Raw genomic sequence first — 206,256 nt, 5'->3', positions numbered from 1 at the left:
TTATTTGGCTGCGTCGGGTCTTAGTTACCGCATGTGGGACCTTCGTTGCCGCGTGCAGGATCTTTTAGTTGCAGCATGCGAACTCTTAGTTGCGGCATGCAGGATCTAATTCCCTGACCGGGGATAGAACTCGGGCCCCCTGCATTGGGAGTGTGGAGTCTTAACCACTGGACCACCAGGGAAGTCCTGAGATAGTGATAATATTAACAAATGTGGTTTTCGATATTATATAATTAAATGTGTCAGTATTTGCAAGACCTACATAACTCAGTGGACCAATATTTCCCAAATGACCAATGGCTGATGTTACAAACCCATATATGAGTAAAACAACCATCCAAAGATAGACCAATGAATTTTAATGTAACAGAATATGAAAAGTTTATAGTTATGTTTTCAACCTTTACAAAATTAACAGTCGTTTAATTTTGGTGTGGTATTAAAGGGAGTAACCACAATTATCTGGAAAAGCCATTAAAATATTTTTCCCTTTTCCAACTACATATCTGTGTGAGTCCAGATTTGGTTCATGTTATTCAACCAAAATACTATATTGCAGTTGACTGAATGTGGAAGCAGATAGGAGAATCCATCCATCTTTTATTAAGCCAGACATTAAAAATTCCACCCTTGGGGCTTCCCTGGTGGCGCAGTGGTTGAGAGTCCACCTGCCGATGCAGGGGACACGGGTTCATGCCCCGGTCCGGGAAGATCCCACATGCCACGGAGCGGCTGGGCCAGTGAGCCATGGCCGCTGAGCCTGCGCATCCGGAGCCTGTGCTCCGCAACAGGAGAGGCCACAACAGTGAGAGGCCCGCGTACCGCAAAAAAAAAAAAAAAAAAACTTCCACTCTTCTCATTAAATTATTTTTGTTTTGAAAGATCATGGACTTGCCTGGTGGCACAGTGGTTAAGAATCCTCCTGCCAATGCAGGGGACATGGGTTCGAGCCCTGGTTTGGGAGGATCCCACGTGCTGCGGAGCAACTAAGCCCATGTGCCACAACTACTGAGACTGTGCTCTAGAGCCTGCGAGCCACAATTACTGAGCCCACAAGCCACAACTACTGAGTCTGTGAGCCACAACTACTAAAGCAAGCATGCCTAGAGCCCATGCTCCGCAACAAGAGAAGCCACTGCAATGAGAAGCCTACGCACCACAACAAAGAATAGACCCCGCTCGCCGCAGCAACGAACACTCAACACAGCCAAAAATTAATTAATTAATTAATTAATTTTTAAAACTATGTAACTCGTGTTCACAGTTATGCAATGAAATTACGGATTTTTAAAAATTCCTCAGTTTAAATTTCTGTTACAGTAAATATTGGTAGACAAAATATCAATAGACAAAGCCTACATATATAAACAAGAGCTCTTTGGGTCTGTAATAAGTTTTCAGAGTGTAAAGGGGTTCTGAGATCAAAAAGTTTCAGAGCTGCTGCAGTACTATAGTATAGCGGTTCCAGCAGTGGCAGAAGAATGGAGGAGATGACCTATGGAGACTCTGCTGGGTTTTCAGTCTTTTCCCACTCAGCCACTGCTCATCTTTAGCCCAGCAGTCAAAGCATGGGAACAAGAGCTCTGAACTGTGCTCTGGGTATCTCTGATGTGAGTTTATGAAAGGGAAAAGGCACTTCTTTCCCTTCTTCTCCCTGTCTAAGTCTCCAGATAAGACTTATGGGTTGTGCTGGGTAAAGAGAGAGACTAGGAAAGGGAAGATGAGAGTGAGGCACCTGCACAGCTATTAAGGCGTTTAGAAACTCCGAAGTTAGCTGGTAAAGACAAACTTTCAGGGGCCACGTCTGGTCCACTTGGGCTCAACAGCATGAACAGGAAGGAGCCAGGGACATCCCCTAAAGCAATAATACTCGGATTCCCTTCCTCCTGCTCTGGCCCATTTCTTAAAATAGCCTAAACCCTTCAATGGCCTTTAAGAACCAACAGTACCACCTGGTTAATTAGAATAGATCAACATGAAATCAAGTTTAAAGAGAAAAAAATGTAAACCAACATAATAACAACTGCTACTTTCCCATATACCTCCCGTTCCACCTCCACATTCACCTAAGCTTCTACTTTCCTCCTACCATCCACCCCTCCCCTGGCCTGAGCCCTTCTCTCCTTAGGCTATTGCTGATTCATTAGGGATATAGTCACTAGGATGGGGAATTTAGGCATAAGACATTTCACCATGATTTGATACTCCTTTGTGCCATTTACTGGCTGTGTGAACACGCAGATCACTCTCCTTCTCTGGACCCTCAGTTTCTGCATCTTCAGATGAGATGATCTTCCAGCTCTGTGATCCTATAGTTATTAATGAACAGGAGATATGTCCAGGCTGGAGCTAAGGACTCTGAAATAAAAGTCATTGAAAAGAGCAGAGAATCTAGAGAGGGAACAAAGCTCTAGTTTGCATCATTACACATCCCCTTTGGACATGGATATATTCATGGGAGATGAACAAACACAGGTCTCTGAAAACAACCTGGAGAAACCTCCCAAGGCCATGATTCTTCCCTTGGGTTCACTTAGCTAGTACGTTCCTAGAGTTGGTATTGGAGAATTCCCCAGTTCTTGCCCAGCAGTGGTAATTTCTTTCGTCTTGGAGGCCCTAGAGGCTTTCAACTTCCCTGTTGTGACTTTTCTAATTAGATATCGGGCTCTGGCCTCTACAATTCTTTTTATTTTTTTAACACCTTTATTGAAATATAATTCACATGTCACACAGTTCTTCCAAAGTGTATATTTCAGTGACTTTTGTTATATTCACAGAGTTGTACAACCATCATATCTATTTTAGAACATTTTCATCACCCTTAAAAAGAAACCCTAAACCCATTAGCCATTATCTCTCAACACCCCAGGTCCCAAGCCCTAGGCAACCACTTGTATACCTTTTTGTCTTTATAGATTTACCTGTTCTAGATAGTTCATATAAATGGAATCATACAACATGTGGTCCTTTGTGACTAACTTCTTTTACTTAGAATGATGTTTTCAAGGTTCATCAATGTTGTAGCATTTATCAGTGCTTTGTTCCATTTTATTGCTGAATAACATTGCACTGTATGGGTATAACACATTTTGTTTATTCATGAGTTTGGGTTGTTGGGTCATTTTGGGTTGTTTCCACCTTTTGGCTATTGTGAATAATACTGTTATGAACATTGGTGTACAAGTGTCTGAGTGCTTGGTTTCAATTCTTTTGGGTATATACCTAGGAGTATAATTGCTAGGTCATATATTAATTCTGTGTTTAACTTTTATTTATTTATTTTTGGCTGCGTTGGGTTTTTGTTGCTGCATGCGGGCTTTCTCTAGTTGCAGTGAGCAGGGGCTACTCTTTGTTGTGGTGCACGGGCTTCTCCTTGTGGTGGCTTCTCTTGTTGCAGAGCATGGGCTCTAGGCACGCAGGCTTCAGTAGCTGTGGCACACTGCTCAGTAGTTGTGGCCAATGGGCTCTAGAGAGCAGGCTCAGTAGTTGTGGCGCACGGGCTTAGTTGCTCCACAGCATGTGGGATCTTCCTGGACCAGGGCTCAAATCCGTGTCCCCTGCACTGGCAGGTGGATTCTTAACCACTGCGCCACCAGAGAAGTCCTGTGTTTAACTTTTTGAGGAACACAAACTGTTTTCCAGGGCTGCTGTACCATTTTACATTCCCACCAACGATGTGTGAGGGCTCTAGTTCCTCCACATCCTTACCAATACTTGTTGTTTATAGCCATCCTAGTGGTTATCAATGGTATTTCATTGTGGTTTTGAATTGTGTTTCTCTGCTGGCTAATGATGTTGAGCATCTTTTCATGTGCTTATTGGCCATTTATATATCTAAATAAATGTTTATTTAGATCCCTTGTCCATTTTTAAATTGGGTTATTTGTCCCTTTTATTATTTTTTTTTACATCTTTATTGGAGTATAATTGCTTTTGTCCCTTTTATTATTGAGTTGTAAACTAGATAAAAGTCCCTTATAAGATATATGATTGCAAATATTTCTCCCATTCTGTGGGTTGTCTTTTCATTTTCTAGATAGTATCATTTGGAGCACAGAAGTTTTAATTTTTTTTTTTTTTTTTTTTTTGCGGTACGCGGGCCTCTCACTGTCGTGGCCTCTCCCGTTGCGGAGCACAGGCTCCGGACGCGCAGGCCCAGCGGCCATGGCTCACGGGCCCAGCCGCTCCGCGGCATGTGGGATCTTCCTGGACCAGGGCACGAACCCGTGTCCCCTGCATCGGCAGGCGGACTCTCAACCACCGTGCCACCAGGGAAGCCCAGAAGTTTTAAATTTTGATGGTGCCCAATTTATTTTTTTATTTTGTTATTTGTGCTTTTGGTGTCATATCTAAGAAACCATTGCCAAATCCAAGGTCATGAAGATTTATACCTATGTTTTCTTCTAAGAGGTGGTTTAGCTCTTACATTTAGGTTTTTGATCCATTTTGAGTTAATTTTTGAATATGGTGTGAGGTAGGGGTCCAACTTTATTCTTTTGTGTATAGATATCCAGTTTTCTCAGCACCGCTTGTTGAAAACACTATCCTTTCACCATTAAATTGTCTTGGCACCCTCATCAAAAATTAATTGACCATAAGTGTGAGGTTTTGTTTCCGGACTGTCAATTCTATATGTCTTTCCTTATGCCAGTACTACATTGTCTTGATTACTATACCTTTGAATTAAGTTTTGAAATTGGGAAGTGTGAGTCCACCAACACAGTTCTTCATTTTCAAGATTGTTCTGGCAATTCTGAGTTGGCCTCTACTATTCTTACCCCAAGGGACAAGGCCTCATCCATACCACTTCTTCCAAGGTATACATTATGGTCGCCTACAACCCTAATCCTCAGACTCTCCAGCCTCATCCTGAAATTTTCTCTCCCTCACTCCTCCACTCTAGTTATGTGGGCCTTTTCTCATTTTCTCAAAGATTCTGAAGTCCTTCCTGTCTGAAGGCCTTTGCACTGATATTCCCTTTGCCAGAAATGCTTCCCCTCCATCCCCTCCTCCCTATTCTCAAGGCTGACTTCTTTTTGTCATTCAGGTCTCTGCTCAAATGTTAATCTAAGGTAGTCACCCACCTTCTTTATCACATTAACTTGTGTATTGTACTTATCAGTGTCTGAAACAGTCTTATGTATATATCTTTATATATTTATTTATTTTCTGTCTCCCCCTACTATAATGGATACTCCAGGAGAATAGAGATCTTGTCTTATTTAACACTGAATTCCAACATACAAACACTGCCTGACACATAATAGATATTTAATACCTACATATTTGTTGAATGAATGAATGAGTAAATGAATGAAGTGATCCATCAAGCCCTGGACAGCTCCTATACTGGGATTCAGCACCAAGAAGAGAGGTAAGAAGCAGTGAACTGGTCCTCAAACCAGGATTAATTACTTTCCATGTATTCATCTCCCATGTTGCACCAGTCAGCAATTTCTCCCTCCTTTTATTCGGAAGTTTCCCTGAAATCCTCCTTCTAACACGTGACTAATTTGAGAAGTAGATACAGACACATTCCTGCCTCCCCCAATATCTGCTGTGAATTGCTCTCAGGAAAAATGACCAAAGATGTCTCTGACCTTAGTATATATGGACAAATGCACACTCAGGTCCATTTGCAAAGACAAAAATCTAGAGTGTTGGGCAGCATGAGGCACTGGACAAGAGGACAGAAGAACACAGAACTAGGAAGATGAGAACCCAGAACCTTAGGGAGAATCAGAACTTCAAGTAGACAAACAACAACAACAACAACAAACAAAAACAAACAAAGAAGAACTTCAAGTAGAGAACCCAGAAATTCACATTATAACAACGTTTGAGTCCAATTCCCATGAAAGTTTGAGAACCATTGTTCCACAGCTACAGACTGGAGAGGAGAGAATATAGGTTACTGATAGGGAGAGATTTTCCCTGGGGCTTGGGAGGCTCTAATAACTGTCTATGCAGCACTAGGTCTTTCATCTAAAGATCTTAAAGAGTGCTCACTTTGGCAGCACATATACTAAAGATCTTAAAGAATGTTATAGGCATTAATTAACCCTCGCAGCACCCTAGCATCCAGGCTCTTGTCCCCATTTTACTGACAGAAAACTGAAGTCTATGGGTTAGAGCCTGGAAAGGAATATCTCAGGCCCATATGGTCTGGACTGACCAAGCTAAGGGCTAAGTCTGAAGCCAGTACTTCAAAATCTTTCCCATGGGCTTCCCTGATGGCGCAGTGGTTGAGAGTCCACCTGCCGATGCAGGGGACACGGGTTCATGCCCCGGTCTGGGAAGATCCCACATGCCGCGGAGCGGCTGGACCCGTGAGCCATGGCCGCTGGGCCTGCGTGTCCGGAACCTGTGTTGCATGGCGGGAGAGGCCACAACAGTGAGAGGCCCGCATACCGCAAAAAAAAAAAAAAAAAAAATCTTTCCCATATGACAGTGGTTCCCAATCTAAAGAGTATAGAGCTCTTGGGAATTCCCTGGCGGTCCAGTGGTTAGGACTCTGTGCTTCCACTGCAGGGGACACGGGTTCAATCCCTGGTCGAGGAACTAAGATCTCGCATGTCACCCTGGAACAGCCAAAAAAAAAAAAAAAAAGACTATAGAGCTCTTAAATTCATGTGTATGGGGGACTTCCCTGGTGGTCCAATGGTAAAGAATCCTCCTTACAATGCAGGGGACACAGGTTTGATCCCTGGTCAGGGAACTAAGATCCCACATGCTGTGGGGCAACTAAGCCCACACGCCACAACTACTGAGCTCGTGCACCCTAACTAGAGAGCCCACATGCCACAAACTACAGAGTCCACGCACTCTGGAACCCACACACCACAACTACAGAGACCACACGCCACAACTAGAGAAGAGAAAATCCGCATGCACAACTAGAGAGAAGCCCGTGTGCCGCAACAAAAGATCCTACATACCTCAATGAAGATTCCACATGCCGCAACTAAGACCCTATGCAGCCAAAAATAATAAATCTTAAAAAAAAAATTCATGTGTATGTTTACCATCCTTGACTGCAGGCAGATGATAATTTGGCTGGTTCCTTGTCACTCAGGTCTTACCTTAAGGTCACCTCCTCTGAGAAGCCTTCCCTGAACATCCATCTTAAGTAGTGTCTTCTCCCAGTCCTTATATTACCTTGTTTGATTTTCTTCAGAGTATTTACCATTATCTGAGATGAACTTATTCATTGTTTGTTACTTCTATCCTTCACTACAATGTAAACTCCATGAAATCAGGAACCTTATCTGACAGGATACTGTCGATGTTCAGTAAGTATTTGCTGAATATTTAAATAAGTCTAAATGAAGATGTTTTCAACAATATGTAGATGCTGTTAAAATGAACAAAATATACAATTATCTAAGTTTAAATGATACTTTTGATATATATTTCTCTCCATCAATAGATACTTAGACTATAATGTTAGGATCCTTCTTTATAACATTAAAAAGAGCCATCAGAATTTCCACTTCTGGCATTGTATGGATTAAAATTTCTGAACAACCTAAATAACTAAATGCTAGGTTAAACAACTAAAATGCTAGGTTAGATATAATTTTTAACTTTAAAATTCATAGACGAACTGGCACAAAAGTAATGAGTTAGCATGATCCTAAAACAAATTTTAACCAGAAACACTTTGCTGTGAAACATTTTCTTACTTCAAGAATGATACCATATTCTTCTGGTTTTGCTTCCATGTCACCAGCCTCTCCTCAATCTTCTCCTTTCCTGGTTGCTCCTCAACCTCCTACCTCTTAACACCAGAATGTTCCAAGATTTGGTCCTTGGATCTCTTCTCTAAGTCCATTCCCTTGGCAATCTCACCTAGTCCATTTTAAATATAATTTATATACTAATAAACTTATAAATTTTTATCTCTGACTCAGACCTCTCCCCTGAACTTCACACTTGCATGTCCAGCTACTTATTTGATATCTCTGCCTTATTATCTAAAAGGCATCATACTTAAAATGCCCAAATATGAACTCAGTCAATGGCAATTCCATTCTTCCTGTCACTTATGCCAGAAACATTGGAGTCATCCTTGACTTCCCTTTTCTTTATACCCCAAATGCGTAGAGGGAGGAAAATGGAAAAGAAAATTAAAAGACAAGAAAGCTCAACCAATCCAAAATAAGATGAGAAAAGGGAAAAGAAACAGAAAAACAGAACAGAAAACCAATAAAACAAAACCAAATATATTAGTAATTACTCTAAATGTAAATGTACTGAGTTCTCTAGCTAAAAGACAGATTGTCAAATTGGGTTAAAAAAAACAACAACCATATCTCTCTATGTGCTTGTTATAACAGATACACCTAAAATATAAAAACACAGACTAAAATTCAAAGAATGTAAATATACAATATAGGTAAATTCTAACCAAAAGAAAGCTGATTTAACTATATTTCTAGCAGACAAAATAACTTTTAGGCAGAAAGCATTCCTAGTCATCACAAAATAAGACCATTACAAAATAGTAAATGGATCATTTAACCAGGAAGGTATAACAGTTCTAAACTGGAAAGCACCCAATAACACAGCTTTTAAAAATATATAAAAGCAAAATTTGACATATCCACAAGGAGATATTGACAAAATCATTATCATAGTAGGTATATTAACATACCTCCTCTAGTACTTGATAGTTCAAACAGACCCAAAAAAACTTATGAAATATATAGAATATTTTGAACAGCACAACTAGCAGGCTGTCTTAATAGAAATAGGTAGGAAATTGCTCCCCAAAATTGGAGAGTAAACATTCTTTTCAAGCACACATGGAACATTTATAAAAACTGACCACACGCCAGGTCATAAAGTTAGCCTCACAAATGTCTAAATGCAGTTAAGTTAAAAATCCGTTATAAAAAGATAATTAATTAAGGGGGAAAAACCATAAGTTCGGAAAATTTTTAAATGTACTTCTCAACAACTTGTGGGTCAAAGAGGAATTCATAGTAGAAATTAGAAAATACTTAGAAATAAATGGTAATGAGAATACTATATCAGAACTGTGGGATGCAGCTAAAGTGGTACTATGAAGGAAATCTATAGCAGTAGTGCTTACATCAGGAAATAACTAAGGCTCAAAATAGTGAGCTAAGAACTTAGAAAATTAACAGAATAAACCTAAAGAAATGGAAGGAAATAATGAAGAGTAGAAATTAATGAAGTAAAAAAGTATTTAATAGAGAAGATCAACAAAACCAGAAGTTAATTATTTAAAAAGACTAATAGGGCTTCCCTGGTGGCTCAATGGTTAAGAATCCGCCTGCCAATGCAGGGGACACAGGTTCAAGCCCTGGTCCAGGAAGATCCCACATGCCGCGGAGTAACTAAGCCCGTGCGCCACAAGTACTGAGCCTGCGCTCTAGAGCCCACAAGCCACAACTACTGAGCCCACGTGCCGCATCTACTGAAGCCCACGCACTCTAGAGCCCATGCTCCACAACAAGAGAAGCCACTGCAATGAGAAGCCCACACACAGCAAACGAAGAGTAGCCCCTCCTCGCCTCAACTAGAGAAAGCCCGTGCACAGCAACAAAGACCCAACACAGCCAAAAATCATAAACAAAAATAAATAAATTTATTTTAAAAAAAGACTAATAAAATAGACTAACTTCTGGCAAGAGTAACCAGAACAAAAAAAGAGAGTACAAATAATATTAAAAATGATAAGGGACTATAGCTAAATGTGCTACATATATTAAACAGATAAAGGTTTTAATAACTTTATGCCAATAAATATGAAAACTTAGATAAGATGAATAGATTCCTAGAAAAATACAATTCACCAAAACTGGCTAAAGAAGAAATAAAGAGCCTAAAAATCCTATATCCTGAACCTAAAATGGTGCTAAAAAAAATACAGTCTTTCCCAGAGCTGAGGCCATGGAGCTTATGATGAAGCTAACCATCAGAGGCTGGGTTGGGTCACACTGTGACCCACATTCCAAAAAGTTGGTCAAGTTACAGATTTGTTTACTTCAAAGGTGCTGCCTATGTGATGAAGAGGAAGACTAGGACTCTTCAATTTAAAAAAATTACATTTAAGGGGGACTTCCCTGGCAGTCCAGTGGTTAAGACTCTGCACTCCCAATGCAGGGGGCATGGGTTCAATCCCTGGTTGGGGAACTAAGATTCTGCATGCCGCACGACATGCCCAGAAAAATAAATAAATAAATAAAAATTTAAAAATTTAAAATTATATTTAAGAACTTGATACTTCATATTTCCTTTCTCTTACTGATATAGATATCACTGTTTTAGTATATTCCATCACCATTAAAAAAAAACACACAACTGATTTAGGCCCCCATTATTTAGATCCTTATTTGGGATCATTAATTTATATTAATAGACTATGTACTGTCTTTTTCATTATGTACCTTCCCCAAAAGTTACTCTCAACTAGTGCTGCAAACTGTGAAGCAGATTTCTTAAATCATTTTGGGAAAGTGTGGCAAAAGAGACAGCACTTTTCATTTTTTAGGGTAGAAAGTATGATTTTCTCTTCTCACTGATGTTCACTGAATATTTAACAATCATCTGTTGCATTCATAACATTTCTGCATCATTTATTCAAACACTCTTTCTCAAAACATTTATTGAGCAAATGCTTTTTTGCCAGGGGCTGAAATAGCCATAATATTATAGAAAGAGGAGGCTCAAGTCTATAAAACAATTGTTCTTTTTTTTAATTTTTGGCCACACTGCCATGCAGGATCTTAGCTCCCCAACCAGGGATGGAACCCGTGTCCCCTTTAGTGGAAGCACGGAGTCTTAATCACTGGACCACCATGGAAGTCCCTATAAAACATTTAAGGGAGGAACTTCTCAAATTATTTGCCTATTAGTCACCACCTGTAAATTCTCCCCAGCCAACATAAAGCCAAAATTACCAAAATAATGCTGCTAAAACCTGCCCTGGACCAACTGAGATAAGATAAAGATAACATTTTCAGTAATGGAAAGGCTGTGTGCTTTGGAATCACAGTTTATTGTTTATGGGACGTTTTGGATCTTCATGTTTTGGGGAAAAAATTGTAGGCTGTTAAATAATTCAATAAAAACCTTCATTTTTGGGAATTCCATGGCAGTGCAGTGGTTAGGACTTGGCACTTCCACTGCTGGGAGCCCGGTTTCAATCCCTGGTCAGGGAACTAAGATCCTGCAAGCCAAGCGGCCAAAAAAGAAAAAAACAGAAACAAAACTTCATTTTACCTTTGTTAATTATAAATTAAACTTAACCTCGATTTTTTATATCCTAAAAATATATAGTCTATATATTTTTTAAAAAATCTTATAACCATTAACAAATTTGAATGAACTTAACTTTCCTCAAAGCCAGCACCAGGTCCAGATGGCTTCAGCAGTGAATTCTTCTGAGTCAACAGTAAAACGGATAATTGAATTGTGGTATTGTCATACAGTGGAGTGCTAAACAGCAATGAAAATAAGCAAACTACAGCTGCACAGATCCATATGAATAATTCTCAAAACAATGCTGAGTGAAAGAAGCAGAGAACTCATATACTGTGATTCCACTTATATAACATTCAAAAATAGGCAAAATAACAAATACATAAGTATACATAAATAGATGTTAAAACTATAAAGAAAAGCAAGAAAATAATTACCATAAAATTCAGATGTGTTTATGGGGAGTTAGGGGTGCAGTATGCAAGGAACATACAAAAGGATTTCTGAGGTACTAGGATACCTCTTAACCTGAGTGTTGTATACACAAGTGTTCTTTTTATTGTTACTCTTTAATTTCATTCCTAGGCATATACTCTGGAGAAATTCATGCACTTGCAGAAGACATTTTATATACTCTTTTGTATATATGATATCTTTTTCAATTTATAAAGTTATTTATTCTATGCAAGAGGAATGTTGGATATGTTTGTAGTACCGACATGGGGAAAACATCCAACACATATTAAGTATCAAGCATGTTATAGAACTCAATAACTCTGAACAATATACACTAAAATGTGAACACTGGCTACCTCTGGGATGATTTCCATTTCAAAATTATACATTCTGGAGTGTTCCAATATTTTGCAATAATCTCATTCACTTTTGTGGTCAAAAAACTAAAGTTTATTTTTATATGTGTAAAAAAACTGTTTAAAATAGAGAAATACTTTTCTGGAAAGAGGGACTTTTTTTCCCTTTTGCAAACTGAAAAGAGTTCCCTGACAACACCCTGACTGTATAAAAGAGAATTTGTGAGGACAGAAGTTTCAAAATGGGAAGGGCTGCTAGACTTAGGTTCCTTCAATGGGGTGTAAAGAGTGAATGGGGTCTGGTCAGTCCCTCTGGCTTACCAGACTTTCCCAACCACAAAGCAAACCTGCTTGTCCCCTGCCATTCTCCACCCCCGGCTCAGGAGAGTGAATGAGGTCTTGGCCAGCTGCCTTCCAGTCCTGCCCCAACGTTCCAGGTTCCCAGCCGACTGAGCATCTGGCAGTTAAGCCAAAGGCCAACAATGTCCTGACTTCCTGAGTAAATACCTGTGAACAGAGAGAAGACATAGTGGGGTCAGAGCAAGGACTACACAACAAGGCAAAGAACAGAGCCAAGCCGTGATAGGGGATAAGGAGAGCTCAAGAGATCTTGTTCTGGGCCATCCCGTGATTTCCCTGTCTCCCTCCAGCCCCCAGAATTTTCCATTGCAACTGGTGGGGACTCGGGCTCTTGGGCTTGGAGAGACATGGCGAGGTGGAGCCCCAAAGAGTTCATTTCATCAAGGGAAAAAATTCCAGGCTTTTGCAGGTACTGTACCCTTTGTCTAGAACGTTTTCCCTCCATCTTATCCTGGCTAGCTTCTGTTCATTCTTCAGATTTCAAATTATGGACCACTTCCTCTTGGAAGCCCTACCCAACTCCCACCACTGGACATTCACCACCCTCCAAGAAGAGATCGGAGGCCTCTCTGCTGCCACAGCCTCTCCCTCCCTTAGCCAGCACTATCCCACTCTAACAGTTGTCTTTCCCACTGGAATTTTAACTTCCTGAGGTCAGGGACCATGACTATCTTACCACTGTGTATCTCTAGTACCTGGATACTCCAAAAGTACTCAGAAAACGTTTTGATAAATGGATGAATAAAATGAAGGAAAGGCAGAGAGGGCAAGTGACAAAGAATCTTTCCACTTGTCTGGAGTGTGGTTCTAAGCAGCCTATGGGAGGAGCCTCCAAGGCAAAGAAAGCTGCAGGAGGCTTTATCCTCCCTTCCTCTCCTCCCTGCTCCTTCCCATTCTTTTATCATTGTACCCTCCCCTTCCCCACCTCCCATCCCTTCCAGTTTGGTGTGAGCTTGAGCTCCCTCTACTGGCCAGACTTCAGTGCCACAGGGAGCCAAGCCCATGAACCCTCGCTTGTTTCCTTCTTTCCTCTGGAGAGACTCTGCTACCCCCTCCCCCACTAGGGGGTTCAGGAGGGACTGGAGCATGTAGAGAAAACAGGGCTGTTCAGCACACTGGAGCTTTCCAAGGTCTGAGCCCGCACCTCCCCATCCTCAACACCAGGAGCATTTTCCTCACACCCTTACCTCACGCTCAGTTTCCTGGAGCCCCAACTCCATACCAGCTAATTCACAGAGATGTTGATTTCCGGAGCCTATGGCTGATACATCAGCTCTGACTATGGAACAGAGATCCCAAGATGAGTTGGGAACAGAAAGACAAAAGACTGAGACAGATAGCAGAGAAAAAGGAACCCAGAGAGTGAAAGGATATAAACCCACATTAAGACAAAGATCAGGACTTTGTCCCCAGGCCTTTCCACCCACCCTGGGCTTATATGAAGAAAAAATTTCCCTCGCTCCTTCAGTGTGCCTATGTTAATACAGAACAAAGAGGAATGATTGTGTTGATCAGATCTTCAGACTTAACAGAGATATTACACTTTAGGGGCAACTGCTGGAGAAGACCTCTCTCCCACACCCCTGCCCTGTTCTCCTGAGAGGGCCCATCCTAGAGCTCACATCTTCATTGTCACTTCCACTGAATGAGTACTCTGGCTCCAGCCCCTTCTCAGTGATGCTTCTCTCCTCTGGCATCGGCTCATCCAGCCAGAGGAGTGCCTGTGGTGAGAAGACCCACTCCAATGCTTTTCGGACCCCCACCAGGTCTAGCAACTGCAGGGATAGAAACAAAGCCAAGGGCTGTCAGCAATAGCCATGGCTCTTAACTTCCTCAGTGAGTAAGAACAAAGCCAGAAGCCACTTACATTATCACCTTACTGAATAACAAAAGTGCCAGCCTTGCCTCTCCCAGGTCTTCAGTTTTCTTCTGGGCTTTATATCCCTACCTGTGGCTGATCAGCCCAAAGAGATTGGGAAAGGAATTGAACCAGGTATCCCAGGTCTAGCCCATCTGTAGTCATCTCTTGGCCATCTTTCTTTGTCCTAGGATTCCCAACCAGGCACAGCCAAGGCAAGTGACAGAGGGTAGATTCTTCCTCTCATTCAGGCCTTGGCCACCCTCCCAGGCTGAGTGTCCTGGGAGCCATCAGGACACCACCCAACTCTGCCCCGAGTAACCATGAGGAGGAAGATGATGGCTGCAGGGGTAGACTTGATTATCCAAAGCAGACCCAGGCAGGCAAGTTGGATGGCTGTGAAGAACTGGACCCTCCTCAGAGGCACATGCCGCAAGAGCAGAAGGTCCGGCTGGTGCTTTGCTGGCATCAATAATAGCTGCACCCTCTTCGTGAACTGGGGGAACAAGAGGAGGAGGAAAGCAGTGTACTCAGGTAGCCTGGAGGGTGTCACTGTTAGCTATCCAAGCCCAGCGTTGGGAATGGTCAGAAGGCTCCCTTGGTCCCCTCCCCAACCACAGCGTGGCAGCAGAGTCCCTATGGCCAGGAGAGGCAGGAAAAGAGGAGAGGAGGGGAATTGGCAAATGCAGGCAGGAGGTACCAGCGGGAAAGAAAAGGAGAAGAGTGGGGTTACTTGGTGATTTTAATGGACTCACCTGGATGCTGCTAATTGCTGTCACCCCCATGTATAGGAAGATGCCATAGAGCAGAGGCATTGGGATGAATTGGTAGAGAGAAGTGGAGAGCTGGCAAAGTAGTTCACCTCTGCCAGCTGCCCAGATACCCACCCCCCCAGGCTCCAACCCCAGCCTCCAGCCTCCAGCATGTAAGCTACCCACTTTGTATTGCCTGCTTTCATTGAAGCTTCACATCAATCAGATGGAGTAAATTCTATAATTTTCTCCATTTTACAGATCAAGAAACTGGATTTCAGAGAGGCTAAGTAACTTGCCCATTACCTCTCTTACCACTCTTCTCTCTCACATTCCTCTCTGCTCTCTCTGTTCCTGCTATACTGGCCCCCTTTCCTTTCCTCACTATGTCCAAATTTACTTCTACCCCTTGCAAGGCCTTTTGCTTTGCTATTCCCTCCACTTATGTTTCTCTTTTTTTCCCCCCGACCAGGGATTAAACCTGGACTGCCAGAGAATTCCCTATTCCCTCCACCTAAAATGCTCTTCCCTGACATCCCTCTCACTACTCACGCTTCTCACTACTCATGTCATGACACCCCAGAAACCAGCCAATCTAAAGTAGACCCCTGGGGACTTCCCTGGTGGCTGAGTGGTTAAGAATCCACCTGCCAATGCAGGGGACATGGGTTCGAGCCCTGGTCCGGGAAGATCCCACATGCCACAGAGCAACTAAGCCTGTGTGCCACAACTACTGAGCCTGCCCTCTAGAGCCCGCGAGCCACAACTACGGAGCCCATGTGCCACAACTACTGAGGCCCGTGTGCCTAGAGCCCACGCTCTGCAAAAAGAGAAGCCACCGCAATGAGAAGCCCACATACCACAATGAAGAGTAGCCTCTGCTCGCCGCAACTAGAGAAAGCCTGCACACAGCAACGAAGACCCAATGCAGCCAAAAATTAAATAAATTTATAAATAAATAAATAAAGTAGACCCCTGGTGCTCTTAATCACCTTATCCTCTTTTATTTTTCGTAGAAGTTATCACTATCTGAAATTATCCTAGTTTATAGCTTTAATTGTTTTTATCTGTCTCCTCTCACCAGAATGCAAGATATGGATGATCTGTTTTGATCACCACTATATCCCCAGTCCTGGAACAGTGCTTGGCACATGGCTTATGCTCGGTAAAAATCTGATGAATGAGAGTCACCTAGTTAGTCAGCGGCTGATCCGGTCCATCTGGCTCTTTCAACTACTCTCCTCTCACCCAGCCTCCATAACCTTTCCCTCCGCTAACCTCTTGTCGTCCTGCCTGTGAATTGGTGTAACCATTCTCCACATCCTCCTTGACTGCTTTGCTGTCTTGGCTTGTTGAACCTTTCTGCTGTTACTTGTTGCTTAATTTTTATTCATGTGTATGTGTTGCTGACAGGGGCTTGGTTCCATATTCTCCTTCAATATTACTCCCCTCCCCACCCTCTTCTCCCAGGTGTCTCGCAGAGCCTTGTACACAATAGGTGTTTATAAACATCTGGTGAGGGAGAAGTGAAGGGGTTTTGCCTCCAAGTTTTTCTGGGTTGTGATGATCACACTCTTAGTCTAAGGCTCATTGAGAGTCTGGAGCAAGGGTAGTGCTTGGGCCCTGGGGATGGTGGCATGTCTGCACCCTGCTCCACTGGGTAGAAAGCCTACTGGGTCGGAGTTTGGGTTCTCAGATAGATCTGAGAAACTAGGTCTCTTGGTGGTCTCTTGTAAGCTCCTTAACCTCTTTAACCTTCAGGTTCCTCGTTTTTAAAGTGCGTATGCCTCTCAGCGGTAATGTGAGGATTAAATGAGACTATGTATGGAGAAAACTTAACACAGTGCCCAGCATGTGGTAAATGTTCAGCCAATGTCAGTTCTTCCTATATTTATTATTATTACTGCCCTGCCCCCGATGCTGGCTTGTCTGACTAAGGTGCCTTGAGTATAGGTGCCAGGAAGATGGAGATTCTTGTGAGGATGAACACCGCCAGGCCCGTCGGCCTCTGCTCTCTGTGGGGAAAGGAGGAGTTAGCTAGGGTCTGGGAGAGCCCCTAGGGTGCCCAGGCTGGGCACGCTGGCCAAACATCACAACAGACCCTGGCAGGAGGGAAGCGGAGGGATCCCTCGACAGTAACCTGGCAGGGAGGGGACCTTAGCTTGGTGTGAAAAGTTGGCAGAGAGGAAGGGACAGGTCACTTCAATACGGGGGTCCCAGTCCTCTTCAGCAGCTCTAGCTCAGGGCTGCTCTTTGTTTTTATCTTTTATTTTGATGGAAAATTAGCAATTTTTATACTAACATAAAAACTTCTACTTCATAATTTGCAAAGTTGATTTCACATACTTTCGACAGTTAGACTGTGTTTCCAACAAAATTGTTTTTGTGATGGTTACTTTGTAATATCAATGAGGTGCTTCTACACTGAGTGGGGATTATTAGGTAGCACCTCATCCTTGCTCAGCCCTGGCTGCTTCCACACTCATATCCATGACGCTCCTCTGGAGGCCCCTCCCAGTCTCATGGCTGAAGGAGGAGAGGGGAAGACCTGACTCACCCACCTCAGAGCCCAGAACCCACCCATTCACCCCACAGCAGCGCTCATGGGGCAGTGAGAGAGCCCTCTGGAGTCACCAGCTTACCTTTTTTTTTTTTTTTTTTTTTGCGGTACGTGGGCATCTCACTGCTGTGGCCTCTCCCGTTGCGGAGCACAGGCTCCGGACGCACAGGCTCGGCGGCCATGGCGCACGGGCCCAGCCGCTCCGCGGCATGTGGGATCTTCCTGGACTGGGGCACGAACTCATGTCCCCTGCATCGGCAGGCGGACTCTAAACCACTGCGCCACCAGGGAAGCCCACCAGCTTACAATTTAAGCTGCCCAAATAACTCTGCCCTGTACCCAATACCCCACCTTGCTGCCCACGTCTCATTCCAGCCTCCTGAATACTGGCCTCACCTGATGCCCAGGAAGCTGGGAGCCTCCCCTGGGACACAGGCTCTGCTTTCTCTCCAAAGACTGTCCATGTGGGCCAGGGAGATGACAGTGGCTGAGACATACCAGGGCAGCCCAAGAGCTGATGTAAGCAGCATCAGCACGGACACACAGAGGAGGTCCAGGTGGAAGCCAGCCCCCTTCTGCAGATAGCGGTGGGGCAATGAGGATGAAGCTAGCCCAGATCTGGGCCCTCTGTCCTCTGGGGTGGGAAAGGGGGAGCCTGGACCCCACTCTGGAGCTCCTGTCCTTGGGCTAGGGACCTAGGGTCTTACCCAGCAGGCCTTACCCGCAGTCTATATTCGGTGCGGTTGAGGATGACCCCTGTGATCTGCTGGTCCATGAAGATGAGGATAGACAATAGCAGGGCAGGCAGGGCGGCTGCCACACTCAGCCACCAGGGGTTGGTTCCAAAAGGTAACACTAGCCAGCCATGTCCAGGGAGTGTGGGCTAGGGAAGGGCAGTCCGTGGACAGGTTGGAGAGGGTATCTCAAGAGCACCTCACCTGCACACTCCAGCCTTGGCACTCTTCCACAGCTCCCCCCCCATCCTCCCCCCACTCCCCGCATGCTCTAAGACACTGAATGCTAGGTGGGAGCAGTCTGTATGTGCACAGCTGGTTCAAAGCATCCCAGTGCAAGGATGGCAGAGGGCAGAAGGAGGGGGACCAGCCTAGGGGCTGGGCTGGAGCTAGGGGCTTTGGACTTTGGTTCTCAGGGTCCTTCCCTCCCTGCAAGAGGAGGAGGTGGTGGAGGAGGCCCGCCCACACTTCTTGATGTACAGAGAGCTTCTCCCTAGGCACCCCGCACCCCCATCCAGCGCTGGGCAACTCAGGTTCACACCTGCCTTGATCTGGGGCAGGGGCAGGCCTGGGTGTGTCTGAGTCTGCCCTGATTACAAGCGTCTGCTGCGGGGGAGGGCCCCAGTTGCTGCCTTGGGTTCTGAGCCCCTGAGGCTGCCTCAGTTGGAGCCCCCGTGCTCTCCTGCCATGAGGGAAGCTGGAGGGGAAGTCTCCAAATGCACAGGCAAAGTTTAGGTGCTAAGTCAGTGCTGAGCCTTGTCCTGTGTACTGTCATGCCCTGGGCAGGGAGCTCCAGCTTTACTGGATCAGAGCAGGCAATCGTGGGTGCCAAGAAGAATTTGGGGAGTAGTGTAGTGGGTAGGGCCATGCCAAGAGTAGGGAGAACATGTAACAACAATAGCTAGCATTTATTGAGGTCTTGGTATGTGCCAGTCCCAGAAATGCGATAGTGCTATGCACTATGATCTTCTGTGAATCTCAAAACAACCTATGACGTAGAAACTATGGTAGTTTATTATTTCCATTTTATAGATGAAGAAATTGAGGCTCAGAATGCGGGTTAACTTCCCTAAGTCACACAGCTAGGAAGTGACAGAAGTGGAACTCAGACCTAGGGCTGGCTGACCAGAACCCATTCTTTTAACCCCTTACCTATAATAGTAGCTACCTATTCTGTGCTTGCTATGTGTCTGGCACACGATGTGTCCTCACAACAACTCTGAGACCATTATTATACTATTTCTATTTTATGAGTGAGAAAACAGAAGACTAGAGGAGAAGTATGGGATCTATTCATCTTCCTCCTCTAGGGTCCTTTCTGTTGGCCCTGCTTTGCCCTCTGCCCTCCACTCCCAGGTCTCACCTTGAACTCTCTGGGCACCGTGAGCTTCGGCGTGGGTAGGCCCAGGAAGGCATCGAGGCCACAGCCCAGCAGGATGGCCAGGACTGAGAAGAAGTCACCCAGCATCTTGCACACCTGGCCACCCAGCAGACACTCAGGTTCAGGCCACCATCCCCTTCCTTCTGCCCCCTTTCCCATTTGCAGACAGGGCCCGAAGCCAAGAGCCAGTTCTCTCCCACAGAAAGAGAGGTGACACTTACCATGGAGGGGAAGAAGCAGCTGGTCTTTACGTGCTTGAGGGCCATGGCAAAGAGGAAGGAAGTAACGAAGAAGAGAATGGAGAAGAAGGCAATGTCTGGGACTGTATGACAGCCAGGCCCATGAGGATGGCCTCCCTGCCGGGCACACTCAGGTGGGGACAGCAAGGATGCATTGACCAGGCCTAGGTCTTGTGTGGAGAGGTGGTCCTGGATGGGGTTATGGGCAGTGAAATAAATGTCCACTGATGTCCACTGAGACTGAGTACACAAGATAGGAGATCTGCAACCATAGCAAATGGCTGGGCCTCAGTGACCTATGAGGGGTGGGAAGAGCCTGGAACTACTGACTTCTTTGGTCTCCACCCTTTCTTTCCCGGGCCCTCCCAGGAATAGGCCCTCACCACGCTGAAGATATCATCTCTGTCTTTTGGCTTTGTGCTTGTCCACTGAGACTCATTTCCTGGAAGGAGAGAAAAATTCAGGTGGGGACTTCCCTGGTGGCACAATGGTTAAGAATCTGCCTGCCAGTGCAGGGGACCCAGGTTTGATCCCTGGTCTGGGAAGATCCTACATGCCGCGGAGCAACTAAGCCCATGTGCCACAACTACTGAAACTGCACTCTAGAGCCTGCGAGCCACAACTACTGAGCCTGCAAGGCACAACTACTGAGCCCGTGAGCCACAACTACTGAAGCCTGCGCACCTAGAGCCCATGCTCCACAACAAGAGAAGCCACCGCAATGAGAAGCCCACGCACCGCAACAAAGAGTAGCCCCCGCTCGCCGCAACTAGAGAAAGCACACGCGCAGCAACGAAGACCCAACGCAGCCAAAAATAAATAAATAAAAAATAAATAAAATAAATACATTTATTTAAAAAAATAAAAAAAGAATTCAGATGATTTTTCCTCCCCTGGAACCTTCTCTAGCCCAAATCAGGAGCCTAATTTCACTGGTCCAGCTGAACCAGACAGTTCTTAGTTCTGACTCATCTGTCTGCTGACTCTGATCACTACCAAGTCTGTCCTCAGGAAATTGCCTCATGCCCTTGTCGCTTCAAATTCCCTACCTATCTGTAACCCAAGTGCCTGGCACAGGGCAGACACCCAACAAATGGATGAGCACACAAATCTGTGTGTTTCCACTGGGGCCAGAATTAGTCTTGTTCATGCCTAGTACAGAGTCTGGAACTCTTGAGAGGACACGTCTTCCTCAATCCTGGTCCATGTGGAGGGAAATGTGCAAGTGTAATACTCCAAGCTCCTCTCCACCCAGTCAGTAACTTGGCCCAGGAGAAGAGCAGTGATTTATTTGATTGGTGAGTCTGGGAGAAGAAGCTGGGCATGCCTGGCCCTGCCCCTTCCTCTCCCTCTCTGGGGAGTAAGCTGCCTGCACCCTGCGTGCATTTAGCTCTGCTCCTCTAGGGTGAGACAGTCCCTGTCCAGTGCAACCATGACTGGGTGGGTAAGTTGATCCAATTTTGGTTTCATCATTAGGAAGCCCATACCCATAGATACAACAATGTTCTTCTCTCAGCACTGGCAGAAATAAAGATATTGGGTCTGCTCTGTTGACCTATTTTTCATCTGACTCAGAACCAGAATAGGGAAGAGTGCTGCTGGTTACTGGGTAAGTACTCAGCATTTTGCTGAACTTAACTAAGGGGGACAGTACGGGGACAACCCTTCCTGCATCCTCCCTTATTTTGCCAAGCTCCCTATTTTCCTCACCCACCTCCTGGGTCTGTGTACTGGCAGCCATAGGCAGGAGAGCCAGGTCTCTGGATGGGATAGGCATGGGTCAAGGTCAGCATTTTGCCCATGGCATCATAAATGAAGATGAGGCTGATAAGAGCACAGAAGCCTTCCTCGGTGAAGTGGGTAAAGTAGCGCACCAGCACGCTGGCCTCCGTGGCCACCAGCACCAGGCAGAAGGTGGCCACCCAGATGCCCACCCACAGGCAGAAGGGCAGGTAGTCCAGGCTGTGATCTCTGGGGGATGAGAGACAGGCAGGGCTTGGAAGTGCCCATTCTGCTCCCAACCTAATCCAGGTCAGGTGCCCCTGGAGCCAGTTTCCACCCTCCCCTATTGACCCAGCTGAGACCAGGCTGAGGGTGTGCTAGTGAGGGTCAGGTGAGGTGGGGGAGTTCTCCTACCTGCTGAAGGAGAAGAGCAGGTGTTCAAAGACTAGCACTGGCCCGGTGCTGCTGAAGATGGTGAGGGGCTGGCTGGCCATCAGGCAGAAGGCAGCTCCAGTCAGTGCCGTGCCCGGGAAGCTTTCCAGCACCCCATAGAAGCCAACAGTGGGCCCTGTCAGCACAGGACCCTGGATTCCTCAGCCTAGGAACCCAAGCTTCTGAGGAGTCTCCTCAGCCCAGCCATAGACCCAGAGGAGGGGGAAGGGCATGGCTGGTGGAACACCAAAGCTACGCCTACTCCCCACACGCCCACCTCCGCCCCCCACCTGAGCACCGTCGGTGGCTTCTCCCAGCAGACCCCCGAAAGTGATGGCGTTAGTGACGGTAACCAGGTAAATGTAGAGCACGGCCGAGAAGCACTGGGGGTGCAGGGCGTCCAAGAAGTCTTTGGGGTACCACGAGGCCTTCTGGCGCACGTCCTGGACAAGGAGCCTCCCGCCCGTGGGTCATCACTGATCCAGGTTCCCGCATCCCACGTCCCTGGGGCCAGGTGAGCCTCCCCCGCCCCCCCCACAGTGAGCGCACACCTCGGGGCCCGTGTGACTCCTCTCCCCGCCCAGGACAGCTACCCTCGCTCCCACCCCAGCTCTCCACCCCTGCCAGTCCGCCGCAACTCCGGGCTGGCCACGTGCGGCCCGCGGCCGTGCCTGTCCTCAGCCGGGGTCCTTCGCCGGGCAGAGGGACTCTTGGGCTCCCACAGTTGCGAGGGGAGCCTGAGGACAAGGGGAACCCGAGTTGGCTGAGGATCCCCGATCAGACCACAACTCGGCGCCGGAGTTCGCAGCACCCTGCCCCCTGGCGGCGGCTCGTGTCTCTGCTGGCTGGGGGCGCGGCTCTGACCGCGGAGACCCGGGCCTCATTTCAACAAGGTCCAGATCACATTCTGACCTTCTAACAAGAGTGAAAGCCAGGCTCCGGCAGGGGAAGGTTCCAGGTCTCACAGCGACAGAGTGGTCCAGCAGAACTCAGGTCTGCTCCTTTCCTGTCCCCTCCCCTACCCCACTGCCCCTCCTCAACAGTGGAACTGGACCCAAGGCCTTTGGGGAAGGATCTCTATGGCATGATGACCCCCAGATACCTTTTGTTCTCAGAAGACAGACATTTAGGCGGGGTAATCTGAGCTGTTGGGTCCCATCGACCTAGAGGGAGCACTGTCACCTCCTCTAGGAAAGCATCCAGGGCTGCCAGAAGGTCATGAAAGTTGGTGGCCCACCGAACTGACCACTGGAATTGCTGGGGATAGGGGCACAGAGGGGCACTAAATACAGATCTGCACCCTTACATGCATTTTCACAGTTTCAAAACTAGACACAAGTCACATAGGCAGACGAGTCATTCAAGCATTTATTCACGCATGCATGCATTCAGTGAGTATCTGTGGGTGCCTCCTGTGTGCCAGCCCTGTGCTAGGTAAGGGGTGGAGGTGTGGTGGTAGCCAAGGGAACTTCAGTCCTCATACTCACAGACATGAAGCCACACTCTGCTTCACTGCTGTACTGATCACACGTAGAGAGTCCATATACTCACTGACACAAGCGCGCACACACGTATACACACACACAGAGACACACACGTGCCTGCCCAGCTCACCGGGTCACTGAGGAGGATGGCCACTGCCTGGCCCATCTCATGGTGGCCCCTTCCCTGTGTGGGAGGGCCAAGGAGGAAGGCAGAAAAACCTGAGGAAGGAACCAGGTCCCAGAGAGAGTCAGAGGCTGCTATCTCATAGGGCAGCCCTTGCCTCTGACCTCACTACCAACCCCCTATACACACTCCTGTGCACACCTTCTTTGCAGCGCTGACTGCCACTCCTCCCTGAGTACCAGTCCCCATCCCCACCCCCAGAGAACTGGACCCAAGAACCTCCTAATCCCCTCGCAGGTAAAGGCCTTCTCTGGGCTCCAGGATATCCAACCCCCACTCAGCAGCCTCACCTGCTGGGGAGGGGCACCTCAGTAAGGGGCCCCAGAACCACTGGATCCCGCAGTTGCACAAAGACCCCCACTGGCTGTTCCAGGAAGCCGAGCTCTCCTGCCAGCACAGCCCCTGCTTCAGCCCCTGGTGGGAGCTTCTGTCTCAGAGGGTTCTGATACTGGGTTGGGGTTCAAGGAGACACAGAGGATGAAAGGTTATTCAGGGAAGGGGATGTTGGCAGGATCTTGACTGAGGAATCGTCCAGTGGAGGGTGGACCTCTGTTAATCCCTAACTCCTCTCCCAGCCCTGCCCAAGGAAGTGCCACAAACCTGTCCCTTCAGGGGGGCTTCCTCCTCGTAAGAAGCCTCTCTTGGACGAGCAGCTCCTACAAAACAGGATTATGCGGTGATTACGAGCACAGGCTTTTGGGGTGGATCTACCAGGGCTCCCTGACCAGCTTTGCCAAATTGTGAAAACTGGAGCACAACTTCCCCCTCTGCTCCTCAGTTTTCTCATCACTAAAATGGGGATAATTGTGGTATTACCTCCCAGGGTGGTTGTGAAGATTAAGTAAGATACTGTGCGTGGACCTCTGGCACAGTGCCTACCAAGAACATCCCTTCACAGAGCTCTGGCTGTGGTGATTCTAGCCCCTCCATTCTTCTCCCCTCACTACTACCCCAGCTTCTTCTCACTCATGAGTCCTGGGTTGAGGTCCAAGCTGAGGTTAGGCCACTGTTGGTCCAGGAAGGTGCAGGGGAGATCTGGGACCCTCCCACCCCAGGGTTTTTGGTCTTGGGCCCAGGGAGGGGCCTCTCACCTCAGCAGGGGCTGGTGCCTGTGGTCTGGATGAGGTGTGGGGGTCTCTCAGCTGCCCTCTCAGCTCTGGGCTCAGCGACTCCGCTCTGGTCACCTGCTCTGGAGAACAGAGGTGGGGCTCCCACCCTTTCCTGCGAACTCCCTGCCCCTGAACTCTCCCCTTTGCCCTCTGCTCAGGTCCCTTTCCCTTCTGAGAGTCTAGGGAATGCCAGTGAACTTTCTCTTCACTCTGCATTTCTATCTCTCCCCTGTGACGGGGATGGGTAATCCCCCAGGGTGGGGCGGGGTGGGCTCTGGAGAATTCCAAAACTTTGTGGGGGAAATCTTATAGAAATGGCATGGATGCCCAGGCCCTCCCAGCAAAGGGTCGCAGCATACCCGCGAGCTCCAGGAGGCTCTGAGCTGGACAGTCCAGCAGGACAAGGCCCTTGGCCATCAGGCTGCAGAGCTTCTGGAGGCTGGGCAGTGCCACGGTGGGCACGGGGGGCGCTCCACCTGCCTGCACCCACTTCCAACTTCTCCTCAAACAGCAGCCACCTGTGGTGAAGAGGGGCAGACAATGTTACTGAGGGCATCTCTCCCAGGTTCAGTAGTGGGGACACAGGAGAGCCAGGGAAAGTGAGACAGTGGGGAAGTTGCGGGCCCAGTGGTACAGAGTATGCCCCTCCCGGGCAGTCAGCCTTCATCTTGGGTCTTGGGGAACTCAAAACCAGACTGCAGAGAAGGCTGAGCACCATAGAGGGTGAGGGTCTGAAATGGGGAACACAGGAAGGAACTCCTGATTGGGGGTGAGAATACCATGCCACACACAGGAAGAGCTGGGAGTCATGGAGGAGGCACCAGTGGGGGAAGGGGAAGGGCCCCGTAAAACTGGCCTGGGTCCCACTCATCTGCCTGTCTCTCTCCACTCCAGTGCCTGGGGCCAGCCCAGCAGCTCATTCAGCTGAATGAAAGGCAGAGGGTCCTTGGGTACCCCCTGTTCCCTGCTGTCTGTGTCTAAGGGGCCGTCAGGGCTGGGGCCAGAGCCAGGGCCACTGTCCAGCTCTCCTGTGGGTATATTTTCACAAGCACTGGAGACTTCAAACTCCTCCTGGTCTGGCAGCTTCATCTCGGTGAGGCTTGCACAGACTCTCAGGGACGGGTGTGTTCCTAGGTTCTGAGGCCAGGGGCCCGCTGGCTGGCTGCATTTGTAATGCACCCCGCATGCAGCACAACACAAACAGCAAGGCCTACTGACTCCAGAGCCAACCAGTCACCTCCTCCCCTGCTTGTTTTCCCCATTTTCTGCCAGCCTGAGAGTGTGAGGCTAGCTTGACCTTTCCCAGGCTCTCCAGAAATGCCCAACCTGGGGCAAAATGGTGGTGCGCATTTCCTGTGGGATCCGGCCTGACCCCACTGCATTTTGTGTAAATTAACAGGAATATATCACTGGCTTAGGTCTTAGGACTGACCCCCAGATTATACTACCCACTACTCTGCATCAAATACAAACACCGGATACCGTGGACTGTTTTGAGTGTCACCAACACACCCTGAGGGCACTCATTTGGACAAACAGAGACCTAATAAATAACTGGGTCTATAGAAGTCAAGCAGGCTAAGGGAGAAGGGAGATAGCAGGCAGAGGCCCTGCCCACTAAATGGGCTGATGATGGAAGGTGGAGGCAGTTCATGAAGAACAGATGCCTGAGTCTTAAATTCCTTTGTCCAACAACACCTGGAAACTTCCTAATTTAGCTGTGTGCCTGGGGTCCGCCTCTCTAACTCAGCCCCGCCATGAGGATGGAGGAGCCAGCTAGGGTGTGCGTGTGGAGGAGTTCCTGGCACTAGATGTGCAAGGGAGAACGTGGTCTATTAGCAAGTCCTGTTGGCTCTACCTTCAAAGCAGTTCTGGAATTCCACCACATCTCCCCACTTCAAAATGGTCACCCTGTTCCAAGCTGCCATCATGTCTCACCCGAATTATTTCAATAGCTTTCTAACCTTTTACAGTGATCTCTCTGCTTCCACTCTTCCATTCTCCACACAGCAGCCATAGGGGCCCTCATTTATTTTTATTTTTATTTTTTTAAATACATTTCCATTTCACTCAAACATAGAGGTTCTTTTAAAAGGCAATCAAGCCATATAACTCTTCTGCTCAAAACCCACCCAATACATTCTCATTACTCTTAGAAGAATAATCGAACTCTGTCATGGTCTATAAGATCTGATCTATAGTCTGGCTCCAGCCCTCCTGCCTCCCTGATGGACTCTCATACCGTTCTGTCCTTGCTCACTCCTTTCCAGCCACACTGGCCTCCCTCTCTTATGTGAAGCCTGTTCCTGCCTGAGGGTCTTTGCAGTGGCTCTTCTCTCTGCAGGGAAGGCTTTTACCCCAGATCTTCACAGGACTGGATCCCTGTCACCTACGTCTCATCTTAGATATTACCTACTCATGGAGTCCTAGGTTTCTCCATCACATTTCTCTGTTTTATTTTCTTTCTGGCAATTATCACTACTAGTAACTGCCTTGTTTATTTATTTTTTTAATCGTTTATTGCCTGCCCCTACACACACACACACACACACACACACACACACACACACACACACACACACACACTGGAATGTACCTTCCACGGAGCAGGTATTTTATCTATCTTCTTCACCACTGCCCCTAGAGCACCTGGTGGCACTCAATAAATACTTGTTCAATGAGGTCATAGGAAGGGAGGGGCTGGGAAATGAGCTGAGCTTCTCATTGAGGCCACATGAGGGCGCTGCTCCCCGCGGAAACGATCGCTAGGGCCGCTCCCTTGGGCCAAGCGGCAGGGTTTGCTTCCCAGAGAGGACCCACTAGGGCGCAGAGATGGTGGGGATGGCAAGAAGGGGTCCTTGATCCTCCGCCTTGCCCTGAGCCACTGCAGACTGGCCTGGCGGGGTGGGGTGCGGGGGAGCGCAACAGCGATGGGGCGAGAGACCCATCAGGCTCATCTGAATGCATGTCAACCTCCCCACTGGATACCTGGGACCCATTTCCTCTCTGAAAAATGGGACTCAGGCTGGCCCTCCTCACCAACCCCAGGTCTGGACTTGGGGCAAATTTCTCAAGGCCAAGGAGTTCCCAGGGCAGGAATTAGAGGAGCAAGTCACTATATTACCAGTTGGGAATTGGGTGCCGAGTCTGATGGGGGAGTTGGTTTCAGTCCCAGGAAGAATAGAAACTGGCCTAGGGCTTGAGAAGGCGGGGAATCCCCGTGACCACCCCTTCAAGAATGTGTCCCAACCCCAGGGGCAAGTGACTCAAGGGAGCCTGAGGGGAACAGGCGCTGGATTTGGCATGAATACCCCCTCACAAGCACAGCCTCCCTTCCCTCCCCCATTCCAGCTAAAGTTCAGAGGGTCTGCCCTTGCCCTCTCTGTGGCCCCAACTACTCTAGCTCCCCAGGCTGCCTGAAATAGAGGGCCACCATGCCTCCACCCTCCCTGGGCCCTTCTCCCTCTTGGGTCTCAAGTGCCCTGAGCTGCACAGGTTGGTGAGGGAGGTGAGTGAGGGTCTGTCTGTGGGCATCAGTGGTCTCCCAGACAGGGCCAGTGAAGGTGTGCTGTCTGGGAGGGCAGCCCTGGGCATGAGCCCTGGAAAATACCCTGGCCTAGGAATTCAAAGACCTGGTTCTCATCCTAGCCGAAACACAGACTTGTTGGGTGTCCTTGGGCAAAGCCCCTCCCCCCTGTGAGCCTGTTTTCTTCCACCGAAACTGAGACAGTTGGAGTAGATGATTTCCAAGGTTCAAAGTAGACCTTTAGCAGTACACTGAACTGGCCCTGAGGGGCAGGAAGCAGTGTCACCAACTGGCTGCCTCGGTGTAAATCCCGGCTTGGTCACTTTCTAGCAAGTGGAGAAGAGATTTACCTTTGCAGAACCTGAGTGTTCCTAACAACAGAAGGGGAATAATAAAAGTGCCCACTTCATAGGCTTTATTAAATGGAACAATGCATGTAAAATAGGCCTGGTACATAGTAAACACAATAGAGGGAGGCTGTTATAATTAAAAGCTATGAAAATAGTCACTTCCAGAGTGGGGAAGAAAGAAAATATCATATAGTGAAATGTCAGTTGCATCCAACCACTGTGCTAGGCACATTATCTCATGTAATTCTTATGACAAGCTTTTAAAAAACTCACAGTTTTTTAAAACTTTTAATTTAACTTATTTTAAAAAAAACGATGTGAGTCTAATCATAGAAGAAGAACTATAGAAGAAGTTGTAGGGCTTCCCTGGTGGCGCAGTGGTTGAGAGTCCGCCTGCTGATGCAGGGGACACGGGTTCGTGCCCCAGTCTGGGAAGATCCTACATGCCGCGGAGCGGCTGGGCCCGTGAGCCATGGCCGCTGAGCCTGCGCGTCCAGAGCCTGTGCTCCGCAACGGGAGAGGCCACAACAATGAGAGGCCCGTGTACAGCAAAGTTGTAAAAAAAAGCAGGTCTGTGGCTGGTACCTTTCATCCAGCTTCTCCCAATGGTAATATCTCACATAACAATAGTATAATATTCAAAACCAGGATGATGACATAAGCACAACACTGTTAACTAGACTGCAGGCCTTATTCAGATTTCACTTGTTTCCATATGCACTCATTTGTGTGTGTTTGGGTGTATAGTTTTATGAAATTTTATCACATGTATAGATTCACTTACAACCAGCTGAGCAAATTGCTCAGCCTCGTTAAGCCTTGGTTTTCCCATCTATAAAATGGGGGTGGGGACATCCCTGGTGGTGCAACAGTTAAGACTCCATGCTCCCAATGCAGGGGACTGGGGTTCGATCCCTGGTCAGGGAACTAGATCCCACATGCATGCCACAACTAAGAGTTTACATGCCTCAACTAAGGAGCACGCCTGCCGCAACTAAGACCCGGCACAACCAAATAAATAAATAAATAGATAAATAAATAAATAAAAATGGAGGTGAAGATACTCTTTTCCTCAGAGAGCTGTTGTGAGAATTAAATGAAATAATGTATGTAAAGCTCTTAGAACAATACCTAAAATGTAGTGAGTGCTCAATAAATTTAAGGGTTTTTTTTTTAGAAAAAAAGCACATTTTTGAAAAATGACTTCAATACATAAATAATTCGCATGTGTTCTAGAGAAAACAGAAAATGCTCATAAGAGTAAAAATAACATAAAATAAATTTTCAAATGCCCTTTTACCCCAAAATAACCACTGTTAATTTTACTCACACCACAAATTTGAGGTATATTTCATTATTCTTACTTTATCATAAGAACACTGAGGCTCAGATAGGTTGAGCAGTTTGCCACAGTCACTGAACTTATGAATGAGGAGCTGAGATTGAATGCACGCTCTTGCCTCCAGGAGCTCACAGCTGGGGCCAGCAGACAGGCCTATGAGTCATACCAATCCAGGGCAGATTGGAATGAACAGCCACTGCTGGTTTCTGAGTACTTGCTATGTTCCAAGCACTGCCTGAGCACCTTGCAGGTTATCTCAGTGAGTCTTCACAGTAGCCCTTTGAGGTAGCTAATGTTCCCATTTCTGGATGAGGAAACTGAGGCTCAGAGAGATATTTTGTTCAAGGTCAGAGTTAGGGGCCGGTGGACCCAGGGAGCAGAAAGGTGTCGGTCACATGCCTCAGCCCAAGCTTAAAGCCTCCTCTCTGAGGGATTCAGACAAGATGCTAGGAGAGTGTCTGGGGAGAGAGAGTCTCTCCAGCTGGAGCTTTGGGCATCTTTCATCCTGGGGCTGGGGTGCCCTTCTCTGACCCCACCTTTATCCCAGACACCAAGATCCAGCCAAGATTTGGAGTGGACCCTGACAGCTGGAGCCTGCTTCCACTTGTCACAATGCCGTCACTCCATCTGGAGTGGAGGGGTGAGAGCCTTTGAAAGGAAGAGGCAGAGGAAAAAGAGAGATCGAGTCTGCAGAGCAAAACCACCCGAGCCCTCAGTAAACCTTTTTACCTCAGGCTTTCCGGTCGCCTCTGACCTAGACTGCCAGACTCAGGAAGTGTTGGGAAGGCAACTGCAGGTATGTGATTATTGAGTTTCAAACTAATTACTTATGCTCCCCTTACTTCCAGAAAAGATTTAGACAACAAGAGACATAGAAACAAGTAAATATTTACAGAAGGATTAAAGAGCTCCATAATGAAATCAAATTGGAGAAGTAAGAAATCATTGTCTTCAAAACGCTGGACTGGGGATAATCACTGCAACTGAGCACCAAAACTTAACTGTGAGCTTCCTGGCAGTGGATGCAAAAAGGGAGCATATGAATTCCACACCTGCATTATCTCATAAAAGGAAGTACCTATACCAGATACCAGATGAGCCAAACTTCCTAACAATGAACTACAAGAGGAGTTTATTACACCTCATTCAGGCACTGGCCAGGGACCTTCTACGTAATAATATCTAGAACAGCGTTTTTACAAAGGATACAGATATTCATATTCCATGTGAACATCTCTTATGTTAGTGGTTCTCAACCCTTTCAGAATCGATATTTCCTTTTTATTTATTTATTTATTTATTTATTTATTTATTATTTTATTTTTTTTTGCGGTACGCGGGCCTCTCACTGTTGTGGCCTCTCCCGTTGCGGAGCACAGGCTCCGGACGCGCAGGCTCAGCGGCCATGGCTCACGGGCCCAGCTGCTCCGCGGCATGTGGGATCTTCCCAGACCGGGGCTCGAACCCGTGTCCCCTGCATCGGCAGGCAGACTCTCAACCACGCGCCACCAGGGAAGCCCGATGTTTCCTTTTTATAACAAATACATTAACGTCTCTTTACTATTCGGAAATGAAGTTCACAAATAATATCCTAACTGCACATTTACTCTTTAAAGAAAGTGAATACCCTAATTAATATAAAAGAGGTGATTTAAAATAAAATAATATTATTTGAATAGGCAAATGCTTGGTCAGACTACTCTAGAAATCTCAGTGAAGTTGCACCTACACAGACTTACCTTGAATGTGACAACTACAAATACTAACGGACACAGGTTTGTCGTTTGGCAACTCAGATAACGCCAAAATGAAAACTCATGCTAATTTCATTCCTGGAAAAGTCAGTGCAAAAACTCTTTTTGTATTTTTGTGTGAATTAGAAATGAGTCTAGGCTCAAGTAATTATAATCAAAATTTCACCCATATGAGTATCTGACGGGACACTCAAAAGCAGTGGAAGTTGGGGCAATTCTTAATTGTGTGTGCCTGACGTCCTTCCCCCACAAATGCCTGAGGACTCCTCAATCGGTGACAACCAAAAACTCTCCCACAGATTACTAAAATATCCCCTAGGAGGTAGTATCTCTTCCTTTGTGAACCATTGTCTTAGATCAACCTTAAGTTATAAAAAAGAGCAAATGGGAATTCCCTGGCGGTCCAGTGGTTAGGACTCCACGCTTCCACCGCAGGGAGCATGTCCCGATTCCTGGAGAACTAAGATCTCGCAAGCCACATGGCGTGGCCAAATAAAATAAAATAAAATAAATTTTAAAAGAGCAAATGGATATTGTTAAATTGCAGCTCTGTGACCACATTTCTAAGAGGAACCAAACATACATTCCTGGTACAGGATGTGATGTGACCTCGTTCCAAGGCTGAGCTCTGGAGACGTTAATAATAGTACTGACCTATTTATATAGGGCTTTCCCTTTTGCCAAGCACTTTCAGAGATGCTATCTCCTTCAATTGTCACAAGAAGCCCCTAAGTAGATTGTTATTCTCCCCCCATCTGAAGATGAAGACGCCGAGGCACAGAGAGAAAGTTATCACACCCTGTAGATCAGGCATTGTTGATCATCATAGAATTGTCTCAGCAAGACTGTTCACAGCAGCACGACTGCCAACAATTCACTCTGGACATCACTGGCCAGTGCCTGAATACAGAACAATTGTTTCAAACCTTCATTTTCTATGGAGAAACCTGAGGCTTGAGGAAGGAGGCGGGTTGTGTGATGGATGAGAATCACTTGCCTGTCCCTCCAGTGCGCCATCTGTGCTAGGGGATGACGGAAGGGGTAGAGTCCTGGGGCTGGAGATTTAAATCTCTTGAAGCCACAGAAATGGAGGAGGATGGCTTGGAATCCAGGCGTTCGCCAGGCACATCATAAGTATCCTTTCCTCAACATCTTCTGGGGATGATAGGGATTTCAGACGTCCCCTTAACACACCCCCCCACCTCATCCATTCCTATCTATCATCCTATTCAAATGGATCTTGACCCCAGGCCATGAGACATAAGAGCCTCTCTACACCCAGGTGCACAAGAAGTATTATCTGGCACTTCCTCCAGGGGCCCCAGTCAGCATAGGAGGTGCATGGGGACTCCAAAGATCAGGCCTGAGTTCAAATCCCGCTGCACCCCCCCAAATTGCCTGATCAACTGGCTCTCATGGGGATAGAGACACGGATGAGAGAAATCAGCCTGGGGTAGGAGAAATGACCCCTTACCGTGAGCTTCCAAGTTTGGGTAACTGGGCTCATGGCCACCTGGTGATAGAAGTACCCTCAGTGGAGGAGCCCCTCCGTTATCCCCAGCCAGCCGAGTTCTGGGTCTACTTGGGACTCACTTTTCTGGTCAGAATGGAAGGAGAAGGCAGCTGAATCCCATCCCCCAGGGGTCACATGCTTCTCTCTGAGCGATGAGGGCTGCTGTTTTGGGTAGAGGTTTCTAAAACTTTGAGTGGCCTTGCAGATCCACCAACTCATTGGTAAGAATGGCCATCTCGCAGCAGAGAGGGACCACTTCAACTGAGGATGACTGGCCCAGGTGAAAGCAGCACCTTACTAAATTCCCACTGGAAGGAAAGGAGGGAGGAAGAAAGGAAGGAAGGAACAAAGAATGGGAGGGAGAAATGAAGGAAGAAAGGAAGGAAGGGGGAAAGGAAGACAGAAGGAAGCATTTGGTCCTAACTGCAGCTGTCACCAAGTAAGCACCTACTATGGGCCAGGCATCATATTCTGCTACTATTATTATCCCCATTTTACAGATAAGCAAACTGTAGATCAGAGAAATTGACTAACATGTCCAAAGTTAGAAAGATAGAAAAATAGCAGAACCTAAATTTGAACCCGTGGCAGTCTGGCTCCCGGGAGTGTACCCATTTCACTAGCTGCCCTGTTGCCCTTACCTAGGCCTCCCTCCAGTCTGTGAGGCAGAGATTCTTAGCACCTCCCCCCAAGACAGATGGAGCACTGAGCCTCAGTAAAGCTGAGGATGTTATTGTCGGTAGAGGCAGAGAGAGGGCGGCCATCGTCTCATGCATTTGTTCAGAATAGTGTTGAGCTTAAGAGCACAGGCCGAGGAAACAGAGAGGAATTCTAATTGAGGCTGAGATTCTTACTAACTGGGTGGCCTTGGGCTGTTACTCACCTGTTTTTGGCCTCACCCTTTTAAAATAGGGAGGAGTATCTAGTCTTAGGGCAGTTGTGAGGATCACGCAAGATCATGAGCACATGGGAAGTGTCATTATTTAAAGTTCTTCTGCCTCTGCCTCAGAGGTTCAGATTTCGTTCAGATGCTTAACTCGTTATCCTAATTATGCAGACCAGTGCTTCATAAACTGGCTGATGTCAGAATTGCCTGCCAAAAGTGTAAATGCCTGGGACCCACCCCAGGAAGTTTTGAATTAGGAGGACCTCTTTATCTTAAATAAGTTCCCAGGTAATTCTGATGCACAGCCAGGTGTGGGAGAACCAATCTATTAGCATAGACATCTCAGCCACAGTGGGGAAGGGACTCAGGTGGGTCCCCTCTCCAAGTCCCCTTCTCCCATTTCTTGTCACCGCCAGCACCTCCTTCCCACTGGCTTGCAAGTGCTCTCCCTAAATGAAGGTCTGTATGGCCTAGCTGAGTCAGTGACAGTGTCCCAAGGAGCCTGTCTTTCCAGAGGCCTGGGAACCCAGCACAGAGCTGGGAAGCAGGATGCCAAGGTTTCTGCTGTGGATTTGCCCCCTTGTGACTCACTAGTGGCCCAGGGCCAGTAGGGTTCTAAGCCTCAGTTGCCCACGGTCCACAGATAGTCAGGGAAAGAAGAGTGGCCTGTCTGCTTCCTCAGGAGTGTGTCCCTGGCACTTGACTGCCAGAGAGCAGGTGGGTTAGAGAGGCCTGGGTAGAGAAAGGGGAAGAGGTGAAAGAATCCTGCATAACGATGCTTTCTCACTGACATCCCTCCTTTGATGCTCACAGTGATAGGGAATAAAATCCAGCATCTACCTTGGGCCTGTAACATTCTCTGTTATCTGTCACTAGCCTTTGCTTCAATGTTATCTCATAACCCTCCCTCCTTTCTGGCCTCCTTGCTGTTCCCTGAGTGCTCCAAACTTGTTCCCATCTCAAAGTTTTTGCCCTATTTGCACGGCTTAGAATACTTTGGCAATGGATCATCACAAGTCTGGTTCCTTCTGCTTATTCAAGCATCAGCTTACAGGTCACAGGCTCAGAGAGACCTTTGCTAATCAGTCACCGAGTCTAACGTGTTGTCCCAAGCACTGGGACACAACATCCTATCATTGAATTTTAACTTTCATCTTAGCGATTGTCATCATAGGATCTAGTTTACTTTTTAATTTACTTCACGTGTTGCCTGTCTCCCCCTACGGTAGAGTGCAAGCTCCATAAAAGCATATCCTTGGCTGTCTTGTTTATCGCTGTGTCCCTAGTGCCTGATAAGTGTTCCGTGATTATTTGTGGAATAAATGAGTTAATGACTTTGTCCCAGAATGAATCGTGATTCCTTTTTCTGATTAGAGGACACCCAAAGTTCTGAGAGAAGTGACTGTCCCCAAACCATTCCAGGCCCTTTGTATTCTTTTTGCAGGTCCTTCCCATAAAACCTGGCTGACACACAGACTGAGCTGGGGTGAGGCTCACAGGTGTGATGAAAGCTTGGAGTTGCCCCATGAATGGGCTAAGACTGATGTGAGGGTGAGAAGGCAGAAGGTCACAGTGTGTGAAGGGAGAGGCAGGCTGGGACAGGAGAGCAGGGTGTGAAACTGGCAGTGGTGAGGGGAAGGGGGTGACTTGGCTGTGTGTCAGGAAGTGTTTCCCTCCACCCTCCCCTGGGGAGAGCCCTGACCCCAAGGTGGCTTCGTTTTGGGGAAGCAGGCTGTCAGGCAGCTGCTGAGGGAGAATAAAGGTGTGTCCTGGGTGGTGACAATCTACTGAGGTCCTAGGCCCAATACTGACCACCAAAAGGAACAATCCCACAATGGCACTTGGCCAAATAGGTGACAGGTGAGCTTCCTCCTAAAAACCAGCCCAACCACACATGGAGCCTCAGACCTGTGGGGAAGGGAGAGAAAAGAGGTTGCTAAGGAAGTGGAACAGTCAGTATAGAATGATTAGTAATAATAATGATAATAATAGGTCACATTTATGACAATATGTCTGGCCCTATACTAATTGCTCTATATGTGTTCCCTCGTTCAATCTTCACGAAGCTCTCTACAAAGTAGGCATTATTATTATTGTTATTCCCATTTGAGAGATGTGGAAACTGAGACTCAGTGAGATTAAATATCTCGTCCAAGGTCACCCAGTAAGAAGCAAAGTTAGGATTCCAGCTTAGATCTGTAGTGATTCCAGGGCATTATGGAAACCTAAACCTGGGGAGAGTTGCTAGGGACAAATTAAGAGGGAAGAGCCCCATTTACCCCTGCAGAAGTGGGGATGGGGAGGGAGAGTGGGATAGACTATGTATAAATAGCAGGCCTGTTTTTATCCCTACACATGGGCTGAATCAGGCAAGCAGCTCTACCTGGCACAATTTGAGGGCTCTGAAATGCCAACTCAGCCCTGTGTCTTACAACTCCCATCCCAGCGTGTCCCTGGGAGCTGAAATGCCTACCGAGAGAGTAATTTCTTTGGGTCAGGACGTTGACTCCAGAAGACCCCTGTAAAAATTCGTAAGTTGGAAGAAAAACACATCAATCTCCTGGCACCTGTTGAACGTGGCAACCTAGGTTAGCCAGCTGGGTCCTGTGGGAGGGGGCTCAGCTTTTATGTTGGAGAAGAAGGTGGTGTTCAAAGGCAAGGAAAAGTAGGAGGCTTGTTTCACAGCCTGTGTCTCTCCAATCCCAGAAGCCTGGGAATTATACTCAATAGTTCAAAAATCCTAATGGAGACAATGTCCTCTGGGACAAAGATGGGGAGAAGCCACTCCAGGGGCTGGAAGAATACCACTAACCTCCTTTGCTTTTGCTGGGTTGATACCAGGTGCCTGCAACTGCAACTCTGGTAACCTTGGGCTCACAAGACCTCCTGGCATTCATGTGTCTAATTTTAAATGATAAATGCATTAATTATTATTTACTACTTGATTTATCGGTAGGCAAAGAAGAGGATTTCTGAAGCTCAGAAGATGACATGGGTGGAGGTCTCTGGTTTAGAGCACGGATGACCGGAGGGACCAGGCCTGGAAGAGAGGAAGGAATGAGGGGTGTCCAAGGGCGAAGCGCAGCTCAGCAGTCCCAAGGCTGCAGCGTGACAAGCATCTGGGGAAAGGTAGGAGCTGGTCCCCGCCACCTGCCGGTCAGCAGCCCTACCCACAGTCAGGCCGCGGCTGCTCTGGCCTAGTCCCAAAATATGTGAGCACCGCCCCCTTCTCCCGCCCCTTTTCCCAGCCGCGCCCACGGGGTCCGGGGCTGGGCGGCAGGCGCCTGGAGCCGGGCGGGAGTCCCAGCGCGGGAGGAGGGGGGGCGGGGCGGCAGGGGGCGGGGCGGAGTCTCGGCGCCTCCTGGAGCCTTATTCCCGGCCGCAAGCTCGGGAGCGCTCAGTCTACCGCGGGAGCTGCGCGCGGAAGGCACCTGGCTATACTTACTGAGGCTCAAGGGCTCGGGCGGACGGACAGACAGAGTGAATACAGAGACGCCCGGCGGCCGCGAGCTCCGCTGAGATCCCAGCCAGGCTTGCACGCAAAGGCCGGCAGCAGAACGTGCCCGGCAGGATCTCCTGTGCTCCTCCCACCCGGCTCCCGTGCCAGCGCCCGGTGGCCGCCGCCTCCAAAGTGATTGCTGCCTCGCCGCCTCCGCCGAGTCCGGGACCATGAAGCTGCTGCCGTCGGTGGTGCTGAAGCTCCTTTTGGCTGCAGGTAAGAGGGCTGCCGGGGGTCGGGGGGGATGGGGACGCTCTGCAGGGGACACGAAGGAAGATCGCTGCAGCGCCCCCGGCGCGGGCCACTTGGTGGGGCCCGTGCTCCCTGGCAGGCGGGCGCCGGCAGCGGTACGTGGCGACGGGGGTCTGGGCGGCGGGTCTGAAGCGGCCTCGTCCCTCACCCGCAGTGCTTTCGGCGTTGGTGACCGGCGACAGCCTGGAGCGGCTTCGAAGAGGGCTGGCGGCTGGAACCAGCAATCTGGACTCCCCTACTCAATCTACGGACCAGCTGCTGCCCCCGGGAGGTGGCCGAGGCCGGGAAGTCCTGGACTTGGAAGAGACAGACCTGGACCTTTTCAGAGGTGGGTGTGAGGGATGCCCATCCTCGGACCCCGGTGGACAGTTGAAGAATAAGTGGATCTGGCATTTATGCCGATTGGGCACACCTATGGTTTGGGGGTTTTCATGGAGGACCTCAAGGAAAAGCCGCTTGGCCTGACAAACTCACTGGGGGGTCCTAGAATGTAGATCCTGTTGTTTTTCTTGCCCAACGTAGTCTCACATGCCACGTTGCTGCCTTTCTGGATACTCTGAGGCAAATTGAAACAGGCAAGGTGTGTGGGGTTGGTACGTTGCTCTGAGGTAAGCTGGGTGATAGGAACAAGGAATGGTTGAGATGCTTTCCTTAGAGTTTCTATGAAAAAATGTGCACAACCCCTAATTCCCACATCAACTGACTATTATGTATAAAATAAGGTAACAGATGTGGAGATGCTGGGCACATACAAGGTGTGCAGTGTTAGTCTCCTCCATCCACCTGTCTCCAGGTTGGGGAAACAGGGGAACGAGGAGCACTTGGTCCCCCCTCAGGTTAGGCCAGCACCTCCTCGGGAGGCTGTGAATGGTGAGCACTGGGTCCCTAGAGAGCTGTATTGATATGCTGGGTGTCTACAAATCCTACACAAGCCTGGATACTTCCTGACCACCTTGAGTCCCTGAGAGAGACTCCAAGGGAGGAAGGGCCAAATGGGATCCTTCAACCAGCAGAGGTGCTGTGGCTAAGTAAATACAAGCACAGAGCAGAGTCCAGAGCCTCCAGTATTGCCTGCTTCCTTGCCCCCAGTCACCTGCAGAGATTCTTAAGGGTGGAGCAGGGACTGAGCCCTGGAGCCCCGGAATGACTATATTTGGTTGGAAAGATACCCACCTGTTCTGGCTCTGTCTGCTCCTCTGCCACCCTTCTTCCTTACCCAGAGTTTCCCTTAGGTGCTATCTCTATTTAGTATACATCAGGGGTCTGCCCCAAAGCTGAGGCTGGGTTCCCACCTTCCATCCTCTCACAGTGGCCCTCTGGGGGTCACTCCTGGCCTGAACAACCTGTATTCTCCTGGCCCTCTCCTCATAGGCAGGGCAGAGCTGGGCTGTGACTCACCCTCCACCCACACAGCTGCTCCTCCTAGCTCTGCAGACCTGACTCACTGCTCCCTCTCCCCAGCAGGAGCCTGGCTGTCACCCTGTCACTCTCTTCCTCCCTTTTCTTTTTTTTAAAAAAAATTTACTTATTTATTTATTTTTGGCTGTGCTGGGTCTTCGTTGCTGCGTGCGGGCTTTCTCTAGTTGCAGAGAGCGGGAGCTACTCTTCATTGTGGTGCTCAGGCTTCTCATTGCGGTGGCTTCTCTTGTTGCAGAGCACGGGTTTTAGGCGTGTGGGCTTCAGTAGTTGGGGCACACGGGCTCAGTAGTTGTGACTCGTGGGCTCTAGAGTGCAGGCTCAGTAGTTGTGGTGCACGGGCTTAGTTGCTCCACGGCATGTGGGATCTTCCCGGACCAGGGCTCGAACCCGTGTCCCCTGCATTGGCAGGCGGATTCTTAACCACTGCGCCACCAGGGAAGTCCCTCTCCCTCCTTTTTCTGATCGGCTGGGCCCTCCTGCCTCAATTTCACCACAGCCATGGTCATTGGTTTCCTCTGAGCATCTGCCTCACCTTCTGAGTTCTGAAAGGGCCTGGGTCTGCACCAGAGGAAACAAGAGTCTATGGGACTACTACTGGCATCTGCCTCTTCTTCTTACTTGGGTTTGCTGGGCAAAGACTATTTTTCAGGTGTAGGGATCCTATCACCTAAAATAAATAACTGTTACCATTTATTAAGTGCCTCCTGTATTCTAGGCACTTAACATGTTATTGTGGGTTAATTAATCCTTGCTGCAACCCTCTGAGATAGGAACACCTGTTCTCCACTTTTTACCAAGAGCTACAGGGTTCAGAGAGATTAAGTGACTTGCCCAAGATCACATGGCTGAAATTCGAGCATGGGTCTGCTAACTTCAGAGCCCATTCATTGTCTCATTCCTGGCTCAGCATCCCATGTGCTCTAGGCTTGTCTGCAAGAGGGGACTGGGTTGTGTGAGGCAGCTTGGTGTGTTGGGAAAGGGCACTGGATATGGAGTCCAGAGACCACATTTCAGATCCCAAACCTGTAGGACCTTGGGCAAGTCACTGCCTTTCGGGACCTCAAGTTTTTCAACAGAAAATGGAAAGCCATATTTTTTGAAGTCAATTCCACCTTGAGGATCCTAGGACTCCAGTCTAATGTATGACGCTCATCCTTCTACCAGACATGTGGCTATAGCCATAGACAGCAGGCACCTTTTTTCAGCTGGGACAGGGGAGGGGAGACTTGTGTCAGACCCCTGGGCTGATGGGCATAGCCCATGATCAGTCCCAGCTGGATGTCTGTGTGAGGTTGTTTTTCCCTTTTTAAGTGTGGAAAGAATGGGGAGAGTTATCATTGTTCTAGTTCCTTCTGATAGTTCTTTACTTTCCATCTTTCTGCTTCTTGTGCACTGTACTCCCCATCCTAGGGAGCTATAAACAGGACATCTGGGGATATATGTAAATGGACCTTTGAGAGAAGTGGTGAGCTGCAAATAGCACACAGAGCAGGGTAAATATTTTGTTTGATGTCAAAAAAGCAAGGCTCTTTGAAATTAGCACACTATTGTAAATCAACTATAGATCAATAAAAATATTTTTAAAATTAAAAAAATTTAAAAAGTTAAAACAGCAAATCTCTGACCAGGGGTGGCCTGCTTGCTGTCCCTGAGCCTGGTTCTGCTCTGGGCTCATGGTCCGCTGCTGCTAATGGGTACCCCAGAGGGGACCACCTGGACATGGGCACTGTTCTTATTTTAGGAGCCTCTTCCCTCTAAAATACTCTCCAAGTACCTTCTCCAGAAGCAATTTTTATCTCTGACGCTGTCTTCCTGCAAATGGGTTACTGAGTGTAGCATCAGGAAATGAGGCTGATTTAAGGCCAAAATAGAACCAAGTGGGCGTGGGGGAGTAGGAGATGAGGATGGACAGTGGGGTGGGGGTGAGGTTAGTAGAACTGCCCAATCAGCTGCAGTTACTCAACAGAAGCTACTCAACAGAAGCTAGCATTCTTAGAACGAGGTCCTTTTTATTTAGTGTCACTTGGACCCAGTAGTCTTTTTTTTTTTTTAACATCTTTATTGGAGTATAATTGCTTTACAATGTTGTGTTAGTTTCTGCTGTATAACGAAGTGAATCAGCTACACATATACATACATCCCCTTGTCCCCTCCCTCTTGCGTCTCCCTCCCACCCTCCCTATCCCACCCCTCTAGGTGGTCACAAAGCACTGAGCTGATCTCCCTGTGCTATGCGGCTGCTCCCCACTAGCTATCTATTTTACGTTTGGTAGTGTATATATGTCCATGCCACTCTCTCACTTCGTCCCAGCTTACCCTTCCCCCTCCCCGTGTCCTCAAGTCCATAGAATGAGGTTCTTAAACTGAGTTTATGAAATGTCTTCCTTGGGACCCCCCAGCCTCTACTTCCTCCACCACTTTTGGGAGGTCTGCCCAGTCTTCCTTCAGCTCTTGGGAGGCACTGAGCCGAGAGGCCTTCCCAGGCCTCTGACTTCAGGTAGGATCAAAACATCCTTCCAGACACTGTGCTGTTCTGATTTTTTCCCCTGAGGAAGTCAAAGACGTAACAGGGTACTTTTCTACCGCAGCTGCTTTCTCTTCCAAGCCACAAGCTCTGGCCACACCGAGCAAGGAGGAGCGTGGGAAAAGAAAGAAGAAAGGCAAGGGGTTAGGGAAGAAGAGAGACCCATGTCTTCGGAAATACAAGGACTTCTGCATCCATGGAGAATGCAAATATGTGAAGGAGCTCCGGGCTCCATCCTGCATGTAAGTGTCCCTTCCCCGGGGCTGACTGTTAACAGCTCACTCTTTGTCAGCCTGGTGGCTGTTCCTGGTTGTCACTGTTCCTTGAATTCATAAATCCACCCAGTTTCTTCTCAACCTCTGGGAGGAAGTTGGGAGGAGGGGAAATATTTTTAGTCAGCGGAAGGGGCTCCCCCCAGCATAGGATGCAATTTCCTGTGGCGTGGGTTTGTGATGCTCTTTCATCTTTGGGGGCATTTCCTGCTTGCTCAGAAATGAGCACACGCTAGGAGAGCTGACACCTGAAGACAGGTTCTTCATTTCTGCCTCATGCCCTACTCCAGATGGGAGAAGCCAGTAGGAAACATGGCAGAGTGGGGCTCCTGGGTGGAGTGGAGCTCCCGTGGCCTTCTTTCCCAAGTCCTGCAGGTAGGTATGAGGTGCATTTGGATATGTGCTATGCAGGTATGTGTACTCAGACATATGTGCATATGAATGAGCAAATGTGGGTTGATTCTAAGACATGGCAGGACTGTAGAGAAAGCAATCATTGTGGGAGCAGGGAGAAGCCCCTCCTCCCTTCTTCCTCACCCTGGCCAGGGCCAGGAGGTGGGGGACATGGTGGGTATTGACCTTTGGCTATGGGGGTGGGAGAACACTTCCTTTGTGTAAGATTAACGGAAAATGGAACCCAACTCAGTAGGCATCAGCCCCCGGTCAGGCAGCACCACCCCTTCCCTGGGCAGGGGTGTGGGTGGAGAGGCCATGGGTTCCCCAGCCACTCTGCTAGGCCAAGCCCAGCAAATGGCTGCCTTGGCAACCCCTCAGGGATGACGACACTGCCATGCTCTGTGGCAGGCATAATGTCGCCACTGTGCCTGAGACCAACACCCACATCAGGCTGTAAACATGCACTCTCTTCTGCTGGGCCTGAGTTTCTGTGGAGTGGCAACCTCTGTGACCTGGGAGGCTCTGGACAGAGTCAGGAGATTGCTGTGTGCACACCACTTCCCAGCCTGTCGAGAAGGCTGGCTGCCTCGCATCTCTTCTGCTGTGATTGGTACAGATCCTTTGGTTTTTTTTTTAAAGCTTCTTTGTCCCATCTGATCTCATATAGCAGAGTTGCCCTGTATTTGGCAATTGTCAGACAGACCCATGACCCCCCTCCACGTCTACAGTCACTTGTGTGTCCTCTCCTTTCATATCCTTGTCAAGAGCTTGGTATTGGGTTGCTTAAGAGTGACCTAGACAGTGGGAGGGAGACGCAAGAGGGAGGAAGTATGGGGATATATGTATACATATAGCTGATTCCCTTTGTTATACAGCAGAAACTAACACAATACTGTAAAGCAATTACACTCCAATAAAGATGTTAAAAAAAAAAAAAGAGTGACCTAGACAGTCCCCCAATTATTCTTCCAGAAGTCTTGAGACAGGGCAGGGAATGTTTGTCCTAAATTTGTAAACTGGCCTCATTAGCACAGGGTGGAGGCAGTGACTCTGAGCGTAGTCAAGATGGATCAAGGCCAGAAATCTGTCTGGGCCGAACTGGTCCAGGGCGTTGGTGGAGGGACTTCCACTGCTCAGCTGAGAACCCTTTTAAGGCTTCTCTCCTGGAGAGCTGAGCTTGACTGACCACCTAAACCCAGAGAACCTAGATAATGGTGTCCAGGGTCAAGGTGGCCCTAGGGATGGTGATGGTAACTGTGACAGTGCCTTCCTTCCTTTGCCATGGAGCTTTACAGTTTACATTTAATATGAGTTGAGCCCAACAGGTCTCTGTTGAGCACCTACTTGGTGTCAGCTATTCTAGGGGATGGGAAAATACAGCCCTGTATTCTCAAAAGCCCTCTGCTGGGTAGGCAGGGCTTGCTGTCTGTACTTGAAAGATGAGGAAACTGGAGCCCAGAAGTAGGAAGTGATTTGTCTGAGATCAACAGCTAAATAAAGTGTGTGGAAACAGGACAGGCACTCAGGTGCCTGACTTCCCGTCCAACATGCTTTTCATGCCCCCAGGCTGCACTGGGTGTTGGATTGCGTACTTCTTCCCTGTCTGTTCTTACAGAGTTGGAGCATGATTTTACAGAGGGCAGCTATTATACTAGAGGTCTCCTAAGGCTTTTTCTAATTGAAGAGCATGGAATCTGATGTGAAGACTCTGTGTCTGCTTCCTAGGCAGATTTTCAAGGGGCTGAATTCTGTGTCTGGCTTGGCAGCCTCCTGCCTCCAGCCCTTGGTACTCAGGGCAGCAGGCAGCAAGAAGACACAGAGCTCCTGGTTTGGGAGAATGTGACATCTGGGCACCTACATCTGGGACACTCTGTGGCTCCTTCTTGCCTCCAGACCCAGCAACCACCAGCCGGGTGTGTCAGGCTGCCGTGGTGAGCTTGAGGCTGGCCGGCTTCCTAAACCAGCCCTCTGCAGCCATCACCCACAGGAAAACCCTTTTGTGTCACCAGCCAAAAGTTGCCCTCAAAGAGCAGTTTCCTGGGGCTCCTGATGAGCTGCTGACCCAGAAACTGGCTGCAAAGTTTCCTGTGGCTGGAGGAAGCCTGGGGACAGTTAGCCTGACGAGGACTCAGAGCTGGAAGAGAGATAGGCCTGAAGGCTCTACTTGGCCTCACTGCCCAGATGCCAAGAAGGAATGGCGAGCCCCCTTCTCTTTGGCTCCGTCTGACTTTGGTGCTCCCTTCCTCAGGATATGGGCAGTATCCTCCGGAATCTGATTATATAGTAACTCCCACACATGTGGGACTTGGCCTTTTATTAAGTGCTTTTATTTGTATTATCTCATTTGAGCTTCGCAAAGCTCTAGTGACGTAGGCATTTATTATTCCTGCCTTTCACATGAGAAAACTGAAGCTTGGAAACGCGACCGTAACTTGCTCCAGATCACTTGGCTAGAAATAGCAGCAGGACCAGTCTGGAACTCATGTATTCTGAGTCCCCTGCGCCAAATGGTGCCCCCTCTACCTCCTGGGGTAGGGGTGGAGAAATCCAAATTGGAAGATGTCTCTGTACTCTAGAGGGTCCTTGCTTCTGTTGTAATACAAGTTCTGAAATGGGCCACAGACGTGGGTAGGAGCAACACATCCCAGTTTGATGGGTCACTGGCTCTGGGCAAGACATACGATCTTGCCCTCACCCTGGGATGCTTGGAATGCTCCTTCCCTGGGGGAGCCAGGGGTTGTCTGCAAAGGGAGGGGGACGTGGGTAATATTAGGATGTTTACATTATTATCCTTTTGACTCAGGGTGGGGGTGGAGGGATTATGTAACTGAATTGCGGGACTCTGAGGCCAAGCTTTATTTCTATCATCTGAGTAAGTACCTGTGGGGTTTGAATGATGGGCTGGAAGTGAAAAACAGACTCAACTTCACCTTCCCTCCCCGCAGGAAAGCACAGTCTCTGAAGTCAGCCAGACTGCTGAGTCAAATCCTGGCTCTACCACTCACTACCTGTGTAATCTTGGGCAGGTTATCTAACAGAAGTTTGGCCTCAGTCTCTTCATCTTTAAAATGGGGATAGTAACTCCTACTTCACAGAGATGTTGGGTTTTTTTTGTTTTTTTGCGGTACGCGGGCCTCTCACTGTTGTGGCCTCTCCTGTTGTGGAACACAGGCTCCGGACGCGCAGGCTCAGCGGCCACGGCCCACGGGCCCAGCCGCTCTGCGGCATGTGGGATCTTCCCAGACCAGGGCACGAACCCACGTCCCCTGCATCGGCAGGCGGACTCTCAACCACTGCGCCACCAGGGAAGCCCATAGAGATGTTTTTAAGATTACATGAAATGATCCTTGTAAAGCAATTAGCACAGAGTACTTGGCTCATAGTAAGCCTGTAATGTGTGCTATTAATTGTTATTTATCATTCAAGATAACAGTAATAATAACTGAGAGAGCAGAGTCAGACCGCTCTCTGTTTCTGCTCCAGAAACCCATCAAGCCCATCAGATATGTGTCTCCTTGGGGTAACCTACACTGTTCAGAATGGAAATAATTATGAATTTGGAATTTGGCCTTTCTGCTCCCTAGTTGTGAAACATTTAGCAAATCATTTACTCTCTCTGACCCTAATCGTAATCTTTCAATATGTAAAAGAGGTTATACCTGCCTACCAGGGTGTTATGAGTCTCAGTTAAGCTAGTCGATAAGGACAGTGTCTTATAAACTGTAAAGTGCTTTGAACAAGTGATTTTCCAGGGGTGCTCCTAAGAGCATCCTCTATGTCCTGGCAGGATAGGGGTCATTGTTTTGTCCACCTGGGCCGATGGGACAGATGCATGGAGAGGCTGGGCAAGGAGCTGTGTGCTCTGCTGTGGGCCTGACCTACGTTTATCCTGCAGTGAGGTGGTTCCCTGAAATACCCAGAAGGAGCTGGGAAAGGAAGAGGTGCTGGGAAGGAAGGCAGGGGCAGCCCGGCCCCCGGGTCTGATAGGTCTGCTCCTTGGAACTTTCCTGGTACCTCTCGGCAGGAAGAAGGGATTCCTTGCTCTGAGGAACGAGGTGCCTAAGCTTTTCCCCAGAGGATGTGCAGTTCAGAATAGAGGGCCACCGGGTTCTCGGTGCTTCCTTCAGCAGTTAGTGGCCTAAAGTCCCCAGGCAGACAGTGCCACGGCATCCCTGACTGGGCATTTATGGATGTGTGTGGGCAGCACACTGAGCTCACCATCAGACAATCTGTGTCTATGTCTCTGCCCTGCTATGTGACTGTGGGGAAAATAGCTCTGCCTTTCTGTAACATGGGCTCCTACCTACATCAAAGGATCTCTGGGATGCTCAGATAAGGAAAGGGATGTGAGGGAATTCCCTGGCAGTCCAGTGGTTAGGACCGCGCTTTCACTGCTTAGGGCCTGGGTTCAATCCCTGGTCGGGGAACTAAGATCCCACAAGCCAAGCCGCGCAGCTCCCCCGCAAAAAAAGAAAGGGACGTGAATGTGCTTGTTCAACTGTAGGCACTTGTCAGTCTTCCCAAGGGCTTCCAGGAAAAGTTTTGTGTTAGAAGAGGCAGTTGCCATCTGATTTATTTCTTGAGTGAGAAAAGCCAAGGTTTTTTTTGTGACATTCTAAAATGTACTGGCAGGACAGCTAGGCAAGAAGATGTTTTCTTGGTTTGTTTGCTTTGTCCTGGGATGAAGTAGGCCTGATAGCCCAGCGTTCAGAGGCCAAAGGCCAAAATTCAGCTTTCAAGTTGGGCCTTGCACCCAGGGGGAGCTGGGAGTTAAATGAAGGAAACTTGAGAAAAATGACTTCTGGCAAAGGAGCAGGGCCTATTAATAGGCTGGGCAGTGGCAGAGGGACTGGATGCTGGAAGCATTGGTGGGGGAGGCTGGGTTTATTTCTGGGTCAGAGTGTTGAGGGGCCTCACAAGAGGGAGTGATACTGAATCCCCTCAGTCCAACCCACCAGCTCTTGTGCCCAAGTCCTCTGAACATTTTAACACACATGTCATTAATCATCCACACGTGGAACAATCTAGCCAAGACCTTAAGTCCTCCTTTGCTTTTTCCCTGCCTGGAGTAGGAATTTTGTGCCAGAGGACCAAAGGGAATGAAGAAGGGGAGGGCGTGGAGTGAAGGAGGAAGGCCACAGAGCCTGTAGAGGGGCTTCTAGAGAAGGCTAGAGGAAGGACAGGAATCACCGTTAGGGACTGACAGGCTGAAGCTGTGAGGAGTAGGCTCTGGCTTATGTAGGTGGCCCGTTGCCAAGAGTGAAGCCAAACCACTAACTTCATCTCTGCTTTGTTCTGTTTTGGACCAGCTGCCACCTGGGTTACCATGGAGAGAGGTGCCATGGGCTGAGCCTCCCAGTGAAAAATCGTTTATATACCTATGATCACACGACCATCCTGGTTGTGGTGGTCGTGGTGCTGTCATCCGTCTGTCTGCTGGTCATCGTGGGGCTTCTCATGTTTTGGTGAGTGTTACAGGCTGTTTTTGCAAATCACTTCTATTCCTCCTCCTCCAGGGTCTTCTACCTGATGGTCACATGAGCCCTCTAACCCCCCAAATCCTGGGCTAGGAGTCTGACTAACACTCCTGGGTACAGGCTCTCCAAGAACCTGGCTTCTCTGGTATGACATAGGTCCAGTGTCTAGAGCCCAGGAAAAAAATTGCCAGGCCGTAGGAGGTCCTGCTTCTCACAGCAGACTCAGCAACCCACCCATGGAGCCACATCTTCACACAATTCTTTTTCCTGACTCTGTTCTCTGATGGCATTAGGGTGTGGTTTGGTAGTCAGGGCATGGGTGGTGCTATTGGTATATCCTTCCAAAGCTGGGGCATCTGGTCCCCAGGCCATGCTTTCAATCCAGCTTATATTCTAGACTGAGGAGACCTACTAAGCACTCTGTGCCCATTTACAAGCATGCAACTCATGCGTTGTGAGGCCTGGATCAAGTTACCTGTCTTTCTAAGGGTTGTAATCTTTCAGTGATTGTAATCTCTGTTCCACTACCTCATAAAGATGTTGTGAGGATTGTATAAATGAGGTGAAAGTTCTTAGCAAATTGTAGCCTGCCATTAGAGACAGGCATCCTTTGGGGCAGTTGGACCTTTGGCCAGAGGTCTGTTGAGCTGCCGTATCCTCTGGGCTTTTCCAAGTATGGAGAGAATCACTGGGCCAGAATCTTTTGGAAGGACCAGCTCTGGGGCCTGCACCCTCTAGCAGGCAGAGCTTGCTCACAAAACTTACTTTCCTCAGGTACCACAGGAGAGGAGGTTATGACGTGGAAAATGAAGAGAAAGTGAAATTGGGCATGACTACGTCCCACTGAGAGAAACCTGTGCTCAAGGTAATGGTCCATCCTTTGCCCAATGGTACCATCACCACCTTTCCTGGATCTGTTTCTAGGCATGCTGAATTCTTCTCTTGACCTAGGAGCTAGGGGTTGGGCTGCTATGGAGTCAGGGTCCCACTGCAGAATTGTTTTCAAAAAGGTTCTCAGTGCTGCATCTCCACTTAGGGTGGAAGTTGCTAGAGAGATACCCAAGACCAATGCCTGAGAAGACAGCTTCTCTCATCCTTGTCTCTTCTCCTTCCCACCCCTTCCCAGAGATCTTTCCACTTCTTTTTTTTTTTTTTTTTTTTTTGCGGTACGCGGGCCTCTCACCGTTGCAGCCCCTCCCGTTGCAGAGCACAGGCTCCGGACGCGCAGCCTCAGCGGCCATGGCTCACGGGCCCAGCCGCTCCACGGCATGCGGGATCCTCCCGGACCGGGGCACGAACCCGTGTCCCCTGCATCGGCAGGCGGACTCTCAACCACTGCGCCACCAGGGAAGCCCTCTTTCCACTTCTTAAATCTGGACCCAGGAGACTCTTAGGACCTCTTAAGCTGGATCCAGCTTTAAATGCCTTCTTCTTGTGCTTTAGGAATCAGCTGGGGACTGCTACCTCTGAGAAGATACAAGTTGATGACAGACTCTGCAGAGGGGAAGGACTTCACAACTAGCCATGAAGATTCCTTCATCCCCAGTTGCCATCTAAATTGGGCCTCCCATAACTGCTTTGCCAAAATACCAGAGCCTTCAAGTGCCAAACAGAATATGTCCAGTGGGATCTGGGTCAGAAGAAAGCAAAAGTGAGGGACCTTCGTGCCCTTCTGATTCTCCTCCACCAAGCCCTACTTACCCCCATAAGTTTGTTTAAACACTTATCTTCTGGATTAAAATGCCAGTTAAATTCCATATGCTCCAGGATCTTTGCCTGAAAAAAAAAGGAAGGAGAGGAAGAAAGAAAGATTCGGGGACTGGAAGAAAGTAACAAAGATTGAGAAGCCATGTACTCAACAAGCCACCAAGGGATCTGCCATTTGGACCCTTCAGTGCTGGATTTGATGAGTTAACTGTGAAATACCATAAACCTGAGAACTCTGAATTTTGGGACTTCTATCCAGATGGAAAAATAACAACTATTTTTGTTTGTTTGTTTGTTTGTAAAATGCCTCTTAAATTATATATTTATTTTATTCTATGTATGTTAATTTATTTAGTTTTTAACAATCTAACAATAATATTTCAAGTGCCTAGACTGTTACTTTGGCGATTTCCTGGCCCTCCACCCTGCATCCCCCACCATCTGGCTCAGCATTAGTCTCCTCTGCTACAAATGTGAGATGGCTCTGTGATCCATCTGTAGTAATCTATTGTCTGTCCACATTTCGGAAGATCTTCCATGATCTGAGTGCCACAGGGGGAGTTTTGTATGGTCAGGCTGTAGGAATTAACTTTGTCAGATCCACTCTATGAGTTGGACGGCAGTCTTGCCTAGGCGATTGTGTCTACCGTTTGTGTTTTGAAAGCCCAAGGTGCTGATGTCAAGATGTAACAGATATCGGTATTCCCCTGTGTCCTCTCCCTGCCCAGTCTCAGAAGAAGTTGGGCTTCCATGCCTGAAGCTTTCCTGGCCCCTCACCCTCCATGGGTCCAGGTCCACAGAGTGGGAACTCACTGTCCCTTGTGTCAAGACATTTCTCTTATCCTGCCATTCTTCTGGTGCTACTCCATGCAGGGGTCAATGCAGCAGAGGATAATCTACAAAAGGGATTAGCAAAGAAAAAGGCTGAGGAGGAACAGGAAACATTGGAGCTGACTGTTCTTAGTAATTGATAACCTACCAATTGCTACAGAGAAGGTTGGAGGTGAGGAGGGCTTTTGTGTAAACCCACCCACCTCACCAAAACTACAAAGGTATGCTGTCGTGGTCCCTTCTGGAAGTTTCTGGTGCCATTACTGAACTGTTACAAACCTGAATTTCCAAACCTGGTTTATATTTATACTTTGCAATTCAAATAAAGATAACCCTTACTCCATAGCCTTCTGTCTGATTGTTTTAACTGGGAGCTAGTTTAACGTAGGTATTTTCTAAGCCCATAAATAGCCCAGGCCTATTTATGTATACTATCTCAGTATCCCCAATAACCCTATGTAGGAGGTACTATTGTCCCATTTTTCCAGAATTGGAAACTGAGGCTTGGATAGGTTAGGTAACTTGCCCGAGGATACACAGTTGGTAAGTGAGAGAGCTGCAACTGGTAATTTGATTCTAATCATTCGTCTTAGTACTTATATCATACCATCTCTGAGACAGTAGAGAATAGATCTTTCACATAGGAAGTTGGGCTGGCTGTAACCGGGAAAGACATCTGCCCATTCAGTGGGCAGACCCTGGCGTCAGGGCCTATGCTGTCTGTGCAAGCAGGCGTTGCTCCTGGAGGAAACAAGTCACCTTTGACTCCCCTCTCACGCTCCACATTCCATCTATCATCTATCAGCAAATCTTGTCAGACCTACCTTTTGGATATATGCTGAATGCAGCCACTTCTCATCACTGTCACTATCATCATCCCAGTCCAATTCACCATCAGCCAGGGACTGAAACTGCGCCCTTAGCTGTGAAAGCGCAGAGTCCTAACCACAGGACCATCAGAGAATTCCCTCTTACCTAGACTCTTGTGGTGGCCTCCTGTCTCCTTTCTTCCACCTTACTCCCATAGAGCCCATTTCCAACATAATAGCCAGTGATCATTTAAAACATAATCCAGATCTTGCAGGCCTTCTCTGACTACCCTATTATACGATAGCACATTCCTCTCCCACCCCACTCCTCTTAACTCTCATTATTCGGCTTTATTTTTCTTCATTGCCCTCATCACCACTAACATATTCTTATTTGTTTTTGTCTATCTCTTCCTACTAGAATGCTAGCTCCATGAAGATAGGGGTGTGTACATTGCTCCAATCCCAGATTGTAAAAGAGTGCAATTGCGTTGTAGGCACACAATATTTGTTATGTGGAAGAATGAATACAAGAAATGACTAAAATCCAATCCAAGGCCAGCAAGTGGACAGGTATGTGATGCAGTGCTGCCCTGGAAGTGTGATTGGGTTTACAGAAGGGCATTTGCTGGGGAGGATGGATGGGGATGACAGGATGAATGGAATTCGAGACAGGTCATGTTGTCCTGGATAGAGTGGAAGCAGAGACTTCCACTGGGAGGCCATTAGACAAGTGCTACTGGATGCCCCCTCCGCATCCTCTTCTCTTTGAGAGTTGTGACATTGTGAAGTTTCTCTGGGAGCCCACAGAGAGATCTTACATGTACTTTGACTGTCCAAAGCTGAACATATGCATAGCCTATAACCCAGCAATTCCACTTCCAGTGATATACACAAGAGAAATGAGAACATATGCTCACCAAAAGATATGTACAAGAGTGATCTTAGCATTATTTGCAATAAGTGAAAACTGGAAACTACCCCAATACTCATCAGTATTTGATGATGAAATGAATAAATACATTGTCGTATATCTATACAATGAAATATTAAATAGCAATATGGATGAATCTCACGACATACTGGTGAGTCAAACAAGCCAGACACAAAAGGATACCTTCCGTGTGATCCCATTTATTTAAAATTTTAAAACAGGCAAAACTCATCTATGGGGAAAGAAATTAGGAAAGGGGTTACTATTGGGATTGATAATGACTGGAAGGGGGAAGATAAGGGAACTTCTGGTGTTCTGATAATGTTATAGTCTAAGATTTAGGTACTGGCTTCCCATGTGCACCTCACTTTGAGAAAATTCATTGAGTATGATTTGAGCATTTTTCTACAGGTATTAAACTTCAATAAAAAGATTCTTAAAAACTTTGGTAGGGGACTCTTTTGCTGTTTGCATTATATAAATCTCTGTAAAGTACCAGTGTATTACTTCGGTAGTCAGAGAAAATGGTACAGAAATAACTCTGGAGCAATGAGTTACTTTGAACTCATCGTGGGGCTCCCTTTCCTGCCCCTAAGCTTCAAGCCTCCAGTCCTCACTCAGGGCTGGGCTTTTCCGAGCACACTGTTTCTCCAGCTAATGTTTCCTGTGGGTTCTGGGCTTCCTGCTTTTCAGCTGCTCTCTCCTCCTGCCCCTGCTGCTGATAAAAGCTCTCCTTGGCTTCACTGGAGCTCCCCTGGGCATCTACTTGGCTGATACAGTGACTCTGGGAGCCTCTGAACAGCAGCCACTTCTCAAGATTGGCCAACAGAAGAGATCGGGCCCTTGTGAGTACTGAGAAACATTTACGTCTTCTCTGTGAGCTTTCCTTTCAGTATCCTTTGAGAGACTTTCTTTTATGACGTACATAGTAATCATTATTAGGTTAATAAATATTTAACATTCATGGAGTACTCACTAAGTAGGGCCCACTGGGCCGGGAGGTAGGTGCTCTGACTCCACGCATGACGTAGATGCTTAAGGTGAGCGGTAAAGTCAGGCTGTTAACTCGGGAAGTCTGACATCCAAGGCTGTACTCTAACCACTAAGCTACATTCTCAAATGAGTTCTCAGGGCCACACTTGTGTTCTCTTCTTCTCAAATCCAGAAAATATATAGTGAAGAAATTACATGAAAAAGATCTTAGAGAGCAACTCCTTAGAGTTTCTTCTCCTGCCCCAAGATGCCTTATCAGGGTGCTGGGGAAGGAACAGGAATACAGACTGACACAAACTTGAGTCTGAGTCTAGGCTTCACTGTTTACTAGCATGTGGCCTCATGAATGATACCTGACTTCTCTGAACCTTCCTCCCTATCTATAAAATAGACATACTAAAAATATCCACCTGGAAGAGTTGCAGAAATGATATATGTGAGCCAAGTGCCTAGTTCAGGGTCAGCCACATGTTAGACGCTCAGTAAATGATGGTTATCATCAGCAACCTGTCCAAGAAGCTAATTAGTGGCACATCCAGGATTGAAACCCAGGCCTCTGATTCTCAATCCACAATACTTTTCTTAGAAACAAGCAATGCTTTTCAATTATTGTTTTACATTTTAACGGCAGCTTTGGTTTCAAAGGAGCCCTAAAGGGTCTTAACAAATATATGTGGATTTAAGAAGACATGGAACAGAAACTCAGTCCAAACATATCACTTCAACTCGGCTGGCCTGAAATTTTTCCCTTTGTCAATGATGCCTGAAAAGTCAAGCTTCCTGTTTGAGAATGCTAATACTCCTGGGAATAGCTATACATTAAGAGGCTGGCATTCTTAGTTGACGTAATTTGTTTTATTTTTTAAATAAATTTATTTATTTTATTTATTTATTATTTTTGGCTGCATTGGGTCTTCGTAGCTGCGTGTGGGCTTTCTCTAGTTGCGGTGAGTGGGGGCTATTCTTTGTTCAGGTGCGTGGGCTTCTCCTTGCGGTGGCTTCTCTTGTTGTGGAGCACGGGCTCTAGGTACGCGGGCTTTAGTAGTTGTGGCACGTGGGTTCAGTAGTTGTGGCACATGGGCTCAGTAGTTGTGGCTCACGGGCTCTAGAGCGCAGGCTCGGTAGTTGTGGCGCACGGGCTTAGCTGCTCTGCAGCATGTGGGATCTTCCCGGACCAGGGCTCGAATGCATGTCCCCTGCATTGGCAGGCAGATTCTTAACCACTGCACCACCAGGGAAGCCCCGTAATTCATTTTAGCTTCATCCATTCAGCGATTATTTGTGGAGGTCTCTCTATCAACTTTCAAATGAAATCCATGCTCTGAAGAAGAGGGAGGGCATTTTGATGGAGTAAGGTGGGGGGGAGAAGAAGTAATCTTGGAGCAAGTACATTCATTTATCATTAAAAAAAAATTGACGGGCACTTACAATGTGCCAAGTAATATTCTTGTCCCTGGAGAACAGTGGGCAAGACTGACACATGGACCAACAATACATGTGTAAATAAAGAAATAGGATAATTTCAGAAATAACACACACACGAGTGATCTACTAAAGAGTCAGTAGGGACAGAATTAATTTACATAGGTGGCTCAGAAAAGGTCTCTCTGAGGGGGTAACATCTGAACTGGGACAAGGCAGGATCAGGCATGCAAAGAATAAGCTTAGTATGTGTGAGTGACAGAAAGGAACCCCTGAGTTGTAGCATAGTCATTGGAGGTTGAAGAGGGAGGTAAGAACCGGATGGTAAACAATTTGGAAGCCAGTGGAGTGTTTTGAGCAGAGGAGTGATATGATTTGATTTATGTTTTACAAGTATGACTTTGACATACAGAGAAGGGGTCCTAGGGGGCAAAAGTTAGGAGACCTTTGCAGTCATCCAGGCAAGACATGATGGTGGCCAGGAGAAGGGTGGTAGCAGAGCAGGTGGTAAGAAATGGTCAGATACAGGATACGTATTGGAGGAACCACCTATAAGACAGGCTGAAGGATCAAATGTAGGCACTATGGGAAAGAGAAGAATCAAGGATGATTTCTTGGATTTTAGCCTGAGAAACTGGCCAGATAATGGTTCTGTTCATCAAGATGGGAATGAATGGGGGAGCAAGTTCACAGGGGCCACAGAAATCAAAAATTCTTTTGTGGGGACTTCCCTGGTGGCTGAGTGGTTAAGAATCCACCTGCCAAGACAGGGGACACGGGTTCGAGCCCTGGTCCAGGAAGATCCCACACGCCGCAGAACAACTAAGCCCGTGCGGCACAACTACTGAGCCTGCACTCTAGAGCCCACAAGCCACAACTACTGAATCCCCGTGCCTAGAGCCCGTGCTCCGCAACAAGTGAAGCCACTGCAATGAGAAGCCCGTGCACCACAACAAAGAGTAGCCCCCGCTCGACACAACTAGAGAAAAGCCTGTGCGCAGCAGCGGAGACCCAACGCAGCCAAAAATAAATAAATAAATAAATAAATAAATTTATATTAAAAATAAAGAGAATTCTTCTGTGGACATTTTAAGGCCAAATGGGATGAAGGAGGGCACTACAGTGAGGGTGATGGGAGGGAGAAGGAGGCAAGGAGGAGAAAAAAGGAAGCAAAAGGGATAAATAAGAAGGACCTGAAGACAGAAAAAGAAAAAAAGAAAAATAAAGACACCTGCCATTTATGTGGTGTTTCACAGTTCTTCTCTGAGAGGATCTTATTTAACCCTTACAGTGCCTCGGAAAGGTCGGTAGTATTATTATCTCCAGTTTAATGGAAGAGGACCCTGAAACTTGGAGGAATGAAGAACCTTCCACAAGGCTATTACTACCTAATGCAATTCTCACTGACCATGAGCTTCTATCTTGACCACCATTCTCCGAAGAGAGAAGAGAGGAGAAGCCTCTGTGTTTTCCTCCTTGCTGTGGTGAGGCGCCCAAGCCGGGCCAGGCCTCCGGGAACAGGACACTAGGCAGTGTTGCTCCATGGAGACCAACCCCGGAAAAAGAAAAAGGCTACCCTTGCCTGAGAGCAGGAGGAAGAAGTTAGAATTGCCCCTTCCATGGTTGGTTTCCAGAGTGTCAGGCCACCACCATGTTAATATAATTTGGAGGTTGTTTGGGTTTGGATTTCCTTTTTGAACTTTTAAAATTGCACATTTTTTCTTGATTGATGGAGAAAGAGAACAGGACCTCTTAGCTCACTGCCACCCACACAGCTGTGAAGGAAGCCAGCTGCCCTCTTGCTCTTCAGAGAACATCCCTCCCTCCCTCCATTCTTCCCTCCCAGCATCTTGGCCATTACTAACCAACAGGGCGTCTAAGGAAAAGGGCCCCTTTCAGGGCTGGAGTGCTGTGGTTAGTGGATCAGAGCCTGTGTGGGAGGCTTCCCCAAAGATGTATGGTGTGGATGTAGCAACCAGACAGATGGGAGGAATTAAGTCACCCTTTTCCCCAACCCTCATTTCCTTGTAACCTAGAAGTCATTGGGTTGGTTTCCCTATGATGAGAGACTAGTGGTTTTTTTTTTGATGTGGACCATTTTTAAAGTCTTTATTGAATTTGTTACAATATTGCTTCTGTTTTATGTTTTGTTTTTTTGACCACGAGGCATGTGAGATCTTAGCTCCCCGACCAGGGATCCAATCTGCACCCCCGGAATTGGAAGGAGAAGTCTTAACCACTGGAGAGCCAAGGAAGTCCCTGAGAGACTAGTTTTATTTTTGCTGTCCCCCAGCTTTTGACAGCAGGCATGCTTCACTGGGAGTGTGAAATAAGGAAGAAGCTACCACTTGTTCTTCCTTTATGCTATTTGTGTCTGGGTTAAGCCTGGTTATGTACACCATGCCCTCACCAAAGGCTCTCTAGGAAGGCCTGACTTCTTTCTGTTTCTTTGAGGGTACTGAGTGGATTGGTGGCCCTGGGAAGCCCTGTGCTTGGTAAGGAGGGCCTGATCAGGTCCATTAGGGGGTAAGTGTGCTCTCCTGCTTAGTCAATATAACTCCAGACCCTGAGACTCGAGGCCTGAGAAACCTGACCCAAGTTCAAACCTGCAGGTACAAATATCCTTTTCCAGTTTGGATACCTTCTGGAGAAAATCAGCCAGTCCCAGTTGGGTTAGTCACTTTTCCCCTGTGCTTCCACAGAACCGGGCCTGGACAATGCAAGGAAAATTGGTCCTCTTCCCATAGCACCTTTGGTGTTCCTCTCCCATGGCGTCCATCACACTGTGTATTGTCGTTATTCACTTATCTATTTTTCTCACTGTGAGCTCATGGAGGTCATGTGGCGTGTCCTTTTGCAGCTCTCTCTGCCAGTACCCAATACAGTTCCCAGCACATCAGAGGCTCTCACTAAATGTTTGATGCATGCATGAATGAATGGACAGTTGAATAAATGAATGAATGCATGAATAAAAGAGTGAGTGAAAATAGGGTAGAGGTTAAGGGTTCAGGCTGTGCATCAGGCAAAGCTGGGTTCAAACCCTGACCAGGCCATTTTCTGGTTGTATAATAATCTCAGACAAGTTATTTAACCTCTTAAAGCTTCACTTTTTAAAATTCATTTCCATTATAGTTTATCATAGGATACTGAATATAGTTCTCTGTGCTATACAGTAAGACCTTATTGTTTATCCATTCTATGTATAATAGCTTACATCTGCTAACCCCCACCTCCCACTCCATCCCTCCCCCAAGCCCCTCCCCCTTGGCAACCGCCAGTCTGTTCCCTATGTCTGTGATTCTGTTTCTGTTTCATAGATCGGTTCATTTGTGTCATATTTTAGATTCCACATATAAGTGATATCATATGGTATCTGTCTTCCTCTTTCTGACTTACTTCACCTAGTATGATAATCTCTAGTTGCATAAAGCTTCACTTTTCTTATTCTGGTTTTTGTGAGGATTATGGTGCATGTAAAGCATTTATCATGGTACCTGGTGTGAAGTAAGTACTCAGTACATGGTAGTTACTGACAAGTTCTGACTTCTAGCCCTCTGCTAGTTTTTACCCTCATAGATCTTGTTGGCACCTCCTTCTCCAGATTCTTGGAACAGCCAATCTCCTTGCCAGACTCATGGCTGTGTCTGCAGCGCTGACCCAATGGGTATGAGCTGGAGTCAGGCTGTGGAAGCGTGTGCACGCTGGGCTTTGCTGAGAAGGGGAAACTGTGACAGGGGCCCGCCTAGAGCCGGGCAAACTGGTCAGCTGCTACCCCCATTGTCTCAGGCCTTCTCTACTGGCGGGTGTCCTCAAGAAAACAGGAACAGGGCCTCTTTTAAGGTGTCCGGATGACAGCCACATCAAATATGTGACCTTTTCCTAGGAAGCCTGGTTTCCATGGTGAGCGAGGCCGCACGCTCTTTCTCAAGCCACGGTCTGTGACTTGCAGCCCTCTCTGGAATGTGATGTCAGTGGCCCCAGCAGCTGGGTGGGGACATCTGCCCAGGGGCTTCCCCTCCAGCATCTTCAGGGTGTGCAAGGGCTAAGCACCCCCAGACCCTCCGATGTCCACGCCAGCCCTCCAACCTGGAAGGATTTGTCCTGAGGCCCTGACATTATTCTCCCACCCCCAACCCATATACGCACACTTACTGGCTCACGGTCAACTGGCTGCCGGACTCGGCAGAAAGAAGGGGGCTCTTTCTGTGATTCCCCATCTTAGGCAGAGGTGCTGACCTCCTCCACCGCATCTTGGCAGCCTGGGCCAGGAGAGGGCCTGCCTCCCTGGCCTTGGCAAAGCGTGTGTTTGGTCCCAACCACTGCAGCTGCCAGAACAGGAGCTGAATGCCCAGTGCCTCTGCCAAAGCTTGCTAACTGCTTTCTTCTCCCTCGGAACTATGCAAACGGAGGCCGCCGAGGAATGCGGGGGCAGCTAACCTCCCCACAACCCGCTTCCCTCCCCCTGTGGCCTGTGCTCTCCCAACCCCCAGGCTGGAGTCACATCAGAAAAATGCAGGGGAAGAAAGAAATGCCCCGATGTGTCATGACATTACATTTCCGCCTGGTGCTCAGAAACAAGAAAAGTTGGTGGCTGGGGTTGGGGTGGGAGGGGGAGGAGGGCGGAGCTAGAGGTAATATGGTCATAGCTAGAGCCCTGTGACTGCTTCTCCTCTCTGCTTCCCTAGGGCAGATCACCTGTTCCCTTGGGGTTCTGTTTCCTCGTGAAGAAGTCGGGGCGAATCATCGCTGACTCAGATCACAGAGAAACTCTGAGAATTAACTGTTTGCTACCATGAAAGAACACTGATATTCCTAAGAGGCTGCCGAGAGATGCCATATGGCAACTTTAAGTTGACGATTATTGAGCTAGTTCACTGATAGTGTGTGTTCATTTAACATTCATACAGTGATTCCTATTTTGTTCTAGAAGCTAAGAACGCAAGAGTGAACAGGACCCAGGCTCTGCCCTCTAGAAACTTGCACTCTAACAGGAAAGATAGACAATTAAACAAGTCACATCAATCAAGTGTCAAGAGAGTTATGATGGGCAGTAGGAGGTGCTAGTGGCTGAGCCGGCTCCAGGGGTCAGGGAGGCCACTTCCTTGAGGAAGTGAAATTCAAGCTGAAGCCTAAAGGATGAGCAGATGTGGCCCAAGGGAAGAGAGGGGTTAAGAGTATTCTTCGGCAGAGGGAACAGTCAGAGCAGGGAGGGAGGGTGATGTGAATGAGGAACTGAAATGAATTTGGTGTGACTGGAGTGTAGACAGCTGGGTTGGGGTCAGCAGAAGGGCTGAAGAGGTAGAGGGAGGCCGGGTCAGATCATGCAGGGCCTTCAAGACAGTGCCAAGGAGTTTGGACTGGATCCTCAGGGTGATGGGAGCCAGCGTAGGGTTTTAAAGTAAGTGTCGCGCCCCAATGTTCAGAGCAGCACTATTCACAGTAACCAAGACGTGGAAACAACCTAAATGTCCATCAACAGATGAATGGATGAAGAAGATTCACAGACATGGAAAACATATGCCTACCAAAGGGGAAAGGAGGTGGGGGAGGGATAAATTAGAAGTTTGGGATTAACAGATACACACTACTATACATAAAATAGATGAACAACAAGGACCTATTGTATAGCACAGGGAACTATATTCAATATCTTGTAACTACCTATAATGGAAAAGAATCTGAAAAAGGCTTTATATATATATCCGACCATGTCAATAGGAATGTCTGGTGCATAGCTGTAGAGCTGAATTTGGAGCCCAGGGGAGGCTCTGGGCTGGAGAAGTACCATTGTCCCGGAGAGAGTAAGGAAGTATATAGTTAAGATAACGCTAGCAGTTCTAACAAGTAAATGCCCAGTAACTACTTGCCCAGTAGTTTATTTCTCACTCAGATCAAGTCTAAAATGGGTGTTCCTGGGACTTCTCTGGTCGTCCAGGGGGCAAAACTCTGTGCTCCCTATGCAGGGTGCCTGGGTTCGATCCCTGGTCAGGGAACTAGATCCCACATGCATGTTGCAACTAAGAAGTCCACATGCTGCAACAAAGATCTCATGTGTGTGCTGCAACGAAGATCCCACGTGCCACAACTAAGACCTGGCACAGCCAAAATAAATAAATAAATATTTAAAAAAATAAATTAAATAATGGCTGTCCTAATAAATGGGAGGCTCTTCTCCAAATAGTAGTTCAGGGACCTAAGTCCTTCCATCTTGGGTCTCTGCCACCTTTAATACATGGTTTCCGAGGTCACTTTGATGTGGAAAGAGCATGAAGGATCGTGCATGGGAGTTTCTATCACTTCTGTCCATATTCCACTGACAAAAGCTCATCATGTGGTCACATCTAACTATAAGAGAAGTGGGAAAATGTAGTATAGGTGGGTGTCCATGAGAAAGAGGAAATGGGTTTGGCCACCAGCTAGCCAGTGTCTGGCACAGGAAGGCACAGGAGTGGATAAGATCATTTGGCAAGCCTGGGGCTTGCACCCACTCACTTATCCCCATTTTTACATGCCTACATAGGCACAGGGCAGACAGAAATGAAGCTAAGCCACTTCTCCCCACCCCAGTCTCATGTTCTTGGAGACCAACAGGAGAGGGTAGGCTCCAACCCATTTTGGTCCTTCCTGAAAGCTGGACAGATCTTCAGGGTGAAATGATCCCTGCAGTAGTTAGTCATGTTGGCTCTGACACTGGCCACCCTTGCCTTTTTCCTGAGGCTGGCTGCCACTCACACTCACTTCATGTTCCTTCACCTCAACAAGCATTTTTTGAGTATCTACTATGTGTTGGGTATACAATGTCCAGTTCTAGAAATGCGGAAATGAACAGGGCAGAGGTCCCTATATTAATTTGTTTATTGTCTTCCTTTCTCACTAGAATGTAAGTGTCCTTTAGTAGGGTCTGTGGTTTACCTTGCCTCCCACTGTATCCTCAGCCTCCAGAACAACACCTAGCACATAGTAGGAATTCTAGAAATGATTGTTGAATACATAGATGGTTGAATAAGGCCCTTTGGGAATTTACATCTGTAATGAGTGCTGGGAAAGGGGAAGAACAGGGTTTTATAGGTTGACCTACAATACAGTGACCTATTCTGGTTCAGGAGGTCAAGAGAGGTCTTCCTGGGCTTCCCTGGTGGTGCAGTAGTTGAGAGTCCGCCTGCCGAGGCGGGGGACACGGGTTCGTGCCCCGGTCCGGGAAGATCCCACGTGCCGCGAAGCGGCTGGGCCCGTAAGCCATGGCTGCTAAGCCTGCGCGTTAGGAGCCTGTGCTCTGCAACGGGAGAGGCCACAACAGTGAGAGGCCTGCGTACCACAAAAAAAAAAAAAAAAGGTCTTCCTGGGGAAGAAATTTTTAAGCTTAAGATAAGCAAGTGACAGGCAGATGGAAGAGCATATGCAAAGGCCTGGCATCAAAAGGATGCATGGAGGAACAAAGAAAGTTCAGTATGGCTAGAGCCTAGAAGGGAGGAGGGAGGGAGTGCTGCAGGATGAGACAGAGGGGCAGGCAGGGACCAGACTGCATATGGCCTTGAGGGACCTTCTAAGTCTCTGTATTCTGTCCTGAGGGTGCATCACTCAGCAGCTTCTTTAACATGTAACCATTATATTTCAAGTCATTGTCCAAAAAGGACAAATTTTTTACTTTATTAGTGATTCACATCTCACTGTTTCAATAATGTTTGAACTGGGATTGGAATTAAAGTTCCTGTCTGTCTGACCCTACTTCCCACGCAGAGAGAGCTTCTCTCCTTTTCAGTAAAACAGACACCTAGACTCTTCTTGCTGAAAGGGTGTGGGGAATTGAACAACCGCTTTGATGTGCTCGACGCTTTTACATAAGACCTCATTTAATTATCACAACAACTCTGGAAGTTTGGCATGATTATTCCCGTTCTACAGATGAGGAAACTGAGTCCTAAAAGAAATGAGAATCTGCAGGAAGGCTCAAATAAAGTGCACCTCTCTAAACTAGAGATGTTGAAGCAAACGCTAGTCTTTATCAGAAAAATAACAACTCTGAGCTGCTCTGACAGGCTGAGAACAGAATTGCAAAGGAGCCAACAGTCTGATGCATCAGGTTAGACAAGCAGCCAGCCAGAAAGTGTTCATTAACGTCTGGGAACGGCGTTCCAGAAGAATTAAACGTGGTCCCAGCCCTCAAGGAGCTCACTGACTACTGGGAGAGACAGACAGGCAAGGGAACTATAGTTTCAGCACCGTGTGAGAAGTTGCTCTCAAGGAGGTGTAAACGGAGACTTGGGAGAGCACAGGAGTATCGATAAAGTTTACTGTGTGCTCAGAGCTGAGTGGGGCAGGGAAGATGCATAAAAGCTGGCAGTTCAGATATTGACCCAATTTCTCTGTTCTTTTAACATCCTTTCATTTACCCCACAAATACTGATGAAGTGCTAATTATGTGCCAAATACTAAGGATAAGGCAATGAACAAATAGACACAGTACCTACTTTCAGACTAGTAGATAGCCACTTAACAAATAATTACATGGACCCACAGAGCTATATAGAATATTTATAGAATATAATAGCATCTGCCTGTGGGAAGAAGAGTTGAGAACCAGGGTGTCAGGAACAGGAAGCTAATTTTCTTTCCCTTTTACAGTTTTCATTTAACATGTGTTTACTGTGTGCATTAATTTTTTTTAAGGTGGAGTTTAAAAATAATCATGCAAATAAATATACTGTTAAAAACTGTGATAGGGCTTCCCTGGTGGCACTAAGCCCGTGCACCACAGTTACTGAGCCTGTGTTCTAGAGCCCACAAGCCACAACTACTGAACCCGTGTGCCACAACTGCTGAAGCCCGTGTGCCTAGAGCCTGAGCTCTACAACAAGAGAAGCCACCGCAATGAGAAGCCAGAGCACCACAATGAAGAGTAGCCCCCGCTCGCAGCAACTAGAGAAAGCCCGCACACAGCAACAAAGACCCAATGCAGCCAAAAATAAATAAATAAAAATTTAAAAAAAAACTGTGATAAATGCCATGAAGAAAAAGTATAAGGTGCTCTGAGAGAGAATAACAGGGGTAGCTACTTTATTTATTTATTTTAAAAATTTTATTTATTTTATTTTTGGCTGCATTGGGTCTTCATTGTTGTGCGTGGGCTTTCTCTAGTTGCGGAGATCAGGGGGCTACATTTTGTTGTGGTGCACGGGCTTCTCATTGCAGTGGCTTCTCTTGTTGTGGAGCACGGGCTCAGTAGTTGTGGCACACGGGCTTTGTTGCTCCACAACATGTAGGATCTTCCCGGACCAGGGCTCGAACCCATGTCCCCTGCATTGGCAGGTGCATTCTTAACCACTGTGCCACCAGGGAAGCCCCAGGGCAGCTACTTTAAACTGTGAAGTCAGCACAGACAGAGAGAACAGACTTATCATTGCCAAAGGGGAGGAGAATGGGGGAGGGATGGATTGGGAGTTTGGGGTTAGCAGATGCAAACTATTATATATAGAATGGATAAACAAGGTCCTACTGTATAGCACAGGGAGCTATATTCAACATCCTATGATAAACCATAATGGAAAAGAATATAAAAAAGAACGTATACATAAATTGTGGAGTCAGTTAAATGCCTCTTTATGGAAAGGGCTTTGAAGCTGACACCCATAAGTTTAGTTGTAGGTGATGGGCAGAGTGCAGGTAAGAGTGTTCTAGAGGAGAACCAGCACGTATAAAGCCTGGAGGAAAGAAAACGCTTGATGTAGTCTAGGAATAGAAGAGAAACTAGTGTGATGAAGCCACTAAAATAAAGGGAAGGATCTCTTTACAACCCCAGTTCTCAGTAAGTTCTATGATATGCATCCACCACCTATGCCAGACTCTAAGGATCATGAGGACTGGGAAGGTGTTTATTTTGTTCACTGCTAGAGCAGCACTTAGCATCCTGTAGGTACTTAAATATTTGTTTCATTTACACATGGACAAAGCCAATGTATGATTAGTTTTTTTGTTCAGAAACTATAAAAATGCCAAGAAGTGGTTGATTTGCATTAATGCTCTTCTGCCCTGAGGACTGGGAATTCACAGAATCTGTCACTGGAAGGTAGAGTCAGGGAAACAAAGTCTGGGCTAAGAGCTGATTTGTCAGAGTGTAAGCTGTGGTCACAATGTAGTAAAACAGAAACTCAGCCGCCTTCTATTTCCTTTGTTCCCTCTATGGCTTCTTGGGTTTCAACTTCCTCCCCTTTCCAGGAATTCTCGTTTTCTCTTTGTCATAAACACCTGAAGCGTTTACATCAGAATGGCTTTAAAGTGCCAAGTTTTGACGTAATTTTTTTTCTCCCTCCCAGAAAAGCATTTCCATTAACATTTTCTTCTAGAGCTGCAGCTTCTAAGCCTGGTGAGCTTCTAAAAGATGCAGATTCTCTGGGCTCCAGCACAGATCTACTGAATCCACCTCTCCAGGAGGAGGGGCCCAGGTATCAGTGCTTTCAAAGATTGCTGGGGTATTGCCTGGTAGTCCAGTGGTTAGGACTCCATACTTTCACTGTGAGGGTGTGGGTTTGATCCCTAGTGGGAGAACTAAGATCCCGTAAGCCACGCAGCATGGCTCTGTTTATGGAGTACCCAGAATTCCCAATGCATAGTCCAAATCTAAAAGAACACCAGGTTAATCTTGCTTCTAGGGAGCAGGGGCCTAGAGCTGTTTCTATCTCAACTTCTCTTTGTGCCCTGGGATTGAAGCCCTTTTCCAAGATCTGTATGTTTAAGTGCAGTCGAGGGTAACTGGGTACAAAAAGGAGTCCCATATTCCCCAGACAAATGGAGCCTTTTGATTCTAAATTCTTCTTTTTGAGACTCAGTATAGTCTTGCCAGGATCCACCCAAGAAAGGCCACAGGGTGGAATGGAAGGAACTCTGGAAGGGAATCCAAGACTCCGGGGCGCTAGTCTTAGCTTGAATACCAATTTGCTACGTTCTTGGCAAGCCACTTCTCCTTTGTGCGCCTCATTTTCTGTATTTCTATATTATATTTTTCTACATATTTCTGTATATTTTCTATATTTTCAACTATAAAGTAAGGGGGTAGGCTAGAAGAACTCAAAGGTCCCTTCCAGCTCTCTGAGTCTAGGATTTTTTCCTGGAAATTTTATACTAAACTTCAGATGGCAGAACACAATGGAAATAAGTATGTGACAAAATGGATGGACTAATTAAGATCCATTGCAAAGTTCACCGTCTAATTCTATGTGGCTTTCTGTCCTCAGATGCTGATGTTTCAGGATAAGTATTCCTGCTTGTGACTTCTTATGTATTCTACTAATCCCTATGGTTAAAAAGACAAAGACCTATGAGGTCATGGAGGCTACTCACCCACAGCCAGCTACCCTTTGCCATCTTCCCAAGCCCAAGCTGACCTTAGCATTTGACCTTAGCTGAGGGGACAAAAGGAAGTGGTAACTTCCACATCCCTATCAACAGTGGCTGCTACAATTTGTCTTTAATAAAACAAAGAGATAGTACTTAGTGTCCTGAGCTAGAAAAACCAAACAACACTAAGTCTTAGATTCAGTCCCCTTGGATGTGACCCTCCACATCCAATGATCCAAGGACTCCACTGCAAAACAAGACTGTTTCCTTGAAGTCCCTGACCTCCACTATCTCAGGAAGAATAGCGATTCACTATCATAAAGTTCATGTACCTATCGAAATGGAATTGGCCTATTCATTAGGAGAGAGGATTGAAAAAGTTGAAATTTTGGCAACTAAGGTGTAGTGGACACCTTTTTTTTTTTTTTTTTCCCTATATGTGATATCCATCACCTCTTCCTTTGATACTTATACTTTACTCTTTGGTAAAGAAGACACTTTTCCCTCAGTCCACGTGCTTTTTGGGTGGGGCTGATACCCCTAACCTTCCAGGAAAGGCTGTATGACCTGCACCTGGCCAATCAGAGCATTCCATGCCTCTGGCTATTGTGATTATTTCACAGATGGGTGTATGATCAACTTAGGCCCGGAAAATCCAGTTCTGGGACTCTTTCTGGAACCATAAAGGAAAGAAGCCTTGTCTCTTTCCACTTGGAGGCTAAACTGGTCAAATGTAAGTCTGGAATTGCTTGTGGCTACACATGCAAGTTAGTAACAGGTGAATGATGTGTGGTTTCCTGTTTCAACTAAGTTTCCTGCTTACTAGGTGCTACACTCACTCATGTTCTAATTTATAAAAGGAAAAATATTAAAAATTTAAGCTTCTTATAATTTAAAAATCTTTATTTAAAAAATTTGGAGCTGCTAAATGTGGGTGCTCTGGGGAAAAGCTTTAGTCACCACATCCTAAGTACAGCTCTGAGGGTAGAAAAACATTCTTCTGTGTTGATGCTTTTTGGTGCCTATTTAAAAACTTCATGTGGAGTTTTGTCCAGATCTCAACCCAACCCCATTGTATTCTTCTTCCTGTTTTAAAGGACAATGAACTTTTTCCATTTGGGGTGAGCTGCGGCGATAGAGACATGGATTCTCCACTAGGCTTTTGATTTCCCTGACCTTATTGCTTCCCGATTCTTGAGTCTCCTATCCTTGACTCTCACCTCTGGCAGGCCCCACCCCCTCACTTTCTCTGGTGACCAATGGGATAACTATCTCAGTCTTTGTTTTGCTCTCTTACCCAGCTTCATCTCTTAGGCAAGGTTAAATCATCAGATTGATTGAAAATACTCATTTTCTTTGGACTTTTCATAAACAGATTGAATCAAATGTGGCAAGGTGCCTGGGAAAAGCCGCTGACAGTTCCCGCTTAGGACAACTCACTTCCTCTCCTTGTAGTTTACAGTGACTATTTTGTTTGGTAAGCACAGCTAAGGCTTCCCTTTCCCGCCTAGGAATGTCCCAGCCCCAAACCTAACTTAGCCAGCTAGAAGAGCTACTTCAGTTTCTTGGCAAATGTGTCACTGGGAAGGATCACTCCCTATCCCTGTCTCTAAAGCCCTCACAGAACCATATAAGCCGTACAAATGCCCCACCCCATCCCACCCTACTACTAGGCAGACCATTGTGCATAATTCATTGTCAAAGGAAACAGATGCAAATTCCCCCTTCCTGAGGATATCAGGAAGTAGCCCACTTGGGAGAGAGTCTTAAAAACCTTAAATTCTCTTTAATTCAGTTTAATGCTCTCAGAGGCTACCCACAGATCCGAGTCTCAGAACTACTTTTTCTCACCATCTTTGGGTGAGGTGACTGAGAGCTTCAAGTGAAGGATCTGGAGACATCCAAGAAAGAATGACAGAGCAAGGGGATGTGTGGGACGGAAGTGAAATAAACCAGAAGGCAGTAAGGTTATTACAGCTACAATTTCAAAATAGTCATGAAAAATACAATGTTCCAGGTGCCAATCTAAATTGTAAATACTCAGTATAGTTATCCCTTAGTGTCTACCAGGGATTGGTTCCTCCGCTCCTGCAGATATCAAAATCTCGGGATTTTCAAGTTCCTTACAGTCAGCCCTTACCTTGACTTTTGCATCCATGGATACAGAGGGCCACCTCTATATATTCACCCATTTAATCCTCACAATGACCCTGTGAGGTAGTTACTACATTGCAGCACCCCCATTTTTCATGTGGGGAAATTGAACTACAGAGAGGTAAAGTAACTTGCTCAAGGTCCTGTACCTGATACACGATCGGGCTGGGATGTGAATCCAGGCAATCTGGGTCCAGAATTTTTCTTTTAACCATTACACTGCCTCTCCGTAAAGCTCTATAGGTTGGTTGACCAGCTGTCCTGGCCTGCCCAGGACTGAGGGGTTTCCCAGATCACAGGGCTTTCAATGCAAAAACTGGTATAGTCTTGGACAAACCATGATGGTTGATCACCTGTATATAGAAATGTTATCAAAGAGGATATTTCTGTAGTAAATTAAGTGATGCAAAAGCAGCTGAGGTAAGGCAAGGTTAAGAGAGAACTTGCTAAAGACAGGAAAGGAATTTCGAAAAGCAGATGAACGCTGGGGCTCTCCTCTCTTCCACTGCCTTAGTTTTGGCCCCTTGCTGTCTGGAAGGCTGCTCTAGTTCTGATCTGGTTTCTCATCTTCTTCTCACGCCACCTAAAGCAGCCACCACAATTTTCTGGAGTGTAAATGTGACCAGTCACTCCCTTGCTTACAGCACTCCATTGTATTTAATGACCATTGCATTGTATTCAATGACCATTGCATTGCATTCAATGAGCTTGACTTGGGAGGCCCTCCACCGTTGGCCCTCATCTCTCTGTCCCTTTCTCTCAGTGGTTGACATGCTTCTGTGCTTCAGGCATACCAAACAATTTGTATTTCTCCAAAGACACTAGGCTCTTGCCTTGGTGTCTTAGTCTCTTCTAGGAATATTGTTTCTCTTTTCTTTGCCACAAACTCTTATTTTTCCTACAAGACTCCTGGGTTAGGAGCCCCTCTTCTGTGTTCTTCCAACTCCTGGGGTTACTTCCTCTACAGAAGAATTTTCATATTCTTTTATAACTCTCTGTTTATCTGTGACCCCCACTGTACTGTGAAATGCTCTTTTATTTATCTGTATGTTTGCAATACCTGACACCAAATAATAGTTAATGTAGATTAGGTATAACTGTATATCAGGAAATTTGCATGCATTATCTCATTTAATCCTGATAACAACCTATGAGATGGGTACTGTTATTATCTCTATTTTACAGTTGAAGAGACAGAAGCCCTGAGAGGTTAAATAATTTTCCTTGGATCTCACAGCAAGTAAACAGTAGAAACTGGATTTGAAACTAGGTGGTCAGATTCCAAAGTCTATACTCTTAACCACTCTGCTAAACTTTCTCTCAAATGAAATGAACCCTTCAGAGTATCCATCATAGAAAGTTGTTAAGATCAAACAACTTGATTAATGAGAAATGGCTTTGTAAGCTGAAAAGCTCCCATGTCAGAAACTGCTAATTTTTCCCCAGTATCTCTCTTTTATTTCCCTTTCATAATAATATAATTCCTGGTGTTTAGCTAGTCACATAGTTGCCCACAATAATAACTACATTTCTCAGTTTTTCTTGTCACCAGGAATGGCCACGTGATTCTCTCTGGGCCAATATGATGCAAACAGAGCCACATTTACAACTTCTGGGATATGCCTTTAAAGGGACAGAGTGAGTCTCCCCTGTCCTTTTCCCCCTCCATCTAGCTAAGCTATGGATATGGTGGTGATGAGTCATCTTGGATCACATGGATAAGATAGATGGAGCCTGGGAACTCTGGCATTGTAGAACTCACATACTTACCCTGTGTTGCTTTTGTCTGGATGATTGTAACGGAGAGAAATGAGCTTCTATCTTGTTCCAGCCACTGCTATTTTGGAACTCTGTTACAGCAGCTGAACCTATACTCTAACAAATATAGTCTATTCCCAGGAGGAAAGATTATTCTTATTATTCCTGGAGAGTGGCTTTGAGACTGCATGTAGGCTATATCATAAGAACTAACTTTCTCTTCTCAGTAAAAGACATATTACTCAACAAGTTTGCTCAGGTCAAAAACCTAGAAGTCTTTTTTTTCCTTCTAAAACAACTTTATTGAGGTATAATTGCATATGATAAACTGAATATATTTAAGTGTACACTTTGATAAATTCCCACCTAGGAAACCATCTTAATAATTAAGATAATAAATATATCCATCACCACAAAAGTTACCTAATGCTCCTTTGTAACCCCTTCTTTCTGCCTCCTCCTTAGTTTCCACCACCCCCAATCTACCTGGCAACAACTGATCTTCTTTCTGTCACTTTAGATTTATTTGCATACTCTAGAACTTTAGACATGGAATCATACAGCATGTTACTCTTTCTCGTCTGGTTTCTTTCACTCAGCATACTTATTTGGAGATTACAAATCATCTTTTAAAAAAATATTTATTTATTTAAGCTGTGCTGGGTCTTAGTTGCGGCACACAGGATCTTTAGTTGTGGCATGCATGTGGGATCCAGTTCCCTGACCAGGGATTGAATCCAGGCTCCCTGCATTGGGGGCACTGAGCCTTACCCACTGGACAACCAGGGAAGTCCCTACAAATCATCTTTGATTCCTCTCTTTATTTCATGGCCAACCCCCTACCCCCAATCCATTCCTTCATTGAGTTCAGTAACCTCTACCTGAATCCAACTACTTCTGTTTACCTCCATCGTCATCATCCTCACCCAGACCATCGGCATCTGTCTCATGTACTACTGGAGGAGTCTCCTAACTGGTCTCTTTGCTTCAACACTTGCTCCTTCCAATCTATTTTCCACCTAGAACCCACAATGGTCTCCTTAAAATAGAATCATATCAATCTCTTCAGATCATATCAATCCCCTGCTTGAAATTATTCAATGGCTTCCAATCACACTCAGAATAACATTCTGGGACTTCCCTGATGGCACAGTGGTTAAGAATCTGCCTGCCAATGCAGAGGACCCGGGTTTAAGCCCTGGTCCGGGAAGATCCCACATGCCGTGGAGCAAGTAAGCCCATGCGCCACGACTACTGAGCCTGCGCTCTAGAGCCTGTGAGCCACAACTACTGAGCCCATGAGCCACAACTACTGAAGCCCGTGTGCCTAGAGCCCGTGCTCCGCAACAAGAGAAGCCACTGTAATGAGAAGCCCACGCACTGCAATGAAGAGTAGCCCCCACTCGACACAACTAGAGAAAGCCTGCGTGCAGCAACGAAGACTCAACGCAGCCAAAAAAAAAAAAAAAAAAAGAATACCAGTGGTTTTCTACCATTCTCCCCATCCAGCCACACACTGATGTCTTCCTTTTGTTCTTCAAATATGCCAAGCCTGCTCCCATCCTAAACCCTTTGCTCTTGCTGTTCCTTCTGTCTGGAATGCTCTTTCCCCAGCTCTTTGCATAGCTGTCTAATTCTTATTTTTCAGGTCTCATCTCAAATGTTATGGCCTTCCAGAGAGCTTCCCACATCTAAGGGGCCTCCACCCAGTCAGTCTCTAACCACATTGCTATTTTCTTCTTAATAATACTTATTAATATATGAAGTTATTTGTTTGCATGTTTTTAAAAAATAGATTTGTTTATTCTAGCTATTGGAACATACAATCTTTTTTTAAAAAAATATTTATTTATTTATTTGGCTGCGCTGGGTCTTAGTTGTAGCACGCGGGATCTTTGTTGCCGCGTGAGGGATCTTTGTCTTTAATTGTGGCATGTGGGATCTAGTTCCCTGAGCAGGGATCGAACCTGGGCCCCCTGTATTGGGAAAGCAGAGTCTTAGCCACTGGACCACCAGGGAAGTCCCTGCATGTTTATTGTTTGTCTTTCCCCACTGGAATGTGTGCTCCATGAGGTCAGGGAATTTGTCTCTTGTTAATTGTTATATCCCAAGGCCCTAGATTAGTGCCTAACAGATGTTCAATAAATATTCGTTGAATGAATAAGTAAGTGTATTGTGCATGGATTAGCAGAGCGGAAGGGTAATAGAGGATCACCTTTTAAATTCCACCACTGTGGACTGTTTGAACCTCAGAAGGAGTATATCCCTGTAGTAGTGAAGCTTTCAGTGTGAAGTCTGTTCTTGTTTTTTTTTTCTTTTTAAATAAAAATAATAGAAGCAAGCACAGAGCGGTTATTCTCCAGGCAAGTGTCCAAGGACTGCAGACTCTTTAGGGCTTTCATAGACAGTCTTTTCCTGCCATTTTAGAAGCTCTGGAGAGAGAAAGGAAATATTTATTTTGAAGGCCCAAATAAAAAGGACATATGGAAACATATTACGGGGACTTCCCTGGTGGCACAGTGGTTAAGACTCCGTGCTCTCAATGCAGGGGGCCCTGGTTTGATACCTGGCCAGGGAACTAGATTCCACATGCATGCTGCAACTAAGGAGCCCACGTGTCGCAACTAAGGAGCCTGCCTGCCACGACTAGGACCCGGCACAACCAAATAAATAAATAAATAAATATTAAAAAAAAAAAAGGAAACATATTACAGTGGCTGCCAGCCTATAAATGTATAACACATTCTGCCAACTTTATGCTCAGGGCAAAGTTTATTTTTCTCTAAATTTGCTTCACTCATGTGGTGTCAAGAATCACCCTAAAAATTGGTCTGGAACTCATGTCTCTCACAGGGCTCTGGTAGAAGTGAATGTGGAAGAATTCCCTGGTGGTCCAGTGGTTAGAACTTGGCGCTTTCACTGCTGAGGGCCCGGGTTCAATCCCCGGTCAGGGAACTAAAATCCCACAAGGTGCGCGGTGCAGCCAAAAAAAAAGAAAAAAAAGAAGTGAATGTGAGATGTTTCCATCGTCCAGGACATGCTAGACACTGAAGATAGGAACTTAATCAAAAACTTAAGAGTCAAATGAGAAAATCAAGTCTCATAAGAAAGACTAGCAGACGCCCCCAGTGGAAGAATTCACACCCAAAAAACTTCAGGTGATAAAACATTGTAAAGAAACTTAAAAATAATTATGTTCATTATGTTCTAATTATTTTCACTTAGGCAAGAACATATCACTGCATATCATTATGAAAAAGAAAAGAACATGTAGATTTGAAAGAAGAATAAATACATTTTTTCATTTTCTTAATATGGTAAAATATACATAATATAACATCTACTATTGTAATCATTTTTAAGTGTACAGTTCAGTGGTATTAAAAACATTCATAATGCTGTGTTACCCTCACCACTTTCCATCTCCAGAGCTCTTTTCATCTTGTAAAACTGAAACTCTATACCTATTAAACAAGAATTCCCCTTACTGTCCCTTCCCCCTGGCCCCTGGCAACACCATTCTACTTTCTGTCTTTATGATTTTGACTACTCTAAGTCCCTCATATAAATAGTATCATACAGTATTTTGTCTTTTTTGTGACTGGTTTATTTCACTTAGCGTACTGTCCTCAAGGTTCATCTGTGTTGTAGCATTAGAATTCTAAGTAGAATTAGAATTTCATTCCTTTTAAAGGCTGAATGCTATTCCATTTTATGTATATACCAGCGGTCCCCAACATTTTTGGCACCAGGGACCGGTTTCATGGAAGACAATTTTTCCATGGACTAGGTGGGGTGGGGTGGGGGGATGGTTCAGGCAGTCATGTGAGTGATGGGGAGAGGCAAATGAAGCTTTGCTTGGACCTCGGCTCGGGGGCTGGGGACCCCTGGTATATACCACATTTTGTTTATACATTCATTCACTGATGGACACTTGGATTGCTAGTAAGTCTAATACGAAAAAAAATTTGTTTAAGATAGAAAGAGGCTTGAAAAAGGAATAGATGTAGTCTTGAGAGTCTGAGGAGAGATTATTTATGGTCTGTGTGATGTGATGTAAAAAATAAAAAAATACATAAAGGAGGATGTGGCCCGTTTGAAAGACAAACACAACAATGGTAACTACATGAACTTAACTACAACTATTTATCGTGTACCTACTGTGTGCATTGTGTTATGCTCGGAGCTTTTCATCCTGATCTTATTTATTCCTCAGAATAACCCTGTTAGGGTTATTCTCATATTAAATGAGGAGACAAACTCTATTGCTATACAACTAGTATATGGAACCAGACATACCTAGGCTCAAGGTAGACCAAACCTTGAATACAGATCTGTCTAGTTCCAAATTCCCTGCCCTTTCTTCTCCCCCACAGATTTTTAGAGTAGGTAAGACATATATTTCTTTCATGTCCAGAAGTCCAATTACTAGTTACTCTTTTGGTTCAAATGCCAGGTACTTTATAGCAGATTCTCAAAATGTGGTTTGCAGACCACTTGCACCAGGTCATAAGGGGAGTTTGCAAAAGTGCAAATTTCTGGGCCCCATAGCAAAAATTCTAAGTAATTAAGTTTGGGATGAGGATCAGAGAATCTGTTTTTTTTTTTTTTTTTTAAACAAACTAATGTGGCCTCTCGTGAGAACCACTATGTCTAGAAGGTCTTCCAGGAGCGTTCAGTAGAAATAAGTTCTTTGGGAGAACACTTCAACTAAGCCTTCTGGTCTTCTCCACACTGCCATGCCTGAAGCTCAGGCTGATTCTCTCAGGCTGACTCTCTCATGCCAATTCTCTCATGCCTGACAGCACAGGGACTCGCCGAAGGCATGAATGACTTAAGAGGTTTTGGCCTAATCTACATACATCTCAATTTAGCAGCACAAATTAAGCTATTTGTCAAAATGCTTAAAACCATACACGAAATCTGCGCGTTGTGCTGTGTTTGGAAGAATGTGGAGAAACAGGGCAGGCCTATAGGTCACGTGGGGAAGATGTACTCTGAATCGGAATCCTGGATATTTCGGGGGTTGCCAGCGCTGGAGAATGTTGGAAAACCGAGCAGCCAGACTCATGCGCAGGCGCAGAAGGGAGGGGGGAAATCAAACCGTCAAGGAGCGCCCTTCCCCCATCCTCTTTCCGGCCTTCGCCCACTGCGCAGGCGCAGGAGTGAAGCAAGATGGCGGCCCCCGTGGATTTGGAGTTGAAGAAGGTAAAAGAGGGTCTTGAGCAGGCAGAGACTTTTTCTTTGGAAGCTAAGGGGACTGTGGACAAGAATATCGAGTGAGACTCGAGTTCTGCGGAAGGCTCCAGGGAAATGGGGAATGGTTTCCCAGAGTCCTAAGGCGGGACAGGCTCTCTTTAGGCTGGAGTCGGGGGCGAGCTGCTCTTTGCTGGGTAAGAGCCGGTTGCGCTGGGCCTGGTTAAGTCTGACGGGCCGATAGCTCTTCTGTTCCCTAGTTCCGAGTTCCAGAGACCTTTCGTTGAGCTTGGAGTTTTCAGTTCCATAGTGAGGCCTGAAGTGAGCGTTTCCAGCTGAAGCCCTTTGAGACGGCTGCCCGAGCTGAGGCATCTAATTCTGCATTCTAATTTGCTTTGAAAAAATCCAAGTCCAACCTGTGTTTTTAGGCCACATCTTCAATCCCATACCTTGTAAGGTCGCTACATACAGTTCAGTTAGGTATTCTCATAGCAGTGTTCATCTTAGGGCTTTGGTCTTAGCTCCCCCCCCGCCCCCGTTTTTATTTAAAGACTTGTCAAAAAAGAAACAAAGTTTTCCAGATAAAATCGGTATCAGAAGGAATTGGTTTTCTCTTTTCAAACAATTGCCTGTAAATGTGTTGTTACTCAGGAACGTTTTCGCAGCTTAAAGAGTTGTCGGGATTCCTAGACTTTACCTACTTTAAACCTATACTTTTCTAGAAAAGGAAACAGTTTCAGAAAAGACTCAGACCAAGGTTGGGACTAGAATCCAGTATTCTCTGCCTTACTTCCCACCTTTTGACCATTAGTTTTGGTTCGTTAGAAGAGCAAATTTTACTTAAGACTGTCTCCTGGTCAACCTCTGCATAAGAAATAGGACAGCTGAAATAGCTTTTCCACCTAATAAATGAAGCTGCGTATTATTGCTCTGAGGATTTATGTGTGTGTGTCTTGCTTCTTGTTTGAAACTTGTACCTTTAGTCCTTATGTGGTCTCTAGTGCTGTAATATCTTAGCATTAACAATATGCCAGCTTCCTTAGCAAACTGTGTCTTAAAGTGTTATAAAAGTTCACCTTTTTTTTTCTGTTAAAAGTTCGAATTTAAGTTAGGGTTTAGTGAAAGAGCTAACAATAGAGTACAGCTGTAAATGGACTTACCGCTCAGTATTATTTGAATTTGTTGCTAGGAAACCTGTGGACAGTGAATGCAAACTAAGAAAATGATTACAGACTTAAATTGGGTAGTTTTGACAACCAGTGAAATTAATTGAAAAAGAAACATGTTTAAAGGTCTTCTAATATCTTTATAAGGTTTTTTTTTTTGGCGGGGGCCGGGGGGTGGGGGCGCGGCAGGTGGAGACTAGTAGGAAACTTTAGGCACTTCCTCTCCCCCCGAAATGAATCTTTTGAAACCTTACTAGTCGGCGAGAACAAAGTGAGAATAAAAATTAAGTAGTAGCTTTTGCTGTGTATTGCAGCCGCAAATGTTATTATTAAGGCATAAATTTGAGAGCATGTGAAAGTCATTCTAGGCACTTCATGAGTATCGAAGAAACGTTTATCTTTGAGTAAGGGTACTCAAGTGTCAAATTTGGCTTGGTATGTGCGTATGAAGATCATGATGCAATTCTTCTAACAATGTTTTGAAATTCTTGTTTTTCTCTTAAAATATTCATTTTCTGAATATTACTGTAGATAGTAGAATAGAAAGATTCCTGAACTAGAGGTCAGAAGAAATGGATTTAAGTACTTGCTTTTCCACTTAGTAGTTGTTCAGCCCTGTGCAAGTCATTTATATCTCTTTAAAACATTTAGTTAATTTGTAAACTGTGGTGGTGAAACTGCCATCCCTAACTCAGGATTATTGAAAAGAGTAAATGAGACCTTTATTATATCTGTCAGTATTCTCATATTAATATTCACATGTTAATATTTCAAACAAATGTGGGAAAGTACTTTACACCTAGTTGTGTAATACAGATGTAGTGAGTTGTTACATTTATGTTTCTTGTTTTGGATCTCTGGGTTTCATCCTGTGACTTGCATTTAGTGCTTTTATTACTCCTCGGATACTTGCTACTTGATATGGTTATTATTTACCCTTGTTCTGCTTCGAATAGGTTGCATCTTCTGAGGACTGAGTAAATTCAGTACAGTTGACCCTTGAACAACACTGGTTTGAACTGCGGGGATCCAGTTGTATGCAGATTTTTAAAAATAGAAAATACTAGAGTACTACACGATGTGTAGTTGGTTGAATCCACTCGGTAGAACCAAGGATACAGAGGAACTGCTGTATAGGAACTGCCACCTATAAATTATACTTGGATTTTCAACTGCACGGAGGGTCAGTGCCCCTAATCACCGAATTGTTCAAGAGTCAAATGTATTTAGCATAGTGGCTTGATTGTTTACAATTATATTGATTTTTATTGATGTTTGCTGTGGTAAATTTCACAGCTTTGTCTCTGGTTAGCAGGCTTTATTTTAATATATTTAGATTTGACTTAAATGTTTCCTGTAAAATGTTGCACCTACTAAATCATGGACTTATTTTTTAGGCCTTCACAGAGCTTCAAGCCAAAGTGATTGACACTCAACAGAAGGTGAAGCTTGCAGACATACAGATTGAACAGCTAAACAGAACGAAAAAGCATGCACATCTTACAGACACAGAGATTATGACTTTGGTAGATGAGACTAACATGTATGAAGGTGTAGGAAGAATGTAAGTAAAGTATATCCTTAAGGGGATTATCTTCAAAGAGGTTTGTCTGAATTAAATCATAGAATTTGTTCACTTTACAACTTGCGTTAAAGTATCATAGTAGCTTTAAAGATCACCTAGTAAAATATCTTCTTTTTTTGAAAAATGAGAAACTGAACTCCAGATAAATGTGTTTAATTTTAAACTGTGAAGTACATTTTAAAAATATTTATTCCCTGTTCTTCTCTCCATGCTTAGGTACTTAAGTGTGTAACTTCAATGATAAAGATATGATTTGTTGTGAAAAGATGTTTATAGTAGTTTCATGTGTGAAGATTTATTTAAGTAGTTGTAGTTTTAACTTCCCCTTCCCTACCTAGTTATTAGTAGTCACACAAATCATAAATCTTTTAGATGTCTGATCAGGTTGTAAAATAAAAATAAACATTCAGTTGTGATTTAAATATACTCATTCTGTCGAACATGAGAAATCTAGTAAATCAACTTACCTTTTGTTTGTTCTAATTATTATATATGATTAACCTCCTACACTTCATTTTTTTTCTTTTAAAAAAATACATTACCCTTCTGAGAGAGAATAGATCTGCTTCATGTTCTCTAAGCAGTAAATAGGAATGGAAAACCCCTTAACTACAGGTCACATTCCATTACACTGAGCTAAAAGGAGACTAATTTTTTTTTTTTTTTTTAGGTGGGGGAGGTACAGGAGGAGGGTTTTTCTGGAATTTGGTCTCTGATTATTACTTAGTAAGTGGACCATTACTTAAGTTTGGAGCTCTTTTAGTTGGAAAGGAATTTGACCTCAGTCTAGGATGACTTGTTTTGTGATTGATTTGAAGGAAGCATGGCATGTGTAACATTTAGTGATGACTTTAGAATGACATCATGAGAAATAGACCCTGCTCATGACTAGCTAATCCATATCTTTCTGGAAGAGGGATTGATTATGACAAACTGTTCTTCTGATTTGCTTTCTCAGAATAAACAATACACCACAAATAAATTTTATTGCTGGAGTTCATGTTTTTCATTTTAGCTTGTTTTAAAAGGAAGATAATCCCAATTTGAGAGTTTGTTACTGGGACACAAAAGAATTGGGATGAGAACAAAGTAGAACCCTTGAATATGTGTCTGTGTAGTATGAAGTGCATTGTTGGCATTCACTACAGGATAATTTTATCTTTAGTTTGAATATCCTTAGGTTTTAAAACAGTAATGCTAGCTTTTCGAGCATGCTTGTTGATATGTTGCACCTGGATTTCATTAGCCTTTGTTTGCAACAGCTAAAGAATTTCTTTTTCCAAAACAGAAAAACTTTTCTCTTTGGCCTTTTGATCTACAGTGAAGTTCTAATTTTTAATTAGAATACTTTCATTTATTAAACATTCTGCAGAAATGATAGGAAGTTGCTTTTTTTGCATACTGCCCAAAGTGCTACATATGGGTTGTATTCACAAAGAATTTTAGAGTTTAAAGGCTGAGATATGGTTTTAAATTTGACTTTTGTGCTTTCTGCCTCTCGCTGGGATTTGTAGGGGCATGTAAGGTAAGTAGTGTTGTTGGCTAGAGTATTAGTGCCCTCAGGAAGAAAAGACTTGCTGAGTATTAGTCTGGTCATGAGGATGTTCTCTTTCTTGATGCTAAACCTGAAATATCTATTTCTGAATTTATAGTCTTGAGTAATTTTGAATTGTGATTCACTTCTTTAATTCTAGTGTTTCCCTTAATTTGTCTTTTCTTTTCCTTTTTGAGTATTATTAGGGAATTCTAATTAGAATACTAATTCTTCCCAAACTTGTTTTAAAACCAAGAATTAGGGGCTTCCCTGGTGGCTCAGTGGTTAAGAATCCGCCTGCCAATGTAGGGGTTACAGGTTCGAGCCCGGTCTGGGAAGATCCCACATGCCGTGGAGCAACTAAGCCTGTGTGCCACAACTACTGAGCCTGTGCTCTAGAGCCCGTGAGCCACAACAACTGAGCTGGCATGCCACAACTACTGAAGCCCACGCGCCTAGAGCCCGTGCTCTGCAACAAGAGAAGCTATTGCAGTGAGAAGCCCGCGCACTGCAATGAAGAGCAGCCCCTGCTCGCCTCAACTAGAGAAAAACTGGTGCGCAGCAACGAAGACCCAGTGCAGCCAAAAATAAATAAAGTTATAAAAAAAAAAGGCACCAAGAATTATGAAATCTAAAACATTACATTTTTGTTTTAGAACCTGCAATAGATTTTTGCCATTGCTGAAATTCAGGCCTCATTGTGTCTTGCCTGGACTGAGAAGCTATAGCTTCTTTTTTTTAAAAAATATTTATTTAATTTATTTATTTGGTTGTGCCGGGTCTTAGTTGCGGCAGGCAGGTTCCTTAGTTGCGGTTCAAGGACTCCTTTAGTTATGGCACGTGTGCTTCTTAGTTGCGGCCGGTGGGCTCCTTAGTTACGATATGCAAACTCTCAGTTGCGGCTTGCATGTGGGGTCTAGTTCTCTGACCAGGATTGAACCTGGGCCCCCTGCATTGGGAGCATGGAGTCTTAACCACTGTGCCACCAGGGAAGTCCTGAAGGTATAGCTTCTTGAACTGTTCTTTCTGCCTTTATTCTGTTGGTCCAAAAGCTTTCTTTGCACATCTGCCAGACATCTGCCAGAGTTGATCATGTCATTATTTCTCATAAAATCCTCTGTTCACCCTTGGTTGCCCACGGAATAAAATCTAAACTTGTTAGCCTAGCATTCACTGTCATTCATAATCTGTTCTTAATTTACCCTTCTAGCCTCAAATCCCACCACTTTCTCTTCCCAGGCTGAGGATAGCACATAAATTTCATCTCGTGGACTTGCCTCCTTCCATTGATTTTGAGTTATCTGTTGAGAAGGAGTTTGAGTCTCATGTGGACTTAAACATGCTTTAATTGATCAGTGAGGTCTGTCATGGGCTGAGGGTAGAAAGTAGTAGCACATGTACTCAAAATTGTTATCCCTACCCTTGCCACGTGGGTTTCCTCACGCATGCCATGTTTTTGTGCTTTCTTGATTTTGCTCCTTCTGTCCTTCTTGGCCTGCAGTATCCCACTTTCCCTTGTGAAATTCTCATCTTTCAAGACGTAGCTTATCTTCTTGGAAGATTTTTCCATCTTGCCTGGCAGATTTACTTACACTTTCCTGGAGGATACCAGAGCTTTTGTTCCTCTAGCTAGTAGAGCACGTGGGTGGCAGTATGAGGGTGGGGGGCAGAACTTGATTGAGTTTGAAATGGTCTGGTTTTCCCAACTGGATTGTCAGCTCTGTGAGACCATATACATATTTATCTTTGTTTCCTCAGTTCTCAGTATAATGTCTGGCACAAAATAGGTGTTAAATGCATGTGGATTTGAATTGAATATGATTCTCTCGCCTAAAATAACAGCATTTTCTTTTGGTTCTTTAGAAAGAAAATGTTTAGGAAGTGTCAGAGACTTAAGAATTGGAGTTTATTATGCTTTTAAAATATATAGTTCAATAAAGGTGAAATTTTAAAAGTAACATACATATATATATGTATATATTTGTTTTCTTTTTTTTTGGCCGTATGCGGGCCTCTCACTGTTGTGGCCTCTCCCGTTGCGGAGCATAGGCTCCGGACGCGCAGGCTGAGCGGCCATGGCTCACGGGCCTAGCTGCTCCGCGGCATGTGGGATCCTCCCGGACTGGGGCACGAACCCGCGTCCCCTGCATCGGCAGGCGTACTCTCAACCACTGCGCCACCAGGGAAGCCCTAAAAGTAACATATATTTTGATTAAGTTCAAAGGAATTGTTTCTGACCAAAATTATGTCCTTTGATCTGACAGAATTAATTCTTTATTAAATCTGTTGAGAAGGTTGACAAATTCTACATGTCAACCAGTTGCAGAGATAGTCAGAACTGACAATATAGAAAAACCCAAGCCTCTAGGATTATGCTGAGGGCAGTATAATTTTTGGAGAATAAAAGCTATTCTGTGCAGAATAATATCAATACAATTGTATATTTTACCTTACTCATCCTCACATAGGATGGAAATCAGATTTTTCATTTTAGGGTGTGTATTTAGGTTACCAAGTCATTTCAAGCCCATATGCCTTTCCCAGTCATAAGCATGGAGAAAACTGGTACTGTTAAATACCCCTTATATATGGCTATTTTTGGTTTAAAACAAGGAAAATCAGGCTATGGGGTAAGATGATAAATTGCTATATACTGTAAGCTCTGCATATTCATTGCTCAAAGCTATAGTCTATCCAGTCTCTTGGCATGTTGCCAGCACATTTTAGTTCTCTTACTTCATATTCTTTGGAGAGGCTGTTATGTAGCCTGATACTACTACCACCAATTTCTAGTTTTGCTACTTAAGCTGTTTGTGAGCTGACCTCACCATACCGCTTTAAGAACTATGATGAAAGTTACAACTGTGGAATGATCTGTCTGAATAGTTGGAAGTGTTTGTCTTCATCTTTCTAGCATGCAAGGAGGGAACAGATCTCAAATGAATGTTTCTTGTATTTTTTTTTTCATGAATAAGAACCAGCTTGTAATCGTTTATGGGAGTTTTCTTCCTTTTTCCTTTGCATAGTAGAAGATAAGAGTATTTTTAAAAGTTAGAATTACATTTGAAAGAACACATAAATGACATTTAGTCATGCTGGTGTTTGAAAGGCCCATCATCAGAATAAAGGTCAAATTTATTTTTATTAACAATAGGTATGATCCAGACCCTGATTTGATATTAGGTACATTATTCTAATATCCTTGTGCTTGAACATTACATAAATAACATTTCTTCTTTCCAAAAGAGATAAATGAGGCTTTTTATTTTTTTAATATGGGAGGAACTTGAGTAGATTAGCCTTTGAGAAGAATGATTAGTGCCTTTTTAAAACTTGAACCTAACTAAAAATAACTTTGTACCATATTTAAACTAATTTAGAGGTATGCCACCATTCTGTGGATATTTTTTTACATTTAAGGAACTAAGAATGAACAATGGTATAAATCTACCAACTAGATAAGTGTCTAGCAATGCAGAAATTGCTGTTTGGGAGCGGTGTTGCTATTTCTACTTGTTGAAGTAATTTGATGGTTGATCTCTAATGGTTGAAAGATCCAGAAGTATAAAACTTAAGATAAATGTGGCACAGGTAGAAAATGAAAATAGTAGGTATATTTCTGATAGGTAACAAAATTTAAAAAAAATCTAAATAATCGAGCAACTTTTCAGCTAATTAGGATGTAGAAATCTGAACTCTTTGTGACAGTTTGGTTGAACTGCCCTTTGTTTAAAATGTCATGTTGGTTTTGTTGTGATTTTAATTGTTAGTTTGAATGTTGACTTGTAATTTGAATTGTGACATTTAGAAAAGCCAAGATGAAACATTTGCAGTTGCTCTAGGTTTAGTTATGTTAAATATTAATCAAAAGGGGTATAATCATGCTACCTCAAGTTTTGCAACCATTTTACAATTTCATACTGATGTAGAGTTGGTATTCCAGTCAATTCAAGGTCATTTTAATTTTATTTATTTACAATTTTTTAAATTAAAAAAAAATTTTATTTTATTTATTTTTGGCTGTGTTGGGTCTTTGTTGCTGCACGCGGACTTTCTCTAGTTGCAGCGAGTGGGGGCTACTCTTCATTGCAGTGCTTGGGCTTGTCATTGCGGTGGTTTCTCATTGCTGTGGCTTCTTGTTGCGGAGCACGGGCTCTAGGCGTGCGGGCTTCAGTTGTTGTGGCTTGCGAGCTCTAGAGTGCAGGCTCAGTAGTTGTGGCACACGGGCTTATTTGCTCTGCGGCATGTGGGATCTTCCTGGACGAGGGCTCGAACCCTTGTCCCTTGCATTGGCAGGCAGATTCCTAACCACTGCGTCACCAGGGAAGCCCCTCGAGGTAATTTTAAAGCTGAAGATATAGTTGTACTATATTTCATTCCTAATAAACAACAAATCTTGGTGTAGTAAATATTAAGTATTATTGATATTATAGTAATAATGGTTTATATTGTTGTTCTCACTAGAACCAAGTTTAGATATTTTATTTAATGCTTACTGTAGGAGAAAAAAAAATGCAAACTACTTTTGCTGTGAGAGCCATACAGCAAATTCGAATTTATAAGCTCCTTTTACTCTCTTTGAAAGTATTAATCTGTAGTTTACAGTAGAGAAAATGAAGCAAAGATAAAATAATTTTCAAAGGTAGGAAGAAATTTTTTTAGTCATTTTTTTAGATTTATTTTAAAGGAAGAGGAGTTTTGATGTTGAGCTGCTTTTCCTAATAGAATGTGATCCAGCCTTCTTGTATTTTTATACAGAGCCATATAAAGTCATGGTTTTCATTGCTCAGAGTCCTAAGGGGAAAAAAAACAACTTTTCCTGGTGTGCAGGGAAAATGACTTCAGTTTTGTTGATGCTGAGTATGTATATAACCCCAGCTGGGCATAGTCTCCTCTTCCACAGATGTGGTACTCTAGGGAGAGGAGATTTTTGAGTAATATTCTTAATTTATGTAAGCTGTCAGTGATTTAAAAACTCGGTGTTCGTTATAACTGTGATTACTGCAGTGTAGAATGACATCACTGGTTTTATGGCAGGGGAAGTTAACAAACATTTTGCGTAGGAATTACATAGCCATTTTTCTTTTGCAGAAGAATACTTTTAATAATTCTTTCCCTTCTTGCCCTCCCATGTTCTCCAGAATCCAAACAATCTCACTGAAACACAGGACATTAATTTCGAAAATGTGTCAATTAGGAGTTTATTATAAGAAAAGAAAAAGAAGTCTGTTAAACTTACCTTGGGATGTACAAACATGCTGAAATAAAATTTTTATTAAAAAAATTTTTTTTATTTAATGTGTCTTTGTTGTAGGGTTGCTTAGTTTAGGCTAGAACTTGTTTAAATGTAATTGTTTCATTTTGTTACCATTACTTGGAGGAGTTTCCTTGTGCATTTCCTGACATCAAAAGGCCTGACTTTTTTTTTGATCTGCTTTTGTTGCATGAAAGTAACAATCAACACAAGAGGATAGTGCAGTGTATTCCAATTGGTGATAAGCAAGAATTAATGTAGTTAACTGAGGGAAGGGTAAAAAAAATTACTTTGTTGTTCCTATGTAAATAAAAATAAAGATAGCAGTAATCTTGAATTTTGTTACTTTGTCATTGGGGATTTGGGTGCTGTAACTGACTTAACACTGGGTGAATTTCTCTGAAGTGAAAAACAATAAATTTTAAGCTGTACCAAGAATTTTGTGATTTTAGCTGCCACTTATCTCGTAGTGGCAAATTTAGGAACAACTTGCTATCTAATCTGTTTGAGAGAGGACTGACATGTTCATGTCAAGGAACATAGTCTGGGACTTCCATGGTGGTGCAGTGGTTAAGAATCCACCTGCCAATGCAGGGGACACGGGTTTGAGCCCTGGTCCCGGAAGATCCCACATGCCACAGAGCAGCTGAGCCTGTGTGCCACAACTACTGAGCCTACGCTCTAGAGCCCGTGAGCCACAACTACTGAGCCCACGTGCCTAGAGCCCATGCTCCACAACAAGAGAAGCCCCTGCAATGAGAAGCCCGCGTACCGCAGTGAAGAATAGCCCCCGCTCACTGCAACTAGAGAAAGCCCACGAGCAGCAATGAAGACTCAACACGGCCAAAAATTAAAAAAAAAAAAAAAAGGAACATAGTCTGCTTAATGAAACACCCAAAAGGAACTCAGAAAAAATATTGACTTAAAAGGTAAGAGTCAGTCCATATACATCAATACACACTTGGTAATGACTTATTGGTATTCTTTTCTTTCTTATTACTTCTATCAGGAATTGCTGTGAATTGCAAATATCCTTTGCCCAGATGGAATAATTAGGATTGCAGTGTGTTGCATGTACCATTAGTGCCTGTGGTTTTGTTTTTGTTTTTTTGGGTTTTTTTTGCGGTACGTGGGCATCTCACTGTTGTGGCCTCTCCCATTGCGGAGCACAGGCTCCAGACACGCAGGCTCAGCGGCCATGGCTCACGGCCCCAGCTGCTCCGCGGCATGTGGGATCTTCCCGGACCGGGGCACAAACCCGTGTCCCCTGCATCGGCAGACGGACTCTCAACCACTGCGCCACCAGGGAAGCCTGTGCCTGTGGTTTTGTGAAGAATGTATACCCACTTTAATTTTAGATTTCAGGTTTGAATGGACATGTCTGGGAGAATGTTATCTCATTGTTCTGGCCAGAAACTCTCATTATCAACTCTTGTTCTAAGATCAGTTACCTTGAAATGGACCAGATTACTTGGAAGACACTATCCCTTTGGCTTTGAAGAGGACTAGAATATTCTTATATCAAAATTTGCACAGCAGCAGGAGCCCAGTATTGAAAATGTATCTCTAAGTAGATAAGAGCATGACTGCCCTAAGCCAGGCCTTTTACATTGTTTGGCTCAGGGTAAAAAGATTTGGACCACAATATGCATCCTGTATGTGTGTGTCTGAGTCTTTTGCACTTGTGCCAAAATATATTTATATTTCTCTGTGACTTTCTGCTTTTGTACCAAGAGTATTCTGTTTGTGTCCTTCAGTACTCATTGGATAGTAATTTTTTATTACCCATTGGTTCTCGTTTATCCAATGTTATATTTTAACCTACTAGGAAAATAAAGATCACATCTTGGAAAAACTTGTAGCATAGCTTGATGCTTATATGTGGAAATGTTTGGGGTTTGATGAGGCCAGAGTAAAAGTGGTAAACATCAGAGGTGATTATTTACCAGAATGCTTAGAATACCAAGTAGTCACCAAAAATAAATGTCATGTTTAAATAGATTAACATACTACTGTTTCTATTTCAAGAGTAATAGTTTGATTTAAAAATACACAGTGATTTTTAATTAGTACAGATTGAACCTATCAGTATGTGAGTTACTCATCTAGAACAAGGAATGTTTGTTTGCATGGAATTGGCTTCCTGAAGGGACCATGATTTTTTAAATAATTATAGTGAATTCCCAGTCCTCATCTTATTTGACTTAGAAGCATTTAGTCCAGTTTATCTTTCTTTCCTTGATGCACTTTCTTCCTGTGACTTCCAGGATACCACCTCTTGGTTTTCCTCCTATTTCACTGGCCATTCCTTCTCAGTTTCCTTTACTGGTTCCTTTTCTTTCCCGTTTCCAAATATTAGATTGATCTTGGGCTTAGCTCAGCCTTTGGATTTTTTTTCTCTTTTCTTGTATATACTCAGTTTCTTAGTGATCTCATCCAGGCTTATCTCTTTAAATGCTTTTTTATATACTGACAACTGGCAGAGTTTTATCTTAGGTTAGAACCCTTCCTGAACTCCAAGTTGCATATACCCACCTGCCTCCTTTATATCTACATTTGATGGTCTAATAGGCATCTCAAAACTGACTTGACCAAAATGAAATTCTCATTAGTTACAAATTAACCAGTTCCTCCTTCAGTCTTTCTCATTTCAGCAAATGGCTTTTCTTTCTTTCCTTTTTTTTAAAGGCAGTTGGAATGATGGTTGGAGGGAGGGGAACAATTTTAATATTTATTTATTTATTATTTATTTATTTATTTTGGCTATGCCAGCTTAGCCAAATGCGGCATGCGGGATCTTCGTTGCGGCATGTGGGATCTTTGTTGCGGCATGAGGGATCTTTAGTTTGTGACATGCGAAATTCTTAATTGCGGCATTCATACGGGATCCAGTTCCCCGACCAGGGATCGAACCCGGGCCCCCAGCATTGGGAGCGCGGAGTCTTACCCACTGGACCGCTAGGAAGGTCCCGCAAATGGCTTTTCTATCCTTCCAGCTCTTTCAAATCTTGGAGTCATCCTTTTTTTTTTGGCTGCCTTGGGTATTAGTTGCGGCACGTGGGATCTTCATTGCAGTGCGTGGGCTTCTCTCCAGTTGTGGCTCGTGGCCTCCAGAGTGCATGGGCTCTGTAATTTGTGGCATGCAGTTTCTCTAGTTGAGGTGCGAGGGCTCAGTAGTTGCAGCGCGTGGGCTTAGTTGCCCCATGGCATGTGGGATTTTAGTTCCCTGACCAGGGATCAAACCCATGTCCCCTGCGTTGGAAGGTGGATTCTTTACCACTGGACCACTGGGGAAGTCCCTTGGAGTCATCCTTGACTCCTCTCTTTCAGTCTTACATTCAGTCCATTAGCAAAGACTCCATCTTTAAATTTTGCCCAGAATCTGAACATTACTTGTTACCACCCTGGTCTAAACTATCATTGGATTGCAGTTGCCTCCTAACTGGGCTCCCTGCTTATATCCTTACACTTTATAGCTGTCCTCAACTGAGCAGACAGAGTGACTCTTTTAAAACAAAATTCAGATCACTCTAGTCAGAATCTTCAGATGACTTTTAAATTTTATCAGTGAAAAAGACAAGGGCTTTTGTATTTTCTGGTTTTCCTGAATGAAGCCACCTTCTTCCAGATGTCTGTATGGCTTATACCTTCTCTTCCTTCTGGTCTTTACTAAATAGGCATTGAGGCCTTTCGTGACCACCCTATTTATTTATTTACTAATATATTAAAATCTTTTTTTATTGGAGTATAGTTGATTTACAATGTTGTGTTACTTTCTGCTGTACAAAAAAGTGAATCAGTTATACATATATCCACTCTTTTATGACCACCTTATTCATTTTATTTATTTATTTTAAATTTATTTATTTATGTATTTATTATTGGCCGTGTTGGGTCTTCGTTGCTGCACATGGGCTTTTTCTCTAGTTGTGGCGAGTGGGGGCTACTCCTCTTTGCGGTGTGCAGGCTTTTCATTGCGGTGGCTTCTCGTTGCAGAGCATGGGCTCTAGGTGCGTGGGCTTCAGTAGTTGTGGCATGTGGGCTCAGTAGTTGTGGCTCGCAGGCTCTAGAGCACAGGCTCAGTAGTTGTGGCACACGGGCTTAGTTGCTCCATGGCATGTGGAATCTTCCTGGACCAGGGCTCGAACCTTTGTCCCCTGCATTAGCAGGCGGATTCTTAACCACTGTGCCACCAGGGAAGCCCTGTTTATATTTTTATCATTTAAATTTTATTTATTTTTCTATACAGCAGGTTCTTATTAGTTATCTATTTTATACATATTAATGTATATATGTCAATCCCAATCTCCCAATTCATCTCACCACCACCATCCCCCCTGCCACTTTCCCCCTTTGGTGTCCATACGTTTGTTTTCTACATCTGTGTCTCTATTTCTGTCCTGCAAACTGGTTCATCTGTACCATTTTTCTACATTCCACATATATGCATTAATATATGATATTTTTCTCTTTCTGACTTACTCTGTATGACAGTCTCTAGATCCATCCACATCTCTACAAATGACCCAATTTGTTCCTTTTTATGGCTGAGTAATATTCCATTTTATATATGTACCACATCTTCTTTCTCCATTTGTCTGTTGATGGGCATTTAGGTTGCTTCCATGACCTGGCTATTGTAAATAGTGCTGCAATGAACATTAGGGTACATGTGTCTTTTTTTTTTTTTTTTTTGGTGGTACGCAGGCCTCTCACTGTTGCAGCCTCTCCTGTTGCAGAGCACAGGCTCCGGACACGCATGCTCAGCGGCCATGGCTCACGGGCCCAGCCGCTCTGAGGCATGTGGGATTTTCCCGGACTGGGGCACGAACCTGCATCCCCTGCATCGGCAGGTGGACTCTCAACCACTGCGCCACCAGGGAAGCCCACGTGTGTCTTTTTGAATTATGGTTTTCTCTGGCTATATGCCCAGTAATGGGATTGCTGGGTATGACCATCCTATTTAAAAGTAGTATATACATACTTCCACCTCCCATCTACTTGCTGCTTGTATGCTCTGTTTTTTGGCTTTACTTTTCTCCTGGCACGTATAACCATCTGGCCTACTATAGTACTAATTATGTATCTTTCTTAAGTCAGCTTTATTGAGCTATAACTTATATATAGTAACATGCATTCATTCTAAGAGTAGAGTTGGATGAGTTTTGACAAATGTAACCAACTCTCCAATCATGATATAGAACATTTTCATCACTCTAAAATGTTCCTTATTGCTTTTTCCAAGTCAGTCTTCCACTCCCCCAGATCCTGCTCTAGGCAACTGATAATCAGATTTGTCACTGTAGATTAATTTTGTCTATTTTAGAACTTTATATGGAATATATAAATAGAATCATTATCATATGTACTCCTTTTGTGGCTTTTTTCATTAAGCATAGTACTTCCACGATTTATCCATGCTGTGCATATCAGTCCTCCTCAGGGACTGTATATTGGGCTTTAACTCCACTTCTTTAAGTACTCTTGCCTCTGCCCTCCTCTCTGTGTTTGCCAGCTTCATCTTCAGATTGGTTGCAGGAGTTCCAAGGATTTCATTCAGATGTGACAACATCCAGAGTTAGAAAGTATCATGTGTTTTGTGTCACTTCTGTGGGAGCAAAGAAATCTTTCCCAGAAGTCTTCAAAAGGACCACCTCTCACATTTCATGACAAGAACTGAGCTACATGCTTGGCTTAAATCTTGGGGTATGGAACTGCCATGAATGGGTAAGACCAATCAAGATTTACCACAGGATTCACCTCCCTGAGTCTCTTGACAGTGCAGGCTACCCAAACAAAACTGGGGCTCTGTCAACAAAGTAAGAGGAGCAGATACTGGGTAGCCAACCAATAGCGTCTGCTAAAATCATCAAAAACAATCATTGGAGTGACCAACAGTTCAGGGCTAGCTACATGAAAACTGGGTAAAATATTTAAGATGAATTACGGAATTTAATCAGGGAGTACAGGTAGGAAGCTCTTGAAGTAATTCAGGAGTATAGTAATAAGGGCAGAAGGTAAAGTGGCAGAAGTGGGATGGAGAGGAAGGAGGGTGAGTATGAAAGAAAGTAATGAGCCTTAGAGATAAATTGGGAATATGGGGACACAGAATAGCTGCAGGTTTGAGACTTAGGTGAGTGGGCAAGTGGTGATATCACTGATAGAGACTGAAATTGAAATGGGGAAACTGTAGGGAATGTTGGTATGGGTAGAAAAAGTGAGTTTAATTTGGGACATGTTGAATTTGAGGAGATGTGGAACATACAAGTAGAAATGACCATTAGATGATAGTGTAGGTGATAGGGGTTGATAATATTTTGAGGGTCATTAGCCAGGTTGAAGCCTTGAAAATAAATGAGTTCTCAGAGGGACTTTGGGTACAAATAGCTTAGCCTAGAGCCTGCATAATGCTTGTAATATCGGTACTGGAAGAGAAGAGGAAGGAGGGTTTATGGATATAGGAGTTGATGAGGGGAACATGAATAGTATTGTACTAAGATGCAGCAGAATCACTCAGAGTTTATATTTGAACATTGCTGTGTTCCATAGATTTGTTTCAGGTTGTCTCCTGTACCCTTTTAACATGTCCCCAACCTGTTTGTTTGCTTTAATTAGTAGACTTTCTTTTTTAGAGCATAAGTTGTAGGTTTACAAGAAAATTGAGCAGAAAGTACAAAGAGCTCTCACATTCCCCCTCCCCAGTTTCTTCCTCTTTTTATATCTTGCATTTGTGTAGTATATTTGTTACAATTGAAGCAATATTTATACATCACGGTTAACTAAGGTCCGTAGTTTATATTAGGATTCACTTTTTGTACAGTTCTATGGGTTTTGACAAATGTATAATGTTTTGTATCTGCCATTACTTTATCATACAGAACAGTTTCACTGTCTCCCAAATCCTCTATGCTCCACATATTCATCCTTCCCTCCTCAAACCCCTCATCTTTTTATTTCTCTATAGTTAAGCCTTTTCTAGAATGTCATATGTTTGAAATCATACAGAGTAAAAGAGCATTTTTCATTACTTGCTTCTTTCACTTAACAATATGCATTTAAGTTTCCTCCATGTCTTTTCATGTCCTTTCATGGCTTGATAGCTCATTTCTTTTTTTTTTTTTCCGGCTGCGTTGGGTCTTTGTTGCTGTGCATGGGCTTTCTCTAGTTGGCGGCGAGCACGGGCTACTCTTCGTTGCAGCGCATGGGTTTCTCATTGTGTTAGCTTCTCTTGGTGCGCTGCACGAGCTCTAGGCGCAGGGGCTTCAGTAGTGGCAGCACGTGGGCTTGGTAGTTGTGGCATGTGGGCTCTGGGGCGCACAGGCTTCAGTATTTGTGTGTGGGCTTAGTTGCTTTGTGGCCTGTGGGATCTTCCCGGACACGGGTTTGATCCCGTGTCCCCTGCATTGGCAGGCAGATTCTTAACCACTGAGCCACCAGGCAAGTCCCTTTTTAAATTAATTAATTTATTTTTTGGCCAAGCTGCACGTCGTGTGGGTCTTCGTTCCCCAACCAGAGATCGAAACCGCGTCCCCTGCATTGGAAGCACAGAGTCTTAACCACTGGACCACCAGGGAAGTCCCAGCTCATTTCTTTTTTTAAAAAAAAATTAATTAATTTATTGGCTGCATTAGGTCTTCGTTGCTGTGCGTGGGCTTTCTCTAGTTGCAGTGAGCGGGGGCCACTCTCTGTTGCGGTGCGCGGGCTTCTCATTGCAGTGGCCTCTCCTTGTGGAGCACAGGCTCTAGGTGTGCGGGCTTCAGTAGTTGTGTCTTGCGGGCTCTGGAGCGCAGGCTCAGCAGTTGTGGCACACGGGCTTAGTTGCTGCGCGGCATGTGGGATCTTCCTGGACCAGGGCTCGAACCCGTGTCCCCTGCATTGGCAGGCGGATTCTTAACCACTGCGCCACCAGGGAAGTCCTCATTTCTTTTTTATTTCCTGTTTTTTTTTCTCGGAGTGCTTTGTCTTGGTAGTTCTATTGCTATGTCTTTGAGTTTGCTTATTTATTTTAAAAATTTTATGGGAGTATAGTTGATTTACAATATTGTGTTTCAGGTGTACAGCAAAGTCATTCAGTTATACATATACATATATTCATTTTTTTTTCAGATTCTTAGGAGCGTTCGTTCCTCTACAATTTTTTGGTATAGTTTCAGAAGGATAGGTGTGAATTCTTCTCTAAATGTTTGATAGAATTCCCCCGTGAAGCCATCTGGTCCTGGACTTTTGTTTGTTGGGAGTTTTTAAATCACAGTTTCAATTTCAGTACTTGTGATTGGTCTCTTCATATTTTCTGTTTCTTCCTGGTTCAGTCTTGGAAGGTTGTACTTTTCTAAAAATGTGTCCATTTCTTCCAAGTTATCTATTTTTTGGCATATATTCAATAATTGTTTGTAGTAGTCTTTTATGATCTTTTGTATTTCTGTGCTTGTAACTTCTCCTTTACCATTTCTAATTTTATTGATTTGAGCCTTCTCCCTTTTTTTCTTGATGAGTCTGGCTAAAGGATTATCAATTTTGTTTATCTTTTCAAAGAACCAGATTTTAGTTTGATTGATCTTTTCTACTGTTTTCTTCGTTTCTATTTCATTTATTTCTGCTCTGATCTTTATGATTTCTTACCTTCTATTAACTTTGGGTTTTGTTTGTTCTTCTTTCTCTGGTTGCTTTAGGTGTAAGGTTAGGTTGTTTGTTTGAGATTTTTCTTGTTTCCTGAGGTAAGATTGTATTGCTGAACATTTCCCTCTTAGCCCTGCTTTTGCTGCATCCCGTAGGTTTTGGATCAACATATTTTTGTTGTCATTTATCTCTAGGTATTTTTGATTTCCTCTTTGATTTCTTCAGTGATCTGTTGATTATTTAGTAACATATTGTTTAGCCTCCATGTGTTTGTGTTTTTTACAGTTTTTTTTTTCCTGTAATTGATTTCTAATCTCATAGTGTTGTGGTCAGAAAAGATGCTTGATATGATTTCAATTTTTGTAAATTTACTGAGGCTTGATTTGTGGCCTAAGATGTGATCTATCCTGGAGAATGTTCCATGTGCAGTTGAGAAGAAAGTATATTCTGCTGCTCTCGGATGGAATGTCTGATGTGTCATTTAAGGCCTGTGTTTCCTTACTGATTTTCTGTCTGGATGATCTGTCCATTGATGAGAGTGGAGTGTTAAAATCCCCCACTATTATTGTGTTACTGTTGATTTCTCCTTTTATGGCTGTTAGCATTTGCCTTATATTTTGGGGTGCTCCTGTGTTGGGTGCATATATATTTTATAATTGTTATATCTTCTTCTTGGATTGATCCCTTGATCATAATGTAGTGTCCTTCTTTGTCTGTTGTTACAGTCTTTATCGTAACGTCTATTTTGTCTGCTATGAGTATTGCTACTCCAGCTTTCTTTTGGTTTCCATTTGCGTGGAGTACCTTTTTCCATCCCCTCAATTTCAGTCTGTATATGTCCCTAGATCTGAAGCAGGTCTCTTGTAGATAGCATATATACAGGTCTTGTTTTTGTATCCATTCAGCCAGTCTGTGTCTTTTGGTTGGACTATTTAATCCATTTACATTTAAGGTAATTATCAATATGTATGTTTCTATTGCCATTTGTTAATTGTTTTGGATTTTTTTGTAGGTCTTTTTTAAAAATTTTATTTTTATTTTTGGCTGTGTTGGGTCTTTGTTGCTGCATGTGGGCTTTTCTCTAGTTGCAGCGAGCGGGGGCTACTCTTTGGTGCAGTGTGTGGGCTTCTCATTGGGTGGCTTCTCTTGTTGCAGAGCACGGGCTCTAAGCACACGGGCTTCAGTAGTTGTGGCTTGTGGGCTCTAGAGCGCAGGCTCAGTAGTTGTGGTGCATGGGCTTAGTTGCTCCATGGCATGTGGGATCTTCCCGGACCAGGGCTTGAACCGGAGTCCCCTGCATTGGCAGGCGGATTCTTAACCACTGTGTCACCAGGGAAGCCCTGTAGGTCTTTTTTCTTCCCTTCCTCTTCTGTTCTTTTGTAGTTTGATGTCTATCTTTCATGTTGTGTTTGGATTGCTTTTTCTTTTTTATGTGTATATCTATTGTAGGTTTTTGGTTTGTGGTTACCATGAGGTTTTTATATAACAGTCTATATATGAACAAGATTGTTTTTAGTTACTGGTCTTTTAATTTCAAATGCATTTCCAATATTCTGCATTTGTGCTGTCCTCACGATTGCTGGTTTTGATGTCATATTCGTGTGTAGATGATTTCCTGGCTTTGTTTATGTTTGCCTGTACCGGTGGCTTTTTTATTCTCAGTTTTCTTGTGTCCAGTAGTGGCCTTTTCTGCTTAGAGAAGTTCCTTTAGCATTTGTTGCAAAGCTGGTCTGGTGGTGCTGAATTGTATTAGCTTTTGCTTGTCTGGAAAACTTGATTTCTCCATCAAATCTGAATGAGAGCCTTGCTGGGTAGAATATTCTTGGTTGTTGGTTCTTCCCTTTCATCACTTTAAATATATTGTGCCATTCCCTTCTGGCTTGCAGAGTATCTGCTGAGAAATCAACTGATAACGTTATGGGAGTTTCCTTGTACGTTATTTGTTGCTTTTCCCTTTTTGCTTTTAATATATTTTTCTTTGTCTTTAATTTTTGTCAATTTGATCACTATGTCTTTCGGCACGTTCTTGCTTGGGTTTATCCTGCCTGGGACTCTCTGTGCTTCCTGGACTTGGGTGACCATTTCCTTTTCCATGTTAGGGAAGTTTTCAGCTGTTACCTTTTCAAATATTTTCTCAGGTCCTTTCTCTCTCTCTTCTCCTTCCGGGACCCCTATAATGCAAATGTTGTGCATTTAATGTTGTCCCAGAGGTCTCTGAGACTGTCCTCATTTTTTTTTCTTCTTTCTTTTTTCTGTTCCATGGCAGTGATTTCCACCATTCTGTCTTCCAGCTCACTTATCCATTCTTCAGCCTCAGTTACTTTGCTATTGATTTCTTATAGTGTATTTTTCATTTCAGTTATTGTATTGTTCATCTGTTTGTTCATTTTTAATTCTTATGGGTCTTTGTTAAACATTTCTTGTGTCTTCTCTATGTGCCACCATTTTTTCTTCTGAGTTCCTTGATCATCTTTACTATCATTACTCTGAATTCTTTTTCGGTTAAATTGCCTATCTCCCATTCTTCGTTTTTCTTCTGGGGTTTTATCTTTTCCTTGATCTGGGACCTATTCTTCTGCTGTCTCATTTTGTTTAATTATCTGTGATTGTGGTTTGTTTCACAGGCTGCAGGGTTGTAGTTCTTGCTTCTGCTGTCTGCTCCCTGGTGGATCAGGCTGTCTAAGAGGCTTGTGCAGTCTTCCTGGTCGGAGGTACTGGTTCCTGCCCACTGGGTGATGGAGCTGGGTCTTGTCCCTCTGGTGGGCAGGGCCATGTCAGGGGGTGTGTTTATTGGGCACCTGTATGCTTAGGGAGATTTTAAGCTCCCTTTCTGCTGATGGGTGGGGCTGTGTTTCCACCATGTTGGTTTTTTGGCCTGAAGCATCCCAGCATTGGAGCCTCCAGGTTGTTGGATGGTCTTGGTGAGAGAATGGTAGCCTCCAGGAGGGCTCACGCCAGTGAGTACTCCCCAGAACTACTGCCGCCAGTGTCTTTATTTTTTTAAACCTTCTTGACCGTTTTTTAAAAAAATTAATTAATTAATTTTTGGTTGTGTTGGGTCTTTGTTGCTACGCATGGGCTTTCTCTAGTTTTAGTGAGTGGGGGCTGCTCTTCGTTGTGGTGCGTGGGCTTCTCATTGCGGTGGCTTCTCTTGTTGCAGAGCACGGGGCTCTAGGCGTGTGGGCTTCAGTAGTTGTGGCACGCAGGCTCAGTAATTGTGGCTTGCGGGCTCCAGGATACAGGCTCTGTAGTTGTGGCACACGGGCTTAGTTGCTTTGTGGCATGTGTGATCTTCTTGGACAGGGGATTGAACCCGTGTCCCCTGCATTGGCAGGCAGATTCTTAACCACCGCGCCACCAGGGAAGCCCAGCAAGCTTGTTTTTTAATGGGACATATAGTAGATATTTTTGGCTTTGCTGGCCATATGATCTCTGTCAGAGCTCTCTTAACTCTGCCATTGTTGGGAGAAAGCAGCCATAGACATTCTATAGACAAATGAGTGTGACCGATTCAGCCTGCAAGCCAGTTTGCCAACCCATGATTTAGACAGTCAACTATCTTTTATTTTTTTTTTGTTTATTTATTTTAAAATTTATTTATTTATTTAATTTTGGGCTGCGTTGGGTCTTCATTGCTGCACGTGGGCTTTCTCTGGTTGTGGCAAGTGCAGGCTACTCTTTGTTGCGGTGCGCAGGTTTCCGTTGCGGAGCACGGGCTCTAGGCTCGTGGGCTTCAGTAGTTGCAGCACGCAGGCTCAGTAGTTGTGTCTCATGGGCTCTAGAGTGCAGGCTCAGTAGTTGTGGCGCACAGGCTTAGTTGCTCTGCGGCATGTGGGATCTTCCCGGACGAGGGATCAAACCTGTGTCCCCTGCATTGGCAGGCAGATTCTTAACCACTGTGCCGCCAGGGAAGTCCCAACTATCTTTTAAAATGATTAACAATGAGAAAAGCATGCCTTTTATATTTATCTTAATTTATACTATTTCCAGTGCTTTTCATTTCTTTATAAGTTTCCATATGTTATCATACTCCTTCTGCTGGAACAGCTACCTTTAAAATTTCTTATGTATGTTTGCTAGAATACATTCTCTCAGCTTTTGTTTGTTTGAATTTCTCCTTCATTTTTGAAGTATATGTTCACTGTGTATGTAATGCTGGTTAATAGCTTTTGTCTGTCAGTATTTTGAAAATGTCATTCCATTGTCTTCCTTGCATAGTTTGTGACAAGAAGTTTGATGTAACTCTTATCGTTGTTTCTCTTAATGCAGTATGTCATTTTCTGGCTGCCTTCAAGATTTTCTTTTTAGTTTTAGTTTTCTATAATTTGGTTATGTTACATCTAGTTTTGTTTTGTTGTATTTATTTTTGTCTGGGTTTCTCTGAGTGTCTTGGAAGTGTGATTTGGCTTCTTTTTTTCATTTGTTTTAGAAAATTCTTGTCCATTGTCTCTTCAGATGTTTCTCCATTTTTTTTCTTCTTGTTCTGGGTCTCTAATTACACATATGTTAGACAACTTAATATTGTCTCTTATGTCTTGCCTGCTGTATCCTGTTTTTGTTTGGTTTGTTTTATTCGTTTTTACACCTTTTTTTCTCTTTGTGTTTTAGTTTGATTAATTTTTATTAACCCATCTTCAGGTTTACTTCACCTTTGCCATGTATGTAATTAGGAACACTGTAAATGAAATTCTGTGCTTGAGATTTTCTAGACCATAACTAGGTTGAATTTTTAATTTTTAATTTTAAAAATTATTTTTATTTTTTTTTGGCTGAGCTGTGTGGCTTGCAGTATCTTAGTTCCCCAACCAGGGATTGAACTCATGCCATTGGCAGTGGAAGTGTGGAGTCCTAACCAGTGAACCCCCGGGGAATTCCCTTATAGGGTGAATTTGGACCAGAACCCATGAGGAAGTCACCTTATGGTTACAAATGCTTAGGGGACATTTTTGTTTTTTCATTTTACTTACTACCAAGGTATAGATAGACAAGTTTATTTTACTGTACTGAGAGACAAGTTGTTGTTGTTGTTGTTTTCACTCTTAGACTGAAGGTGGAACCCTTTAATTGAGGATTCTCTTAATAACATCATCACTTTGGATGGTGCCTAGGTTTTATCTCCTGTGTCTGTGCCAGTGTGGATACTGAATCTCTAGGATTAAGCAGAATCTCTCTTGGTGAAAACCAATTTATTGCTTTCTTACCTTCCACAATTTCTGATTTCACTTCATTTTGGCCCCTGTAGAATCTTTTTTTTTTCTTCCAGTTTTATTGAGATGTAATTGACAAACAGCATTGTGTAAGTTTAAGGTGCACAGTATAATGATTTGACTTGCATACATTATAAAATGTTTGTCACATAAGTTTAGTGAACATGCATCATCTCGTATAGATACACAGTTAAAGAATAGAAAAAAATATTTTTTTCCTTGTGATGAGAAGTCTTAGGATTTACTCTACAGCTTCATATGTAACATACAGCAGTGGCAATTTTATTTACCATATTTTATATTACGTCCCTAGTACTTATTTGTCTCAGTGGAAGTTTGTACCTTTTGACTGCCTTTATCCAGTTCCCCTTCCCTCACCCCCTGCCTATGGTAACCACAAATCTGATCTCTTTTTCTGTGAGTTGGTTTGTGTGTTTGTGTTTGAAGTGTAATTGACCTACAATGCTATGTTACTTTCTGTTATATAGCATAGTGATTCAGTATTTTAGTACATTTCAAAATGTATAGAAGTGTATTTCAAAATGTATTTCAAAATGATCACCATGTAAGTCTAGTTACGATTTGTCACCATACAAAGATATTACATAGTTATTGAATATATCCCCCACACTGTACATTTTATACCCTTGACTCATTTATTTTGCAACTGGAAGTTTGTACCTCTTAATCTCCCTCACCTATTTCTTTCTTCTCCTTACCCCCCTCCACTCCGGCAACCACCTGTTTGCTCTCTGTATCTATAACTGTTTCATTTTTGCTGCGTTTGTTAATTTGTTTTTATTTATTTATTTTTTGTGGTACGCGGGCCTCTCACTGTTGTGGCCTCTCCCGTTGTGGAGCACAGGCTCCGGACGCACAGGCTCAGCGGCCATGGCTCACGGGCCCAGCTGCTCCGCGGCATGTGGGATCTTCCCGTACCGGGGCACGAACCCGTGTCCCCTGCATCGGCAGGCGGACTCTCAACCACTGTGCCACCAGGGAAGCCCTGTTTTTAATTTTTAAATATACTTTTGGCTGCGTTGGGTCTTTGTTGCTGCTGGCAGGCTTTCTCTAGTTGCGGTGGATGGGGGCTACTCTTCATTGCAGTGCGTTGGCTTCTCTTTGTGGTGGCTTCTCTTGTTGTGGAGCATGGGCTCTAGAGCGCAGGCTCAGTAGTTGTGGCACATGGGCTTAGTTGCTACACGGCATGTGGGATCTTCCTGGACCAGGGATCAAACTCATGTCCCCTGCATTGGCAAGTGGATTCTTAACCACTGTGCCACCAGGGAAGTCCCTAATTTATTTTTTAGATTCCACATATAAGTGAAATTATAAAGTATTTGTCTTTCTTTGACTAATTTCACTTAGCATAACACCCTCTGGTTCCATTCATGTTGTCACATATGGGAAGATTTCATTCTTTTTAAAAAAACCGTTGAGTAATATTTCATCATATATATGTATATGTGTGTGTGTATTTATATATGTATATACATCTTACATCTTCTTTATCCATTATCTATTGATGGTTACTTAGGTTGCTTCCATATCCTGGCTATTATAAATAATGGTGCAATGAACATACGGGTGAATATATCTTTTCTAATTTGTGTTTTCATTTTCTTTGGATAAATACCCAGGAGTGGAATTGCTGGATCATATGGTAGTTCTGTGGTAGCTCTATTTTTAATTTTTTTTTTTTTTTTTTTTTGCCATATGCGGGCCTCTCACTGCTGTGCCCACCGCGGAGCACAGGCTCCGGATGCGCAGGCTCAGTGGCCATGGCCCACGGGCCCAGCCGCTCCGCAGCACGTGGGATCCTCCCGGACTGGGGCACGAACCCACGTCCCCTGTATCGGCAGGCGGACTCTCAACCACTGTGCCACCAGTGAAGCCCTATTTTTAATTTTTTGAGGAACTTCTATACTGTTTTCCATAGTGGCTGCACCAATTTACATCCCCACGAACAGTACACGAGGGTTCCCTTTTCTCCACGTTGTGAAATCTTTAATTTGTGGTTGCTCAGCAAAATGTTAAAGAAAAGTTTTTTTTTTTTTGCATTGCTCTGGATGTCTACTCTGCATAATGCCAATAATAGAAGTCTTACTCAACCTTTCACAATATGGATGTAGCATAAATTTTAATTGCTTCTTTACTAAGGGATTTAGGTTTTTGTTTGTTTTTGTTTTGCTAAAAAATTATGAAGTAAAAAATTTTTTTGCATGTTGATCTTTGTGCACACATGCAAGTAGTTTTCATCACCAGTGGAGTGAGGCAAAGGAGCAAGATATGATCATTTTTATCTAGCCTTTTGCGTGCTACTTAATTTGCAGATTCTTTACATGCCACTAGAATATGTTTTCATATTCTAAAAATTTCCCACCCAAACAAAATGCATTATCGTAAGCACATTGTTGTTTCTGAATAATCTATGTTCAGGTTACCATACTTTGGAAGTGTACCCAAAAACAGCATTGCCACTGATCCTAGATTGTGTTTTTGCAGGTGAACAACACTTTTTATATATGCTGAATCATTAGAAAATAGAAGTTATGTATCAGCCTGCAGGAGAGTTCAGAACACAGCTTCTGATGTTTCTCAAATAAAGAAAACCAAAAGCCATCATAAATTACGTTTTTCAGATGGCGTAATTACAAATAAATGAGGAAATGAAACAGCAGGCTACATATCCTTGATAGTTTGCAGTGCAGGGTCACATGGCATTGATTTCCAATGTAGAGGCCTTTTATCAATACAAAGCAGTGACTGTTGTAGATTATATGATGCTGAGTATTAATAAGCATGTTTTGTGCATATCTGTTATATGAAAATAACTTTTCATTTCATGCTTTAGTTTTCCTTTGTGGCATTCTGAACTGTGGAATCCTTTGTCTACCATTTGGCTTTCCATAAACTATCAGGCAGGATGTCTGTGAGAGTCTCTACTTTGAGAAGTAGTGTACATAATACTTATTTATCATGTACCACTCATAATTACATTATCATGATATATCCTTTATCTTCAAAATAACGTCTGAGAATTCATTGTCTTTTAACACTAGAAAAAGGTGTTTTCTAAAGACTTTTTCCAGAAATCCAAATGTTTCTGGGGGCTCTTTCCAATCCTCATACAATGTATCTTTGGCATTTTAAAAATTGAGAACTAAATTTTCTGTAATTTTTTTTGGTTTAAATTTTGTCTATGTAATTATTCTTTGAGATAGACATTTGAATTTACTCCATACTCATCCTTGTTTAAAACTCTCATGGCTGAGATGTCCTCAGGCTTGTAGATTGGCCAGCTTTGATGACATCTCTCTGGCCTTTGAAGTTGGCACAGTTCAATATAGATACCTCAGGGGTGTGTGGCCATGGAAAAACATGTTTTTGTTGTTGAGTGTTCTTGCTTTCTAGTAATTTTATTTTCTGCTCAAGGGATTTAGTATCTGTTCAGATACTTTATTTTTAAAGACCACATAAGTAATGACTTGACCTCTAATCTTAGCTTTGAAAATTTCCCAGACACTAATAAAGATAATGTCTGATGACCTATTGTTTGAGAATACTATTCACTGGCCAGCAATCAGTGCTATTTAAAAATGTATATTTTACTCTGAAAATTATTTCCATGGCTGAAAGACTTTGTTAGTAAAATCATGCATGTAATGAGATGATGTTTAGTTTTTTGCTAAACTCTAAGTTATGTTCAAAGAGAAGAAACAATCTACTTAATTAATTGCATTTTTCGTTGTTGTTCTTTTTTGGAATCTGTTATAACCCAGTTGGACAGTCCTGAAAGAGATTTGAGTAATTGAGATTTTCCCTTTCTTCCAGTGGAAGGGAAATATTTCAATTTACTTGCTTTAGGCTATAAAATAGTTTGCTCTTCCTTTGCCCACAGCAAGAATTATGAACCTAAAGTCACAAAACAGATTCAGTATTAACTTTTTTTTTTTGTGTGTGGCATGCGGGCCTCTCACTTGTTGTGGCCTCTCTCGTTGCGGAGCACAGGCTCCGGATGCACAGGCTCAGTGGCCATGGCTCACGGGCCTAGCCGCTCTGTGGCATGTGGGATCTTCCCGGACCAGGGCATGAACCTGTGTCCCCTGCATCGGCAGGCGGACTCTCAACCACTGCGCCACCAGGGAAGCCCCTCAGTATTAACTTTTAAAGTTTCCCCATATTTCCACCCTCATCAACTGTAAATAATGTGCCTGAATGTAAAATGGAAAAAGTTGAAAATTTCCACTTGTGCATTTTGAGCTTTTCAGAGGTATTATACACTCTGGATATAATAATAAAAGATACTGGGCCTTATACAGCGCTTTTTGTGTGAGGAACTCATATAAACACTAATGCATTGATCCTAACACAGTACTTGATTGTGACTTTAAAAGGTCATGAGTTACTGCTGTTACAAAAATTTTTTTTAAAGGTTGGAGGAGGAGCTGTAATTTACAAATATTGTTTGAAAGATATCTAGATAAAAGTTGATACGGGAAACTGAAAAATTAAAGTTAGGGGGGATTTTTATTGTTTGTTAACTTTTCTTCTAGCCTACAGTAGATTTTTATCCCTTTATGTTTTTTTTCTCCTTTTGTCTATGAATATACTTGAAGCCCGATTCCCTTCTTAAGACCAGAAGGCACAATTTACTTTTAAGCTTTTATTCCTTCTCAGCCAAGAAGGCTTCAACCTGTGGAGGTTTCCTGAGTTTGTCATAACATAGTAATACATTTTATTTGTTCTCAATTGGAGATCATCCTTCTAGTTTTCTTAGTTTAATATTTGTGGCATATAGTTGTTGATTTTGATGAACATAGTAGTCACGTGGCTTAATCTTCAACTTTTTTGTGCTTTGTAGGTTTATTCTTCAATCCAAGGAGGCAATTCATAATCAGCTGTTAGAGAAACAGAAGATAGCGGAAGAAAAAATTAAAGAATTGGAAGTAAGTAAGTTTTGACTGAATACTGATAGTCGTAGTCGACTTTTAGGAAAAAAGTAATTATCGTGTCATATTAAATGAAAATGTATGCCTGCCAAGGTCATGTCACATTGTTTTCATTTTTTCTAATTGTGCTAGAGCTATGAAGCAGTCTTTTTACAGCAGTGTGTAAGACCAGAAAAAAGACTAATCTCTTGAAACCTTAGGGAGTTTTGAAGAAGATAGGATATTGTTAACCTGAATGTATTTCTTCCATTGCCTTTACGTGAACATGTCTATTCTTAAAAAATATAATAAAATAAAAGCACAGTGTATATTTAAACACCATATGTTGTGGTGGATGGGCATGAGAGTAGGTAATGATAATAGTAGTCAAAGGATCTAGTTATATGACTCTTTCACACATTGTAATTCTAGACAAGGACTGAGTAGTAAGCTATAACTAATTAACTATCCGAAGGGTAGTGCTCCAGTGAGGAAAACAATTTTTTTTTTTTAAGCTAGGGAAAAAGATGATAGGTAAGAGTAATAATTTAGTAAATCTTTGGAAAATTGGAGTTTATTATTACCATTTCTTTATACATTAAAACCTCAGATGAAATAGTCTTCTTGGGCTTTGGTGAATGGTCTATCCTGTATATAGTAAAAGTTGGACAGGACAAAAAAACTGGTTATTATTTTTTGGGACCAAGATTTCCTGAGATGGGGGTGGATACAGTGACTTCATAGGTCACTTTATCTAATTTCTTTGAATACTATTTGAGGCAGTGGTTCAGAATCTGACTCAGCCCTCTGCTGAATTGGTGAGACACCCCATGTAGCCTTCAGGGGATTTCTCAGGGACACTGACTTGGCATGGCTGGGGCAAGCATGTTGTATCTTAGGTTACTTAGGGTTATTTTTGTTTGACTACCAATGAGAATTTAAACAAACTTGATAGTGGCTTTGTAGCTCAGAAAATGTATTGTAAAACAAAACAAATAAGCAAACAAAAAAAAAAAAAAGAAAACTTATCCTGTAGTAACCAGGTTGTTATTATATCCTATTTTGTCAGCCCAACTCTTCTAGATTGAGTTTTCCAAACAAAAGTATCTTAAAAAAACTGAACGAAAATATTTCATGTAGATTACCAAAAAAAGTGTGTTTTTGCACTTGTTGGTAAATATATCTAAAAATTGTCCTGATGAATAAGTAGCAAGATGCAAAGTAATGTGTAAATAATTCTTTTTATGGAAACAAACAAAAACCAAGATCTGTATATGAACATAGAAAATGATTTGTAGGTATATATATTAAATTAACACTGGTTACCCTAAAGAAATTAGATGGGACATGGGGATAAAATTGTTTTTTTCTTATAACCTCTGTGTTGGATAAATTGTAACAAGTATGTGTTAACCTTTTTTTTTTACCATCGTTTTTGGAGTATAATTGCTTTACAATGGTGTGTTTCTGCTGTATAACAAAGTGAATCAGCTATACATATACATATATCCCCATATCTCCTCCCTCTTGCATCTCCCTGTGTTAACTTTTATAATTTAAAAAAATCATCAAGGTAAAATTGCCACAGATGATGAGTTTAGCATACTATTCATTTCTGATGAATATTAGGAAATTCATTTTCCAAAAGTTTCGTTTCACGGAGTCTCTCAAATACTGGTAAGAGTATCCTGATATCTGTCAGGTAATAGAAATAGATTAGCTAGCTTGTTGGTATTTGAAATGCTAATTAACAGCTACAAAAAACTAGCAGAGTTAAACTATAGCCTCTACCCTACGAAGTTATTTTGTGTTTTTAATTTTTCATCTTATACACTATTTATATTATAAAAATGATGTAAGTATACTATAAAAAACAGTCAAAAACTAAAACATGATTAAACAAAAATAATGCCTTTCTCCTCTTTCTGCATACTCTCAAAATGTCACTTTTATGGTTTGATGTGTATCATTACACTTTATAAAACTTTATTTTATAAACAAGTTCATACATATATACACTTTTTTTGAGTAAAGAGGGATTATGCTGTATATAATGTTTTTCATCATTTGACAATTTACCTTTCCATTTTAGTAATGTAAATCTAGTTTATATTGTTTCTTGTTTTCCATTTATCCTACCATCATAGTTTCCTTATTACCTCAACATTCAATTATTGCATGATCCCTGCCTCTGCATTTAGTGTTCTCTCCAATACTGCCCTAACCTGTATTTTTAATGGTATCACCCACTACACACACTCTTCTCTTCCCTGAAGCAATCCTATACTTTTTGACTGCCATACCTTTATAATTTTGTTACTTCAGCCTGAAATGTATACACATGTGCACAGACCCACATGTGCATGCATGCACACATACATTGTTAGTTGCAGTGTTCAGATTTTCTGTTTCTTACTGATTATTTTTCCTCCTTATTCAGTTAGTTATGAGAGAGTTGTGTCAGATCTCCCTCTGATGATAGTTATGAATTTCTCCTTAGTCTTTCAGTTTAGTGGGCAGTGGTATTTAGAAACTACTATCTGGGTGCTGTAAATGCTCATTATTACTGTATGCATAGTTGAGATGATATGTTTCATTTTGCTTTATATGTTTAGGAATTTCTCAGCTCTTTTAAAGATAGCATTCCATTGACTTCTGGCTTCCATTGTTGCTGTTTAGAAGTTATCAGCCTAATTTTTGTTCCTTTGTCTTTTCTCTGTGGCTACTTTTAATATTGTTTTGTCATCTTTCATGCTTTGTAGTTTCTCTGGTATATGTTTAGGTGGGGATTTAGTCTTTTTGCTTTTTTTCTTAATCCTATCTGGGTTAAGTTGAGTTTTCTGAGTTTGAGGATTAGTGGCTCATCAATTCTGGAAACTTCTTACTATCTCTGAATATTACTTCTTCACTGTTTTCTCTTTTAAATGGTATTTCCCTCTGGAATTTTTTTCTCACCTTTAAACCAGCTGTTTCCATCATCTGCAGTAGCATCTTAACTGGTTTTTCCACCTCCAACTTTCTCTGTTCTAATCCTTTTAACATATTGAAGCTAGAATGACCTTCTAAAATGTTAAATCTGTTGTATTGTTCCTCTGTGTAAACCCCATCATTGTTCTTAGGGTAACATTCAAGCTTTTTAACATACCTTCAAGGCTGTTTATGAAATGACTCCTGTTTCTTTCTCTCATGTCCCTCATATCCTCTTCCTTCTCTTACACTGTATGCTCCAGACATGCAGAAATAGTTTGTTTTTAGAACTTGCTATGTTTTCTTTGTTTCTACTAGGTCTTTGCAAAAGTAATTCTCTCCGCCTGGGAACTTCCTCCTTCTGCTCTTACCAGCTCTGTTAATCCTTAAGATCTTAGTTTAGGGCTACTTCTTCTGAGAAGCATTTTCTGATTCCTCAGTGTTAAATTAAGTGCTTTTCCCTTGTTCTGTCTAATTATTCTACTAGTTTCATAGCACAGTGTGAGGATTTGGGCATATAAACTATCATCAGTTGAAGTAATTACAAATATGGTTTCCTATTACTTGGGAAGCTTGATGCAGATTCAGAGCTCTAAATAGTTTTTCCCAAGGCCTTCCAGTTATTACTCTGCCTTTCAAATATACAGTCTCTTCTTCTGGGCCCTAGTATTTCTTGTCAGTCCAGCGTATTTCATCTTATTTAATTATCATTATCATTATTAGTTTCTACCCTCAGATACCTTAAATTAAATTGAGGAGGCATAATTTATACATAACTCTGCAGACAAAGGCCAGGCTGTTTAATTTAGCACATTTTCATCTCTGATGAAGTAAGCTTTTTGGTTTGGGTCCAAAGTTCTAGTTTTTGACCAGAGCTATTAACTCGACCCCACTGTGTGTGCCTACCCACCCCCTACCAGCAGTCTATATAAATGACGCTATGGATCATTCTTTTCCATGACATAACATAGGTGCTAGTCTGATCGGAGAGCCCATCTTCATTAGTATTTTCTAGACTCGCTTTTATCCACCTCCATTCTCTCTTTTTTTTTTTTTTTTTGCGGTACACAGGCCTCTCACCGCTGTGGCCTCTCCCGTTGAGGAGCACAGGCTCCGGACGCGCAGGCCCAGCGGCCATGGCTCACGGGCCCAGCCGCTCCGCGGCATGTGGGATCCTCCCGGACCGGGGCACGAACCCGTGTCCCCTGCATCGGCAGGTGGACTCTCAACCACTGCGCCACCAGGGAACCCTCCACCTCCATTCTTACTGTTTATGTTTGCCCTCTCCAGATTTTTTTCCCCAGTCCTACTTAACCTAGAATTTGTTTAGCTTTTGATAACTGTAGTATGCTGTGTCTACATTGTCAAGCAGCCTGGTGTCTCACTTGCTGGCCCTTTTCTTCTTATGGAGCAGAGGTGGGGGTACTGTAATGCTGCTGTCATGTCCTCTTTCTTTTGGGCCATGTGGCACATCATGCGGGGTCTTAGTTCCCCGACGAGGGATCGAACCTGCTCCTCCTGCAATGGAAGCATGGAGTCTTAGCCACTGGACCACCAGGGAAGTCTCTGCCCTCATGTCTTCTTTTTTTTTTTTTGCAGTACGCGGGCCTCTCACTGCTGTGGCCTCTCCTGTTGCGGAGCACAGGCTCTGGACACGCAGGCCCAGCAGCCATGGCTCACAGGCCCAGCTGCTCTGCGGCATGTGGGATCTTCCCGGACCGGGGCACAAACCCGTGTCCCCTGCATCGGCAGGCGGGCTCTCAACCACTGCGCCACCAGGGAAGCCCCCTCATGTCTTCTTGATAGGGAGTTATATTACATACTAGAAGGGTAAAGACAAGTACCATCTTAACCTTGGGAAGACTGTCTTTTTCTTCTTAAAATTCCATATTTTACATTTTAATACCCCTATGTTGGGTTCTTCAGGCTGTAATCACTTTCCTGGGTTTGACTAGGAAGTGTTTTCATAACAGACTCATAATGTGATAGTGTTATATAGATTTTTATCTTGCCTTTATAGAGATGGTTGATCAGGTTCTGGGAGGGAATGTCACCATTTCTCTTAATGGCGATTAGCAGACCAATGATGGTAATCCGATTGAAGAGAAAAAATAAAATGCTTTAGTATGATAGAGTAACCATGTTATTTATGTCATTGAGGGAATTCTCTATTTAAAAAAAAATACTGATAATGAATAATTTTAAAGAAGATGGCTGAGTATATAATACGTAATACAGTATATGTTAGAAAATGCAAAATTGTACTTTTTAAAAATGACATGAGTATAATTGGGATTTGGAATTAGGACTTCATGAGTCTCATCTGTCTTTGTAAAAATAATTTTCTTTTTGAAATGTACAGCATTGCTACAAAAAGAAAGTATAGTTTTTTTTAAGAAAATTCAACTTTAGGTAAAGTTGAGTTAAAACCTTATTGATAGATTGAAGAGATATGTATCTTCTAAAGAGTGAAAAATACATCCTATATTTTTGCTCACTTTTTTAGAGGTAAAAAGAAAATAATTACTTGTGGACTTCTTTTGCAGTTGCAAAAACTTAGATTCAGCATTCAGATGAGCTAGAGCTGAATTTTTGATGTCTTGCCTTTTGAATCTCAAGTATTTGGAATCCTTGAGATAAGCTTTCAGTGGTATATTTGAACACATTTTGACCACTATTCTCCTATGTTCTCTCCCATTGAATTACCGCTTCAGGCTCATCTGCCTTCAGTTTAAAATCCCCATTATATTTTAGGCACACGCAAATACTGGTTGACCACTTTCCTTCCCCTCTTTCTCTGACGTGGTTACCACCCCTTCCACCACCCTAGTTAGCTCAGCAATGACACAATAAAAATAAGAATAAGGAAACCAGGACATTCTGGCCTACATAATGCCACTTCTGACGCAGAATGTTACAATCCCAGGGTTGTGAAATAGCCCTCCAGCCCATGCTATAAGTAAAATCTAAGAAACTGTGAAAGTCCTGGCTCTTCCACAAAAATGGCTATTATGGTCAGACAGTAGTTCCTGAAACAAGTAGGAAGACTAGTGGCAAGAAAACTGGATAGGAGGTGCCTGTGACACTCTGCAGTTGGCTGAGTTCTGAGACTCTGATGAGAAAATGTTTTGGAGTTTCCATGATTGAGGAGATTTTACTCTGCCTGATGAGGATCATTTTTTCCGTAGCATGGGTAGGCACTGGTAGGCACTTGGATGGATGTCCAGTTTTTGCCCTAAGTACCTCACTTTTGCGCTGGTACCTTTTTTTTTTTTTTTAAATTTATTTAGCTATTTTGGTTGCATTGGGTCTTCGTTGCTGCGCGCAGGGTTTCTCTGGTTGCGGCAAGTGGGGACTACTCTTTGTTGCAGTGCACGGGCTTCTCAGTTTGGTGGCTTCTCCTGTTGCAGAGCACAGGCTCTAGGCGCGCGGGCTTCAGTAGTTGTGGCACGAGGGCTCAGTAGTTGTGGCTCACGGGCTCTAGAGCGCAGGCTCAGTAGTTGTGGCGCATGGGCTCAGTTGCTCCACGGCATGTGGGATCTTCCCAGACCAGGGCTCACAGTGTCCCCTGCATTGGCAGGCGGATTCTTAACCACTGCACCACCAGGGAAGCCCTGGGCTAGTACCTTTGTGTGTATGATGGGACACCCTCTTTGGACGTGATGTCAGGTGGACACTACTGTATGATAAGCACTGATTCTTACTTGTGTTTTCAATGAAGAGAGAAGGGCAGGTGAGAGCAAAGCCAGTGGCAGAATGTTTTTTTTTTTTTTGCAGTACACAGGCCTCTCACTGCTGTGGCCTCTCCCGTCACGGAGCATAGGCTCTGGACGCGCAGGCTCAGCGGCCGTGGCTCACAGGCCAAGCTACTCCGCGGCACGCGGGATCCTTCCAGACCGGGGCACGAACCTGCGTCCCCTGCATCAACAGGCGGACTCTCAACCACTGTGCCACCAGGGAAGCCCAAGAATGTTTTTTATATATTAAACAAGAGTTACACCCAATGGTTCATCTGCTTGCACAGCTCAAAGTTTAGAATCCATCAAAAAAAATTAGTCATTTATTTATTTTGTAGTGAAATATAGCATTTACAGAAATATGTATTAAAATACATGTAGTTTAATCAATAATTATAAAGCAAACACTTGTTACAATCATCCGAACCAAGAAATCAAAAATTGGCAGACCACCAGAGCACCGCCCCCTACCTTTCTTTCTCCCTTCTATTCCTGCCTGCTCTCCCCCTCCCTCAGGTAACCCTAACTTTTGGATAATTATTTCCTTTCATAAAAAATATAGTTTTACTACCTATGTGTATATCCCTCAAGACAGTTTTTGAACTTTATATGAACAAAATCCGTCTCCATATTTTTTGCTTTGCTTCGCTTCTTCCTCAACATTGTGTTTGTGAAGTACATTCATGTTGAGATTGTGATTTGTTCATTTTCATTGCTGTATGTATTCTATTATATAGTTGTACCACAATTTATCTTTCCAGACAGCTCATTTTTACCCTTAAGAAGTCAAGATGTTCTCATGGAGCATTTGCACAGTTTCTCTCTTAGCCTCTTGGCTGAGGAGAGCTATTTTTCAGAGACATCTCCTACTCCAACCCAGGAGAGTTTGAGTACTAGAGAGCAGTAAAGTATAAAATGTCTCTACTCTAAATATTAGCTTGGTGATTTCCCACCTTCAGTAGTAACTAGATAGCTAGGCAGCTCTGAGTGTCTTAAAAAATTTTTTTTAAAATAATTACAAGATTAGTAAATTAATCTCTTTCTATGTTGTTTTGATTTTGGGAGTCTTGGGTGAAGTTTCTCTTATTGTTTCATATGTTGGGATTTCACATATGAATACTTATCTCTTTATAGAGTTCATTTGTATTCTTAACATTTATAAAAAAGGATGTTTGTTTTAAAATAGTTTTTAGTTATTTAAGACTTGTCTAAAAGAGCCTGATGGTTGGAAGGCTAGAGTTATAGTGAACTATATATATTCTCCACATCCTGGTGTTTTAGGGCTTAATGTAGGCTGTGTGATCCTCCTCTGTGACTTTCAGAGAAGAATGAATCTGAGTAAGTCCATATATGCTCTTTTTCTGGTTGAGTATTCTTTATTGGTTATTATGAATATTATCAATATCTTGGTCAGTATATATGTGTTATGATTCAAGTGCTAATATTTGCTCAAATGTAAACTATCTATGATATATTTCATTTGATCAGTAGAAATATTTCAGGTCTGGTAAGAAGTTAGATGTAAACAGTCCAGATAGACTTGCCCTTTATAGACAGCCTTTCTTATTTGTCTGTGAAATGCATATTACAGATATTTTACACACACACTCCTTTGATTTGATCTGTTCACTGCTGTGTGTCTTCGTTTTGTGATTAAGATTTACAAAAGGATTTGCATTCCAGTTAGTCCAGAATTCAGCCTTTTGCATCTTGATTCAGTTATTTTCTTCTAGGATACACTCCGGGGGTGGCCTGATTCCCCTCCTTGGAACACTTGTCTATAACCACACCAGACTATCCCTTTGAATACTTCAGAGGGTTGTTGACCTCATCCTTTGCTGCTGTATGCTTTATATGGTCTGTACTTTTCTTTGTCTGACCATAAATATTTGTCCTTAGCCTCCGCCCTCCCATGCCTGAGAGTTCCTCCATTCATTTTCAGGCTGCTTAGTGAATTATTTCTTTTGATGAGTTAGAATTTGAAATTTATTTCGTGTTATTGCATGCCTCCCTGCTCTTGTAACTAGATGGTAAGGTGAAGTTAATCAGTATACTTTTCTTTACCCTAGATTCTTACTCTGATCAGTCTTTATATGACAAGTCTCTTTTAATCTGAAGTAATAGATGCTGGCCAGAAGAAATGAGTTGTTCAATACTCAATGTGGAACAGGTCACACCTGTATTAATGAGCACACTGTAATTAATCAGCTCAAAAGAACAAAATCCAAGCTGATATTTGAACCATGAATGGAGATCTCAAAGTCTATTAGACTTATAGAAGAACATTCATTACCCTAAATTCCTAATTTAAATACTAAATTCCTAATTTAAATACCTTCTGTTGAGTTAGGAGTTCTGGATTCTAGCCCTTGCTGTACTCTAAGCCTCAGTGTCCTCATCTGTAAAACAAGAGGGTTGGATTAGAAGATATCTAGGGTCACTTCTATTAAGTTTATCATTATAACCTTGGTCTTTTTCTGAATTGCCACTTTAGGAGCAAAAATGTCCCCTTAAAATGAAAAGATGGAGGGAGGCAAACCAAAACAAAAAAACCCCAGTTTCCTTTCTGTTTAGATCATTACCTTAATTTATTAATTGTAATCCTATTTTTGCAGGTAAAATAAAACTAGTTGTCTGCCTACAGCTTTGCCAGCTAAAATGTAATACGAGGTGACAGCGTATTGTTTGATATCTTTGTAGTAGTTGCTTAAATAACTGAAATCACAGAGATGTTTGTGTGATGGCTTAAAGGTAGTTTGTATTAGGTATCACCTGTTTTAGAGATACTTTTGGATAGAGCTGTGTAATAGCTTATTAACTCCACATGCATAAAGTAACATACTCAGGGAGACATCATTTTATCATTTGTAGTGCTTTATCCTATAGTGTCATGTAAAATACATGGTACTTAGTGGCAAAAAAAATTCAGAAAATATTGAAAAATTATTAAATTCTTTGAGTGTACATGGACTTTTATTATAAGTGGTAAATGTTATAAAATGGGTTTTAATGAATTTTAGTTAATCTGCTGGTGCAGATAGTTATACTGCTTAGGACTTTACCATTTTTATTTTACAATTTTATTCATTTTTCAAAGAATTTTTACTACATTATTTCATTTAAAAATAGTGTCTATGGTTGATGCTGTCTTGCTAATTATGATTTTCTCCCACCTCACTTTGTCTTGTTTTGAAACAAATCTCTCACCTGCCACCAGTATAATAAAAATATATGAATTCCATCACTATTCATGAGGCCATTCTTTTGGGTACATAATTATCTTGTGCTGGAATTTTTCCAAAATGGACACACATGCATTGTAGTCCTAACTTTTGTGTAAAACAGTTTAGTTCATTTTATTATGCTTTTGTTTTTAAGAAAACACATGAGGGTGGAACAATACTCCAGGTCAGGAAGCATTATCAGTTTCCACTGATGTTTTATATGTGCTGTGTTTTTATATGAGACTCTAAAAGCTCAAACTCTGTGATGCTATAAAGACATGGAAAATGATTCTTTCTTAGGGTTGGAGGAAGTGATGACTAGTGTTTTTTTGCTGGTAGTATCTGATAATCCCCCCTCCCTTTAGCTATTCTAGGCATGTTTAGTTGTCAGGCGTTGTCGGACTAAATTGCTAAAAATAACAAATAAGGGGGAGACTGTTCTAAGGCCAGCTCTTGCCACTGTCTGTAATCTGTTTAATTTAGTTCCTAAGGAGAAAGGGCAAAAGGAACATGGTGCCATTCTAATTGAATGGGTTTTTTGTTTAAAGTGCTGACAAGTACATTGTTTGAGCTCTCTCTTTTCCCAAACCCCATAGGGCTCATGTACCCACATCCACTTATAGTGGAGAGCCAGAGCTGGGGGTCTCAAGAGCATCCTCTAATCAGTGGTTGTACTAGAGATTAACTAGGTGATTGTGGTCTTTTGCTCGAATTTAATGTGGCTTTTGACAGTGGAAATGTGCAGTTAGTTTGTGAGAGGGGGTGAGACAGAGAAGATGGTAGTTAAAATGGAGGAGTTATTGTGAGAATAAAGACATTTATTTAGTACTCTCTTCTGCCCTAACTCAGTGTTCCCAGAGAGTCAGGTTGTTTGATAAAATTAACCACACATGTGACTTCAGTATACCTGCACGTAATTTTAACCCCCATTACCAGCATAAACCTCTATGTGGATTTGGCTCTTGACTTCCCTGCACCTTAACTTCTTCCTAATAATAGAAATAACTTTCTGTAAAATGGAGATAGCAGTCTAGTACTTGTTTGTAAAGCTGTTGAAGATCACTGAAGGGATGATTTAAATATGCTTCCTATCCTCTGCTATGTATTTACCAGCGATGGAGTGTGTGAGAACTGGGAGCCAATTTTCAGTTATATTTCTGGTGTTCTACATTCTGTGTCAACTCACCTGAAGGTTTACTGATTTTTATATTCTGAAGTTGCTTATTGATTTTTGTGTCTGTAAGTCCTATCCAAAAATCCCTTTATGTAATTCTTTTGGTGTTGTTTTTTTGTTTTTTTTTTTTCGTCTGAGCCTGGCCACTTTAGCACCAAAGTAAAAAATGGATTGCTTTTATTAGAGATTCTTGGTAAGGAGTATCTTGGGAAAGCCTATATTAATGAAGATCCTGGTATTTACCTAAAGCTTTGGAAATTGAGCAATTGGACACTGCAGGCTTTGGGAGTGCTTATTACTTTTAGGCATTTTTTAAGTCACCAACCTGCTTTACTCCCTAATTTAATGAAAGACATAATCATTTTAACTGAACTAAAGGGTCTCAAATTATAATTTAGAGCACAGTCTTCAATAATATCTATGCTATATAGATGATGAAGTCTTGTGATTCATGTGGAATGACATACATGGCAGCGCTTAAAATCTTTACAAGTAGCTCAAGATTGATATCATTTGTGGTTGAGTTTAATTGGCTCTAGAAATTTGTAAAAAAAAATCAGTTTCCGTTTCTGGACTTTTGGGGTTCAAACTCAGAGCCTTCATTAATGCAAGCTCAGTGTCTTTCTCTCTTTAGAGAAGGTACGAGAGGGAAACAAGCTATAGGTGGTGATAGAAAACATAAGAGGAAGAAGGAGCTTCTGGTACAATAGTTGAAGCCTTAAAATGGATCAAGTTTTGAACTGAATTGTAAAATATCATTTGCCTTAATTTTTAAGTGTTGATGCTTTCAATATCAGAGGCTGAACTTTCCACTTACAACTGATTTTTCCTTCCTTTGGGGGACTAAACAATTCTAAGATTCATGATATGAGGCTCTGGCCAATAATAATTGGCCAGAAGAAGTGTGTATGCATGTAAAAAAAAAAATCATTAAACGTTTGCTGGGTGTCTTGATTATACAGAGTACAGGGTTTTGACTAACTATGGAGGCTTTTTGTTCTTACTTTCAATCTTACACATTAAGGAACCCACAGTCTACTGTATTTACTATGTGCCATGCACTATTATAGGCAAAGACGTAATTAGCAAAGGCCCTGATGGCCTGGAGCTTATATTCTGGAGAATGGGATGCGGAGACAGATAATAAACAAATAATATAATTGATAAATGCTAAAAAGAAAAACAACACAGGGTAAAGAGACAGAGAATGGTGAGAGTGTATAAGCTGTCTTATATAGTGTTGACAGGGAAGGTTTCTCTGATAAGGTGATATTTGAGAAGAGAGACCTGAAGGGAGTGAGCAAGCTATGTGTACATCTGGGAGAAGAGGGTTCCAAGCAGAGGGAACAGCAAGTATAAAAACCTGGGGGTGAGAGCATAATTGATGAGTTGGGAGAATAGCAAGGAGGCCAGTTTAGCTGGAGCTGAGTGATCAAGAATAGTAGGAGGTGAAATCAGAGAGGTATCAGGGAAGAGATTATATAGGGCTTTGTAGGCCATATTAAGGATTTTGGATTATGGTATGAAGTTGGGAGTTTGGGGAGGGTTTTGAACAGGGGAATGACATGATCTGATTTACATTTTAAAAGGACCATTCTGGCTGCTTTGGTGAGAATAGATTATGGAGGCAAGGGTGGAAGGAAGGAGACTTGTTAGGAGGATGTTGCATTATATCTAGGCGAGAGATTGATGTTGGCTTGCACCAGGGTGGTGGCAGTGGAGGTGATCAGAATCTGTATATATTCTAAGGTAGAGCTAAGACAACTGGGTGTAGGGATGAAAGAGAGGACTCAAAGTTTTGAACCTGTTATGAAGGAATCATACCTCCTTCCTCCCACATATATCATTCATTGACTGGTGGAGAGATTTGGAATGGGTTCATGAGAGAGGAGGCATTTTAGCTGGGCCTTGAAGATCAGTTAGAATTTTGCTACATAGGGTTGGGGCAGAGGAGAGAGCATTTCAAATCAAAGAAATACTATGGACAGAAGTCTGGAGGTAGAGTGGTGGAATGAAGGGTTAAAGTGAGAAATGAGGTTGGAAAGGCCTAAGGGAAACAAGTTAAGGGTAAAATGAATGAAATCAGCATTGTTTCTACTCACTTTGTGTAAGTAAGTACTCCTTGTTCTGGGCAAGTAGTTACTCCCAGTGCAATGCTGTTCATTGACTGTGGTTTCCACATAGCATTCCATGTGTGATGGGCTCCACAGAGATTCCAGATGTTTATGGGAACATATGTACTATTGATAATTCATAGATCAGTGTTTCCTAATCAGTTTTCAAGTTTCAAAAGCAATTTTTTTTTCTTTTTTTTTTTTTTTTTGCGGTACGCGGGCCTCTCACTGTTGTGGCCTCTCCCGTTGCGGAGCACAGGCTCCGGATGTGCAGGCTCAGCGGCCATGGCTCATGGGCCTAGCCGCTCTGCGGCATGTGGGATCTTCCTGGACCGGGGCACGAACCCGCGTCCCCTGCATCGACAGGCGGACTCTCAACCACCGCGCCACCAGGGAAGCCCTCAAAAGTAATTTTAAATGCAAATTGAAAGTTTGGCTTGGGCCTTGTTATCTTTGAGGTGCTATTAGATACCCAAGTAGAGATGTTGAATAGACAGTTGGAAGTATGAATCCGGAACTCCAGGCCAATGAAATAAGATTGAGAATTGTCTATAAATTGTCAGTTTATAGGTGGCATTTAAAGTCATAGGACTGGATTAGATCAACTAAGGAGAAAAGGTAGGTACAGGAGGTATAAACAAGGTTCACAGACTGAGCCAGGGGCACTGCAGCAGGATGTAAAAGCTCTTTACAGAGGTGTGGATAGTGTGCAGTGTGAGTCCAGAGAACTGAGTGAACACCCACACAGGCAAGCCTCTGCTGTGAAGGGGCCAAGCTGAAGGGATGGGACCAACTTCCTCCATGGTTAGGGGGCTGTGCAGGCCCTTGGTTTTGTGTTGATAGCAGGGGCTGTCAGCTAAGTTGGACCTAAGTTTCAAGTGCTTTGTGGCTTTCTCTTATTAGCACTGACCTGGAGCTAGGCAGGCCTGGTCTGCTGAGGGAAGGTTTGCTTTCCCCGAGGAGGGATTGCAGAATGTAGAGACTGACATCAAGTTAATGTCAGAGCTGAGCATGCTGTCTGGGAGGGAGTAGTTCAACACAGTTCATTTAAAGCACAGGAGATTAGAAACCCTGCTGTGTATCTGTGGTTTCTTGAGTAAAATTTGAGGGATGAGGTACTTAATGGGTGGAAGCAAACATGCCTACTAGAGTTGAAGGTTAAAAGTTCCCTAAAAGAATTTTATAATAACTAGTACTTTCACGGTTCCTTGTATACACTCACACATATGCATATACAAACATACACTTTCCTACCCTCTTTCAGTATATACTAAGAAAAGCTTCAGCCTTTAGAATATTTTTTGAGTTCATCTTACAAATTCTTAGAAAGTAATTGGTACTGCTTTTCTTTGCCCTGATATGCATAGCGTAATGCCTTGGCATAATTATTAAGAATATGAACTTGGGGGCTTCCCTGGTGGCGCAGTGGTTGAGAGTCCGCCTGCTGATGCAGGGGACACGGGTTCGTGCCCTGGTCCGGGAAGATCCCACATGCCGTGGAGCGGCTAGGCCCGTGAGCCATGGCCACTGAGCCTGCGCGTCCGGAGCCTGTGCTCTGCAACGGGAGAGAGGCCACAACAGTGAGAGGCCCGCGTACTGCAAAAAAAAAAAAAAAGAAAAAAGAATATGAACTCTGGAATCAAATGAATATGAATTTGAACTCTGACTGCCACATACTATACCACCTTGGGTAAATTACTTAGTGTCTCCAAGACTAAATATACTCTTCTGTAAAACAGCAACAATAGCAGGGTTGATGGATAGGGACAATAAATAACCCTTTTATTTCCTGCTTAAGTATGGAATCAACTGAAAGCCAAATCTATATGAAAATTTTAAATGTATTTTACATTTATAACTGATAAAGCTTAGGTTGAAGGATGTGGTTTAGGTGTGCAGCAGTAATAATGGTTTCTAATACTGATCCAGAATTAAGCATACAAATTTAGATGTAGCTACCCAGCAAATCTTTGGAAGTGTGGGACAACCACAGGTCTGTCTCTGCAGAGGCAGGCAGAGTGTATCTGTCAAACTTATGAGGAAAATGTGTACCTTCTGCAAGCAGGCAGATCCTGGCAGAGCGGAAGGAGTTGAGCCATAGTTGCTTTTTCCAAACACACCAATTGGAAAAGCTAGTAGTCTTCCTGAGAGTAGATTGAAGAGGCCAGGACTGATAGCTGATGAAAACTGGAGATGAAGAGGATCAGCATTTCTCCCTTACAAAAAGTACCTACCTCATAACATAATACATGTAAATCACTTGATACGGTGCCTGGCACACAGTAAATACTTGGTAAATGCAGGAGTTTTTTACTTGCATATTATGGATGCTCAGTAACTATTTACTGATTGAGCATATTGCCAACATGTACTTATAAGATAAAGGTTTCTTTTTAACTGGGAAAAAAATAAAGATACACAAATGTACAAAGCTAATTTAACAAACACCTGTGTACTCACCACCCAGAACTAACAAATGTTAGAGTACTGTAATATATATTTTTGTTTGTTTTTTACAAAAATAAAACCATGCTAATGAAATTGAAGTCTCCTTTGTAACTTGCCTCCTGGCTCCACGTTAGTCTCATTCCCACTCACCAGAAGAAACTACTATCAGGTATTAGGTATATCTTTCCAATCCATGTTTTATGACATCTCATTTTCAATAGATGATATCATATTGTTCACGTCTTTCAATAACTTGCTTTGTGTGTGTGTGTGTGCGCTCTACCCACACTAATAAATATATGTAGTTTACTCAGTTTAACTGCTGTAGGGTATTCCATAAGAAAATGTAACTTCAAAGGACCCGTTTTTGATAGCTTTAGTGTATAGCATGTAAAAGTGGCCAAAAGGCCCGATGACTCCTTCCATATGTAGCATAAATATAGACATTGGTAAGGCTAGTCAGTGGGCTCAAGGATGCAGGCGCCAGCAGGTTGGTGCACTTAATAATATCTGCTGCTCTCATTTCCTCACAGCCATGGATTCTGTGGTGAAGCCAAGACAAGTGTCCATGGCCTCTGCCCATGTGTTAGAAATGGAGATCATGTGTCCTTCACAGAGCCAGAACCAGAATTAGTCAGGAAGAGAGGGAGATTTGAGTGGGAACCCAGGATTCTAGATTCCAACCACTGTATCATTCACTTTTACTCTGAAAGAAATGAGGATTCTTATGCCATGGTTGGATACTCCCAGTAGCTAGTTCTAATATTAGTGGTCCTTTTCTTATAAAATGATAAAGCCCTAAACACCAACTCTTTGCGTAAAGAGATTAAGTGGCTTCTAAGTGGCCTAGCAGCTAGAAATTGAAGAAGGGGCAAAAGGAAAACCACCCCTTGAATCATGTTTGCAAAGAGAAGTGTGCCAAGTGCTCTTTTATTACTCCAGTGTCATTATAAATTTAATTGGTGTTATGTCAGCTACTTAGATCAGAGCTAATAGCATATTAAACTATTTGTTTGTACCAGTTCCATGGTAACCTGGGTGGGTGTGGAGTTGGGACAAGGGGCAGCTGTGATACCTGGTCTATAGAGTGATTTCATCATGCTGTGAACCCCTTATCACCCTAGATGGAGAAGTGTCACTGGGTAATGAGACCTGACTTCTCAGTGCCCCTCAGAACACTCAGAGCCATGAGCAAAGGCCCTGGGCTGCTTGTCTGACCTAGAGGTTTAGCCTAGAGTTAGAGAACAGTGATTTGTTGGTGATACCGACAGGTATAACTATGAGTTTTCCTTTTCTCTTTCTTAGTAAAAAGAAAGCTGAGATTTTTTGAAAGCTTTATAAAATAACCCTTTGATATTAGAGTGTGTTTATAGTTCTCCAGTTCTACCCTCTGATGACCTATACAAATCAGCAGAGGAGGTGCCGATGAGTCATGCATCTGTGCTTTTAGTGGCTTTGAGCTTTTACTTGTTTTCACTCTCTCCAGGTCCTTTTATGGGTTTCCGGTTGCCATATCTCTATTTTTTTAGTTGTATAAATATGTTACTTGATTGGAAAGTAGTAATGTGATCACATAGAAGTTTCCTTGCCTTTGTTTGTCCATTGGCTCTCCCAGAGTACCTTATTAACTCATTAAATGTTCATGCTTCTGCTGATAACATTAAAGTTAATTTTCAGAAATTAGTACGTCAGTTTATTTTATCCTGGCTGGTTTGTGTATGTGTTACTCTCAGTCTTTGGGTGGAGTAAAGACTAATTTGCTCTGAAAATAATTCATTAGGAACTTGCCGTGTCATGCTTGTTTTTAAACACAACCATCATTACTGTCTGATTCTAGAACATATTCATTACCAACCGTGCCCCCCCCCCCAAAGAAACCCCTTACCCATTAAGCATTTGCTGTCCTTTTCCCCTTCCTGGTAACCATTCATCTGTTTTCTGTCTCTATAGATTTGCCTGTTCTGGATATTCATATAAATAGATCATACAGCATGTGTCTAGCTTCTTTCACTTAGCTTAATGTTTTCAAGGTTCATCAATGTTGTAGCATGTATCAATTCTTCATTCCTTTTATGGCTGAATAATATTCAATTATATGGATATACCACATTTTGTTTATCTACTCATCAGTTGATGGACATTTGGGTTGTTTCTACTTTTGGGCTGTTATGAGTAATACTATCAACATTCACAAGTTTTTGTTACTACACCTGTTTTCATTTCTCTAACTTGGGTATCTACCTAAGAGTGGAATTGCTGGGTCATATGATAATTTTGTCTTTTTAATTTCTTGAGTAACTGCCAAACTGTTTTCCATAGCAGCTGTATCATTTTACGTTTCCCACCATCAGTATATGAGGGTTCTGATTTCTCCATGTCTTTATTAACACGTATTTTCCATTTTTGATTATAGCCATTTTAGTGGGTGTAAAGTATCAGTAGTATCTCATTGTGTTTTTTATTTGCATTTCCCCAGTGAGTAATGATGTTGAACATCTTTTTTTTTTTTTAATTTATTTACTTATTTATTTTTGGCTGCATTGGGTCTTCGTTGTTGCGCGTGGGCTTTCTCTAGTTGCGTTGAGCGGGGGCTGCTCTTTGTTGGGGAGCACGGGCTCTAGGAGCACGGGCTCAGTAGTTGTGGCTCGCGGGCTCTAGAGCTCAGGCTCAGTAGTTGTGGCGCACGGGCTTAGTTGCTCTGTGGCATGTGGGATCTTCCCGGAGAAGGGCTCGAACCCATGACCCCCGCATTGGCAGGCGGATTCTTAACCACTGCGCCACCAGGGAAGCCCGATGTTGAACATGTTTTCATGTGCTTATTGGCCATTAATATATCTTCTATGGAGAAATGTCTGTTTGAGGGTCCTTTGCTCATTATTTAATTGGGTTGTGTATTTTTTTGTTGTCGAGTTATAAGAAAATAGAAATTCTTGGACTTGCTTGGAGCAGAGAGTAGGATCAGACTGACTTCAGGCTTTTGCCACACATACTTGTATGTTAGTCTTGCTACCACAGGTGAGTCAGTTACACCTCCACTTCCAAGAATGCAAGGTGTTGCCCTTACTTCCGCTCTCAGAAGGCACACCTTTATTCACCTACACCTTTACCATGCCTACAGGCCAAACTCCATAGTAAACACTGTTGATTTGATCCTCTTGCTCTTCTTGTAAGATTAGAGTAAACTAAAGACAACTGAAATAGTAAAACTTGTTTTATTTGCTCATTTGGAAGACTTGTAGAGTTTTAATAGTCCTATTGATAGATACTTGGCTTTCTGACCCTGGAGAAGCAGAAGTAAAACAGTGTATACGAGGAAATGTCTTGCTTTTGTAAAATTTGTTTTCATGAGACTTCTTTATTATGTACTGTGTACATTTATTTCTCATATATGATGGAACTTAGAATAGTGTCCTATGAGGGCTATAATTTTTAGGGTTTTTTTGGTTTGTTTTAGAAAGGAATCAAGGACCTCAGGGTTGTGATATTGGTAGTGGTCTTTGTGCATCCTTTTTCTGATCTCTTTTACGCAGATCCTGAATCAAATACTTGTCATGTTTAGTATATTGTTAATAGATTTATACAACACGCAGTTCTCAGTTGTGGCATGTCTCTGAAGGACATTTTTTTTGCATCTTTATTTCCTGACTATAGCATTTCAGCCCTTCTCATAATTTCCTTGGGCGTAATTATACTGATACTTCTACAACGCTTGTGTTGGATCTGTACAAAGCCCAGTGTCTCCTTTGAAGTTAGGAGGTGAAATTATTTATCCTGACACTACAGTACACATACTCTTAGGGCTCATCTGTGACAGTTAAAATATTGGGTAGTTTTCCTTCATGAAGTTTTAGGGTCAGGTCTCAAAGAGCTATAGACTTTTTATTTTCATTTTTTTGGCTGCACCACGTGGCTTGTGGGATCTTAGTTCCCCGACTAGGGATTGAACCCAGACCCTTAGCAGTGAGAGCTTGGAGCCCTAACCACTGGACCGCCAGGGAATTCCCTAGACTTTTTAAAGTTGGAAGATATCCTAGAGGCCACTTGATGGAGCACTCCCCTCCCCTGCCCCCAACCATTTCTGACATGTTTTGTCATGGTTCCTACTTGAACACATCCAGTGATTTCTAGTCATCTCATCCTTTTTCCTGAACTACTCTTCTTTTGGTTTCTATGACACAGTGTCCCTCCTTTTTAGTGTTACTTGCTGGTTCCTCCTCTTCCTTTCATTCTTATTATATGTTGACTTTTATAAGGCTAAGTCCTCTTATTCTGAGTTCCTTCTCTAGGAATTTCATTCTCATGGCTTCAAGTACTACCTATATGTAAAATTGTATCTCTAGCCCAGACTTCTTCTGTGAACTTCACACCCAATCTGTTTTTTTTTTTTTTTAAATATCTTTATTGGAGTATAGTTGCTTTACAATGGTGTGTTAATTTCTGCCCCAATCTGTTTCTCTTCTAATATCTCACTTGGATGTTTCACAGGTACCTTAAACTCAATGTGTCTAAAACTAAACTTATAATCTTTTTTTCCAAACCTGGTCCTCTTGGGAGGTATTCTTGACACACCCCCCCCCCCCTAATTTCTGATAAATAATGAAGGTTATGGTGAAGGACTTGGTGAAGTCCTCTTGTTGATTTTTTTCTTGAATATTTCTTTTCTTTTTTTTTTTTTTGCGGTACGTGGGCCTCTCACTGTTGTGGCCTCTCCTGTTGCGGAGCACAGGCTCTGGACACATAAGCTCAGCGATCATGGCTCATGGGCCTAGCCGCTCCACGGCATGTGGGATCTTCCTGGACCGGGGCACGAACCCATGTCCCCTGCATCGGCAGGCGGACTCTCAACCACTGCGCCACCAGGGAAGCCCTTGAATATTTCTTGAATCTATTCTTCTCTAGCTCCATTACCACCACTAAGATACTGTCATCTCTTTCCAAGGTTATTGCAATGGCTTCCTAGTAGGTTTCTCAACATTCACATTTGTATTCTCTAACCAGTGCTTCCCAACCCTTTTTACATCACAGCACCTAGAGGAGTATTTGCATGATTCACTGGGGTAAGTGGACAAAGGGTGCTCAAGGTGGAGGCAACTGCCCAGGGGGGCTTTGGCTGCCCTGAACGTACCCGGCCACTCTCGGGACTCAAAGGGTCATTATCTTGGACACATCTATTACCCCATTCATGACTCACTGGGCTTTCTGCAGGAAGCTGTGCTCTAACTCATTCTCTGTGTTGCAGCCAGAGTAATTTTTTATTTTCAATGGAAATTTGATTTTTTTGTTTCTCCCGCTTAAGACCTTGTGGCTTTTCATCATCTTTAAGATAAATACCAAATTTTTAATATGGCTTATGACCCTGTATGATCTGACTCAATCTCACCAGCCTCATCCTTCTATATTATCTATCCCTCCCTGCCCCACCCCGCACTTCAGTACTTCAGCCTCACTGGCTGTCATTTAGTTCCCAGACATGTCTTGCTTCATTTGACCTTTGCTCTTGCTGCTCCATTTGCCTGGAATTGCTCTTTCCCCATGCTAACCTCTCCACTTTATTAATTCCTACTCATCCTTCAGAGCTTGTTCAAAAGTGCTTCTGTGATTTCCTTGATTATACCAGGTGTTTCCTCTATTAGACACTGTGCTTTTCCCTTGGAGCCCTTATTGCAATGGTGGTTAAATGTCTATGTGCCCTGCAACAGCGTAATCTCTGTGAATAAGTGTTTGACTTGTTCACTGCTCTAATCCCAGTGCTCTTTGGGTCTAACATATATTGAGTGCTCAATAAATGTTGGTTAAATTAATTATGTCAGTTCTTGGTGCTGAGGATGAAGCTTTAATCAAGTCAGAGAAGATTCCCTACTGTTATGGAACTTACATTCAGATACAGACAGTAAAGATATAAACAAGAAAATATCATGTAGTAAAGGTGATATTTTAGAGAGTTATTGGGGAGGCCTCTCTGAAAAGGTGAAATTTCAGCTAAGATCTGAATGAAAAGTAGCAGCTAGCCACTTAGAAGTATCCAAAGGAAGAACATTCCAGGTTCTTAGAAGGCACAGATGATGCAAATGTCTTACGGTTGGAAAAAGTTTGGTGCAATTGTTTAAGCAAGTGAAAGGGGGAAGAGTCATAATAAGGTTGGAGTGGTTGGCAGGGACCACATCATGCAGGGTCTTATTGCCCAGGTTAAGGAGTTTGGATTTTATTCGAAGTGTCATGGGAAGACTTTCAAGGGTTTTGAGCAGAAAGTAACATGAATTACATGTTAAAATATCCATGACAAACATCCAGGAGAGGATGATGGAGGCTTGGACTAGGATGGTAGCAGTGGAGCTGGATCGAAAGAAGAGGATGGTTTCGGGATATATTTGGAAGTAAGTTAAGACTGATGGGTGGCTGCGGGGGGATATTGGGTTCGAGGAAAAGAGAAGAATCAGGGATGGCTTCTGTTGGCTTTTGTATTTTTTGTCTCTGTGGGTTTTTTGTTGTTGTTGTTGTTGTTTTTGCGGTACGCGGGCCTCTCACTGTTGTGGCCTCTCCCGTTGTGGAGCACAGGCTCTGGACGCGCAGGCCCAGTGGCCATGGCTCACGGGCCCAGCCACTCCGCGGCATGTGGGATCTTCCCGGACCGGGGCACGAACCCGTGTCCCCTGCATCAGCAGGCGGACTCTCAACCACTGCGCCACCAGGGAAGCCCTCTGTGGTTTTTAAATTGAGCAATTGGATGACTGCCATTCAGTGAGATGGAGAAGACTGGGAGGGTGTGGGGTGACTATAAATCAGTTGTGCTTGTTTTAGACATGTTAAGTTTGGGTTTGACATCCAGGAAGATATGTTTTATAAGCAATTTGATGTGTAAATCTGGAATTAAGGGGAGGTCTAGGTTGGAGATATAAATTTGGGAGTCATAATGATGTTTAAAGCTATGAGACTAGATGAGGGTTTCTAAGAGAGAGTGATGGAGAGAAGTTAAGGACAGCTTTCCAGAAAATGTCAACAGTTTGAAGTTGAGCAGAGGAGGAGTAGTCAGCAAAAGAAAACTTAGAAGGGGTAGCCAGTAATGTAGGAAGAAAATAGGAGTGTGGAATCATGAAAGCTAAGAGAGGAAAGTATTTCAAGAATTGTGTTGAATGCTGTTGATGAGTAAGAACAGGTTGAGTAAGAAGAGAATAGAGAGTAGCCACTGCTTTGGGCAACATAGAGATCGTTGGTGACCTGGACTACAGTAAGTTCGATAGGGTAGATGGGAAGCATGATTGGAGAGGTTTGAGGAGATAACGGGAGGTAAGGAAGTGGAGGCAACTACTAAACAGTTGGTTCAAGAGGTTTTGCAAGAAGGGGAGGAGAGAAAGGAGGCAGTACCTACAGGGGAATGTGAGGACAAGAAAGGTGTTTTTTTTGTGTGTGTGTGTATGACTTGCCTTACCAAGAAGGAATTTGCAGAGAAAGAGACGTTGAAGATTAGGAAGAAAGAAAAAGGATAACTGTGGGAGTGAAATTTTTGAGAATGGGATGGATTCAACACCCAAGTGGAAGTGTTGTGTTTCTGCTTCTATCAAAACACAACCCCTCTATCCATTTTAACACAGGGAAAGAAGAGAGTGTATGTATAGGTAGGTGTAGGTCAGGTGGTAGATTTGGTAGTGGAAAGAGATAATTCTCATCAGATTGCTGCTGTTTTCTCAGCTGGGAATGAGAGGGGAGGAGAGAGTATAGGAGATTTGAGGAGACAAGATAAAGTATGAAATAGTTACTTTGGAGAGCAGAGAATTTTTTAAAATTTATTTTTGGCTGCATTGGGTCTTCGTTGCTGCACGCGGGCTTTCTCTAGTTGTGGCGAGCGGGAGCTACTCTTTGTTGTGGTATGCGGGCTTCTCGTTGTAGTGGCTTCTCTTGTTGCGGAGCACGGGCCCTAGGCATGAGGGCTTTAGTAGTTGTGGCGCACGGGCTCTAGAGCACAGGCTCAGTAGTTGTGCTTCACGGGCTTAGTTGCTCCGCGGCATGTGGGATCTTCCCAGACCAGAGCTCCAACCTGTGTCCCCTGCATTGGCAGGCGGATTCTTAACCACTGTGCCACCAGGGAAGCCCTGGAGAGCAGAGAATTTAATATATTAAGAAAATTTAATAGAATTTCTGGACGCTGGTGAGTGCCTATTTGAGATTCATAGTCCTAAATTTAAAGTAAAACCATGCAGCACACTTAAGTGTTTTTCTCCAGCAACATTCAGCTATTTGGGTACAAACATGGAGTAGGTAGATGGTTGGGTTTAGCTTGGATTGGTATTTTGCCAGGGAAATGCAACAGAGGGAGAGAGGGGCAAAAGAGAGTTCAGAGGGGAATAAATATAAATGAAGGACTGTGGAAGCTGAGCTGGGTGGGAGGGGAGAAGGTCATGGAAGCAGAATGAATAATGAAAAACTTGTTGAGTGATATGGTTGAAGAAGTGCTGGAGGGAGAGTTACCAGATCAAAACGACCTGGAAAAATAGGAAGTAGTGGCGGTGAAATTGAAATTTTGGAGGTGGTGCAGTTACTGGTGTTGTCAAATCTCTAGGGTATGAACATGGGCTGGGTGGCTTAGGTGGGGTAAAGTAAAAAATGTGAGGGGAGAGAAGGTCATGGTATTGGATGGATCATCTCCATTCTTGTTGAAGTCACCTCAAGTGGTGCAGCAGTGGTGGAGAGGAAGAGCCTCTGATGAATGAGGGGCAGTACCCAGGATATTGGTAGATTGCAGCAGCAAGGAAGGGAGAAGAGGATGGTACACTGTGATGCTAAAACCTTCAGGAACCAGGATTTTTGGAGGAAAAAAAGAGGAGAAATGATTTGGCAGTAGGCTTGAATGAATGAATGGAATGATAAATGGATGGAAATTTATGCTTTCATTAGGCAACTTTCATGGCAAGTTAAAATCCCTATGTGCTAGATTCAGTTCTACCTTTTAAGACTCCCTCTTTTTTCAGAAGAGAGGTTGCCAAACTGTAGCCTGCTGACCAGGTCTGTCTTGCTTGTTTTTGTGTTTTTTAGAACACAGCTATGCCCATTTGTTTGCACGTTTTTTATGTTGCTTTTGCACTATAGTGGCAGAATTGAGTAGTTGTGACAGAGACAACCCCACAAAGCCTAAAATATTTACTGTCTGGCCCTTTATAGAAGAATTTTGCTGACTTCCACTTTTGAAGATTCTCAAACTTCAGTTTGCATCAGAATCACCAGGAGAGCTTGTGAAAACAGATTGCCAAGCTCCACCCCTAGAGTTTCTGATTCAGTAGGTCTGGGGTGGGGCCCAAGAACATGCATTTCTAACAAGTTCCTCAGTGTTGCTGGTGCTGCTGGTCTGGGGACCATACTTTTAGAGCCATTGTTTTAGATATTTAAGTTGGTGATTGGGTTCCTTCTCCCCTTAATATTCTTTGAGCCAAATGTCCCTACCTACATCAGCTGTTTATCACTTGACATGATTATTGGCTTATCGTTTTAAGTTTGGTGCCTATAAATATAATGATTCTTTGGCTGAAGCCTGATCTCTGCCATGTGCATTGGAACAGTTGCCTCTCCTTGCTCTTCATTTACCTGTGAGCTTGTTTTCTTTCTTTCTCAGGTTGTCTGATGTACTGGTCTTTCTCTGGGACTTAAATGAAGCTTATGTGTTAGGGAGGACAATAGTAGAGATCACATGAACTTTAGGTGGACTAAAAGGCTAAAAACACTATCATTTGGAAGAAATAAGAATCCACCCTCTCCCCCCACCACCATCACCTGGTATATCTCTGCTCTAGGGTACTTGAGTAGAGCAGAGGTTTATCTTGGGTACATTGAGCCATTGTGATCATAGGTGGGATTTGGGAGTCTGACCCCATATGGTAGCAGTGTCAGAGTCTCTTTAGCAGGTAGGTAAAAGAACATCTGGGAGAAAAACCAAGGTCATTGCTCAACTTGATCCAAGTCTTTTGTCCCTGTCTTTCAGCAGAGGAACCTCTGAAAGATGTCTTGAAAGCAGTTTCTAAAAGATGCAGAGACAGTAACCCCTTCTTAGATTTCTCTTTATTCTCCTGCTCCATGCCTAAAATTGCTTTCTCATTCTTTCAGCTTGTCTCCCAGCTGTATGTAGCTCAGCAGTTACCTTGTAGCCTAGTTGTGTCCCTAATGGTGAAGTGGATAAACCCAGATGAGTTCACAAGTGGACATCTGTCCTTGGATCACTTGTCTCTTATCTTCAAATTCCTGGTCATGTTTGGCCAGCCTTTCTTGCCTCTGGTGAGTGCTCCTCACCCATTCAGGCTGTCGTAGCACTTGCACTTTCAGATCTCTGCCCATCCGTGTCTCATTTCCCTTTCTGAGTTCTCTCATTGTGCCCCTGCACTGCCTTTGTTTTTCTCTTCTTCCTCTTGTTTCCCTGCCTTCTTCACATTTTACCCTGGCCGCCAAGACATGCCTCCTCAGCCTTCAGTGAATTCTTGGCCTCTTGCTAAACTTCCCCATCATGGGCAGCTGGCCCCCTCTGGCCATTTTACAGTTCTGCAGACTGAGAGAACATGAGATTCATTGAAGCTCTTGAGTTCTTAATTTGGTGTTACCCAAATCTTCATTTTACAAGTGGGGAAATAAAAGGTGAGAGGGGAAAAGACTTTTCTATACCCTAAGATAATACAAACAGGAAAAATATTAATTTAGAGAAAGAGACAAAGTTCCTACGAAAAGAAGAAGTCTATAGAGATAGTGTCACGAGATGAATTACCTCAGGAGTCTATTTGAGAGATTGTGTCATGTTGGAAAAGTTCTAGGGACTTGAGCCTCTTTCCTTTGTGAGAGGATGAGAATGAAACACCAACCCCTCAGTCTGACTCCCGGAAAGAAGAACTTCAGGCTGATGAGCAATAAGTCCAACAATGTCATCTCCCTGGCCGTGCTGAGCCCCACAGGAAATCTCAGAATTTTACGTGAGGACAAGGCCCCACAGGAATGTTGCCGCACCTAGAGCTCTGTGGTTTGATGCCAGGAGAGAATTTCCTACAGACAGGGTTCTGAGGGAGATTGCTCAGTAAGACGGAAAGGTGCTGCAGTGAGGCCAGCAAATGCCTTACCAGGACTCCCGGTGGAAGGTGGGGGTTTCACATGCCTCCTAGAGTTTCCACAGCAATTATTATCCCCTTGTAGTGCACAGTGGCCCTGACACTGACATCACATGGAGCAGTTTCTCAAGGATTTTCAACTCCAGGACGTGGGAAATTGGGATGGTTTTATGGTTTTACAAGTTGACCTGAGAATAAAGCGTAAGGGCTTTGACCCTTAGGGCCTGTTTGTGGGAGCAAGGTTTTCATGTCCCCATCAGGATCAGTGAGGTCTGAGTTTTAAACCTGTGTTTATCTAGGGGCAGAGGTTAGAGGGCAATGTCAAAAACTGAAAACCACCTTGAAGGAGAATGGTCATTTTTTGCCTTTTCTTCCTCCGATGGGTATTCGTCATTCAGGTCAGGAGGGAAAACTAAAAAGGAGTGTGTGTACAAGTAAATCAGTAAGGCATCATTTCCCACGATAAATGCACTTGTGTTCAACTATTGAGTTCCTATTATGAACCAGCGATTCTTCTAGACACTGGGACTATATTAGAGAGTAGAACAAAGTGTTGCCCTCATGGACCTTTCCTTCTCATAAGAGAAAACAGACAAATACCGCTTCAGGTGGTGATAGGTGCTAAGGAAGAAAATCAAGGTGAGGAGAATAGAGAGTATGGAGCCGCATATGATCAAGAAGGCATTTCCCATAAGGTGACACTTGAGAAAGACCTGAAGGATGTGAAGGAGCAAGTAATGTAGATATCTGGGGAAGAGAGTTCCTACACAAAGGGACCCAAAGGCAAAGGACAGGCAGGAGCATAGCTGGTGGGTTGGAGGAACAACTTGGAGGCCAGTGTGGCTGGAGCTGAATGAGAGAGAGAGAGGGAGTCATGGGACGGGAGGTCAGAGTCAGCTTAGAGCAGGACTGTACGTGGCTTTTTGAAACGGCTTTTGCCTTTTATTTTGAGAGAGGTGGAAAGCCAGGAAGGTTTTAAATGTTGAAAGATGACTCTGGCCACTGTGTGGAGAAGAAACTGAAGGGGGTCAAGGACAGCAGAAGGGAGACCACTTAGGAGGCTCTTCATTAAGGTCAGATTCTGGATGCATTTTGAGATAGCACTGACAGGATTTGTTGTTTGATTGGATGTCAGATGTGAAAGAAAGAAGATTCAAGGATGACACTGAAGTTTTTGTGTTGAGTTGCAGGAATGGAGTTGTTATTTACAGGAATGGGGAAGAGCAGGGTCCACAGAGTTTCTGATTTGACTAGTGGTTTTAACCTGTGGAGATTCAAGGAAGAAAAAGTTTAACTTAGTCATTGGTTCCTTAATTTTTTCCATTCTCTCTGATGGTCTCATTTGTATTTGGGTCAATTCTATGACAGTTATTTCTCGGATAAGTACAATCCCAGTATTCTAACTTTTAGGGATCCTTACCTAGGCCTCTGTGATTCAGTGTGGGTAGAAGCTGTGGGTCCAAAAGAACCTTGGGATAAACTCGGTCTCTGGGAGCATCCTTCATTTCAGGTGCTATATTGGTGTCCTAAGGCTGCATAACAAGTTACCACAAACTGGGTGGTTTAAAACAACAGAAATTTATTTTTTCACAGTTCTGGAGGCTGAAAGTCCAAAATCAAGGTGTTGCAGGGCCATGCTCTCTGAAGGGTCTAGGGAAGACTCCTTCCTTTCTTCTTTCTAGCTTATGGTGGTTGTGGGCCATCCTTGGCACCTTCCTAATCTTGCAGATGCAACCCTCCACTCTCTGCCTCTATCAGTGCATGGCATTTCCCCTGTGTATCCCTTTGTTTTTACGTGGCCTTCTTATAAGGACACTAATCATTGGATTTAGGGCCTGCCCTAATCTAGTATGACCTCATCTTAACTTGGTTACATCTGCAAAGACCGTATTTCCAAATAAGGTCACATTCACAGGTACCGGGGGTTAGGACTTCATCACGTCTTTTTGTGAGACACAGTTCAACCCACATCATGTGCTTTGGTCTGGGTTTGACTATGAGGGTCTTCTGGGCTTAGGTATGTTTGAGGATGAGACAGGAGCTATTGGAATACAGTTAGAAAGCAGGTCTGTGCTAGAGATGCCCCATCTGTTGGGATGAAAAAAAATTTTTTTAATGTCCAGTAAGTATATTTAAACTAAAGATGTAAAGACAGGTTCATCATTATTTTTGAAACTTGAAGACTTTAGGATATGCAGTAGTAAAAATCATGAAAAAGTAATGAAACTGGAAGTGGAAGATAGAAGGAAGAGATGTGACAGAGTGAAGAATTTTAAAGCTGAGAATTACAACCTGAATTTGATTGGCCAGAGGCCTGGGCAGTAGGGAGAAAAGCTCTTGCTGATGCTCCAAGTTTATGGTTTTGCTAGCTGGGGCAGCAAGTTGGCAGAGATGGAATGCAACAGACCTGGGCTCCTGAGCACTGGCTGACTACTGCCAGGATAGAACCCCACTTGCTCCACAAGCCTTTTCCTTAGATTCCTACGGGTCTGGGACCCAAAAGGTGCCCAGAATGGTGCATGGCACTTGCTGTCTAGCTGCTGCACAACACATAGGACATGTACATTCTTCAGCTGTGTATCAGGAGTTACTAGTATTTGCCTCTTTTTTACTCACCACAAGTTGTTTATCAAAGGAAGTTTAAGTTCCCACTCTGATATCACAGTGATAGGACTGTATCAGGTTTAGCAGTGTAATTAAACAAATTTCCTCAGCCATGGAATAATCATGGTCACTATGAGTTTTTGTGGAGCTCCTGTTTTTTTGTAAGGAATTGTGTGCAAGTTGGACAGATGGGAGATGAGTAAAGAGATCGGGCTCTTTCTAGCCTTCAAGAAATTTGAAGTTAGAAGACAAATAGGAACCAGAGGTTCACGTAAGAACTATGATAAAGATTTGTGGGATTAGCAGATGCAAACTATTATGTATAGGATGGATAAACGGTGGGGTCCTGCTATGTAGCACAGGGAACTATGTTGTGTCCTATGATGGACCATGGTGGAGGGGAACATGAAAGAATATATATGTGTGTAGCTGGGTCACTTTGCTGTGCAGCAGAAATTGGCACAGCATTGTGAATCAACTATACTTCAATAAAATTTTACTAAAAAATACTGTGGATGCCTCAGCATTTGGCATCTAAAGGAAACTATAAAGTCTCTAAATGTATCATTTAAAAAATATCTGGGGCTTCCCTGGTGGCGCAGTGGTTGAGAGTCTGCCTGCTAATGCAGGCGACACGGGTTCGAGCCCTGGTCTGGGAGGATCCCACATGCCGCAGAGCAACTGGGCCTGTGAGCCACAACTGCTGAGCCTGCACGTCTGGAGCCTGTGCTCCGCAACAAGGGAAGCCGCGATAATGAGAGACCTGTGCACCGCGATGAAGAGCGGCCCCCGCTTGCCGCAACTAGAGAAAGCCCTCGCGCAGAAACAAAGACCCAACACAGCAAAAATAAATAAATTAATTAATAAACTCCTACCCCCAACATCTTCTTTAAAAAAAAAAAAAAATCTGGACAGAGAGTGGGAAAAATTAAGAGGCAGGGATATGTAGAAGGGGCACCTGAGAGGTTTACTGGTGAAGGCCTCAGGTAATAGAAGCACTTCATTCCATTTTCCTGTCTCAGAGGTTGGGGATCAGTTCCCAAGCAAGGCCTGAGACCAGGCTGCTTACCTGCCCTCTGCCCCAGCCTTTCCCTGGCTTCCCCAGGTCACCTGGGCACTTCAGTAGTCAAAGTGAACCCCCAGCTGCTTGGGTGAAGGGAGGAGGGGTGAGGGAAAGGGCACTGGCTGCATCTGGGCTAGGGCTCTGCATTTCTGGCTCTAGTGTGGCTCAGTCACATGCACCCTGGGGAGAGGATTATTTTGAGTATTCCCCAAAAAGGGAGACTTCATTTCATGTCTGTTAAGTGGGAATGCAGCCACAACGGTGTCCTCAGGGCAGGGACCAGTGGTGAAGCCACCATACTTCTGGGGTGACCACAGGGCAAATAATGTACAGACATGATTTCCTTTGACTAATCTTTTGTTAATCCTGGTCCAGGTGTGGCTCCTGAAAGTGAAGTTCTTTGTCTTAAGTTGAGATTTTTAATTTAGGACGCAGATGGGGTAGGAGGTAAACTTCCAAAAGGTCTGTTTTACTCAGTGTGTCACTGTCCTGGATTCCTGGCAGGCAGCAGTTTCATTAGAAAAGCAGATTTCATCTTGACTCATCTGCCTTGGTGAGACGTGTGATGCAGCCTATCTATCATCTTGCTGGACAGAGCAGAGGGTATGCTGTCCATTTTGCAGCAGTGGCAGCTACAGGCGCCTGGCCTGGGCCATGGAAAACCTTGAGAGACAATCTGTTATGGGGCCAGAGCTTTGTCCTGGAATTTCCTGGCCTTTGTCTGTCTGGTATAACTTCATGTATCAAGACGCCTGTTTTTAGAGTCTACTTCCTTTTGGGGGAAGAGTGCTATTGCCATCCAGAGAGCACTCCTGCTTCCTGTACTGAGCAACCCCCTCCCTGTGCCCAGGGGTCGGGCTGGGGGAACACTCTGGGCAGGTGTGTATACTTGGCTCCCAATAGACAATAGGCTCCTGGAAGTCACTGGTCACAGAGAAGCCATACCATTGGGCATAGAAGCTGCATCTACCAACTTGGCACATTCCCCCTGGTCCTAACCCTTATTTCCTTCTCATATTGCAGCAGAAAAAATCCTACCTGGAGCGGAGTGTGAAGGAAGCTGAGGACAATATCCGGGAGATGCTGATGGCACGAAGGGCACAGTAGGAAGCCTCTAGGGAAGCTCTTCCCCCTGACCCCTGCCATTCCTGGCCAGGGGCCTGTATAGGGAAACTGCTTCTGCTCTGCCTGATGGACATTTTATCTGGATGGTCTGGTAACCCTATGTTTTATGCATCACCTGGAGCCCCTTTCAGATCCCATCCCTGTATTTTTTATCCTGGCTCTGCCTGCCACCCTTCTTCCCTGGGGGTGAGTCATGAACCCCCAGGAGAGGGAAGATGGGAGCCGGGACAGATAGGAGAGCTCTTCCTGGGCCTACGACTAGTCACACTGGTCAGACCAATAAAAGACATCTGTCCCACTCTGCTAAGTCTGCTTTTCTTGAGCTGATGGATGAGAACAGAGGATCAGAGAGGCAGAGGCTATCTCCACCTCAGCTCCTCCCTGTTCTCCTCCAGGGCTGTGGGCCTGCTCCTTCTGCATTGAAGCCTTGCCTTCTTTTTTCTGTTCCTTTAGGTAAACCTCTCAACTTCTAAGCCTCCATGTAGTATGCAGATAAGGAAAAGGAGAGCAGGGCACAGCTGAATGAATGTAAGTGGACACAACAGTGGTGCCTCAGTGGCAGTCTGCCTAAAGATTCCTTTCCCACTTCCTCCCAAACACTGTAAAAGAAAATCTGGTAATAAACCAGCAGCACTCCAAGACGGTCTCCCTTTGGTCAGTTCATAGGGTGGACATTACAATCCTGAGGCCTCCTGGAGGCGTGGGGGCAGTGGTGTGCTGGCGCTGGCTTGGGAGAGCCAATTATTTAATTTTCAGGAATTTTGTTGCAAGCCAGTTGTTAAACAGTAGCCATTATTAAAAATTAAGTTTGTAAATTTACCATTATATTAAAAATAAGGTTAATAAGTATTTAGAACTTACCCCTTCCAAATTACTTTACTAAATTTAGCCATTATCTGTGTTTTTGAGGTGAGCAGTCTGTTGTATCTGGATGGTGGAAAAACTGCATAGCAGTGCACTGCTGCCCTTGTCTTCCCAACTCCGTGTTCAGGATATCACGTTGGTAGCTTGAAATCCGCTACGGTGGGACCCACCATTTACTCCACAGAAATCAGGTGATGCTACAAAATCTTGGCTTTTTGTTTGTTTTTAAAGAGAGCTGGTAGTTATTTATCAGCACCTGGCTGATTCAGAGGGAAAGTGGGCAGACGAGGAGGTTAGGCAGGGAGCTGTCAACTATGCCTCTCAGGGATGGCCAGCTGAAGAAGGAAAATTAGATTTGCTGCTATGGTGGCTCAGCGCCACCCTGCGGCCAAAACTGAGATGGATGGTGTGGCTGACTAGTTTGTATTATGACAGCTCTCTTCTTTGTGTGTCAGTGGACAGGGGTTGGGTTCTGGGAGGGGACAGCAGGAAGAGAAAGCCTCAGGTCTCGACCTGAGCCCCAACTGTGGCTTCTCCTTCCAGAGCAGGCCCTGGGGCAGCCACAGTTACCGAGATGCCCTTTCCTATGCTCTGGGTAAAAGCCAGTGTGGCTCCTTGGTGAGTCCATATCTCAGTGGGACTAGGGAGAGAGAGAATGCTAGCTCGGTGAGGACTCCTTGACCTCCTGGCTGAAGGACACCTGGCCTTGGACCCTGCCTTCCTAGTAGCAGCCAGGATGAAAAGGTAGATCGGCTCCTCATCATATACTGGACACTGGACAGTGGCTGAGAAACCCAAGGTTTAGATTGTATCTGGAATAACTGAGACAGTTGAAGTTTAGACAAATTTATTGAAACATACAGGGTGTTAGCAGAGAAATCATTCAGTGGTATGTTATATCATGCCACTACCTTGAATGTATAATTTTAAAATTATAAATATATATTTTGTCACTAAGCCTTTGGCCAAAAAAATGGAAGTCATTTAGCACATTTGTGAAAGACCAATAAGAAATGGATTTGAACATTAAAAAGATCAAGTCACTGAATTAAACAGCAGCAACCCCCGCTAATCTAGAATCCCACTGCGTTGAAGGTAGAAGTGTCTGTGCAGAGCTAGTCATTGATTTCAGCAATCAGAAGAGATGGGGGCAGGCACGCTTGTTGGCGGTGGCGGCAGAGCTGGCAAGACAGGAGAGCCAGGGTCGTCAGGTGAGCATATCCCAGAGACAGCAGCAACAGAGGGCAGTCCAGCAGGCTGTGAGGCAGGTAGATGGGCCCAGGTCATCCCTTCTCTGGTCTTCCACCACATACACTGGATGGGGAAGGGGAGAGAGGGTGAAAATGAATGGGCACAAACCCCATGCTCTACAGGGCCAACACCTCCCAGACCAAGGGAGAGCTACATACAGCAGCTCAAAGCCACTGAGCAGACTTTGTGCAGCCTTTCCACTTATGCAGTCTTGGGTGATGAATGGAGGAAGGGTGGCTCAACTACTTTCCCCCCTCCTCCTAAGGACATTCATCCCTGCAGGAGGGCAAGCACTAGGGAACCTAACCAGTGGCCTCACCAAGGCAGCCAGTTAAGTAAGAAATGTCCATTGCTCTCTGGCCAGAGTTGGCTAACCCTACTTGGTTTATAAACCAGGTAGCACTCTGTCCCGAATCCTACAGGGGAACTGGGGGGCATTTCTTTAGATACATCTAAGCCATCTCCCAAGAGCAAGAGAGTAAGTAAAATCTCCTAAAAAGGGGGCTTTAGGCTTTAAAAGATTAACCAAGAATCTTGGTTTTCATACCTAGCCAATGCAGTATGTGCTCCAGCCTCTAAACTTTTGCACAAAGCAATGTGGTAGGCAGGATGAAAACCTAGGCAAGTGGGAGGCTATGGCTGGAGCCTGGTACTCTTGCGTTTCCCCAGAATGGAGTAGGAAATCTGAGCCCTGTCAGGGCTAAGCGCTGTATTAAGAGATCTGAGTGCCAAACAAATCCCCAGATCAAGAAGGACCCCCAACCACCCTTTACTCGTGAGCTGTGGCTCACGCCAGCCTCGCTTCCCATTAGAATGTCTGATGGTTGACCTTGGCCTCAAAGGATCTGCAGGCACTTTTAAGAAAATCTCAAAACAACCATCATCAAACTCAGTAATAAGCAGTAAGGATCTTAAACTTTTTGAAAGTTCATGAATACATGAATCTTATAAATTAAACCAGTCCTTTGGCATCTTTTAGTTCTATTTTTGTGTATCTATTTTTATACCTCCTCTCTTGGCAACTCTTTTCTCTAGAGCCTGGTATAGTAAGTAGCTAGAACACGCTGGGTTTAGTGTGAGCCTGTCCAGGTTCTGTTGTATCAGCCGCCCTCCACAGAGACATCCCCTTTCCCTTCTCTCACGGCACAGGTCTAATCTCAGCCTGTTTTCATTTGGCCCCTCTCAACACAAAGTTGTTCAGGGTCTGGGAGACAAGACCCACCACCAGGCAAGCCTAGTCAAAGACGAGGTGACAACCCATTTATTTTTCTGAGGTCTGGTAAGGCACATTACTTGATTTAGTCTTAAGAGTAACTTTGAGATACCATCATTCCCATTTCACAGGTAAGGATCAAGACTTAAGAGAGGTAAGTCTCTTGTTCAGCACAGGACCAGCCAGAGGCAGGATGTGAATTCAGGCCCCAACTGGGTAGCATAGGGACCAGGAGCACAGGGGTGAACGGGCTCCAGGACAGTCCTCTCTCACTCTAGCCGGAGCCCACCCCACCCACTGAAGGCCTGGGCACTCCAAACTCTGGGATCACCACAGCAGGGTGTCACCTGCCACCTGCCCAAGTTCCCAGCCTCCCATGATCATGCATGGGTAGTGTTGGACAGGGAAACTGAGAACACAGTTGGCTGTGGACGCCGTTGAATAATCTTTTGCTGTATTCTCCTTGCCACTCTGCTGCCCCTGGGACATAAAGTCCCCCTCCTCTGCCAGCTCTGGAAACAGCCTGTTTAGCCCAGGCCTGAGACTCAGCCTGAGGCTGGGTTGCTATGTGCCAGGTCCTGCAGTCTCTCTTAAACTGGCGTTTACAGAGGTGCTCACGATGTGCCTGGACCTGGACCTGTGCTGAGGGCCTTTCAGCACCACTTGATCTTCACAACCCTGTGGGACACCTGTCTCCTCACTGCTTCCCCTGCTCCCAGCCCTTCTTCCTCTCAAAACCACTGAACCTCAGGTAACTTAGGGAAACAAAAATGTCCCAGTCTTCCTTCCTGTATCACCTTTCTCCATTAGTCAAGTTTGTCCTTGCCAGGGCTTATTTCACCTGCCATACTCCACAACCTGGGGCAGTAGAGACTGAGCTGATTACTCCCTGACAATGCTTACAGAGGTTAGAAATAATGAGTCTGGCTACAGAACAGAGGACTTCAAGCCAGAGGGCTGCATCAACCTTGACAGGGGTAGTTAGTGCTGTACATACCTTAGAAACCCGAGTCACGTATTTGCTGGAGCACCGAGTCTTCCAAATCCCTTATGACTTTTTCCCTTGCCTTAGCTGAGGACAGAACCTATGCTTCCAGACTGTTGAGAAGATGGGGGTGGAAGAGTGCGTGTGTGGGAGGGTAGGTGCGGAGGTAGGAGTGACTTGTGTTTTCCTTGCTTTTCTTTCCATCACCAAAAGCAGGGATGACTGGCCCAGGAGAAAGCTCTGAGGAAGGCCTCACAGTTCCTCACAGCATGCGCTGTGGGACCCAGGAATTGCATATTTTACAACTGTATCTGCCTAGATACCCTGCTTACCTGCAGAGTCTGAGGTACTGCACCTTTAGAGGGTGCCTGCTGCACTGAGCTGCAGGCCTAGTCTGCCCCAGGACACCACCCCACCCTGGGGCTTCTGCTAATCTGCCACCTGTGCCCATCCCTGCCACCCAGTAGGTGAATCTGCCTGAAAGCTCCCATACTGCCCTGGCTGAGCCGTTAGGATACACCTGAGTGCATGAGTCCTGGGCCATGACAGCCTCCCTGGGTACTTGAAGCCAGGGGACTGTGTACACCACAGCTTTTCTGGTGGTACTGGTTACCCAGCAGGAGCTGGGTCAGAGATGATTCTAATACAGGTGTTTCCACACCCAGGCCACATGGGCCTTCCTGGCAACTGGCCTATACTGGCAAGCTGGACAGGACCATGGTTATGTAATATGTTAATCATTAAGGGAAGCTGGATCAACAACAGAAACGGTACTGACTTTTCTGTAATCTAGAATTACTCCAAAATAAAAAAAATTTTTTTTTCTTTTAAAGGAGGAAAGAAATCGAGAGGGATCAAAAGTGCAATGGGTGGAGTTGGGAGCAGTCAGTGCCCAGTGGGGAGCAGAGGGTCTGGTGTCTGCAGAGGCTACTCACGTTGAGTGCCTACTTAGGGATTAAGTGCCCCCTTGTGGCCAGCCTGGGGACAGGCTGGGCTCCAGCTCCTTCTGATGCAGGCAGGGCTTTACAGATTGGCTCACACACATATCAGCCCAAAGGCTAACCATCCCATTTCCTATCTAGTGTCTCAGGAGCCAAGACCACCCTATTCAACCAGTGCCGGGAGCCTGTGCCCTGGTCCCAGGCAAGGGACTGAAGGGACTCTCCATTTCCAGAAAACTGGTTGAGTTGGAGATCAGGTCCAGGGGTCCTTCACCAGCTTGTCTTTCTTGCCTCACACAGCCCTTTGGTACCAACCTTCAATGTTCTCAGCCCCAGCCCAGGGGTGGGGCCTACAGAGGGCCAGGTATTCAGAGCTTTGCCATGTGAATGCAAGTGCAAAGGTGGTGGTGGTGGTGAAGGGCATTGGTGGAATGTGCAGGGAGAGGTGTATGAGCATATAGATCTGACTCAGATGCCCAGACTAGGTCATAAAGACCCAGGTAGGTCTTGGGTGCAGAACCTGTGGGAAGCTGAGCAGATTCTGGAAGAGGCTCCCCATCTGCCTTCTTGCCTCTCTGCTGGAAGCAGAGAAGACAGATGCAAGATGCTTAGAGGTATGCATCCCCCTGTGCCCAACTGCCCACCAAGCCCTGGGGTGTTCTCCAGGGCCACCAGCCACACCAACCAGCAGTCCCAAATTCTAGGACAACCATATTGTACAACGCCAGGGGGGCCATTCACATGGGCTACTGGTTCTGGGCAGGCAGTGGGCAAGTGGGGCTCCAGACCACACAGGGGCCTGGGCAGAAATGTGAGCAGAGGCTTACTCTGCTTAAGGCTCCAGTTCCTCAGTCAGCCCCATCAGCCTCATCCTGGAATCTGAAACCTTTTCTTGCTCAGCTCAGACATTTTAAATGATTAATCAAGGGCTTTGAAGTGGTAATTGAGCCTTATTAGGCCATTCTTACTTGTCTCTGCATCTGTGCACAGTCCCAACCCAGAGAGCTAGTAAGGAGAAGCAAACAAAAAGACGGGCTTCCCAGAGAGTTCTGACGTCTGGGACCTTCTTGCTCTGGGAGCTAATTAAGGAAGCTACACCTTGGCCTCTTGTGACCAAGACCAGTGATGGGCACCCAAGCTGCTTCTCTACTAAGACCACCACAGCCAGAGCACCTCCCCGAAGTGCCCCCAGTGGAGATGACAGCTTTGCCAGAGGCAGGAGGCCTGTAGTCACCCCATCTTCTAAACCAGCATCCAAACCAACAGAAGGCCAGCCTTCCCGGAGGTATCAGAGGCTGCCGAACAGCCCTCCTACTGCTCAGACCAGAGGTAGAAGAGAGGGAAGGATCTTTCCACATCTTAGGAATAAGTAAAATCTCAGGAAAGCCATAGGATGGTTCCTGCCCCTTCCATGCAGGGGCAGAGAGGAGAACACACAGCTCGCTGAGGATGCACTTCAGCTTTCCTTGGGTGTGCACGTGCAGTGGGATCATTTATTACTCAAGAACAAGGGGGTTGCACTGGTGAGAAAAGGTGCCCTAAAGGCAGTGCCACTTGCTCTGAAGGCCATGAGCACCAGGTAAATATACAGAGGGGGGACAGTGAGGGGGTGAAGGTTGGCCGGGAATAGTAGAAGCAATCAAGGGCGTGTAGTTTTCACTGGAGTCTAGAGGTTAAGAGCAGGAGAGGTGAGGAATATCTTCCACTTTCCTGTTCCTCCACAGGTAGAGGAGGGATACGGGGCTGGCAGCACTGGCACAGCCTTGGCCCAGGCTCTGCGACAGCAGCTGCCTTTGCCTGCTCAGTTCTGGACCTTCCCCAGGCCACCTCGGCCTCACTGCCCTCACTACCACCTCCGGAGAGTGGGCCCAAGCCTCTTTCTTCCCAGGCTCAGTCACAGGCCAGCTTGTACCTTAGCCCTCTCCAACCCAATCAGTTTTATGAACAGTAGACCTGAGAGTAAAATTGTTTCATAAACAACAAAAACGGTTAAGTGCGTTTGGACATGTCATACCAGTCTGGTAAGTATGACTGGACTGCCACCACCGCCTGTGGTCCTACCCTTGGGCTAGACCTGCTGGGCCACTGGGACAGAAGTGGTTGTAGAAGCTGGGACAACTGAGAACATCCTAGATGCTAGAACTGCGAATGAAACTGCCTTGGAGATCATGTGGCCAGTCATTTTTTGGTAAGAAAAGAATGCTGGGGCTTCCCTGGTGGCGCAGTGGTTGAGAGTCTGCCTGCCGATGCAGGGGACGCGGGTTCGTGCCCCGGTCCGGGAAGATCCCACATGCTGCGGAGTGGCTGGGCCCGTGAGCCATGACCGCTGAGCCTGTGCGTCCGGAGCCTGTGCTCCGCAATGGGAGAGGCCACAACAGTGGGAGGCCCGCGTACCGCAAAAAAAAAAAAAAAAAAAAAAAAGAATGCTGAGCCCAAAGACGGGAGGTGGTAACTGAGGTCGCATAGTGAATTAAAGGTATGTCCTGGCCTATCACCCAGCCCTCTTGCCTCCTGGCCCAGTGCTCTCTGAACATCAAGATTAGGCTCACTAGTAAGTCAGAAAGACAAAAACAAATACCGTAGGCTAACACATATATATGGAATCTAAAAAAAAACCAAATACTGTAGGCTAACACACATATATATGGAATCTAAAAAAAAAAGATGGTTCTGAAGAACCTAGGGGCAGGACAGGAATAAAGACATAGAGAGTGGACTTGAGGACACGGGGAGGGGGAAGGGTAAGGGGACAAAGTGAGAGAGCCTTTACATTTGGTACTCCGTGTGACCACCTAGAGGGGTGGGTTAGGGAGGGAGATGCAAGAGGGAGGGGATATGGGCATATAAGTATAGGTATAGCTGATTCACTTTGTTATACAGCAGAAACTAACACACCATTGCAAAGCAATTATACTCCAATAAAGATGTTAAAAAAAAGAGATTAGGCTCACTTTAAATCAGCAGCCTGGCTGCAAGTGACCTGAAACGTGTGTGGACAGGTGAAAGGCCTCGCCTCTGTTGCCTGGTTCTCCCTTGAAATCCACTGTCTTTGTGGGAGAGCAAGATCCAGCCCTCACCCTACTCCACAGTGTGTCCGAAAGGGAGGGCAGAATGGACCTGGTCCAGCAGTCAGCTGGGAGACGGAGTGAATTTCAGGGTCCCTCCTGGCAACCACTCGGTGGGTGTGTTGGCCCAGAACAAGGCACCTCCTGGGGGTGGGGTGTAGCTGGAACATCCCCCTCAATCTACTTCAGACTTTCCTTGGGCACCCCACCACTTGAATTGCTTTATTATCTAAGGACAGAGCTATGTACATGGGCTCTGGAGGGGCACTGCCCAAGTGACGGTCAGCTTCCCCATTCCCCAGCCTTCACACTTGTGAAGTGGTGGGAGGAAGCAGTGCCTAAGAGCCTATGTTTTGTGACAAAAACATAAGAATGTAAAGTGCTTGGCCCAGGGCCTGCCATGGAGTGAAGGAGGGAGGACTTAATGGGAACCACAATGTGATGACATCCTACAGAAAAAAAATCACCAGAAATCTGTTTTCTTATTCTGAGTCTGTGTGCGGGGAGGGGTTCCTCCAACCAATCCATATTCGGATTGGTATTCATATGTGTGGCACCAAATCATCACAGGATGACAAAAGCAGAGGAACTGGCAGTCCACATGAAGCACAGCTGCTCAGAAATGGGGAAGGAGACAACCCAGGGGAGAAGCAAGGGGCTGTGTGTGTACTGGGGGCTAGGAAGGCGGAATACAAACAACTTTAGCTGTTGAGGCGCCTCAAGAGAATAGGGTGAAATATTTGGAAACATCCCATTTCCTTAGGTAAAGGGAGTAAAGAAACCCTCATACATACACATGTGAGCATTTGCTTGGACGTGATGAGTCTATGGCTAGCATTAAGACAACGCAGACACCAAGGCCAGTAGAAGAACATAATATGAAAGAGAACAGTCAACAAGGGATGTACACATTAAAAAGACTTAAAACTGAAGAGTAGGGTGTTTCTCCTTACACCTTAAAGCCAGTCAAATGTGATCAGTTCACAACTCAAAACCTCGAAAATTCCAGCAGGACGGGTGGCCTTGTTCATTGAATTTCAGGAAAAGGACTAAATTCTCTGGGGATAAGAGAGTCTCTTTCGAGAAACAGTTCCCTCCAATCTGTTTTTTAGTCTAGGAAATGTGCAGAAATGGGGTAAAGGAGCTGATAGCGTTTTCTGCCCACCGTCACAAAACATTAAAGTGAAAGGACCATACTCCTCCCACCTCCCAAATGGAGATGCCACAGAAGGCAAGAAGGTTGCTGAGGAGCTTGAACAGGGTGTGTGACCGCACGAATGCCACCTCTTCGTCACGCGGAACTCAATGCGATGCTGGAAGTTGCCAGTTTGGGTGTGTGTGGCTGGAGATCTAGCAGTGCTCGGTACTTTCCAGTAAAGGCCATGCTGTTCTACAGCAGGAGATTGGAACTCACTCACCCCACTTACATAACAGAAAAAATAAAGGCTTGTTTTTTTACCCTGTACTGACAGAAGACAGGACCAGGGCCTGCAGACCAGAGCTGAGAGGTCCTGGCTTTATTCTGCCATAGCTGGGTGACTTCGGGTTAAGTCACTTGACTTCTTAGAGCCCCTGCATCCTCCTCCATAGGAAGGAAAGAGAGTTTGGGAAGCTACTGCCTTAGATGACATGGGAAAATGGGATGAGGACAAAGGTGAATATCATTATTAAGATGGGACAGGGCTTCCCTGGTGGTGCAGTGGTTGAGAGTCTGCCTGCCGATGCAGGGGACACGGGTTCGTGACCCGGTCCGGGAAGATCCCACATGCCGCGGAGCGGCTGGGCCCGTGAGCCATGGCCGCTGAGCCTGCGCCTCCGGAGCCTGTGCTCCGCAACGGGAGAGGCCACAACAGTGAGAGGCCCGCGTACCGCAAAAAAAAAAAAAAAAGGGGGGGGGGACCAAAAAAATCTCAATTTACAAACAGCCAAGTTTCACCATGGGATGAGATCATATAGTACATTTCAAACGTTATCTTTCATAATTTGATAGACATTCCACTGTTAATGTTCATAGAGCTAAAGACCTAAGAGGTGCCAGGCATTCCAGTTCAGCCTCTACAACTTGTTTGCTGGCCCAGCAGCACGCACAGAGCTTGGTCTTGACCACACAGCCACAGGGAGTGGCCCAGGCCCAGGAGCGGGCAGGGCTGGCACATCCACAGAAATGCCACAGGCTGACACGGGGGCCCAGCAGCTTGGGGGTGGGGTGCTCTATCCAGATGAGCTTATACAATGAAAAACTTAGATAATTTTAGGGTTTTGTTTTTTTTTTTTTGGTAAATCTGAGGAGATAACCAAGAACTGCTGCTTCCGCTGATGAGAAAAAGTAAGTGACCAAAAGGGAAACTCAAATGGTTGGCTAGGGTGACAGAAGACTTCAGCAAGTAATCTCATATACCCTGAGGCGAAGAGACAGAACAGCCGGTGTTAGTTTGGAGAATAGAAAGCAGCTTTTCTTTTATCCTTAAGTCAGCCAAGAGACTGGGGAGGGGCCTGAAGAACAATGATGGGAGGACACAGGGTGAGGATGTGTGCAGCGCTCCCTCAGTACCCGCTTTTCCTCTCCAAGTCTGCCTGTGCCATTGCCTCAGACCACAGGAACAATGGGTGTGAGCTGGGGAAGGTCAAACAGATGAGCATGGGAAGCCCTGATGTCATGGGTAGTGTTACTACAGCAGAAAGGAGGAAGCAGTTCATTATCTCATGACATATCATGAATATACTTCTAATGTGGCTGTTTGTTTGAGAAATAAATGAGTGAGGCTGTTATGCCAGGCAGAAGAAATTAAGGAAAATCTAGAGAAACAATCGGATCATGCCCAATACAGGACAGTTCTATGACCCTGTGGCAGAGGTGTAAAGAGCCCGAGGCAGGGAGATTCCTCTAATGACTGGCAAGTCTTGCTCTACCTGCTCAGGAGGGAGACAGATGGAGACCAAGGTTGTGAATGATGGTGGCTGACCTGTCCTAGAGCATGACCTGGCCCACAAGCCCCTCAACATACTGGTCATCTTTTCATGGCTGTTCACATACCTCATTACCGCCAAACTTCAAAAGACACCAATATAAGCAAATGAAGGAGCAGGCAGGCTGCCTTGCTTTTTTAGAGGTTATGGCACATAAGAGGGAGCAAGTCATGCCATTTAAATACCCACCAGGCCTTCTAATCATAATCCCAGCAGTATTTTTTGTAGATAAGCTGATTCTGAAATTTATGGAAAGGCAAGAGAACTAGAATAACTAAAATAATTTTGAAAAATAAAGTTGGAGGACTCATACTACCTTATTTTAAGGTTAATATAAAGCTACAATAGTCAAGATGGTTATGGTATTGGTGAAGGGACTGACAGATCAAAGGAGCGGAATAGAGAGGACGGTAATAAACACGGCCAACTGACATTTGACAAACATGCAAAAGCAATTCTATGGAGAAATGATAGTCTTTTCAAACAAATGTTGAAAAAATTGGCACACAAAAACCTCAACCATTTTAAGCCTCACATTTTATGTAAAAAGTAACCTAAAATGGATCATAGATCTAAATGTAAAACACAAAACTGTAAAGGTTTCAGAAGACATGGAAGGGAATCTTCATGACCTGGAATTAGGCAGAGAGTTCTGAGGCCTAACAACAAAAGCATGATAATTTGGACTTAATCAAAATTTAAAACTTTTGCTCCATAGAAGAATCTGTTAAGGAGATGAAAAGACAAGCTACAGACTGGGAGACAATATATGCAAATAATATCCAACACAGGCCTTTATCTAGAACATATAAAGACTCTCAAAACTCCACAATAAGAAAACTCAACTTGTAAGTGGGTAAAAGACTCGAACAGACACTTCACCAAATAGGATAGTATAAGAAGGGCGAATCCGTACACAACAACATCGTTAGCCATTTTAAAAATGCAAATTAAAACTACAAGAATTAAAATGTAGATAATGGAAAATTACATTTGAGGGTAGCTTGAGTATGATATGTAATTTCAAAATAAATACAATCCTTGTTTAATCAAGAAAAAAACCTACAAGGAGATAGCACTGCACACCTATCAGAATGGCTAAAATTAAAATCAGTGACAATATGTGCTGACAAGGATACAGAGCAACTGGAACCCTCATTCATTGCTGATGGGGATGCATAATGGTACAGCCACTCTGAAAAACAGTAGCAGTTTCTTAAAGTTAAATATACACTTAATCATTTGAGCCAGAAATTTCACTCCTTAGAGAAATGAAAACTTAACGTTCAAAAACCTGTACATAAATTTATAATCACCAAAAAGTGAAAACGACCCAAATGTCCTTCAACAGGTGAATGAATAAACTGTTACCTCCAGACAATGGAATACTACTCAGCAATAAAGTACCCCCCAGATCTTCAGAAAATACACCAGCAATTACACTCTGATAATTCTGCTTATAAGGCAGTATCCCAGAGGCAAAACCCATCCAGCCTAAATCTCCCTTAGCCAAATATACTGGAAGATCCAGAATGACCTAAGGCTTTCAGATGCATTCCTCAGGTCCCCGGGATTCTATAAAAAGGTAGGGGATGGCCCGTCCTTGCCTCAACTGCAATTCCGTAGTATTATTCCACACTGGAGTTGCATGGAGAGTTTCTTATAAAACAATTTATATTAGAAAAATCTGAAAACTATCAGAAAGGCTGAAATGGTGGTCATGACGGATCTATACTTGCTGCTGTTCAGAAGGGCCTCCCCAGCAAGGATAGTCACATGCTTGATAATCTACATGCTGGATCCTCCAACAGCCACCCCAGGGGACACAGTTTGCTTGAGGAGCAGTGTTTTCTCTGTCCAGGCTCAAAGCTGAGTGACAATAACCTGACTCCCTTACTTGGTGTCTGACCCTTCTGGAACTTGTGTTTTTGCATGGTTCTCTCCAGTTTAGCAGAGGCTTTGAGCCTTCATGGCGCCCAGCTGGTTCTTTGCACTCTGAGCTTGTCTCTTCCACGCCTACACAAATGCCTGCCTTCCTCCAATCCTGTATTCTGGTCCTAGCAATCTTGTCTTTCCCTCTGTTGGTGTCCTTCACAGCTGGAGGGAAGTCCACCCCTCAGTGACAATAGTGTGGCTAAGTCCAATGCATATTTTTGAGTTCTAACCTGACCTCCCAGCAATGATGCTACTGATCACTCCCTTAATACAAATTCTTCTACTTTCAGGACATCCCATTCTCCTGGTTTTCCATCTTTGACTCCTTTGCAGGTTCATCATCTACAGGTGCAAGTCAGTTTTCCTTAAAGCTCAGCCCTACACTGCCACCTTCTCTTTTCCCTCCACATTTCTACCTGATGTGATCTCATTCACTCCCACAGTTCTAGTTACTACCAATATGCCAGTGCCTTCCACATTTAAATCTCCAGCCCAACCTCTCCTCCAAGCTCCAGGTGTATATACAACTGCTTACCTGACATCTCTACTCGAATGTCTCATAAACACCTCAGTCTAACCCAACACATTCAGAGCCCAACATGATTTTCTTCCTCCTGAGCAAATATACTCCTTTCCTTTGTTTCCAACCTCCACAAACACCACCACTAGGCATCTAGTTGCAGTCAGAATCTCAGGAGTCATCCCCACTCCCTGTTTCTTCAATCCCCATAGCCAATCCATCTACAAGTCCTGTGATTTTACTTCCAAATTTCTCAAGTATGTTCATGTCTTTCCATCATCATCATGTGAACTTGTGCCTCAAACCATTCTCTACATGGAAGTCAAAGGGGGCTCTTAAAAATGCAAATTTGATCATGTCATCCCTTTGCTTAAAATCCGTCAATGGCTTCCCACTGCTCACAGGACAAAAACCAAAATCCCTAAGTGGGGCTGTGAGCTCCCTGTCTTGCCCCTGCCTGTTCTTCATCTGTTCCCAACACCCCACTGTTCTTTGCCACACCAGTTTCCTCTTCTAGTTTCTCAAATGAGGCATGTTCTCTCCTGCCATTGGGCCTATGCACCTGCTTTTCCTACCATTGTTTTGCCTATTAACAGCTATTCATCTTTCAGCACCCTCCCAGACTGTGCAGACTGTCCCCTTTTCATATGTTTTCATAGCAATACATATCTTCTTTTCATAGGAAAGCAGAATGTCAATAATACCTGTGGGACTGTTTAATGTCTGGTTCCCTCCCTAGAGTGTAAGCCCCATGGGGGCAGGGATGGGGTCTGTTCTCTGTGGTCCATCACCTAACACACTGGAGATGTTCAGCATCTACTGAGTGTCAGTCGGAGGGTGATTGCCTGGGAGTACACTTGGGGCAGATTGAAGAACTGCTCCTCCCACAGTTTAAAGTGTCCCAAGGCAATGTTGTGATAAAACTGGGTTAAAAGAGTCCATTTACAATAGCATTGAGAATGCAAGGTACCTGAGAAGACTTCCAGTTTTAAAGACCAACGAAGGATATGCGAAAGCTACGTGAAGAAATTATAAGATTTTATCTAAGGACATAAAAGAAGTCCAAAAAAACGAAGGGATACCATGTTCCAGATAGGAAGACGACTCTCTTAAATACATCAACTCTTCCCCCCAATTACTCTATAAATTACATGCTGTTCCGATTAAAGCCAAACATGGTAGTTTTCCATAGAAACTGACAGACTCATCCTAAAATCCAGATTACAGTAAAAGAGTAAATGGCTAAGAACATCCAAGAAAATTCTAAAGAAGAAAAAGGAGTATGTGTGTATGCATGTCCTGGGGGCAGGGAAGATGCTTGTCACACCAGACTTATGATTTTAGCCCATTTATATGTAGGAACTTGTTATATGACAAATCTCATTTCAAATCAGTGGGGAAAGGGTGACCTAATCAATAAATGGTGCTGGAACTATCAAAATGGAAAAAGAAAACCAGAACCCTAACCTACACCATGATCAAACACAAATTCAGGTGGACTAAAGACTATGTGAAAGGGCTTCCCTGGTGGCGCAGTGGTTAAGAATCTGCCTGCCAATGCAGGGGACACGGGTTCGAGCCCTGGTCCGGGAAGATCCCACATGCCGCAGAGCAACTAAGCCTGTGCTCTAGAGCCTGCGCTCTGCAACAAGAGAAGCCGCCGCAATGAGAAGCCCGCGCACTGCAATGAAGAGTAGCCCCTGCTCGCCACAACTAGAGAAAGCCCGCGTGCAGCAATGGAGACCAAATGCAGCCAAAAAAAAAAAAAAGACTGTGAAAAAGTTTTAGAAGAAAATATAGGCTTATCTTTGCAATCTTGGAATAGAAAATGATTTTTCAAAGATTAAAACACACAAAAGCATGAGGGAAAGATAAACATGACATTTAGAAACTTTCGGGACTTCCCTGGTAGCACAGTGGTTAAGATCCGCCTACCAATGTAGGGGACATGAGTTTGATCCCTGGTCCGGGAAGATCCCACATGCCACGGAGCAGCTAAGCCTGTGCGCCACAACTACTGAGCCTGTGCTCTAGAGCCCGTGCACCCTAGAACCCACACACAGCAATTACTAAAGCCCACACGCTGCCAACTACTGAGTCCACATGCTGCAACTACTGAAGCCTGTGCGCCGCAACAAGAGAAGCCACTGCAATGAGAAGCCTGCGCACTGCAACGAAGAGTTGACCCTGCTCGCCACAACTAGAGAAAGCCCACGTGCAGCAACGAAGACGCAACGAAGACCCAACGCAGCCAAAAATAATAAAATAGAAAATAAACAAAACTTTCATACTAGAAAATACACTATAAAAAGGTTAAGAGACAGATAAGAAGAAGGTATTTCCAAGCCTATAAAAGTGACAAATATTTGTGGAATATTTAAAGATTCCCTACAAATCAGTAAGAGAAGACAAACGAATAGAAAAAACGGGCTAAGGATATGTAACAAGCAATTCACAAGATTTGTAAAGGCAAATCAAAAACATCTTTTTATGTTCAAGGTCACTAGTAAGGAGGAAGGTAAGTTAAAATAGTGAGATACCATTTCACACCTATCATAGATGCTAAAATTTTGAAGTCTGTAGATTAGGTAATTTTTAAAGAAAGAAAAAAAGTTAACTGTGCAACACTAGTAGTTTATTCCAGTAACAGAAGGTAGGCAGGCCTGCAGGGAGCACTTGGGTCTCGGCTGCTCAGTCCAAGTTGTCCAGGAGGCAGCAGCAGCAGAGAGCAGCCCAGCACGCGGCCAGGGCCGCCAGACACCCGGTGTCGTCCGTCTTCCTTTCCTGCTCCACGTACACTGGGGGGGCAGGGGAGGGGCGGGGGTGGGGAGAGAGAGACCCAGTCAGAGGGCACGGTGAGCAGACATGTGCTGTGCTGCTCAAGCACTTAGCACAATCTGTGGAGACCTGTTCGAGGTCTCCCTCTCTCTCCAGACTGTCAGCTCCGTGAAGGCGGAGCCACGCTATCTGGTTCCCTGCTCCATCCCTGCTCCAGTGTCTGGCGCACATCAGGTAGTTTCCTGGATGTGTGAATGAAGGTGACATCTGCTCAGCAGCTGTCAGACCACTGTTTCCTGCCACCTCCCCTTCCCCAAGCTGACTACGAAACCCAACCCAGCACTTTACTTGACTCATCAAAGTGATTCAGTTTGCAGTGAGGCCTGCCCTACAGCCTGATGTGGCAGGGACTGGCTGAAAGCTTTACACATTATCTCATTTAATCCTCACAACAGCTCTGTTACTATTCATTTGTAACTCTCAAAATCTGTTTGCAGGAGTGTGAATTGGTAGAAACCCCTTGGGAGGGGGCGAGGAGGGGCGATGCATACAACTTTGACCCAGAAAACCTGTATCTAGGGTTTTTCTACAGAAATAATTGTCCCGTTGTTCAAAAATATGTGTACGTTGTGACTGCTGCTGTATCAAAATAACCCCAAACTAGCAACAACCTTGATGTCTGTCACCTGGAGACTGAGTAGGTACGCTAATGCATACCACAGAATAGAATACTAAATGGCCATTAAAAAGAACGGGATGGTTCTTCCATGTTGCCAGTAAATTACGCAAGGGATAAAAGGTATACAGCAGCGCATTGTTATTTTTGTACAATTAAAAGGATATACACACACACACATATACATACAGATTTTTGAAAGAATGCAAGAAACATAGATCAGAGTGTGGGAGGGGTGGGAGCTTTAACTCTGCTTTGCATTTTATATCTTTCTCAAATCCAGGCTTGTCCAGTTCCAAAGCCACACTCAAAGCCGCTCGTCCAATGTCACTGCCAGGGTCCTGTAGGCAGGAGGGAGGGCTGTCCAGTTTCAGCAGAGTTCGGACCTCTTCTAGCCTCTGCCACAGTGCTAGCTCCAGGGGCTTTCTTTGGGGGCAGCTGGCAACCACTGATCTGGGCTCCCTGGTGGCACTGGCCTCAGTCCTGGATGCCTTCCCCAATGTCACAGTTACCTACTGACACCCCTTGGCCCAGCTCCCCTAACCTGTGCTCCCAGTTATGTCGCTCCCTTCACGGCCTGTGACCTTCAGTTTCATCCATCAGATTTGCCTTCAATGCAGTTCTGACTCCCCTCAGGCCTTGCTGACTCAGCCCTGGGCACACACTGGGGTTCCTACTGGGCAAACCTGGCAAGCGGCAGCTGTATCAAATCACCACTCCTCCCTGCAAGGAGCTCGGAGACCAGAGGGTCCTCACGCTGGTGCAATTCCTAAGACTGAGCCCCATAAGCCAGAAACACTCCCACGCCAGGTCCCAAACAGCCCCACTTGCCACTCCTTCCCTCTCCAGCAACATGAGCTGGTGGCATTTCCCAAACCAACCCTAGCCTCTTCTCTTCCTCCCCTTTGGGTTTGAGCAGGTAGTCAGAAGCCCACTGGAGCCTGGTCCTGCAGAAAGAGGGCACCGAGGAGCAGGTACAGTGAGTCTAGCCTTTGCAAACCCCTGGGGAGTCCATGGTCTGCCAGGGGCCACCTTCAGGTCCCTCACCCCCCCCCACCTCGGCTCCCCTCTCTCTGTCACCCATGTGAGTGCCAGCATCATGCCTTTCTTTCTCCTCCCACTTCCTCAGCAGAGCCCCACGCTGCTGCTGTCCGCCCTACCAGCCTGTTCCCTCGGCAGCGCTGTCGGCAACTTTAGTGTCTTTGCACCTGACCTTTCCTGAAAGCAGCGCCCGCCCCAGCCCTTGGCTTTCTCTTGACCCCAGCAACACAGTCACTGGGCTCATCCTCCATTCCTTCGTCCTGGAAGTATCCCCTCCACATTTCTGCTCTGCCTCTGGGGCCCTCTAGCAGCACCCCAGGGTGCTGGGACGTGGGATAGATGCCTTCTCACCAAGGCACCTGCCTGCTGCTCCCAGACTCAGCCCTCATCACCCTTTTCTTCACCATCATTGGACTGAAGTCTGTAGATCCCTGCACATTCACAGGCAGAGAACACACTGTGGTCCCATTTCACAGAGGAGGCAACTGCATGAGGGAAGGCTATGTGGTCCGTCCAGAGTCAACCAGAAGGTAGCACTGACACGCCAGTTTCCCGGCTTCTCACACGGCACACTCCCACTGTTCTACACCCGCCTGCCCATCAAGTCGCTCCTTTGCTCACAGACATCCAGGCTCCTCCTTCCTACAGTGCTTTCTCCGTGGCCACCTAGACTGTTCAGTCACGCTGCATGGATCCCATGGACCTGTATCCGGCCACGTTCAGCAACCCCGCTACCAAGCCCTACCTATAAGGGCCTTGGGCACCTCACAGCCAAATTCCCTTGCTTTTGCAAGACTCAGATCGGATCTACCTGCCCCCACGAGAAAGGCTGCTTGTCAGCAGGCACAGCCCAGCCCTGGCTCAGCGAGCGTCATACCACACGAGAGCACCGGAAGGTCTCCTGAAAAGGAGTGGGGCCAATGCCTCCCCTTCACGAGTCAGGAAACCCAATTCCAGGCACGTGCACAGTGTGAAGGCTGGTACTTGGCTAACTAATAATCCAAAGAAAAGTATTCATTCTATGGGCTGAAGTTCCTCTGGGCTTCAAACACGGAGGCCTGTATTTGGTGGCCACAGAACTCTGGTCTCTGTGGAAAGCAGGGTGAGGACAGCTTTGCCGTGAGGAGGCAGGAGCCCACTCAGGGCCGTATTCACAGAGCAGAGAGACAACTGCCTTGAACCCCAGTGATGCTGACGGCTGCAGCGGGCAAGGTGTGTATTAGCACATCCCTCCCGCAGGCAGAGACCGCCTAGCACAGACCCAGCCTGCGCTCTGCGCCCTACCCGACAGCACACAAAAAGACAACCCAGTGCAGGGGCACTGGCTGTGTTCTCAGACAAGCTCGTCCCCATCTGCCCAGCCCTCCCTCCTCCTTGCCAAAGCGGCCCCAGAGGCTCCAACAACTCTCCGCAGGAACCCGAGATTCAGCAGGAGGGGCGGTGGGATGGGTAAGCAGTGGGTTGTCAGCAGAGTCTGGAGATGGGAAGTTTGGAGAGAAGCAGGGAAGAAACCCTTCCCTACCTGATACTGCTGCCCCAACCCAGGTCACAATTCCCAAAGACACACTGCTCCAATCTAGTGGGAGGCACCACAGTTAGAATTTAGGGGCAGAGATTTTAATAAGCCATATCAAACTGGATTTAAATACAGGCTCATCTAACTCACTGGCCATGTAGCCTTGGGCAGGTAGCAACCTCTCTTAGCCTCAGCTTCCTGAGCTGTACAATAGGAGTAATGGCAGTAAGCTGTCTGTACCCCACAGGCTTGCTGGGAAAATGGAGAGATCAGGCAGGCAAAATGCTGACAGCACAGTGCCTAGCACGTTGTCAAGCGTTCAATAAATGCTCACTGGTGTTACTGCTGTTACTCAAATGGGTGACTCTCAGGCAGACCCCTCCCAGGACTGACTAAAGAGCTGGCCTAAACCGGCAGAGGGAAGGGGTGGGGGGCTCACCCGGACTCAGGGGAGAAGCCTCAGAAATAAACAAGAGGCCAGGAGGCAGAGTCATAGGCTGTTCTGGAAGCAAAGGGCCTGCAAGGTCAGCTAGCCCTTCACTGGGCACAGGCTAACAGGTCCATTGCAAGGGAGGGGTGTGCTCAAAGCCACTATGAGGGGAGGAGGCAGATGAAGAGAGCCAGGCCACCTCCAGTGGCGCCACAGCAGGAGGACGGACGACTGCTGGAGGGAGAACTGCCAGCCAACTCCGGGCCCTGCTCTCACCCCAACTGCCCGTGGGCATGCGTGCACGTGCATGCGCGCGCGCACACACACACCCCCCACACACACATACACATACATACAGTCCCTGTCAATTTTCCTTTGGCCTCAACCAACCACATGGTATCAGAGCCCAGGTTCAGGGTCAGGGAGACATGGTTACGTCTTTGGGAAGTGTGACTCTGGAAACCTCAGGCAGAGCCCAGAACAGGGGACGGGGGAGCTGATATACTGAGCCTGGGACAGAAGAGGGACCCGGTTAGCATGGGAACAAACAGGACAACAGCACAAGGGCTATAACCCAAGGACCAGAGACAGACCTGCATCCTGACTGCCAGGCCCATGCCTAGTGACAACCCACCCGCCTGCTAAAGGGCTGTGTGGCAGGAAAGCCCACAGTGGGTTTCACAGTCCCTCCCAGACCACTTGCAGGTCCTCAGCCTTCCCGTACAGAGTGTGACACCTGAGCAGAGATGCCTGCCTGCCTCCCAGATCCGGCTGTGCACCCTTAACAGCCTCTTCCTTCTCTCCCTGCCAGAGAAATGGCTCACCTGCCTCTCCTCCAGGTCAGCTCCAGAAACAGCTGCCTGATTCATTAGCTCCCAGGGTTTAGGCCAGAGATCTTGCTCCAGGTTGGGTTACTATGTGAAAGGTTCTTCCACACCTCACACAGATCTTTCAGATCCTCTGAGAAGCATCTAATCCGCTGTCTGGCAAACTCCTCCCTTCATCCTCCAGCATCTAAAACCAAGCCCAATAAGGCGACCATCAGGGGACTAAAACGGCGGCACAGTACTAAGCGTGTACTAGTGCCACGTGCCAGAGCAGGAGAAAGCAACAGTCAGCCCCGAGAACAGCAGAAGAGAAACAGCCGCCTTCCTCCTCCTCTGCATCGCTGACAGGACAGGACCCACCACCTGCGGCTCAGCGCATCTCCGAGAAGCCTTCCTGACCTGGCCCAGCCCATCAAGGATCTTTCTGACTCTGAATTGCTGCTATCACACTATCATTACAATCATTCAAAAACCTTAGTCTTAGAAATACCAAGCAGTCCTTAAGAAGAATGCAGCACCAAGACAGAGATGGGCCCGAGGGAAGCCCTTAGATGAAAAGGGGAGGCTACGTACAGTACGTGTGGTACAGGGCCCAGAACAGAGCCTGGGGGTAAGAGCAGGAGCCTTTCCCTTTGTAGGCCGGCAATGAGTTTTTTACTTGCGGCATTGGAAATGATAAGAAAACAGGACTGCCTCAGAAATGGCTAGTTTATCCTCAGGGTTTCTAAATGCTGTAACTAGACTATGAGGTCCTCAAGTGCAGGGTACAGGTCTTCTCCCTGGGCTCCCATCTCTACTTCCTAACCCGTCTGACAAATACAGACGGGCGCTGGCCAAAGGAAGTCTCGTACAGAGGTAGAGAGACCCATGCGTGACAGGACACGTGAGTCCATCGAAAGCCCATCGTCCCCCAGATGGGGCCCCTAGGGCTGGGTCTAAGCTGGTGCAGGGAACACCAGTGCTTGCAGCAATTCCAAATGTCAAGGTATTTCAGAAAAGTATTTTACTCTCCTAGGAAAGAAATGATGTATAATTCTTATAACGTTAAATGTTGTATAAGAACTGGATGAAACGAAAACAGATGACAAGAACCAGCAGACCTGGGGGGTAACACCACACCTGCCCAAAGCCGCTGCGCGTGGAAGACAAGTGACCTCAACATCCTCAGCTGTCAGTGCGCTCAGGGTTTCGGGTCCCAGGACGGAGCCAGGTCTGGGGTCGAGACCGAAAGACCAGCCCGACTTGGGTTAGGAGGGGCAAAGTCATCAAGAGCCTGCACCCCCGGGAAGCAAGCGGGTGTAATGAGGTGCACTGCCTAGCGTCAGTGCCCACCATCGAGTGACAAGGGTGCCTCCACAATCACAAGGAAGTGGCCAGCTAGGTGCAGTCAGTGACAGGTAATGTGTAAAACTGGAACTTTAACATGCTGTGAGAGCCTATCAAATATCAAAATGAAGCCTGACGTTATGAGTGACCAGTGGTGGTTATGCTGGAGTCTAAAATTAGGCAGTGAGTAAAGCCACCTTTTGGCCTGTGAGTCTAGCCCCCAGTGGAGAAGGGTGAGTCATCAGAAACTGACCTTCAAAAGACATCTTGTTCCTGTGCTTTACAACTCGTACCCAAAAGAATTGAAAGCAGGTGCTTGAACAGGTATTTGCACCCCCATGTTCGCAGCAGCGTATTCGCAACAGCCAAAAGGTGGAAGCCACCCAAGTGTCCACCGATGGATGAAAGGATAAACAAAACACGGTTTATACCTACGATGGGATATTCTTCAGCCTTAGAAAGAAATTTTGACATTTGCTACAACACGGGTGTACCTTAAAGACCTTTTGCTAAGTGAAGTACGCCAGTCCCACAAGGACAAATACCATATGACTCCTGTTACATGAGGTCCCTAGAGCTGCCAAATTCAGAGACAGAAGTAGAAAGGTGGTTGCCGGGGACTGGAGAGTGGATTTATTTTTTAGTGGGTAAGGAGTTCTAGTTTGGGCTGATGAACAACGTTGTGGAGATGGACGGTGGTGATGGTTGCACAACAACGTGAATGGACTTAATGCCACCAAACTGTACACTTAAAAGTGGTTGAAATGATAAACGCTACTTTCTTTCATCCTCCGCTTATTCATGAGGATTCCAGGCATATCAACACCCTGCAGGGAAAGAGATATGGGAGCTTTGCAGGAGGCAAGGCTCTATAGGCTGGTGGCTCAGGGACGTTCTGTCCCAGCAGCTGTTTCAGTTCTCCTGGGTTGGTGGTGTGATTGATCCCGCCTTCCCCCAGGCTGCCCTTGAGGCCAGACGGCTAGACGCCCATCACAGCCATCCAAAAAAGGAGGTCCGCTGTCTGCCATGTGCCCACCTGCCCTCCAGCCCGAAGACCCCTCCAGACCTCTCCAGCCAGACCTCACAGAGGATGTGCTGGAGGAGAGAGAAGCTGCTGTGGTGGCGGGTACTCTGCTCAGGCTCCCTCCCACCCCACATGCTCACTCGTCATTTCCCTGACACAGCCAACCCTGCAGGGGAGTCCGGGATGAAAGACACGGTGCCTGACTCAGGCAGCTCACAGACACCTTGGAAAGAAGAGCCAAGGACCTATCTGAGGAAGTGCATGGTGACATGCCATACTGGGGGGTGGGGGGACCAATGTTCAAAACTAGAATCCAGAATCAGGACAGGGCCTTTCAGAAGGAGCTAAGGAGAGAGGAATGTCAATCCTACTACTGCCCTGTCCTTGTTTTCCTTCCTTTACAAGAAAATTTAAAGAAATGCTGGCTAGTGAGCAGCTCACCCAGAAACAGGCAGCATTTTAGGTTGGCCCAGGCTGTGCTACAGCCCTGGCTTCTCCTGACCGATAGAGTCATCATGGCCTGACACCCCCTGCCCCAAGGAGGGAGTGGTGGTGACGGTGATGAACTGCACGATCTGTTATTTCATACCCTGCTAAGCAGCAGGGAAGACGCTCAGAACCAGGGAATCACGGAAACAAAGCAAGGAGGAAAAAGGTAGGAGTAGAGCAGAAATAGAAGCCTCAAACTCCCACTGTCAGCGGCCCCTGAATATAAGACAACTGCCATGACTCTGGATGCTAAACAGAAACAGGAAAATTATTTTTCTGGTTTCAGGCACCGGGTTACAGAAAAAAGTGGAGAGGCTCCTTTGAGGGGAGCTGGCTCTCTGGAATGGGCCCAGATGGGCAGAGATCACCACGGAAGTGGCTGCGGGTTCTTACAATTAGTGCCCCGGCACAGACAGGCACAGGCTGCTCTGCCATCGGCAATATGAGCCTGACTCACACTGAGTGCCGGCCTCAGGGGCCTCATCCAAATAGGTCTTGCTGCATTTTCTAACAAGGCAAACACCACCATATCGCTTTTACTGAACACAAAATGTGTCTTTATCTTAGGTATACAGACGACAACTGGCTTCTGCACGTACCAGGTTCCCGAGTTACTGATTAACAGTCCTAACAGACACATTTATGTAAAACGCCCGAGGTTGTTTTCTTCCTCCTTGGTCAAGCTTAATTTGGCAGACAGTAAAAATAGCTGTATTTTCACCTGAAGGCACCCCAGTTTAGAGCCCTGGTACATGGTGAGTTCTAAGGGAGGGACGGGACAGGAGAGCCACTCTCAGTGGGCGTGGTGAGCAGGTGATCCAAGCAAGGCACACCTGACTTGTAACGAGTGCCCCCCCACCCCACCCTCTGCCCCCTGAAGCACACCGCCCACCACTTCACAGCACCAAAGGTCATCCTTATAGATCTGGAAAGGACTGTGGGGGGGACCTGGGCTCCGCCAAGCAGTCCCCAACAGTCCCTGCTGTTCTGTAACACCGCCGCAAGCCACCCAAAAGTCAACCACCAAGGGTCCTGAAAACTACCACCACAACCACTGAGATGGGCCATTTGGCAAACGTGAGGCCAGACTTCCCCAGGGGAGAAGGGGAGGCGGGGGCCTGGCCTGCAGGGCTGTGACTAGAACTCTGTTAGGCAGGCAGGGCTGGAGTTCAGGAAGACAACTTCCTTCCATGGTCAACTCTACTAGTTCTAGCCAGCTTGTCTCTGAAGCTGAATCCAAAAACAAGTCTCCAACAGCATGACCAATCACCTTGCCAGTGAAACAGGAAGAGACAGGCTAATCCTTGCTATGAAAGGCTGAGGTGGGAAACTAGGTGAGATTAGCCTTGGAGATGGAGAGGGTAAGCAGGGAGCCTCCAACACGTCAGGAAGGACGGAAGGCAGCTGATTGCTCCCCATCCACTGAGCGGGGTTCAGCTGCCCAAAGCGGTGGGTTTATTTACAGCCCCGCCAGTTTGGAGAATGGAAGGGCTCTCAGCAAACTCTGAAAGCCCGGCACACTTGGCCTAGGGCTCACTCCTGCCTCCCTGCTGTCGTCCTCAGCCAGGAGCGCCCCTGAGATCACAGCACAAACAGACCCCAGCCTCCTAGCAGCTCGCCAAGAAACACCGTGGAGATGAGGAGAGGTGGCTGTAGAGTCGTAGCCCCTGGGTCCGCTCTCAGTGCCACTTTGAAGGGTGACAACCTCTCCTAGCTTCAGTTTCCTCACTTGTAAGATGGGAATAATAATAGCACCTCTTCCGTCATTGGGTTTTTGGGGACTTAATGAGTTAAGCCACATAGGCCAGTGCCCAGTATACAGCACACTCTTGGTTTTTGTTAGCTGCCATTGTTACTCCCAAGACAGAGACCTGAAGGACAGAAGGCAGGACTCCCTAACTGCTGAGACACCTGGAAGCAACATGGGCATTATGTAAGGCTGCTAGCAGAGTCTATAGACAGTTTTTCCTTCTACACAATGAACTGAGGTCTTTTTGAAGAACCAACAAGTGACAGGGAAATAGGGTAAAAGAGGTGTCTGTTTCCCTTAGGTACTGCCGGGCCACCTCCTGAGGATGCCAGGCTGCTGGGCGATGACCCAGGAGGGCCGAGGGCACTGCCCCCTAATGAGGCACAACCTCACAGCTGCCCCAGTGATCCGCCCCACCACGGCAGCAGCTGGAGCTGGCGACCACCAAGAATCCTTCTGCCAAGCCCTCACCCTCCCTACCCTTCTCCCAGGTCTGCACAGGGGAAAGGTCTTGCTGAGGAATTCCTTTTGCTCTCCAAGACGAATTCTGGTGACCCTTAGCTCCTGATTCTACCTGGATAAAAATGCCGAACATGCCAGCGTCACTCACCACGTCATGCCCCTAGTCTGGCACAGGGCACTCGGTAGGCCTGGCATATAGGGGACATGGAATGAATGAGTGAACGAATGAATAAGTGAATGAACGATTTGTCTTGCACCTTTCACCTCAGTTGGAAAAGCTGTTTCCAGTCTACCTTGCGAGCAAGCTGCAGATACAGGCTTAGCTGGCTTTTCTCTGAAGCAATGGCAAAGCACTATTAAGAAAAAATATGAAGACCCTGTCAGTCTTAAGTTCTTAAGGAAGGGTGTCACTCCCACTTCTGTCAGTTTAAGTCCTTCAAGAGAACTTGGCTCATCCTGAACTTTCCTGAAATGGTTGAGGGCAGTCCCTGGTATCAGGGCCATCACTCTATCCCAGAAGGGATCCATGTGACTAGGAGATCATCTTGGGAAAGAGTGAAGCAAGCAAAAGGAGCTCAGGGGCCCGAGCCTGGCTGGGCCAGGGAGAGTCGGCCCCGCAGCCCCAGAAGACACTTTCTCCAGAGGGCCTTCCTGAGAGCCTTTCCTTCAGATCTGTAGGCCTAGGGTACTGTGCCCACAGCCTTGAGGAACTCATGGTTACCCATGGCTGCCCAAGGGTACTTGGACAGGGCTTTTCTGGGGGGAGGGGGCGGGGCCGGAGAATATTGATCCTTTATGAACTACCCATGATACACCTATTCTCAGAAGCAAAAGTCCATTTCTACCCATTAAGAACAACTCGAAAAGAATCTTGCAGGCTCCAAAATCGTCCAGGCTGACAAGGTATCCCAGGCTACCAAATGGACTCATTTCAGGGTTAAATGGAAAAGTTCAGAGGGAACCAAGACACTACCAAAAAGTAAGGCTAATGGAAATGTTTTTTTCCCCTAAGGAAAATGCAATTGAAAAGCACTGAAATCTTTCCTAGGCTATTCTCAATTTATGGTCTTTAAGCAGGTTGTGTCCCTGGGAAAGGTTCTGATGCCTGGGACACCAAGAGCAAAGCTTTCCACATCACCGCCACACACACCCAGGTGCCAGCTCTAGGGGAAACGTGTGTGCGTGTGCATGCACTTACACGTGTGTGGGGCAGCGGTGGGGATGCCCTTCTCCAGCTTCAGAAAGCCTCTAAGGTCTAGGAGGCTGAGGATGCGTAAGGGCACCCTAGGGAGTGAGCCACCTTTTCCAACCAGGATCCTAGCTTGGACATGCAGCACACCACTGATATAATGAGAAAAAAAGCCACTGAGGCCAGCAGGGGAACAAGGAGGGAAGCAGTACTGGCCTCTCAAAACTAAAAGAGTTACAGCCCTGACGGCACACAGCAGCAAGCTTCCTGGCTGCGAGCTGATAAGGCTTTCCAGAAGAGTGGATAGGAAAGTCGGTATTTCCTGGAGGAGGAAGCCACTCCCTCAGGGAGCCAAGGCAAGGGTCCAACAGCAGAAGGGAAGGGCAGGCTACAAATACCGTCACGGTCCACTCACTGGCCGGTCCCAGTGGGTCTCTCAGCCCCTGCCAGACCAGCTCTCAGGGCAGGAAGCCCCCAAGGGCTGTAGCCCCCAAGGTCCAGCCGCTGCGGATGCAGGTTCACTGGGCTTGGGGGCCGAGCTTGCTACACCTGGCATAGTCCACTTCGGTAAAATGCATTTCCCTTAAGCTGCCTGTGGCTCGGCTTCCTCACCTGAAAAACGGAGACAGTAACACCACCAACCTCTTGGGATTGTTATAAAGATTAGATGATTAACGCCTTGAAAAGCAGCACAGTGCCAGGCACAAAGTAAACAGGTAATACATTATAAGTATTATTGCTGCTGTAAAAAAAATAAATGGCTAGAAGGAAAAGCACTGTATTGTAGAGTGGGGGGGGAGGGGGTGCTGGGGGCGCGCAGCATGAAGTCAGCAGCGTGAGACTGACATCTGCAATGGAGACTTCACCGGAAACCACTGACTGCCACCCGCAAGACTCACATTCTATGGGACCAAGATGCAGCTGAGGGTACACAGATTGATGAATTTAAGATGAAGAAAAAAACCCAAAACACCCAACAACAATTTTACATAGCATTTATATTAGCTGCAAATATATCTCCTGGACAGAGATGAACATACTAGTCAAATTTCAAAAAGGGCTGCATCATAAAAAACTGAACACAGACCAAAAGATTTATATAAAAATGTTAACTACTGTCTCTGGATAGCAAAAGAATGGGTATTATTTACTTTCTATAAAGAAGAGATATTCCTGTAATTTAAAAAGTAACTCCTGTAATTTAGAATGAAGCCATGTTTTTCTATGTGAGAACCCGGTTGTACCCTAGGAGTAAGTGGCCTGGGATACAGCAGAGCTGCACTAAATCAGGGTTTGGAGAACGCCACTCTTCTGGCCCCTGACCACGCTGGGCGTGGTCCCCACACTGGTGTCAGTGAACACTGGGCTAACCCCTCATCTACAGACACCAGCCCTCGCCATCTTCATTGTCAGCATTTTAGTTATGATCGTCCTGTGTTGCGTCCCGCTTTTTGGAGCGTCTCAGCTCTGGGGAGCCACAATGTAAGCAGAATATAGATTTTTCCCCTGCGGCTAACCACACTGACCACGGGGAAGCGGGTGCCCATGGGCGCTGGGCCACAACGGCTGGGGCTGCAGGCAGAGCCACACGGACTGTGCTCGGGCCCTGGGCCGGCCTCTCGGCACAGCTAATGCCTCACTGCTATTTGGAAGGACGCATCCTAGTGAAAGTCCCCCGCCACCCTAGGTGACCTCACTCACAGGGCGGTCCCAACACCACGGTCCTGGCTCCAATCCTAGAGACGACCTGATCTATCCCACCTGCACCTTCCAGTTTCCCTGGATGCCTTTCACCCAAAGCAGCCTTCCTTTCCTTGCCCACCAAACTAATTTCCTCATTGTTTACATCAACCTAACTTTAAAAAGCTTATGCGAGATGTGAACGAAAGGCATGCAGTACCGGAGCAGAAAACCCGGGCTGCACCTGGGGGCGAGTGGTCTGGGAGCAGGGTAGGACTTCAAACACCCCTGTTTCCTGGGCCAGCCCGGTCCAGCCAACTGAGCACACTTCCCTGACCAGCTGAGCAAACTGGATCTGCAAAGAGCAGCTGCCCTTTCATACTCCATTACCCCTGAGCGCTGGGCAGGCCAAGGCTTTTGAAAAGGCAAAACAGAGTGTTTTACATGAAGCCTTTGACCAAAACAGATTGTGTCTCTACAACCAAGAAGATGGAAAAACCCAAGGCCGTCTTTAGGAGCCTTTGGTCCCCCAGTGTCCTCGTGACCAGACTGTCTTCATGTGACGCCAGTTCCCAGACCTAGTGCAGTCACAGGGCAGGGGCACAGGCGCACGGGACTTCATCTAAGCACGGGCCTAGCTAAGCAGATCTATCAAGTTAAAGCCTGAGGTCACAAATACGGGGAATGAGAATCAAAACTGGTGCCAAGAGCCCAGTTCACTCACTAAAGGCCAATCACATCTGCTTTTGTGAAAAGAAAGGAAAAGAGTTGCAACTGAGTGTCCCAGAGAACACACGTCATGCTCAGAGAGCCCACCTCTTTACCGCTGTTAACAATGCAAGTTATTATTAATATTATATACATAATATATTATATAAAAATATTATTAATATTTTGAAGTATTTCAAGGGTATTTCCTAAAGGAATGCAAATGAGCATGAAAGTTAAGAATACAATTTGAACCAGATAGACCTGGGTTCAATTCATGGCTTAGTGAGTTACTCTTTGACTTTAGGCCAGTTAATTCACCTCTCTGAACCTGTGTCCTCATCTCTGAAATAGGAAACCACCAAGACCACTGTATGGATTAAAAAAAAATAATGTACACAAAGCACCTGAACAAGCTCTAATTAGAAACAGTAACATTTATTTAGTGCTTGGCACTAAATTATACAAGGCATTTCACAATTGTTGAACGAGTGAGTGGTGAGATTCCAAAAAGAAAGGAAGACAAAGTTAAAAAAACAAAAACAAAACTTCTACTCATTCATGGGAGGCCCCATGACACACGGAAGCATGTCAGGCTCTGGGTCAGACACCTGGGGAACCACGGGCAAGACATTACAGCCTCTCTAAGCCTCAGGTTCCATATGTGTAAGATCTGGGATAACACCACTTACCTGGAAGGACTATTGCAAGAATTGAAGCCATGCCCATAAAGCTCTCAGTCCAAAGCTGGGCACCTCACTAGGTGCTCAATAAATGGTAGTCACTGAGGAGCACAGGCTTTGGGGTTAGATTGGTGGGTTTGAATCTCAGCTCTACCGCCTCCTAGCTGTGAGACCATGAACAAGTTTCATGCTTTCTCTGCTTGAGTTCCTTCATCTACATGACGGGGATGAGAAAAGATCTACCTCAGAGGGTTGTTCTCAGGACTAAATGGGTTAACACATAAAAATGCCTGACACACCGTAACCACTTGATAATTATTAGCTCTTTTATTTAACTATTATTTATTAACTATTCGACAATTAATATTAAATGTTCAAAAGCTTAGACCACTGGCTTCAAACTCTTCTTGTCCTCCTGGTTTTAATCTAGGAATTGGTATCAAACACCCAGATTCTCCCATCCCACCTGCAGAGAGGCTCAGAAACAAAGCCTGTCTGTCCAGTAAGAGGTCAAGAGGGAAATCTTTATAGCTCCAAGTTCCCGGAGCCTTCTTCCTGGGCAGGTCACCAGAAAAAGTCATGAATTTTTCAGCTGCTAATGAAGCTGATTAGGAAGGCCTCTTTCTCCACTGGGCTCAAAAGCCCAACGTACAGTTTTCATTATGAAGACTCTATCGCAGTGGTCCTCAAAGGCAGGTTCTGGGCCCCTAGGGAACATCTGGTAATGTCTGGACAACATTTTTGGTTGTCATAACTGAGCAGATACCACTGGCATTTAGTGGGAAGAGGCCAGAGACGCTGCGAAGCATTGTACAATGCACAGGACAGTGCCCCACTGCCCCCGCCAAAATTATCCGGCCCAAACGTCAATGTGCTGAGGTTGAGAAATCCTGCCTTATAGGAAATTTGCTTATGACAAAGTAAGTTGGGAGGAAAACAATACACAATGGAATCTACACTACAATGGCAGCCAGGTGCAAATGACACGTGCACGTAAGTAAGACCTGCCTAGGAAATAAGAACACAAAAAAGATTTGAGATGATGGGGTATCTGGACTATGAATGGGAAAACATTTTTTTTTTCTATGAGAGTCATTACTATGTTTAGGGACCAGACCACTCAATGGAGGCAAAAATGACCCAAAGCGGCATCTCTCAGTTCTGATAATTCACACACCTGTGACTGCCAGTATCACAACAGTGCTCCACAGTGAATATTCTGCTCAGAACCCAGACCAAAAAATAACATGAGGGAGTGAAAAGTAGTGCAAAACAGTCTTTTCTGCAAATTCAAACCCAGAGTTTAACACTTGAAAAAGCTTATTCCAGAAACTCACCCTGTCTTCTCTCCTGCATATCTTTACTTTTTTAAACTTTTTATTTATACTGGAGTATAGTTAACAATGTTGTGTTAGTTTCAGGTGTACAACACAGTGATTCAGTTATACACATACATGTACATGTATCTATTCTTTTTCAAATTCTTTTCTCAACCAGGTTGTTATAAAATATTGAGCAGAGTTCCCTGTGCTATCTTTAAACTTCTCATCTTCAATCACTCAACAAGTAGTTACTGGGGAATCAAGTGGTCAGTCAAATTAGACAAGGTCTCTACTATCAGGATGCTTTCAGACAGTGGTGGAGACCGTAATTCTCTAACTAGAGCCAAGGCTGTAAAATTACAAACCCAAGAGTCCTATGAAGGACAGAAGCTGACCCAGACCGGGGTGGGGGTAAGGTATCACTCAGCATCACTGAAATGACACAGGAGTGAAATGGGAAGGATTAATAGGTTATTTGTACTGAGTCAAGAGAGGTGTGAATTTTCCAAGCAATACAGAGGAAATACCATTTGCAAAAGCCATATGGGAGGAGAGGCCCAGAGAGGCTAAGAAACTGAAACAGAATCTGCTGGCAAGGCTAGGCCCTGAAGGACCTCTCAAGACCTTTTGGAATGTTGGTCTTTATTCTAAGAATAATAGAAAACCATTAAGGAGGGCAAAAGAAATGTTTGAGCCCTTAACTTGTATAGGTTCTACTCTGGCACGCCCAAGTATTAGGTGAGGAACTGCTTCCACAAAAACCTTTTTATCCTCAGGTAAATTAAAACCTCTGGCCTATCACAAAGAAACCCAGGCTGGTAGCAAAGCCTCCACTAAATGGAAGCCAGTAGACCATGACAAAAAGTAAGAAGGAGCAGTTTCCCCTCCAAAGCAAGAATCAGCAAGCTCTAAGCCTGATGGGCCATGAAGGTCCCTGCCCTCCCTGAGATAGGGAAAGGGGTCCCTGCAGTGCTGAGAGAAACAGCTGGGGTCAGAGCCCTTATCAAGAGCCACGCATCCCAGGAGGACCCCATAAGCAGCCCGCCTTCTCCTAGTTGAGGGGCCAAGTTCAGGCTGGATCAGACCACAGGCAACCGTCCCATTTGCCCCCAGTTTCTGCACCTTCATCTAGATAGGCCCTGAGATTTCATGCTTTCTGTAGATCTTTCTGGAAGCACTACTACCTACCAGCTACTGTGCTAGGTCTGGGAACCATATTGTCTCCCTCTCATATCCCTTCCTTACTCATCTTCCTCTTCTTCCTCCCTTTCTAGAGACCTCCCTCCTGTGGCCACTGGGTCTGTCTCTCTTCTCATAGCAAAGAGTCTGTGTGACCAGACCTACTTGCTGAGTCAGAAACCACAAGTTTCCCGATTCTGACAGGGCTGGCTGAAGTTTTAAAGATGTTGGCCCAAGCCCATGTGAGACATAAGGGCACTTTTCCAAGGAATTCCATGAAAATGCCCTTTGGGCACTAGAAGATTCAACTGAACGTCCCAGAACGTGTGCTAAGAGATGCAAGAGGAAGGACGAAGGTTAAATGAATTAACTGAACAAAGATCAAGTGAGGGTAAGATATAAAGAAGTATTTCACAAGACAGTCAACCCTTGCCATTGAAGAAGGCAGAGATCAGGATAAACCAGGTGACCAAGAAGGAAGCAGCACAAGGTAGGCCAAGCGTGGACCTTGGCCAGACTGGAAGGCAGCAACGGGGCAGAGCCCTCGGGCGCTGGCACCTATCCCGGTGGTGGAGCCTCAGGGGCACCGTCATGGAGACCAGGCTCTCAGGTCACACACGGTGTTAGAATGTTTGCTCGCCACTTACTAGCTCTGACCTTGGGCAAACTCTTCTTTAGTAAGACCCACCTCATAGAGCTGTCACGCTAATTAAATGGATATACAGTGTTCAGCACCAGGCGTGACACAGCAAAAACTCAGTTAGTAGCAGCTCCTTGGAGCCACTCCCAGGATTCTGTACAGAGGAGACGAGGAGGAACAGGGACCCAAGGTAAAGCTGGAAGTAGAATGCTGCAAAGACATCTGTGCAGGCAGAGGACATTGGAGGAGGGGACGCTCAGCCAGTCAGCACATACTTGGAATCGAGTAGTGAACACGACATACAAAAGTCCCTGCCTTCAAGGAGCTTACATTCCAGCAGGAGGAGAAAGGCAGCCAAGGGACATGTGAACAATGTGTTGGCAAGAGAAAAGAGGTGGACATAGTGGGGAGAGTGTGCCAGGCTGTGGTACTTGGTTAAATGGGGCAGAGGGAGAGGGGAGGTGGCTGGAAGGCCTCTCTGACTAGGTGACAGCTGAGCAAGAACCACGAGAGGACACAAGCCCAGTCGACTTCGGAGGAGAGGGAAAGGGAATGGCAAATACCAAGGCCGGGGTGGGAATGGGGCAGCCTGTGAAGGTGGAGCAGTGCATGGGGGCAGCCCGCTCATGGAGGGCCTGGCTGGTCACCCTAAGGACTGGCTTTTACTCTGAGTGATAAGGGAAGCTTCTAGAGGGTCTGGGGAGAAAACAGACAGCAGGGGGCAAGAGCAGGAGGAGGGAGACCAGTTATAAGGCTACAAACTGCAGATGACATGACTTTGGAGTTGTCCGTCCTACGGTTGTCTCAGACGGGTGGGGATTCTCAGGGTAGATCAGGAATGACCCTCAGCAACTGGCTTCCCCACCTTTCCCCTGAGGGCCTCCGGTCTTCACCACCCCCATCCAACCACAAGCAAAAATTCAGAAAAGTGGTGTGGACCAAGGGAGGGTGCTAAGTCCCTGTTGCCCATACACTCTACGTGGTATATGACTTTGTTTACGGCTTCGCCACAGTCCTATAATACCAATTTTACAGATAAGGAAACAGAAACTCAGGGAACTGGAGAAACTCCACCTAGATTCCTAAGCCAATGCGGCTTTAGGTGGCACCAGGCAGTGTCCTTGCTGAGACATTCTGTCATCTGATGCCTGGCAGAGAAAGAAGGTACTGAGCTGGACTTTATCTATGCTGAAAAGTCTTCTTGGGGCAATGACGATGCCTGATCGGAGTTTCTGATGAAAAAAAAGCAATAAAAGGCTCAAACAAGCCAAGCTGTAATTCCAGACCTCAAGCCAGTTAGCCAGAGATGCCAGACGGTTAAACTCCTTTCTCGTTTATCCCTGCGCTGAGTGATGAGAGCAGCGTCAGACACCAAAGGGAGTGTGCAGGGGCACCATGCCATGTTACCAGCCGGCACTCTGACTGTGGACTGAGGAAAGGCCACTCACAGCATCTTGCTGGTTGGCCAGTGACCCGGCAGGGCTCTCCTGGAACAGGTGCTCCCCCCTTTTGCTTCTTCAAATTACAAAGAGCAAGAAAAGGGGCACTTTTTTACAGGCTGAGAAATCCGGTTCAAAGGCCAATCAGGCTTCTGAACTCCATGGGGGCATCCCAAGGACTCTGCTGGAGCAGAATTCATTTTATTTTACGTCGATACATTGTCAGATATCGGTCCTAACCCAGAAGAATAAAACCGCAGTATCTGGACTCACAAGAGTTAAATAGCAAGGGAAGGGGCTCAAAGGGAAAGGGGACCAGACATGGAGCATGAATTCACAACCACCTTTCGAACTGGTGATATTTCCATCCATCCAGCAAATATTTACTGAGCATATACCACGTGTCAGCACTGTTCTAGGTTCTGTGGAAGCAGAGATGAAGGAGAGAAAAAATCACCTTCAGGAAGCTTACAAGGGGAGGCAGGCACACTCAAAGATCGGGGAGGTTAAACAATCTGCCCAGGTCCTCGTGTTAATAAGGGGATTTGAACGCAGCTTTTATCACACTCCACTTCACCTGTCTACTAGGAAAGTGGTACCCTGTTATAACTACCAGGTTTTTGTGTTTGTTTCGGTGGCTGGGGGCAAGGCGGAGGGAGGAGGCAGAGGGAAGGTGTCTGGGAATTGCTGTGGAATCAGTGCTGGATCGCAGTAGCAGGCCTTAAAGAAGAAATGCATTTAGCTTGGAATCAGGACTTACATCCTTGTCAAAACTCATGGACCCTGGGCAAGTTACTAAACCTCACTGTACTTCAGTTTTAGTATCTCTAAAAAGAGGGATTCGGCCTAGCAAGGAATGGTAAAACGGCCTCATTTTACCTAACAATTCAAGCCTCACTCCTAGCGGCTGCCTAGGATCCTTCGGTAAGGAGGATTCTGAAGCCAAATTTGGGGCTGAGCAGCTAGAGCCAGAATTGATGAGTGATGTCTGCCATGAGCTCGGCAGGGTGATCAGCTGAGAACTCTATAACATTCCCAATGATTTGACGTATCTGAGTGGGAGCCATTTCAATTTTGGTGAGAGAATATCTTTCTTTCTTTTTTCTTTTAAACATCTTTATTGGAGTATAATTGTTTTACAATAGTGTGTTAGTCTCGGCTTTATAACAAAGTGAATCAGCCATACATATACACATATCCCCATATCCCCTCCCTCTTGCGTCTCCCTCCCTCCCACCCTCCCTATCCCACCCCTCTAGGTGGTCACAAAGCACTGAGCTGATCTCCCTGTGCTATGCGGCTGCTTCCCACTAGCTATCTATTTTACATTTGGTAGTGTATATAAGTCCATACCACTTGGTGAGAGAATTTAAAAACCTCGGACTTCATGACTTTCTAACCAATTCACAGAACTTTCCTTTGAAAGACAGATGGCCTATCTTCTGACCTAAGACTGGAGATATTGTTGTGTTTAATTTTCACTTTGAACAGTTTTGTTACTATGGCATATTCATAAGAACCTAGAGTTTTGTTATTTAGAATGCTTCACTGAACATGAGTTCACCCATCACCACTGGGACTTGGGAGTAGAGTTTCTGAAGATTTCCCCACCCATGTGCCATTTTGCACTGTGGCTTTGTCACCCACCCATCAAGAGTAAAGTCCATTTCCCCTCCCCTTGAATCTCTGCTAGCTAGACCTGTGGCTGCTTTGACAGAGAGTGTGGTGGAAGTGATGTGCTGAGACTTCTGAGCCTGGGCAGTAAAAAAGCCAGGGAGATCATTACCTTGTAGTTGCAGAAGATTTGGGGAAATCTGGATGAAAGGTATACAGAATTGTTTGTACTATTTCTGCAAAGCTTTTGTAAGTCTGGAATATTTTCAAAATTAGAAGTAAAATGAAAAGTTTTTCGTTCGTTTGTTTTTTAAAGGAAAGCCTGGCAGCTGCCACTTTTGCACTCTAACGCCTAAGGAGCCCAGACCTCCTGAGGCTGTCACACTGTGAGGCCCAAGTCAGCCACACTGAGAGGCCACGTGGAAGGAGGGAGAGGGGGAAAAGGGATACTGGATGGGGGATTTTTTTTTTTTTTTTTGCACTCAAAAGAACAATTCCTTGTTATGATGAACCAGAAGTACAAGATTTCACTGAAACTGAAAACAGGTGACAGAATACGACTGAACTTAAATTAACTTCACAGGAAACAAGAGGGTCAAACCAAGCCAGTAAGAGTGGAAAAGCCCAAGCCTGGACGGGACATGCATAAACATAGTAGCTTCTCAGCACGGGCATCACGTGACCCCTCCCAGCAGTGAGACAGCCAGCAGTCATGCTCCCATCCTTCTCTCTCTTCCAAAGCATCTGCCAAACCAAACAGCTTCTTCCTCTGTATTATTGGTGTAAGCCAACCCAATAGTGCCCCTTTAGACAACTATAAATATGAAAGCCAAGAAAGAAAGTTTGTAAATCCCATTCAAGGGTAGAAAGTACACATATTCAACCCAGCACACTGGTTATCTCCTATGTTCCAGGTCCAGGGAGCAGAGATAAATCTTTCCTGCCAAGTCCTGCCCACATTATAGAATCTCTAACGCCAAGATTTGGGGTGATTTACTACATAGCAATAGATAACCAAAACATATGTCAAGCTTCCACCTGTGGCAAAAAGCCTTAAGTTCTGGTTTGGCAAGACCTGGCTATCCAAATGGGTCTTTGAACCCAATCCTTGGGCTGACACATGCTCCTTGCCTAAGTGCTTTTGTATCCTGAGTTGCTTTTTATACAGCATCCCTACTCTTATTTCAGTAAGAAATCTCCCTGCATATCTAAGAATATTAGAAGATTCCCCCCCTTTTTTGTAGTAGGGTTTTTGCTCCTTGTGTTGCCTCTGTTCCCTCAGTGTCCCTTTTTCCTGTCTGTTTTGGTCACCATCTATCATCTGGGGCCTTTACTCAGGTCTCCGATGATCCTCTGTGGTTGGTTAATATTTAAGGCTGAGATTCTGTCACTTGCAATCTTAAGAGTCTTGACCAACACAAATGGTGGAAGCCTAAACTAAAATAGTATGAGCAAGGTTGACTGGAGTCAGACATTAAAGAGGTAAATTAGAGAGAACATGAAAACTAACTGAATTTGGAGAGAGGAGATGCTTTGAAAGAAGTCTGTATGGGGTGCAGCTGAAGCACTTAGGAGTGGTCAATTCTATGGGAGGTGTGGGATACAGGAGGGAAAGCTTCACAGAAGTGCTTATATCCTGTTTGATCTCTCCGTACAGTTGGGCAGAATGGGAATGAGGAGTAGGGAGTGAAGGGAGCAGCATGGCTGGTTAGAGGCCATCCTCGATGGTGACATCCTTAACTCCAAGCCGAGGGAGTTACTGGATGAGACATCTGGTGGTCTTAGAAGGGGATGGGTATAATTTGCATATGGGAGAGAGGTGAATTGTTAAAAGGAAAGATTGGAGCGTGGTGGACTGTCTGCCAAGATGGCCACCAATGATTCCTCTCACTCTGTATTCACATGCTGTTCCTCCTAGTGAGATGGAATCTATTTTACACCAATGTTTATAACAGCCATTATTTATTATTCAAAATAGCTCAAAAGCAGATACCCAAATGTCCATCAACTAATGAACAGATGAATAAAATATGAACAGATGAATAAAATATGGTATATCCATACAATAAAATATTATTTGGCAAATGAATGGAGCACTGATAGTTGCTACAACGTGGCTGAACCTTGAAAACATTACACTAAGTGAAAGAAGCCAGTCATAAGAGAGCGCATATTACGTGATTCCATTTATAAGAAAAGTTCAACACAGGCAAATCAATAGAGACAAAAAGTAGATTCGTGTAGGAGGAGAGTTAAGGAAATCGGGAGTGATTGCCAAAGGGTTTCTTTTCGGGGTGATGAAAATCTTCTGGAATTAGACAGTGCTGATGGTCACACAACTCTGTGAATACACCAAAAACCACTGGATTGGACACTTTAAATGGGAGAATTGTATCGTATGTGAATTCTATCTCAATAAAGCTGTTGCCAAAAACGCAGGAGTGGGGGGAGATGGCATCTATTTCCCCTCCTGCTGAATCTGGCCAGCCTTTGAGCAACAGAATACAGGGTACGTGAGGCGGTGCCAGCTCTGGGCCTAGCCGTTAAAAGCCTGGCAGCTGCTACTTTCACACTCTTGGAAGCTAGTTGCCGTGGAAAGGGAGATGTGTAGAGAGAGGCCTCATGGAGCTATACCCAGGCCTTCGTCACGTGAGCGAGGCAGTCTTGGACATTTCAGCTCCAGCCAAGCTGACAGCTGCATTAAGTCATGCAAGTGACCCCAGGAGAGATCCCCTAAAGCCAACTCACAGAATCATGAGAAATAATAAATCACTGTTGTTTTAAGCCACTGAGTTTCAGGGTGGTATGTTATACAATAAATAACTGAATCACAACCTCTCTGAGCCTCAGATTCCACCTCTATAACATGGGACTAATGCTTCAGGGTCATTATGAAGATTATGCCAGTGAAGCTAATGCCAGTGCAAGAAATACTAGTTGGTATAGTTGTTATTATTATTAAAAATCTCCCCAGGAGATCCTTGACGTATTGCAGGTGTGCTCCCTGGGAAGCCTCATTCCCACAAGCACCTGCTGCTTCCAATCACATGGTTTCCAAAAAGCTGGTTTCCTGAGAAAAACAAAGGCTTAAAAAAAAAAATACTGGGGCTTCCCTGGTGGGGAGAGTCCGCCTGCCAATGCAGGGGACACGGGTTTGAGCCCTAGTCCGGGAGGATCCCATGGGCCACGAAGCAACTAAGCCCGTGCGCCACAGCTGCTGAGCCTGCGCTCTGGAGCCCGCGAGCAACAAGTGCTGAGCCCGCATGCCACAACTACTGAGGCCCGTGCTCCTGGAGCCTGTGCTCCGCAGTGGGAGAAGCCACTGCAATGAGAAACTTGCGCATCGCAATGAAGAGTAGCCCCTGCTTGCCACAACTAGAGAAAGCCCGTGCACAGCAACGAAGACCCAATGCAGCCAAAAGTAAATTAATTAAAAAAATACAATATCTGAAAAAATGAAATTTGAACTAAAAAATAGACTACCAAAGAAGGTTCTGCTTAGATTAGCCATCTGCCCACCGACCTGTCCATTCAACACTTTATTAAACTCTTACTAATTACCAGACACCAATTAAGAGTAGCTAAGACCCTAAAACAAATAATTTCCACCTAGGTAGCTGTTAACAGAAGGGACTACACACATGAACTTCAGCTGAGAGATGGCATATGCAGTAGTAGATACATCTAAAATCATCCTGCTAGAGAAAAAAACCCTTAAATTTCTGCAGAGAGCTCAAAGACACATGCTTAGAATGCAGGCCCCAAGAATGATTCCGATTGGGGATCCCAGGAGCAATATAAAGAGAAAGAAATGAAAGGGGTCCCTAAAAAGCACATCCTTTAGTGAGAGGGGGGTCAGAGGGTCCCATTCACAGAACCTGGACCCCAGGTTGAGAGAAGAACTTGACCACCTGGCATCCCCTGCCATACCCGGTATAGAACAGGTCTGGGCAATTAACAATGCACAGGCTGATGACAGAGAGAGAAATCCTGTAGAAAAGGATGTTAGACAGCTTTCAACTGCATTTATGAAATCATTGATAAATTGATAACACTGAAATAAAAAAGCCTTTTAATCCTAAGAAGAATTAAGATATTTTTTTTCCCCCTCAAAAACGCTGATGTAATACTTAAATTACACCAAAGGTAAGAAAGAGGGCCAAACCTGTATTTTCTGCATGAGGGGACAAGGTCCACTGAGCCCAGGAAGCACTTATTCTAGACAAGCTCTATAATGTTCCAAATCCACTGAATGGTAGTTACAGCCAGTATAAACAATACAGGCCCAGAAGTGGCCTACAAACCATACAGCAGGAGGGCTATGGGTGAAAGACACAACCTAGGGAGGCACTGGCCTGAATCTATTGTATAATACAAATGCTGGGCTGACTTTTTTTTCATTGCCATATAACATATACTAAAGTGCACAAATATTAAGTGTGTGGCTTGAAAATGTTTATACTCAGATTAAGATAAAAGAATACTCCTAGGGCTTCCCTGGTGGCACAGTGGTTAAGAATCCGCCTGCCAATGTAGGGGACATGGGTTCGAGCCCTGGTCCGGGAAGATCCCTCATGCTGCAGAGCAACTAAGACCATGCACCACAACTACTGAGCCTGCGCTCTGGAGCCCGCGAGCCACAACTACTGAAGTCCGCGCGTCTAGAGACTGTGCTCCGCAAGAAGAGAAGCCACCGCAGTGAGAAGCCCACACACTGCAACGAAGAGTAGCCACCGCTCACCACAAATAGAGAAAGGCTGCACACAGTAATGAAGACCCAACGCAGCCAAAAACAAAAAACCAAAAAAACTCCTAATACTCCAGAAGTTTCCCTGTGTCCTTCCTAGTCAATAACAAACCCTATCCTAGTCTCCGACACCACAGCCAGGAGTGACCACTATTTTGATCTCCATCACCATAGATTAGTTTGGCTTAATCTTGAAATGCACATAAACGGAATCATATATTATGTGGTCTTTTCAGTCGGCCTTCTTTCATTCATCACAGGGTTACCTTGTTTTGAAGCAGAAACCCCAGAAACTGAGATTTATTTTCAGGAAATCCCCCTCTCATGTCATAGACCTGGATGCCAACTGCTCTGATTTATACTGGTTGCACTTCCTGCAGTCCTCCAAGCACATGTTATAACAATTTATAACAAAACAGAACCTTGGATTGTAAAAGTTTTCCTTCAAGAGAAACTAAATCTTTTAAAGCTATTCAAATCTATTCAATCTCAATACAGTCCCTGACTTGACTCCATAAAAGTAAACTCTTTCCCATAATTTCCCACAATTCCTCTTAAACCTATTTTTCTTCCTTGGCATCCACCCATTTTAAAGAACCCTCAAATTCTGAAATAAAATGAATTGTCAGTTCTGTTACTACTTTTGATTAGTAAGGGGTTAAACTATAGGAAAATCTCTGAGGCAGCTTAAGGCCCTAAATTCAGACAAATGTGTCAGGTCAGAAAAGACAGGAAAGGGACAACAAACAGTACAGCAATAACATACAGGTACATATTCCACAGTCAAACTTTCAGGATTTAAATCTGGGGTCTGGCGATTTCTAGTTGGGTGGCGTTGGGCAAGTCGTTACTCCACTATGTGTTTCAATTACTTCACCGTAAAATGGGAATAACTTCATAAGACTGTTGCAAGGATTAAATGTGAATGTATATAAAGCTCTTAGGAGAGCACCTGGCACATAATAAGCACTCGGTAAGAATGAGCTATATTCAAAAGCTGAAAGCTCTAAGACAGCAACTATTCTGCAAACCAAAAGGTTATAAAACAGTCATAACGGTCACCAAGACATGTAGCACAGTGCTTCTCAAGATGTTTCCTTCCTAACCCTTCACAGACTGCTACTTTTTTGTAAAACGCAAGATTCCATGCTCGAATGTCACAGCAATGTCAAATTGCTCTCAAAGTTTTAAAATTTTTACTCTCACTTTCTGTATTTATCTCATTGCAGCCTGATAGCCGCTCAGGGACTGGCACTTGTCTGCACAGTAAACTTTGAGTAGCACTGTTCCAGCATACAAGAAGGACTCAGAAGCCTACTGACAACTCAGCTAGCAGGTTAAATAGAATTATGAAAACATATTAGTAAAGAAAACCCACCCCAATAGCAGGGGCAAGAGGATGACTTGAGGGTCAACAAGTTGAGACATAAAACAACCCCAACAGGCTAAACCTGTAAAGCAAAACTGGCTGCCAGAGCAAGAATCCAACCGGTACTTTGCCCCCTCTCACTGCTCGAGGAGATGCCTTCAGAAAACATGTCGGCCAGGAAGTCATCAGCCCCACAGGGGACAAGAGAAAGGAGGCAGAATTGATTCAGCCCTCCCAAGAAAGAAGTCCTTCTCAGGAGTTAGAAGCCACCCTAAGCAGTCACCAAGCTTTGGAAATGTCACATGGCAAACAAAGGCCAGAGTTTCTTCCCTGCCAAAGAAAACATGCAAACATTTCCATTGGTGACACGGGACTGCACACATGCACACCTACGTAATACACATACAGTCGCCCCTCGGTATCCACGGAGGATTGGTTTCAGGACCCACATGATACCAAAATCTGCGGTGGCGCAAGTCCCTTATATATAAATACCTTATATGAAAGGTATTTGCATATAACCTACGCACATCCTCCTATATACTTTAAATCATTTCTAGATTATTTATAATACGTAACACAATGTAAATGTCATTTAAATAGTTGTAAATACAACGTGAATGTTATGTAAGTAGTTTCTGGAGCACAGTAAATTCAAGTTTTGCTTTTTAGAACTTTCTGGAATTTTTCCCCAAATATTTTCAATCTGGTGGTTGGTTGAATCTGTGGGTGCAGAACCTGCAGATATGGAGGACCAACTGTATACATGCCCCATTCACATCACAGTACCTGTGCTTTTAGGAGGCTCCTGAGGTCCGCCCGGCCAGCCGTACTGTGGGTATCCTTGGTAGGGGTACCCCTGAGGAGGTGGGTAGGGTCCCCCCATAGGTCCTGGAGGGTAGCCCTCAGGCCCCATCGGTTGCTGTGGATAAGGTGGGTACGGAGCCGTCGGACCGGGCCCTGGATACGGTGGAGGGTTCCCTTGGTTCATCAGGGACCTGCTGAGTACACCTAAGAGACAGACAATGAAAGTTATTTGCATTTAATCTGGGGAAATCGTTAGGATAAAAACTGTAATCATGAGATCATTTACAAATTGCCTTAAAGATATCTTAAACCTCTTGCACATCTTCAGCTCTGCCCATTTTGTTTCCTTCTCACCATCACAATTGGCAAATATCTTATGTATCTGTTTACCTTTTGTCTGCCCCCCCCACTAGACTACAGGCTGTGACAGCAGGAATCACATCAGTTTGGGGTCATCACCATGACCCTGGAGCTTAGCATAGTGACCGGCACAAGGCAGGCCCCAGTAAATGTGCTGAATGAAGAACCGATTATTATTTTGTTTTTTAATTCTCTAAAATATCCATAAATGTGATTGGATAGCTCTAAGAAGAAGGCAGAAAGTCTAACAGCATTAATTATGAATCAGATCAGCAGAGGCTGACCTGGTGACAGAAATCCTCCAACAAACAGGGCTGGGCCACAATGGGGTTTTCTAACAAGCAGCAACACTGGCAGTGAGTGACCAGTGAGTGTAAAGGTTGCCCCCACCCTGGGCACTGGGTGATCTGCTTGCTCTCCTGAGACCCACAGCTCTGAGCAGTTGAGCAGTATGCTCGGTTGTCACTACACAAAGGGCAGAGCTGTCCACAGAGCATGCCAAGCATCTCCTCTGACCATCCAGGCTCCCAGGACTCTGGAGCACTCCCCAGGAGCCCCCACTTTGTTTTACAGGTTCCTGCTCTCGGTGGTTTGCTTCTGTGAGGGAGGCCATTTCTTCCCAGTCCCCAAAGCCTTTTATCCATTCTCTTGATTGGGCCTGAAGTCTGGAGGGGGCCAGCATCTCCTTTCTATCATCTCTGTAGCCCCCGAAGTGCCTGACACAATGACTTCCTGATTAAAAGCATTACTGGGGAATGCAAAGTACATATATTCTGGATGAACATGATTGCTATCATCTTGCTGCCTTGTACTCACCCCTCTCCTGTACTGATATTTAACGTTTTACCTATCTGAGTAAGTTAATAGAGGGAAGAGTCTCATACTCAAAATTTAATAATTTCACCATTAGTTCTTTTTCATAATATGCAATCAATAAATTCATAAATGACTCTATAAGAAGAACAGAGTAGCCATAAAGTAAGGTTCCCTAGAAAATCTGCATTAAAACAGTGGACTTTGCTGGCTGCCCACGCAACAACCACATCCCCCTTCATAATAAGTCAGATTTCCAGTTAAGTATCCATTCTTTCTTCCTGTAGTTTATGTGCTTTGGGGGAAGCTCATTCCTTACCAGTTCCAGGGTGAGCCCAATCTAACCTAAGCCAATCCAGGTCACCCTTTCCTCTTTTCCATCAAGACTGATTCAAGGACTCCAGGACTAAGCCAATCACAAATGGCATCCTTTGGGCACTCGGATTAGTTCGAAAGTGGTTTGATCAGTTAAAATCTTGGGGCTTGGGCTTCCCTGGTGGCGCAGTGGTTAAGAATCCGCCTGCCAATGCAGGGGACAAGGGCTCAAGCCCTGGTCCGGGAAGTTCCCACATGCCACGGAGCAATGAAGCCCACGAGCCACAACTACGGAAGCCTGCATGACTAGAGCCCATCCTCCGCAACAAGAGAAGCCAACGCAATGAGAAGCCCACGCACCGCAACAAAGAGTAGCCCCCCGCTCGCCGCAACTAGAGAAAGCACGCACGCAGCAAGGAAGAGCCAACGCAGCCAAAAATAAATAAATAAAATAAATAAATTTAACAACAACAACAACAAAAATCTTGGGCCTCTCCTAACACACTCCCAACCTTCCCTTCCCCTTAACACAGTCAAATACATGGTCTAGCAAGGACATGGCCTACAAAATTGCTGACAGCCAATCTGCAGCCGTGAGGGAGCCACCAGCCTTGAGATGAAGTAGATACTTCAGAAAGGTAGAGCAGAAAGAAGGAAAGAAATGGGATTCCAGGCACTTCCCTGGTGGTCCAGTGGTTAAGACTCTGCACTCCCAATGCAGGGGGCCTGGGTTCGATCCCTAGTCAGGGAACTAGATCCCACATGCCACAACTAAAACAACAACAAAAAAGATCCCACAGGCTGCAATGAAGGTCCCGCATGTGGCAACAAAGATTCCGTGTGCAGCAACTAAGACCCAACGCAGCCACATACACACATACATAAATACATAACTAAATAATTTTTAAAAAAATAAAGAAATGGGATTCCAGATGACTTTATAATAGCTCATAAATCAGATTAAAACCCAACCTAGGGCTTCCCTGGTGGCGCAGTGGTTGAGAGTCCGCCTGCCGATGCAGGGGACACGGGTTTGTGCCCGGGTCCTGGAAGATCCCACATGCCGCGGAGCAGCTAGGCCCATGAGCCATGGCCGCTGAGCCTGCGCTCCACAACGGGAGAGGCCACAACAGTGAGAGGCCCCTGTACCGCAAAAAAAAAAAAACAGAAAAAAAAAACACCAACCTAACCTAAGCTACCTCTGTAGAATTTCCACTACTAGGAACCAATAGTAAGGTAAGCTAATGAACCCCTCTGATTGATGTTCAAGCAAGCAGACATTTATGCAGTGCTGACTGTGCCTGGCACTGTGCTAAGTAGTGGGGTATAGAAATGGATATGCTTCAAATCCTTCCCCTGGACAACAGGTTAAAAAGACAAACATAAGGATGGTAGTTTTTAGAAAAGGTGGTAAATAGACTGCTGGGTAGCAGTAGGGGCTTAAACTCAGTTGAGAGGAGGTGGGAGTGAGGAGAGTGTCACTTGAAGGAGGGGATAATAAACTGAAACTTTGTAAGATGAAATTGGAATGGCTAGAAGATCTCTCTTTTGACCTCATCTGCATTCTGTCTCTCATTCTTCTTTCTTCAGGGGCCTGGGAGGGATTCAGAAAAGAACTAGGGTTCTTTCCCTTCTTTGCTCTCTGGTCTATGCCAACGTGGCATCACACTCTGACCTGGAAATGGCCTTTCCCTTTACCCTAAACCAAAGGCTCACGGTGACAAACACTGCAATCATCACGTGAACCTGGGCACCTAACTGCTGACTACTTCTGCATTCCCTCTCTCCTTCCTGGAAGGCTGTGGTAAACCTAGTGAGCCCTGGTTAACACAGAAATCAGTCTCATTAACCCCCCTACAGCTATTCCATTAGTTATTTTTTAAGTCACAGAAGTAGAACACAGCCATCATAACTACTCTTTCCTGAAGTTCAGAGAGTGTGTGTGTGTGTGTGTGTGTGTGTGTGCGCGCGTGTCCTCTGTACTGACCTAATTCCATCAAAACTGTAGTTTAACTTCATTAATCCAACAAGACCCTGTAATAATGATCATTCTCCCTCTAGCAAAGTCTACACCTATATTTCTCTGAAGACACTGCCCTTCTAAGAACAATGAGCAGTGAGAAGGCACAGAGAACAAAGCGTTTAGAACCATCACAACCTCACACCTCAATGTTTCATGACTTTTCTTGATCGATCTATGTGTATCTATTCCTCATTATTCCTGGTACCCTCAAAACTCTCCCAAATGTATGTCCTCCCCTTTCTCCCTCAATCATGTTTCCCCCTCATTTTTAGTATGTAACTTTCTCCCTCTGCCTGAGAAATTGCTTAATGTCTGGGGTCAGGGGAACCCCATGTACTACTCAGATGCACTTATAAAGGCATAACAGATGCTCTACTGTCATGACCAACCCCCACCCCACACTCTGTCCTGTGTTCCCAGAACACAGTCACCTTAGAGGAATAAAATCTGGAACTATTTTGTTTCCTCTAAGCAGGAAAAACATCCCAGTAAGAGAACAGCAAAAGTCATAGAAATAGCATCTGTGTCAAGATCAAAGATTCCAGAGCTGGCATCTTAAAAGCAGGAGTTCACCCAGTGGGAATCCATTGTTCCCATGCTTGTACAGAAGCGAACCCAAGTAAAGAAAGATTCCCTCACATTGACACAGTCTAGTACAAACCACTTAACATAAGCAAAATATAAATGAGCTTTAAATTTAAGGTATGATACAAAACTTTAAAACATGAATGTTTTCCCTTATAAATTTGGTCAGGTGAAATGTAAGCTCTACTATACTAGAGTGTGTTACACTGAGGATCAAATGTAAACAGTGGAAATTGTAGCATTAAAGACAAATCATAGCTCCAAAAGAGACAGCTCAAATCAAGCAGCAGCCAAGATCCATTAAAACTGCATTGAATCTGGGCTTCCCTGGTGGCGCAGTGGTTGACAATCTGCCCGCCAGTGCAGGGGACACAGGTTCGATCCTTGGTCCGGGAAGATCCTGCATGCCGTAGAGCAGCTGGGCCCGTGCACCACAACTACTGAGCCTGCGCTCTAGAGCCCACGAGCCACAACTCCTGAGCCCACATGCCACAACTACTGAAGCCTGTGTACCTGGAGTCCGTGCTCTGCAACAAGAGAAGCCACCACAATGAGAAGCGCACAAATCGCAACAAAGAGTAGCCCCCACTCACCGCAACCAGAGAAAAGCCCGCACGCAGTGACGAAGACACAACACAGCCAGAAACAATAAATAAATAATAATAAAATAAATAAATTTTTTAAAAAACCACTGCATTGAATCTATTTGCAAAAGAATTCAGATTAATGATAGTAAAGATGATCCAAGATCTCAGGAAAAGAATGGAGGCATAGACCGAGAAGACAAGAAATGTTTAACGAAGAGCTAGAAGATCTAAAGAACAAACAAATGGAGATGAACAATACAGTAACTGAAGTGAAAAATACACTAGAAGAAATCAATAGCAGAATAAATGAGGCAGAAGAACTGGTGAGCTGGAAGACAGAATGGTGGAAATTAATGCCATGGAATAGAATAAAGAAAAAAGAATGAAAAGAAATGAAGACAGTCTCAGAGATCTCTGGGACAACATGAAACACACTAACATTTGCATTATAGGGGTCCCAGAAGGAGAAGAGAGAAAGGACCTGAGAAAATATCTGAAGAGATAATAGCTGAAAACTTCCCTAGCATGGGAAAGGAAACAGTCACCCAAGTCCAGGAAGCACAGAGAGTCCCATACAGGATAAACCCAAGGAGGAACACGCTGAGACACATAGTCAAATTGACAAAAAATTAAAGACAAAGAGAAAATATTAAAAGCAACAAGGGAAGGGACTTCCCTGGTGGCACAGCGGTTAAGAATCCGCCTTCCAGTGCAGGGGATGTGGGTTCAATCCCTGGTCAGGGAACTAGATCCCACATGCATGCCACCACTAAGGAGCCCACTGGCAGCAACTAAGGAGCCAGTGAGCCGCAACTAAGGAGCCCACCCGCTGCAACTAAGACCCAGCACAACCAAAATAAATAAATAAAATAAAAATTTTTAAAAAGCAACGAGGGAAAAGCAACAAATAACATAAAAGGGGGGTGGGACTTCCCTGGTGGTGCAGTGGTTAAGAATCCGCCTGCCAGTGCAGGGGACAGGTGTTCAAGCCCTGGTCCGGGAAGATCCCACATGCCGCGGAGCAACTAATCCCATGCGCAACAACTACTGAGCCTGCACTCTAGAGCCCGCGAGCCACAACTACTGAAGCCCATGCGCCCAGAGCCTGTGCTCCACAACAAAGAGAAGTCACTGCAATGAGAAGCCCATGCACCACAACGAAGAGTAGGCCCCGCTCACCGCAACTAGAGAAAGCCCGTGTGCAGCAACGAAGACCCAATGCAGCCAAAAATAAATAAATAAAATTAAAAATTTTTTTAAAAAAGAAAAAAAACATACAAGGGGGGAGTTCCCTGGCAGTCCAGTGGTTAGGACTTGGCACTTTCACTGCTGGGTGAAAGCCCTGGGTTCAATTCCTGTTGGGAAACTAACATCCCACAAGTTGCTTGGGGAAAAACAAAAACAAAAAAACATACATGGGAATTCCCATAAAGTTATCAGCTGATTTTTCAGCAGAAACTGCAGGCCAGAGGGGAGTGGCATGATGTATTTAAAGTGATGAAAGGGAAGAACCTACAACCAAGAATACTCTACCCAGCAAGGCTCTCATTCAGATTTGACAGAGAAATCAAAAGCTTTACAGACAAACAAAAGCTAAGAGAATTCAGCACCACCAGACCAGCTTTGCAACAAATGCTAAAGGAACTTCTCTACGTGGAAAAGAAAAGGCCACAACTAGAAATAAGAAAATTATAAGTGGAAAAGCTCACCAGTAAAGGCAAATATACAGTAAAGGTAGGAAATCATCCACACACAAATATGATATGAAAACCAGCAATCACGAGAAGAGGAGAGCACAAATGTAGGATATTAGAAATGAATTTGAAATTAAAAGACTGGCAACTTAAGACAATCATGTTTATATAACTAGTGGGAAGCAGCCGCATAGTATAGGGAGATCAGCTCGGTGCTTTGTGACCCCTAGAGGGGTTGGATAGGGAGGGTGGGAGGGAGGGAGACGCAAGAGGGAAGAGATATGGGGATATATGTATATGTATAACTGATTCACTTTGTTATAAAGCAGAAACTAACACACCACTGTAAAGCAATTATACTCCAATAAAGATGTAAAAACATTAAAAAAATAATAATAAAGTAAGATTCCACAGGGTGGGGGAAAAAACAAAAAACCTTCATGGGAACCGCAAACTGAAAATCTAAAATAGATAAAAAACGCACAAAAAAGAAAAAGCAATCCAAACACAACACTAAAGTTAGTCATCAAATCACAAGAGAAGAGAACGAAAGAGGAAGGGGAGAAAGAAGACCTACAAAAACAAATCCAAAATAATTTACAAAATGGCAATAGAAACATACATACTGATAATTACCTTAAATTTAAATGGATTAAATGCTCCAACCAAAAGATACAGAATGGCTGAATGGATACAAAAACAAGACCTGTATACATGCTGTCTACAAGAGACCCAATTCAAATCTAGGGACACATACAGACTGAAAGTGAGGGGATGGAAAAAGGTATTCCATGCAAATAGAAATCAAAAGAAAGCTGGAGTGGCAATACTCATATCAGACAAAGTAGACTTTAAAATAAAGACTGTTACAAGAGACAAAGAGGACACCACATAATGATCAAGGGATCAATCCAAGAAGATATAACAATTATAAATATATATGCACCCAACATAGGAGCACCTCAATATACAAGGCAAATACTAACAGCCATAAAAGGAAGAATCGACAGTATCACAATAATAGTGGGGGACTTTAACACCCCACTTTGATCAATGGACAGATCATCCAGACAGAAAATCAATAAAGAAACACAGGCCTTAAATGACACATTAGACTACATGGACTTAATTTATATTTATAGAGCACTCCATCCAAAAACAGCAAAATAAACATTCTTTTCAAGTGCACATGGAACACACTCCAGGACTGACCACACGCTGGGCCACAAAGCAAGCTTCGGTAAATTTAAGAAAACTGAAATCATGTGAAACATCTTTCCCAACCACAACACTCAGATTAGAAATCAATTACCGGAAAAAAAAAAAAAAAAAAACTGTAAAAAAACACAAAAGTGGAGGCTAAACAATATATTATTAAACAACCAATGCAGCACCAAAGAAATCAAAGAGGAAATCAAAAAATACCTACAGACAAACACAATGACCCAAAACCTATGGGACACAACAAAAGCAGTTCTAAGAGGGAAGTTTATAGCAATACAATCTTACCTCAGGAAACAAGAAGAATCTCAAACAACCTAACCTTACACCTAAAGCAACTAGAGAAAGAACAAACAAAACCCAAAGTTAGTAGAAGGTAAGTAATAAAGATCAGAGCAGAAATAAATGAAATAGAGACAAAGAAAACAATAGAAAAGATCAATGAAACTAAAAGCTGCTTCTCTGAGAAGATAAACAAAATCGATAAATCTTTTTTTTTTTTTTTTTTGCTTTTACTTTCATTTGCATTTATTTTTTGCAGCATTTATTCCCAGGCCATAAGTTTTTGTTTCTTCAATTTCTTCTGGGATATCTTTTTCTTCTGGGCAACCTCCTCTTCTGGTTTAGGAACAATCTGTTCTTTTTCAGTAAGGATCATCTCAATGTGGCACGGAGAGCTCATGTATGGGTTGATCCGACCATGAGTTCTATAAGTCCTGCGCCGCATCTTGGGGGCTTTGTTCACCTGGATGTGCTCAATGACCAGAGAATCTACATCTAAGCCCTTAAGTTCAGCATTACTCTCTGCATTTTTGAGCACGTGCAGTAAAAATTCAGCACTCTTTTGGGCCACCGACCCTGCGTCCAGCCCCACTGTTTGGCCTGGGCACACCTACCAACTCCACCATTGTAGCGACGGAATGGCACACACTGCTTTTTTTTTTTTTTTTAAATTTATTTATTATATTTGGCTGCGTTGGGTCTTCGTTGCTGCGCGCGGGCTTTCTCTAGTTGCGGTGAGCGGGGGCTACTCTTTATTGCGGTGCGTGGGCTTCTCATTGCGGTGGCTTCTCTTGTTGTGGAGCATGGACTCTACGCATGCGGGCTTCAGTAGTTGCAGCACGCGGGCTCAGCAGTTGTGGCTTGAGGGCTCTAGAGCGCAGGCTCAGTAGTTGTGGCGCACGGGCTTAGTTGCTCCGCGGCATGTGGGATCTTCCCGGACCAGGGCTCGAACCCGTGTCCCCTGCATTGGCAGGTAGACTCTTAACCACTGTGCCACCAGGGAAGCCCCACACTGCTTCTTTAAAGTGACATCCTTCAGATACTTAGTGGCTTTTCGGATATGCATACCCTTAATGGCCTGGGCTGTTTCACGAGTGTTCTTAAAGTGAACATGAAGATTTGAACCTCTGGACTTGCATGATTTTGTGGGATTTTCTGGGTCAAGTGAATAGCGAACCATTTTTAGAGGTCACCTCAGGCCGCTGACCGGAAAAGCAAATTGATAAATCTTTAGCCAGCCTCATCAGGAAAAAAAGGGAGAAGGCTCAAATCAATAAAATTAGAAATGAAAAAGGAGATGTTACAACTGACACCACAAAAATACAAAGGATCATAACAGACTACTACAAACAGCTATATGCCAAAAAAATGGACAACCTGGAAGAAATGAACAAATTCTTAGAAAGGTACAACCTTCCAGGACTGAACCAGGAAGAAATAGAAAATATGAACAGACCAATCACAAGTACTGAAATTGAAACTGTGATTTAAAAACTCCCAACAAACAAAAGTCCAGGACCAGATGGTTTCACAGGTGAATTCTATCAAACATTTAGAGAAAAGTTTACATCTATCCTTGTGAAACTAGTCCAAAAAATTGCAAAGAGGGCTTCCCTGGTGGCGCAGTGGTTGAGAGTCCGCCTGCTGATGCAGGGGACACGGGTTCGTACCCCGGTCTGGGAAGATCCCACATGCCGCGGAGCGGCTGGGCCCGTGAGCCATGGCCACTGAGCCTGCGCGTCCGGAGCCTGTGCTCCGCAACAGCAGAGGCCACAATGGTGAGAGGCCTGCGTACAGCAAAAAAAAAAAAAAAAAATTGCAAAGAAAGGAACACTCCCTAACTCATTCTGTGAGGCCACCATCACCCTGATACCAAAACCAGACAAAGATACCACAAAAAAAAGAAAATTACAGACCAATATCACTGATGAACATACATGCAAAAAGACTCGACAAAATACTAGCAAACAGAATCCAACGATACGTTAAAAGGATCATATACCATGATCAAGTGGGATTCATCCCAGGAATGCAAGGATTTTTCAGTATCTGCAAATCAATCAGTGTGATTCACCACATTAACAAATTGAAGAATAAAAACCATATGATCATCTCAATAGATGCATAAAAAGCTTTCGACAAAATTCAACACCGATTTATGATAAAAACTCTCCAGAAAGTGCGCACAGAGGAAACATACCTCAACATAATAAAGGCCATATATGACAAACCCACAGCTAACATCATACTCAATGGTGAGAAGCTGAAAGCATTTTCTCTGAAATCAGGAACAAGTCAAGGATGTCCACTCTTGCCATTTTTATTCAACATAGATTTGGAAGTCCTAGCCATGGCAATTAGAGAAGAAAAACAAATAAAAGGAATACAAATTGGAAAAGAAAAAGTAAATCTGTCACTGTTTGCAGATGACATGATACTATACACAGATAATCCTAAAGATGCCACTAGAAAACTACTAGAGCTAATCAATGAATTTGGTAAAGTTGCAGCATACAAAATTAATACACAGAAATCTGTTGCATTGTTATACACTAACAACAAAAGAGAAAGAAACAATCCCATTTGCCATCACATCAAAAAGAATAAAATACCTAGGAATAAACCTACCTAGGGAGACAAAAGACCTGTACTCTGAAAACTATAAGATGCTGATGAAAGAAACTGAAGATGACACAAACAGATGGAGAGATACACCATGTTCTTGGATTGGAAGACTCAATATTGTCAAAATGACTATACTACCCAAGGCAATCTACAGATTCAATGCAATCCCTATCAAATTACCAATGGCATTTTTCACAGAACTAGAAAAAAAAAATTTTTTTTCTCATGAACCATGTGCATGGCTAAAATTTTTTTTAATTTGTATGGAGACACAAAAGACCCTGAACAGCCAAAGCAATCTTGAGAAAGAAAAATGGAGCTGGAGGAATCAGGCTCCCTGACTTCAGGCTATACCACAAAGCTACAGTCATCAAAACAGTATGGTACTGACACAAAAACAGAAATATAGATCAATGGAACAGGATAGAAAGCCCAGAAATAAATCCAAGTACCTATGGTCAATTAATCTATGAGAAAGGAGGCAAGACTATACAGAAGAGACAGTCTCTTCAAAAATGGTGCTGGGAAGACTGGGCAGCTAACATGTAAAAGAATGAAATAGAATATTTTTTAACACCATGCACAAAAATAAACTCAAAATGGATTAAAGACCTAAATGTAAGACCAGATACTGTAAAACTCTTAGAGGAAAACAGGCAGAATGCTCTATGACATAAAACACAGCAATTTCTTTTTCTATCTGTCTCCTAGAGTAATGGAAATAAAAACAAAAATAAACAAATGGGACCTAACTAAACTCAAAAGCTTTTGCACAGCAAAGGAAACCATAAAGTGAAAAGACAACCCACAGAATGGGAGAAAATATTTGCAAATGATGCAACCAACAAGGGATTAATATCCAAAATATACAAACAGCTCATGCAGCTCAATATAAAAAAACAAAAAACAAAACAAAACAAACAAAAACAAAAAACCCAACCCAATCCAAAAATGGGCAGAAGACCTAAATAGACATTTCTCCAAAGAAGACATACAGATGGCCAACAGGCACATGAAAAGATGCTCAACATTGCTAATTGTTAGAGAAATGCAAATCAAAACTATAATGAGATATCATCTCACCCCAGTCAGAATGGCCATCATCAAAAAGTTTATGAACAACAGGTGCTGGAGAGGGTGTGGAGAAAAAAGGGGACCCTCCTACACTGTTGGTGGGAATGTAAATTGGTACAGCCACTATGGAGAACAGTATGGAGGTTCCTTAAAAAACTAAAAACAGAGCTATTGTATGATCCAGCAATCCCACTCCTGGGCATATATCCAGAGAAAACCATGGTTTGAAAGGATACATGCACCCCAGTGTTTACTGCAGCACTGTTTACAATAGCCAAGACATGGAAGCAACCTAAATGTCCATCAACAGATGAACGGATAAAGAAGATGTGGTACATACATACAATGGCATATTACTCAGCCATAAAAAAGAATGAAATAATGCCATTTGCAGCAACATGGACATGGAGACTATCATACTAAGTGAAGTAAGTCAGACAGAGAAAGACAAATATATGATACTGCTTATATGCGGAATCTAAAAAAAATGATACAAACGAATTTATTTACAAAACAGAAACAGACTTACAGACTTAGAGAACAAACTTATGGTTACCAAAGGGGAAACGTGGGGATGGGGAGATAAGTTGGGAGTTTGGGATTGACGTGTACACTATATTTAAAACAGGTAACCAGCAAGGGCCTACTGTACAGCACAGGGATCTCTACTCAATATTCTGTAATAACCTAAATGGGAAAAGAATCTGAAAAAAAATAGATACATGTATATGTACAACTGAATCACTTTGCTGTACACCCGAAACTAACACAACATTGTAAATCAACTATACTCCAATATAAAACAAAAATTTTTTAAAAAAAGGCTGCATTGAACACTCTTATCTGATGATCCCACTCAAGACATGCTCAAAGTCATAGGATTTTCAGTCATTCAACCATACAATGAGAAGAGCAGAAACTATTCTTTCGGAAAGTGGCCCATGGAGGTAAGATCACAATAAAAGACCTCATCAAAGCAGAGATGAAGGAAAGAATAATAGTTTTCAAAGTTATTTTTTTAAATGACAAGACACCTGGTAGCATGGCACTGACCCTGCAGGCAGTAGAGTGGAGAATGTTCCTCTGGAAAAACTGAGCAGCCCGAGGGGAAAAAATTACTGATAATACTCGAGGAGACTCCAATGACTCACCCAGTCACTCCTCAGAAAAGCCCATGCACGCAGAACTTCTAATCAGCTTTTTATTGCCTCATAAATAAATCAATGAACAAGGATTATCAAGACATTTAAGGAAAGCCTGCAACATAAAAAAACAAAATAGAAAAAAGAAAAAACAACCCAAACGTCCAAAAAAAAAGAAAAGAATAAATTACGGTACATCTATATAATAGTTCCTTTGCAATTATTCTCAATTTGAAGCATGATATTAATAGTAAGCGTAGAAAAATGTAAAAGCATGATCCCATTTTCTTTAAAATAAATATTAATAAATGGATCAGTGTTACAGAATGAAGAATTCTACAAGAGACCCACACAGTAGTCACCTAATTTAATAGAAAGGCATCACTGCAACTCAGAAAGTAAAAATTAATCTTTCCAATAAATAGTGCTGGCTATTCTAATGGGAGAAAATTAAAAAAATGAACCTTGATCTCCATCCTTATAAACAAAGAATAATTCACACTGTACCCTGGACACAGTCACACTTTTAGAACAAAGTTTATAATATATTCATGACTTTGGAAATATTTATCTTATGACCCAGCAATTCTACTCTTAGATATATACTGAAGTAAAATGAGCACGTAAGTCCACCAAAGACACATGTAAGAATAGTCAGTGACTTCCCTGGTGGTCCAGCTGTTAAGACTCCGTGCTTTCAGTGCAGAGGGCACGGGTTCAATATCTAGTCAGGGAACTAAGACCCCACATTCCCACGTGCAGCACAGCATGGCCCAAAAAAAAAAAAAAAGGAATGGTCAAAGCAGCTTGATTTATTATAGCCCCAAACCGGAAACCATCCAAATGTTCAACAACAGCAGAACAGAAAGATTACGGTACAGTTATACAATAGACACTGCCCAGTGATAAGGAAAGAACAATTACTACATGCAGCAACGTGGATGAGTCCCACAGACAATGATGAACAAAAGCCAGACTCAACAGACTTCACACTGTAAGACTGCATTTATATGCGGTTCAAGAACAGCCAAAACGAATCTACGGATATTGACTGGAAGAGGCACAAGAGGAGATTTCTGGGATGATGGAGATGTTCCACATCTTGAGCTGAGTCATGATTACATGGAACAGTTTTGGAGTTGTACATTAAGATTTTCATGCTTTGGCAGACAAGCCTGGGAAGGGCTGAGGGGACCGTCCTGAGAAGCCTTGATTAAAATGGGAAAAAAAAAAAAAAAGATTTTCATGCTTTAAGTGTACAGTAACAGTAGACAGACAAAATTTGGCTAGAAGGAAAAAAACATTTATAGTGGTTTTCCCTGGGTGCTGGAATTATTGGCAATTGTTATTCTGTATGTTTGAAAATTTCAATAAGGAACCTATATAGTCAGAAAAAAATTAAGTCTTCTTAGTGCTTTTTGGTATTTTCATGTTACCCACCTCTTTTTTTTTTAAAATGCCTAGAATGCTTCTGTAGACCCCTTCTAGTGCCCCAACTTCCCTTCCTATTATTAATTTTCCCTTGTGGATAAACTATTTTATATCTGCTCTTCACTGCTTTTTACAGTGATTTTTGTAATTGTGGTTCTTTTTTGTGGGGGGGAGGCACTCCATGCGGCATGTGGGATCTTAGTTCCCCGACCAGGGATCGAACCCGTGGCCCCTGCAGTGGACGTGCAGAGTCTTAACCACTGGACTGCCAGGGAAGTCCCATGATTCTTTTTTTCACAAGACACTTCAGCTTCTTAAGTTCTTTAAATGTTTTTTCTCTGCTTCAAACTGAAAAGTCACTTGGCTAAGTACCAAACATGGGGTTAAAAAAAAAATTCTCTTGGTTACATGCAGACTTCCCCTACCTTGGGACTATTCTTATCTTCAAAGCCAGAAGTCATGCTTATCCCTCCATCTTTACATATCCTTCTTGGGAATTTATAAAATTGTAAAGTTTTTTTTTAAAAAAGGGCTGATTTTACTCTGAAGACCTCCTCTGTGTCTTTTCTGAACTCCCTAATTAGGGATCTTTGTAAATAGATTATTTTATATTCTAGGTCCCTCAGTTTTTCTTGATTCTCATACCCATAATTTTGGGTATTGTTTGTTGGGCTAAAAAAAGCTTTAGAATTACTGGTTTGGTGCTGCTCTATCATCTCAGGTTTACAGTTTTTGTTAAATTTTGGCATTGCTGTGTTCGTTTATTCCATTCACACAGTCATTTGTTCCTTCTATAAAAAGTAGAGACAGGGCTTCCCTGGTGGCGCAGTGGTTGAGAGTCCGCCTGCCAATGCAGGGCCCCGGTCCGGGAAGATCCCATATGCCGCGGAGCGGCTGGGCCTGTGAGCCATAGCCGCTGAGCAGCTGGGCCCGTGAGCCATGGCCGCTGAGCCTGCGTGTCCAGAGCCTGTGCTCCACAACGGGAGAGGCCACAACAGTGAGAGGCCCGCGTACCGCAAAAAATAAATAAATAAATAAATAAAAATTAAAAAGTAGAAACAGTAGGTCAGGGAAGTCAGAGAAGGCTTCTAACGGGAAGCAATGATCACACTGAGAGTTAGGCAGAAAGGGAAATGCGGATTACTCAACCTTCACACTCTGGTCAGAGATAACGCTCACAAACAGCCTTACTAAGAGTAGACTTTCAGGATCACTGCAGCTTCTTTTTCTATAGTTATCCTTTATCTCTTTTAATAGGAGTCATGTAATTTTATTCGTTTGCTTGTCAGATACTATTGGCAAACCTAATCATTTGTTTATTCAACATTATTAAGTACTTATTACATGACAAGCCCAGTACTGAGGATATGAGAGAAAGAACTCTAGCGGCCTTCCTCTTCGCCTTCAGTATCACTGATAATAGAAGTAAAATAATTGGGACTTCCCTGGTGGCATAGTGGATAAGAATCCACCTGCCAATGCAGGAGACGCGGGTTCGATCCTTGGCCTGGGAAGATCCCACATGCCACGGAGCAACTAAGCCCATGCGCCACAACTACTGAGCCTGTGCTCTAGAACCCGTGAGCCACAACTACTGAGCCCACACGCCTAGAGCCTGTGCTCCGCAACAAGAGAAGCCACTGCAACGAGAAGCCTGCCCACCGCAACAAAGAGTAGCCCCTACTCGCCACAACTAGAGAAAGCCCGCACGAAGCAACGAAGACCCAACACAGCCAAAAATAAATAAAATAAATTTATAAAAAAAATAATAAGTAATCTAGAGATGATTTAAAGTATTCAGAGGATGTGCGTAGGTTAAATGCAAACCCTATGCCATTTTATTTACGGGACTTGCGCATCCACATTATTTTGGTATGAAGGGGTCCTGGAACTACTGAGAGATGACTACACACAGTAAAAAATGAAAGATATCTTTGGGTAATGTCTGCCCCATGGCTTTTAGGAGAAAATAACCTATTTCTTCACTCGTTGAGCAGGAAAGCCACACTTCTAGATGCTTCCAACAACCATCCAGCTACCACTGAGAACATGTTTTGTCCCAGCACCAGGGCAGGATCCACAGCTGTGAACAGTCCCATGGGTTTCAAGCCAACCTCACCAAGGGCCCCTTCTCCAGCCTTTACTAGTCACGGATGGTCCTCTGCAGAAGCCAGAGGACTACCTGAATGTAGGACAGCGTTCTGCCTTCAGCTTCTGGAAGGACACCCCAAAGGTGGACCTCACTCAGCCCCTTGTCTGACAGCTCCCATAATGCCAGCAAGCCCACCCCCCCACTGCCCACTCCCCCCTTGGGAACTCCAACCACCAGCTGCGTCCCACCCCTCAGCTCGGGAACTCCGGTCAGCACCCCACTGATGCTGCTATCTTAAAGCCATGGGGAAGTGAAGGCTGGCTCCTGCTCAGAAAAAAAGGCTGGGGACCTCTGAATTACATCTAGTCATGGGATGTACAGGAGAGCATTGTAACTCTGGAGCTTCAAACAGCCAGCCCTCAAAGTGACAATGGAGGGAAAATGAGCCCAGCAAGAGGGAGGGTAGGAAGCAAAAGCAGCAGTGAACAGAAGGGAAAGAAAAAGGGAAGAAAGCTGTTAACAGAGAAAGTGAGTTGGGGAGATTAAAGAATAGGTTAGAGCAGGGAGAGAGAGAAAAGGGAGGAACTCTGCTCCCTGCCAACTTGACAGGACACACTAGAAAGGGACAGTCTATCCCTCCCAACAAGCCTGACAAGGCCACTTCCCAGGCCAGGTCCCTCACCAGCACAGCCCCTGAAAGACAGGCTCTGCCTGCCCCCTCCCAGAGCATTAGACTAGGCTTTGTGGGAAAACTGAAATCTTGACGGCTTAGAAAAAGGCCCCTACAGCTTCATGTGCTGGCAATTTAACTAAGCACTCCTGGTTCCTGCCGGCTACCAGCCCAGCCCTGGCTTTGCTCCACCATTAAAGCACGCTCTCCTGACCGACCCTCTGCGGGAGCGGCAGCTCAGTCAGCACCGCAGGGCGGCTTTAAAGGACAAGAGTGAATTTCACTGAACACCAGCAAGTACCAGTCACACCTGCCATGTGAGCACCCTAAGGACCAGACATCCCAGGGCAGCTCACTCCCCCCGCTTTCATTTTCATAGAATTTTTTTAAAGGAATACGCATTATGGACAAAAAGGTTAGAAAAAACACATGCTAGATGATAACTTCAGAGTTCTGTCATTAGTAACATCCACCAAGAGCAACTGTATGTATGGAAGACAAGGGGCCCAAAGTAGTATGGAGTATTGAAGAATTAAAAACAAACACAAGAAAACAAACTGCATCCACCCTGAACAAAAACCTGCGTTTTCCAAGAGCGCACCTGCACAGAAAGAACAACAGAACACAGCATCAATAAAGTCACATCCCTGGTGGAGGGCCTAGAGTTTAATGTAGTATACAGGCTCACCACCACTCGGGCCTCCTTCTGGCAAACCTCATGTCAAAACACCAGTGTTTTCAACTGACTGCATGTATTTCTTTTTAGTTCCTACGTTTTTCACTCTGCTGTCTTCCTGGTGTCATATAGCCATGCAGAGTTTCAGAAGATGGGATTCAAGGGGTCCTCTCTGAAGGCCTGCCTACCCCCAAACCATTCCTACCACCTGTTTACTGCCACCTGAAAAAATTAACAGAGTGAGTCATGTCTTTGGATGAAGGCAGTATTTTTCCAACTGGAGTATGTGGAACAATTTGGGGAATGTGGACAGACAACTTAATTTTAATAGTTAGGCTTTTTAATATTTGCTTTCTATTTGTGGCAGGTGATAGTGGTTTCCAATTTAAGCCAATCATAGTTTCCCTTTCAAATAACTTTTAGAGTTTTTAAAAAATGGCATAATTTAAAGAAAAATGTTAAATAATAGTACTGATGGCAAAGAGATAAGACAAAAATCATGCAGGTGGAACACAAATTAAGTGTGAGAAACAGATGAAGCACCCACCTCCAAGCCCTTAGAATGCAACCACCCCTCGCTGGAGTTCTGCCACCATCACACATCACCAAGATTTAGTTCAGCAAAGTCAGCAGAACCAGAGGACGCAGAAATTGGATCAGAGATTGATGAATCACACCAGCCTTTAGAGAGGGTGCTGCGGAAGAAAGGCTGGGGGTGGGGGAAGGGGGGACACGGGGTCTGGGGTCTCTGGGAAGCTAGCGGGCAGCAGGAAAGCAGTAAGTATAGGTTTAACGACAAGGACTCATGAGATAGGCACGTTCCTATAGAAGTCCCCCTCTTCACACATACTGTCCCCAAATGATCCTGCCCGAGGTCCCAATACAGAAAGCTGATGGGTGAAGTACTGAGAGCAGAAGTCTAGCACCACTTCCCAGGTCTTCCTATTCCCAAATACCTTTGCAATTCAATTGTTCCCCACCCCTGCCTTTCTTTGAACACTGGCCAGGAGGCCAGGTAGATTTCAGTCGTGATTTATTTTCTGGGCCAATTCTCTTGAGACTAATGACTCTTTAACACAAATCAGAGAACTGATGAAAGGCATCTGTGAATAAGGCATTACTCTCCAATGAGTAAATTCAGGCAGATCAAACCCTCCCCTCACCATGATTACCAAGACTCCCTTAAATCATTCACACACATCACCACAATAAACTGAATATCACGATAAAGAGAGTCACACAAATTTTTTGGTTTCTCAGTGCAGATGAAAGTTATGTTTTCACTATACCGTAGTCTATTGAGGGTACAATAGCATTATGTCTAAAAAAATAATGTACACACCGTAATTTAAAAATACTTCACCACTGTGGGACTTCCCTGGTGGTCCAGTGGTTAAGACTCCGTGCTCCCAACGCAGGGGCCACGGGTTGGATCCCTGGTCAGGGAACTAGATCCCACACGCATGCTGTAGCTAAGAACCGGCGCAGCCAAATAAATAAATAAAATAAATATTAAAAAGAAAATACTTTATCACTGAAAAATACTAACAAACTTCTGAGCCTTCAGCGAGTTGTAATCTTTTTTGCTGATGGAGGTTTGAAGTATTGCGAGAATTACCAAAATGTGACACAGAGAAACAAAGTGAACAAGTGCTGTTGGAAAAATGACGCCGACAGACACAGGGTTGCCACAAACCTTCTATCTGTAAAAATCGCAGTATCTGCAAGGCCCAACAGATCAAAGTACAATGAAACGAGGTATGCCTTTAATCAAAAGGTTCAGAAAAATATAAACCATCCTTTGTTTTTGACAAAGCCATACCAGACTTGCTACCCACAGACACTGGATTCAAACCATTTATCTCCCTTGCTTTTTTTTTAATTTTTTTTTTTTTTTTTTTGGCTGCGTTGGGTCTTAATTGCTACGTGCAGGCTTTCTCTAGTTACAGAGACTGGGGAGCTACTCTTCGTTGTGGTACACAGGCTTCTCATTGTAGTGGCTTCTCTTGTTACAGAGCACAGGACTAGGCGCGCGGGCTCAGTAGCTGTGGTGCATGGGCTTAGATGTTCCGCACCATGTGGGATCTTCCCGGCCCAGGGATCAAACCCATGTCCCCTGCATTGGCAGGCAGATTCTTAACCACTGCGCCACCAGGGAACTCCCTCCCTTGCTTTAGAACTGAGGGCCCATCCAGTTTCCTAGCTCTGGTTTTGAGGCCTAAATCAGTACTAATATTCCACATACGTCTCCTAAAAACTACAAAAGAAGTCATTCTAAGCTCACTGCCTTTTGAAGAGCCCTTTGTATATAGTGCCCAAAATGGTGTGAACCTTTTTGGCCAGAGCCTGGAGGGTCAACTCATGCCCAGTCCCCTTGCTTTTAAACTGCTGTGTGTTAATTGCTGACTCCCATTGTACAGCCAAGCCAATTAGTAGGGCTGGTCAAGCGTGAGGAGCTTGGAGGCCTAGAACACAGCACTCAATTCAGCCTGAGAAAAACAGGAAGCCTCTCCTGTCAGAACTTCCCTGTGAGAACTATGCCTAGACAACAAACGTCACAAGTCCGAGAGACGGATGTTGTAGTTCTGTAGTTCCCTGGGCACATCAGCAAGCACTTGAATCTCTATCTGATGGAGGACTGGCAGAGCGACTCAGGAGAATGAAATTTTAAAAGATGACTATTTCACTCCTCATTCAATTTAGTGAGCATTATTGCCCACTTCAGTCTCTGAAATGCTTAGTAAATAACTCCTTTAGGGTTGAAAGGATGTAGGGTCCAAAACCCAAGAAGCTGCAAGGTTTACTCCAGGCACTCTAAACCAGCTGGATAAAGTGTGAAACAGTCTGAACTTATTTACGTATGAAATGCAAACATGCACTTACCCTCAGGTCTCCAGATCTGATTATTGGCTTATTGGTAACCAAGCCCAAATACACCCGGAAACAAAAACAAAAAAGCCTTAGGGTGCTGAATGAGGCTTTTACCAAAAAAATTTAAATGTTCACCTCTTTTTTTATTTCACTGCATCTCAAAAAAATATCAATCATCCAAAAATTAAAATATTCTGCTTTAGAGGAGCTCAAATTTCATAAAAGCCTCCCATTAATATTCCTTCAGAACCTCTGTGAAGGACTTCCCTGGTGGTGCAGTGGTTAAGAATCCGCCTGTCAATGCAGGGGACACGGGTTCGAGCCCTGGGCGGGGAAAATCCCACATGCCGTGGAGAAACTAAGCCCACGCGCCACAACTACTGAGCCTGTGCTCCAGAGCCTGTGAGTCACAACTACTGAGCCCGCGCGCCTAGAGCCCGTGCTCCGCAACAAGAGAAGCCACCACAATGAGAAGCCCACACACCACAACGAAGAGTAACGCCCCCCCACACCCCGCTCTCCACAACTAGAGCAAGCCCACGCGCAGCAACAAAGACCCAACAGAGGCATAAATAAATAAATTTATGGGGGGGACCCTCTGTGAAGCCTTTCCTTTCGGCGGAGCGCGGTGGCAAGATGGCCGTGCAGATTTCCAAGAAGAGGAAGTTTGTCACTGACGGCATATTCAAAGCTGAACTGAACGAGTTTCTCACTAGGGAGCTGGCTGAAGATGGGTACTCTGGAGTTGAGGTCCGAGTTACACCAACCAGGACAGAAATCATTATCTTGGCCACCAGGACACAGAATGTTCTTGGTGAGGAAGGGCTGACGGATCCAGGAATTGACTACTGTGCTTCAAAAGAGATTTGGCTTCCATGAGGGCAGTGTAGAGCTTTCTGCTGAAAAGTTGGCCATAAGCGGTCTGTGCTCCATTGCCCAGGCAGAGTCTCTGCATTACAAACCGTTAGGAGGCCTTGCTGTGCAGAGAACCTGCTATGGTGTGCTGCGGTCCATTACCCCGTTTCAAGATTGAGGACTGTTTCCAGCCAAGAAAGGAGGGCCTGCCCTTGGGTGACAAAGGTGCAGGCCTAGAACGCTCCGTGGGGGTCTCTGGCTCATACCCTAGCCCTGGTTCCCACCTGGGCCCAGTTCCCCTTAAGGGAGGGTATTTCTGTTCTTCAACAGAACAGCCAGGCCTGGTGTTTATCATTGCTTGTGTTGAGGGAAACACTATCTTTCTTTCCTAACATTGAAGTCTTAAATTCTCTACCAGTGGGAACATTTGTGGGGGCAGCCGGGGTGAATGAAAGCAGAAAATTTCCCAAAACTCTCGGCCTACTTAACCGCCCTGACAGCACATAGTTACAGTGTCTGGGGGAGGGGGAGCGGACTGTTTCCAAAGGAAGCATGATTAGTTGGCCGTTCCAAATAATTCCAAAGACCATTTAGAAAATGGTTAACAGTTTTTTTAAAATGTGGCCCAGAAATCTAACTTCCAGCGATTCTTAATATTATGGGGCTTCTGGAGAGCCCTGTAAAAAGCTCTTTCATAACAAGCCCAGCCAATGAATAGGTACACGGGGAGGGGGGGGGACTCTTCAGGTAAGTAGAAATATGTGGTAAACACACATTGCTCAATGCTCAAATGACTTGTCTTAAGACATGTTTTACAGAGAATGATGTGGCTGATCTGACTGGGAAGCTCGCTCTCCCCAGCTGCCAGCACTCTGGATTTGTCCTCCCTTGAGTGCTGTGCTGGTTTCTCCGTTTAATGCATAAACCAGCTGCAGCCACCTTGCCAAGTTCTCAGCAATTCCCTCAACTGCCTTTTACTGTACAGGATTCCTGGAGTCCAATTCTGTTTTCTGGAGTCAAACAAATACAAAACAAATTGGTGAGAAGTTTCAGCTATTTCACTTCCTCCCAGAAAACAGAAGTTTGTGAAAGGTTCAATCTAAAAAGGACAACTGTGTGCTTTTTGTTGTTGTTCACAGGATCAGTAAATTTCAGAGCTGGAAAAAAACCCATATATCACCAAATCATTCCTCTTCAAAAATCAAAATATCTTCTTCCTATTTCTCAAGAATTTAAGACAAAATGGCCAATTAACACTTAAGCAGCCTTACCTAAGAAGCCCACAAACTGAGGGTAGCAGGTAGGAAAGGGGAACTCTGTTCTACAATTAACAAAGAGCAGGGGACTCCTTTCAGCTTCCCCAGTGCCCCCATTCATGTTTGGGGCACTGACTATCCTTCAATAACTTCTCTGCCATTAAATCTCCTACCACTCGCTCAGGGTTGGGTTTCACCCTGGGGATAAGAGGTGTTTGTAGAACACTCTGAAATTTCTAAAGGGTAAGTGCTGTGGACAATACAACCTCAGTGCATATCAAGGGTAGCAAAGCCCTCAGAGAGTCATTAACTCACCCGGCCAAATGAGAAGAGAAAATGAGCCGCAGCTGCGTGCTTCCTTTCCCGCATAAGAAGGAATTTTTTAAAAATCTGCTAACAATGGCCGGGGTAATTAGCACCTGGCTGCCTGCTCCCACATCCTTGTCTGATACAAAGATTTCAGAAGCAAGGTTCACAGAATCCCAACGGACCAGAGTTCTAGGCGTTGTCACCTCTTTTCCAGACTGTCAACTGCCTCCTCGGTGTCTCCCCATCCCAGTGTTCCCCTACCCCAACCCAGCCGACGCTTCAATGCCTCCCCACAGTACACAAACCCTCAGCTGAGCGCTCAAAGAGTTTTTCCCAACCGGCCCTAACCTAAATCTCCAAACTTCCCCTCCGCCCCCAAAACCGCCCTAGCACTCGGTCCAGTAAGTCGCCGAATCGTCTTTCCCTTACCTCCAGCGCGAGGCTCAAGGTCTCCTTCTCCAGAGGTCCCCTTTCCCTCCCTCTACTCTTCCAATGCCCACAGCTGCCGGAGATTAGCCAGCCGCCCCCCTCAGGGCTCCGCTCAGATTTCACTTCCTCCAACAGGTCTATTCAGATCCCTAGACACCGTTCTCAATAGTGAAGATTCCTTTTCCCCCGCAACACTTTTCCTGAACACCCCCGGCCCCTGCTCCCACCCGAGGGGCTCCCGAGCGCTCTCCCGCCCCCAGCAGGCCCGGCTCAGAGCACGGAGTGGATCCCCGGCAGCGCCCTAGAAATCGCAGCCCAAGGCGAAGAGATGCAGAAGCCTCCCGCAGACGTCTCCCGAGACCGGGTGTGGCGAGCCCAGCTCTCAGTCAGCCGACTTCTCGCAACGCGGAGCCCCTTAGTCCACTGCCCAAAGGCCGGGCGGGCGGCGCTGGATCTTCCCAGCCTCCGCCAGCGGCGCTGCGACGGGACCCGGAGGAGCAGCCGCGATGAGCCGGGGTGGGCATCGGGCCGGCTGCAACCGCTCCCCAGCTCCTGGCCTCTCTCCCAGCCCGTGCGCGCTCCTCGGCCGGAGCCGGCCCATCCCGCCCCGGGGCCCTTCGCTCTTCCGGCGCCCTCTGGGGAGCTCGGGGGTGCGCAAAACCCCGGAAGGGCCCTGCCCGCGCCTCACCCCCTCCCTGGTCCCATCTTGGCCGGGTCCGGCTCCGCCGCACCTTACCTCTCTTCTCTTCGAAACTGCTAGGCACTGGTTCGGCCCGGACCCGCTGGGATCAGACGAGACCGCACTAGTCGCGCCGCACCTGCCAAGGAGCGAGTGAGGAGCCTGGGCGCGCCTGACGTCACAACCGGCCCGAGCGCCGCGAGCTCAGAGTCACCTGATCACCTTGGCAACCCGCACGGGGCGGGGCAAGGCGGTGGGCGGTGTCATAGCAAGAGCCCAGTTCCCTGCAGCTGGTCCTGGAAGCGCCTCCTGAAGCGCTCCCGGGCTGTTGACGACGCGGAGCCTCGAGGTCCGTCTCTGGCCTGGCTGCTCAGGCCTCCGAGTTGGGATGGATACCTGAGACTCCAACAGGCACAGGCATCAAGTTCGATCAGTGCTCCGAGACTCCAGACGTTATCCCCTCGCCGCCAGTGCAAGTGCCTGGCTGGCAGGGCCTGTGTCCCCACCATACCCGGTTCAGTGCGTGGCACGCAGGTTCGCTTGTGGGCTGCTCCTCTCCGTGTCTTCTGGGTCTAGACCCAACTAGGTTCGAGGGTTTGCTCCGCGAACTGTACCTGAGAGGGCTGGGGCTGAGGCTGATAACTGGATTGCTCTTTGGCAACTTTCCCCATAAGCCTCTCAACAAGTAGTGCAGCCTTTGCTGGAGAAAGTAGTAAGACTTAATTCATTCAGGAGAGGGGAGGAGACGGGCTGTAGCCCAGTCCCAGACCTCCTGTCCTGAAGGCCTCCTTCTATTCCAACAGAAAGAGAAAGCACTGAAACACTCCCAGAGCAAAGCCTAGAACAAGCCCGGACGTCCTACTTGAAAAGCTTTTTTGTTTTTCAGATTAGATATCGATTTTCTCAATTTCCTCCCCTTGCTCACTATAATTGTATGCCTGCACCTCTATGACTTTCCAGTTGCTAGACATAGACCATCAGCTTCAAAATGAAAATCTAACACTCCATGGAGGTCCTGGTTTGAAAGCCACTGCTTATTTCGTCCCTTCACTTTCTGAGTTCCATTTAAGTTTTACTCTTCTAGTCCCCGCACCACTATGGAGGTTTCATGTATGTCGTCCTTCCCTCTCAGCCTGTGGGATTTTAAACCAAAAAGTTATTTTATAAATAACTTCTAGTGAGCACACTAGGATGTGTGCAATGAGCAATGAGCAATTCCAGGCTGCTTGAGGCACGATTCTTGAAGATCAGGAGTTTATCGGTGGTGTACCTAATATCCAAGTACCACCTGTGCTGTTTACTTAATAGTTTCATTTTAAGTGACACTTCTTTATTTTTATACATTTATTTAAAAAAGAAACTAGCAGGACTTCTCTGGCAGTCCAGTGGTTGAGACTTCGCCTTCCAATGCAGGGGATGCGGGTTTGAGCCCTGGTCAGGGAACAATGATCCCACAGGCCTCGTGGCCAAAAAACCAAAACATAAAACAGAAGCAATATTGTAACAAATTCAATAAAGACTTTAAAAATGGTCCACATCAAAAAAAATCTTTAAAAAAAAAAAGAAACTAGCATACAAACGGGAATAAAAGACAGCTGTGAAAGATAAAGTAGAGTCATGACTCCAGTCAGAGGTGTACTAATAGGAGAGAAGAGATTTAAAACATGAGCCCAGGTCCCAAAGGGCAGAGATTCGGAGGCAGGAAGATGGTGGGAGCAGGGCAGGGGCAGCCACACCTGGGGTGGCAGATCTGAGGAGGGGAACTCCAACTGCAGGTTAGGGACAGGTTGGGGAAGAGTTGGGCTAGAATGAGGTTTGAGGGAGGCAGTGGAGGGGAGAAGTGCTAGGAGCAGAGAGAATGGAGAAGGGATCTAGAGAAAGGAGAAGGAGCAGTGGTTTGGGGAGAGGCTGCTGAATGGAAACGTGTACTAATAGCATTAAGGGAAGGGAGGCTGAGAGGCTGCAAAAGTGAGGACTGCAGAGAAGGAGGAGCAGGTGAGAAGAACCTGATGTAGGCCCGAGGGGAAAGCACAGGGCCTCTGAGGCTCTACTGTGGGCAGGGCAAGGTGAGGGTGAGGGCCAAGGCGGAGATAACTGCCCCTGCAAGGGAGCGAGGCTGGAGAGGGCAGCTGGGACATATGGGGTCATGCTGGGGGAGAAGAGATGAAAGAACGGTGTTTTCAGTAAGGTCCTTGGCCACTCCCCTTTTACTGAGCTGCTTGGGTGTGACAGGGCATAACCACCAAAGGAAAAAATAGAACGTTCCCCACCCCCATCCCCACCACCCCCTTGAGGAAGGAGTGCTATCAGATGAGTACAAACTCAAGGAATGTTACTTGGCAGCATCCAAGAACCAGAGACATGGCCAGGGAGCACATCCCACATGACTCTTTTCTAGGATTTGACCTCAAGTCCCAGGAGTAAGCAGCCAGCCAGATGTAGAAGTCACTGGAGTTTCTTCACAAGTTTCCATTCCCAGAAATAAAAATGTCTGTGTGGAAGGTCCTGACGAAGCACATTTTTTGTGAAAGTCCATTAGCCACTGGAACTGCAACGGATTTTCAACATTTGTGAACTCAGGAGAACCATCCAAGGATTGTGGAGGCAGCATGATGCAGGGGTTGGGAAACTGTGCTCTGAGGTATATTCATTTTGTGAAATCAGACAAGTTACCCACCTTCCTTGAGCCTCAGTCTTATCTGTAAAATGGGTATAATACCTACCTCAGGAGACTGTCATCAACTTGAGGTGAATTCTAGGTCAAAGGAAGAACCCAGATTCACAGTTTTTCAGAAGGCCATTTAAAAAATCATTGTAGGGCTTGCCTGGTGACACAGTGGTTAAGAACCTGCCTGCCAATGCAGGGAACATGAGTTCAAGCCCTGGTCCAGGAAGATCCCACATGCCGCAGAGCAGCTAATCCCGTGCGCCACAACTACTGAGCCCAAGTGCCACACTACTGAAGCCCGCACACCTAGAGCCCATGCTCCACAACAAGAGAAGCCACTTCAAGGAGAAGCCCGCGCACTGCAATGAAGAGGAGCCCCAGCTCACTGCAACTAGAGAAAGACTGAGCGCAGCAACGAAGACCCAACGCAGCCAAAAATATAAATAAATTAATTTTTAAAAAAATCGTTGTGGACTTCCCTGGTGGCGCAGTGGTTGAGAGTCCGCCTGCCGATGCAGGGGACACAGGTTCGTGCCCCGGTCCGGGAAGATCCCACGTGCCGCGGAGCGGCTGGGCCCGTGAGTCATGGCCGCTGAGCCTGCGTGTCCGCAGTTTGTGCTCCTCAACGGGAGAGGCCACAACAGTGAGAGGCCTGCGTACCACAAAAAAAAAAAAAAAAAAAAAAAAATCGTTGTATTTTCATTGGACCCCATTTGTTCAGTCACCAATTGGGTGAAAGAATGTTTCTTGGATGCCTAATCTACACTCCACACTGTGATGGATATGAAAGGAGCAAGTTCTCTGACTCGGTCCTCCAGACATCACACTCCTGCTAGGACAGTGAGCCAGCATGAGAGGTCACAAAGCCCCTGTGAAATTGAGTGCTAAACTATGTCATGCCCTTCTCTGCCCTCAGCATTCATGGAGAGGGATGCCATGCCAGCTGCATTGGCTGAAGTGGGATGTATAAAAGAAAGGGTCTGGAACAAAGCCTGAAATTTGGAGGATTTGGAGAAGTGGTGAGAGAAGAGAGCATTCTTGGTTATATCATCTGGACGACATGAACACCTGAGACAGGGGCTCAGTAAATATTTGCTGAATGAATGAATGAACAAATAAGCAAGGGCAATAACACTA

The 206,256-nt window shown here is 44.8% G+C and overlaps 3 protein-coding genes, 1 long non-coding RNA gene and 1 other non-coding gene across 7 annotated transcripts; 3 read left to right on the top strand and 2 right to left on the bottom strand.

The window, feature by feature from the left end:
- Positions 1 to 13,629: 13,629 nt before the first annotated feature.
- SLC4A9 (solute carrier family 4 member 9) lies at positions 13,630 to 25,948 on the bottom strand. Its single transcript, XM_067731948.1, is given in 25 exon segments — positions 13,630 to 13,683; positions 14,027 to 14,179; positions 14,585 to 14,758; positions 15,018 to 15,088; positions 16,959 to 17,029; positions 17,971 to 18,149; positions 18,296 to 18,457; positions 19,672 to 19,785; positions 19,911 to 20,098; position 20,274; positions 20,312 to 20,370; positions 21,643 to 21,899; positions 22,065 to 22,198; positions 22,373 to 22,538; positions 22,688 to 22,819; positions 23,185 to 23,339; positions 23,697 to 23,771; positions 23,773 to 23,785; positions 24,041 to 24,198; positions 24,351 to 24,406; positions 24,842 to 24,889; positions 24,892 to 24,939; positions 25,219 to 25,322; positions 25,324 to 25,380; positions 25,734 to 25,948. Coding segments are annotated over 25 exon segments (2,844 nt in total).
- An 11,618-nt stretch (positions 25,949 to 37,566) lies between these two features.
- HBEGF (heparin binding EGF like growth factor) lies at positions 37,567 to 50,952 on the top strand. Of its 2 annotated transcripts, none has more exons than XR_010942143.1 (6): positions 37,567 to 37,945; positions 38,136 to 38,309; positions 41,989 to 42,166; positions 42,487 to 42,571; positions 47,902 to 48,057; positions 48,844 to 48,934. XR_010942143.1 is itself a non-coding variant. In XM_067731997.1 (6 exons), the coding sequence occupies exons 1-5, from the start codon at positions 37,900 to 37,902 to the stop codon at positions 48,914 to 48,916; spliced, it is 627 nt and encodes a 208-aa protein (XP_067588098.1). In that variant the 5' UTR covers positions 37,573 to 37,899; the 3' UTR covers positions 48,917 to 48,934; positions 49,513 to 50,952. The 2 variants fall into 2 exon arrangements, 1 of the variants encoding a protein (XP_067588098.1); XM_067731997.1 differs by lacking the exon at positions 42,487 to 42,571 and adding an exon at positions 49,513 to 50,952 and having other exon boundaries at positions 37,573 to 37,945.
- Positions 50,953 to 75,065: 24,113 nt separating this feature from the next.
- PFDN1 (prefoldin subunit 1) lies at positions 75,066 to 135,326 on the top strand. 2 transcript variants are annotated; one of them, XM_067731945.1, is made up of 5 exons: positions 75,066 to 75,216; positions 77,768 to 77,934; positions 103,431 to 103,515; positions 125,453 to 125,535; positions 134,924 to 135,326. In XM_067731945.1, exons 1-5 carry the CDS (start codon positions 75,184 to 75,186, stop codon positions 134,952 to 134,954), a joined length of 399 nt encoding a protein of 132 aa, XP_067588046.1. In that variant the 5' UTR covers positions 75,066 to 75,183; the 3' UTR covers positions 134,955 to 135,326. The 2 variants fall into 2 exon arrangements, with proteins under 2 accessions (XP_067588046.1, XP_067588047.1); XM_067731946.1 differs by lacking the exon at positions 125,453 to 125,535.
- A 1,393-nt stretch (positions 135,327 to 136,719) lies between these two features.
- LOC137221758 (uncharacterized) lies at positions 136,720 to 202,666 on the bottom strand. The gene is made up of 3 exons (XR_010942140.1): positions 202,509 to 202,666; positions 178,445 to 178,666; positions 136,720 to 137,203 (listed from the first exon to the last, which is right to left on the bottom strand). It is a non-coding gene; the product is annotated as an uncharacterized lncRNA (long non-coding RNA).
- On the top strand, positions 180,629 to 180,701 carry TRNAG-CCC (transfer RNA glycine (anticodon CCC)). Its single transcript has one exon. It is a non-coding gene; the product is annotated as a tRNA-Gly (tRNA).
- Positions 202,667 to 206,256: the final 3,590 nt, after the last annotated feature.

Source organism: Pseudorca crassidens, chromosome 3 (assembly GCF_039906515.1).
Source record: "Pseudorca crassidens isolate mPseCra1 chromosome 3, mPseCra1.hap1, whole genome shotgun sequence".
NCBI lineage: Eukaryota > Metazoa > Chordata > Mammalia > Artiodactyla > Delphinidae > Pseudorca > Pseudorca crassidens.
The sequence above is the reverse complement of the archived record's forward strand: the minus strand, read 5'-3'. Positions and strand labels throughout refer to the sequence as shown.

Coding starts and splice junctions, on each gene's coding strand:
- HBEGF (XM_067731997.1), top strand. CDS start 37,900: ATGAAGCTGCTGCCGTCGGTGGTGCTGAAGCTCCTTTTGGCTGCAG. Junction 42,167..47,901: donor CTCCGGGCTCCATCCTGCAT/GTAAGTGTCCCT, acceptor GTTTTGGACCAG/CTGCCACCTGGGTTACCATG. Junction 48,058..48,843: donor GTGGGGCTTCTCATGTTTTG/GTGAGTGTTACA, acceptor TACTTTCCTCAG/GTACCACAGGAGAGGAGGTT.
- PFDN1 (XM_067731945.1), top strand. CDS start 75,184: ATGGCGGCCCCCGTGGATTTGGAGTTGAAGAAG. Junction 75,217..77,767: donor TGGATTTGGAGTTGAAGAAG/GTAAAAGAGGGT, acceptor CTTATTTTTTAG/GCCTTCACAGAGCTTCAAGC. Junction 103,516..125,452: donor AAAAAATTAAAGAATTGGAA/GTAAGTAAGTTT, acceptor ACAAACATCCAG/GAGAGGATGATGGAGGCTTG.